Raw genomic sequence first — 288,358 nt, forward strand, 5'->3', positions numbered from 1 at the left:
GTCACCCTATCCTGGATTTCCCTGGGTGTCTAGTTTTCAAAAATGTATAGGTTTGCTAGGTTTCCCTAGGTGCCGGCAGAGCTATGGTTAAAAAACTACAGCTAGGTACTTTGCCTAAAAAGGGTCATTTTTCGCTACAAAATTGAGGTGTGTCCACGTTACGTTTTGCGCCGTTTAATGTCGCGGGCACTAGGCCAACCCACATAAGTGAGGTACCATTTTTCTCGGAAGACTTTGGGGAACGCGGGGTGGGTGGAAATTTGTGGATCCACGCAGATTCCAGAACTTTCCACCAGAGAAATGTGGGGAAAATGCGTTTGTTTGGCAATTTTTTAGGTTTGCAAGGTATTCTGGGTAACAGAACCTGGTGGGAGGCAGTCAAGTCACCCCATCCTGGATTCCCCTGGGTGTCTAGTTTTCAAAAATGTATAGGTTTGCTAGGTTTCCCTAGGTGCCGGCAGAGCTAGGGTTAAAAAACTACAGCTAGGCACTTTGCTAAAAAAGGGTAATTTTGCATTGTGAAAATGTGGTGTGTTCACGTTGGGTTTTGAGCCATTTCCTGTTGTGGGCACTATGCTTACCGCTACAAGTGAGGTACCATTTTTATCGGGAGACTTAGGGTAATTCAGATTTGTAAAGGAACTGTTATTACCTATTGACTTTCGATGCATTTCTGCCTTCCAAATGAAAGACATTGTGTAAAAAAGAAGTCATTCTAAAAAATGACTGATAATTCTCATGCTAGTATGAGTATTCCCAAATTCGGAAATGTGCAAATATCTACTGTTTCTAAACTCTATATTTTGTTCCCATTTCAGAAATACATAGGTGTCTTTCATACCAATTTTTCCATGTACACATCTTTACAGAATAATTACTATATACCCGGTACATAATAAAAAACCATTGCAAGTTGCTGCTCAGTTTTTGTCTCTGGGTTCGTCGGGTCCTTGGTGAACCTACAAGTCCTATATATCCCCACAACCAGTAATGTCCAGCGGATGTAACGGTACATTGCTTTCAAAGAGCTGTCATAGTTACAAGAAGTTACAGGTGAAAACGTTGACACAAAAGGAGCTATTTTTCAACAAATTTTCAATTTATCCTATATTTAACTGTTAGTTTCTATAAAGAAACCTTGATGGATCTACACAAATGACCCCTTGCTGAATTCAGAATTTTGTCTTCTTCTCTAAAATGTATAGCTTCCAGGATCCATTATTGCTTTTGTACCCATTTCTACCATTAACTGGAAGGAGGTCGAAAGCACAAAAAATAGCAAAAACAGGCTATGTCCCAGAAAAATGCCAAAACTGTGTAAAAAATGTTGGGTTTCTGACAAAAGTCTGGTATCCCCTAAAAGCTGGGAAAATTGTGATTTCAGCCCCACAAACCCTTTTTTGATAACACTTGCAGGGAAAAACCCAGAAGCTTTAATTTGCAGCCCGTTTTTCCCATTTTCCCAAAAAAAACCTAAATTTTGCTGTATTTTGGCTTATTTCTGTGACCCCTCCAGGGTAATCCACAAACCCTGAGTACCTTCAGAATCCCCATGATGTTGGAAGAAAAGGACGTAAATTTGGCGTGGATACCTTATGTGGTCAAAAAGTTACAGGGGCCTCAGCGCGCACTACCCCAAATAGCCAAAAAAGGGCGTGGCACAGGAGGGGAAAAGGCCTGGCAGCGAAGGGGTTAAACAAAGTTTGCTTTCTTGGTGAACCATACATGAGGCATTATCGACCATTTATCAGAACGCTCCCCATCTTGTTGCATTCGCAGTGCTTAATTTGCAAAAAACAAAAGTAAGTGTCAGGGCCCTTCTCAGGAGGTCACTGCAGCTTGCACCACACATTGGCCCCTACCCAATGACAGTACTAACCCAACTACTAACCTTCAGAAGCCTACAAACGGGTCAATTCAGACTGTTCCTGGCCCCCAAACCTTTAACAATGGCTTGGACGGCAGATATTAGTCTTTTTTATATATATTAAATTAACACACAACGGTTGTTATGCTTATTCGTAAATTAGACAAAGAGTGCCACCTCGTGGCAGAATGCCATTAAGTGCCAGTGTTGGCAATTTACTGCCGGTGATGACCACCGAAAACCACAGGCTCAAATTAAGTACTGCATTCCTGCTACAAGGTTTAAGACCAAGGAGCGAGTGATTTATAAATTTGAGCTATGAAATTTCAGACATTCCAAACCGAAGTGCGATTTAATCTTGGATCCCATATTCATGGTGTAGTTTGAAAATTAGCCGAACCACAAAAAAAACATTTATCAAATAGTGTTGAATAGGGCAGATCACATATGGTTGTAAGAAAAAACATTAAACACAAATATGCTATTGCAGAAGGAAAAAAAAATATGCAATTGCAGAACCGATAAATACCGCTGAACATGAACTACAGATTTTACAACCCATACTACTATTTTGAGGACTGACTATTTTGCTTAAAGATAGAAGACAAGAAACAGCTTATTATGAAAGCGTGTACCATCAATAGCATGTCTGAGGGTGCTAGAATTCCCCACAAATTACTGTCTCACTGACCACAGCCTGAAACAGATCATTTTCTTCTTAAAGGGATCATGCATTGTTTAGAAAAAATAATAATTGCTCTTTACTTTTAATTATGCAACAATTGTTTGTCTCGCACTCAACCCATTTTAATCTATTCTCATTGTAAGTTTCTTTCAAATTTTGTGTCATACAGCTGTGATCCTCCAATACTTTCAACCCCTGAAACAGGAAGCTGAATAAGAGGGCAGAAAGTGCAGTCTGTAAAACGATTAGTACAACAAAGTAAACTTAATGGTGTTAAATGCTGCTACCCTGCGAGCATTCAAGCACGCACAGTAACAAACATGGGTCCCTACTTGCTACTTTGGTGCATATTACACACTAGCTTCAAATGGATGTTGCTTACAGCTTTTGGGAACTTGCACAATGCTGCCTTTTACCCCTACCTGCAGCTAAAAACTGCTCGAGACATGTCAAGAAGAGTTGCAGGCTTACCCTAAATCCAACACCCTGGAGACACGAATCGTAATGGAGGAGTTGTGTGGGAAAGGGATCCCCAAAAACATATTGCACTTTAGTGAATGGTAACCTAAACTTTATGCAAATATTGAGGGAGCAATGGGAGACTGACGTGGGCCCCTAGCAAAGGAGTGGGAGAGGCAAAGATGGACCCAACGCTTTTGCTATGCCTCGGAGACTCTGATTGAGTCAGTTTAGATATTTACACAGGGTATATTATAAATAAGGCTCCCTGTTTTCCGTTTTTACTGATTTTTACAGATAAATACAGAGAGAAGACCATTTATTTCCTTTTATGTATTTATTTTTAAATGTGAATAAAAACGGAAATTGGGTGCTTTTTGAGTGATTCTAAATACACTTTGCCATGACTGCTATGCCAATAACTGTGTGGATTGATAGGTAAGGGGTAAAAAAAAGAAAACAAAGGACTTTTAATAAAGATGATTACACAGCAGTAGATATGCACAAGGCTGATACTGAAATCTGCATATTTTCATATAAGTGCATTGATTTATCTTCTGCAGGTGTCCATATCACTGAAACCTGGCAGGCATTCAATCGAGACTGCATATTATTGGTTAAATAAATGTGGAAATATACCAGTCTCAGCTCTATTTTTTCACAAAACCCACAATAAATATGGATAAATACAGATATAGTTGACAAAAAATAAATATGGATAAATACAGACGGAAATGTCAAAAAAATGAATTACCATAAAACTAGGAGCCCTAATATTAACCCCACAATATTAAGTAAAATGGAAGGGGGCTTAGACTCCCACTGCTTACGATGCAAGGTGGAACTAGGAACATTCTGCCATATGGGAGTGTTCCATATTACAGATATTGGGGTTGCTTATGCAACATCCTTACTCGGGTCATGGGAAAACAGGCACACCAGAGCACAACATGGGGGTGCTGAGTCTGAAGGACGAATGTGGGAGGGTGCTGGGAACAGGGGGAGGTGAACCCCTAGATTACTGCTGGCCATGAGACTCTTCATTGCTAGGACAGACGCTGCGCGCCACTGGAGGTGGAAAGCGGCTACCTCTGTGGCAGAGTAGGCCTGCGGGAAAAGGTAAAAGGCTACACGTTCTTGCGGTGACGCTTAAAAGTACATGCAATCTTTACCTTGGCTCTCTGTTGCAGAAATATACCTGAAGGCCGCCCTTCAGGTCCTCCGCTGCTGTCATTTCCTGAATCCAAATAAAAGAAATAAAATACAACAGTGTGTCAAAAATAAGATAAAACAAGAGTTTTCTATTCGGCACAAATATGAAAAAGAGTAGGTTTTATTTAAAAGGGACACAAATTGTGCGTTGGACATTCACATTTGGTTTGTTTTTGAGGTTATCACAGTGCGAGATGCCGAGGCAAAGCTCTTTCTGAGAGATCAAGTTATTTCCTGCTGAGCAGCTCACTGTACAATATCAATATTCAAACGGTAAAACAACAGTTGTGACCTACAAACCTGGAAGAACACGTTGGTGACGACATTCATGAACACACGCCACCGTCACTGCCCGGAAGGCTAACTGACGTCTGTCAGCATCAGGGGGTCAAAGGTACTCACAGAAACCAAACACCCTCCCACATTCACATTCCATAGCGAGTGAGTGACAAACCAAACGTTATTTTATTTTGACATGTCAGCTGTTGCCATTCACAATTAGTGTAAATAAAATGTAATATGTTCATTAGCGTGCACAGTGGACCAAGCAATGTCAGTCTTCGCTGGTATATTCGACACCCAGCAGTGCTGTGCATTGCAGGGACATTATGCTGCCCCATGACAGATGTGAGTGGTTCATTTACATTTTTGTACTATTAGCTTTATTTCCCCATAATAAGGCCGAGTAACGGAATGTGGAAAGAAAATAGGGCTGTACAACAGGCTCACAAAAAATGTGGCAACTTGGCTTCTATGGCCCAGCAGTGTATAACTCTACCTGGCTGAAAAGTAGCCTTGAGGGCCAAGCTCATCTCTCCGCTTTACGTCCTACTGCATACAGTAGCTAAATACCCCCCTGCTGGAAATGGCCCTTTTTGCAGGGTTATCCCCAAACTTTTAGCTTCTTCCTCCTATTTTTTCCTGACCTGTTGTTGTTGGCTTTAGGACTCTGGGCTCTTTACCACTGCTGATCAGTGCTAACGTGCATATGCTCTCTGTGTAAATTGTTATTGTGATTGGTTCTCCCTGATTGCCTTTTTGTTTTACCAGTAGGTCCCTAGTAAAGTGCACGGAGTGTGCCAGGGCTGGTAAATCAAATTCTACTAGTGGGCCTGCAACACTGATAGTGCCACCCATGAGTAGCTCTGAAAAGATGTCTCAGGCCTGCCACTGTGGTGCCTGTGAGCAGTTTGTTAATTGCCATGTCGACTTAGCACATGCACCAACTTGCCAGGCCCTACCCTTCCCTTACACATTGGACATCCCTATGGTAGGCCCAAGGTACCCCCTGGGCAGGGTGCAGTATATGTGAAAGGTAGGACATGTACTGGTGTGTGTGTAACATGTCCTGATAGTGAAATACTGCCAATTTCGTTTTTCACTATTGAAAGGCTATCTTGCCCATTAGGACAGAATGGGGAATTCTTTGAAACATTTTACAAGCATAGCTTTCCATAAGGATAAGACAGAAAATTGGAGTTTGGTATCCCTTAACTCAGGATTTAATAACACATCTTTTAGTAAAGATGGTTTGTAAATTGTGTGTTTGAAAATACCACTTTTAGAAAGTGGCTATTTTCTTGTTCATCCATCCTGTGCGCCTCTGCCTGTTTGTGGAGTGACTGTCTGGCTTTGGAGTGACAGGGGCTGGGAAGGTGCAGTGGCTCCAGGTGTCTGGATGAGTCAGCACTAGGCTGAATAGGCCTGATCTGCATTTGGAGTGGTGGGAGGAGTAGCACCTGTACCTGAATAGGGCTGTGACTACCTTCCACAATGCTGGCTCCTCCCCCCTGTGGTGGGTCTGGAGCCAAGGCTCACACTGACAATGGATGTTGTTGTGCACTTGCAGAGTGCCCCCAGAACTGGTTTGAACTGACTGGGCTCAGAGCCCCTTGCACAAAGAGAACAAAGACATTTTGGGGTATTAGTATCAGACTCAAAACCCCAGGTTTTAGATCATTCCTGGAATTCAAGAGGAACCTTTGCCAAGGAGAAGAGCTGGAGAGACTGAGGAGAAGTACTGCCCTTGCTGAGTGTCTGGAGTAGGACTGTCCTGAAGTCTCAGGGACAATAAGACGTCACCCCCAGCTCCACTGAACTCTGCTGCTGTGAGTTCTAGCCTGCCAAGAGGTGTCTGTGCCAGTTTTGGGCCTCTGGAGGTTGCGGCTGCTGTTTGGGAGCTGGAAGAAAGAAGAAATTCAAAGAACTACAGAAATCAAAGCATCGTTCATCTTGCAGCTGTTTTCCCAACGCATCTCCATGGTGTGAGAAGCGTTTCCATGAATCGCCAGGTCGCTGCGGAAACCGCCGCAGTGCCTATCGCCACTGCAAGAATCGACGCATCGAGGGATCGCGTCTGAAGACGACCGACGCAGCGCCGCTCGACGCATCCCAGATTTCCACACATCGTACCTGTGCGGCAAGTTCTTCTGACGCATCACGCATGGATCGGAACCGTCACGAAGAATCGACGCATCATTCCCCGTACAGACCGGATTCGATGCAACCCTTCCTCTGCGTGCAGCGAGACTGTCGCATCACCTCCCCAAGGTCTCAAGAGTGTTGCACCTCTTTGTTTTCCGATGCTGCGGCTGTTTGGCTTGTGAACTTTTACGCATCTACAGGTACTATGGTGAAAAGTCACCCATCCATAGTTTTCTTTAGTACAAGTTCTTGAAACCTTTTGAAAGTCATATTTTTAAGTGTGTATGTTGGATTTTTGTCGTTTTGGTCTAGTTTAGTTTAAATAAAGATATTTTATTTTTCTAAACTGATGTGGTGTCCATTTGTGGTGTTTTCACTGTGTTACTGTGAATGTTGGTACAAATACTTTACACATTGCCTTTGGGATAAGCCTGTCTGCTCGTGCCAAGCTACGAAGGGGGTGAGCAGGGGATATCTAGAGTGTGTATTCCCCTTACCCTAACTAGAAGCAAGGGTCCCTATTTTGACAAAGGAACTTACCTCAGCCAACTAGAGACCCCCATCTCTAACATTGGTGGTTTGCGGTGAGGCTTTAAACCTGTATTTGTACTTGACCCACAGTGACTGGTGTACATCACTAGTTTAGTGCAGACCACTACGTAGCCACATACTGTGTTTTGTTTTTAGTTCTACTTTTGAGAGACCCTTAAAGTACCCACGCATCATGTCTCAGAAGAATAAACCAGCAAGTGAGATGGCAGGATTGGAGTTTGATTTTGAAATGTTGCATACCTACAGAGAAGATCAGCTCAAGAAATTTTGCAAACATTTTGGATGTCCCATGAAGAGCAGCTCCGGGGAGGAGGAGCTACAGAAAGCCTTGAGGGCCTGGAGGGATGCCAAAGAGGCTGGGGAGATAGGTGATGCAGAGGTGGATGAGGATGCACAAGGGTATGGTTTCAGGTCACAGGATCTGCCACTGTCAAGAGTACCCTCCAGGGCTGGCAGCAACCAATGCATGCATTGATTTCTATAGGTGAGTGATAATTGTACGTGACTTCGTGACACTCTATTTGTGTACACGTGTGAGAATTCGAGAGGTGGTAGTAGCAGATGTTTGGAGACCTTGCTCCACCACTTTGATGGAAACTATGGTTTTTTATGCTTCTTTTCGCAGAGCGGACAAACAGGATTTCTCTCCTCCCCCTCCCCCCATGGGGCAAGTAGTCCATAGAATTAGGGTAAGACTGGCGGTAGCCTCAGCTACTACCACCTCTCGAATTCTCACACATGTGTACACAAATAGTGTCACGAAGTCACGTACAATTATCACTCACCTATAGAAATCAATGCATGCATTGTTCTCTTTTCCTTTACAGGTATGTTGACCCAATTTGTTCAAAGTAACTCTGATTTCTTCCATATTCTCTTTAGGCTTCACCGTTGGAAGCCATCTAGAAAGTGGAGATTTGCCTTTGCCACACCCGCGCAGTGGTAGTATCTTGCCACCAGTTGGTAAGAACGGAGCCCCCTGTTATTTTAGGTCCTGATGAATGCCTTGGACCCAACCGGGCCGACACGGCAGAAACATGTTGACCACTCACGAGACGGTTAGGGGACACTAACTACCCCATTCACCGTTGCATATATTTTTAATATCATATAGTTATCAGTCACATTAAAAAGCACTTCTGATAACCATAATGATTTTTAAATCCACTCACAATATCACGGGCCCCCACTTAGTAATTTAGAAGTGCATCCTTGTCGTCAAGTGTATGCCCGCCCTCTATCAAACGAAGGTTTTAGAGGGCGAGGACTGGTCAATGATGAAGCATGACACCAGGTGGTGTGTGAGACCAGTCCGTAACTTTTTGTGAGATGCCCACACTCACGACGTTCTCGTAACTTATTTGGGTTATCACACTAGGAGCAGCTTTTTGTGGTAAACATTTAGTATTGGAGGCTGCTAGCTCCTAGAACCCCATGCCTCTTGTTCCCTCCTCCACACATGTAGTGGAGCCCTTTTGTGATTAGATTAGCAAAATGGTGTTATCTAGTGCTGAGGGAGAAGTACACACACCCCGAGATGTGGCGCCTGACTTGAGTGAGGGGGTTAACATACACCAGAGAGGTCAGGTTTATGAGGTAGCGCCAGTGTTGTGCAGTGTCCCTAAAGTGGATTGGGGAACTGACACAGGGAATCATATTCCTAGTGGTGGGAGGGACACTCTACTGACTCTAGATGAGAGGTGCAGGGAGAGGGGTTCCCCCATGGTAGAAGTCCTGGTGTGTGAGTGTGGAGACCGACCAGGCGAGTGTGGGTTGAGGGACAGAGACAGTCAGATACTGTCTTGCTAATCTCAGGGGAGTGGTGTAGGGTACTTGTGTGAGGCACTGGATGGTGAGGCAAAGGGTAGCGTGGTTAACAACTGGGGGGCCTGTGTGATTCAATTGTTGGAGAGCATATTTTAAGTCCCTGTTTTCCAGAGCTATGCCAACACCCGGTGGAGTGTGAGTTCTCTGATTCCAGGGAGCTTGCGCTCAAGGCAGACCTTTTGGTGAATTCCAGAGGGTCTGAAGAAGCTTTTGGGAGTGCTCCTGAAGGAAGTGGCTCAGGTTTGTCCCAAGCAAGTGAGGTAGGTGAGGTTTGTAGTAGCCCAGATCGTCCTAGTGTTGTGGGAGGGTTGTAGGGTCCCACGTCCAGTCTCAGAGGAGAAGGAGTGGACTGTGTCCCAAAGTGTCCGAAACCCAGTCCCAGGACCTGGTTGGTTCCATAAGAAAACACCAGGAGGGGGCCCTAGTCTGGCCCGGGAGTCCATTTCCTGAGGGAGATCCCAAAGTGTCAGATGGACTGGGGGTCTGCTGTAACAAGCATCCCACCAGTTCTGGTGTCTGGCAGCCCTGCTCCAGTGGGGAGGGTGCATGAGTCCAGAGAAAAGAGTGAGGGGGGGGCACAGTCCCCAGTGGAAGGACCAGTGGGCCAGGGGTTGCCAGCTCTGAGGTCAGAGCACCCCTGGACTGACCCTGGTGAGGCCACTTCTGGCCTGGGGGGTCTTCATGCTCTGTCAAGTGGACAGGAGGTTGGAGACCTGAGCCAGGCAGATTCTCGTACCACTCATGAGGAGTGTGTTTCTCTTTTGGGGGGGTGGGGGGGGGGGGGGGGGTTGGTGTACACCCCCAGAAGTCCTGGGTTGCCAGGCACAGGTCCAGCCTAAGGGTACAGACCCTGTGTTGGAGGACCAGGTTCAGAGTGCCCCCCTGACCTAGAGGAAGGGGCGACTGCTAACAGTGCCCCAACCAAATTGTCTTCTGGGGATACCGCTCCAGGTGGGAGGGTACAGAGCCCCAGGGAGGATGACAGGGTGTGAGAGAACCCACCCCAGAAACTTGTCCAGCCGCAGGGTACAGACCCTGGGCTGGTGGGCCACTGTCAGGATGCCATACCTGACTTGACAGGAGGGAAAGTGGAGAAAAGGTGCCAGGGACCTTTGGCTACTGCACCCCACTTTCTGACTCCACAGAGGTTAGACAGGCCTGAAAGCCATGAGGCCTGGCTCTCATCACTGACAGCTGTCAGTGGCCACTGTGGCTGCTTGTCCTGGTGGACAGAGTTGTCCCTGGGAGGGGGGCTGGGCCACACCTCTGTGTTGGCCATGTAGGTACTGTCTACCTGGTGGGACACATCTGTGAGCAAAGTAAGTTTAGGCGCTGCACAGATGGGGTCCCCAGGTGAGGAGAAGGGTCCCCCATGGGTTAGCCTAGTGGGCCCTGAGAGTATGGATAGAGGGATCCAACTGGGTTCAGGAAGGTGTAGAACAGGAATAGACCCCTGCTGTTTGTGCCAGGTTCCATGTTCAGTCGCTCCAAGCCGGGAAGCCCATCGAGGCATTGATTGGTCTACCCTAGCTTTAGGCTGGAAGGAGATTGTGTTGGAAATTGCCCTTTTTGCAGGGTTATACCCAAACTTTTTGCTTCTTCCTCCTATTTTATCCTGGCCTGTTGTTGTTGGCTATAGGATTCTGGGCACTTTACCACTGCTGAACAGTGCTAACGTGCATATGCTCTCATATGTAAATTGTTACTGTGATTGGTTCTCCCTGATTGGCATATTTGTTTTACCAGTAGGTCCCTAGTAAAGTGCACTGAGTGTGCCAAGGCTGGTAAATGAAATGCTACTGGTGGGCCTGCAGTACTGATTGTGCCACCCATATGAGTAGCCCTGAAAAGATGTCTCAGGCCTGCCACTGCGGTGCCTGTGCACAGTTTGTTAACTGCCATGTCGACTTGACAAGTGCACCCACTTGCCAGGCCCTACCCTTTCCATTCTCTTACACATTGGACACCCCTATGGTAGGCCCAAGGTACCCCCCTGGGCAGGGTGCAGTGTATGTGAAAGGTAGGACATGTACTGGTGTGTGTAACATGTCCTGATAGTGAAATACTGCCAATTTTGTTTTTCACTATTGAAAGGCTATCTTGCCCCACAGGACATAATGGGGAATGCTTTGTAACATTTTACAAGCATATATTCCCATACAGATAAGATGGAAAAATTGAGTTTGGTATCCCTGAAATCAGGATTTAATAACATATCTTTTAGTAAAGATGGTTTTTAAATTGTGTGTTTGAAAATACCACTTTTAGAAAGTGGCTATTTTCTTGCACAACCATCCTGTGCGCCTCTGCCTGTTTGTGGATTGACTGTCTGGCTTTGGAGTGACAGGGGCTGGAGAGGTGCAGTGGCTCCAGGAGTCTGGGTGAGTCAGCACTAGGCTGAATAGGCCTGATCTGCATTTGGAGTGGTGGGAGGAGTATCACCTGTACCTGAATAGGGCTGGACCTGCCTTACACAATGTTGGCTCCACCACCCTGTGGTGTGTCTGGAGCCAAGGCTCACACTCACAATGGATGTTGTTGTGCACTTACAGAGTGCCCCCAGAACTGGGCTCAGAGCCTCTTGCACAAAGAAAACAAAGACATTTTGGGGTATAAGTATCAGACCCAAAACCCCAGGCTTTAGATCATTCCTGTAATTCAAGAGGACCCTTTGCCAAGGAGAAGAGCTGGAGAGACTGAGGAGGAGTACTGCCCTTGCTGTGTGTCGGGGGATGGCCTGCAGTTGCTGTTTCTGCCAAGGAAAGGAGAAGGACTTTGCTGTGTGCTGTGTCCCCTGCTTGAAGGAGATTTTCCTGTGTCCCCTGCTTGAAGGAGATTTCCAAGGGCCTGAAATGTGCTGGCCTCCTGTTCTGAAGTTTCAGGGACACAAATACTTCACCCCCAGCTCCCCTGAACTCTCTAGCCTGCCAAGAGGTGTCTGTGCCAGCTTTGGGCCTATGGAGTTTGCTGCTGCTGTTTTGGGGCTGGAAGAAAGAAGAATCTCAAAGGACTACAAAAGCATCGCTCATCTTGCTTGTTTTCCCGACTTATCTCCACGGCGCGATAAGAATTTCCACACATCACCGCGCTGCTGCGGAAACCGCCGAAGCGCCTATCGCCGCTGCAAGAATCGACACATCGAGGGATCGCGGCTGAAGAAGCGCCGCTCGACACCGTTGCATCCCGGAATTCCACGCATCTTACCTGTGCGGCAAGTTCTTCTGACACATCACCCGCAGAGCGGAACCGTCACGAAGAATCGACGCATCACTCCCCAGACTGGATTCGATGCAACCCTTCCTCTGCGTGCAGAGGAGCGGGACTGTCGCATCGCCTCTCCAAGGTCTCAGGAGTGTCACATCTCTTTCTTTTCCGACGCTGCAGCTGTGTGGCTTGTGAACTTCGACGCATCTACAGGTACTTTGGTGAAAAGTCACGCAGCCATAGTTTTCTATGGTACAAGTTCTTGAAACCTTTTGAAAGTCATATTTTTAAGTGTGTATGTTAGATTTTTGTCGTTTTGGTCTTGTTTAGTTTAGATAAAGATATTTTATTTTTCTAAACTGGTGTGGTGTCCATTTGTGGTGTTTTCACTGTGTTACTGTCAATGCTGGTACAAATACTTTACACATTGCCTTTTGGATAAGCCTGTCTGCTCGTGCCAAGCTACCAAGGGGGTGAGCAGGGGATATCTAGAGTGTGTATCCCCCTTACCCTGACTAGAAGCAAGGGTCCCTATCTGGACAAAGGTACTTACCTCTGCCAACTAGAGACCCCCATTTCTAAAACTCCCCCCCCAAAAACAAAATGCACTCCATAGTACTGCCTGAATTAAACATTCGATCTGCTCTATAATTGCTGACAAGGTTCTGACAGTCTGAGTAACATAAAGGTCTGGTTATTTAAGAACTTAATTGTTGCATTTATTAAAAAAACAAAAAAAAGAGTGCAAATAGTTAAAACATAGGATCTGACCACCCTTTATTGAGTTTTTAACCAGAAAACGAAAACAGCCAAATCCCAATGGTTACAAATTGAACTTCACACACCGGGAAAGCTCTCTTGGGGTACAGGCACCGGATCTTCCAGTACTTCGCACCGGATCTTCCAGTACTTCGCTCCATGGGTTCTCAACTTTGGAGTGCTCCTACATGGTCTCATTAAATATAATGCACCAAGTGGGTAGGACTTGGCATGGCAGTGAATCTCAGTTCAGCAGATATTAGTCTTTGAATTTGATGAAACGGAACAGGATCATATAAAAAGTGATCAAAAGCTTGCCTGGATAGAAACAAGTGATTATTTGTGGCATTTGAGAGTGATAAAGACCCCTTTCCCATTTCTGTTACCCCAGGGAGGGTGGGGTTGTGAGGTCTTTTCATATTTGAAAAAATAAATGTATATTTCACATTAAATTGTACTTCACAAAGCAGATTTATCTTGTGCTTAGCAGAGTGTGGCTAAAATGATAAGCCCAGAAATCTTTGCGCACAGATCTCTTCCTACTGACTGCTTTGAAGTAATTTGTTTATTGACAAGAGCACCGAAATGTAACCACTTTAGTGTACACACACATACACACCACTAGCACTGATGCATCACTGCAGTCAAGAAACACGGTTTTAGAGTTAGATCACCAAGTTGAAATACCTTGATTAGCTCTCAGCTCCTTTAAATAAACGTTCTCTCTGAGAAGCGATCTGTCCACTCACAGCAGAAAGTGAGCAGCTCAGCAGACTTCGCTTTGCTTGAAATACTGTACAACAGATTTATGAAGGTCCTGTTGGATTCCTGAGGTTTCAAATAAGTGAACATGCTTCAAAAACAAAAAAATCCTTGCAAACACCGAATAGCTCCATCCTCTATCCACACCCCATCATGTCCCTTCAGCGGCACGTACTGAGGCACTCATTCATCCAGCACATACTTGCTCTACTCTGAGTCTTTATTAAGTGACTTCTTATCCCATCAGGGAGAAGCTGAAGGCATGGAGCATTTATGAGAAATGAATGGAACAAATTGACCACAACCCATCAGACAGTCAGAACAGGAACAAATCCATGCCTCTGATAGCACAAACCACTATGAAATGATGCTGGATGTTTTCCCATCAAAAGATGTTTGATCAGGCATCTCCACTCCAGTCCTTCATTTCCAGTTCAATCTACACAAGTCAAGAAGGAAGAAACTCCATGTCCAAGTAAAAAGACTGACAATGAACACTCTTATTTCTTTGGTTTTTGTACTGTTTCCGCAGGGGGCTGCTTCAGCGGCACAAGATTATCCTCCTTCACTTTCTTCAGCCTCTGCTTTGCTTTGGGTGGTGAAAAGGTGAGTGAGGGTTTTTGGAACTCCAAGGGGAAAACTCCTACATCTCCATCAAACCTGTTCTTTGCCACCTGCAGATATCGTTTCCCTGGGCCAGTGACCAGCTTCCTGTCCTGCAGGATCAACACATTGTCGGCCTCTTGGCTGGCCTGTGGAAGAGAGAGAAAGGTTGGAAATATTAGTGTCAGGGATGCATCAGCTTGTATCTTTAACTGCAGGGTAAAGTATGTCCTCTTATCTTACGCTAAACTGCAGCACACTATGACACCCTTCTCAATTACAACTTAAACAGAATGAGTAACAGAAGCACACTTAAACACAGTAAACTGAGACTTTGAGGCTGAACACAGTCACTCTGCTTATCACATAGATATAAATACCGGTGAGGGAGAAAATTCGATTTAACTCACTCATAACACACCTTAGGGCGTGTGCGTCCACATTTTTAGAGACATCACCAGCCCAAACACGACTGGTCCTGAAGAAAGCAACTCAGCATAAATTGATTGGCTGAAACGTGTAGAACACTTTTGGATGTGAGAGACCATTTTCCTCTCCTTCACATCCACCATTGTTTTTAATCCTACCCCAGGAACCCGCCATTAAACTCATCCTGATTACGAAGGGTATCGTGGAGGGAGTTTTAAAATCACACTCACGAAATTCACATTTTTACAAAGAAAGAACCCAGTTCCGCAGTAATCAGCATTGCAGCACACCGATGATGCAATCGGCACCCTAGGTGGGAACCCGACGATAAAGCATGTCACCAACTAGGTGGGTGAGGGTTATTTTAAAACCCTAATGGGTTTTGTTCCTATGCTCAATGCAGGCTGAATGAAATAGTAAACAGCCCGTTCCTGTTGTACGGTATGAAAATTTGATTTACCCACGTTCTTAAATAATATACATATTGGCCAAGTATGAACGCAAGGTCTCCTGGTTCTAGATCTCCAGACTCAGCTACTTGACCACATTCCCTCCCAAACTTGTTGATTAAATCATGGATATTAATATAGTGTTGACCCTGCTCCTTAAGGGAACAGGTCCTCCCTGGACCGGAAATAAGCATCCTGAGACCGGTTTTGGGGCATCCCCCCTCCCCCCCCTCCCCCCATCAGCCAGGCTAGCTTGAATCCAGTGGCGTAGTGAGCACGGGGCCCACGTTTGGACATGCCCTTCCCACTTAGGGCAACATACCCATCTGCAGATGCAAGAAAACACTGACAATGTGGCAGCCACATCAACACGACTTGGCCTCAACATCCACAGGGGCAAAACCAAGATCCTGAAGTTCAACACGGCCAGTACAGCTGAATTCACTCTTGCAGGTGATGCACAGGAAGAGGTTGATACGTCACCTATCTGGGCAGTGTCACAGACAAGCAGGGCGGCACATATGCCTATGTCAAGGCAAGAATCGGCAAAGCAAGGGTTGCCTTCATTCAGCTAAAGAAGATCTGGAGCTCCAAGGACCTAATACTGCAAACCAAGATCAGGCTTTTTAAAACCAACGTAAAATTGGTCCTTCTGTATGGGGCAGAACCTTGGAGGTCAACAGTGATCACTACCATCAAGTCCAGACCTTCATCAACACCTGTCCGAGGAAAACCCTCCAAATCCGCTGGTCAAACCCCCTCTGCAACAATGACCTATGGCAGCAGACTTTGCAACTCTCTGCTCAAGAAGAAATCATGAAAAGACGCTTGGGTGGATAGGTTACACCCTCTGCAAGCCCACATCAAACACCGCCAAGCAAGCCCTGACCCGAAACCTTAAGTAAAAAGGAAAAGAGGAAGGCCAAGAAGCATCTGGAGCCGAGGCCTCGAGGCTATTTGCAAAGAAATGGGTTACACCTGGAGTCAGATTGAAAGAAAAGCCCAGGACAGAGATGGCTGGAGAGTCCTGGTTGATGGCCTATACCTCAAGAGGGGCAGTAGGCATAAGTAAGTCAGATACCTTATAACTATTATAGCTACCTGTCACTTTTAAATATTAGGGGACAAAGGGAAACATTTAGTCTATTTATCTTCACCTTCCCCAACGCCAAGGGTGCAAGGCACATAACTCAACATTCCAACGAACAGAAATATTTTAAAATAGGTTCTCTTGAGACAGCAACTGCCACACCTGGGGAGGGGGGGGATGATGAGCGTGTGAGTGCAGACATGGAATAATTTTCACCTTTAGGAAATTCCTCAAAGCATCCTACATAACATGCTTAAGTTGTTTTGTTTGTTTCTCTCATGCAACACCCCCCCCCCACCCCCGTGGACAAATTATAGTACTCCTGCTCTTGGACATCAAGACATGCAAAGCTTGTGATATATTCGTTGGCAAGAGTGGCCTCTAGTTCTATTAAGTCTGGATAAACTCAAAACAGAAAGTTAGTAGGTGCATGGTAAAACAAATGGGTCTGTGTCAGTGTCAGGGTTGCCCTAATGCTTCTGCATGTACATTAATCAACCCGACTTCCAGCTGTATGGCCTAGACCAAAAAGATTTGCCTCCAGAGAAGAAAGATTTAAAAAAAATCTTGCTAGTTATTTTATTTCAACAACTACGTTTTCTGTGCAGAATAGTTTCTACCCCATAGAGTAAGGTTGGAGAAATTTCTGCTTTGTACACTAAGTAGACAAGGGGGTATTTCTTGTTCCCAATGCATTGTATAATCTTAGAAGACCAGCTCCCTGCCAAATAGCTTTTCTCTGCAAGTGATACATAAGGGCCTAATAAGAGAGACTCTGAAAGCCTGTCACCCCATGACAGACAGAACTCGTATCTTTCCAATTCGATGGACCCAACTGATCAGCTACATTGGTAATGATTTTTTCGTAAGTATAAGCACTTTGCTTTTATTTACATTTTTCGTCAAATTATTTTGGAATATTCAGGTAATGTTTGAAGTTCTTGTTACCAAACTGATATCTAGTCAAATACCATATCATCAACGTAAAGTAGGTTGCCTATTTTACAATCACCCAATTTTGGAGGGAACTTGATCTTTGCCTTACTAGCAATGATGCAAAATCATAAGTATAAAGAGTGTAGCAGGGGAAAACCAACCTACAACCCTGCTTAAGGCATTTCTTTATTACGATTTATTGATTCCAGTCGGCACCCAACAGAGGTTGCACCATGTATCTGTATGGAAGCAGACCAGGCATTCAGGTATTCTGTAGTTAAAACCACAATCCTGAGCAATCAACCTCATTAATGGAGGTAGAAATGTGGGCACGTGCAACATCAATTGTTTGACCACGTAGAAATGAATATTTTTCAATGATCATGTTGAGGATTGTGATGTTGATACCCATCTCTTATGAGGCAAACCAGTTTGAAATAAGCATTGCACAGAAATGATAAATGTTACTGCTGTTACAACTAAGGTTACAATCTAGGGGTGTGGACTTTTATAAAATAGATTTTTGTCTAAGGGATGAGATCCTTCAGATCTCTTCTTGCCTGGAAAAAAAAAATCAATTTGTCCAATTTGCGCCATGCAGTGCGGTGACAAATTATGTCAGTTCCCCAATACTGGAATTCTGATAACAGCCTCTCTTATTACACCAGGGCTCATATTAAGTCAATTTCTGGTGCAAGTCTGATACCTTTCTGATTATACTAAACTCTGAGCATGACACGGCTCAATATATGTCAGACTGTGACAGGGCGCGCTTGGGGGTGGACTACAGGTGCCCCAGGGTTACGGCGAAGGTGTGTTCAATGTTGGTAGAGGGAAGGAACCCGTGGCCTTGGTCGACCCCGGAAATACATGAGAGTTCACCAGGTGAAGAGAATGGGGCAACCAGAGGTGGAGAGGGAGAAGTGCAACCAGCAGTGGAGCACGGAGACCCAGCAGAGACAAGTGCGGAGTGCAAGAAGCGGACCGGAGACGAGGAGGCACGAAGCGGACCAGCGGTGTTGGTTATCCCAGGGGAAGGCACTCCAGACGAGGCAGCCGTGGTTCTGTCATCGAGCCACGGCCTCAGGCAAGTGGCCCGAACAACCGGCCGCTTAGTGGGCGGGTGTTTTTTTCACCCACGCATATCTTATTGGGCTGTAAAGGGGCCCATACAGGGCTTTGAAGGGAGGATATAGATTCCCTTTGTTTTGGGGAGGGCTGTCCCTGGTAGTGTTACTTTGTGTATTTCACTAGCCTAGGTGGTGAGAAGAACCCAGGGCTGGGAAAAGAGGGTGGAACAGAGGTGATGTGAAAGAGAACGTCACCCGGTCTTGTGCCCTACGCTTTCTTGAAGTATCCTACTTTATCCCCCCCTCCATTATCTTAAGAGGCAGTCCAGTGAATATGAGAACACCTCTGTCTGTCCCGCGACCCAACTACCTGGGGAGTGTTAGTGAAGAAACTAATACAAAAAGGGGCGGCCCGAGAACTGTTTGCTTCTCCTTTTCTCTATTTCCACGAGGGAGAACCGACCCAAGAGGCGAGGAGTGAGCTGAAGAGAGGAAAAGACACAAATTGAAATTCAGGGACATATCTACCAGGGTACCCGTGGCTCTTGGCGGACTGTTAATAAAACCTACCATCATTAAATATCCACTGTATCTCCTCATGGTTTTTCCTTAACACAGACCTTTGAAACCACACATGCTTTGCCTGTACAGAGACTCTGTACACGTATGAGCTCTATATAGTCCAGCTTATTGGTCTCAATATGTCAGAACTTTCATTATGGCGGACTTTTGATTACGGCAGAGTTCTAGATATACAATTTTTCTCACTGAACCATTTTTCTATTTCTTAATTTAATTCCTGATGAAGGGCCATGTGAATTGCTCTGGCAAGTTTACTTTTAAGCGTTTGCTCAATTTCACTCTGATAAATTTACTTTTAAGCATTCACTCAATTTCACCAAATGTTAACTATGTGAATCCAGATTATAATTGTGGTTCAGTGATTAGGCTGCCAACTGAGGATCAAAGAGACCGCCCACAGTTAGACTTTCTCCACGGGAGCAAATTGTGCAATTCTTGGGCATATCATTTAATTTCTACTGGGCCTTGTTTGCCATTACAGTGAACAAATACTAAGCAGTATATTTATGAGAGAACATTGACCAGACTTTTCATAGTTAATCCACATGTAAAATGTCAAGAATCAAAATGTTATGGGGCTGATTCTAAGTGAAACCTTTTCCGGGGTGGCAGTGAAATCCTCTCCCAATAAAATGTGATGGTATCAAAAAAAGCTTTTCTCCACAGGGGAAATTTCTTCCTCCTGGGGAAAAAAGATTAAACAAGTAAATTTGCAGCTTGTTAAGCAGATTTTTGCATGAGCAAATATATGAATGCACATTTGCTCGTGTGAAAATGGAAATCACAAAGGTCTGCTGTAAACTTGTCTGAACACAGACCTAGAGGTGGATGTCTGATTTTCTTTAGAAATGGGCCCCTAATTTATTTTTACATGTTTCTTACAAGAGTTTTACACTGTTTCACCATATAACATGTTTTATTTAATGATGCCTTGAATACATGGAATTTAAACTTGCCTTTAAAAATTGCATAATAATTTAGTAAAAATGCAACCTTTTCCAAGCATGTGTACACACTTTTACATCAGAACCACTGTCAGTAAGAAAAACTAACCCTACAGTTCACTGCATTTCCTTAAATTGCTTGCCAGAACAATAAAGGTTTGCGAATTATGAATCACATGTACAACTTTGAACATCTTATTTGTGTGGCTATGCACCTTTCCTTGCAGCACACTATCCTCTTTGGCAGCCAAAGGGTGTGTGTCGCAGGGGGTTGGGACTATTTGTGCAGTGGACAAAATGAAAATGAAACCTTGCTGTTCTTGAGCCAGCGAAAGTATGTTTTCAGCTATGGGCTTTAGAGTTCCCCACCGTTGCAATGTTAGCTATACTGTTGCTGTGCATAAACTGCAGCAGCAGAAACAAACTGTGCTAAAAAAAGAGTGCCAATCGCTAAGCAAATGTTTCAATTTTAAAGCTTCTTACTTTTGCAGACCCAAAAATTGATGCAGTTTGGAGATCTTTGTCATCTTCCTCTTTTCGGGGATGTATTACCAGGGTCACATGACAATTATTATCCGTAGCAAATTTCCTGAAGGCACCAACAATGTAATCTTGAACAGCAATCCTGTAAACCGATAAACAATTGCCATCAGTCAAGTCAACTTCTTTTGAGGAGAGCATGAGAACAGTGAACATGACACACTGAGATTGATTAAAATGCTAATTGATCATCAATATTAAACAGTGATCCACAAAAATATTTACTCACATAGGGCCACATGAACAAAAGTTTGAAATAGCGAGTTCCTAATTGAAATTTTCTGCGATTCGCAATTCGGAAATCGCTATTTCAAATATATGAAATTCTGTTGAGTTTCATTTGCGTTTCCCAGTGGGTCGAGAATAGACCTACCTCATGAATTTTAATGAGGTAGGTCTCTGTTTGTGACCCACTGCGAATCGCTAAAATCACAGGGATGGTGGCCTGCTGGGGACAGCAGTCCACCATGTCTGTGATTGCTTTTAAATAAAGCAATCTTTTTTTAAATGCAGCTCGTTTTCCTTAAAGGGTCCACTGCCTGCTCTTAAAAAATGCTTTTACAAACATTCACAAAGGGAAAGGGGTCCCTTGGGGACCCCTTCCCATCTGAGAAAGGGTTACCACAAATTGAATTTGGTGCAAAATGTGAAAAACATTCACACTCACCACTGTGATTCGGTATTAGGAAGGGATGCCCTCAACACGCCCCTTCCTAATACTGAATCGCAAACCCAAATTGCGATTCGGCAAAAGATTATCGAATGTATGTTTGGGCTTTGTACATGTCAAAAAGCCTTTTTGCGTTCGCAAACAGGCCGATACTGCAAATCAGCCCATTTGCGATCTCAAAAATGCTTCATACATGTGGGCCATAATTCTGCATGAAAGAAACTCATGTCACTTTCACCTTTTTCATTAAAAACATGAAAAAAGTAGACATTCAATAGGAAACACAGACTGTCCAAACACTAAGGGCCTTATTTGGATGTAGTTAGGAAATCGTTCTGACCGGATAGGTTTGGGAATGGTTTCTGACCGACTCGGATCAGGAGAGTCCAACCGACCGAGTACGATGCATCTGGATGCATCCAGATACGATTTGGTTGGACTACGATTGACTTCAATGGGAGCCTATGTTCTAACTGAAGGCATAGGCTCCCACTGAAGAAAGGGGTGGCTGGGGAAAATCGGGCACCATGTGGCAGGAACCTCCTGGTGCCTGCCACACTGTGCAAGGCTGTTAAGGGGGGGATCCATGGGTACCCCCACAGGCCTGATTGGAAAGGCTCTAGTTGCAGGGGAGGGGATGGGGGGGGGGGGAGGGGGGGAACTGCTACGGGCTTCCAAAGCCTGATTCCGACAGCCGATTCGAGTCGGGCGGCACGATTCGGAAAGGCTGTCTGAATCCAGCATCATAATCGGTCGTTTGGAAAAGCGGCCCGTAGAGACGTACGATTCTGCTCCGTATGGCTCGGTCATTCGGAATGCCGTCAGGTTCGGATCGGGATATTCCTAACGCCTAACCCGCATCGTACTCGGTCGGAAACCTTTCCGATTCGGTCGGAAAGACACGTTCCCAATCCGATTCGGACGGAGCAAATGCCGTTAGGAGGCCTTCCAAACCGCATCAGAATCGTGCCCCAAATCTCCTGTTCCAGAGTAATGTTATGTTAGGTAGTAGTTGTAAAGTGCCATGTCTGCCAATACCTAAGCCTCGGCGGGGTGGGCAAAGGGCTTTATGGGTTATTTCAGATTGCTGGACAGAGTGTATACATGTTTATACCTGTTGTGTTCCCTGGCTGTAAATGCCTCTCTTTTGAACTGTGTGCCTATGTATCTGTATAAAGCGACATACAAAATCACAGAGGTGTTGCTTGATAATGCTTTGATGGAAGTCTCAACATTTTTTTCACGCGACTCTTCAACTTACTCACCTTGTTTCATCCTGACTCATCTATTAAGTTGATTCGAAATTTGTCAGGTACATGAGTGATGACAAGCTTAAGACTATGCTCTCATTTTTCAAGCTGTGTAAAATCCAAAATGGAAATTAAATAATGTGTGAAAACACTGCAGTTACGCCTACCTTATATTCACAGATGTAAAAAAAGATCAGTAATAACTGCAGAATGTTGGTTGTGTTTTACTCCAGAAAATGACCCAGTATCTCAGAAGTCTGGTAATCAAAACTTCTCCGCAATCACCGAAAGAGGCCACTATTTAGCAAATGTCACTGCACATGGTTATGCACCAGTAACATTATATTATTAATGGGCAAAGCACATGTTCCTGATTCATACCCACTGACAGTCCCTGCTCCTAGCACCACCACCACTCCTACCAACTCTACATCCATAGGTGATTCCGCTCTCATAGTGTGGGGCACATCCCTCCCCTTCCTTCCAGCCACTAATGAATTGCCTGTGGTCAGGTAAGATACAGGGGGCTGTCAGAGTCTGCACATTCCCCATTCCCCTGTTAGCCTATCCCCAACTTTAGTGGTGCAGGATCTATCGAGGGGGCTGCAATGTTTCTAATGTGGCCGTCTGACTCTTTACTGAAGGTACCCATTGAAGGAGTTCATTTCCTAGCACAACGATTGTGTGGTATACTTCCATCTGTCATTGGTCAGTACTCAGTCGTACAACAGGAGAAACAAGATGACCTCATCTTCATTTGGAACAGCTCCATGCTAATGAAGGTAGACATCTGTATGAATATAGTGGTGTTACAATTGCAATTTTAAAAGTCTTAATACATGTATTTATTCGGTTTGGAGTCTGCCACTATCGCACGATGGGTGCTTCGAACTGGTCATGGACGGAAGTTGGGAAACGGGAAGAGAAAGAGGAAAACTTAATATTGAAAGTTACTTACAAATAAACACACACAAGCAAAAAGAAATGCAGAACCAAAGGCAAAGTAGTTTGTAAAGTTGAACTTTATTGTTTATTTGGCTGCAAAAAGAAAAGAAAATGTATATTTACATTGTTCGATTAGTTGAGTTTTTAATGACAACATGTTTTGCTATGTAAGTAGTACAAAGCGCCTGTTGAGGGGGCGGGGGAGGCTTTTGAATCTGCTATCTGCAAACGTCTGCTAACCAGGGAATTCGATACCAAGTAGAATGTTTAAGTTTTCCTAACCTCTCATTAATAGGAAGCCAATTAAAGATTGGAAAACGGTAAGGCGCGACAGAGTGATTTGGGGCACTTGTCATCAAAAAGCAACGCTTAGAGGCCAATTAGATTGAGTGAAAGAATCCAGGCTAGGTTCGGGTCTACCCTTGAATGAAATCAAGATTTCACAGAATAATAAATATCTAGGACTATGGAAATTATATTCACTCGTATGACAACATCCATGAGAAATACTGGTGTTGAAACCACTTGTGCAGTAAAATTATGCACATCAGCTGGTACAGTTAGATAAGTTAGGTCATAGCATAAACAGGTTTTGATTGTTGATAACAATGGTACCCACATTTCTGTTGAATGTCATGACTTAATACTCAGGATCGACTCACAAAGCCATTTGCACTTTAGTTTGCACACATATAAGGCTTCCTTTACAAGTGCAAGGTTATCACAAAAGGTGAATTTTCATCGCAAGTCTCATCTCAAAGTGTAAGGTCGTATTACATTGTTGTGGATACTTACTTGTCAGTGTTGGGCTGCTCATATCCCATCATGAACTGCAGATTGTCAATAACCACATGACTAATGTCGTACATGTAGACCGCATGGTGCATAGTGTCCATGACTGCCCTGCAATGGAAAATGCACAATTCTTTTTAGAGTCAATCTCTGAAAACTTTCCAACAGACCATATCTAAAAACTACAGAAAATGAGGATCAGGAGGGAGAGAAGGTGTTATCAGAATTTCAGTTCAGTTTATATTGACATCTTCTTATGGAGCAGACTAAATCTTGCAAAACAGAGGAAAAAAGACAGAGATGTTCCCACTCTAGAGGGATAATGTTCTCAGAAACAGTAAACAGTGATCTACCCGCAATACTAAACGGACTACTCAAATAATTGTTTTCTGTACGAGTCTTACACAAATGAATCAGTCTTATAACATACAAGTGACAACATACAGTACCATAAGCAAGCAAAATTCCAGGCAACACATTTTCATCAAATAGATTGGAAAATACACTTATATCCACCTGAAAAAAGTTAACTTCTCACTTGTGTTGCACTCTTATTGAAGAAGGCTTAAGCTAAGTGTAGCTAGTCTAGGCATAATACATTATGCAAAACGAAGAAACAATTTTGGGAATTTTCACATAATTTTAAGCATACATAATAAAAGTACACACGTACACACACACGTACACACACACGTACACACGTGTACACACACACACACACACTTTTTGGTTTTTTTAAATGTTAGTACTTGTGATAATTAGACCATCACTTTGACCTCTGTTTTTCCTAGCAAATTTGCCCAATCATTATTTTTTTTTTGTAAGGTAAGGATTTTTTCCATACCGAACTATTATGTCACTTTAAACCTTCTTGTTTTCAGTGAAAAAATAAATAACTATATATAAACACACACAACTTACTTTCCCACACAGCTCACTTACCTAATTGAAAACGGCAATGGTTAAACTTTGTTGACCTTATAGCTAAAATGAAATCTTAAAATCATAAATATTCTCTAAAATGCACAAATGTGCTTCCTGAAGTCTTACAAATGCAGAAGTGGTTGAAGACCTATAAAATTCTGCTTCCACGGAGACTATGGCATAACAAATATACAGACGTCTGTTGGGGTGGGAAGTCTTCTACATGTCTCTGGAGAGTGTGCTTTCCCTGCCTTATGCTGATCTCGAGGCAAATTACTTAAGAGTACGTTTTCTAGATGCCTACCTCAATGTGCATGACAATCATGCATGGCCACTAAAGGTTTCCCTCTTTACATGGATTGAGACCCTATAGCTTGGCTCTGAGGTCGAGGGGGTCATGCATAGTGCACCCCTATTGCACAGAGAGTAGGTAATGCCCTCGCTACCCAGGCTGTGCTAGATTGACAGTGGTGTCAACATGAAATCTATAGTCAGGGACATCTGTATCCCTGTATTCTAGGAAGGGTGGGCTACAAGTCACCCTCCTGATCAAGTCTGTGCCGTCTCCCTTGCCTGTTGTCTTTGTCTACCAGGGACGTGTGTTTGAAATCCAATAGGTGTAGTAGGTAAGGATGGTGAGGTGAGCCATTGTGCGTAATGTGAACCGAGCTGTTCTGCTGAACATTCCAACTCCTGCGTAACCCTTCCTATTCCTTGTAGAAGCATGGTGGACTGGGATAGACACTCGCTCTTTTCTGTTTTTAGCTGCACTACTTCTGCTAGGTTGGACACCCCTCCCCCTTCCCCCATCCCCATTCTGTTGGGTAATGATCAGGACCTACGGGTCGGGAATGAATGACAATTTCACTCTTGGGAATAGCCCAGGCTGGTACAATGTGATACAGAAAGTCATCCTTTGCATGCCTTGGATACTCAGTGAACATGCCACAAATGTGCCTTACAACTGGAGGGGCACCCAGGATTTTAAAGTAGCAGACCTTCTGATTGATTCAGCCTATCAATCAGAGATTATAAAAGTCTGTCCTTGGCGGTCAGTTATTGTTCAAGACTGATCTAGGACTCTATCAAGGCGGCCAAAACCGGGTCCGTCCAAGGAAGCCAGCCATGGCCCATGGAATGAAGGCAAGACAAGAAATTTGCTCACTGTGTCTGAAAACCCGACAGGGTTGAACATGAGGGACTTTTCTCTGTGACTCATGGATTATGCTACAAAGGAATTTGCCAGTTTGATGAGGAGCAAGGGCATCGGTCAGCAGCATCGGTCAGAGAACCAGCTGTCGTATGAGGCATATGGTGCTGCTGCTAGGAACAAAAGGAAACTGCAGACAGCTGCTCATGATAAGGAAGCTTGCAGCACATCAATGGAGAAAGAGGTGAGATAACTTTGCCCAGACCCCTCCCCTGTGCTGTGGGATCTGTGTGGTCCTTCCAGTTACAATCTGTAGCTGGTGAAGAGTGCACTGTGGTACAGGCCCCCCACATTTCTTTTGTGACATCTGGGGGTATCGGGGTGTACTGGCACTCTGGCCAGCCACTACTCTCCTACGGCTAGCCAGTGGCTACTGGACTAGTGGGACTCCAGTTAACTGTGCCAAGAGAGGCACCTGTGATCGGATCCCCAACGCCACTAGAGAGGTATCCTCGCTTTCCCCTAGGTTTTCCCCTAGATCAACCCCTAGACTTTCACCTCCCCCTATCTCTAGTGCTTACTAGTCCCCTGCTCTAGGATTCGGCTGATTAGGAAGGACTAACATAGCAGAGACCATGAAATTCCAGCTGAAACTCCAGGAAGCTAAGGATTTAGTATAGGAGAAAGTGAGGGATTTTTAGAGGGAGAAGCTAAGGATAGCCTGCAACGCAGGAGAGGAGCAGCGAGGAGTCAGCCAGGAAGAGTGGGCAGGGAAGGAGAGGGTGAAAGAGGCGGAGAGGCAGGAGAAAGAGCAAGATAGGGAACTAGAGAAAGAGCAGATAGCCCTGGAGAAAGAGAAGCTCAAGTCAGCAGCGTAGAGAGGGCTGAGTTCGGAGGATGGTAAATCCTCTTCAAGTCCCAGGGCAAGCAAATCAACACCAAGGTACCAAAGAATACATGTATGTCAAAGGCACTGATATTCTCAGCTGGATGCGTACCTTTGGTCTCGCATGTAAGGCTCAAAGTCTAAATGGTCAGTCCAGAGCAGCGACTCTACTGAGTTGCCTCCCATGGGAAGAGACTGAATTCATTGAAAGGATGCTTGAGAAAGACAGTCTGACATATGAGTGCATGAAAGATTGTTTCATTAGACGGTTTGGGTTGAAACAAGCCCAGTACTTGAAAAGGTTCCATGAGAACAAGAAGGTGGATAGAGTTCCTTTTGAAAATTGGGTCCATGACATAGTGAGAGACTGGAATGAGTGGGTGAGAAGAATGGAAGCAAATGAATACCAGTCCCTAAATCAAGTGAAGATAGCAGAGAGTCACTGGTGGGAGTGATCTAACCCACTCAGACAGTATTTGTCTGACCTTGCTGAGAGGGATTCTGAGAAACTTGCAGTGGTGGCTGATAAGTAGCTTGCCAACAGAGTAAACAAGGAGCAGGAGCACCAGAGTTCCAAGCCCAAGGGGGATAAGAACTCACAGCAGCCTGACCCTAAACCAGAGGGGAAGAGCCAGAACAGTTCCCAAGGCTCTTGCCAGGACAGAAGTCTTAGGGGAATGGGGTCTCTAGTCAGCACCAGAAGTGGGAAGGGTCCTTTCACTCCCAAGGTGATTAAATGCTATAATTGTCACAGAGAGGGATACTTAAAGCCTGCCCAGGGAAGGACGCGCGGCAAGTGGTACCTGTGATAGCAAGTTTGCTTTCAGTGGGGGCAGACATGAAGGGAGGCTCAACTGAGTTTAACTTAGTCACCAGGGACATCTGGGAACTCGGCCCTTAAGCATACTCACCCTAACTCGAGGGGGTATATGAGTGTGGTAAGGATCAATGGAAAGAAGGTTTCTGCCATGAGGGATACTGGTTCCTACAGGACTGTGGTTAAACAGAAATATCTCTAACTGGAGGAGAATATCCCTGGTTCCAAGGGTTATGGACTCGTAGCTAGCGGTGGCGGCAGGGAGTATCCTCTTGCAAGCGTGGACGTAGAGGTGAATGACAAGTAGGCCATGGTCAACTTGGGGGCACTGTATGCTTTCTGGGAAATTATCTGGTTGAACCAGAGTTAGTACCAGGCCCTGAGGCCTATATGGCCTGGATTTCATCTGCTGGGCTCACTAGGGCACACACTGTAAACTGATTCCTAGTGATGTGGGCACCACTCTAGCAAAAGAGAGACTAGAGGGGAATAGACCAGAACCCGAACCAAGGGCAGATTCTGAGAAGACACCTGTCCAGATCTCTGCACCTCCTGCTCCAGCGGCAGAGGAGGGTGTGCATCCAGAGGCAGATAAGGTGTTGGAGTCTGGGTCCGTGCCAGAGCTGTAGGAGCTGCTGATGGCAGGAGGACCATTGTGTGAGGAGTTTTGTAAAGCATAGGCTGAGTGTCCTACACTTCTTGGCCTGCGGAAGACTGCTCAGGAACAGGTCTCTACTGGAGTAGTCGGAAAGTACATGGTGGCTTGTGAAGATGGACCTCTTTACAGTGAGTCCAGTGACCCAGAGCCAGGAGCCAGCAACAGGTTGGTGGTTCCTCAGGTGCACAGTAATTTCCTGTTGCAGCTATCATCAAAAAGACAAAGGACAGGTTAGCACCGCTGTATTATTGGCCAGGAGTTAGTCAGTACTTGGAGAAGTTTTGCAGTACCTGTCTGGTCTGTCAGGCCAGGGGCAAGTCTGGTGGCCAGGCGAAGGCACCCTTGGTGCCCCTACATGTTGTGGAGAGTACCCTTTGAGAGGATGGGGATTGATATAGTTGATCAGTTTGACCCTACGTCATCAAATACATTCTTGTTGTGGTGGATCATGACACCAGGTACCCTGAGGTGGTGGCTTTGATGAGCACTACTGCTAAGGTGGTAGCTAGGGCTCTTTTCCAGGGTTGGATTTCTGCAGACAGTGGTTACAGATAGAGGACCGAACTTCATCTCGTCTTACATGAAGGCCATGTGGTAAGAGGCAGGTGTGCCTTACTACTTCTCCACTGTTTACCACTCCTAGACCAATGGTTTGGTGGAGCGCTTCAATAAGACCCTAAAGAGCATGAAGAGGACTCTGCCTGATCTCCTTGAAGTGGGATCTCCTTTTGCCATGCCTTTTGTTAGCTTATAGGGATATACCGCAAAAAAGGAGTACGATTCAGTCCCTTTCAACTTCTTTTTGGGTATCCTGTCCGAGGTACCCCGACTTTGGTCAAGGAGGGCTGAGAGAGCAACCCTAAATCCCCAACCGATGATATGGTGGACTATGCCCAGGGCCTCCGTACACTGATGGCCGAGCTCATGAGCAAAGCAAAGAACAATCTTCATGCCAGCCACGAGCTGACGGAGTGTTAAGACCAGAAGGCTATGCTGACTGTTTACCAGGAGGATCAGGAAGTGTGGGTCCTAAAGCCGATTCATCCCTGTCTTTAGAGGACAAGTGGTGGGACCCCTACAAAGTTGTTAGGAAGATTTCTGATGTCAACTATTTAGTTGACAAAGTTGCCGCACTAAAGCCCCAAAGGGTGTTCCATACTAATTGGCTGAAGCCGTCTTAGAAAGGATTGCAGTTTCTTTACTAGCAATGGCTGAAGAGGTGGAAGAGGAGAGTGAGCCGCTCCCTGACTAACAGCCAGGTGATGAGAAGGATGGTTCAGTTGACGGAGTTAAGCTTGCCTCTGACCTGACACCCGAACAGCAGGTGGAGTGTAAATAGCTGCTGTGGAGATATTCCCATCGTTTTTCACTTAACCCAGGGCTGACTCATGTCTGTGTCCATGACATAGACACAGGGGACACCCTGCCTGTTAAGAGCAAAACATACTGGAAGCCAGACTGGTCCAAGAGTGCATCAAGACTGAAGTGGCCAAGATGAAGGACCTGGGTGTTGTTCAGCCCTCCGGTAGCCCCTGGGCCAGCCCAGTGAGATTAGTGCATAAGCAAGTGTCAGCTGACTTGCGCTTGTGTGTGAACTTTCACGGTCTAAATACTGTGACAAAAACTGATTCCCATCTTATTCCAGAGTTGATGAGCTGGTAGATATTTTGGGTGCTGCAAAGTGCCTCAGTATTTTTGATCTAAGCAGTGGTTACTGGCAGATTGCATTAACCCCTGGTGCCAAAGAGAATACAGCATTTTCAAACCCAGGGGGCCTCTACCATTTTAAGTTATGCCTTTCAGATTGAAAACTGCTCCCGCCACTTTTCAGCGCCAGTCAACCATGTGTTGTCAGCCAATGAAGGGAAAGAACCCAAAGTTGCGCAGGTTGTTCATATCTCTGCAGGACTAGATTTCACTGTGGAACATAAAGCAGGCTTATAGTACAGTAATGCAGATGGCCTTTCCCGCCGGTTTAGTCAATCAGAAGTTCGGAATTCTACCACTGGGGAGTGAGTACCGGCCATTCTGATCTGGGGGACATATGTTGGGACGGGAAGTCTTCTGCATGTCTCTGGACAGCGTACTTCCCTTGCCTTATGCTTAAACTGTGTTTTCTGGATCCATACCTCAGTGAGCATGACAAATTGTGCATGTCCACTGAGCGTCTCACTGTTTACATGGATTGAAACCCTAGAGCTTAGCTCCGAGGTCGAGAGGGGGCCTGCATAGTGCACCCTATTTCACAGAGAGTAGTTACTGCCCTCTCTACCTAGGCTGTAGTACACGGAAAGTTCTGGCAGAAATAAATCTATAGTCAGGGATACCGGGATCCTAGGAAGGTTGGGATACCAGCCACTCTCCTGATCAAGTCTGTGCAGTCTCCATTGCCTGTGGCCCTATTGCCTTTGTCTACCTGGGACGCGTGCCCCAGGACACCAGCGGGGAACACTCCAGTTTATGCGACTGGAGCATAGTGATCCCCGAGAGCCATGGGGCCCAGAAAGCTGGGTCTAACAAAGTCTAAAACAAAATAATCCACATCAAAACGCCTTTGTAGAAACTCAATAGTAGTGGATACACAAAATCTAACTCTAGCACAAGTACTGCAGGTTATTTTTGAAAATAGTTTAGTTTTTATATAGTGCTGCACTCATCCAAGGGGTATCTTGGTTACGAGAAAAAGACAAACCAGTTCTCGAAAGTATGCAAGAGGTCTACAGATACAGGCTGAGCTAAGTCTGTAACTACCAAATAACTTGGATCAGTGAGCCAGTCCATTAATTACATTATTTCATCAACCCATACTGTGTACAGAAATTATAATTCTTCGAGCTTGCTTCCTAAGCTTGTGCTATTAAGCTAGAGCTCTTTAGTTTTAAACATCCATACATAATGAAAAAATGTAAAGGAGGTTTATAGTGACACTAACATTCTTATAGGAAATAAACTGAAGAAGTGTTACGGATTTTTCAACAGAGCAATTATAAAAGTATAGTTCTCGATAACAGCAAACTGTAGTATGTAAGAAGCAACATTAGACAATTATTGTTGTATGGAAATGGTAGTGGAAACTTACGAACACCTCTATCAGAGGTGATGAAAATAAGAGGAGACAGGGGTCTTTAGACCAATGACAAGGGATCAGACTTTAAAGCAACGAGGACATAGCCTCAGAGGCCCATTGAATGAAGAGTGTACTACGAAATAAGAAAACAGGATGACTTGCTGGGCTTAGTTTTCCATCAAATTACGTTCCTCCATCAATTTATAAACCTTGGTAAGTTACAAAGTCCACTATGGTGCATTTTGGTAGTAAACCTCACAAGCAATCGGATCGGAGTCCTAAATGTTTTAGAGGCCGTAATTGGTGTCAAATGTCACTAATGGTTTTTGTTTAGGGAGAAAGGAGCATCAGGGTGTTTGGAGCATTCTTGTAGAATTCAATAATTAGAAATGAGAGTCCGAGTCATTGGGATGGATGAGATTTTTATGTATGGGACGGCAGTATTATTTGACTAAAATGTTAGATTATTAATTTCAACAAAAGAAAATTGGGGCGTTGGGGGAATATATCCCACATTTTCCAGCACGCACACTATAATCTTGTTTGACAAAAGCTTCAAGACATTTTTAAATTCATGTATTCATTTACCACCTCACTTGTAAATGGCGTATTAGATACATACCATAAATGCACGTTTGATTACTTCGTACTATCAAACCAAAGCATCAATGAGATTTTCATTATAAATGTGATCCACAACAGACTTCAAAGCAAAGCACCGCTTTGGAAAAGTGCTACTAATAACTACACAAGCACTTTACTAAATCTGCTTTGCTATCTACCAAACGATTTTAGCTACTCTGTCTTTGCAATTCGGACGTCTGGGGCTATATTATAGTAAATTCCATGGAATACATTTCCCTCCTGCCTCATGGTTACATCTGCCACGAGAACAACACCGCTAGTGAAGGCAGGGAGACAAAGCCCACAAGAGGTGATCCAAGAAAGGTAGAACAATGAGGTGGTGCAAGCACTGGTGCTAATAGAGAATACAGAGACGGCCTGGCAGGAGTGGAATCTCTAAGTTGGAATTGTCAGCTGAGGCAATGCGGATCCACTTTGGTATGTATTGCATAGTCTCCATAAAATAGAAAGAACTAAAAAACAGGAGGGTGTTTTATCATTGGAATATCACCTTCAAGGAAGATGGAAATGCAACATTCCTGCTGTGAATTTCACCTTAAACTATTATGGGGGCTCATCTAACGAGTCCAAAATCGTAATTTTGAAGGTTGAGTTTTATGAGAGCACAGAAAGAAGTAAAAATGAATGCGTCCTCATATAACGCAACTGGTGCTCGTGTAAAGCGCTCTGATACCCGATACATTCGGGTCAAGTTTGCGCTATATAAAACTCTGTTAAAAAAAGTTTTTAAAAAAACATGAAAATTAAAAAGTAAAATTACACCCTACAGTCATAATAAGGCCCAGCAAGTTATAAATGACATACAGAGCAAAAAGGTATCTGTTGTGAATCAAGAATGGCATGGAAATACATTTTTCGTGATGGTATGCAATCGTCCTCTAACAACAATCAAAAGTGGCTTATTAAGGGAAACAGAATTGACGAGGTCAAACTCTACGTATACCCAGGAGTGAAAATAGACACAAGTGGCTCCTTTGGCTCCCAGAAGAAGGCGATAAAGGCGAAAGCGCAAGCCATTTATTATGGTGTCACGTCACTGGCCAGATCCATTCGAGGCCATGATCTAAAACCAATGGGATCAGTTATGAAAGCCAAATTGTTGCAAATCCTACATACAGATCGGAGATAATGCTAGGTGACGAGGCTCTTCTGTTAGATAAATTGATAAGAGCCTATAAACAAATCTTTAGGCTCCCTAGGTCGGCCTCTCCTGCACAGATCCGGCTAGAATTGCTGATTGGCTCCTGAGGCGGAAAGCCGGGAGCAGGGACGATTTTAAAAAATTGTATTTTGTGTAATATTCACTGTGCTTTTAAACTGCCATCCACTCTCACCTGCATCTTGGCATCTTAGAACAGCGCTTCTCGCTGCAACGACCTCTTCCCTTCAGTCGCCATTCCCGAGGGCGAGGCGAGACACGCCCCCTCGGCTGGCCACGCCCCCCCGCCACGACTACAAATAGCGCGCGCCAACGCTAGGCGCTGCATTGCTGATTGGCTCCTGAGGCGGAAAGCCGGGAGCAGGGACGATTTTAAAAAATTGTATTTTGTGTAATATTCACTGTGCTTTTAAACTGCCATCCACTCTCACCTGCATCTTGGCATCTCAAAACAGCGCTTCTCGCTGCAACGACCTCTTCCCTTCAGTCGCCATTCCCGAGGGCGAGGCGAGACACGCCCCCTCGGCTGGCCACGCCCCCCCCGCCACGACTACAAATAGCGCGCGCCAACGCTAGGCGCTGCATTGCTGATTGGCTCCTGAGGCGGAAAGCCGGGAGCAGGGACGATTTTAAAAAATTGTATTTTGTGTAATATTCACTGTGCTTTTAAACTGCCATCCACTCTCACCTGCATCTTGGCATCTTAGAACAGCGCTTCTCGCTGCAACGACCTCTTCCCTTCAGTCGCCATTCCCGAGGGCGAGGCGAGACACGCCCCCTCGGCTGGCCACGCCCCCTCCAACCTCCTCACCCACCGGCATAAAGTATGTGTCTTGGTAGGAAGCGCAGCGGACGAGCGCAGCGGGCGCGCCGTTTGCACGCCGAAGGCACGCCTAAGGCAAGCCCGTCTGCGCCCGTCCGCGGCCGGACGGGGCTAGGGGCACGACTCCATGCCAAATCTATATCCTACTCTTCTAAGGATCTTATTGCCCTTCAAGGTAAATGGCTACTTCCAGATTCCACCCGCAGATGGATTTCCTCTTTAGGCCTTGCCCCCACTTCCCCCATAGCCTCTCATCCCCCGTTACACGCTCCCCCGTTACCCTGTCCCCTTCCCCCTGACCTCCCCCCCTGTTCGCCGGCACTGTCTGTCTTTTTACTCAATACCAGATCAGCGGTCAAGCACCACCATGAGTTGTTCGTCTTACTCGATTCTGAGAAACCGGACCTACTGCTCCTGACCGAAACTTGGTACTGTGACACCTCCCTCCCCGTTCTCCTGGCCACCCTACCCTCCTCCTATGTGGCCCTTCGAGCCGACCGGCCGGCGGGCAAGGCAGGCGGTGGGGTTGCCCTGATCGCTCGGTCGGAGTTGAACTACCAACCACTTCCCTCACCTCCCATTCCCCCTGCTGACTTCCTGGTAGCCCGCTCTCTTTCATTTTCCCCCCCTATTACCTGTCTATTAATGTACCGGCCTCCCCAACCCTCGCCTGCATTTTTGCCGGCCTTTCAAGACCTATTGGCCAACTTGGCGGTCAACTACGCCTCGGTCTTGGTGCTAGGGGACTTTAATTACTGGCCCTCTGACCCACACGAGGGCTCAGCCTCAAAAGAGTTTACAGATTGCCTATCAACCCTTAATTTCGTGTCGCACAAATCCGTCCCCACTCACTCCCATGGACACACATTGGACCAGGTCTGGTCCCTCAACCTCCCCGTGGCCTCGGCCACTGTCTCGCCGTGCCCTTGGTCCGACCATGCCCTCATTTCCTTCTCTATTCCCCGCAACGTGATGCCTAAAATTCCGTATGCCAAAAACACCTGGGCACGGAATTGGAATAGATTGGATTACCCCTCCTTGACCTCCATGCTCCGCGACTCTACTCCTACTCTTACTGGCTTAACATCTACCTCTCAAGCCAAGGCCATTAACACCTGGCTGGCGGATGGCTGCGACTCTGCGGCGCCCCTACGCCGCATCTCCGTCCGCCGACCAAAGGACTCTAATAGATGGTTCAACGACCACCTAAAAGCTCTCAAACTGAGCGCCCGACAGGCTGAAAGGCAATGGAGGAAAAATTACGATCCCCTATTAAAAACCCACTTCTCATCAGCTCTGGACAAATATAAAACAGCAATCCTGGCTGCTAAGTCCGCCTACTTTTCGTCCAAAATTACTTCTGCCGAAAACAAACCCAGGGTAATCTTCGGGATAGTGAATGACCTGGCATTCTCAGACCGAACCTCGCCCATTATTCCTCCCTCCCAACTTCTCTGCGACCAGCTTAATACCTATTTCTTAGATAAAATAGCAACCATCAAGCTTAATATCCCTCCACCCTCCTCTGCCTTCGTCGATCCCGCCCCCCCTCCCCTCCCCCACCTTCTTACCTCTATCCCCCCCCTCACGCAGGACTCTTTTCTGGAGATACTCCCTAAAGTGAAGTCGGGATCTCCCGCGGACGTCTGCCCAGCACGAGTCCTGCAGCAAATATACTCCAGCTGCCCTGACCCCCCCATTGCCTTCCTCAACAGCTCCCTGGCACAGGGCGTAGTGCCCTATTCGCTTAAAGCAGCTACCATAGTGCCCATCCTGAAGAAAGCTGGCGCTGACTCTTCTATCTCGGCTAACTGTCGCCCCATCTCCCTGCTACCCTTCCTGGGCAAGGTGATGGAACGCCATGTTACCGCGGTGCTCAGCGCCCATGTGGAGGCAAACGGGGGACTGGCTTCCCGCCAAGCCGGGTTCCGTCCCAGGCATTCGACCGAGTCAGTCGTGGTCTCAGTCTTGGACAAACTCAGAAAGGGTATGGACGAAAATAAACACCAGGCACTGGTCCTCCTTGATCTTTCCGCCGCCTTTGACACGGTGGACCACACCATCCTACTCACCCGTGTCAAGGCGGCCGGTATCGGGGGATCAGCTCTGATCTGGCTCTCCTCCTTTCTGAGGGAACGCACTCAGGCGGTCCGGTTAGGCGACTTCACGGCCACTCCCCTTCCTGTCACTTGCGGTGTTCCCCAGGGATCCTCGCTCTCCCCCTTACTTTTCAACCTTTACATCTTTCCTCTCATCTTTGCACTACAGCAGCTGGAGGTCACCGTCTATAACTACGCGGATGACCTCCAGCTCATCTTTGATCTGTCCCCTTCTCCTCTCTCGGTCTCCAATTTCCAGTCAACCATGACATTCATCAGTGACTGGATGAACCACAACCACCTTAAGCTGAACCCGGATAAAACCGAGCTGGTTCTCACCGGTGGTTCATCCAGTCCCTGGAACTCTCTCTTCTGGCCCCCTTCTCTTGGCTCTGCACCGACCCCCTCCACCACGGTCAAAACACTTGGTGTCAAAATCAACAGCCAACTCACTCTCCACTCACAAATCAGTTCTGTGGTGTCCTCCTGTTTCTTTTCTCTTCGCACTATCCGCACTGTCTCCCGCTTCTTTTCCCCCCAGGCACTTAAGATTATTATGGCCGCACTCGTGATATCAAAATTGGACTACGCAAACGCTCTTTATCACGGTATCCCCGCTTTCAGCTTGCGTAGACTCCAGACCGTCCAGAATCAAGCAGCTCGGCTTGTGTACGGCCTCCCTCGTCATCACCACTCCACCCCCCTTCTTAGAGAGCTTCACTGGCTCCCCATAAAGGAACGGGCCCTATTCAAGATCGGGTGCATGGTCTTCCAGGCCCGCCAGGGCTCCGCCCCTGCCTTCATCTCCTCACTAATCACGTCCTATTTACCCACAAGAGAACTTCGATCTTCCTCCAGGTCCCTCCTCCAGATCCCTCGCTTCACTCGCAAAAAGTGGGGCGGGGCTAATTTCTCCACCCTAGCTCCAACCTTCTGGAACTCACTTCCTGACCACCTCCGGTCTGCCACCCAGTATCTCCCCTTTCGCAGAGATCTGAAAACGCTCCTTTTTAGCCAAGCCTTCCCCATTTAAACCCCTTCAAATATCCCTTTCTTCTCTCCCTGTTCTTCTTGTTTTCACCTCAGTTGCCGATCTCCCCAGCGCCAAGAAACCGTAAGGTGTATGCTGCGCTTTACAAGTATTTTAAATTAGAAATTAGAATTAGAATTCCTGCTCACAAAAGAGACACTTGCTAGGCCGGCAGCGTTCAAAAAGCTTTGTCATAACCTGCAAGCAGCAGCTGAAAGCACCCTGGCTAATTTAGTCTGGACCGAAATCAACTTGCAACTGGGCAATGGCGCTCACAAGAAATACTTCGAAAACAGCATTATGACCCTTGAACTGGGTGACTTTTGGACCTCTAATACCTCTGGGCAAACCTTTAAGCAACTAGTAAATAAATCAACTAAACTGCAAAGCTGGGTGGCAGACAAAGAAACCTTGTCTAGACGTCGGCATGGGTGGCTGGTGTTGAAATCATATTCCATTCCAAGAGAATCATCCCTGTTGGTTGCACCCTTCAACCGGAAGATCAAACAGTCATTTCTGGCCTTAAGATTCGGAAAAATACCCACACTAGACCTCATGCCAAAATGGAGGATGACCGGTCTAAGTGAAGATCGGTCCTGCCGTCTATGCCACCAGGGAAATGAAACATTTCTCAACATTGTATGTATCTGTCCTGAGTTGATGGTTCAACGAAGATCCCTATTGAGACCGGAGTTCCTTGAACAGGGAATTAGGTCGTGTAGGCCTGCACTTGTGGAGTCCATGGACCCATGCAAGACAATGCTGAACATTAGACTAACCCAGTAAACAAATATTTTCAAAAGAACGACCAGCTAACAGGTTATGTGGTGAGTAATCTGGAGGGGGCTCCCGAGTCTAATTTTAAAACGTGATAAATCTGAAGCCTCTCAGGGAAACTCGACATGAGAAGATAATTATCAAGGGCGGGCTACTAGGGATTCCCATAATCAGCTGCTCCCTATCCAGTTATGCTCGGATAACTATTTTGTCTATTCTGGTATTTTAATGATGCAAAGTTTTGCACACTTGCACCTTTACAGCGGGACTCATAGCCCATCCGGCACCGTATACATACCCGCCTCAGTCCTCCACATATGTACCATAATTACCTATATTAATCTACTTAAGGGACCTTTAGCCGCCTGTATGGCAATCTTGCACTTTATACACTAGAAAAAAGACCACCCCCGGATTAGCCACTTTTATCCACTGTATCTGTGTATTTGGCGCCTCTACTAAAAGACCTAGGAATGAGCGTTGAAGAAACTGAAGGGCTTGTGGCGCGATGCTCAGTGGCCGTAATTGCTGTATGATAAATCTCGTTTTTAATCCTTGCTGTATGGATTTTTAAATGCCTAAGTACTGTATAATCTTGTTTATGGTTTTAATTGACTAATAAACTATTCTCACTGTTGAGAATAAAAAAAAAAAAAAGAATATTTACTTGATGTTCTGCTGGCCATGAAAAGTCATGAAGTACAGAGACAAGTCTTCAAACTGGTCTGCCCACTCATCATATTTCTCCAGCTGGTCCTCCAGGCGCTGTGATGCAAACTGGGTGAGCATGATCTTGGCCAGGCGCACATTATTGATCTCAAAGCTGCCCCACAGCGTGTTCACCCCTTGGATACAGAGGTCAAGAGCATACTCGCTGATGAAAGTGGTCTTTCCACTGCCGGTTGGACCTGTTTGAGGAATAAAGAATTACAAGGAATAAATTAGTTACTGGTACATTATTTCTTCGGTAAAAATGAATCTTGCCAGTAATTACCCAACTCATAATTTTTGCACGAATTCATGAAATCATGGAACAAATATGCATTTAAATAATAAATCTTAAGGTATTTTCTAGGGGTGTGTTAAACCTGCGTAACTTTTTGTAGCACAATTCGGTGAAATTACTGCAAAATTACAAGCAATTACACCAAATGCATCTTGGACTCAAAAAATTACTGGAACGGACCGTTTGGGTAAAAACAACTCGAAAATGTAATTTTGAGTTTTTTTCCGATTGCTTGCGTTCAAAACACTGCCACCAGCGTTGTAATTTGAAGGCTTGTGAAAAAATTAATTCCCGACAGTATATCTTGCGGTAAAAGTTCCCCCTACAACTATGCAATGCAGTGTAACGGTGTGATCATGGTAATGTCATGTAAATTTCGTTACAGAAAATTATGCCAGCGTTATTACAATTTTGCCCAGGCTTAGTACTTTCCCTGCAAGTATGTAGGCTACACACCAGGGTGAGACGACACTGCGCGTGGCTGGCAAGACACTGGATCACCTCTATTTTACACGGCAGCTGGCATGGGACATAAAGGTATTATCTAAATGTCTCTCTTAAATATGGTTTGCAAATATAAAACGACATACCTATTTCAGAAGTGTATGGCAGATAAATAAACCACAAAATTAAATATGAACAGCAATGTGAACGTTTGTAGGACATTACACACCCTTGTTGAAACACAAACACCTTATGGGTCTAACTGCTGCCATACAGGTCCCAATAATCAAGGGAGTAATGCTGAAAGGAGGGGGGGGGGGTGGGGGAATGATATGGAAATTGCCGGTGGAAGAAGCACAGTAGATTTTTATAGAAACAGCCTGCATCATTGCAAGTTAACAGTTTATCAAAGTAGCATCTGGGATCTCCAGGATTGCGTGCTTTTGTAGGGGGCAGGTATGGAACAATTTTTATTAAAAAATCCATTCCTTTCCTGAATGGAAATATATTCCTGTATGTCATATTTCCTTATATCCTGGTGTAGAATGTTGGATTGCAGAAAGAGTGGCCATCTTTTCCACATAAAGATGGAATACTCTGTTCGGGCAAGAGCAAGTCTACTGACAATTGGACATTAACAAGTAGAACAAGACACAATCAACGCACGTTTCGTGGCTCTCAGACAGTAAGGTCACTCACTCTTGTTTGTACCTCAACCCTTGCTCCTCCCCAAAACACACACAACTCTCCAATTTAAGAATGTCTATATTTGTTTGACTATTTGTTTTGCAGTGAGGGTGAGATACACACAACTCTCTAATCTAAGAATTTCTATATTTGTTTGACTATTTGTTTTGCTAAGAAGGTGTGATGATCAATCTGTATGTGTGAGACACACACTCATGCACTGAGCGAATGCGGGTGGAAAAGCAATCGGTGCGCTTTTCTTGGCTTCCGCATCCTTACAAGCACAATTAAATACACAACAAAGCTTTACAGTTTACACATTTCAGCTACTTCTTCTGGGCTGCATGGACATTTGCGGAGATGTGTGTTTATGTGCAAGATTAATTTGAGAAAATTCATTTTTATTGTTAGAAATCCTCTTACAAACACACATGCACACACTTTGTCAAAATACGCTGGCAACACTCAAACATGGAGAGCCACAAACTCACAGGTCATCTTCTCTCAGAGATGCACAGACATACATTTTTCAGGGGACTCTGTGCCAAATGTTGTGAATACGAGCACATATATTTAGTTGTTTGTGGGTAAAGTGCAGGGTTTACTTTTATTTAGAAAACAGATAAAACACATGCTCAGCCATTCGTCTGAATGAACAAATATTGTATTCAAGGGAAACTACAAACCCTTTGCAAAGTTATACATGTCTGATGTTCTGGTTCTACCCTCAGGAAATACATTCTATCTCACTACTATTATCCAATGTAATTGAAGCAAAATATACTTGTCAAATTGTCCAAATGTTCAAACAATCACTTTAAGAAATGCCTACTAAACAGCCAATATGGGACGTTGCCAACCGATGATTGTGTGTAAAACCATACAAATTTAGCTAGAACAATACATTTACATTTATCTTAGTTTATAACATTTCTTATTCTGTTGCGACAGTCTCAGCTAGAATAGACTATCGAATTTACAATTATGATATGAAATTAGTAACAAAGATATGCATCATGGTAAGTTCAATTTAAAGAAAGTAGCTTTTTTCCACTATTGTATAAGAGAAATTCTGGTTGTGAGAGTGGTTGAACCCAGCTCTCCGTTTCCAAGTACAGCAGTTGATTAACTAGTCAGTTTCAACAAGATCCGGATATCATCTATATACATTCAATTGAGCTTTACCTTATATATAGAGCTTGAAAGGGATGGATGGGGGATAATGAACCTTAAGCGACTACCCACTCCTGAATTTTAGTGTGAAAATTAGGCAGTGTTATTGTTGGATCATCCACTCACACGGAAGGAGGGCCCTGAGGCTATAACAGACAGGAAAAACAAGCATTTACAATGCAATGGTCTCGGCATTGGTAAAGTTAGAGCTATTGGCATTGCTCATGACATTATTTTTGTTTATGTTTTTTGTTTTTAAAACATTTAAAGAAACGGCATTGTCATGAGCAATGCCAATAGCTCTAACTTTAACAATGCCGAGACCGTTGCATTGTAAATGCTTGTTAGCTGATGGTCACTGCTCAATACCTGGGCATGCACCCTTTTTTAGTGGGAAAAACTTAAAACATATCATTCCTGCACTGTAATATAAGGTTTAAACGTACTACTGTAACCAACTGGTTTCACCTGCCCCTACTATGTAGGCAAAAAGAGTACTTTGCAAAGGTGTCAACTAATTCATGGGACCTTAACTCCACGAACACCTACTTCACAGCAGGGCTTCGAGCTAACAAAAACAACCCTCGTGTTCGCAGTGGAGGGTGTCACATTACAAACCCTCACAACCAACTCGTTGCCTTCTACAACCAGGTAAAAGTAATCTACACATAACTCACAAGGCTGGGGTAAAAATAGTACAATTGCTAAAATATTTAAAAAATGAAAATATAGCAGCGAGTTCCTTGTACGGACTTCAAACACCGCTGTCCAGATGACCCCCAGGGATTAGCTTTCTGGCTGCAAATAAACAGAGCAGGTAAGGCGTAGGGCAAACATCCGGGCCTGTGGCGGGAGCAGGGCGCAGCCGCCCATTCCCAGCCAATTAACCACTTAGGTAGCAGCTGTGAAGGCACCCCCGGGGAGCCGCCAGCACCAGACCCCGGCCGGCCGCAGGTAGCGCTGCAGGGCGCCGAGGCGGAGACTGGCACCGACGGTGCACGCTCCAGCATGCCTCGCCCTGGGGGCGATAATGTGCCCCCCCCCCAGGGAAGCCCTCTCCCAGCCCCTTAAAGTGTACTTAGCCCTCAGAGGGGGAGCCCTGAAAACTAAACCAGGGCCCAAAAACCTTTTAAGAGCCATGCGCCTCGAAGGAACCACGCCCTCGCTGCATGTAGCGCTTTAGGGCCATTAATTTAAGCCGAAACTAGGGAACCGAGAAAACTACCATACAAAACAGTTAGCACGTTTTAAACTACATGATCTAGACGTCAGACAACCATTTATTTATTTCAAATCCCATCTGTGCAGCCAGCCACACATTAAATTATGACGTCAGCACCGTACGATAGGCTATTGGTATTGCTCATTATTTATGATTTTTGTATCCCTAAATAAATGGCATTGTCATTTCTATTGGCATTAGCTTTTTTTTTGCATATGTGATACCTATTGCATTAGTACAATTAGCCGATTTTTTTTTAGAAATGTTTTTTTAGAAAGCTGTTCAAAACTGAGCAGTGATGCTAAATGTGACAGGACAGACTTCAGAAATACTGCCTAGAATCAAATATTTTATATTGGTGACCTGTGAAGAGCTTTGCCCAAACTTAAGGACGACTCAAAGTGCTTAGCAAGTTCGGATGATGTGAGGAGGGCAGGAGCCCTCTCCCAACTCTTCGAAATATCGTTTAGACTTGCTATCCGGAGCTATCTGGTTAGCTGAGTCTTCAGGTGGCTGCCTAGAGCCAAGTCCAAGCGAGTTTTCGCATCGGGAGTCTGCTAGACGGAGGGAGTCAGGAAGTGAGAGGAGGGGAGATGAGGTGAATGCCAAGCTCTGCGTGTACTGAAACAAGGGGGAACGCATAAGATGCGCCCCAGCGAACAGAACAAAACTGCTCAGAATATACATGCAAAGAATATGAATTCTAACCCGATTCAGGCTGGAGGCTTGCTGGTACCTAGTGGCCGGCAGCTGCGAACACCTCGTCCGATGCACGAACGGAAATTCAAAGGCATCATTTGGTGAGACACCGAAATATTCCGCTCAAGGTTTCACAAGCACGATTAGAGAACATGGCAGTGGTTTCCAAGAGGAGGTTTTCATGCACTATTCAGGAATCTTGAAATCCTTTTAGTGTAATCTAAAACGGATAAATACTAGACGTGAGCTCTCCAGAGTCTGCGACGGATTGTACGCAAGGCAATCAGCTGAGCGTTCCTCGCGCTGACAGGAGAGCCCCGCGCGCCAGCAAGCACCAACCCCCGACTTAGACTCTGGGTCTTAAAACCACAAGCTTCGACGCGGTTCGCTTTGCAGAGGAGGAACAAGCACTTCTGTTTCAGACACGTCACTTGCAAATAGACGTGTAGGCGAATCACGAAGCAAAGCAGGCAGCAACTGGGCAAAGCAGGCCGCACGCCAGGCAGCCAGCCTGTTCTTACGTGCATAAACACGGAGCCACAATCGTGCACACGTCACCAAGCCCACCAAAAACTTTCACACAGCTGCTGAGGAGGCATGCACACAGCAAATGTAACATCCTGCTAAAAACGCGGACGCAGGCAGCAACTGGGCAAACCAGGCAGCACGCAAGGCAGCAAGTGGGAGGCAGCATGGTCTACGTGCACAAACACGGAGCCACAATCGTGCACACACCAAGCCCCCCAAAACAAGTGGGAGGCAGCATGGTCTACATGCACAAACACGGAGCCACAATCGTGCACACACCAAGCCCCCCCAAAAAAAATCACATAGGAAAGGAGACATCCTGCTAACAAACACACCACTGCCTTTCTCCGAGGCAGAGCAGAAATGCCTCGGAGAAAATCGCAGTGGCGGTTTCGAATTCGGGGGCGTGTTTTCCTTTACTCTCCTCTTGCCATTGGCTGGAGGAGATAATTAGACTTCTTGAAAAAAACACGCCCCCGAATCCGAAAAGGACGGGGCCTAATCGGAATGACGGACCTCTTCTCCAATGGCTGGCCAGCATTCAAGAGGCCAGCCAATGGAGAACAGGGGAGAAGAGGGGCGGGTTCAAGCCCCTCTTCTCCAAGTCATTAAATCTCGGATCGAGACTGCGCAAGCGCAGCCTTCGAGCCGAGACCTAACAAGGGAAAATAAGGAATACCATCAAAGCAAAATATCCCTGCCTGTGTACATCATCTGAAGTGGTAATCGTCACTGATAATAATAGAACATGCAACACTGTCCTTCCAACATATAATTCACAGAAACACAAATAATCAAAAAATGTATCAAATGTATTCAATAAATATACTGTTGCAATGATATGAACACATAATAGGTATTATACCATAAACAGTCCAAGCGCATCCTACACCACACACACACATTCGTTCACACCAAAGCCATACCCATACATACTGAAACATCCTGTGACAGCTGACAATAAAGTATCTACCGTCAGACAATATATTCAGCCTCCGCGTCGGTATATCCGCCCGGCACTCCCACAAGTGGTGTCAGAAGTGGGATCACACGGAGACATGGAGGCTGCCTTGGAAAAGATGGCTGAGAACCAGGAGCACCTGGGTAAGGTGATGGAACGATTTCTCACCGTGGTGGAGGAAGATCGCGACAAGATACAGAAGGTGTTAACAGGACAAGGCCAGGCACATGGGGCAGCCATGGACAAACTCACTGAGGCCCTGGGACATCAGAGGGGACCCACCTCCCTTCCCTCCATGGTGTTGCAGCGATACGTTAGCAGAGAAGATCCGGACTTCTTCTTTAATTATTTCGAGCGAAAAGCCACGGCGGCGGCCTGGCCCGCAGATAAATGGGGGCAGTATCTGGGACCCCTCCTGGCGGGTGATCTACAAGCGGCCTATCAAGCGGCAACAGTGCAAAGAACGGTCCCCTACGCCGACATTAAACAGTGCATTATGGAGAGACTGGGAGTGGATGATGAATCCTACAGGATAAAATTACGACAGATAAAAGAAGGTCCCCAGGAAACCCCTCGAGCACTATACTTCCGGGTGAAGGACATGACAGATCGATGGCTGAAGCCTGCTACCACCGATAAAGACGGCATTATGTCCAAGATCTATTTGGAACAGTATTTGACCTCCCTCCATCCGTCCATACAGAGATGGGTCCGATAACAGGCCCATCTCACTCTGGAAACCGCGGTGGAAATAGCCAGCGCATACAGCCGTGCTCAGGAAATCCCAAAAGGGAAGGATGACCCTTCATGGAAGACAGGTGGCTCGGGAACCCACAGACCACCCCGTCCCCCGATTCCGAAGAAACCAGAACGTGTAACCCTCATTCCTGGATTTGCCGGCACCCCAGTATTCATACCCCTTTCCCCAGGACCACAATGTTTTCACTGCGGCGGGATGGGTCACATCGCTCGGTTCTGTCCCCAAAAAGAATAACCTATGGTACTAGGAATGGCCCGCAATTATTACTGTTCCTCCTCCAAGAAGAGACTCCCACCGTATCACTGTAACGTGACAGTGAACGGACAACCCGCCATGGCTTTGGCCGACACAGGTTGTCGTCAAAGTGTTATCAGACCTCAGGATCTGGAACCATGGATTGGACCCAATGACGGAACCATTGCTATACGTTGTGTACATGGTGATACCAAACAATATCCTACTACCCTAGTCCAGATTCAACATCAGAATGATCCAGGCACATCCTTGAAGGTGGAACTCATTCCTAATTTACCAGAACAAGTTATTCTTGGGAACGACTATCCGAATCTTCCCCAGATGATAAAGAGTACCCCGAGTAAAAAAGAGGACTGGTGGGCCACAGCCCCATTTTCTGGGGAAGAAAAACCTGAATGGCCAGAATCCAAACCCCAGAAGAGCAGAAAACAGAGAAGGGCAGAGAAAGGGAAGGCCCCTGCAGTATTGCCTGTCTTGCCGGAGGAAAACCCTTGGGAAACGGACAGAAACTTTCGTGCCGCCCAACGAGAAGACCTCATTTTGCAAGCAGCTTGGAACACCGCTTTAGATCAAGAGGATCCCCTACATGTAGGTCCTTATTTCTGCATTAGAAATGGGTTATTGTATCGGAAGGGAAACCCCACACAGGCCTCCCAGTTATTGATCCCAGTACCCTTTAGGGAAAAGTGTTGTTTCTGGCCCATAGCCATTTGTTGGGGGGACACTTTGGAGCTGAGAAAACCGAGAAACAGATTACGGAACGATTCTATTGGCCGGGCATTGACCAACAAGTAAAAAGATACTGGAGAGAATGCCCCATATGTCAGAAGAATAGCCGGTATAGGCCTCCCCGAGCCCCCCTACATCCCCTCCCGATCATAGAAGTACCCTTCCATAGAGTAGGGATGGACATTATAGGCCCTCTGCTGCTCTCTCGAAGTGGGTGTCGATATGTTTTGGTCATTGTCGACTATGCAACCCGGTTTCCAGAAGCGATAGCCTTACGCCGCCCAGATGCCACCAATATTGCAAAGGCTATGATAGCCGTATTTTCGAGAGTAGGAGTCCCAAAATAAATTTTAACAGACCAGGGAACCCCTTTCGTATCAAAGGTTATGAGACAGGTGTGTACCCAATTGGGGATTCATCAGATATGAACCGCTGCATACCAACCCCAAACAGATGGGTTAGTCGAACGATATAATGCCACACTTAAGACCACACTCAAAAAACTCCTAGCCCTGGAAACCCAGAAATGGGAGGACATGCTACCCCTGGCAATGTTCGCTGTACGTTGCAAAGTACAGAAAAGTACTGGTTACTCGCCCTTTGAGTTATTATATGGCCATCAACCCAGAACATTGCTGGAAATGGCTCAGGAAAAATGGGAGACCGAACCAGATAACACCAAACCTTTAGTGGATTATGTATCCAATCTTAGGACACATTTAGGTCAGATCAGGTCCATTGTCCGTACTAACATGGAGGAAGCGCAATCAGCACAAAAGGCTCAATATGACAAAAAAGCCAAGGAGAGGTCATTTGACATAGGGATTCCGTTTTTCTCATGATAGCCTCTTCCGACCATAAACTATTAGGACAGTGGCAGGGCCCATACACTGTGACGGAAAAGGTAACGCCTGTTACGTATCGCATCGAAACGAATCCGGTCCAAGGCACCTCTCAAATCTATCACATTAATTTTCTGAAAAGATGGGAGGGACCCGTACCGACACTCGTTACGAAAGCGGAGGTAGCGGTTCCTTTGTTCGAGTAGTGCATGGATCCGGCGCTTTCTCCCCCTTTAAAAACCAAACTGACAGATGTTCTTCTGCCTCTGTGCGACATCTTTTCTTTGACTCCTGTGAGAATGTCCCTGGTGGAACATGCCATCAAGACCTCCCCTGGTAAACGGGTACGTCTTAGGCCTTATCGGGTACCCGAAGCACGCCGACTTATCATCCGAGAGAAAGTGCAAAAGATGTTACAGATGGACATCATAAAACTGTCCATCAGCGAATGGAATTCGCCAATAGTCCTCGTGCCGAAGCCAGACGGCTCGGTACGCTTCTGTATCGATTTTCGTGAAGTAAATAAAATCTCAGAGTTTGATACATATCCCCTCCCAAGAGTGGATGAAATGGTGGAGAGGATAGGTAGAGCCAAATACATCAGTACCCTGGACTTTTGTAAAGGGTACCGGCAAATACCCCTGCGCGCTCAAGACAAAGAAAAAACTGCGTTATCTACTCCAGACGGGTTATACCAATTCAAAGTATTACCCTTTGGGTTGCATGGAGCTCCGGCTACTTTTCAGAGAGCCATGAATCACATTCTACGGCCCCATGAAAAATATGCCGGCACGTACATAGATGACATAGTCATCTATAGCGGTAATTGGGACCAACATATGTATCATTTGTCGCAAGTAATAAAAGCTTTAGGACATCATGGTCTCAAGATCAATCCTGCCAAAAGCTGTCTAGCAGCCCAAACCGTCAAGTATCTGGGCTATTTATAGGCTGTCCGGAATTCGGTTAAAACCGACTCTGCCCGACAGTACCCTACCGGATGAAAATCAGCTGACCCGGTTGAAACCGAGTGTCACTGATTTTCATTGCGGTTGCACTACTTGTCCACTTGATGGAGCCAAAGCACTGCGGATCAAACTGCAATTTAGGCCCAAGAAGGAAGCAGCTCCGAACGTGCGTCACGGACACCCATTAAGTTCAGGGGAGACACATTGGTTGGCACGGTTGGTGGGTGTGGCCAGGTGCCATTGAAAATGTTTTAATTAGCAGGAAATTATTGGGCGACTGGGGGGGTGAGCACCGGGGAAAGTGGCGGCACGCGCAAGTGTTTTGCGTACTTTTTAAAATGTCCTTGAAACTCTTAATGCGGCCTGTGAGCAAGGGCCCCCTACCTGGCTAACATGGGGGAGAGAAGCTCAGTCCACCAGCAGGGTGGTGTATTTCAGGGCTCCGGCCAAATGGCTGCCCTGTGCCGCACTAACAGAGTAATTGCAAATGCAGAATCTGTAATGAAGCTGATCAGCATGCAGGATGGAAAGATAATGGGAAGTGGGATGCAGAAGAGCAATAAGCAGCATAACCATCAAGACCAAAACAGTAGCATTGTTTGGCTAATTGGCAAGATTTCAACTTCACAAACTCTAACACTTAAAGCATAGACTCTCCCATAAACTTTGAAAATAACAGCAGGAGAGGATGTAGTCTAATGGTTAGGGCAGTTGACCTCACATCTAGCGGGGTTCGAGTATCGGCAATGACGCTCAACATCCTGTGATTCTGGGCAAATCACCTAATCAAAAATGAATGTGCCCTTGTGTAATGCAACAGGTGCTCATGTGAAGCGCTTCAATACCTTCAAGTCGAGTTAGCCCCATATAAATCTCTGATGGGAAAAAACAGCTGTGAAAACCAGCCTAGCTTTACTCAGAGCCGTGCCATCATGCTCACTTTCATGCTCACTTTCTTCAAATGGCAACACATTGAACACAAGTGCGCTCTTACCTGTTGGCACAGCAGTCACCTGACCATGAAAATGTTGTCGTTCTCATTATTTCCTCAACAGTACGGAACCGGTTTCTAAGTGTTTTTTTTTTTATTGATCTAGTTTGCGCAGAACAAAATGCCCCGCAGAATAAAGACGACAGAAGATTATGTGCTAGAAAACAAAGATTTCATGGTCGAAGAAGTGCGTGGGCAAAAGATGTTAATCTTCAGGTTTTGCAGAGTGACTGTCCCAATAGTAACTGGGAAGACTGCAAGCCGAATTGCTGAACATCTTGTCACCAAGACCCACTTGAAATTGAAAGAGCCACCTAATTGCGACAGCCTATGCCAGATGTCTCTTGCTGAGACAATGACACGCTTCAAAAGAAAATGTGAGGAAGAAAAGGATGTGGCACAAGAATTTGTATGTGCACTAGTGCAATCTGGAACCAGCTTACACCAAGCCGATGGACCGATTGTGAATCTGTTCCGCAAACGTGCACCAGCATGCAAAACATTACCAAAAGCAACACAGATGTATGAGAAATACCTACCAGAGGTGTTCCTTGCAGACATTGAACATATTTCAGAGTTACTCCAAGGTGATGTAAAGATCTCTGTTACTATTGATGAAACTCCAGAGATGCGTGGCGACCCAGCAGTGGCAGTGCTAATCACATTTGTGATGCAAAAAATGGATGGTACAGACATACCATCATGGCAGATCTAGATGTACTGGAAACATGCAATGCAGTGTCACTTGGAATGCTGCTGCAGAGAGTTCTTACCAAGTTCAACAAAGATTGGAGTGATATTGTTTGTATTTGCAGCGATTCAGCTACGTATATGAAAAAGTTATGTGATGACCTGTCAAAAGCAATACCTGAGCTGAACTGTTTCACTGTGAGTGATCCTTGCCACTTGCTAGATGGTATGCTGAAGGCATCATTACAATCTTCTGAGCTAATGAAGAAAGCTATTGATTTTGTAGTCCATTCAAGCGCACTGTTTCGTTATGCGGGGGACCTCAAATGTAAATATTTCTCATTTTGTGTTTTGTGTGGCAGCAACGAAAGAGTCATCCCAACTGTGTCATTTAGTCAGTGGTTCTCAGTCCTAGAGGCTGTGAATGCAATATTATCTATGTGGCGACCATTTACTGAATTTTTGCTTAGTGATGATGCAAAAGGCAAGAAATGTGAGGATCATTGGCTGCATATTGATAGTGATGTCAAAAAAAGGACACTGTATTGCATCCTTAGATTTTTACAGGAAAACATGACTGCTGTAGTGGAAATAATCAAAAAACTAGAGTCAGAAAACACCCTTGTCCACCAAGTGTTCAGCATAATTGGTGTTGATGTCAAACATCTTCTCGAGAGTAGACTAGGCGACACTTTTAGTGACTTTGGCACTGCAACATGTTCCCTGTTAGAATGCTTGCCACTTGGTAAGCAAAGAAGTGTTGATGACCAATTCAGGAAATTTTATTTGACCATGCATGAGAAATGGCTAGCTATGATGCATAGAAATGTCCCTTCACCAACCATGGCATTTGAAGCCAATGAAGCCTCACTGTGGTACTCTGCATAAGTGTTAGATCCCTTCTGTAAAGGGGAATTTACTCCGGACTTTGAAAAATACAGCTTCATTTTTGACCGCTTTAATACCTCTGAGGCCATATGCACCCAGTTCAATACATATGTCGCAGAACCTGGTCCAGAGAATGTCAACCTTGAGGTGCACCAGTATTGGCATGGAAAGCTACGTCAGTGGCCAGAGTTGGCAAATTGTGTACTGGCTGTTTTGGCGTTGCCAGTCTCAAGTGCCAATGTCGAGAGGGCCTTTTCCCAAATAAAAGTGTACATGGGAAGGAAAGAGAGAGCGCGAATGACCAAAGAATCACTGAAGAAATATTGTATGGTGTACTACAATAAATTTGACTTGTAAACATTTATTTGGACGTCATATGCACTGTATGTACACTGCCTATATACCATGCATCATTGAAGAAAGCCAGCAATAATAAAAGCAAAGCGTTCCATAAACACTGGTAAAACACCGTTTCAGTTGTTTTTTCTGGCGCGAAAATTAGTAACCACTGAAAAGCACTGTTTTGACAGGTATTGAAATCACTGGAAAACACTGACAAAACACCACCAGAATTTACCAAAAATAGAAAACTGAAAACAGGGAAGCCTAGCTATTTATTAGGCAAAGGAGTAATAAGACCACAGGATTCCAAATTGACTGCCATCTCCCAAATCCCGTTACCCAAAACAAAAAAAGATCTCCGAGCCTTTCTAGGGCTACTCGGTTATTACCGACGGTTTATTCCTAACTGTTCTCAAACTGCGGCCCCTCTCACTAATTTGTTACAGAAAGCAACAAATACTGAGGCAAGGTTAGAACAACCCACACAGGAGATCCTACAGACCTTTGAATCCCTTAAAAGATCCCTTACATCTGATACGGTGCTAGCCAGTCCCGATTACTCACTCCCATCTGTCCTACAGACTGACGCACCGGAACAGGGACTAGGGGCCGTGTTATACCAAGTAACGAGGCAAGGAGAAGAGAGGCCCATTTTGTATATCAGCAGGAAGCTGTTTCCGAGGGAACGAAACTACGCTGTCATAGAGAAAGAGGTACAAAAGGGGGTGGTGATGGACGGAGCATCAGAACCAATCAAACACTCACACCCAGTCAACAGATCTGGGTTTAATCCTTCACCGTTTTTTAGCCCACTCTGCCACCCCAGTTCAGACATGGCTATATGCAAATCACTCTGACCCTGTGCCTCATGGGAACAGTGCAGCCCGAACTGCCAAACATATGGCCATGTCTGAACTGGGGTGGCAGAGTGGGCTAAAGAACGGTGATGGATCAAACCCAGATCTGATGACTGGGTGTGAGTGTTTGATTGGTTCTGATACTCCGTCCATCACCACCCCCTTTTGTACCGCTTTGTTCGCCATGGGTTGGCAGGGTATGCTCAGACGTGGGTCCCTTGCTCACTTTGCCACTGGATTCAAGCGGGCCTGGCTGGGGACGGCTGAAGTGCCAGAGGCCGGTCCTAGGAAGCTTGTTTCCGGTCCAGTGAAGGCATGGCTTGGCAGTTCGGGCTGGTCTGTTCCCATGAGGCACAGGGTCAGACTGATTTGCATATGGCCATGTCTGAACTGGGGTGGCAGAGTGGGCTAAAGAGCGGTGATGGATCAAACCCAGATCTGATGACTGGGTGTGAGTGAGTGTTTGGTTCTGATACTCCGTCCATCACCACCCCCTTTTGTACCGCTTTGTTCGCCATGGGTTGGCAGGGTATGCTCAGACGTGGGTCCCTTGCTCACTTTGCCACTGGATTCAGGCGGGCCTGGCTGGGGATGGCTGAAGTGCCAGAGGCCGGTCCTAGGAAGCTTGTTTCTGGTCCAGGGAAGGCATGGCTTGGCAGTTCGGGCTGGACTGTTCCCATGAGGCACAGGGTCAGACTGATTTGCATATGGCCATGTCTGAACTGGGGTGGCAGAGTGGGCTAAAGAACGGTGATGGATCAAACCCAGATCTGATGACTGGGTGTGAGTGTTTGATTGGTTCTGATACTCCGTCCATCACCACCCCCTTTTGTACCGCTTTGTTCGCCATGGGTTGGCAGGGTATGCTCAGACGTGGGTCCCTTGCTCATTTTGCCACTGGATTCAAGCGGGCCTGGCTGGGGACGGCTGAAGTGCCAGAGGCCGGTCCTAGGAAGCTTGTTTCCGGTCCAGGGAAGGCATGGCTTGGCAGTTCGGGCTGGACTGTTCCCATGAGGCACAGGGTCAGACTGATTTGCATATGGCCATGTCTGAACTGGGGTGGCAGAGTGGGCTAAAGAACGGTGATGGATCAAACCCAGATCTGATGACTGGGTGTGAGTGTTTGATTGGTTCTGATACTCCGTCCATCACCACCCCCTTTTGTACCGCTTTGTTCGCCATGGGTTGGCAGGGTATGCTCAGACGTGGGTCCCTTGCTCACTTTGCCACTGGATTCAAGCGGGCCTGGCTGGGGACGGCTGAAGTGCCAGAGGCCGGTCCTAGGAAGCTTGTTTCCGGTCCAGGGAAGGCATGGCTTGGCAGTTTGGGGTGGACTGTTCCCATGAGGCACAGGGTCAGACTGATTTGCATATGGCCATGTCTGAACTGGGGTGGCAGAGTGGGCTAAAGAACGGTGATGGATCAAACCCAGATCTGATGACTGGGTGGGAGTGTTTGATTAGTTCTGATACTCCGTCCATCACCACCCCCTTTTGTACCGCTTTGTTCGCCATGGGTTGGCAGGGTATGCTCAGACGTGGGTCCCTTGCTCACTTTGCCACTGGATTCAAGCGGGCCTGGCTGGGGACGGCTGAAGTGCCAGAGGCCGGTCCGAGGAAGCTTGTTTCCGGTCCAGGGAAGGCATGGCTTGGCAGTTCGGGCTGGACTGTTCCCATGAGGCACAGGGTCAGACTGATTTGCATATGGCCATGTCTGAACTGGGGTGGCAGAGTGGGCTAAAGAACAGTGATGGATCAAACCCAGATCTGATGACTGGGTGTGAGTGTTTGATTGGTTCTGATACTCCGTCCATCACCACCCCCTTTTGTACCGTCATAGAGAAAGAGGCTTTAGCTATCAAGTGGGCCATAGAAACCCTACGGTATTACCTAAAAGGGAGGGAATTCACCTTATATACCGATCAAGACCCTTTAGAATGGCTGGCACAAAATAAGGGGAACAACGACAGAGTATTGAGGTGGTTCCTGGCATTACAACCCTACAGATTCCAAACCCAACACGAAAGGGATCAGACCAAGGAAATGTGGACTTCCTGTCAAGGTATCCCCAAGGGAAAACCCCCAGTAGTAAGACAGGAAGGGGATGTGAGAGGGTGAAATCCGGGGTTCTAATGTACGCGGAACTACAACGACCAGAATCCCTCACGCATAGGAAACTGAACAGTAAGGGCAGATTCAGGCAAGACTCTACCTGGGGAAAAGACACACCCACCTTTCCTGTTTCCCCACAGCAAGGCAAGAAGGTGGAGAGGGGAGGAGTTGACCCCGGAAACGCTACGTCTCCAACAGTGAAAGAGAGGCAAACCCAGGAGGAGTGGTCGGCGACCAGCGGAAGGGAAAAGCAGTGCGAGGAGACGAGTCCAGAAATGAAGTAGAGCGCGGAGCGGAACGCCGGGCGAGAGGACGGAGACCAGAGCGGAGAAGAGGAGGAGGAGACAGATGACCACCGGACGGAAGAGTGGTGGCGACCACCGGAGGAGGCTGAAGAGCAGCCGCAACTGAGGAGAGTTGCGGCGGAGCCGGTGAGTGACGCTGGTTCTGGGGAAAGCGGGTTGGTATCGATGAGGGAGGCGGGCGAAGGCGGGGAAAAGGGCTGATTGAGCACGGGTATCACAGAGCTTTTGCAGGGAGACGCCGAGCGACCCCTGCCCGCCATTACGTGCACTGTATTTTTTTTACTCCCCACACAAAGCCCTGAGAGTCAATACCTTTCCACTGTTCTTGACTTCTCCCTCCCCCTTGTTTATCGTACCTATGGTCCCAAGTTCACAAACTACTAAAGAGCCCTAGACACTACCGGGTGTAGGTGACGGGTTATTTCCTTTGCCACAGTATCACTGACGGCCTCCATTTTTCTCCCTCTTGGCGAGCCTCCAGGTGAAGCTAGCACAACGGACGAGCCAGAACAACAACCCCTGTACCTTGGCCCTGAAGAGGAAGGAGCTGATCAGGCATCTGCATGTTTCCAAACCGGGAGAGAGAAGACCAACCCAGAGGAAGAGCAACCCAACCCTGTCGTAAAGTCTAAAACTGTGACAACTGACAATAAAGTATCTACCGTCAGACAATATATTCAGCCTCCGCGTCTGTATATGCGCCCGGCACTCCCACACACAGGCAGGGATATTTTGCTTTGATGGTATTCCTTATTGTTGGGTCATGCCAGAGAGAAATGTTTGGAATCAATCTCTCTTACTAAATGCAATGCAACAATGTTGTAGCCTACACGCATATGGAGGAAGAAGGTCTTTCTAGACTCAATTTCAAATATGATACCCGAAGCAGAATGTAAATTAGGTGGCACTGGCTTGAGCATAAGAATTTCCGTAGATGAGGAGCATGCACTGAAAGGCCCTATTGCAAGCCAAATCCTAAGCCTGCATACAAGGTTAGTTCTGAGCCAATGAGAGTTTGTTTCAGCTTATTCCTCAATAGGGATATTACCAAAGCCCAACTGTTGGACAGGCCACACAGGGGGCTTGCTCCCTCCCCGCACGACAGGGCCCGAGCTCCGGCCCACCAGGCATACCCCCGCGACAAGCACCTGTACCCCGTCTCCCGACGGATTGTCAAGCGGCCTTCGAGAAGCTGAAGGCCGCCCTGTGCACCGCCCCTGTGCTCCAGGCCCCCGATTACAGTCGGGAATTTGTGGTGCAGACCGACGCCTCCGACCACGGCATCGGGGCCGTCCTCTCTCAATTGAACCCCGAAGGTCATGACCAGCCGGTGGCCTTCATCAGTCGACGTCTCCTGGCCCGAGAACAGCGTTGGAGCACCATCGAGAGGGAGGCATTTGCAGTAGTGTGGGCCCTCAAAAAGCTCCGACCCTATCTCTTCGGTACCCACTTCCGGGTACAAACCGACCATCGACCCCTGCAATGGCTGATGCAGATGCGGGGGGAGAACCCAAAACTCTTGCGCTGGTCCATTTCCCTGCAGGGAATGGACTTCACCGTGGAGCACCGACCAGGCCAAGACCACGCCAACGCGGATGGCCTGTCCCGCTTTTTCCGCCTCGACGAAGAGAGTCCCCAAGGAGATGGGTGACTCTCCCCGCCTTCAGCTGGGGGGGACGCATGTTGGACAGGCCACACAGGGGGCTTGCTCCCTCCCCGCACGACAGGGCCCGAGCTCCGGCCCACCAGGCATACCCCCGCGACAAGCACCTGTACCCCGTCTCCCGACGGATCTTCTGCCCTCGGACCACTACTCATCACGGGGTCCAGCCCCACCGGCTTCCCCGGCCGGGTCAAGCCTCCATCTTGGGCCCTGCACCACGCGGCCGCGTGGCCTCACCCCGACCCCAACCCCGGGCCTGGCCGGCCCCGACATCCCGGCACCACCATCCACCCAGGAGGTGAGCGGACCACTTGGCAGGTCAATGGGAGAACGAGGTGTCAAAGGCTCTCCCCCGCCAGGTGCCGATCGCCCCCAGCTCCCCCAGGCACTGGCTCCACCCCCTGCTGGGTGTCTGGACACCTTCATCCCGGACCCTCCGACCTCCAAGTGCGAGGGTCCGGACATCAAAGGGCACCAGCCCTATAACTGGGGCAGCTCCGGAGCAGGAAGGCAGTTGTATCCTGGAGTCGAGAGACACCGAGTGAACTCAGCCTTGACGGTCTACTGGCGCTGCCGTAGCCCGCTCTTGTGACCCATCGTTCTGCCTGCTGGCGCTGCCGCGGCCTTCTGCAACCTCCATCCTCACCGGGACCTGCTGGCGCTGCCGCGGACCGTACATCGACCATCTTCCTGGGACCTGCTGGCGCTGCCGCGGCCCGTTGTAACAACCATCTTCACCGGGACCTGCTGGCGCTGCCGCGGACCGTACATCGACCATCTTCCTGGGACCTGCTGGCGCTGCCGCGGCCCGTTGTAACAACCATCTTCACCGGGACCTGCTGGCGCTGCCGCGGACCGTACATCGACCGTCTTCCTGGGACCTGCTGGCGCTGCCGCGGCCCGTTGTAACGACCATCATCACCGGGACCTGCTGGCGCTGCCGCGGCCTGTACCACCTAACCACCAAGCTCGAGGATTGTGAGCTCATCATCTCATCCGAACTACCTGACTGGTAAACAGACTGTCCCGCTACCCCCTTTCCTACCTTGCGAGACTCGAATCGAGGGGACCCCTGAGTCCAGACCTCCTTGTACCATTCAAACCGTACCTTAAGAAGTGCTTATAAAGAACACTGAACCTTATCCGTGTGTGGTATCTGTCTGTGGGGGGGAAGTTACTTGTCTGTACGATCGCTGGAGACGGCTCTCCCCGGAGACCTCTCCTCCTGACCCCGGCCGACCCTCCCGGTCCGTCTACCTTTTCTAACACCAACCCTCAGGGATACAGGCTGCACCCACAGCTCCCTGAGTTAACCTGAGTGTTGTAATAGCTAATAACAGAGCAGTGGAGTATAGGGGAATCCCACGGGTGGAAGAAGAACAACTAGTTTGCCCCCATGATACAGTTTTGGGACTTGCAAGAGTGGGGAAATTGGGAAAATGCGCCTTACAAGGTGGAGTCTTTTCACAGCCTGAGAATCCTGAGCTGGAATTTACATGGATTTGAGCAATTTAAGAAGGCCGGTAATTAAAGAGTTAGTTGATACCATGTAGCGTTCCTGCAGGAGTCCTTGTTGACAGAATACAAAGTCATTGAGGGCCTTGTTTCGGTCAACAGCAAAAGGCAGTCAGCAGGGAAGGGTAGAGCCTCTGTGGGAGTGCAGACTCGAATCTTCACCAAGGTAATTAAAATGTGGTCGGTCTATCTAGTTGAATACACATCTCAGTTGTAGAGTTAAGGGCGAGGAACAAGGAATGTACACAATCCATAAAGAAGAGTATTGTAGGAGAAACACATGGATTGAGGATTTTGACCAAAGTTTTCAGAAGCTGGCGGGAACATTTCCAGACTCTCTGGAAATTATGGCCAGTGACTTCAATGCATGTTTGTGTCCCAGGTAAATTGAGGACGCATTAGAGTGTTTTAATATACCTGCTGCTACTTTCTCAGTGGGCATCATTAAGAAGGAGGCTAAAGAATTAGGTCAATTGTTGGCAAAAAATGGGTTCTTATATTTAAATGGATGCTTTAAGAATGACACTCCAGCAGACTCAATGTTCTGCTATGGTTGCCAAGAGTGTCCGATTGGTTAATCCTAACTTGGCAGTAGACTTTACTGGGATTTCAGAGTAATGTATTATCAGAGTAGCAGCAACTGGGCAAATTCAGATGCTCTATGCTTTGAAGCACCTGAGGTGGGCACTAAGGTTTGGCCCCTGGGCATAAGCTCCCCTCGGAGACTTACAACACACCTTGGTCCACTGTTTCCAGTATCTGGAAGAGTTTCAGGTTGTAGAACGAATAGATGTTTTTGCAGAGGTGAATGAAAATAGAATTGTGTGGCTTAATAGGATTTTGGAAAATGTGCTGGTTTGTATTTGTGGGAACCTTAATAAACTTGTAGAGCGGCCAACAAATTTGGGTAATGAAAAAGGTTGCCTGTCAGAAAGTGAACAGTCATCTAAGAGGGTTTCAAAACAGTTCAGACTAGGATTAAGTATGGTCTCTAAAGAGGTAGTGAACTGTTTGAAAACCCGTATAGGTATCTCCTCAGAAATTACACGATAGCGGTAATACGGTTATGATTCGCAATGTACCCCAATATAGGCCTGGGTAGTCACCTAACCTTTCACCTACATTTACCCTGCCATTGTACTACATAACGTGTTTTATCCTGACCTTTTACCTAGTTAGGTGCTGCATAAAAGTCTTGTGATTTTCTCGGAAAACTAGCCTTATTTATTATGCATGAAGATTCTCAGAATCACAGCAGGATTACCATCTTCTGCATCTTTTGCATAATAACTATGTATAATGGTTATCCCTATCGTCATTCTTGGCCAACATGACAGCAAGGTAGAATGCCTGAGGGTACCTTTTGGGTATATAAGCACCATATCTTTTCTGGGGTAAGCAATGGAAAAAGACTTCCATGCAGACAGCTCTGACACGAGACACTGAGGTTCCTGCACGCAGACACTCAAGCACGCAGTGGTCTGACATCCCTCACAGGGTGTTCATCTCGAGACCAAGACTGGGGTTTCTCTTTCTCTCACATCAGGAAATGGGGTTGGTTTTATCCTAGGGGGATTCTTGGCTATACACCGACATACATTCTAGGTACATCTAGTTAGGGTTAGCATCGTAGGAGTACGCATTACTACTGTCATGTACTTCTATGCCTGCATATATCCATTGTTTTAATACTATGGTAGAATTCTACCATCTATTTACTCTGCTGGTGCTTATAACCGTATACATCTGTTTCTGTCTTATGGTTGTTGCAGCACACATATTTTACACTAGAATGACACTGGTTCCCTAAATGCTTATTGAAAACGTCCCCATCGTTTATTCTCTGTATCCCTCTGAGACAAAGTGAGCACGAGTAACTAAGCGAAAAGTACAGTACTGTTTCCACAATCCCTGAGGGCTCAAGGTTGTCATGTTCGATAGTTGCCAGAAACTATTTTCTCTGTGGTAAGAGGAGTTCATAGTGGCACTGTGAGCTAGTTGGTGTACATGCAAACATATCCGGTGGGAGTGTCTGGAATCAGTCTGGACACCAATCCCACAGTTTATGTTGTCTAAACGCGCAGATCCTATATAGATTTATAGGAACTACACGACTTGGCGCAACCAACGTTGGTTTGGTTCTTATTTAATGGTCAACTCAGAGTAGTTCAGTTGTGCGGTTCTCAGAGACCCCTACTCATATCTACCCAGAGACGTCTGGAGTGGGTAGGGAAAATCCGCCGCAGCTGAGTAGGCAGATCCTATGTATTGGCTGTAAATTTATTCAAGCTTGAAGGGTTATAATTCCCTATTGGGCATAAAACCTTATATCAGTTTCCTTGAACCTCTTTCAACAATGTCTGTCGAAGAGAACGCTGCGGCAACATTAAATGCGAATGCAGTGGGGGATGGGGAACTGGAAGGTGCTAAAAAAAATCTGAAAATGTCAGAAACGCACTAACTTTAAAAGTAGCAGAGTTTGGAGTCCCAGCATTAGGTGAGACTGAAACATTTGTGATTGAGGCACACGAGTCATTCAGGCTAGAGGTATTCTATTCATGGGTCAAATTCCCACCTGCAGACGCATGCACAAATACATTTCATTCTTACACCCCGGATGAAACATCGGAAGAATACTGTCTGTACGAGGACATTGAAGTTCCGCTCAGTTACCAGGAGCATATAAACTGGTTTAAAGGCGCCCTCCCACTCACCACAGAAAAAGTAAGACTCGGTCCGCTCAGCAGAGACGGAGCGACTTGGCCGGTCCTAGCGGCTTACACACCGCATCTAGACGTTGACACATTGCCAATCTCAGACTTACGTCCACTTCACAAAGAAATAATAAAACTTCACAGAAATCTGACACAGTTCCTTATGAGAACACTCACACTTTAACCTACAAGGGTTACCCCAGCAGGTCAACTACAAGGGACTGCAACTAAAATCACCCCACAAATGCTGAATGTGGTTATGGGAAGAATGCCCACTAAACCTGAGCAAATGCCATTCTGGATAGCACAGAAAATAGCACAGTTAGAGGCAGTGTTTCCACACACAGACCCACAAGAAAAACATAGAATACTGACAATATGATTGCCGGTGGGGATAGCTCCTCCAATAGAGGATTGTACCTTTTGGGATTCAGTCTTCGTTGCCATCTACACCAGAACTAATGGTATCCCCTCAATAACTGTGATACCAGACCTATTAAGACAAATACAGAAAAAGTAGGGAGTTAAACCTGCTCTGAACCTGGGAATTAAATTATTAGGCAATTTTTCCCAGATATCTACAATTATGTTAGCAAACATAAAAGGGGAGGCAGCAGTATTGGTTATACGCCAACGCCGAAGGGAATGCACTCCCGCACACCAAGAGCAAGAATTACTTAAAATTATCGAAGATACATACACCGAATAAGGCAGAGATCATTTGGGAGTTAGAGCTACAAAACCACAAGTAATGGGTAGTCCTGAAAAGGATAACTCCAAGCAAGCACCTGATTTTTCTAAATAGAAATGGGATAATACAAAAAAGAAAAATAGAAAGAATGAAATACCCAGGCTACTAAGGACTCAACTTCTGAACGGGGAATGGGCTCTGACGATACTAGACAGTGCAGCAGAAGTAAGAATAGCTCGCCAGGACCTGATGGATTTCTGGCGACAGCGGCGTTGAATGAACATTATCACGGTGGAGAAACCTGATACTAGGGTAAGTGTCCCACACCAGTTATACGAATTAACACTCCAAATGGAGGGCGTAAACACAGGAAAGTTAAAGGTCTCTTTTGGGAGAGCCTGAATTTTGCTTATGACATCCTTTTGGCTGAAAAAGATTGGCTACCTGAGTTCTTTATGCATTGTCCAAAAGGAGAAACTGTACTTTTACCAGCTTTCTCTGACCTTGTTCCAGAATCACTAAAACACTCATACAAGCAGGAGTGGGCACTAGCGTTAGCTCCTGCATTATACCGCAATCATGTAGGGTGGGATGCTGAGTCACCTCACCATGAAGTCCCAGTAAAAACTACTACAACTCCACAGAGACAGTACACATAAAACATCACGCGAAAAAACAATTCAGGGAGATCTTAGATCAACTTGAATACCAAGGTGTAATAGAGAAATGCACCTCTTCCATGAATAATCCTTTGTTTCCCGTAATGAAACCCGATAATTCATATCGTCTAGTTTTAGACTACAGACATTTAAACACATGCACCAAGACATTTGCAGTACAGAATGCACACAGGGCCACATTGATGAATAACCTTGTGCGGAAAATATACAAAACAACACTACCCCAATATAGGCCTGGGTAGTCACCTAACCTTTCACCTACATTTGCCCTGCCATTGTACTACATAACAGGTTTTGTGCTGACCTTATACCTAGTTAGGTGCTGCATAAACGTTGTGTGGTTTTCTTCAAAAACTAGCCTAATTTTTTCATGCATGAGGATTCTCAGAATCACAGCATGATTACCATCTTCTGCATAATAACTATGTATAAGGGTCTCACCTATCGTCATCCTCGCCTGAGGGTAACGTTTGGGTATATAAGCACCATATCGTTGCTGGGGAGGCAGAGGTGAAAAACTTCCATGCAGACACACTGACACGAGACGCTGAAGTTCTTGCACGCACACTCTCCAGCACGCAGTGGTCTGACATCCCTCGCAGCGTGTCCCTCTCGAGACCAAGACTGGGTCCTTTGTTATTGTACATCAGGTAATGGGGTAGGTTTTATCCTAGGAGGAATCTTGGCTATACACCTACATACATGCTAAGTACATTTAGGTACATCTAGTTAGGGTTAGCATTGTAGGAGTATGCATTTTACTGTCATGTACTTATATGCCTGCATATATCCATTGTTTTAGCACCATGGTAGAATTCTACTATCTATTTGCTCTATTGGTGCTTATAACCGTATACATCTGTTTCTGTCTTATGGTTGTTGCAGCACACATATTTTATGCTAGAATGACACTGGTTCAATAAATGATTATTGAAAACGTCCCCATCAGTTATTCTGTGTATCCCTCTGAGACAAAGTGAGCACGAGTGACTGAGCGAAAAGTACTGTACTGTTTCCACGATCCCTGAGGGGTTCAAAGTAAGAGGGGTTCAAAGTGGCACTGTGAGCTACCTGGTATACAGGCAAACATATCAGGTGTCTGGAATCAGTCTGGACACCAATCCCAGTTTATACTGTCTAAATGCGCAGATCCTATATGGATTTATAGGAACTACACAACAATACAGTCAGGAGAACAGAGAGCATTTTGACAGAAAGTGAATAAAGCCTGTAACCCTAATTTGGGAACGCTCACCTGTATGAGTGAGTAGGACACTTGCGTTTTGCATCTGGAAGATTTATCTTTAGGGTGACCAGATCGTCAGAATGAAAAACCAAGACACAACTAAAGAAATAGGACAATGATTTGGACAGGGCCGGATTATTGTCACAGAAGGACTCCACTATATAAGTATATATATTTTTGTTTATGTACACACACCTATACACTTTCCATTTTGAATTCTTGGATGAGACCTAGAAGAAGGCTGCTACTGATCCTGGCTTGGGGTGATCGAACACCTATTTACCCCTCATTAAATCTTCCTGTGCAGCATGACTGAAGCGAAGCAGTAAAGCAGGTGGCTTTTTAAGCAAATGAACTTTTTTTAGTGGTGTGAAGAGAGAGCTCTTTAACAGATCAACTTCTATTCTTGGTGTTAAGAGAGGGTCAGAGCAAATGTTAGCTTTCACCACACTGCGATTAATGTGTGTGCTCACCCGACCCCTTCTCAAAAACCAGGACATATCTTTGTTTCAGCAAAAAGTGTTTGGAGGCTGGAACAGTCTTTGAAAAACCGGGAGTCTCCAGGCAAATCCAGGACGTCTGGTCACCCTACTTATATGGCTCCTCGCCAAAGCTGTCCAATCTACATGTGAACACCTCTAGGAGTGTTGAACTCAGCGAGTTCCTTGTAAAAGAGATAAGATCAGTAATTGAATGTATTAAGCTAACTAGGGCTGCAGGTCCAGATAATATTCCAGCTTTCTTAATTAAGTCATTGTTAGTCTTGATTAAGACAAACAGTGACTGATGGACAAGTGTATATAGTGTCTGTTTTGCTGGATAAACACAACAGAGCCTTCGTGGAAAGGTTTCTGTTGTGAAGCCCATATTAAAACAAGCATTTGCAATGCAACCGTTCTCACATTTGCGAACGTTAGAGCTATTGGTGTTGTAAATAACAATGTTTTAACTTATTTTTTTTTGCTTTGGAGTGATCATGTAGGATAAAAGTGCACACCATACCAAATTATAGTTAAAAAAAAAAAAAAAGACACAAGCTTCACAAAAACAGGGTCAATAATTGTATGCTTTTGCATGTATTAGATAAAGTTATCTGACAAAAAGATAAACTGTGTTTTGAACCCGTTATTTTGAAATAACTGGGCTAAAAACAAGCATTATTAACCCCTTCAGTGCCATGCCCTTTTCCCCTCCTGTGCCGGGCGTTGCATTAGTGGGTGGGGTTCATGACGAGATAGTCTCGTCATGGGCACAGCGCGACCGTGCTCCATGACGAGACTATCTCGTCATGGGCACAGAAGAGGTTAAACATGTATTTTTTGCAAAGTTTTGCAAAAGAAAATAAAAGTATTTTTTTAAAAAGTTACAAAATTAAAGAAGAGATTTGCCCTAAAGCCTTGGTACTGAAGTGCACTACTTCTCACCTGTAATCTGGCAAAATGCTGTGTCTCATGGTGCAGGAAAGCCAATGGCTGAAGCAGGTTGACCCATTGCTCAATGCTTTATGCAGAGGTTTGTTGAGACAAAATATGTCACAGAGCAGTTAATGAAGGGGATGATCTAAAGCCAGTCTATATATTTATCTATGTATATATTTCTATATATGATTTTTATTGAATGCATGTGGATGGCCAGAGAGGTATAACTTTTTCTCTTTAGGCTAGATCAAAACCAGGATCTATCCTATGGAGAGGTCTAAAATCCTGACATTGTTCGATCACATGATGCTTATGAGAAGAACCACGCCTAAGAGAAGGATATGTACAAGTTAGGATGGCAGCACCATTTCTTACACCATTCCACATGTGCTTTAACAGGGCTACATGTTTGATGCATGTCTGTAACCCTCTTAAGCTACACCCAGCAATTCCTACAGAGGCCACACCCTTCCAACAAGGCACTTCAAAAGGTCTTTACAGTTACCCATTCATCACCAAAGTCCTACGCAACCTCAACAGGAGTGTGAAGAGCTATATTAATGCTGCAACACAAAAATGTACCATCAAATAAATCGAGCCTACTGTAACATACTTGCCATGAATAAAATAGTGTGGTCTTGTTGACAGACATTTGCACACTGAAATTGATTTGCAGTTATATGCCATATGAGCAAATCATTAGTTCGGACCGATGTTTATATATTGGTGAGAGACTTCGTTGTGCACACTTGGTGCTCCGAGAAGCCATCGGGAGGCAGTAAAGCGACACAGAGAGCCACATTCGCCTGCAAGGTCAGAGCTGCTGGAATGCAGGCTGAAGTACTGCAGCCACACAAAAAAATTGGGCAGCTGCTTGAAGTATGTATTTTGCAAGGACAGCCCAATTCCACGGGTTCTTCTGACAGTAGATGGCGGGAAGCTGAATCACTGCTGAAACTGTTTGGGTACCCTGGCATGGTAACAAAGTAGCTTACAGCTCCTCAGTTGTATCGCAGTGGATTACAGTCTTGTGAAGCCATTTGCACCGCACTCTCCCCGCACTCAATTTACTTAAGTGTAAGATTGAATACGCTCCCCTTTGCAGCATTTGTATGTATGGGGATGTATTTTTTTAATTTGATTTTTAGAGCTTCTACAAGGTTTGAAGAGTCAACAGAGTGCTTTATAACCCCTGCCTAGAAGTAACAATCCACAGCTTGGAAAACAAGACTAAGAGAGTGAGGGCCGTTTCAAGGGACCCATTACAGTGGCAATGCAGTTATGTCCTTGTGGGGCCCAGAGCTGCTGTCGCAGTGTTTTTGTGTGCGTTTATGTGCCCGTTTCGCGTTATTTACAGGGAATATTTGTTTAAATAAACTGTGAGTTGCATTTTAGGCATTGTTTTTAATTGCAGGTTAGTGGGATCATGCGGAAACAAACATCGCAGAGCAGCAGGAAAGAAATAATACACAAGCAGGAGGGAAGAGGAAGCTGCAGCCCGAGGAGAGGGAGCAAGCATTGTCTTTAAATGCAGGCTCGCGGGGTCATACTGATACAAGCATCGCAGAGCGAGCAGGAAATAAATCAATAAAAAAAAAAAAAGGGAGGAGGAGGCAGCTGCAGCCTGAGGAGAGGGAGCAAGCGTGGGCAAGTTCCTAAGCCTCAGCAAGCACAAAGAAAGAAAAAAAAAAGAGTGCTCACAAAACAATAGATAACATTACGAGTAAGAGCACATGTAACTGGGGCAGTCCTCATGGGAGGTTACAAAAGTAGAAAAGGAGGGACTACTGAGCATATTAACCAAAGAAAAGCAGCCATTTACGAAGGACAGCAAAAGAAGCCAATTACAAAGATGGGCAGTGTTTAAAGTCCATATTCTAAATAAAGCAAGTCTCGAAGAGTTAGAGTATGCGCTGCCTAGGTGAGACTTAAAAGGAGAATGGCACATTATAGACGTATTAGCCTCCTGGATGTTTCAGAAAAGATGTTTTCAAAGATTTTATTGCTAGATCTGGTGAGACGACTGCCTTAAACGCAACTCCGACAAGACAAAACTACTGATCTTCAGGAAGAACTCCACCGTATGGGACCGCAGCTGGTGGCCAGCAGAACTCAGACAAACACCCACACCTACAGACGCTGCATGCAACCTAGGCATCATCCTCGACAGCGAAGTGATCATGAAACGACAAGTTAACGCAGTCACCTCCTCCTGCTTCCACACCCTTTGCACGCTCTGCAGATGGATCCCAGTCAACACCAGAAACACCGTCACTCAGGCCCTCATCACCAGCCGACAAGACTATGGCAACACTCTCTATGCCATAATCTCCATCCAGCTCCTCAACAAAAGACTCTAGACCATACAGAATGCTGTAGCCAGACTGATCCTGGATCTCCCCAAACGGACCCACATTACCCCTGGCCACATAAAACTCCACTGGCTCCCCATACCGAAAGAGATACCAGTTCAAGATCCTCAAGCATGCCTATAAAGCGCTGCACAATCAAGGACCGGCCTACATCAACGATTGACTGAATTTCAACCTACATACAAGACACCTGCCCTCTTCCTCACAAGCCTGTGTGCACACCCACTGCATCTGCAGCAGCTGCAGCGGGGGCTGCTTCTTCTCCTACATCGCTGCCAAGACCTGGAACGACCTACCACTCCATCTTAGAACAGTATCCTTTCTGGCAGACTTCAAGAAGAAGCTCAAGACCTGGCTCTTCAACGGAGATGTCCCACTCACAGAGCCCAGATACCCCTGGGGTGACAGTGCTGCACTACACAAATGCTGACTGATTGGACGAATGGCAGCTTTCGACACAGCAGACAGGGACCTGCTGAGGGAAAAAACTCTACCCCTGTAAGATACCGTCCGATTTACTTAGTATGATTCAGACATTACATACTAACAATTGGGCATAGGTGGAACTTAATCTATATAAAGGAGCTAAGGGGCAGAAAGCAGGTCATCCCCCACTCAGTACATTATAAACAACAAGGACCTGCTCACAATGTGAACCAATAGTTTATACATCCGTATTGATGGCTATGAATATTAGACCCTCATTTGTAGCTTGCGATGCTATCGTCTAAGCTAATTTACGGTGTAGTTCACAAAAAGAGGACGAAAAACAAATTGTCTACGTGGTGTGTCAGAATGGCTATCTGTGTATACTAGTCCTATGTCTCCCCCACCCAAATATGGTGAAGTGAAAAATGGAAGAAAAAAGGAGTGAGAGGAGTGTTGGTGCCTCACGGTAGCGCCACCAAAGAGGGTTAAGCAGGATGGTACTCGCCTGCTACCTCAATTTCTCATCATCAGCTACCAACACTCCAAAAGCAAGAAATAGTGTCTGATACTAGTGATAAACTAAATAGGTGCTAGGGTGTATGTTTAAGAAAGAAAAAGAAACTGTGCTAGAATATGTGCACGTCTCAACCCCTTAGTGATATGTAATAATATCTAAAAGAGCTGAATCACACTGGCTTGTATACTTTATTCTCAGCTGCGTGATAGCTCATGTGTTAAAATGCCGACATGTTTCGTTACCATTGGACAACACTCACGGTAACTTCTTCAGGGCGTGGGGTCTGTTCCATTCACCCTGCACCTCAATGTTCTCGTTTAAAAACCATTCTGTGGGAGACAAAAAGAGAATATACACACACACAACAGCACAACTGGGTTGGTAACCTGTTAGAAATAGGGCGAATGTCCTATTGGTCTTATAGAACCCCCCATATGGCATATATTTACCAGGGTTTTGCCCGCGTTGGGCATACCTTTACCCTTAGGACCTTGCGGCTCTCTGTGCGCGTTCAAGGCACCGTTTGCTTCGCTCCAAACGTGAGTCTGTAATGTATAATACATGATAAAAGATACATGCTTACTCTCGTTTTTGTACTTGTATATTTTGTAATATGGATGTGTCCCCCTCCCGTTTAAAATGATGCTTCCATGTCTCCGGTAATCATTGCCTACACATTATACATCCCCTATAGAGATGCCAGTGCCCCTCCATCTCCACAACTACCTCTTTTTACATTTCAGATTCAGATCACCCCTCGTAGGCCTGTTTCGAGTCCAAATCCCCAAGATTTCCGCTTTCTAACAACACTCACCGTGCATCTGTTCGTAACTGGCGTTTACTCAGCCCAGGAACAACACGATCGTTCCACGGCGCCGTTTAAAAGCGTAATAGCGCATACCATGTGACTGTCCTACGCTGGAGAAGGAACTCGGTAGTGAAAGCGCGGCGCCATTTCGTAATGGGCAATGTAAGCTAGGCTCGCCATAGAAGTAAACTTCATAATTGATTTGCTCTAAGCCTGCCTGAACGCTTTGCGAGTTAAAACTCTTATAGTTAATCTACTTCTCATAACACCAAGGGACAGTGCTCAGTTTGATATAGATATAACTGAAGTCCGCTGGTAAGAGAGCTCGGTAGTGAAAGCGGGGCGCCATTTTGTAGTGGGCATAACCTGCTAGACTCGCCATGAGAATAGACATAATTATTGATCTACTCTAAGCCTGCCTGACCGCTTCACGAGTTAAGTCTCTTTTAGTTGATCTACTGTTCGTTCTACCAATAAACAGTGCTCTGTTTAATGTAAACAAAACTTGGTGTAGTGCAGCGGATGATGGCCATGTTACAATGGGGAGTGTCTTATTATCATAATCTGCACTCATTGGCATACTTATTTTGCTGAATTTCCCAAGTGATGTATTTCCTGGGTTGTTCCTATAAGTATATATCCGAGTCTGCTTGTCTCACCGATAAGGATGATGTATACAGAACTTCAATGTTAAGTAGTTGGCAACTGCGGTCAGTGGTCCTAGGTTGAAAATACCAAAGTAGCGTTCCCTAATGCTACATATTTACTCATTAAACTGATGGTGTAACCTCAATGGCCATAGGTTCAGATGATAAATTATGCAGTCACCTTGCCCCATTCTATAAGGTCATTAAGTCCCGTTTGATCCACTCCCTCTTGGTAAATCCATCGTGCTTCCCTATTGCTTAGTCTGGATTCAATACTGTATTGATCCCCTGTAACTCTCTCAAGAACTACCCAGCGCACTTCTTGCGCCGTATGTTTTAACGCTTGAAAATGTTGCACCAGTTTGGTGCTCAATTTTCCTGCACGGAGTGTGCTTAGGTGTTCCTGTATTCTTGTTTTTACCTTTCTGGTGGTAAGGCCGATGTAGTGGAGCTCACAGGGGCATGTCAATCTGTATATTACATGTGAGGTGTTACAATTGCTAAATTTATTTAGAAACCAGATCTTGTTGTTTTTAAGAGTGACACTTTTGGTTTGTGATGTAAGTGCGCAAACCGAGCAATTGCCACAAGGGTAATGCCCAGAGGGGATGTTGGTTTCACGTGGACTTGTTTTGGGTCTGGTGTGGACCAGTCGGTCCCGGATATTCGCAGACCTTTTGAATGCGAAACGAGGAGGAGGCATCTGCATGTTGGTGGTACTAAGCAGATGCCAGTGCCTCCGGATAATTTGCCTGATTTTTGTGGACAGTGGTCCAAAGGTAGTGACCACTGGGATGCAATCTCCTTTCTCTTTTTTGGTTTTCTCCAACAAGGCTGCGCGTGGAGTGTTAAGTGCTCGTTTTTTAGCCTGTCTTATGACCTTCCTGGGGTACGCCCGGTCCTGTAGTTTACTGGCCAAGATGTCAGATTGTGCAGAGTACTCCTGTGCGGTGGAGCAGTTTCTACGGTATCTAAGAAACTGTCCCACAGGCAAGTTGTCCCGAAGGGCCCTCGGGTGGTAGGAGCTGTAATGCAAAAGAGAATTTTTGTCCGTTGGTTTATGGTGAACCGTGGTCACCAACCTGTCGCCCTCAGATAGGATGTCTAAATCCAAATAGACTGCTCTGGTTTTACTCACTTCCCAGGTGAATTTTAAGCACTCATCCAAACCATTGAGCCAGGCCAAAAAATCATTTAGTTCTGTTTCGGTCCCTTCCCAAATACAGAGTATATCATCTATATATCCCTTCCAGAGGACAATGTTCCTCTGGAAGAGATTAGTGTCGGTATCGAGCCTAGCTTACATTGCCCATTACGAAATGGCGCCGCGCTTTCACTACCGAGTTCCTTCTCCAGCGTAGGACAGTCACATGGTATGCGCTATTACGCTTTTAAACGGCGCCGTGGAACGATCGTGTTGTTCCTGGGCTGAGTAAACGCCAGTTACGAACAGATGCACGGTGAGTGTTGTTAGAAAGCGGAAATCTTGGGGATTTGGACTCGAAACAGGCCTACGAGGGGTGATCTGAATCTGAAATGTAAAAAGAGGTAGTTGTGGAGATGGAGGGGCACTGGCATCTCTATAGGGGATGTATAATGTGTAGGCAATGATTACCGGAGACATGGAAGCATCATTTTAAACGGGAGGGGGACACATCCATATTACAAAATATACAAGTACAAAAACGAGAGTAAGCATGTATCTTTTATCATGTATTATACATTACAGACTCACGTTTGGAGCGAAGCAAACGGTGCCTTGAACGCGCACAGAGAGCCGCAAGGTCCTAAGGGTAAAGGTATGCCCAACGCGGGCAAAACCCTGGTAAATATATGCCATATGGGGGGTTCTATAAGACCAATAGGACATTCGCCCTATTTCTAACAGGTTACCAACCCAGTTGTGCTGTTGTGTGTGTGTATATTCTCTTTTTGTCTCCCACAGAATGGTTTTTAAACGAGAACATTGAGGTGCAGGGTGAATGGAACAGACCCCACGCCCTGAAGAAGTTACCGTGAGTGTTGTCCAATGGTAACGAAACATGTCGGCATTTTAACACATGAGCTATCACGCAGCTGAGAATAAAGTATACAAGCCAGTGTGATTCAGCTCTTTTAGATATTATTACATATCACTAAGGGGTTGAGACGTGCACATATTCTAGCACAGTTTCTTTTTCTTTCTTAAACATACACCCTAGCACCTATTTAGTTTATCACTAGTATCAGACACTATTTCTTGCTTTTGGAGTGTTGGTAGCTGATGATGAGAAATTGAGGTAGCAGGCGAGTACCATCCTGCTTAACCCTCTTTGGTGGCGCTACCGTGAGGCACCAACACTCCTCTCACTCCTTTTTTCTTCCATTTTTCACTTCACCATATTTGGGTGGGGGAGACATAGGACTAGTATACACAGATAGCCATTCTGACACACCACGTAGACAATTTGTTTTTCGTCCTCTTTTTGTGAACTACACCGTAAATTAGCTTAGACGATAGCATCGCAAGCTACAAATGAGGGTCTAATATTCATAGCCATCAATACGGATGTATAAACTATTGGTTCACATTGTGAGCAGGTCCTTGTTGTTTATAACATAGGTGGAACTTGACAAATCAGGGAAATTATCAAAAAGGATTCAGATTCAGAATGTGGTTTGGCCCCTTCCCTCTTTAGTTTCTTTTTGGCACATTTACCAGCAATTTTCAAACTATCAAAATATTTTTCATCTAAAGTAAGGGAAGTGCATATCCCATACCTGTGGTAAGCAGACAATTTGATCCTGCTATATTTCACCACTCTTGGCTTGCAAAGGAAACTGGATTCTCTTGACATCTATAGTAAAAAGAAAACCTTAAATAATCAACTTGGAAAAAAATAAGATGATGGTTTTTGGGAAAAGAGTAACAAGGTTGAGATTTGTTTTGAATTCCTCACTGGTTGAAGTGGTGGACTCCTACAAATATCTGGGGGCGGACTTTTTACAAGAATTTAAAATGGGATGTCCATATGGGGACTGTGATGTCTAGAGCCATCTTACAAGCAGGATGTCTAGCCAAGTTCAATCAGTCGTATGGAGGTCTGTCACTTCCCCCCATTATGAAACTTATGAAGAGAAAATACCTCCCCTCTGCCTGTATGGGGCCGAGACTACTGCATTCAACTGTTCTTGTAGTTGGGAACCTGAAGGTATGGTCCTCATGGGCTTACGGCACCTTTCATCAAGGAACTATGATATAGGGCTTAAGAAGGGAATTGAACTTGGTACCCTGGCAGTTATTGACCAATTCGTGCACATTGATGTTTTTCAACAAGCTATCGCCGGATGAAGAAGCACCTAAGGTCTCCAAGTTATGCTGGGAAGAGATTCATGTTAGTGACAGGAAGTGGGTCAGGGATGTTCAACTTAGAATAAGAGATCTGAAAACTATGCATTGGGTATGGGGAACAATAGAAGTATGGACCCCCTTTCCAAATAGGCAAGCATTGAAGAAATCATCCGAGAAGGGAAGTTCTACACTAGATACAGCCTATTTCAGGAAGAAACTTTCAACACATTTTACACTGAAGTCTCGAGGCCAGGAACATGTTTTTACCTACTGAACATGACTACCAGACCCCAGGCTATGCAAGATTTCTCAGGTCCCGAATGGCATATGGAGGTATGAGACGAAAGGGTTTATGCGAGTGCTCTCTCAATGTAAAAAGCTCATTGTGTCATGTATTGTCTTTTTTTATACTGCCATCCGTATTAGGTAATTGGGACACCTATTTTTAAAATATCAAATATACTCTAGGGTGGAAGTCATAAAAGCAGTATGTTGCAGTATGAATTGGACATTTTATGCTTTCTGTCAGGCAATGTTTTTTTAAATGGATTGTGTTATACTGGTTTTAATTGTATCTTTTTATGTTTTAGAATGTATGCATTGTTTTAGAAGGTTTTATGGACAACTGTCTGAATAAACTTGTTGTTATCTCTCTTTCCTAGACTTCTGATGGTTCTGATCACTACCATTATCCAATGAAAAATCAAAAGATCTAGTGGCAGCCACAGAGGGGTCCTTGCAAAATGACTGAAACAAACAAACTGGCCAAAGGATCCAGGTGCTGAGAAGTAGCTCTTGTGCTGCCTTAGCATGGTGCCAGAAAATTAGGTTCTTAAATAACATACCTATCTACAATTGTTGGTTGTCTTCCTATGTACCTGCGCCCAGGAACAAGCGGTCTAGGATGGATGACGCTCTCGACCATCTTGGACAAATCTCTTATCGCCTACATTTAAGGAAATGTTTGAAAACTCGTCTTTTTTGGTAATCGTCATTTTTTTCTTGCATGTGGCCACCAAGCTCTTTCTCAGTGCAAAGATACCCTCTGGGAGGATGGGGTAAATGCGCCCTGTAGTATTCAATTAAATAAAGGTCAAAATGATCGGTGCTGAGTAACACGGTGTCAAAAGTGTTTAGCTCTGAAAAACAGTATTAGCTAATCCTGCTTCACCAGCGTAGGCCACCGTAGAAAAACTGATATTCACTGAACTTGTGGTTCAATCTTTTCAAATAACAATCCTTTTAAGGATGTAGAATAGAAAAGTCAACATTTGCCATTCGTGGTCAAAGAAACGGGATTTCAGGATATGAAAAATAGTAGTGGAGAGGGTTTCTGCAAGTTAGTCGGTGGGTTGAGGCATGGACACCAAACTTATAGGAGTGAGCGAATCAGGATCACATTTGCAAGTTCGGTGACGAAATACTCTAATTTCTAATTTAAAATGCTTATAAAGCGCAGCATACACCTTGCGGTTTCTTGGCGCTGAAGGTTCAGTGGCTGAGGGGAAGGAAGACCGGGGAGAAAAATTTAGGCGGGGAAAGCCTGGCTAAATAGGAAGGTTTTCAAGTCTCCACGGAAGGAAAGGTACTGAGTTGCGGAGCGGAGGTTATCAGGGAGAGAGTTCCAGAAGGAAGGGGCCAGAGTAGAGAAATTGGATCCACCCCACTTTTTGCGCGAGAAACGGGGGATCAGAAGAAGGGACTTGGAGGAGGACCGGAGATTTCTTGCGGGGACGTAGGGTTTGATGAGTGAAGTGATGAAAGCAGGGGCAGTGCCCTGACGGACCTGGAAGACCATGCACCCGATTTTAAAGAGGGAACGTTGTTTCACGGGGAGCCAGTGGAGTTTCTTTAGGAGGGGGGTGGAGTGGTGATAACGTGGGAGGCCAAATATCAGTCTGGCCGCCTGGTTCTGGATGGCTTGGAGTCTACGCAAACTATAGGCAGGGATGCCATGAAAAAGAGCGTTGGCGTAGTCCAAACGCGAGATTACCAGGGCGGCCATGATGGTCTTGAGGGCCTGAGGGGTGAAGAAGCGGGAGACAGAGCGGATGGTTCGAAGAGTGAGGAAACAGGAGGAGACCACGGAGCTAATGTGTGAGTGAAGAGTGAGCTGATTGTTCATTTTGACACCCAGTGTTTTGACAGTGGTGGAGGGGGAGGGTGCAGGGCCGAAAGAGGGGGGCCAGAAAAGAGAGTTCCAGGGACTGGACGAACCACCAGTGAGAACCAGCTCAGTTTTATCAGGGTTCAGTTTAAGATGGTTGTGATTCATCCAGTCCCTGATAAATGTCATAGTAGACTGGAAATTGGAGACCGAGAGAGAAGAGGGGGATAGATCAAAGATGAGCTGGAGGTCATCCGCGTAGTTAAAGACGGTGACCTCCAGCTGCTGGAGAGCAAAGATGAGAGGAAAGATATAGAGGTTGAAGAGAAGAGGGGAGAGAGAGGAACCCTGGGGAACACCGCAGGTGACAAGGAGAGGAATGGAGGTGAAGTCGCCTAGACGGACCGCCTGAGTGCGGTCCCTCAGAAAGGAGGAGAGCCAGACAAGAGCTGATCCCCTGATGCCAGCCGCCTTGACACGGGTGAGTAGGATGGTATGGTCCACCGTGTCAAAGGCGGCGGAAAGATCGAGGAGGACCAGTGCCTGGTGGTTGTTGTCATCCATGCCCTTTCTGAGGTTGTCTAGGACGGCGACTACGACCGATTCTGTTGAGTGCCTGGGGCGGAATCCTGCCTGACGAGAAGCCAGCCCCCCATTAGCCTCAATGTGGGTGCTCAGAACCGCGGTAACATGGCGTTCCATCACCTTGCCCAGAAAGGGCAGCAGGGAGATGGGGCGAAAGTTGGACGAGATAGAAGGGTCCGAGCCGGGTTTCTTCAGCAGTGGTACTATGGTGGCTGCTTTTAGTACCGGGGGCACCACACCCTGTGCCAAGGCGCTGTTGAGGAAGGCAATCGGGGGATCAGGGCAGCTAGAATAGATTTGCTGTAGGATGCGAGCGGGGCAGACATCCCCCGGGGACCCTGATTTAACTTTGGGGAGAATCGACAGAAAGGATTCCTGAGTAAGGGGAGGGATGACAGTGAGATGATTTTGTACTGGGGGGGGGAGGGATCGACGAAGGTAGGCGAGGGTAAAGGGATATTGGCCTTGATATTGGTGATCTTATCCACGAAGTAATTGTTTAATTGGTCGCAGAGAAGCTGGGAGGGAGGGATTAGGGGCGAGGCTCGATCTGAGAACGCCAGGTCGTTTACGATGTCAAAGATAGCCCTGGGTTTGTTGGCGGCCGACATTATTCTCGTAGAGAAGTAGTCGGTCTTTACAGCTAGAATTGCTGATTTGTAATCAGCCAACAGTGTCAGAAAGTAGGTTTTTAATAACGGGCAGTAGTCCTTCCTCCACTGCCTCTCCGCCCTCCGGACGCCCAGTTTGAGTTCTTTTAGATGGTCGTTAAACCATCGGTTAGAGTCCTTAAGCCGGCGGATGGAGATGCGTCGTAAGGGGGCCTCTGAATCACAGGCTCCAGCCAGCCAGGTGTTAATGGCCTTGGCCTGTGAGGCCGATGATAAGCCAGAGAGGGGGGGGATGGAATTGTGAAGCAGGGAGGTCAGGGAGGGGAGATCCAACCTGTTCCAGTTCCGCGCCCAGGTGTTTTTGGCAAGCGGGGTTTTGGGGGACAAGTTGTGGGGAATGGAGAAAGAGATGAGGGCATGATCGGACCAAGGACAAGGGGAGACCGCCACCGAAGCCAGTGGGAGGTTAAGAGCCCAGACCTGATCAAGTGTGTGCCCGTGAAGATGAGTGGGGACAGAAATGTGTGGGACAAAGTTGAGGGAAGACAGAGATTCAGTAAATTCTTTTGAGGCGGAGCACTCGTGTGGGTCTGAGGGCCAGTAATTAAAATCCCCCAGCACCAAGACCGAGGCAAAGTTGACCGCCAGGTTTGCCAGCAGGTCTTGGAAGGCAGGTAGAAATGAAGGCGAGGGCTGAGGGGGGCGGTACATGAGGAGACAAGTGATGGGAGGGGCGGTCTGGAGGGAACGGGCCACCAGGAAGTCGACAGGGGCCATAGGGGAAGAGGGAAGTAACTGGAAGTGCAGATCTGACCTAGTAATTAGCGCGACCCCACCGCCCGCCCTGCCGGCCGGTCGATCGGCACGTAGGGCCACATAAGACGGTGGAAGGGTGGCCAGGAGAGCGGGAAGGGAGGTATCGCAGTACCAGGTCTCGGTCAAGAGCAGTAGGTCAGGTTTCTCGGTATCGAGTAAGACGAACAGCTCGTGGTGATGCTTGACCGCCGACCTGGTATTGAGTAGAATAACGGACAGAGCTGGGGTGGAGGGGGGTGGGTCAGGGCAGGGGAGGCAGGGTGGCAGGGGAGATTGCGGTGGGGAGTGCGGCAGTGCAGGGAGGGTGGGGGCAAGGTCCAATGAATCGACGAGTCTACGGACAGGGTTCGGAAGTGGCCAGGTGCCTTGGAGGGCGATAAGGTCTTTAGAGGAGTATGATATTATTTGAGCATAGCGTCGTGCCCCTTGCCCCGTTCGGCCGCGGACGGGCGCAGACGGGCTTGACTTATGCGCGACTTCGGCGCGAAGTCGGCGCTCCCGCTGCGCTCGTCCGCTGCGCGTTCTGTATTGACACATTAATAAGGGCGGCCGTAAAGGCGGGAAGGGGGCGTGGCCTGGATGTGGGCGTGGCCAGCCGGCAGGAGGGCGTCACGTGAGCGCTGGAACCGCTACACGGAGCCCTCGGTGTGGAAAGAGCAAATAGCAGCAAGGTACAGTTTTAAAACACAATTTTCCAGAGAAAAACACAAAGCGTCTCCCGGCTTCCGCCTCAGGAGCAAAGAACCAAGTGAGCGCTCGGTAGCTGGCGCTTAAGAAGGGCGGGAAGGGGGCGTGGCCTGGATGTGGGCGTGGCCAGCCGGCAGGAGGGCGTCACGTGAGCGCTGGAACCGCTACACGGAGCCCTCGGTGTGGAAAGAGCAAATAGCAGCAAGGTACAGTTTTAAAACACAATTTTCCAGAGTAAAACACAAAGCGTCTCCCGGCTTCCGCCTCAGGAGCAAAGAACCAAGTGAGCGCTCGGTAGCTGGCGCTTAAGAAGGGCGGGAAGGGGGCGTGGCCTGGATGTGGGCGTGGCCAGCCAGCAGGAGGGCGTCACGTGAGCGCTGGAACCGCTACACGGAGCCCTCGGTGTGGAAAGAGCAAATAGCAGCAAGGTACAGTTTTAAAACACAATTTTCCAGAGTAAAACACAAAGCGTCTCCCGGCTTCCGCCTCAGGAGCAATTGTACAACTGTCTGACAGTAAGGACATGTCTACTAAATAATATGGTTAGTGAAATAGAATACTTTTGTAATAGTTTTGTATTAATTCTTGCCAAGAAGAGGAAAGCAATACTGGGATTTTGACTCAGACCCCACAGTCAGTTTATGGAGTGGTCATGTTCATCACTTGGTATAGTGTACAGATAGGGTTTAATGAAGGGAAGGTTGTCATAATTGATACAGGATTAAGGAAACATATGGGGGAGAAGACAGTAGGGTTCAGCTTACACAAGGCCTTTCTGATATACACACTTTATAGTCTCCTTCTAATTTCAGAGGAAAAGTACTACCTCTGCATTCTGCATTGAGTACTGCTGCACCACAAGTCACTGGCTGGAAAAGTTAATTGCAACAAAATAAGTGGTGCTGAATGGATATTCACTCATCCATAACCCCTGCAGTTGTCGGAATACAGTGAATTCCAGATAAACGTCTTGCCTTAATGGTCCCTTAGTGCTTAAGAGATAGTCTTCCTCTTAGCATGTGTTATTTGTTATGGCTTTACATGTTCTAAGCAAACCAGAGATGTGAAATCTTACATACATAACAGTGAGAATGTTAGCACTAGTGTTTATTCATCCACAAACAAGCACTAGCAAAGTCAATAGACATGGCATTGGCTGCCAACATTTTGGGTTTAGTCGATGCTAATTTTGGTTTATTTATGTAAAACTTTAATAATGGGGTACCTGCAGGAACTCCCCAATATTGAAAAAAACACAACAGTGTTGAAAAGCAAAAGTATTTTTTTAAGTCTCAAAATTAACACATTGCCATAACAGTCCTTGGCACTAAAGAGCACTACTTTGTGTGTAGATGTGATACTTGTGAAAGCACATAATGCTGCCACTCACAATCAAGTTAGTCAATGGCTCAAGTCGAATGACCCACTGTCCATGCATTATGCTGTAGTTAGCGGAATAAAAAGACCAATGAATTAAAATAGCTAGGTCAAAATCCCTTAAAAATATGTCTTGATATGTTTTTACTTCAACCAAATACGGCCCGAATCAGGTTTCTTGCCCTTCTGGAAAAAGCACAGGCCCTAAAAACCAGCTTAGGAAAAGAACAAAACCACAAACACGCAGACAGACCTGCTTTGATTGGTAATTGCCCTCCATCGAGAATAATCCAAGGGATTTTCTCCTTCCTCTTGTGAGTGGCCCACCCACCATTTTGGCTCTCTCTTCTTATAAACCGGTGACTATCAGTGCTTGGTCCAATTGGGGCCAGTTTGTTGCCGTTTTTAGCGCTCTAAGACAGAATAATGTTTTCTGTGCATTCAGCGCTGGCCTGGAGAGCCTATTTTTGGAGTACCTCACTACCCTTCCAAGATTTTAATTGCTACTCCAATTTTATGTTGCCCTGAGGACGGTTTCACCACTATGAACGTGTTTCACCGAAACGCGCTTCGGAAAATTAGTTGCCGACTAAAAATGAATTGTGCGCATTAACTGCTCACTAAAATCGAATCTTAAGCTTTTTTGGATGAGATGCAACATTTCTAGAATTCGTTATACTTTGAATCATTCCAAGCAAAATTGAATTATCATGGATCTATTTAAATGTGGAGACATTTTGCCTATGCATTGTTGTTTTTAACCAAGTGGGTTGTATGAAAAAGTATGTGGTATGAGAAGTGTGTGGTGTTGGGTAGGTGATTAATTATTTTTTCTTCTAATTTAGTGAATTGTTTGCTATTTATGTAATAAGGGTTTGATATCTCAAAAAAAGAAAAAAGTGATTATGACCATAAATGAAGAAATAAAAATGAATGAGAAATTACATTTATGTAGTATGGGTTGTATTATGGCTCTATAATATTAATATCCAAGAATAGTTAGAGTTATACCCAGTATCAATATTAGGGAGTATTTAGAGGTGTTTTGTTCTTTTCTTAGTACTGTTTCCCCTGGTTCCTCGCTCCCTATCAGCCTCCAGGGGCCCTCTGTTTTGTTTAAAAGCCAGCTTACCAACATGATAAAGGATAGCTGGCGGTCTGTATCCCTCAAATCACCTATGGATTACAAGAGCGTTTTGGGGCAGCGATCAGTTCTGTGAGAATCACTGGAGTATATGTGGTTAGTTGATTCCAAACCTATTTTCATGCTGAACAGACACCCTGCAAGAACTCACACTAGACGCATTTTTATTTACCTACTCTAGTGTATATGATGTATATACTGGCAAATACAAAAATGAAATATATAGAGGCAAGGAAAGCAATTACGAAACTGAAAATTAAAATCAACTGTAACATTGTAATTGTATTGATGTTTCACAATAAAGTCTGTTCTCCAACCCTTCTCTAGTTGCCCCCAGCCGAGTTGTCGCAACACACAAAGGAATAAATAGTTTATTGTTTCCGTTAGGTATAATTGATACAATTTAATAATCACAGAAATGTATCAATATAACTTCTTAAAGTAGCCATTCCGATTCTAAGTATTTTAACTTCACTGACCACACTAAAGATCGTTGAGCCCTTTATGTGCTTCTAGAATCTGTTCCGCGCTATATTAGTTTTGTGCTGGTTATTCTTCCGACTGCTACCCTTAGAGCAGAATTTTGTATGTCAGATATGTTCCAAGGAGTTTTGGCCTTTGCCTGCTTTTTAATTATTGCTCGGTTGTTGTCCCCTTTCTCTAACACCAATGTAGTGTATCAATTAATGTGTCCCACTTTAATTGGAGCGCTTTGCCTGTTAGGAGCTCTCTGTGGCGGGGCTGTTGACTAAGGGATTGCTTTCATTTGCTAAAATCAAGCTGAAGAAACATTGACCCATTTTAATCTCCTTATTAGCGTTTTGGTTTCTTCCCCCGTTGAGGTTCTCGGTGACTTAAGCTGACAAGTACTAAGGCGTTCGAGTTTTAGTTATTATTATTATTATTTTTGGGGATTTATTGGGCGCATGGCTGCCCTAAGGCTTCCTAGCGCTAAGAGACACGTAGTTGGTTGATGTAGGATCAGCATTAAAGATATTGCTTGAACAGCCATGTTTTAATTGCCTTGCGGAACTGCAATTCTTTGTCCAGTATCCGATATTCCCGTGGTAAAGAGTTCCAGAGTTTGGGAGCAAGGTGAAGAAGGATCTTCCTCCCCACCTCTCCCTCCTGGCCTTTGTTGATTTTAGAAGTTCCTTAGAGCTTGAACGCAAATGCCTGTTTGGAATGTAAGGGGATACTAGACTCTTGATTTTCCTGGGACCCCTATTATGTAAAGCTCTGTGGGTCATGACCAGAGTCTTGAATTTGATTCTGGGCTCTACTGGGAGCCAATGTAGCCCCTTTAGGGGATTTTTTACCAACTCCTGTGTCGGAACATTGCACAGCAGCCTTGCTGCAGCGTTCTGGACCACCTACAGTCTGTGGGTCACATATTTTTGTGCCCCCAGGAATAATGAGTTTCCATAATCCAGTCGCGAGGTAACCAAGGAATGGACGGTCTTCCTGAGCTGTATAGGGATCCTATCCAGGATTTTTAGGAGACTTCTAAGTAGTCCAAAACAGGTAGCTGCGACTTTCTTAGCCTGCGACACCATAGAAAGATCCTTTTCTAGCCAGAAACCTAGATTCATAATTATTTCTTTAGGTATGGGTGGGCTGCCCAGGCATGCAGGCCAGTTTATGGAGGGCCTGGGAATGTCCTTGTTCCCGAGGATCATTAACTCTGTTTTGTCCCCATTTAATTTTAAACAGCTTTTTGTCATCCACTCCTTGACTTTTTTCAGATAATCTCTCAGCGTCCTCGCTGTTTTTTGGGTCCAAGGAGATCACCAGCTAAGTGTCGTCCGCATAGGACGTCATGGAAATGTTGCACTCTTGGACAATCTTACCAAGTGGTTCCATTTATACGTTGAATAGTGTAACAGGGGTTTAATAATAGCATGTTTCAATGAGGCTGGGACTATGCCCATCTCCACAGACTGGAGCATTCTCGATGGAAGGTGATCACTTTCAGGGTGCATTATGACCGTAAAGGCCTCTAGAGACTGCAGAAAGAGCTTGCTAACAAAAGTATAGTCGAATGTTGAACACCCCTAAATGTATCTGAAGGGTCAGGCGGCAAACCGTCTGGTGGCCGAAAAAACTGAAATGAAGTCAGATTGTAGGTATTCAAGAGTCATTCATTTTCCTAGTAAGAGAATCTGTGACAATGAGTTGTGTATCCGCTGACTGTACAGCTAACTTAGCCATGTTAAATTCTCATGTTAATATTACTTTGTGGGTTGAAAATCTGCAGAAGGGGTCATCGAGTGCCTCACAAAATCCTTCTACTGTAGATGTCTTGTCAAACCTATACCGATTTAAATAAACATTGATTAGTAGGGAGCTCAGAAGTTGCTTCAATGGTAAATGGTAAAAACTCAGCTCCCCAGAGTGTGTGGTAGAAGGTTAGTGGGAGGGGGATGAAGGACGCCTTGTCCATACTCTTGCTCTAAGCTTTTTTTCTCGCCATCATGCCTTTCGTGCCTGCTCACTGGCCCCTCCCCTCCCTGGCTCTGTGTTCCTAATAATCTAATGGCTCCTGTCTTTTATGCCTTAAAGGTTTGTTTTCGGGGCCTTCTCATCCTTGCCCCTTATGCCTCTTTTCTCAGCCAAGCAGGCCCTGAATATTCTTCACGCCCACTTGTTATGAAAATCCATTTTCTTTAAGGACAAGACCTGTTTGGGGTCCTCTCTTTGTGCGTATCGAGGACCACTATTTTTTCTGCATACTACCCAAGGTCAGCAGTCGCTCACGATAACCGACAACTGTCTGAGCGCTCCCGAAGTGCAACGTTACGCTCCATTACATAGCACAAATCATCCTTTGCTGATTATTGTTGGGTCTTACTCTGCTTCATAAAGAGAGCAGGTTACAATCAAACTACACTCTTAATAAAGATGCATAAGCGCGCTGATTCAGGCTGCGTGCCCATTTGCAACATGATATTACTTAGGGGCAGAGTCAGATGGCCATCATAATTGTGGCAGCCTGTGTGCACCCACAATATACCTCAATAATACAGAAATCCACTGTATGCCTTCAGCGTCCCTCACCTACATCAGCTCCTTTCCTTGAGAAGTAGACCATTATGGAGCAGTCCCCATGAGCACCAAGCACTGTCAAGAGTAATAAGCTCTATACAAATGTAAATAAACTGGAGCACACTTCCTTCTGTGTCGTGCCTGGCCAAAATCGGAGGAGAGGCTTCAGTATGCCCACCCTCTCCCCCGTCCCGTCTCAGCTGCTTTCATCAGCTTGCACTGCAACAAGAACTCCGAAACGGGCATAGAAAAATGTACAGGAATATTAAAATGCTTTTGGTTCAGCATGCACTGAAATGTGTTTGTACAATTTCTTTTTCAATAACTTAAAATGGGGCTAAATGATTGCTTTAGTCATCGTGTCTTCATGTCACAGCTGTAAAAAGGCTTTCAAAGTAGCAACCCTTGATAATTCACTATCATCTTTTGACATCCAATTGTATTTGAAAATGTCATCCCCGAAGACATCCGATCCTTCAATCCTATTCTTCAAAACACCCAAAATTGGCTCTCACACAACCACCTCAAACTTAACCCTCAAAAAACAAAAATTCTCATTATCGCCCCCACCCAACCAGATAAACTCTACAAGCGATTAGATCAAGCAATAAACAGCATTCAATTGCACACCACAAATCATTGAGTCAGCAAGATTGCTAGGAATAATCCTCAACAAAAACCTTAATATGTAGGAGCATATCAGTGCCACCACTAAAGGAATAAATCTACAATTGAACATACTATGAAAACTAAAACCTTTCCTCCCTCAAAACGACTTCAAGTCGGCTGTGCAAGCACTCGTGATCCCAAGATTGGAATATGGAAGCGCTACTCTCTCAGGCCTGTCTAGAGCCTCAGCAGTCCTGTTAAGGGCCTCACTCAACTCAGTGGCAAGGCTCATCACGGGGTCAAAAAGGTTCAATCACATCTCACCTGACCTGAAATCCAACAACTGGCTCTCTTATGAAGCAAAAATTCAACTAAGAATTGCATGCATGACACAAAAAGTCTGAATTTCAACACCCTAAGTTATCTCACCAACAAGCTTGAGCTGTCTGGAGGCTCTAGGTCCGCTAAAAGCGCCAGCACCTTTCTGCTAAAGCCACAATGTTCCAACAGGAAGAAAACCTACACCCGAGATTTCGCGGCATCACCCCCATAATCTGGAACTCCCTCCCCACTGAAATAAGACTGACTCCCTCCATTACCTCCTTCAAGAAATAAGTCAAACTCCTGTTAATGAACAAATTCTGGGTATAGATCATCAGAATTCCGCCTCCTGAGCTTTTTGTTCTCCGACCCGTATGTACTTTTACTATGCTTAAAGATCTGTAAGTAATTGCCTCATTTTCTTGTAAAGTGCACTGATACCCGCAAGGGTCACGTTCGCGCTATATAAAACATTTCAAATAAAATAAATGGTTTACAGAGTAGACCACAGTTCAGCTGAACACATTTAGCATGCCATGGCTTTAAGGTGCATTGGCGTTATATACAGTAGACCAATTTAGATCAAAGCATGCCTCTAACAAATCGGAAGATACTCAGAAGTACACCAGAAGAAGAACGTTTGCAATACCTCTCTCAACCTATGAGACTCAGAGTATGGAGTGGAACGCAGATAGAAATTATTGCAGGGTAAATATGTGTCATTGCAGGAGGTTGTCTCTGCAGGATTGTTGTGCACAGTGGGTATGTTTCACTTGGAAGGGCGTTTGAATTTGCAGTAGTTGTCTATGGAGGGTTGGGGTTGGTGGTGGTGGATGCATCTTTGAACATTTGTGCATCTACCCTCTTTAGAATATGAACCTCAAACAGCTGATCCAGGAAGATTCTGCTCTTCACTTCGCCAGCACCCATAAACTGATGCAGGAGCGAAAGAGGAAAGGAGAGAAAAGATAGCAAGAGGACAGACTATTAGAAATTAAAGTAGGAATTGCATAAAAGCGAGAGGAAAAGTAATGCAAGTTAAAAGTATATTATCAAAATTATATGAAATGAGAAACCACAGGCCAGGGGACAAGAGAGATGAGGGACTAGAAAAGAATAAGCATTAAAAAGTAGTAAAGAAGATAGATGACCATTTAGTATGCAAGTGATGGGCCTTAATCACAGAATTATACACAGATCGTTATGTGTTCCTTAAAATCACAGAATATGATACCATAGTAACAGCTAAGTAGGTTAAAGCACATGCTTGCAATTTTTTAATCACTGGTTGCAATCAGTGTATTGATAAGTGGGTTAATGCTCCTACTGCATGGACATTTATTAAACCTTCGTACCACGGGTTCCAATTTTAGGGCAGTACCTCCATATCAGTAGTGCACTGACAATATGATCTGTATACCAGCAACGTTCTGGGGTTAAAGCTTAAGAACAAAATACACATTGAAACGTTTATTTTCAAAATGTACAAATATCACACCCAAATGCACCTCCCCATACTGCCAACACATATTTCCAGTTGCAAATTATTCATTTTGTTAAGCAATTCAATAAAACATTTCAATAAAAAAAATAGTAATGTGTTACGACCATCTTTCTAACTGATATAGGTAGTATGTTGGACAAGTGGATTGCTTTACAGGACAAGCAGGTTTCAGTAACATTTTGCCCCATGGACAAGTACATTTATTTAAAAATTCCACACCCCTGTCCCACAATCTGGACTGGTCTCACTGCCCAGGGTTCCTGCAGGCAGGCCATGTCCCTGGTTTTTATCAATGTGAGAGAATGTGCTTTAGGCCTGCGACTTCCAGGATATTAAAGTGAGCTCACTCTTACGTAGCCAGGCACTACCTTTATTCTTGTGGCCACGTGAGAAATAGTTAGCCTTCTTTACAGTTAGTGTTGGCGCAATCCAGCCTCAATCTTCGTCTGTTTTTGGCGACTGTTGGATAGAGACAATGAATTTACCTTTTTGATTCCTTTTAAAGTTAATACACAACTGGACATTCTTGTAAGGGATCTGTTCTGATGCACCACTTACTCCCTTCAAGATGCTGGTGGTTGAAAGTTAAGTGGTGTTCATTTTATGTTATATTATTATTATGTTGATTTGTGTAGTGCATCAATCCCCCAAGAGGGTATTCAGAAGCTTGGGCAAGGTGTTTAGGTGTGTGGCCCCAAGGTGCTTATAGGAAGAGCCAGGTCTTCAGCTTCTTGTGGAACTCAATAAGTGAGGAGGAAGCTCTGATGTGTTGAGAGAGGTCGTGACAATGTCTTGGGTGCTAGGTAGGAGAATGAGCGACCTCCAGATTTGCTTTTGTGGATGCGGTGTGTGTGTGAGAGTGAGGCAGAGTGTAGGTGTCTGGTGGGTTGGTGAAAGTGTATGCTACTGTTCAGGTCTTCTTTTATTGTGTTGTGTAGGGCTTTGTATTTGTGCGTGAGAAGTTTGAATTGGCTGCGCTTGTGACTGGGGAGCCAGCGAAGCTCTGAGATGCGGTGTGATGTGTCTGAGGTGTGGGAGGTAGAGTATGATTATTGCAGCTGTGTACTGGATAGTTTGGAGTCTTTGTAGTTGTTGTTTGGAGATTACAGCGTAGAGAGTGTTGCCGTAGTCTAACCTGCTGGTGATCAGTGCTTGTATGACGGTCCGTTTGGTGTTCTGAGGCAACTATTTGAAGATCTTTTGCAGCATGTGTAGGATGTGGAAGCAGGAGGTGCACACTAGGTTGACTTGAGTTGTCATGTTGAACTTTTCATCTAGGATGATCCCTAGATTTCTTGCGTGGTCTATGGGTGTGGGAGTTGGTCCTAGCTGCGATGGCCACCAGGTGGAATCCCATGGGGAGATCTTGTTGCCGAAGACCAGTACTTCCGTCTTGTCAGAGATGAACTTCAGACAGTTGATTTGAATCCAGTCTGCTACCATGGTCTTGCAGTTGGTGAAGTTGGTTCTGGTAGTGTTTGTCTTCACCGTCAGAGAGAGGATGAGTTTTGTGTCATCGGCGCAGGAGATGAAGGTGATGTCTTGTGATCAGATGATATTGGCGAGTGGTGTCATATATATGTTGAAAAGCATGGGGCTGAGGGACGATCCTTGTGGGTCACCACATATCAGTTTGTTGGTCTCTGATGTGAAGGGTGGCAGCCTATCCTTTTGGGTTCTTTTTCATGAGAAAGGAACTGGCCGGTTTGAGAGTGGATCCTTTCGATGCCTATCTTATGGAGTCTTCTGATGAGGGTGGTGTTGGAGAAAGTATTGAAGGCTGAGGAGAGGTCAAGCAGGATGAGGGCGCTCTTTCTCCTCGGTCTAGGATGTTTTGAATGTCATCGGTGGCTACGAGGAGAGTTCTTTTGGTGCTGTGATTCTTTCTGAATCCTGATTGTGTGTTGTCTGGAAGATGGTGAAGTCCAAGGTGGGTTGTGACTTTCTTGTGAATGGCATTCTCAATCCCTTTGGCTGGATAGTGGAGCAGGGAGATGGGACGGACGTTGTTCAGTTGATTCGGGGGCAGCTGTTGGCTTCTTGAGGAGGGCGTTGATTTTTACAAGTTTCCATTCACCCATAAAGTGGCAGGCATGATGGAGGTGTTGATGATGTGGATCATGGTGGTAGTGATTGACGATGTTCCCAGGTTGTAGATGTGGTGGGGGCATGGGTCCATTGGGGTCCCTAAATGAATGGTCTGCAGGATTGCTGCGGTGTTGTTTCTGAGGAAGGTTATCCATTCGGTCAGGTGGCAGTCTTGGTTGGTCGTGGGTAGGTTAGCGAGGAGTTCATTATAGGGCTCAACAAAATTCACATGCATTGTTGAGCAAGATTTATTCAGGACACACTATTTTTAGGGACTACCAAGTTGAAAATCCTCTAACTTCAGTCACAGAATAAAAAGTACATTTTAGGAAGACAAGTTGACTTTTGACCTCTGTATCTAAAAGCAGAGCAAATGTGACAAGATAATAAAGATGCCTTTAAATCTTGTTGCTCACAAAGTGAAAGAGCAAAAAAATGCCTTTAAATCTTGTTATCTTGTCACATTTGCTGGCTTTCAGAGACAGAGGTCAAAAGTCAGCTTGTAGTTCTACATTTATTTTTCTTTCTGTGAATTATAAAATTTCACCTTTCATTGTTTCCTACTGGCGTACGTCGCAAGTACGTTTGTATCCTGTATTTCTTCACCCATTTCAAATGGGGCTTTGGATTGGAGAACAGCAGCCAATCAGCTCATAGGAACGTCACCACTGACGTTCCACCAATGAAGTGGACAGCACCATAGATGGCAGGAAGTGCCGCGAAATTTGTGTGCACAAAGCTCCTGCAAACTACTACCTTTAGGTAGTGTGGCGCTTCTTCACTCCTGCTGTTTGCCCATTCGTGCTGCCTTTTCTTCTTAGAAAGCTGTCCTTTGCGTGATGCCTCGCTGTGAAGGATTTCGCCTCGGAGCATTTTAAAATCACCAACAGGTAAGTCAGATCTGAGGTAAGAGAAAGCGAACAGACAGTCCTTCTTCCCAGGGCATCTGCTTGCCTGAAAGAAGTCTGTTCACTTTCGGTTTCACAGCATAGTGAACTTCGCATACTCCCTGTATCCTATTTTTGACGGTCTCACTTAATGTATCCCCTTTCTTTAGTACTATCATTTATTTATTTGGGAGTTTTATACCCGCCTGCTAGTAAACGTTTGTTTACTTCACTGGGCAAATATGATTTAAGCCTGGCACCCTCAGGCATAAAACACCCTAATTAAAGCCCCCTACAACATCCATTGCACAACTGGCACAGGCTTTGCATCTTCAGGTTTAGCTCCCTACTCTAACCTCAGCATCCCAGTCCCTCACCTAGATATGGTGCAAGGCTGTCCTTTTTAGAGAGGCACCTCCAAATACAGCCCCTTTCTCCAAACTTCATACTCCTGGGAGCTCCGATAGACATGGGACAGACTTGGCATCTTGCGCCAGAGCACCCCTAAATACAGCAACATACTATAATGTACCACCCAGGGCACCCTTCTACATGTTTTTTTTTTTGTTGCTTTTTTTTTTTTTGCAGAGTTTTATATAGCGTGAACTTGACCCAAATCCAATCGGGTATCAGAGCGCTTTACATAGCATCAGTTACGTTACATGTATGTATGTATATGTACTTATATAGCGCCGAATCACCCCTGGGGGTATCTCAGCGCTGTACTCATACCGCTGAAGGAACCCTTCCTGGCTTTCCGTGTGAAGTGTCCACTCCTGGGCACCCCCATGGTGAAGCCAGACATCCCAGCGCTGTTGGGGCCGTTGTGGAGATTAAGCAAGCTATTGCCCAGAGTTGCAGCGTGGGACCCATGATTAGAATAGGCACTGAGGCGAGAATATCCGGTCCGAGGAATTTATAGCCCGAGACCCTGCCGCGGCGGGAATCGAACCCTGGTCCCGGACCAGTGCTCTGCATCGAGATCTGCCCATCTAACCATTGAGCCACACTTCTCCACATGAGGACACACATTCATTTTTTGTAAGGCACGAGGAGATTAAGTGATTTGCCCAGAATCACAGGATGTTCGGCGTCATTCCCGAACCTTGAACCCAGTTCCCCAGGTCCGAGGTCGAGCGCCCTAAACGTTAGGCCAACTCCTCTCCCCTAATGTGGTACATGTGGTATACAAATGACATTTTTAGGCACGGCAGCTGGGACATTAACCTCCTAGGTCATATATCCGAGACACTGGGTATCCTTTGGCCTATTGTTATATTTTCAAACTTGTACCCTTCAGAAGCAAATCACTAGCATTATGATAAAAATGCAGGGTCTAGAGCACCACAGAAGTAGGAAGTTCCTTTTCATCGGCTGTGAAGGAGAAAGCCTTCAGCCTCAAAGTCTATCCCAGAGATGAACTCGTCACAATCACTACCCCAGAGGAGCGACCTGCTTCACCCGATCCCAGAAACCCTGGCCACTACCATTGTTCCAAAGAGGACACCTGCCTCACTCCCAGGTCCAGAGACATCTTAAGGATTTTGGGGGCCCTGGGACAAACAAATTTTGGGGGGGGGGGGGGCTGTTCAGAACAGCTTTGAATTTATGATCCAGTTTCAGCTCTTTCATGCCCTCTTCGGCCTGGCCACTGACCGTGCACCGGCACACTGGTCCATATTCTAAATGTGTTGACATTTAATATTCAGGGATAGTGACGTGTGTATTCAATATTGTAACACAGCAGCATCTCACTAATATTACTGCAAATAATCTCTGTGACACCCTCCCATTTGTCGTATGTGCAGTGCTGTTTTGTTCTAAAATAAACTTTTTTATGGGTGTTGCATGAAACTTAAACACAATTGTCTGCAAAATGTCTTTAGTAGATCTTCACACATCACCACAGTAAAAATAAATTAAAGTTAAATGCTATCTGTTTAAGAAGGATTCTAGATAGTCAGGGTAAGACTTTCTCCAGAACAGAGCTGGCTCTATCAGGGGTCCCCCTTAATGGCTGGGGCCCTGGGCCAGAGCCCACGTTGCCCATGTCTTAAAACGTCTCTACCAGGGAAGACACCTGCTAGAACCTGTGTATCAAATAAACTGCTTACCTCAATGCCTGGCAGAGGGAGTCAACCGCTTTTTTTTACACGGAGAGAGAAGCTGTGATAGGATGGACAGTGCAGGAATGGGGAGTTTTATCTGGGATGTGAGAATGGGGCAGTGCTGCTTAGGATGGCCAGAGTTGAAATTGTTTTTTTTATGCCATTGGACAGTGCTTCTCAGCGGAGAGCATGGTCTTTGAATGGTACTCATTTTATTGACCACAGAAGTTTCCTTGAGGAGGCTTTGCAAGAATTAGGTGTAGAACCAGTAACAATGTGCACACATTTTAGCTTGAAAAATTTAGTTTTGAACTGTGTAGTAAGCCTCTGTCATTTAACCGCACCAACTCGCAAACCTGCAGTTTTCTAAACACTCTTACTGTGTTTAACATTATTAGCCGGATATGGACTGGGAAATGCGGATGACGGTCGATTATGTAGAATACCAGGTTCCAGAAATTTTTGTCAGGTGGTGGTGGGCCCGACATCTAAATAAATTCAGCTAGGGGGGCTCAACCTAAAAAAGTTTGAAGACCTCTGCTATATATGGACTTGATTCTGGTTATACATGGAGCAAACATTAGGCTACTAAATAAAGAGTTTTTTGTACAGCAAAAATAGTAAACTTGCAGGTTTGAAGGTGCTCTCTTATGTAAGAATAATAAAAAAGGAGGCTTCATAAGACAACATTTTTGCCTAGGATCACACAATTTGAGACCAGTTCACGGGTCAAGTACATTACAGTTAGGTCGAATAGATTATTAGTTACTAGACCTGCAGGTCTAGTAAAAGTTTTATGATTTTTCAAGCCCTGCTTTTGGTTGGGTTGGTGTGTGAAGTTGCTGTAGATGTTTGCGATTTTGCTATTGTTTAAAATGTGGAGATTTTTCTCAGGCTCTACTGTTCTTCATTCGATATCCCACTGTGCAAATGCATACTTTTCACAGAGAACTTTTACATAGTAGACCATCTGGACAGACTGCTCCTGTTGATTATTTGCATCATGTAAGTTGTTAGACGTCTTATCTGGGACAGGTTGTTGGGGTGTGCTCAGTTGTCTATTATCAGCTCCTCCTTGGCCTGTGTTCACCTTTGGTGGACTATGAGATGATTTTCCCTGAGTCTCTGAATCCTTAGTTGTGGTGGCTTTTACTGGCTAGTCACTCTGCTGTTGTGAATTTTGTAACTCGTAAAATGTCGGTAAAGGTTTGGGATGGTTTCATTAATTTGAAACACCCTGAATTTCAGTTTACTTAATGGCTGTGTTCTTTATAAATATGTCACTCCGTGGTTGCTTCTCAAGAAATATTGAGGAAAGTTTGAGATGTGATTTGTTAGAGGTGGCCTGATTGCCTGCCTTTGAGGCTGTCTGCCAGGCAGTCAGACTGATTTGAATTTTATTAAGTCTATTTTTTCCTCTACTTTAGGGTTTACCTGTAGATGGTGTGATTTGAGGAACAGGACTGGTTGTCAGCACACTCTGTTGTGTTTGTATACATTCCTGGTGTTAGTTTGGATTGTTCCTGTGTTTTTGGAACCTGGACCCTGCGATCTTCCATTTCGGAGGGTCTTTTGATGTCTTTACCAGATTTTATTAAACCAGTGTGGTCCCTGCCATTTAATTTATCCAGCCCTGTGAACTGCTGTGTCACTAGACATTTTTGTTGAAAAATTCGATTTATTTGAATTGTCCACCAGCAGTGTCAATAGTTCAGGTACAGTGCAAAGTTTTTCCACTATGTGTGTACCTGCACCGTTATTTGTCCCACTAAGATAATGGAATGCGCTCAGTTAGATTCTACTTACCAATTTTTTATGTCAATGTTGGTAATAAAGGTTGTCAGTGATTGCATCAAATCTATCAGAAATTCCAGTATATGGGATTTTAGCGCATTTGTTGCTGCAAGAAGGGTTGAGTTAATTGATATGAGCATTGTTTCGGTTGATGCATTCCGGGTAGATTTAAGATCACTCACCAAGTTTGTGGCCCCTATTGCTGTTTTTTTTTATTGCGTATTCAAACAATTTAAACAGTTTGACATAGAAATAAAATAGGAGTGAACATACATCGTTCTAGGGTATATATACATAATCATTACAAACATGTGATGTGTCTCCAATAAGTCCTGGCACATTAATCCTACGCATAACAGTGCTCCACTGTAATCTATAAATGGGGTAATAACAGGGAAAGGGGAGGATAAGGGGGGGAAGCCCATAAACAACAAAAACAGAAAACAAGGGAGGGGTATGTGTATGTGCATACCCGCATAGGCCCGTTTGTTTGCCTCCTCTCCTACCAAGTTGGATAGGAAATGGTGTCTTCTCCAGGTCTGTGCCCTACATCCCTTCACTCCCCAGGTTGTTTGTAGAACAATGTGTCTTGCTTTGTTGGCGCCCGGTTTCTTCTAGAGGGACAACTCCAAAGACCAGTATGGGGATGACGTGTGGGTGGAGGGAGGGTCGCCGATAGGTCCCGCCGTAATGACTGACATCATATGGGTCGGTTGATGGTGGTGTGAACAACAACTATTAAGCCCTGTGGATCTAGGAGGCACGGCTTTAGCTGTGCGGGCATTAGCATGCATGTGGGTGCGGGCGTGCCAGAGGGGGAAAGGTATGGGAGAGGTGGAGGGGGTATTGCTGTTTATTTAATGTCTTCTAGTCGTTTGCATCGGAGTCATTTAACAGGAAACTTACTGAATTTGTAAACTGGTTTACTTGGTGAGAAACTGTGTGATGTGGAGGAGGGTGTTCTGTTAGGCAAAGACTTGTCTGCTATAATCTCCTCTTCTTCCCTCTTACTGTTTTTTCAGGTTTGTAAGGGTGGTTGTCAGAGTTGAGTCAGTCATTGAGTCCAGGGTTGAGGAGAGCTCAATGACTAGCCTCATGGCTACCCTCCTAGTGGTTCTTCTGGGACAAGGTTGGAGTGCCTGCTGGGGGGGGTGTGGGGGGGGGGGGTGGAGTGTTGGCTACTTCTATTAGGCTGGATGTCCTTTGGGTATTAGCGCCCGGGGTTATTAGGGATGGATCATCGGGATTCTGCTTGTTGGTTTTTAAGAAGAACTGTTTAATAGACGTCGTGTCCAACTTTAGTTTATCTTGCCCTTGCAGAACCCCGCCTTCTGCGGTTAGCAGAGTCTGTTTTACCTTAGTGAGGGCCTTTGTACTTGGGCTACACAATAGTGTAAGATTAATTTCCCCATGTTTAGCACTTTTTTTGCATTGCGTTTTTATGCCGCATAATGAAAACACTGTGAAACAGCTTCCAATTTTGTGCAAAGTTAGAGCCGGTTTTTGTCTCTCTGTGTCCTCTGGTTTATTGATGAGTGTAGTGACCTCCTAGTGTTAGTCATTAAGGCACTAAGAGCAACATGGCAAACACAAGGAGATGATAAACGGAGCGCTGAAACTTTTCAGACACTCACCCTAGTCACAGATCTGGGTTGAATCCATCATCGTTCTTTAGCTCACTTTGCCACCCCAGTTCAGATCCAGCCATATGCAAATCGTCTTGACCCTGTGCCTCATGGGAACAGTCCAGACTGAACTGCCAAGCCAGGTCTTCTTTGGACCAGAAAAAGCATCCTGGGACCGGTTACGGGGTGACACTCTGTGCACAGTAAGACCAAAATGACCATTAATATAAGCTGTAACGTGTGAGGAAGTAAAAAGGCACAAGCACAGAACGACACAAGCACAGCGCAACATTGCACAGCTCAAGCACAGCACTAATCAGCACAGCATTACACACGTGGTTGAAGGAGTGTTTCTGGTACCTGCAAGCTGCCTGATGGATCCTCTCCTTTTGGCGAGCTGCCCGTAATTTTGCCAGCAACTACTTACTGTGAGTGCTTTACTCCTACTGGGCCCCCTTCATGGTGGTGGGCAGAGCAGTAAAGGTGGATGGCTTGTTAAAACAGTAGCACTCGAGGCACTATGAAGGATCCCCTATGTTAGATGCAGTAGTAGGCTGCAGGTGGGCATTGTACGGTGGCAGTGAGGGAGGAAGGGACTGGAATTCTGAGAAACTACCCCAACTAAAGAAGAGGTGGGTTAAGGTAGAGTAAAGGTGGAATGAGGAAGAATTGGGAGCGAGGAAAAAGACAGGCAGGTCTCGACACAAGCCAAACCAGCTTCTAAGCTGGCTATTTCTGCACTCCGACAGGTGCTGCACTTTCAGTACCTATTGCACTCCTTGTGCTCCACACAGCTTTCACCTCCTTCTCTTTTGTCAACCTCCTCGACCTCTGCTGATCCAAGACCCCAAAAGTTAATGGGAGCCACTGCCAATGGGTATGCGTGCTCCGGGCGAGATGAAAGCGAAATCAGTATAGGGGAAAACCAAAGGGCTGATGCGGAACGGTTTGTATGCCCGTACCCATGCCTGCGCCATAGTCCTCAGTCTCACCTCTGCTACCTCTAACCACCCAAAGCTCCTTCCTTCCTGATCCCAAAGGAGCCTGTATGAGTTTCTAAGATGACCTCTCGATCTAATATCTTAGCTTGAACAACAGTGTGTTGTTCCTAATTGAAGAAGTTGACCTCTGCATGTCTCCATGCTCAGTAAGTTGTTGAGTCCCCAGCCAGCAGATAAGACTGGACTGATTCAATGGAACCTGTCTGTGTGCCTTCGTAAAATGCTCTGCTTTGTATGCGTCAAATCTCCAAGAAACTGATGCTCCTCTTCTCTAATACTTATCTGTACCCAACCTAAATACGTTTTTCTAATTATTTTGAAAAAGGCAGACCTCACACAGAATGATGGCATTAACAGAACATGTTCATCTTGTTGCACCTTTACAAGATTTTATAATGCAATACATGTTAAACATATATGTGAATAATAAATGCACTTAAAACTACAATAAACCAAAAGGTTACATGGTATACCAAAAAAGCTCTCAGATAAACTTTGTCTAGCTTAACCAAGAGAGTGAGATTTGCTATCATTTACACTATATTGTGATAATTTAGCATGCATGCAACTGAAAATGGCGAAGCAAAAACTTCTGTACCAGCCAGTGAGCTGGATCGGGGTAAGGAGGATGGGTTGTACTGCTACTCTTAAGCAAAAAAAAAAAAAAAAAGCTGACCTGGGTGAATACCTCACAAATATTTGCTGATTACTTCTCAAATACCACAAACATTTACTGCCTAGCCATATTCACTATCCAATTTTGAGCAAAGTCAAGTAAACAAAAAACAGCGCGCCAAATAAATGTAACCAGGAAACCACTCAGACACAAGTCACTGAACCGTGATTCAACGAGATCATGCACGAAAACATTATAATAATTTGTACTATTTGAAAGTGTCTAAACTAACTTTAGAAGGAAACTTTCAATAAATACCACATCAAACAAGACCCAACCATTACCTGTACACGGTCTAAATGACGCAAGACTGATAAAGCTATCTTAACATCGAACTCTACTGTACGATTTGAAACAATGACCTTGCATTGTGGCTGAGGAAGGACACTACACAGCAAACGCATACATTCTATTTGGAAGGAAAAACTGAAAAGTTTATATGAAAAATTTGCTAATCATCTATTCAAAAGCAAGAAAAAAAAAAACACGTGTCGAGCAGGCATCTTAAAGACGGGGACCAGATTCCCGAATACAGCCCATTAGAAGACAGGTTGTTACTGGACCCTATTCCAGGGAAGGCACTGTCCTATACATATACAAAAAAAAAAAAAACATAACTCGCCAGACTTACTAATAAAATTGCGAGAGGCGCGGGAATCCGAGGTGGGATTACTAGAGGATGATGACTGGGCAGAGACAGTGCAGAGTCCTAGAGAGGTGTCAATACGGACACGATTTAGGTCAGTCCAGCTGAGGATGCTGCACCGGTCCTATTACACCAGCACACTAATGTTTAAGATAGGGCGCATTTCCACGGAGGAATGTCAGAGGGGCTACACTCAGAGGGGAAATTTTTCCATATCCTATGGGACTGTCCGATTATCCAAGTTTACTGGAAGAAGGGGATACGGGTAATGTCGGTAGTGCTAAAACAAGAAGTCCCCCTGGATGCTAGGTGGCATATATTGTGTGCATCTGGGGAACAAAACTGGCCCAAATATTAAAAAATATGGTTACAAGCGGCGGCAATGGTCGCCATACGGAATGTGGCGAGACATGGGGGGGCACTCAATCCCCTAAAGTATCTCAATGGAAACAGACATGGACTGGTGTTGTGCGGCTGAAAGGACAATTTATGAAAGCAGGGGATGCCCCAAGAAATGGGAGAAAATTTGACAGCTATGGGTAGACTATAGGGAGTACGGGGGTACTGAATAGTTAAGTGGGGGGGCGCTGGGATGGAACCGAAGCTACAGGTGGACTCCGGCGGTATGATGACTACTATAACATGTTTACGAGTCGCAGATTGTGGAAATCATCGTGAAAACATGTACCTCAAAATATGCATATGTAACAGTTTTGAAATGCTGACACTGGTTTAATGAAAAGAAGTTTTTTTTTTTTTAAAAAGCAAGTAAAATACTGTTTGTACCTGTAAAAATAGTGAGTTCTCCTTTCCGATGACCCTTCAGTAGTTTGTTGAGGTCAACAAATCTGGTCCATTTTATTCCAGCAACTTGCTCTACATTTGCCAGCTCCCCAAAGACTTCTTCCCGCAGCTGTCGAAAAGAAATAATTGACTTGTGAGAAGCAGGAATAGCAGTCTTGAGGATTTTATTCAGATTTAAACCCTGGGATAAAGCATCCAGAGGGCAAGGCTGCGTGTCTCCAGGTCTGACAAGATTGCAACGTTTCATGTTCAGCTTTCTAGCAAATATTTTGGAGGCTTCCCATGAGCGGAGGTCACTCCCCAGCCAAAGTGTGATCCTTTTGAACTGTTCTAAGTAAGGAAGAAGAATTGGTGGCAAACAGTTCTCCCCACGGGGTAAAGCTAAGGTCGGCAATCCAGTAGCCTGGCTAAGAGCTAGACTGTCTACCTCTTTGCTAGTGATGACTACTTCATTGTCTCGTCTAGACATCAGATGCAGGCCAAATAGGTTGTGGTAGCTGCCTGGCCTTGGTAAAGTTGTATCAAAGTAATTTACTTGTTCCCCTCTGCATTCAGCAGAAAGCAGCTTTATACCCTTTAAAGTGGAGTCCCTTGCACTGTACCATGGGAAAACCAGAGTGTTTGTGGGTTTAAAATACTTGACTCCAAACTTCTTTAGTGTAGCATTTGAGATCTTGGAGATACCGAACATGATCTTGAAGAGTTGGGCCTCCTCCTCTTCCAAATCTGAGAACCAGACAGCCTTGTTGTAAATCCTGTTCACCTCCATGATGTCTAGCTCTAGATCAGAGTCATTCTCCAAATAGCCAGCCGTGGTTTGTGGGCTCAGGCATGGTAAACCTTCCTTCTGAAGCAGCTCCACGCTGTCCTGAAAGTCCTCCCAACTTCCTTCCACCAGGGTGGCCTTGCACAAGAAGCGCCCAGTGGTTTTGTCAATGAAGAGGCTGAAGAGATCTTTCTCAGCACCCTCCACAAACAGACTTGGGGTGTGCAAGCAGCTATAGCCATCATGGAATGAAATGTTCTTAGACCTCAGGTACTGGCGGATTTCAGTGATGGAGATGGGTGGTAAGGTGGAGTCCAGTACTGAGAGCCGATCCTTCTTTAAGTTCCTGCGGATGGGCTCCTGCAGATAGGAGAAACCTTTAAGAGGGCTTGAACAAGTCCGGCAAATCTGCATCATCCGACAAGGACGAAGGGAGAATGTGATCAACACACTACAAGAGGAGCCCAAAGATGGAACAATAGGATGCATCAGTCTTCTTCTCGAAAGCCGCAGCAGACTCCAAGTATTCATGGAAGGGCCCAACCATTTATACATGATTCCTATTATTCCCTGAACACCACACAAAGCGTCGTCAGTCAATACACGAATTTGCCTTGTAATTGAAATGGCTGTGTAGTAATGATAAAATAATGCAGACTGATCCCATAATGAGTGAAGCAAATATAACGTCAAAGCAACGGATTCCACAATGCTACTGATGGATGTTAAACGTACTTACATAACATATATCCTTTGATCTGCCATAATATTTAAATCAATGCGGAAAGCATAATTCAGTAAGACAAACTGGCAAGATTTTACCGCATTCCAAAATAAACGGCTCCATTCATAAAAAAATATTTTCTACTTCTTAAATTAGATTAAATTCACTCCTATAAATTATCTATTTCTTTTTCCATCTGCTGTTTTAATTTATATACATGAGCCATTTTCCTAAACGTAATGAAAATGTGGCCCCTGCCACATTCGGTCGCCTGATGTCGCCTTGGACTTCCAGCTTTCTGTCCGGTATAGTGGCAGCAGACATGAGTAGCCCCCAGGATTACAGGAGTCCTTAAACCAATGGACAGCAATTATTTTGATGGTCCTCATTTCAGATCACCTTCAAACGTCAACCGGTCGTCCCGAGAGTGTATTTGCATTTTATCCAGAATTAGCGGCACGTAACAACATTGACTTTTGGCGGGATGTACAAATACACTAACACAATCTGAAGGACGGCTTCCACTGTTGCTCACATGTGTCCAAAGCAAAAGGCATACCAGGGAAGAAAGACTACTAGTGCAGATCACCTAATGTTGACCCACACACAGCTACAGTAAAAGAAATATGCAAAGAAATTTCGTATTAGAGACACATTTTACAGCAGAACAGATGCCAACTAAAAGCCCTAGTTTTGTCCGTCAACCCACATAAAATGTATAAATCCGAAAATGGCACGTTAACAGAGTTTAATAAAAGTTTTGTCATATAGACATAAGATAAATGTGAATATGTACCAAGTCATTAAAACCTCTCCCCATGAACATTTTTGAAAGGTACTTTCAAATAAAAGAGCTAATATTGCTCTTATATTACTAAATGTTCTACTTAATACATGTTTCGATCGAAGTAACTATATAGCATTCTCTTCGAAGATGGCCGCCGCATTTGTAGCTATTTTTAAAGGTCACGTTGCAAGATTAAGCCCCTTAGTTCAATAACAATAAGTCTTGTAAACATGCAGAAAGACGCATCATCAAAAAAGGACATACATATATATATATATATATAAAGACCAGGAAAATATTTCAGTTCGCCATTATGGAGGAAAAATATGTGTTTTACTTCAAAATAAGCGACGTTAACCGTATATTACGTCTGCGACGCCAATACACTAGAATACACTATTTCAATAAAGACTCAAAAGTTTACTTTAACTTTGATTATACTTATTGAAATGAGGTTTAATATTCCTATATTGTCGTTTGTGTCGTGGAGTTGCTACTGTTTAAGATGTATAGTTTTAGAACAGAGGGAGACGATTTTCGGTAGCATTGCTTCCTCTCTGCGGGTTGCTGGTTGGTGAGTCTTTCTTCTGTGTCAATTGTGTCGCTTCCCTGCTCACTGCCGTGTGTGTGTTTTCTCCGCCACTGTCGGTGTTGTGCGGATCCCACTCTGCAGCATGACCTCACGTGGAACCCCAAGCCGGTTCCTGCAGAGCGTGCTGCGGAACGGAGTAGGACGGTACATATGCCAACTCAAGAGGCTCACCTTGGTTTTCAGCAAGGACGCACGGAATTCTCTGGGTGCCAGGTGAGGACTATTGAGGGATGGGGCGAGGAAGCAGCACCAAACTAGAAATAGGTAGACTGTTCCACAAAACTCCCTGTTTCGTGTGACTTCATTGTGTTTTGCCTTTGGAGTGAACAGTACATAGTATTACTGGAATCGGTGTTTAAAAGTTGCTAAGCGCTGTTGGCTAAAAAGTGAAGGTCACTTGCATAGTTTTTACTTGTGCAGATGAATGCTACAACGCGTTAAACATATACCATCCTCCCTGCAGCGGCTGGCTGATCGCCAAGCAAAGACAGTTCGCTTGGTCAATATCCTATTCAGCATACAAGTCGAATTTTCAATAATTTACAGTTGATGGGATTATGGGCAACTGATGAAGAAAGAACCTTTGGGTTCCACTGAAGGAGCCTGTGGGCTGCAAAGGGAACCCCCTGAGATCCATTAGAAGGAGCCCATAATGTACCGCTGATTAGTCCTGTGAATAGTAGGAAAAGAAGCCTGTGAGGTGACGAGGAAGGATCCTAGGATGTGCAAAGAAAGAACCTGTAGCTTGGTGGCAGAGCCTGTGCGGTTGAAGTTGTAGCGTCTTGTGATATTTTATGACTGATCCCTTAACGGACTCCGTAGAGCTATGACATTGGTGGCAGAGCGCAGTGCCATGAAAGCTTGTTTTAGAATGTTGAGTTTGCAGTTACACGCAGCAGAATAAAGACGTTTAATACTAAGCTCTGTGTGTGACGTGGTCATTGGTAGGTACCTTAGCTGGGAAGATGGTACAAATGGCAACAAGATAGGGGATAAGTAACCCAAAGAGTGACCCTCCTCTCCCAGAGAATTTCCCCTGGTCCAAGCAACTGCTGATGCATGCCACATGACGCTATCAAAGAATGGACTCGGCGCTTCATGCATGTGGAATCAAAGTGCAACTCCAGCCGCTGTATAGCAAGTGAAGACCACCGAAGCTTTGCAAAGAACTTACCCGTTGTTTCATTTATAAAGCACATGCACTCATTGCCGAAGGGATATCGTGGCACTAATAAGTTCCCTATCTTCTAACTGTGAGAACTGAAAATTAGGTTTTGGATCATTTGCTGAAATATCTTAATCTTTAAAAAGACAAGTTTTTATTTTTCTAAACCACAGGTGGTTATCAGTCAAGCAAAGGTCTAACGGCAAGATGTTCCAGTTGGCTGCTGCCAGATGTGAAAACGAGCGGCCACCAGTTCTAGCTTTTTTAAATTTGTTTGTCTTTGGCCAGCGCAAGGTTTCGTGACCTCAGTTCACATGTTGGCTTGTCAAATTCTACTTTAGTTTGAAATATTTTGGGCCCGGATTTATATATAGTCTGGTGTGCATGATTAAGAATTGTAAAGCTGGCCCTTTTCCTCATTGGTAGCCAGTGTAGGGTTGCCAAGCAGGCTGATGCTGAACTGTATTTATCCACATGGCAGATCAGCTTAGCAGCTGTATTTTGGATCATCTGGAGTTTGGTAAAAAGATAATCTGCTATACCCACATACAGGGCATTGCCATTGTCCAATATGCTGGTTATCAGAGTCTAGACTATTGTTTTACGCCAGTCAACCGGTATATATCGGAACAGTCGTCTCAGTAGTTTGAGGATACCATAACATTTTCCGCAAGTGGCCTTAAATTGCTCCTGCATTAAAAGTGAGCCGTCATTAATAATCCCAAGATTTTTTCTGATTTCTTGGGTATCAGTGCCTCGCCTAGAGATGTGGGATACCAAAATGAGTTATGGCATAAATATAGCAGGAAAACCTACTAGTACCATGCACTGTTAAGTTAGTTTTATCCAAAACCACTGTAGATAAGCATAAACAAAACTAGCCCAATGAATAAACAGTCATTGTATTGAGTGTCTACTCCACAATAATCATAATGGATCACATAATGACATTCATAATATAGGAACAGTGTCTCTGTTCTTGATTCAGCATAACATTAATTGCTCTTAATGATGCAGAAAACATTGGATATGACAGAATCACAGTTGTTCAGTTCTTCATCCATATTTCACATGCAGCCCAATGCATTTCGGGACCAAAATGTCCCTTCCTCAGGGGAAAACCTATAACAAAAATTCTGAAATTACTCTTGGTATCAATTTGCAAGCAGTGTACTCAGTTAGCTCAACAATACAAGGCAAAAGAGAACAGGTCATGCAAGAGATGTGCACATTACTTAAAAGTTACTTTAATGAAGAAGTAGGTTAAAAAATCACCGAAAAAGTGCTCAGTGTAAGAAATGTATAAAAAATCACATAGATGAACAAGATAGGATGAAGTAGGATTCAGTGTGCTAAACGCTAGACGCTACCCCCTTATTTTTGTGAAAATAAGAGTGAAAGCTAAGTAGAAAACAACTCCCCATGACACGAAATACAGGGGTTTATGGTGAAAAAATGCAAGGATGGCGTATATAACTGTAAAAGACAATGGATATAACCCTAAATGGCAGGGAGTTGCGGGAAATAGGTGCAAAATGCGATAGAATGATATGCGTGCACAAGAGGCTCACCTCTGATTCAATAAGTATGGTGCGTAATACATAAGGAACTTGACAACGATAGTTTTTGGAAAAATGGTAGTTGGAACCTGAGGAAAAAATGGACCTGGTATGAGGAAAGAAATACTCCGAAATATAACCGTTAGCACCAGAAGCAAAGAGTGGTAAAGGTCTTACCATTGGAAATATTCAAATGGGCTCCCAAATAATCAACTTAGGGCACGAGTTATTCAGGCAACCATTATGTGTCCGCATAATGGAGACGCGATGTATTTAAACCATAAACTGGCGGAACACAGAAGTGATCATGGTCATGTATCGATAATAGAAACAAACAATGCACTGACAGTAGTTCCAAGAGGTAAAGGAAAACTACCCGTATGGTATAAAGTATGAAAAAAAGTGTTTATAAAGGCGAAAGGGTAACAAATATAAAAGATCATGGTCTGATGATGAAGCGCTCGATAAACCTGCGTGCGATACTGATGAAATGGAACTAAAGGCCCACTAGACATGTGCGAGGATCTGTAAGACTATAATTAATAAAAACAAAAAATGGCTCCAGGCGCTTCGTTATCTGGTAGTGGGTGTAAAAACCAATGAGGGACTAGCGGTAGTTCAAAGATGAAACAGTCCTGCCTGAATATACATAATCAGGTATGGGAAATAAGTAGATAGTACCCACGAGCTGGAAATACTAAAAAACAAAAAATGTACAAATAAACAAGTCCCGTGGATGCTTAACCCCTTCCATGCTGCGCAGATTCTGCCGCTGTGCTGACGGAATCTTGCGCGGGCGTGGTCATGACGGAACGGTTCCGTCATGAGCACAGCTCAACCGTGGCTCATGACGGAACCGTTCCGTCATGAGCACCGAAGGGGTTAACAACTGCAGTTGTCGCTTAGGTGAAAGGGAGAAAAATTACATCTATGAATGCATGTAAATAGGGAAGAAGTGTATACGTAAGAATAAATGATGAAGTGATAAAGAACAAAAGAATACAAAGAATGTACATAGAGAAAGGCAAATAAGTCGGAGAGGTAGAAATAAGAGGTGGACACAGGTAAAGTGCTTCTATAAATAAAAATAGTGAAGGTAACCAAGGATAAGAGGTGTGTGATACAAAATCGAAAGGCAGAAAACCGTCATACATAATAATAAATATTGTGATATTACCAATATTGGAAGACATAATGTATGATCACAATGTGAATGTTTGACATGAGGACAACTAGATAACACATATCGTACTCCATAAGAACATTCGGAGTGAACCTAATTAGGATGACCTTAGAAAACATACTGGTGTGTGGTCACAAGAACTGTAGATCATCGAAAACAACTCCTATCTAATCTATCATTGAGCCCGGAGGGCATCATAGTATTTAGATTTTTAATCCAATATATTTCTCTTTGGAGGAGTTTTTTAGTGATGTCTACCCCGGGGTATATTGTCAAGGATTCTACAATTTGGAATATTAGTTGGGAGATAGTGTGCTTTGATTCATCCCAATGTGTTGCTAAAGATGAGGTAGAGCTATGATTCCTGATTTTGCTTTTGTGCTCAGTTATCCTTATTTTCAATTTTCTCTCCGTTTTCCCCGCATAGTCTTTTCCGCAAGGGCATTTGATGCAATATATTACGTTTTTAGAATTACAGTCGCTCGTATGTTTAAGGACAATCTTTTTGCCAGTGGATGGATGAGTAAGGACATTGCCTATGATGACATTGTTGCAATGAATACAGTTGTTGCACTTAGTTGTGCCTTTATATTCAACAGTAGTTTCTGGTTTAGAAGGGGATGACAATAAGGTTCGTAGATTATGAGCTCTTGTATATGCATATAGCGGTTTCTTTGAAAAAATGCCGTTGAAATCAGGTTCATTTTCTAGCATCTCCCATCTCGAGATAATGATTTTTTGCACTGATTTAGAAACTGTTGAATACTTGGATACAGAGACCATTCTCTCCTCCTTTTGTCTGTGTTGTGGTAATAATAAACCACAACGATTTTTCGTTTGTGCTTGTTTCAGACAGTCTTCTAAAATTTCCGCTGGATAGCCTCGTGCTTTGAAGCGTTGTATATATTCCTGTTCCTTTTCTGCTGTGGTATTAGGATTAGTACAAATTCTCCGTACTCGAATGAATTGTGAAAATGGAAGGTTCTTGAGTAAGCTTTTGGGATGAAAACTGGTATAAGCAAGTGTACTGTTGCGATCTGTCGGTTTTTGGTACACCGCTGTTTCAAATTTCTGTTGATCAATAGATTTAGTAATGAGTACATCAATAAAATGTATGCTATGGTCCTGAATGTTATGAGTAAATTAAATTCTTGGGTCAATGGTATTTAATGTATCGATCATGGACCTCAGTTTGGTGCTATTACCTGTCCATAGAAGAATAGGGGGGGGTAGCGTCTAGCGTTTAGCACACTGAATCCTACCTCATCCTATCTTCATCTACGTGATTTTTTTACATACACATTTCTTACTCTGAGCACTTTTTCGGTGATTTTTTAACCTACTTCTTCATTAAAGTACCTTTTAAGTAACGTGCACATTTCTTGCATGACCTGTTCCCTTTTGCCTTGTACTGTTGAGCTAACTGAGTTCACCGCTTGAAAATTGATACCAAGAGTAATTTCAGAATATTTGTTATAGGTTTTCCCCTGAGGAAGGGACATTTTGGTCCCGAAATGCATCGGGCTGCATGTGAAATATGGATAAAGAACTGAACTGTGATTCTGTCATGGCCAATGTTTTCTGCATTATTAAGAGCAATCAATGTTATGCTGAATCAAGAACAGAGACACTGTTCCTATATTATGAATGTCGTTATGTGATTCATTATGATTATTTTGTGTAGACACTCAATACAATGACTGTTTATTCATTCGGCCAGTTTCGTTTATGCTTATTTATCTACAGTGGTTTTGGATAAAACTAACTGAACAGTGCATGGTACGAATAGGTTTTCCTGCTATAGTTATGTCATAACTATACATTCATCCTGTTTGACAGCGGATGTAGTCCCGTGGCACCTATTATTCTACATATTAAGTTGAATATCATTAGAATTATCTTGGTGTGCACCTTCAAACCTTCTTTTTTTTTTTTTTTTTGCTTATACCAAAATGAGTCCCGTATTCGGTGGGCTTTCCGAATAGTAGAATCTCAGTTTTGTCTGCATTGAGTTTCAAACAATATTCTGTGCTCCAATCTGCTACTTCTGAGAGACAACTGGTTACAATATTTCGAGTTTCCTCATATTTCTCCCCCATGGAGATGACCAGTTAAGTATCGTCCACGTATGAGCAAATCTTAAAGCCCCATTTTCTTAACCACCTTAGCTAGCGAGGAAACATAAATATTAAAGTCAGACTCGGAGAGGAGCCCTGAGGGAGTACGCATTTGGATACATGAGGGCGGGATCGAATGGTGCTCAACTAGACTATGCTTGATTGTATTTATTTATTTGCAGAGTTTTGTAAAGCGCAAATATGACCCTTCAGGGTGTCCGAGCATTGTACATAGAGCAGTCAGGTGATCCATACAAGGAAAATAAATGCATGAAGCTTATAGGGAGCAATGGAAACACAGCAAACAAATATAGAAAACCACAGTGGCTTGGTAGATCCATGAACCAAAGGAGGCCACATGTAAGTGATCAGGCACCGTGGAAAAGAATCACTAGTAATTAATTATTCCTAGTGGAGGAGACCATTTGGCAGAAACTTTTCTACTTTATTTTTGAAGAATGAAGAGGAGGTGTTTGTCCTTGTTTGTGGTGGAAGTGCATTCCATATTCTTGGGGAAAGACTAGAGAAGGAGTGGTTGTAAGTATTCTTTTTATAGAACTTCTGTGGTTTCAGCAGTAGAGAATTGGAGCTTCTTGAGGAGCAACTACCCACAGATAGATAGTCAAGTTTTTTGGCCATGTAGACAGGTGTGTTGTAGTGCAGGACCTTATGAATCATGCAAGCTATCTTCAACTGTATTCTTATCTTCAAAGGGGAGATATTTTAAATGGATGACATCTGGGGTGATGTGGTTGAATCTTCCTGTGATGGCAGAGAACCTACTGGTCAAGCCATTCATAAAGGTACCACACTGCCACGCAAGACAAAATTGTACAATATGCTTAGTGTTATGTCAACGTTGAAAGTAGAGTCAACCTGGTTTGTGATGTGCAGCAGCTGATAAACATAACTTACCAAGTAACGCTACGAACAAAAGCGCTGCAAGTTGGAGATCAACCAGGTGTTAAAAAATGCAAATTTACATTTTTACGAAAAGAAATAAGTGACTTACTCAATGCCCTGAAGAGAGTCACCAAACTAACGCATTCGGTAAAGCTGGCTCAAGGAGAAGTGTTCGAGGTTGTGCTTACAGAGCTTGTCTGGAGCAATCCAATAAAAAAAGTTGCAGAATGGGGCTCAGAACAACCTTCCAGGTCTTCGGAAAATAAGGAACGACTCTCTGAATAGTGAAATTTTCCAGATTGCTGAAAAGATATTCACATTTCCACCTCTCATTAAATATGATTCAGAGGCCAGCACATTGCAAGGTCTCACAGATAAGTCGCAAACACTAAGTCAGAAGGAACCACCTACAGTGCCATCAAGTTCCACACTGGTCTACAACGCTGCTACTTTCCTGAAACCACCACCACCACCACCTTTCAGTACCACCAAAAAGCAAAAAGTATTGATTATAGATGGTCAGCTTGGATAGAGACATTTGACGACTTCATTGATGCACTTGAAGAGACTGATAACAAACAGATGTTCAAGTAGCTCTAAAATCTTGCTGGTAATGGTGTGAAAGAAGTCATAAAGAACTGATGAAAAACAACATATTGCTAGATCAAAGAAACGCTGAATCTAAAGTTCAATGCAGTTCCAAACGTTGATTACGAAAGATACATTTTCAGTCAAGAATGTCAAAAAGTTGGTGAAACCATTAATGAATTTGACAGACTTGATACGCTCATCAAACACTGTAAATTCAGTGAATTTAATGATGCAGAAGCTATGTGACTTAGAGTTCTTGATGGATGCTTGTCCTCTTCATTTAGATGACAAATACTGAGAGAAAGGTTTCATCTGGAGCGAGTGTTGATGGCTGCCAGAGCTGAGGAGCATGCTGAAAAACAAGCAGCTGACATGGATGCCGGAGGTGCCCACAGTGAATCAGTCATGAGCATAAAAAGTAAGCAAAAGATTAAAGGACACAAAGTGCTGTCTACTAGTAAAAAGAAGTTATGTTTTAGATGCGGATTTTCGTTTTCACTCAAAAGTAAATGTTCTGCCATTGGACATATATGTAAAGGCTGCTAGAAAAAGAACCATTTTGTGGCTGTTATTCAAGCGAAGGAAAAAGCAAGCGCATCATGGCACGAAGACAGATTGGCCGCCAGAGCATTACAGATGCACATTTCAACGCACACCCACTAGGCCAAGCAGTGACATAAGTTGATTGTCATCTAAATCATAGTTAAACAGTTAGTTTTCTTCAATATGAAGTGAAAGTGAGGAAGGCGGTTGCGCCATGTCAATGTTTACCTCAGAAAAACATGCGCATATCGGACTGGATGCCTGTGAGAAAAAATGTCAGTCAAGGTAAAGTCAACCTGCCAAAGCACCAAAGTCATACAAACATTGTCTGAAAATTATATTGAAAATAAATGATTGCTCGATACCTTTCATTATCGCCAGTGGTGTATCGATGAACATAATGCCTGATGAGAAATGCAGTGAATTGTCTCCATTGCCTCAACTTACGCCATTGAAAACCAAAGTTTATACTTGGACTGCATCAACACCCATAAAAAGTCAAGCTTAATTTCTAGCAACTCTGAAACGCAGGTGCATGCACCCATCCATGTGCTTCAAGGTACAGAGGCAATGACCTGTCTGCTCTGTTTCACTACCGCTGCTATGGGACTGATTTCTGTGAATTACAATATGAATGCTCACCCCAAAATAGTAAGTCAATTTCCTTCATTGTTTTATGGTTTGGGAAAGCCAAAGATTATGAAAGTAAAGTTACATATTAATGATAATGTCCGTCCTGTTGCTTAGAGACCTAGACAAGTTGCTTTTCATCTACACAAAGCCGTTGAAAAATAACTTGAATTGAGAGTTCAACTTGTACGACGCCTTGGGTTTCTCCCAAAAAGGACACTTAAGGAGCTGTACGCTTATGCATTGATATTTGATAAGCAATGAAGGCAATTGAATGAGAACGACATCCAGGTCCATACACTGCTGACATGATAACGCAATTAAATGGTGTAAAGGTTTTCTCTTGTCTTGATTTAAATAAAGGTTATCACTAGCTAGAACTCGAAAAAGATTGCAGGTATATTGCAACCTTTTCTACACATGTTGTTCTGTTTCTATAAAAAGGACTCGGTTTTGGTGTGTAATCGGCCGCAGAACCGTTTTCCAAGAAGTCATTCGGCGTGTCATACAGCCGGTTGTAAACGCATTCACCTATAGCGATGACATTTTGGTTTTCGGAGCTCCACAGAAGGCGCATGATAAAGCTCTCACCCAAGTATGTCGCTTACTGACTGATGCGGGGCAGATTTTGAATGCAGACAAGTGTGAGTTCCACAACAACAACAAAAAATTCTTTGGCTATTTCTTTTCTGATGGGAGTATGATACATGATCCTGCTAAAGTACAAGGGCTGTCAAATGCTGATTTAACTCCCCCACCCCCATTCCCCACAAGATGTTTCTATGATACGTTTGTTTCTTGGCATGGCCAGTTCCTGTTCAAGATACATACGAGACTGTGCTACTGTAAGAGCACCCTTATGAGAGTTAACAAAGAAAAATGTTTCATTCAAGTGGTCAAAAGAATGTGAGAAAAGTTTTCAAGAAAATCAAGCAACTTTTTGAAACTGCTACTGAAATGGCCTATTTCAATCCAAAGCTTCATACAGAGGTTGTTGTTATCCCTAGCCCCGTTGGGTTAGACGCTACCCTGGGATAGCACAGCGAACACCGCCATGCTCGAAGGCACATTGTGGCATATGCCAGTAGAAGTTTTTCTCAAACAGAATTGTGCTTATTACTCTCAACCGGAGAAAGAAAGTTTGCCCATTGTATGGGCTTGTGAACATTTCCATGTATGCCTGTATGGAAAGCCTTTTACGCTGGTAACTGATCATCAAGCTTTATTGACTATCTTTGGCAATCCAAAAGCCAAAATGCCTCCTCACATTGAACGATGGGGACTCGGATTACAAGAGTATGATTACACCATTGTACATCATCCAGGGAAGTATCAAAACCCTGCTGACTACTTTTCCAGTGTGCCTATACAAGGTCTAGGTATTCCATCCAAGATGGCTGAAGCCTGCATTAATTTCATTGTAAAGTGAAATACGCCAGCTGCCATATCTTTAGCCCCGATCATCACTGCCACGAGCCATAATAATGACATGCTGAAGTTGAAAGATATATAATTGCACATCATTCATTGAATAATTGAACCAACATGTTAGCCCTCTCACCAGTGATTCTGAATACCAAAAACATTAAAGATGAACGGTCTATCACTCAGGAAGGAGTTTTACTGCAAGCGTCGAAAATCCTAAATCCAGAGAGTTGGAGACAGAAAATAATTGAAGTGGCTCACAGAGGACATCGTGGTATTTTTATTATCGAGGGAACTTTCCAAGATCAAGTTCGGTTTCCATATTTTGATGAAAGGGTTGAAAAGGAACTTGAGGCCTGTCCTCTATGTAACTGCCTCTCTAAAAAGATTACCCAACATACTCTTACCCGTCAGAACTCCCTAAGCATGCATGGGAGAGAATAGCCATGGATTTATTTATTTATTTATTTATTTTTGGTCAGCTCAACAATGGACATCATCCAATGGTAATTGTGGATGAGTAGTCTCGATTTTCATTAATAGATAATCTCTCATCCACAATTCGTTATTGAGTCATTTAGAGACGTCATGTTTGCAAGATGGGGCCTTCCAGCCATTTTGAAGTTTGATAATGGCCCGCCGTTCAAAAGTAGAGAATTCAAGGATTTTTCTGGAGCATCTGAACGTAAAGCATCAGAAGAGTACACCACTGTGTCCGCAGACCAATGTACTTGAGCGTTTTATGAGTACTCTAAAGAAAGCAATAAAGCGTGCAACTCTTGAGAGGCTCAGTTTTTAAACTGTTTTGAATTCCACCCTACGAGCCTATCGTTCAACTCCTGCAACTTTAATGTTGGGGAGAGCATTGACAGCTAAGTTACCTAAATGGACCAACAAAAGAGAAGGAGGTGAGAATACAACTTGAGTGAAAGACTTGGATAATAATGAAAAGATGAAAGCCTATGCAGACAAGAGGTGACAAGCAAAGAACATGGAGTTTAAGACAGGAGATCTAGTGATCGCTCGCCAACTACGAAGGACAAAATCTGATGCTCCTTATGATGCTGCACCTTTCCACATGGTGTCCACCAAGGGACGTATGGTGTTTGCCCAGCGTCCTGGTAAGTCTACTACCGGAGGCTCTTCTCACTTTCGGCATTTAATTAATCGGTCTTCTGAACAAGATGATGTAAGAAAGACTGAACCTGAAATCCCAGTGACCAGTGCTACTCCTTCACAGTCTTTGAAGATCTCTGAAAGTGAAGATAACTCCCAGCTTCCAGTAACCAGATCAGGTCGAATAAATAAAGCGCCAATAAGGTTGATTGAAGTTTATTTAACAAGGGGAGATGTAGTGTCTTGCAGTATTTTATGACTGAACCCTTTCAGCTCCTAACGGATGCCTAGCGCTATGACGTAGGTGTCAGAGCGCAATGCCATGAAAGCTTGTTTTAGAATATGGAGTTCGCAGTTACATGCAGCTGAATAAAGATGTGTAATACTAAGCTCCGTGCGTGGCATGATCATTGGCGGATACCCCGACTGGTAGGATGCTACAGAAGTGAAGGAGCCCGTAAGTTGCCAGAATCAGAGGTTGTGGCTTGTGGGTAAGGAGTAATGAAGGCATCAGCTAGGGAGCCTATTGGGACCCATGAAGAAACATTTGCTTTGACAGGGAAAGATCCTGTAGGGGGAAATTGAAGGGTCTCCTGAGGCATCTAAGAAAGAAGGAAGAACCCTGTGAATTGTCGACTATGAACCCAGTGAACTGCCAAAGAGCCTCTTCTGCTCGGACTCCCTTCTGGGAGAGCATGATGTGTCTGTACGTCATTGATCATCTCTGGCAACCTTACCAGAAAGCAGTGTCTCTCTCTCTCTTACCTGGCAAAGTATATTGATAGTGCTATCACAGCACGGCGCTTGAAATGCCAGAAACTTGTAAGCGACCTTCCCGGAACATAACTGAAGCAAAACTTGACTGCTGATTGGGTCTCCAGAGAAGTCCATGGGGTTATGAAATGTTCACTCCTGTTGCACGTGGAGACTTGTACTTATTCACGTTAACTTTGCAAGGAAGGCGCCGGAAGGTTTTCTTTTAATCAGGGCTGTTTATACTGGATATCGTGCGTGGGGCTGAGGGTGTCCAATACTGCAGCCCTTGTCTTTGAGGTGCAAGGGACAACCATAGTGATCTGTGGATGTGATGTGCGGAGGTTGGGCAAACAAGCAGCTGTACTTCCTATAAACATGACTCAGGAAGGGACGGAGAACTGTACGTTTGATGTTTAGGAAACAGCCTCTGGCATATACATGGAAAGAGGCACAGAGTAGGGCAAACTTGGAATTGTTGTATTGAGGTGCAGGGACAGGAACAGTGTGCAGGTGAGGTGCAGTGGGGCAGACTGCTGTAATATGAAGTGCAAGGAGCAGAAAGACCTGCCTTTCTTCATGTTAGGTGCTGGAAACAGGCAGACACGAGAGTTGCATACTTAAAGAGCAGAGAGGGAGAAGCTCTGTATGTGATGTGCAGGGAAAGGCAGATATGACACTATGTAATGTGCAGGGCACAAACGGCGTATGTGGGATGCAGGCAAGGGGCATATATGACGCTGCACGTGAGGGGAAGGCACAAGACGCTGGGCACATGAGATGCAAGGAGCAAGCAAACATAATGAAGTTCCGTGAGGTGCAGGGTACACACTTACATAGCAATGTGAGGTGCAGACATTGGCTGTGAATATGCATTATAGAGAGATGGCCCACATGATGCTGCATGGGTGGTGTAGGTAGTAGGCAATCATGAGGCTATACATGTGAGGGACAAGCTGACATGATGCTGTGCGTGTGTGCTGAAGGGAACATAAAGACTAAATACTGCAGGTAAGGTACTAGGAACAGACATTGTACCCAGGTCCTGTGGCGTCAATCGGGTTACCCCATTAATTTGTAACCGCAACAGAATCATGGCACTGCATTTGAGGTGCAGGAAGCAGGCATGCATGAAGCTATGCGTGTGAGGTGCATGGAAATGTTTTTTTTTCCCAAACTTGTTACTCAGTAAATGCTACACTCCAAGTTATTATGTTTAATAGCATATTCAACTCAATATTTATGACAAAGCACACTTTCAGCTTCAAGGTGTTCAGAAAGAAACTTGTCGGAATGCGAGCAGTTACTATTGTAATCAGAATTAGCAATAATTGCCCCGGGACCTAGTTATCATACCAGAAATGTAGCTTTTTTTTTTTTTTGACTAGCACATGGATATAAACAAACAAATCTGCCTCAAATTGTTATGCTGCTGTTGCCTTTTCAAAGTGGTTTTACATATCGTCAATGAAGTGGTGATCTTATCTTTGTTCGCAGTGTCCTACCTCCTCTCCCCATCGCGGAGGGAGCCGTCATCTGTGACAGTCTTGTAATTGTATACATTTCATTTTCACCAACTGTGCCTTGCTGTGCATTCACTTGTTACCACAACAGCATGTTTTGTATCCTTAATGCTGCCATACTTCAGCCTCCATTGCTGCTTTTGAAGTAACCTTTTCAAATGTTGGGGTTTACTTCTGCTGGTTTAACACAGTCTGGGTGTGCCTTAAAACCAGTATGATAAATGTTTTTATGTCTACATGCTGCAGAACTAGTTTGAGTGGTTCTCCTTTCAAATGTCCTTTCCAGGGTGCTCTCCAGACACAGCCTTTGCTTAGTGATTCCCTGCGCAGCAGGGTAGTCTTCATCCTGCACCACCAATAGCAAGGGCACACAGGTGTGATATTTTGCGCTAGCTGACATTGGCACAACGGTAAGTGTGATTAGGGACGGGCCTCCCCTAAGGGTTCGTTTCACATTGCACAACAGAATCTGCGCTTCCACGCCTCACCCCTTCCATCTACCAAAAGGCAGTGCTTTAAAACGTATTCTTGGCAGACCCTTGCTAACAAATCCTTCATTGAATTTCATTGGGTGTTCACCCTCCAGCCACAGGAATGCACGCAATACACTTCCACTGTCTGTGGAAACTGTACTCGCCTCCATCTTGTGCCGCGTCAAACCAGAGGCATCAAAAATTGACTCCACCTCACTTTGGAATTAATACTGTGATCCAAACTTGGGAAGATGTCCACTCCAACATTTGCAGAATATCATTTCAAGGTTTGTACCCAGCCATTACTTTAAGTTTCAAACCCCTGAGTTGATCAGTGGTCCTTGCTGAAGCAGTGGTCCATGGGTAGCATAGCATTGCACAGATTATTCACCTAATTGTGCTGCCTATCATAAGTAACAAATATAGCACTAGCTTCATATGCAAACTGATTCGGGCAAGAGTATTGCATCCTGAAATGACATGCTCTTTAAAAAGCATCTTCTTTATTCATAAATTTGGGCATGAAAAACAAACTTGTACTTGTTCTTAAAATTTTGAATTGTTGCCTCCTTTTTTTTTTTTTTTCTTCAAATGACCCTCTTCTTCCTCTTTCCCATCCTCTGCATGTTCCTCTCCGGCCACAATCTTCTTTAAGTTATTTAATGTTTGCTTTAATCGCTAATAATGTATTTCTGCAATATCTCATTTCAAAGATCACAATCTCCTATTTTAAAAGTCTGCAACTTAACCATACCTAACCTACTGTAGGTCCTCTATTAACCTTCCAAAACACTTGAACTTCCCTGTGCCTCAATAATGCATAGCTGATATTAAATAAATCTTCCACCAAGAAACTGGAGTGAATGCATGGAATGGTTTGTTTGAGCGCACAAGACTAATCTCAAAACTGGACAAACTATGGGATCCAGAACAGCGCCCTGCCCTCCATGAAACTCTTCAATGCCTCGTTAGGGGGTAGTAAGCGTTGTATACATGTAATTACAGTTACTTAATGTAGCTCTTTCTCCCTGCCAGAATCTACTTCAGTCTGTGATGTGATTCATGAGGCACTCTTCTTTAGTAAACTGAATTAGTTTTCTTTAAAACTGAACATGCGGAATCTGTAACACTAGGGGTGCATCCATCTGGCTTTCCCTGCATGAGGACAGGGGCTTTTCTCCAAAGTCATGCTTCCTAAGTGCTTGTCTGAAAATGCCTCAAAACGCACCTTGACAATTATTCTACCATCTTAAATTCTATCAGTTCCTAATCTCATAACACCCCACAGTGATGCTGTGTTTTTGATCTCTGTATCTGAGCATAGTTATTAGCCTTGGTTTTTATTGTAAACATACCGGCGTCTGGACCAAGGATTAAAACTTCTGATAGCGCAGAAAGAGTCCAAAATCAATCTTCAACCTTTTTACTTACAAGAATGGACTCCAACTCCACGCTATAATTTCTTCTTCTCTAGGTGATAGATCTTTGCCACCGTGCTTTGAATAGAACCAGCTTACATCAAACAATACATTGACATAATATTGCATTTAAGATCAATCAATGATGAGAGATTTAGGTATGTTTAAAATCTCTATTTCTCATTAAGAGATTAGTAAGTTCTTCTTTTTATTTGTTCTTTATTCAATTAGTAAATCAACCTTCTGGTTGCAGAATGATCAAGAATATATGCTTAGTCATCAATATAATAAAATAATAGCGTGTTTCATAAAATAATTAATCCCTATACTATTCTAGAAAGCCTAACCTTCCAGAACCCATAAAGCGTTATTTGGAAAAGAGTACGATCAATGAACATCTAAATTAGGTCAAACTCCCCTTAAAGAGGAGCTGAGTCTTAACTCTCCATCAAGCATCAGTAGCCAGTTGCAAGGGAAAGAAATAGTCACCTACAAAGTGTCAGGCAACAGCACTCACCGCCAGCAGTAGCTCACAGCAAAAGGAAAGTGGCATGAATGGCATAGAATAGAATGGCGCTAGCTAACTAGAAACACGCACTATTATAAAAGACATAAAAACAAGTTATTGGATTGTTTCGTTTCCCATCTTGTCTTGTCCAATGAAAAGGCTTTTTTCACCTGTAAGCATCCTCAATCTTTCTTTCCCACTACAAACGCGTAGCTCACGTTTCCATTATCAGAAAAGTATAATCGTATACTAACATTTGTACAACTGGGGCAAGCTAGCCTTGGTTCCCAAGGAAGGATCTTGTAGGTTTCAGCCTATCTATTAATGTTTCACTGAGGAACAATGAACTATGCTAGGATTGAAACATTTACGTTGCAGATCTCCTATTAGGTAATGGTAGTCAATCTCTTATGTGCATACATCTATTCTTCAGGCACAATCCTCTCTTCATATTAAAGGAACCCATGACAAAGAATGAAGTCCATTTCTAGTTTATCAAGAATACTTTGCTGAAGAATATAATACATTTTGTAAGCGTTAAGATCAACTCTTCAATGTTTTTGTGCAGCGTTCGGCATTTTTATAAAATCATCTTTATTATGGAAACGAGACCTAGTTGAAGCTTGTCAATAGGAATGTCAGCTTAGTGCGTTCTCCACCATTTTCTGTGTGTCACTTTTTAAATGCATTTCATGTTAGAATCTGAGGCAAATTAACATTATTAGTGATCAATTTTATAGCATTCAGTTCATCACTTTTTTGGGAAATCTTTCACATTCTTGCAGTTTTCCACAAAATGAATGAATCCAAATATCACATATTATGGAGGGGCCTCTGGGGTTACAGGGGGACCTCAAACAGTTCAGAAAAGAACTAGAAAGGTGCCTTGCCATGCATGAATTTAAGGGCCATCAGTAAGACGACAGGTCTCTTCTCAACCAAGGGCTGGGCCCCTCTTTCACCATTGCCCTTCTCACCCTGATGAACGTGCTGAAAGGTATCATCAACTTGGGTTGACCAGATTCTGAGGAGTAAAAACTGGGACAGGCAGACATAGAATTAGGACTAATGACTGTAAATACTGATAGTGATCAAGGTATATATCTGACCTGTCCTGGTTTTTGCCATGCCTTAGTAAAAAAAAAAAAATATATAGCATACCTTTCAGTTCTGCTTTCAAGTGTAAGTTGACCTTTGTACCAAAAACCGGGACATGTATTTAAAATTAGTCAAAGTACCATGACGCCGGGACAGTCTTCTAAAAACCGGGGTTGTCTATGAAATCCGGGACGTCTGGTCTCCCTATGTCAACTGTATGTAGAATCCAACATCCCAAGACACCTCACAAGTTTGTCTGATCGATCTACAGCACCTGAGCTCCGAGATTCAATTCAATGATCATAATGAAGCAACCATGAGCGACCTGGTTGCCTTGTCACTGTGGGGTCCCTGGAGCAGGAGAAAAACAGTCTCTGCGAAACCATCCCATGAGAGAAGCTTTTGTTTCCTTCTGAGCTTCATGTGAGCAGCCATTGCCAGATAACCCTCACAATTCCAGATCATCCCAAGACGCCATCCATCATCCACTGTGATCTGTTGGGGCAGGTAGAATACTCTGGTATGGCTTATTTTGAGGCAGTCGCGTTTTCCTTTTCCTTTGTAATGAATATGTGCACAATGAGACGGTGAGATAATCTATTCTCTGTGATATTGCCTTTGAGTTTGGAGCAAATTGCATTTTCATCATAACGCTCTGCTTCCCTCTGTTGCTCAGTCAACCGGTGCCTGTCCCTAAGTCACAAAAACTAAGTCAGCCTTAAAATAATGCTGTTTTCTTTTATGTTCATTCTTGTAAAGCTGTAGGGAAAAAACAACGTTTTGTTTTTTTGATTGGTATTTAGAAAGTTGTCTGTTTAGACACAAGTACTTTGAAAGTGAAGCTTCACCAACACTAGTATCTCTACTTATTCCATAAGTTTGTTTGTATTATATTGGTAATTTCATTTTGATACGTGTACACCGGCGTTTGCGATGAACTTCAAATACCAGAATGCAAAGAGACTAAAGTTGTGGATGAACCAGCAATGCTTGACAGTGGGTAACCCTGCCATGCAAATGATAGCTGTTCCATGCCCGACATGAGGATTCTCTATCGTTGTGTTGTTGTGCTTTCAGCTGCTATTAGTGCTAGTTACAAAGGCATGAACGACGAAGTACATTGTGAAAAAATTAATGGAAAGGATAAATTGCTCACACACAGGTCGTGGGTTAAGATTAATCCTGCTTCAGCCTGCCCTCTAGCTGCTATGTTTAATTGAAGCATTGCTGCTTCTCGTACTGTGATTCAGAAAAGCCTGTGCTATAGTGCTGTTTCCAGATGAAGCTTGCTCAGCTGCCTAAACGGTTTGAGTGTGAGAAAAGCTCGACACTTATGCTGCCTTGCATACATCAATGTTTCATGACTCAGGTGCTCAAACTCCATGAACAAAGAAAGATGGGGCTTTTTGCTGAGAGTCTCAATAGCTATCAGTGCTATTCCATTAACAGTATCGCAATGCATCTGAGATGTTTTTATACTGTCCCTCTTACTAGTCCTGTGAAGAAATGCCTGGACTGTCCCAAATAAAGTTTGATAATCCTGCTAAGAAGTGCAGATAGCGGCTCATGAAACCTCATTTGGCTCTGCTTGTACTGTCTGATTTATAGTTTGTTAGCCCTGCAGAAAACTGCCCATACTGCACAAGGACAGTTGTCCTGTTAGGAAGTATTGATGCAAATTGACTTGAGGGACAGTAGTAAAGCTGAGATGTTATGTTTCTGTCCTATTTAAAGTACGAAAGTAACACTGAGTAGTGTTTCAATGGTCCTATTTAAAGTATGCCAGCCCTTCTTCAAATAGGAGTTAGCATCTCCTACTGCCTATCGGTGTTAATGGTGCCTGTTTTCATGGGTGTCATGCTGCTGCAACCCTTGAGTTCAGTCACCTGCATTACTATTGAGACTGCCAACAGGTTAAAGTATCATTTTCAGAGAGATAACCATACAAAACCTGACAAATAAAACATTTGCATAGGCATCCTACCAGTGCTTTTCATTGTAAAACTCTGTTGGCATGGCATGGTTCGGCATAGACAAAGCATTTCATCTGTGTTTTGGTTCACATCAAACCAATGCATTTTTAGTTTTGGCATTAGCGAATAACTTTTGATTATACTAAAATTATTTCTACATCCTTGTCGGGGCATTCGGCCTACAGTTTTCAACCCTTGATCTGTTGTGCCGTTCACGTTTTACTTCTGCCCACTGCAGCATGGGGCAGTGGGTCAATCTTCAGCAACTGGCTGACGTCACTGTGAGTTACCGTATTCTTCCCTTTCGCATGAAGCGCACACAGTAGTTTCATTCAGTGTCAGGGAGTACTATGACATTGTATGCTTTTGGAGAAAATGCGTTTAGCCTTTGTGTGTTGTGGGTTTTATTTGTATTGACAAGGGCCTTGCAGCTTTCCCAACAAAGTTTTGTCGGCTTAAAATCACCTAAGTCAAGAGTTTTTAAAATTAAGGATTGCCTCATTAGGAAGGTTCAGTTCTTTTCTTCTTATACTTTTTGATTCATCTAATAAATGATCTTCCTTACAAAATACTTTTAAAAAAAATAACAATTATTCTGCAGATCTATTTGGCTGTGTTTGATTTCCCTTCGAGGTTGTGTAACAAGCCCATCCAAGCCATGATTAAAATGTATCCAGCTAAATGTGTTGCCACTGTATTATGCAGTTGTGACGTTTGGGGTTATATCAACCTGCAAATTAGGGGGAAATAGGTTCTTTAGATGTCTTTTATGAATTGAGTAAATCATCTTTTAGATCTTGTGTACTTTGGAAACAGTACACTTGTTCGGACCTTATAATGATATTTGTGGCTAACAGCAGACATTGTTTTCTCCTGATCCGTTTTGGATATAATTTGGTGTATTGTCTTCTTGGTGTTCCCAAAGAGCGGTTGCATGTCACAACGCCACACTTTTCCTGTGCTTGAATTTATTCTCAAGATGCTGTGCATTTTAACATGCTTTATGGTTTTTAGAAAAAAAAATATGTACGTGTTACATTATTCCATTACTAAATAAATTTAACTTGAGACAATTTAACTTACGCTTATTTGCATATGTTACAGGCTTATGGTTTATGGTTGCAAGCTATTTAACAGGTACTGCCCACGTGAGATCTGTATTGCGTTGTTAGTTTTCGTGTTTTACTTCTTTGATTTACTGTGATTATTTTGGTTTCTAGAGTAGTTAGTATTGTCATTGTTTCTTTTGTATTTCATAAGGAGATGGATTTTAGAATTATGGATGCTTATTTTTATACTTTTAATTTGTCACTTTAGCATTTTTGCTTTTAAAAACAAAAGCCGAATAAAGATTTGATTGAGGAATCTTTCTACACAGCCAAAGAATGTATTGTACCTGTTTTTTTATATATAGGGTTTCAACCAACACTCTTCAAACTGAGATCTGTTGTTCCATTCATATGTTTCTTCTGCCCTCTACGCAGTGGGTCCGTCTTCTTCAGCAACCGGAAAACTTTACTGTCAGTGACCGCTTTCTACCCCTTTACACGAAGCACATTCACACACTCCATAGTTCCTTTTATTTCCAATGACTACTATGGCAATCCGTGAATATGTGCTTTTGGAGGCAAAACAATTATTTTACCCTGTTTGTGTTTTATGTTTTGACATGGTCCAGGCAGCTTGCCTAAGAAGTTTTGCAAAAAAACATAACACAACAAGCATATGCAAAGCCAAAAGGCTAGCCACCAGACCAATTGACTTTACCAGTGCTTCTTTTGAAAAATGAAGTAGAGCCCTCTGTTAAAAGCATGACGACTAGAGAAACGTTTAAGTGATTGTATAGCTTATAACCATCTGCTAAATCTCAAGCTGCGCTTGTATGGTGTAAGTTGCTATCTGCCCCTATCAAGTGGAGGCTTGATAGGGGGAGATTAGGAGGTTTGGAATGCTCTGGGTGTCCATTTTCATTGAAGTGGTCACCAAAGGTAAGTCCAAGGGCACCCAGCGGTTTGAATGTCATCATTTTTCACTAAGGCCACATGCAATAGTCGAGGAATGGCAAATATTAGTTCTGAGGTATTATTGCGGCATCTTATTTTCATTTTACCAATTCTATCCAGTGCAAGGCGACACCGCCTCCACGGTTACTTATTTAGAGTTCGCTGCTCAATTGGAGAAAACCATTATAAGGGAGTAATTGGCCAAGAAAGGGGTTTACCATATTGTTGCCATTGTTAATTGGCTCTCCATCTCCCCAACTTTTTTTCTTCTCTTTCTAGTGGGCATTCCATTTTTTTTTAAACCTTCAAATCCAATATACTTAGTTGTGTATGGAACCAGTGTGTTTTTCTAGTGCACTTCTTTGTGCAGACACTTGCCAGTATGTATTCCTCTTACAGAGTCAATACCAGACCAGTTTATTTGTCTCTTTAGTATTAAAGGGCATGGCCTATAAGGCATGCAGGGTGTTGGGCTGATGTGCTGATTTTTAATATTTTTGTTTTAATTTTAATGAGAGAGGTTTCTTGTAAATGTGGGCTCTATGGCATTGTTGATTTTCATTCCCTGGTCCTTTCTACCTACTAAATAGGTGATCCAGATCACTTTGTCACTTTCTCCTCTGCTTTTCTAAATCTTCTTTTATTAGCACAGGCTGATGCGAACAGAAAACAGATAGGATGACAAGTTAATCCAGACAAAAGATGAGGGTTGCATGAGAAAATCTGATTTAGAAGTGTGGTCTTTGTTGTCCTTGGCAGTTGTGATGACCAGTTGTTCATTTAAAAAAAAAAATAATAATCTATGTTAATAAAAACAATTGCTTTATTCAGTTTTAATTAATTAAATCACTTTGGTCTGAAAACTGTGTTTTATTGTACCTGTACTCAGCTGAAACTTTGATTGTTGAAGATAATCTTTCTCTTAATACGAAAATAGTCAAGAAGGTTGCAATGGCTAATATTCTGTGCCCCATGTACCAAGTATTTTACCTTAAGGATGCCCACTTCCTTATTCAATTTCTGGCTTTAGGCTTTCATTACCCATTTGTCCCTTACCATTTGTTTACAGGTTTTTCCGAGAAACATTCATAAGAGTTGAGGGCAGTTGCTGCCCATTTCAGGGTTCTAGGGAACAGAGTGCACAGGTTGTACTCATGCCGATAATATATAATTCAGGAATGTCTGATGAAATGGTGGTCCTAAAATCTTATCTTTGAGGTAAGCATTGAAGTGGATTCAAATTTCCTCCTTTAATAAAGAAATGTGGTGTAATCTCTAGCAGTGGTTTCCACTTAAAGGACATTTTAGACCAATGGCATTGTTGAATAATCTTCCCTCTATATAATCATTAATTTCAAGGAAGATAACAGATTGCTGCAGCAGTGGTTACACTTACATATTGCCTCCTACATATCAAGTGTGGTATAAATTCACTGTGGGGTAAAGGTGTCCTTTGACCAGTGACACCACAGTCCAAACTCTGGGAAGTCTAGCTTGTTTATGCTTCATGTCTCCTTTAGAACAGCAGAAAACAGTAATCGGTGCAAGACGTCCTGCTTATCATTCCTCCTTAAGTGATGCTCATGACTGGTGCCTTAGAATGGCTGAGGAATCACTTATGCCTCAATCTATGAGTGATGTTTAAATTGGGCTTGCACACCGTTTTGCTTTATCTGTGGCCGATATTTTAGTCTACAAGTGTCCTTCCTTTTCTGAAGGGCAAGAACTTTCTGAGTTGAACAGAAAATACCACAACAGTGACAACCCTAAAGAAGCAGGGAAATGGACAAATAAGTTGAGCAGATAAAATGAGAACCTACTGGAAAAGTTTTAAAAGCCTTTTGCAACCATCTTTTGTATTGGTCCAGTCAAGAGCTTTACTCTTTTTTCCAAAGGTCTAAAAATGTATTGTGATCTCAGGGTCTGATATGAACCTGGTGACCCCATTTTGATCAAGCTAATTCTGTCTTTCAAACCTTCACGAGCAATTGTTTTCTGTTTCAGGAAATTGTGCATTTGATACAGGCGATGGATCTTGTGCGCTAATCACCCTTTTCATCACTCATCTTGACACCTTTGTCTTTTTTGGAAAGCTTGAGCAATAATGCCCAACTTTTTAGGAGCGATCATGGATGTGGTAAGATACACCAGAAAGGGTCCAGAGAAGATTTTTTTTTTATTGGTACAGAGCTAACGGGCTTTGCATCTACAGTTTTTAAACACATTTAAATCTCTGGACTGTGGAAGTAATTTTGTTGTCTGGTCCACTCTGCATACAATCGATCACTAGGATAAATCGTTCACATTAAAAGTGATGAGAAGTTACTATGTTGGCGGTAAACGTCCAAATAAGAAATCCATTTTCACGTTGTTCATTGACACCTTAACATAGCTCTTCTCGTGCTGACTAGAGAACATATGAGCTTCTGACTCTGAACACAATGTTTATTACAGTGAAGAACTGTTTTTAACCTTTTCGGTGCTCATGACGGAACGGTTCCGTCATGAGCGTCGGTTGAGCTGTGCTCATGACGGAACCGTTCCGTCATGACCTCGCCCGCGCAAGAAACGGTCAGCGCTGAGCGGGAATCGGCGCCGCATCGAAGAGGTTAAAAAAAATCGTTTTATTACAACAGCACAACCAGCAGTACATCAGTGATACAAGTAATGTTTTGACCAGTCTGTTTACATTTAACATTTAGTCGTTTGGGAGACTATCACCAGGAGGATGGGCGAGCATTCCCACTCTTTTGAAACCCCATCACAGTCCACGGAATACCTGCCACTGTCCCCAGATTTTCTCCCATTTTTGGGACAGCCTCTATTTTAGTATATTCTTGTTCTGCTAGCCAACACCAATCTAATTCCGCTTGCTAGTCTTTCATGCTTGGGAGTGCCCTAGCCCCCCCCCAGTACCTGGCCAGGTTGCTCTTTGCCACCACCCCCACCAGTGAACCGTTTAAAAAAATTCATCCTTTTACCCAAAACGGTGTAGATAGCAAATTATCTCTAAATAAAATCTATTTTTTTTCTTTATCAGCTTAGGCTTAGTATGTCCTTCATATTTCTTCATTTGACCTTTCTAAGGTACTTTATACTTCCCTTTCATATGATCTTCAAAAGTTCAATGGGCTTTGAAATAAAATTTGCCTTCAGCGCTACTTTTAGGGCATTTGTTTGTCTTATAATGGTCAGAACCTACGGTGTAACACTATTGTTAATACTGAGCCCATTGTTTAGTTGTTTGTATTGTTGAAACCAATTACAAAGAAGTGACAATGGTGTTTAGTAGCCACACCCGCAAGTCTATCCAAGTTAGACATTATACAGTAAAACAAGAGGTTAATCCTGGATGTAAGGGTGCTGAAACCTTGAGAGGATCCTTGTCACCATAAGGTTGGTAAAATCTGTGGTCAAGGCATGTACCACGAGTAACGTACACACCACAGCAAACAAATAATAAAACGTATATAGGACACATAAAACAAACCCAAAAGTAACATTCATGGAACAATGAACAACTTTTGTTGGTGCAACAGAAAATAAGTCAATGAAATTAGGTGTTTAGTTTACTTTTTGAAATTTTATATATGAAAATTCTCCAATCAATACACATTAAAACATTTGTTTTAAATGTAGAGTTAAATCAACTGTAGTTTGATCGATTGTAGATGATGAAGGATACTTCATGTATGATTCAAGTCACTGACGAACAAGTTAAAACATCCATATAATTTTCTTAGGAAAAGTGAAGGTTCATCAACCACATTGACTAACTGCATTCATTTATTAGTCATCTATTTAATAGTAAACAGACTGTTGTCAATATATTCGACTAGCTGACAAGTTTTGATCCAGAAGGTTATTTTTCAAAGCTGAATGCTACCAGTATAATGATCTCTCTAAGTAACTTTAAAATATTACATGTATTTGGATTCCTTGTTCAGAAAACAGAGAATTTGATAAATACCTTTACCATCTTAAAAACAGATTTTTTAAAAGGAACAAATCTTGGTGGGTGATAGGAGGTGCACTAGACCTCCCCTATGAGGTCTAGTACACCATGATCTAAATAACATTTTTCATAATCTGTTTTCTCTGCTCGGAATATGGAGATTAAACCACATTTCCATCAAGCCGGTTGCCAACATTTGCTCTCTGCTTAGTTTTCCTGTGTATTTCATATACTTTGACTGCTCCTTGGCATTCTTTTCAAGGTTGACGCTGCAGGGACAATATATGAGCAAATGTTAATCTAAAAAGATGACTGTTTCCCCATACTGTATGGTTATTCATTCAGCGCACAATCATTTTCCCAGCTCCTCAAAACATACCAGTCACTTTTGGGCTTTAGGATGATCTGGTATATATTGTTCTCTGCAGAAACTTTGGAAACTGAGTTTTTTTTGTGTACTGCAGCATGAGTATTAGTGTTGTTTATGGAGACCATGGGTGTGCAATATCGGGTTTGAATTTTTTGATAAGGTCTTGCAAAGAGCCTGGGAACTTAATCGAATTGGTTATTAGATTGAATCGTGCAAAAATGTTTGTTACTGTATAAATAATCAGTTCTTGAGGTTCTAATCAGTTTTTCAGTTTTGTGATCCTGAATGACATTCACGTGTTAATCCAAGTAACTATAGCAAATTTATATTTGTACACTATGTACACACATTGTATTTTTACAGTGTGTGTTTTAGAGTTCACACACCGGACTGTTGTAATTGTTTTTTTGTTTTTTTTCCAGAGAGTTTATAGAAGAAAACGTTGTAGATTTTGCCAAACGGAACCCTGGCATTGTGATGTATGTTACACCCCAGAAATGCAGCCATCCTAAGCTCATAGCAGAATATTGTAAGTATTTGAAAACGTAAGCACTTCAGATCGTATGCTAATTATGTCAGTATTATAACTCCATGAACTAGACCAGAAGCAGACCATCTGTGGAACTGAAGAGTCTCTATGTTTCGTGGAACCCTGATACAGAAATTATACCAAATGGAGTAGATAGGAAGTGGCATGTATAGCACTCCTCCTAACTCTGTCCTTTCCTAGTACCATCCCACCCTGAGTAACGGCGTACGCAGATGCTGTGCCTCAAGAATCGACAGATTTAGCGCTAAAAATCCACCCTAATCTACTAACGAGCCAAGGAGTTGCGCATATGCTAGACACACCAGTATTGCCCTTTCTCTGTCAAACCCCACTCTACTTATTCCTGGCCTGAAAATAATGCCCCAAAGCATAACCGGTTAAATGTCTAAGTGAAATCGCTCTGTACAATAAATTCTGCAACATGTATGTTGAAGTTGGTCAATGATGGTGCCCACACTGTCATGCAACAGGTACATTTATTGGGGAGGGCATGTTAGAGGATTTGAGAAAATATTTTACTAACCCAACTACAAAAAAAAAAAAAAGTTACTGGGCCAGTATAATCTCGAGGTGTCATCCTTGTGCAGGACAGCCACGGCTGTCCAAGTAATGCAAAAGGTGGCAAGGCAGACATATTTAGAACCAATCGACCTTTTAGGCCGCCATCAAAAGAAAAGTGTGGAGTTCCATAACCTGTTGATGGGTAGTAATGGCAACACCTGCAATCCATCGATCCTCTCGGGGGCAAAGACCTGCCTGGCCTTAAACATCTCTAACTGGCAAAACACATGGGTAGCACATGGGGGTGCATAATGGAGTCGCCATGCTCGTATTGGCCCTGTTGTGAAATCTGTATTTTATGTACTAGAACTGAAGTCTCTCAGTACACCTGGCCTAATGACAATACAATTATATTAAAAGCTGTGATAAATTCCGAAATGGGCCTTAGAATAAACCTTTTAGGAGGTCTCCCTCTTGAGAATTTCTCACATTCAGGGGGTGCAGCTGGTCTGGTTCTATAAACCAAGATAAGGTGGATATTCTCTGGTTGAGACAGATCCTCACACAGGCTGTCAGCTCAGCAGTGTATTTAATTTAAAATCTTAACCCTGGTGTATAAAAGCCCCAACAAACAGTTGCGCCATATTATTAGTACGAAATTGGAAATTATTGTCTTGTGATATTCAAGATCCCCTGAGTTTTAGCTGCTTGCAGAGACAGACACCAGTCTGAGATGGAAAAGTGATCAGCACATCTGGGTTTTGGGTCCAAAAGGAGGTAAAGCCCTTCCACCAGATATAAGAGATAACTCTGCCATTCTAAACTTAAAGAAAAGTATTAAAATGTGTAAATTTTCATGCTAGTTGTTTTTTACTGTCATGCATCAGTGGTTCTACACCCTCCTTTATTTTTTAATTAATTCGACAGGCATCTAGAGAACATTTATTCTGTAGCTTCTTGCATATAAATAAATAACAAGAATGATACATGATTTATTAAGAGGACAATTAACAGTGGCAGCACACTGATGGGTCCCCGGCAACTACTACACTCTTCAAACCTAAATATTCAACACTTATCCAGCATTTCACTTCCATTCCTCACAATCACGATTCCACGTCCCACATACACCACAACACCATACCGAAGCTACCTTTCCCCTCCACACTCATTCAACAAGATTACCACACCAAATCACAAAATTAAGACAGAGTCCTACTTCAACTAAATCACTACAAAGTCTCCAACTGTAAAAGGAACATAACCCTCTCTGTTTCCTCCACACAGCATAACTTCCTGTTCTGCTGTCACTTTACCCTATCTCAAAATGTCTATTGTTGGGACGAGAATGTCCTTTGCATGGCGTACAGTTGTATTCCCCTGTCCTGAGATAAGAAGATAATGTACTGTCAGTCTGCTGAGCCTGCCTGGCCCTGCAGGAGAAGAGACTATCAAGAAAGGAGCGAGGTTCAGCGCATCCCTGGTGGCTGTGAGGCACTCAGAAGAAGCATACTATGCAAGAGAGATTCCGGAGGACCCAAGTGTCAAATGGCTCCCCCAGATTCTCCTGTTGGTTCCTGCCACGAACCGCGATTCTGTGACTAAATGATTGTCAAAGGCCCCATTGGGTCTGTGATTGCCTGTCTGCACATGGTTCATGCATGGCTGTATTTACCAAATTGCTGACTGCCCGTGCAAAGATGCAGCTACCAAGATGCTGAAGGCCTGTGTAGAGCTACATCTGGTGTCCAGCTGTCCCAGACATGGGCCACAACTTCCTTTTGCAAGGGACACTCTTGGGACTGCACTTACTGACTATCTAATAAGGAGTGAATTATCGCAGGGCTGTGGTTAGTAGTCAGGTGATCAACTGCACCAGTCACGACCGAGCTGCTTCATCCAGGCTGCCATGACCACAAAGGAAAGCATGCGCAGGCACACTGCTGAAGGCTGGCCTAAAGGAAACTTCACCAAAGACTACCAGTGTGTTCCTGCTCTCGCGAGTGTGCAGACATGCTGCCGGAGTGCCAGACCACTCTGAAATAACCCTGAGAGAACATGTTCATCCCATGAAGGAGTAAGACTTAGTACTCGAGACTGAGCACACATAGAAACAGTGGATGAATGTACTGCACCTGAGCTTTACTCATACTACACCTGAATATCTTCTATAGAGATGGGGAACCCACAACCAGAAGAGAGTCCCTAAGAGAAAGGGGTACAACGGGAGTGAGGCGGTGTGGTGCCGACAAAAGATAGCACCCGGGGTATTGACTTGCTTTTGAGTATTGTACGGTGTGGTATTGACCAGAGCTGTGTAATTACAGTAATGTCCTTCTTGCAAAGATTAGCACTAGGCTGGACATTCATGTTATTTGGGCTGTTGGTTGACTTTTGAGCTTGGAACTCGATCACCCCTACAATACCTCCCTAAAAGGTATGTGGCTACTCACCCTTGCTACCCTAAAAGTCAAGTGCAGACAGGGTTGTTCCATTTTGCAAAGCCATTGTAGGACAGGCCTTGCGATTGTGGTTGTTTGCCTATCAGTTGAGGCCCAGAAGACACTGCCTGCGGCCCCAAAACAGGGTCAAACACGTACTTAAAACATTATAAATATATTTTTTTAAGTTGATGGCATTCTACATAGCTCTCTATTGCGATGTGTTGGTGTTAAACAGGTGCCTGTGAAGCAGACTATCACAGAGTTTCTATTTTGGATGTCATCATATAATCTGTTGTGCACTTTAAGTACAAATAAGCCCGTTTGTCACAAATGTGTATGTCTTAGCAGTTGAAAAGCAGTTTATCAGGACATTAAGAAACGTATAGGGGAGTGAGGCGTTGTGGCTGCTTGGTTCCAGAGCCCTTGCTTGAGCCCGGCAAAATCCTTTGATTCTTCCATCATGAGTCTTCAGTACACTGCAGCAGAGACAGTCATGAGGCCGGAGAGGTGGTTGGGCCCTGCATGATGTTTAGAGAGCGCTGGCCTCCTCGGTGATGCCGACCTGTGCAGTTGGTTGTGCAGGGGCTGGCCCGGACACTCTGTGTCCTTGTCTTGGAGTGGTGGCCCTGGGAGAAGCTGTTTTTGGGCTGTGCCTTCCTGCACGCCCCTTGATGAGTGATTCCCCACATTCACCGGAGGGACCAGCCTGATTGCTGCTGCTGTTGGAGGCGGTGGGTCAGCCCGGGCCCTGGTCACGCACCTGTTTGCCTGACTTAAGGGAGGCGCCCCACATGCTTGGACACCCCATGTGCTTGGACACTCAGTCTTGTTCTCCTGTTGGTGGCCTGTGAGCCTACAACTGAGCAGGCGGGCCCTGGCAGCCAGCAGCTGTGGAGGCATGGCCAGTAGCAGTAGATGCACAGCCAGGTGACTTGCTGTCCTGTGCTCACTGACATCGATCCTCCTGAAGAGGGTTGACTTTTGCAGCCACATGGATAGACTTGTGAAATACAGCGAGTCTTCTAAGACCCTCAATGCTGCCTGGTGCAGGGTTCCACCTCTAATTCATTTTGGGTTCGCTATCAAAATAATGAGGCAAGCGCTGGAAACTGGAAGACAAGAAAAAGGTTTATGTTCGAGGTATATGAGCTGCAGATTACACACTTTTGCATAGATCGCCATCTGGCGTTGGACTCGGATGTTTGCAGTTTGTTTTTCCTCTTGGAAAGTCTTTGGAAGTCACGAGGTCGGTGACTCCTCCCTTGGTTCGTATTGCGCATGGGCTTCGGCTCCATCCTCAGATTGTTTTTTTCCGCCATCGGGCTCGGATGTAATACTTTGCGCTCCGGTTCCGAACATTCCAGTTCGACGATCGAAGCGGAATCCTCGCTCTCCACGGTATTGTTCAGATCCTGATCTCCTCAATCACCTTCTTCTTCGACACACCTTCGATTCCAGTCATCGACGGCGGCCTTCGGGCCTATCCAGGCTCCGGTCCCGGCTGATGGAAAGAACTCCATTTAAGAAGTGCCCTCGATGTGGGTCCAAATTCCCCCACACCGATCTTCATGAGGTGTGCAACCTCTGCCTCTCCCCTGAACACAAGGCTCGAGACTGTCCCGCCTGCAAGTCTTTTAGATCCAAAAAGACTATTCGAGATCGAAGGGCCAGACGAAAAATGGCGCACTCCTCGACTTCCGTTCCAGTCGACATCTTCGGGGACGACGTCGAAGCTCCGGGACAGCAGCACACCGAAGAGGACCTAGTCAGTGCTTCCGAAGCCGACTACTCGGATGTGGAGGACTTTACCCCGGCGCAGAGGGTCGTGAGTAAAATACCCCCTTCCACACCCGCGCAGACACCCAAAAAGGCTTCGGTCACGCCTTCGCCTCCGGGCCTAGACAAGACCAAAGACACTGCTTCGAACACCCCACCTTCGGGCCCGGTGAAGAAGCCAAGTAAGCCTTCCGGCGGCTCGGGCTCCAGCCAGCCTGCCAGCAGTGCCGAAAAACACCCTTCGGCACCGAAGACGAGATCGGCCTCTACCTCGACACCGAGCTCCGCACCAAAGCCCTCGGTGTCCAAACCCAGCCTCTCGGTGCCGACCAAACATCATAAGGCCCTCGGCACCGACACACCCGCGCCGAAGCCTGGCTCGGCACCGAACAAAAAATCGGAGGTTCCAAAAAAGCACAGCACAGACAAGCCTAAAAAGCCATCGGCCCCGACAACGTCGGCGCTGACCGAACAACCAGTGTCGCAAGAACTTTTTACACTGGATCCTTTGCAAAAGACACTTACCAAGGATCCAAAAACTGGACATTTGGCACTGTCTTCTAAAAAGAGACATTTGGACAAACCAGCTCCACCTCCACCTCCAAAGAGAAAGGACTGTGCTACCTCCCCTTTCAGAGTGCCTTCCCCACCTCCTCCACCCTCTCCACCTCCGCCCCCTCCACCTTCTCCACCCCTGCCTCATCGCTCTCCGACCCCGTCTCCAGACCATGATGATCAGGGGGACCCATACTACGACCCAGCAGATGTGCCACAAGACCCCACCCCTACAGGATCCCCAGACCCCTGGGATGATTATAATAATCCAGACATTCCAGATGTCCCACAAGATGACCTTTATCCATCCAGGCCATCTCCACCAGAAGGCTCACTAGGTTTTCACCACCTACTTCAGAGGGCGGCACATTATCACGGGGTAGAGCTACACACTGACCCAGTAGAGGAACATTTCCTCCTAGACACCTTTGATACTGCACATAGGTCTACTGCTATACTACCTATGCTCAAAGGGGTAATAAAACATGCGCCAGAGGTTTTTATAGACCCAGTCAGGGCTATGGTCCTAAACCCACGCATAGAGACCAAGTATAAAGCTGCCCCCACAGATCCTGCATACATCAAAGGGCCAGCGCCACTGGATTCCCTAGTGGTATCCACTGCAAGGAAGAGATCAAATTCCCAGGCGTCAGGCGAAGCACCACCGCCTGATAAAGAGTCAAAGCTCCTGGACGCGTCAGGAAAACGCACTGCGTCACAGGCAGCCAATATATGGCGTATCGCCAACACTCAAGCGCTATTGGCCAGATACGACAGAGCGCATTATGATGAACTAGAAACCATCATGCACCATCTCCCAGAAAAATACAAAAATAGGGCCAATGAATTAATTCAAGAGGGTAAGACCATAACTAATACCTCTATAAGCTGTGCCTTAGACGCAGCAGACACAGCCTCCAGGGCCATTAACACTAGTGTCCTCCTCCGTCGCCACGCTTGGCTGAGATTTTCAGGCTTTAAACCTGAGGTACAAGCCTCCATATTAAACCATCCATTTGACCAAGAACATTTATTCGGTCCAAAGGTAGATGATGCCCTCGAAGATGAAGAAAGATACAGATACGGCGAAATCTATGGGAGCCCTACAGTCACACCCTCCTAGGCGCTCCTTTCGCCGCTCTTCCTTTCGGGGCACGGGCATAGGCTACTCCTCCGATAGCGCGTCCACGTCCTACAAATCCCCTCCTCAGTCCACCTTCACAAGGGGTTATCAAAGAGGCGGCTATAGAGGCAATAACAATAAAGGCAGAGGCAAAACAAATACCGCCCGCTCTGCCACACCGCCTACCCAATGACTTTCCCCTGCTCCCTCCAGACCATCCCACTCCGGTCGGGGGCAGACAAATTTCCTTCACGTCTGCGAGTCCATCACATCAGACAAATGGGTGACCCAAATTATTCGTTCAGGGTACTGCCTAGAACTCACATCTACCCCCCCCCCCAACATTCCATCCAGGCAACGCCCAATGTCACAAGAACATTCCACGTTACTAAAACAGGAGGTAATCTCCCTCCTACAAAAACACGCAATAGAACAGCCCCCCCCCCCCACCCCCCCCATCAGCAAAATGTAGGGCTCTACTCCCTATATTTTCTGATACCAAAAAGAGACGAGACTCTACGACCTATCTTAGATCTCCGGCCTCTAAACACATACATACATTCGGACCATTTTCACATGGTAACACTTCAGCAGGTACTTCCGCTACTCTCCCAGAACAACTTTCTCACCACACTGGACTTGAAAGACGCATACTTTCACATTCCGGTACACCATGCCCACAGAAAGTACCTCAGATTTGTAGTGGACGGGCAACACTACCAGTTCAAGGTGCTCCCATTCGGGGTCACAACAGCACCAAGGGTATTCACCAAGGGCCTAGCAGTAGTGGCGGCACATCTCAGAAGACAGCACATTCACGTCTTCCCATATTTGGACAACTGGCTGATAAAAGCCGCGTCCTACAACCAATGTGTACACCATACCGCCACTACAATCCAACTACTTCACCAACTAGGCTTCACGGTGAACCACCAAAAGTCCCAGCTAACACCATCCCACATAAAGCAATACCTCGGTGCCACCATAGACACCTCAAAAGCCATAGCCTACCCCAATCCGGCCAGGATTGCAAGCATTCAGGCTTTGCGTCAAAAATTCATACTTCAACACTCCCTCCCAGCAAGAGTGTTTATGCAACTGATAGGGATGATGGCCTCTTGCATTTTCATAGTGCCTCATGCAAGACTCCAGATGCGTCCACTCCAAGAGTGCTTAGCGCGCCAATGGAACCAGGCCTAGGGGCAACTGACAGATCTGGTGTTAGTAGACGGTCGCACCCATCGCTATCTGCAGTGGTGGAACACCACAAATCTTTCCAGAGGTCGACCGTTCCTGGACCCGGTTCCACAAATAATCCTAACAACGGACGCATCGCTCTCCGGCTGGGGAGCTCATCTACTACATCTCACAGTGCAGGGCACATGGACGCCGCAACAAAAGTTACTCCACATCTACCATCTGGAGTTACTGGCAATCTTTCTAGCCCTAAAATCCTTTCAGACACAGATTTTAGGCAAGGCAGTCCTTATTCGCACAGACAACATGACGGCCATATACTACATTCATAAACAAGGCGGCACACACTCTCCACAGCTCTCTCAACTAGCACAGAGCATATGGAGATGGGCAATTCCACACAAAATCTTTCTCCTAGCCCAACATGTCCCAGGAGTCCAAAACACCATGGCAGATCTGCTCAGCAGACAGACGCAGCAGATCCACGAGTGGGAACTTCACCCATTCTTTCAGATGTGGGGGCATCCACAGATAGACCTTCGCCACCCACGAAAACAAAAAATGCCCAAGCTTCGCCGCCAGATACCCACACCCATTGTCCAAAGGCAATGCGATATGGATGAACTGGTCAGGCAAATTTGCGTACGCCTTTCCACTTCCATTAGTGGTGCGAAAGCTACAACAGCACTCCCTCACACTAATTCTAGTAGCTCCAACATGGGCCAGACAACCGTGGTACACCACGCTGCTGGAACTCTCGGTAATGCCACACCAAAAGTTACACCTCTCACCATGCCTCCTAACCCAGAACCATGGAGAGATCAGACACCCGGACCCAGCTCAGCTCAACCTTGCGATCTGGCTCCTGAGATCCTAGAATTCGGATACCTTAACCTTCCCCCTGACTGTATGAACGTCATCAGAGAAGTTAGACGCCCTACCACTAGAGCCTGCTACGCTGCAAAGTGGAAAAGATTTGTTGTTTATTGCCATAACAACACAATCAACCCTCTAGACGTATCTATACAGCACATCATATGCTACTTGCTCCATCTACAAAGGTGTAACCTAGCATATACATCCATTCGGCAACCCCTCGCAGCAATTGCCGCTTACCTACAAAACAGACAGCACCTATCACTTTTCAGAGTACCTGCCATTAAAGCCTTCATGGAAGGCCTAAAACGAATAATTCCCCCCAGAGTGCCACCCTCACCTGTGTGGAACTTAAATATAGTTCTCACAAGGCTAATGGGACCGCCTTTCGAACCTTTGCATAAATGCAAACTGCAATTCCTCACATGGAAAACAGCTTTCCTTGTAGCCATCGCCTCCCTTAGAAGGGTCAGTGAGATACAAACACTTACTATACAAGAACCTTTTCTCCAAATGCACCCGAACAAGGTTGTCCTCCGTACCAACCCAAAATTCCTACCCAAAGTCATCTCACCCTTTCATCTAAACCGGTGTTTTTTCTCGCAACCTCAAACTGTTGCAGAAAGGGCTCTACACACACTGGATGTTAAAAGGGCCTTGCTTTATTATATCCAGAGAACACAACCTTTCAGAAAGACAAAGCAACTGTTTGTCTCTTTCTCTCCACCTCATAAAGGCAACCCCATCTCTAAATCGGGGATAGCTAGGTGGATTGTAAAATGCATACAGATTTGCTACCACAAAGCAAAACGCACGCTATCTGTTCCCCCTAAAGCCCACTCTACAAGAAAGATAGGGGCTTCTATGGCTTTTCTAGGGAACATCCCATTAGATGATATCTGCAAGGCAGCTACATGGTCAACACTGCACACTTTCACTAAACATTACTGTGTAGATGTGCAAACCAAGCAACAAGCTAGTGTGGGCCAGGCTGTACTAAAAACACTATTTCAAACCACTGCAACAGATACCGGTGGTCGCCGCTAAGGTTGGGAACTGCTATATAGTCTATGCAAAAGTGTGTAATCTGCAGCTCATATGCCACGAACGGAATATGCTACTTACCAGTATGCATCTGTTCTTGGCATGTAGAGCTGCAGATCTACACACGCCCACCCGCCTCCCCGGCTACCTGTATCTGTTCCAGTCTATCTTATTTAGATACAACACACATGGGTTTCTTCACTGTTATTACTACGCTCCATCTTTCCCTGTTGGCGAAAAACAATCTGAGGATGGAGCCGAAGCCCATGCGCAATACGAACCAAGGGAGGAGTCACCCACCTCGTGACTTCCAAAGACTTTCCAAGAGGAAAAACAAACTGCAAACATCCGGGCCCAACACCAGATGGCGATCTATGCAAAAGTGTGTAGATCTGCAGCTCTACATGCCAAGAACAGATGCATACTGGTAAGTAGCATATTCCTTCTCATGAGGAGATCACGTCAACTGCAGACACCGGGATGTCTGAGGGAGGTGTTCTCCTGATAACTCCTTTGGCTCTTCCTTTTATACAGGTTTGACACAATGCATTTGTTTCATCAACATGGTTACACAAGCTTGGAGTCCCCGCCCCGGGCAGGTTGTCACACAAGCCCAACAGTATTTCTCTTCCCACCCAGGTCAAACAGACAATCTTATCTTGCAGCTGGACCTTGCTTCAGGGTCTAAAACATGTGAGACCGGCCAGATCTAAGAGTCCGTTCTGTTGATAAAAACAGGTCCCATTGTTGGTAAAAACAAGTCTTGCTGTTTGCAGTGCAATAAATCATGTTGCAAGAGTCTTTTTGGTGTTTGGAACCTGTTTTTGTAACTAGGTGTAGTGAGGGGTAGAGTGTCCAAAGGTTTGCCTGTAAACAGAGATGAGAGGAAAAATGAGTTTGTGGCGGCAAGTGGCGTTGAGGTTTATTGCGGTAATAGTTTCTAGCCCCCAGCACACATACCAGGTCGGTCAGAGGGATGCTAGTAAGGGCAGGGTGAAACAAAGGTGGCCAACAGAGTACAAAATGGCTGTGATAGATTAAAATGACTGTAGTTTATGTGCACATAGAAATTTCCACCAGACAAGATGGCGCAGGCAATGTTCACGATTGTCATTTTGCTTTTAAAAGTGGCCCCTTTGAGCATAACTAGCCAGCTTGTCAGTCTATTTCGATCTCCATAATGTCCTGTATCTCTTGATCATACATTACTCTCATTTTTGTTAGCTGAGTTTCCATAGTCTTAGGGTGCAAGGTAGTTATACAAAGAGAACACAAAGGTGGTATACAGTGTATACCCAAAAAACAACCACATATTGTCAATACTGGGACCAAGAGAATCATTGATATTTTCCAACCCCACTCCTTCAAGATGCCCCAAAGCCAACTTCCAATTGTCCAGGTTTCTGATCCCTGATGAATTTCTGAAGACAGTCTATGGAGATGTTTGATTGCTTCATAGACAGAAGGTGAATTATCAGGAATGTATATACAGCAGCTGGCACCGATGATGCGACATGCTCCTCCACGGTCCGCTCGTACCACGTCCAGGACCATGCAATTTTGCAGGGTAACCAGACTTGGTTGGAGCTCAGCGGTGTTGTTGGTGAGGATGCCAGCAGTGACGTTCAGGGCGGTCTCTACCGCTTGGGATAGATGTCTGATGGCTCGGCTGTTTGCCATCGGACCCCATAGCGGGATGAGCCCTTTTGCTGCGTCGAGGAACTGTGATGAGGCAGTGTCTGCTTGATCAGTGTCTTTAGATCGTTTTTCTCAATGATGCTCTGCATGGGCTGTGTAGGTTGGTGGCAAAACAAAGGCGATGTAGCACGTGCCCCTCCAGTTTCTTGGGATCCAGGTGTAGGCTTTGGTTTCGCAAATAAAGTACATATTGGGTGATGCGACAAGCGCAGGAGGGTTGGTAGTGTTCAAAGTCCTTACAATGCTACAGGTGCTGTGACCCACATTCTTAGTCCCACGGCCTTCAATGCATACAAGGCCAGAGACGTTCACCACAGATAGGGCCACAGTCAGTGTTGCAGCAATTCTTTTCTTCAGGTAGGAAAATGTGGCTCTGTTAGGATTATTGAACACTTGCATTTCCACTCGTTCTTTGGAGGGGACATTCATCGGGAATGTCGCATTGAAGGTGTGAGGGCAGAAGGGGGCGGCTGTTCTTCCTGTTTTATTTCGCCAGAACTCGTTGTAGATCTGGGCAATTGTTCCGTTGGAAGTGGCATTGTCTTTGTAACTTTCTTGTAGGAGTATCATCCAGGCAAGGCAAGATCCGTGAATAGAAAAGGGCGAAGGGATGGAATGTTCAGTGGCATGTGGTAACAGCCCACAGACCCAACAGTTGGTAGTATTGGTGGCAAGATTGTGCTGGTGCAACATCTGCACAAAAGAATTATTCCAGAATTCTTTGCGTCGTTCTCGGAGATGTGGCGGTAGTGATACCAGGTAGTGTTCTTTCTTGGTGATTGGATCGCATGGTGGGTGACAATGTTCTGTATGCAGGTGCATTCTCTTCAATGATCCAGAGTGCGACCATTAGCAGGAGACAGGTGAGAAATACGGCTGCAAGTGCAATTGTCTTTGTGCTGTGCAGGTTAGCAGTCTTGGTGTCTTTGCGGTCGCTTTGCAGGTGTTCAGTTTCTTCCATCAACTTCGAGGAGCTCAACAACTGTTAGGACCACAGACTTTTGTCTGGCGCTTTCCTGGTAGCGTTGTTTGACTGTGCTACCGATCTGAGACCTTGACTCAGTTAGTGGCCTGGTCGTTGGAGCTCCCTCCTTTTTGTCGATCTTAGGTTGTACCCTTTCTTGGATGGCACCGTGGGGTCGGGAAATTCTGATAGTTCGAGGGTGTCTTCTTGTGGGTAGCAACTCGGAGCTGGTCGGTTCTTCGCGAGTACTTCCTCTTGCATCTCCACCCCTTCACAGATTGCCAGGGTTGGAGGGACTCGCTTGTAATGATGAGCGTGCAGCCAGTTTCATTTTCCTTCCACTAGGAGGGCAGTTCGGGTGGTGATCAGGACTTGCCAGGGGCCCGTCCACCTAGGCTCCAGATTTTTCGTTCTTTGGAAGTTGCGAATCAATACCTGGTCGTCTGGCTTTATTTCATGTCCCGGGCCCCTGGATATGTCAGGCAAGGCTTGCTGCACCTGTTGGTGGATAATTGTTAGCTCGTTTGTCAATTTATGCAAATAATCCGACATTAATATGTTCGGGACATCGTTAATGGAGGTGGGTCTTGGTGCCGCCCAAATGCTCATAGGCCTGCCGAAGACCACCTCATACGGGGTCAGTCTGTTTTTGGTTGGGGGGGAGCGCATTGATAGCAATGCCAATGGAAGGGCGTCGGGCCATTTCAACCCGGTCGTGGCAACTATTTTGGCTAGTTTTAATTTCAATGTTGCATTGTGTCTCTCTACCAGGCCCGCTGATTGGGGGTGGAAAACGGCATGGAACTTTTGTTTTACCCCCAACCCTCTCAGTATGTTCTGTATCACCTCGGCTACGAAGTGGGGGGCGTTGTCGCTCCATAAAATTCTGCAAAGGCCGTATCGGGGGAAGAATTCTTTCAGCAATACTTTTGCAGTGGCTAAGGCGGTATTGTCGCGGGTGGGATATGCCTCCACCCATTTGCTAAAAGCGCTTACAACCACCAGGACATATTTTAGACCATGGCATCTCTCTAGTTGGATGTAATCCATTTGAAGGATTTCAAAGGGGTGGTCAGGGACTCCAAACCCTCCCCGTGGTACTACTGTCCCCTTCCCTGGATTGTGTTGTAGGCCGACTATACATTGTTGTACTAGGCGTTTTGCAGATTCTACTATCTTGACATTATGCCATACTCTGGTGATTAGTTCAATCATGGGGGTGGAGCCTATGTGTGCTGGTAAATGTGCCATGGTCAATATGGGGATGAGGTAGGCATTGGGTAACAGCCATTTATTTACGTCTTTAGTTCTCCAGCAATCTTCCTCGTCTTTTAGTCCCACCTTTTCCCATTCTGTCAATTCGTCTTGTGGGCATGTAGTCTGTATGTCCCTTACAGTGGTCCTAGCGTCAGTCCATTGTTCAGCTTGTGACCTGGTCACATACATTCGTGTCATAGTTCTGTCTCCTGCCATGGCTCGGGCAGTAACGTCTGCTAGTGCATTTCCCTGTCCAATGCGATCAGTCACTTTCCTATGTGCTTGGCATTTTATCACTGCTAACTTCTTGGGGAGGAGGACTGCTTGCGTCAAGGCGGAGACTACACTCCATGCAGGATGGGTGTACCGTGTGAAGTCAGAAACCCTCTTTCTTTCCATAAGATCCCAAAATGGTGAACCACCCCGAAGGCATATTGGCTGTCGGTGTATATGTTAACTGTCTTGTCAGTCGCTAGGATACATGCTCGTGTGAGGGCAATGAGTTCTGCAGCCTGTGCTAAACGTTGGGGCATACGGGCTGTTTCCAGAACGGTTCGGGCTGTGGTGACAGCGTATGCATCTGAGGTGGTGCCGTCGGGGAGTTTGATGCACGAACCATCCACCCAAAGTTCTCCTTCTGGTTCTAGAAAGGCGGTGTCTCTGAGATCTATTCTACTCTTTGTTTGTTCATTGGTTAGTGTCACACAGTTGTGTAGTGGAGTCATGCTAGGATCATTTTTGGGTAGGGGTAACAGTGTGGCTGGATTGAGGGTGGTGCGTCGCTTTAGGGTACTGTGCGGTGCTAGCAGGGTCAACTCATATCCGGTCAGTCGGGCGCTAGTCAAGTGTTGGGTTTTGGTCTGGTTTAGTAGTGTCTCGACTGCATGGGGTACTAAAACAGTGACTGGATTGGAGAGCACTATTCCTTCGCTCTGGCATATTGATACTACTGCAGCTGCCACAGCAGGCAGGCACGCTGGCAGCGCTCTGGCTACTGGATCGAGGGTGGCAGAGAAATATGCACAAGGGCGTTGTTTGTGACCAATTGATTGTGTTAGGACAGACCATGCACATCCCTCCCTCTCGTGCGTGTAGCGGAAGAATGGTTTGAAGTAATCTGGAGTTCCTAGGACAGGCGCTGAACAAAGGGCATTGCGTAGTTCTTTAAAGGCTGACTGGCATTCGGGGGTCCAGGGGAGAGGCGAGGGGATGTCTTTAGCTAGGAGGGAGAGAAGGGGTTTGACAATGAGGCTAAAGTTCGGTAACCACTGTCGTCAAAATGAGGTGAGACCTATCAAAGAGCGGACTTGCTTCTGATCTTTGGGGACAGGGGTGTCTAGAATTGTCTGGATCCTGTCAGGCGTGAGTTTCCTCCCTTCTTTTGATAAAAGGTGACCCAAATAGGTCACTTGTGATTTACAGAACTGCAACTTCTTTCGGGAGACCTTGTGACCATTCTCAGCAAGAAAATGGAGTAGTTTGATGGTGGCTGTGACGGCTTTTGGTATGGTGTCTGCTGCTAGAAGGATGTTGTCTACATATTGTATTGGTGCCACTCCATCTGGCAATAGTATGGCGTCCAACTGTCTTTTAAGCGCCTGGCTATAGATGCTTGGGCTCTCAGTGTACCCCTGAGGTGCTCTGCAAAATCTGTACGAACAGGAGTTTAGGGTGAATCCAAATAGATAGCGGCTGTCCTCGTGTATAGGTATGGAAAAGAATGCGTTTATGAGGTCAACTACAGTGAAGGTGGTGGCCGTGGAGGGGATTAAAGTCAAAATCGTTGTGTGTCGGAAACTACTGGGTATTGTGGCACTACGATTTTGTTTATCTCCCGCAAGTCAATGATGAAGGGGTAGGTTTTTCCGTCTCCGTCTCCCTGTCTCTTTACAATCAGTAGTATGGGACTGTTACAAACGTTGCTCACTACTTCCTCTACCACCCCTGCCTCTACCAAAGAGTGTATGATCTCTGTCCGTGCCTTCTCACCCACTGGCGAAATTTTGTACTGCGGTACTTTCGGTAGGCTTGCGTCCTGTCGTATTGTTACGTGTACTGGGTCAATCATCATTCGTCCTACGTCTGAATCAGCCCTAGCCCATAAGTGTGATAGCAAAGTGTCCAGTAGGGATGCGTCAGTCTCGGAGATGGGATACATGTGCTGAGAAGGGTTCTCTCTATGGCGCTGGGGGTTGTCATACAGGATGACACGCACTCCGTCTGGTGAGCATCTGATAGTCGCATGGAAGTGTTTCAGAAGGTCGAGACCCATAATGGCATCTGGGGTGTTAGAAGAGAGGAGGAATGCCGTCTCGACACTATTGTTGTCAAGGTTAAAAGGGATCGGTCGGGACAAAGGGTTGGTGCAGGGCGTACCTTCAAATCCTATTGAGGTCACATGTGAGCCTGACAAGGGTGCCCTTGGAATCAGTCGTTTGGATAGTGCACTACGTGTTGCTCCAGTGTCTACCAAAAATGGCGATTTTGTGCCCAGGACCTTAGCGGTAACATAAGGGCCTTGCTGGTCAACATGGAGCTCGACTGGATCCCTCCCTTGCCCCTGGCTGTCCTATACAAAATCGTACGTATTGTCATAATCTGTCTGTTGGTACTGATTCTGTTTGTGATAGTCAAATGCGTTCACTCTTCCTGGCCTTCGTTTGCTTCAGTCGCATACCCTCTCCCACGTCCTCTTCCTCTCTGTCCACTTGCTATTTCTCTCGCCCCCCTGCCCCTACCAGCTCCTAACAAAGCCGGGCATTGGGTTTTCCAGTGTCCATATTCTTTGCAAAATGCACATTGATCCTGGCCTAGGTCTTGGCGTCCTACATATGAAGTCGATGAATTGTTTCTAGGTGGCTGTACTCTAGGGGTATTCTGCTGGTATCCTCCCCTATATTGCTCCCTTCCTGTATTCGCCCCCTGGAGTTGTGCTATCATCACCCTTTCCTTCAAGTCCTTCTTTTTCCATTCTGTAGCCCTGTCATTTTAGTTTCTTTGATGCTCATAGTACTGGGCCATTTGGAGAATGGCCGCCGGTTTAGATGCTGCCCAACTACTTTCACTGGCTTGTAATTTCTGGGATACATCTGGCAGAAGTCCTTTGACATAGTTCTGCACAAATAAGTGGTGTCCGGTTGCTGTGGACATGTCTTGTCCACTGTAATCGGAGAACACCGTTTCAAATCTGGAGAAATACTCTGAGACATCCTCTTGTGGTTTCTGGCGGCACGCGGCTACTATGGACCAGTCTATCTTTTTCTCTGGGATCAGCGTTTTCACTTTCTGCACTATTTTGTCAGGGAGGTCCAATATTGCTTTAACCGGTTTTTGACCAGGGTTCCGCTGTTTAGATTGTGTTGAGTTGTTCCCATGTATGACCAAGCAGTTCGGTATGGTCTATTTTCCTAATCTGTTTCCACACATCTGCTGGCAAACATAACCCGAAGAACAAGTCTATGTCGGCAAGTGTCATTATTGTTGATCCCAGAGCGGTACCTAGCTCGGTGTAAAAGGCGGTGGAGTTTTTTCGTAAATCCGGTAAAGATTTACGGAACGTCAAAATGTCCTGTCTGTCCCATGGCTGATACACCCAATTGTAGACCACCCTTCTTCTAACGTCTTGATGGTTCATATCGTCATGAGTCCCTTGTCCTCTAGGAGGTACCCAATAAGGGGCAGCTTCTTTTATCGGCATCATGCTATCTGGTTTTTCCACCGGGGGTCCTACTATCTTAGATGTCCTGTCCTTATCTATCCGTCTTTGTTCCACGAGGTTACGGCATACTTCCACTGTGGATGAAAAGAGTTCTGTAACATCGTTGTCACCTTCATCTCCGGTGTCTACTTTCCTATAGAGAGCCACTAGTCGCTCAGGCCCTACATCTTGGTACTTCTCTTCATATGCAGTAAGAGTGTGGTAACAGAGACGTACAATAAAGTATCGTTTGTGATTTTCAACATAGGAGTTGCATATGTCCGGTACATGCTCTTCTGTCTCCTTCCTATCTCTGAGGGATTTAACTATTTTATCAATGCCTGCTCGCTCATTTGTACTTATTCGCGGGACCCTGGGCGCTCCTTTTTCTTTTGATCCTACCTCCACTACTGTGTCCTTTGATGAGTCATTTGGTGTGTGTGACTCGGTGGGAGCAGAGGCGGTGGAGACTGAGGCGATCGTGTCACCTCCGGCTATACTTTGGGGGTCCTGGCGTTGTACTACGTGATGAATTGGGGCGTAAGGGGGTGGCATGTATATGATTGGGGGACCTAACCATAAATCATCATCTACCCTTTGTTTTGCCGGTAACTCGGGGTAAAGAGTCGAGGGCGTTCTAACAGGGCATTGACCTGATATTTTTGATTCCTGTTCCTTTTTATCGATTTCCTTTTCTTTTAGTTTTTCTTCTAACCTTTTACAGGCTTGGTAAGCTGATTTTCGCGTTTCTTTATCTTGTCTAGCTTCGTCTCTTTTCTTTCTTTGGGCTGCCTCTTTTCGCCATAAACCAAAACTGTTAAACATGGCTGGTCTATTTTTTTTATTGTGGAGAGCTAATTCTAACGTTTCTATTTTAACGAGATCAAAAGATCCCGTCAGTGGCCACTGATTTACCCGGTCCTTTCTAGTGTATTTATGCCATAGTTTGCTATAAACTACGGTGGCTAATCCATACTTTACGTACATGTCCTTGTTAGGGGTGCCTTCCGGCGGTGCCGGCTGACTGACCTCTAACAAACGGTCCGGTCCAAAACAATTGCAATCAAACAATCTAGAGAAAACAGGCATGACGTATTTATCAGTCAAAATGAATATCTCAATCAATCAATTTAGACAAAAAGTCTGCACTACCTGTCCTTCGCTGTCTGCAAAGAGAGAGAATATTCCTATACTTCGTTGTTTGCAAGCAGGGAATGTCTCCAATAACTCAATAAAAAAGGAATACTAGTATTTCAATCAAACTATTCAATCAGTCAATTTAAGTCGTTTTTTCATGACCTTACCCGGACCGTGTGGACAGTTCTTCTTCTTCCCCTTCCAGCGCCTGGTTGTCCTCTCACTCCAACAATCAATGCGGCGTTCCTCTAAGGTCCCAGTCAGGACCGCAGGTCACTCGAGAGAGGTCTGTTCGGAACCGGTGAAGTTCAGTCGATCGGCAGCCAGACGAGGGTCTTCTCAGGCAGGTATACCCCAATCGTTTAGTCGTTCACTCCGTCGTTAGGACCTCTCTACCGGACCCACGTGTCGCTGATGGGGCCCTCACGTTGAGCGCCAATTGTGAAAGACAGCGAGTCTTCTAAGACCCTCAATGCTGCCTGGTGCAGGGTTCCAACTCGAATTCACTTTGGGTTCGCTATCAAAATAATGAGGCAAGCGCTGGAAACTGGAAGACAAGAAAAAGGTTTATTTCTCATGAGGAGATCACGTCAACTGCAGACACCGGGATGTCTGAGGGAGGTGTTCTCCTGATAACTCCTTTGGCTCTTCCTTTTATGCAGGTTTGACACAATGCATTTGTTTCATCAACATGGTTACACAAGCTTGGAGTCCCCGCCCCGGGCAGGTTGTCACACAAGCCCAACAGTATTTCTCTTCCCACCCAGGTCAAACAGACAATCTTATCTTGCAGCTGGACCTTGCTTCAGGGTCTAAAACATGTGAGACCGGCCAGATCTAAGAGTCCGTTCTGTTGATAAAAACAGGTCCCATTGTTGGTAAAAACAAGTCTTGCTGTTTGCAATGCAATAAATCATGTTGCAAGAGTTGTTTTGGTGTTTGGAACCTGTTTGTGTAACTAGGTGTAGTGAGGGGTAGAGTGTCCAAAGGTTTGCCTGTAAACAGAGATGAGAGGAAAACCGAGTTTCTAGCAGCAAGTGGCGTTGAAGTTTGTTGCGGCAATAGAGTTTCTAGCCCCCAGCACACATACCAGGTCAGTCAGAGGGCCAGAGGGATGCTAGGCAGGGTGAAACAAAGGTGGCCAACAGAGTACAAAATGGCTGTGATAGATTAAAATGACTGTAGCTTTTGTGCACATAGAAATTTCCACCAGACAAGATGGCGCAGGCAATGTTCACGATTGTTGTTTTGCTTTTAACAGACTGTCATCACTGCTGAGGCTGTCTGGGGATGGTGGCCCATGCCACATATTGGCACGCTAGGGTCTGAGCTCTCCACCACTTACAATCTGCAGTGTTCCTGGTGGGGTCAACTGTACACTTGAGTGGCTAGGATTAACTTGTCCTTTAAAAAAACAAATTACATATTTTTATTGGGTACATGAACAAATCAAATAGATCAATATGTCACAGCAGCTACAGTTCAACATTAGTAATTGTGTCTAATATATGTATCACATCCAGCTCCAGATGGAAAACATCTTGGCATCACAGTATCTATTTATCCTTACATGCATTAATTGTAGCATTTCTGATGGTGTCGGACTCTGAGGACATTACTATGGTAGCAACCCATTGGCTACCTCTGTAAACTTTCCATTGGCCCCAAATCTTCTCTCATTTGTGTGAGCAGCCTCTGCATTCATATACTACTTTCTCAGCCACCATACACCAGTCCATATTTCGTTTCCAGTCTCTGAGCAATGTTGCGGGGGCTGCCCCCACGAATGGGGTATATTTAGTTTTACAGTCATCATGCCCAGGGTGACCAAATCTGCACCATGCGGCCCAAATCGGTTTCCTCCAACACATTTAGAAGACACCATTTAGCTAAAGGGGTCAAGTCACCACCACATACTGCTGTGTCCTGTCTTGAGCCCTGCCCGGGTTTGAACACCGCCCTCCGCTAGTGAAATTACAAGAGAACTCCTCCTGGTGGGGGCCAAAGCTTCTCTCTATGGTAAACGACAAGCGTGTGCCTGCTGTCACCAACTTGAAATATATATCTCACAAGATAGTGGGACCAAATGGGTCCTGGAAGGGTAGAGAGGTCCTCAACCACGAGGTTGGAAGGGACACGTCCTCCCTAATTCATGTACTCTGAATCTAATGTGTGTCCAGTGGAAAAATGCTGCTCATTCCTCCAGAGATAGATGAGGCAGGTGGGGTGGGGGGTCGGGGGTTCCTAAGTGTTGGATGGTAAACCTCTCAAGTGGGGATTGCTGAGAGAATCTGATATGTAACCAACCCGTTGTTACGGGTGGGAAGAGAGCGAGACCCTTTTCTTTATATAGCCCTCACTCACATGCTTCTTCATCGGGCTCACCCCTACTCCTAAAGTTCGGGGTGGGCTCAACCATCTTCCAGGGATCACTTATGATAAGGTGTATGGGGGTGTACCATTAAAGATAAAATTCCTCACCCACTCCTAAAGTATCCTTTATTAATGGAGTGGGAGGGAAGATTAAAAACACTATAATCGCGTATCAAAATGTGATGGTCCTATGACCCTAGAATAGGCACCAACATGTTTCAGCCCTCCTTAATGGCCTAAATAAGTCCTGGGCTTTCGTCAGGGTGAGATGTAAAGAGGTTACTTCCCCCAGAGACGTGAGTACGTTTACGCAATTTGCATAGGGCACATCTAGGTGAAAAAGTAGGACCAAGCCTAATACTTGCCGCCGGTTTCAGATGAGGAATTACCTATATAGAAAACAAGGACAAGGAAACATAATTCAAAATTGTCGTTATGTACACTTAGAAAGAAGCTACTGACGCTGAAATACCATCATCACGTAGTTCCTTCTGGAGCCATTGCTGTGACAGTGTCGGGGTTTGTCGTTTGTCACCCCACAAAACTTAAAAGCATGCATCTACGGTGAGGTCACACGTGGGTCATGCTTTCCACATCATACGCACTTCTGTGTCTCATGGGTTGTGCATACATGCATTATTTTTTCCACAATAAACAAACATACTGTGTATCATTTCACCACATCATACATACTCCTTTCCAAAACACAGTTTTTAAGAATCTATGGCACTCACCCCATGTAATCAGGGCTTCAATTCTCGAGGGAGCACAGGAGGGAGGCCTTGTAGTCACACACTACAGATGAGAGAATAGTGGCCATATCGCTATTAGGATTGCGTAAAAGTGCGGGGAAATGCACTGAAACAAGCTCCATGGCCTACCGCAGGCCTATCGAGTGGCGCCTCATGTATGCGGAACAGAGATCACTTACTTCATCAAAGGTCCAACCCTGCCGTAACCTACTAGCTTCTCTGCTCCGCAGCTTGTCCAAAGGCTGTGTGGAGTAGTCTCTATTAAATACCAGTTTTCGCGCGCTCTTTCGGAGGTCCTGGGGAGTGGCTGGTCACGCCCTACTGTCAAAGCTCGTCTTGTGATAGGGTTTTGACGGGGATTCGGCTCATGTTGTAGCCGTTTTGTGATGACAGATTAGCTGTCAGGCGGTATGCGTCTCTCTCCCCGTTTGACAGCATGCGACTGGCCGCACGTAAGCATTCTGTTACGCGTGCCGCGTCAGGAGGCGAGGCGCGTGTAGACAGTCCTTCCTTTCTACTGCGTATTCTCGTTGACTTTCGCTCGCATTCAGCTTATGGGAAACAATTACTGATTTTCTCCCTCTGATAGTGTAATGACAGATCCAGTCTCATTTGGTCACCACAAGTTTAGAAACGGTGGGGGTTATGGTAAGGAAAGCCACCAAAGTGCTTCGGCCTAAATTATATCGTCTACCAAGAATGTAAAACCTGGTTCATATTCGCCACGTTGCACCCCTTTTCTGGTGGTTACTACTCATAGTGCTTTTGTGGACCAAGTCAGTATTGACAGTAGACAGTATTGGAATTTGAAACGACATAGTCACGAACTTATCAACAGTTTGCAATATTGCATTGCCTACCCAGTACGTTGAACCTGGTCCATAATTGCCACATCATGCTCCATGTCTGGTGGTTACTTCTCATAGTGCTTCATTTGACCAGTTCAGTATTGATAAACATTCAAATTTGAAGCGACAAAATCAAGAAATTATCAGCAATTTGCACCAGCTCTCCTTACATCATCTACTTAGGTTATTGGGCTGGTTCCAGGGTATGTCGTCATTAAAGCCTAGTATGTGGGTCTTAAGACGGTGTACCCATCTCTGCTCTTTTAGTAGTAGTATTTTTTGTGTCCCGTTTGTTGGTGTGATTTTTTTTTTCAATGATGTCCCGTTGCATGTCTGTGTGATTCTTTTCAAGAAAATTTGTTGTCAGTTTGGTTGTTGCACGCTTACACTTTATAGTGCTCCTGTGCTCGTTATTGCGGATTTTGATTTTGCGGGTGGTCATTCCGATATACTTTAGACCACAGGGGCAGATTATGATATACACAACATTTGTACTATTACAGTTCGTGTGCCATCTCTGCTCCCGTGGAGTCCTCATACCCAGGTCAATCATGTTTGTGTGGGATGTGAAGGGGCATACAGAACAATTCCCACAGGGAAAATGGCCCTGAACTGGGGGTAGGTTCCACAGTGTGTTCTGTCCCTTTGGGTGTTTTGCTGCACACATCGATGTAGATAAATCCATCTTGGATGCTTTTTTTATTTTTTTTAACGAGATCATGGGTTTCTCAAAATTCAGTTTATTCGATGCGAGTATGCGCCAGTGTTTAGCGACCGTTTGTTTCACAAAATTGGATCCTGTATTGTAGGTTGTGACCCAGATAAGGTTGGTGTTCTCAGGTCTAGTGGTGTACTCCAGGAGGGAGTCTCCTGTGATGTTATGTACTCTCTTTTTAGCCTTGTTCACAATACGGATAGGGTACTGACGGGATTGTAATTTACTAGCCAGTGAATCTGCCTCTCTTTTGTAGTCCTCTAGTTTAGAGCAATTGCGTTGTATGCGCATAAACTGTCCCACTGGTAGATTTTCCCGGAGTGCTCTTGGATGGGCACTCTCGAAGTGCAATAAGCTGTTTCTGTCTGTGGGTTTTGTGAACAGAGATGTGCTGAGTTTCCCTTCTACTATAATATTCACATCTAGAAACAATACTTTGCTGTTGTCATGGGTCATCGTGAACTTGAGTAAAGTATTTCTTCAGTTTATCCAGTTGCTAAAGGATTCAGTTGAGGTATTGTGGTCATTCCATATGACCAGGATGTCGTCAATATATCTAATTCACAACCGTATCTGGGCGGTAAGTGGGTTATTGTTCCGGATGTTGTGATCATCAAACCATCCCATTTACAGACATGCCACGCTTGGGTCAAAAGTGCTTCCTATAGAAGTGCTGTGGCGGTGCAGGTAGATCTTGTCCTCAAAACTGAAAAAGTTTTCAGTTGGAGCTAGTTTAGCTAGTTGCATGATCTAGTCTACTGGTCCGTTCCACTTCCACTCTTCGGAAAGTAGGAGGTCATGAAAAACTTTTAGGCTTTCTTCTTGGGGGATACTCGTGTAGAGAGACTCCACGTCCAGGAACATCAATGTTTCTTTTTCAGGATCGAAGGTTATGTCTCTGAGTATGGTCAGAAGATGAGTGGTGTCTTTCACATAGGATTTCGCTTTGGTGACTAGAGGTCTCGGGTACAAGTCCACAAATTGTGATAGGGGTTCCAAAATGGATCCAATTCCTGAGACTATTGGTCTTCCTCGGGGTGGGGTACGTCCCTTGTGTATCCGGTTTTATCACAATGTTGTCTCTCGCGCTCTCTATACGAGATCCTGTAACTAGCCAAACTAGCTCTAACTGAAAACTTTTTCAGATGTCGTCAATATATCTAATTCACAACCGTATATAGTCCGTTGTCCTTGGGGGCCAACTACCCCTCCTGTTACCTTCAGTAAGTCCCACACAGTGGGATTGCTAAGAGGTCTTTGTAGGCCACGCCCCCCCTTTCTCCACCATTCTGCAAACTTGCCTTCTGGCACACTATTGGTTGGGGGATGAAGTCCACTTTACTCCTGAGGAACTTTGGGGCCCAAGAAGCCCTCCTGGTACCTCCTGTAAGTCCTAAGCAGCGGAATTCCTGAGTGCTAATCCGAGGCCCAGACCCCTTTCTGCACCACTCGGCAAACGTGACTACTACGTTATAGTTAGAAATTAGCATTTTAAAAAACCTTAGAAATTCACTGAAAAAAACATAGGTTTCAGGGATATTATAGTTCTGAATTGGCATTTAAAAAACCTTTGAAATTTACTGGAAAAACCATAGGTTTCAGGGACATTATAGTTAGAAATTAGCTTTTAGAAACTCACTGAAAAACCACAGGTTTCAGGGATGTTATAGTCAGTTTGACATTTCACTCGTACAAAACCTGAGAAATTCTGCCGTTATAGTTAGTTGAGCTAACTATAACTTGCGCCCCCGCAATGCACTGCTGATGACGTCTCATATTACATCATTCGTGACATGGTCCGTGACATCACTGATGACATCTCAAATGACATCACTGATGACATCATCCAGTGACTGTGTGTTTCTGTAAAGTTTAAATATGTTTTATAAATATAAATGCGAATGTGTATTGAAGTAGGAGTGGGTGTTTGAGTGTCTAAATAGATAATTTAGTAGGTGCGTGACTGACTGTATAAGTGAGTGATTAAACGTGTCTGTCTAAATGCATGGGTTAGTGACTTAACTGTGTAAATGTCTGTATCAGTCTGTCAGTTGGTGTGTAAGTGGCTGTATGGATTGGTGAGTAGCTACATGAGTGTCTGTATGGGTTATTGATTGGTTGTCGGAGTATCTGTATGGGTGCCTGAGTGAGTGTGTGGGTGGGTGGGGTGTTTCAGGAACGTATAGATACCCCTTCGGGGGTGATTCTAGCGCTCTATAAAATATATATATTTATTTCAATTACCAAAAAGATTTGCTGCACTCCAGAGGTCCAATTTCAGAGATGTTTATTACACCACCAACGCTTTTCACCACAAGGGCTTGTTCACGGTTGGGTAAGTCTTGTTTTCATTTTATAATGCACCAACCCAATGCTGCATCCATCCCTGCGCAACCCATGTTAGATGAATAATTTTATAGTCAGACAATATTAATAACGTGCATCTAAAGCAGCATTAGTCTTTTTACTTACATTAGCCATAAAACAAGTTTTGCGGCCTACTTGTCAATTTAGTTTCCCACTTGCGCATAAGCATTTCACTCATATTAGTCTCTTTTATTAGTTTCCCTACTGCACACGTTTAGTAAATGTTAATGAGGGTTCAATCCGAGCAGGTCTTATTTTTACACGGAAACCCTGCTCCATCAATCCCCCCCCTTTGATGGCGTTTTAAGCCATCACCAAACTACCCACCAATACAGATTATCATCCTTTAGAAGGCAGATGTTCTTTCATTTTTAATCATTATACCATCTAAATCCTTAACTTCATAATAATTCCCTTTCATATCTTCTAATTCTATTTCTTCTCTCTCTTTCTTTTCCTTGTTCTTTGTTTATTATCTAAAGTATGTCTTTTGCATCTACAACATTTATAGATCAGAAAAATGATTAGTATTGCCGTAGCCATTGCAACAATAGGTGTTCGTATTCTTCCTAGAACACTATTTCCAAAAGTAGAAAACCAATAACCCATTGAGGAAACACATTTGCCAAGTTTCTCCCAAGCACCGTCAACCTTCAATTCAGACTAATCTTGAAGAAGATCTGTAATATTCTTAATATACCCCTCAAGACTTTTACTCTTATCAGGGATATAAGTGCAACATAGTTTTATTTTCAACATATTGCAAACTCCACACTCTTTAGCCAAAATTACATCAAGGGCAAGTCGATTTTGCAAAACCATTGACCTAATTGCAACCATTTCAGTATCTACTATTAAGAATCCTCCAGCAGTATCTGTTGATAAACGATCAACCACTGTGGACAATTTTGTAATTCAATGTGAATTTAGAATAACTCCAACTGAAGGTATCAATGCTCCAAAAATATCTCCAACTATTTCTGAAAAACTCGCTTTCTTATTGAATATTAATCCATACTTAACTTAATTGATTCTATGATTCTTATCCATGTGGTGTATCTTCGGAAAGATTATACCAAGATAACATCCATACCAATGTGCAGGCAACCTATAATAGGCATTCTTATCACACACATAATACATTTTTGGAAAAACAGGATCAGTTCCTCCTTTTATTCCCCATCCACAAGTAATTAGGACAGTATGATCACATTCACTAGAACCAATAAAATAATTATTATAGTTAGTCTTTTGTCTAAGCAAACAAAGCTTCCCTCTATGATACCAATCTAGAGACATTGCAGCGTAAGTCTCGCCTTTCTTGTAATTTCCTTCTCTGAAAGCCCATTGAGGTACATGAGACTTTTGCTCAGCAGCTCTTCTTTGATATTCCTGTTTTCTATCTTCTACCATATTAAAGAATTCTATTTCTTCAAAGCGTAAACTACATGTGAGATTATGTCTATGTGCATATACTGTGTCTAATGTCTTTGTAGAATGAAAAAATTCTCCCATATTTTCTGCATTTCTAACACTATTCACTTTATTCATATTCTTTCTAATTGGAATTTCTGGAAACACTAAATCCATATTTGAATAATAATATTGCAATCTCCCTGTTTTACAAAATAAACAAGTTAACACACTACAGGACACACCATATGTTAAAGGTAGGTGATGGTAGGTCACCCCCTCTTAGACAGACAAAGGTAATTGCATGCACACATAGCAATCTCTTGCATCCATTGTATCCACGTATTCATACAGTAATTTCGTGAATACATTTAACGAAAAATCATTAATTGATTTCTCATGATGATCGATACTGTAATCTTCCATCACTATATTAGTATTTGGAATTTCTTTAGAAACTTTAGTATCTACTTTTTCACTCATCACACGATTAGTATTTGTGTTATTCTTATGATTAGTTACCATTATGATAGGCATGACAACAATTTGTGCTAAACATAAAATCATTAGTAATAAGACTAAATAAGCAAGCTTTAACACATCTACGTTTAAAACTACGATTTTGATATCCAGTCTCTGCTTTTTCTGCCATTTCTAATGATTTTTTTTTTATATCAAATCTAAAAACTAAGAAAATGTATTCGGAAAAAAAAAATTTACTATCCAAAAGAGGTTTACCCTCACACTTTGACTTTCTTCTCTACCCCCTCTTTTTCTTTTTTTTTTTTTTTTAAATCTTCATCTTCAGATTCCTACTTCAATCAATGTTTTTGCAATTCTTTCAATGAATTTCAATTTTCTTGCACCTTAATTTACACAGTTCTTTTAAGGTGGCTCAAAACGGTCTCCTTCACTTTGCTCTGTACCAACTTCTTCTTGGAGAAGTGTGGCTCACTGGTTAGAGGAGGCAGACCTGGAAGCAGAGGTCAGCCTGGGACCAGGGTTCAATTCCCGGCTCGGCTGGGTCTTGAGTCCATAAATGTCCATGGACTCGATAATTCTTGCTCCAGTGCATGCTCGATTCAGGGGTTCACACTCTGCGACTCTGGGCAATAGCTTGCTTAATCTCCACATGGGCCCCTCGCGGCGGGATGCCTGGCTTTCACCTTGCGGATGCCCTGCCGGGTTATTTCACAGGGGAATACCAGGACGGGTTCCCTAAGCAAGCGCTTAGAGACCGCTTGGTGATTTGCGCTATATAAATTCCTGCACATTTACATTTACATTTGATCTGATCTTGTTCTTCAACTTCTTCTAGCACTATACATGTCCATTCTGGAGCTGTGTACTTTTTATTTGGAACCCTTATTCTTTTTGTCTTTCTAACTGTTTCTTCTTCTGACTCACTTTATTCAACTTGATCTGATACCTCTGCTATTGACTTTGGTGTTTTCTGTTTTAGAGTGTATCTCAGTCTTTTCACTCCTTTTGGCCACACATCACCTTTTCTCGATCTTTTTGCATGTAATATCTCTTTATGTCTGGTAGACAGATACCCACGTCGTATCAACCCAGGACTAACTTCTGTAGCGCAATCCGGGGCCTACCCTCCCACAGCAAGTTTCTTTCCAGGGCTTCTATCTCCCTAAAGTAGCTGGCAGGAACTAAGTTGAGGGAATTCTGTAGGGCGTATAGAAAGCGCTGCAGTGACATCATTTTGAATAATGCCGCCCTCCCCAGGAGCGAGAGCGGGAGTTGTTTCCAAGCGGAGACATCACGTTTGAGCCTCACTAGTGGGGGGAGTAGGTTACGCTCATATCCGAGCCTGGGGTCAGCCGCGATAAAGATGCCCAAATAGCGGAAACCCTCTCTTGCTATTTGCAAGGGACAGTCGCGGGGCGGGGGGGTGGTTCCCGTGAAGAACGTATATCAGAGACTTACTAAAGTTAATTCTATACCCCGAGTACCTCCCAAAGACAGTAAAAATGTTTGAGTACAACTCGTAGAGAGGACTTGGGGGAGGCTAATAAGAGGATGTCATCTGCATAAAGTGAGATACGATCCTCCCCTCCCGCTGCCCACTTGAGCCACCGAATGGAATGACTCCCAACGGATCCACGCCGGTCAGGGGCTCCAAGGACGGAGCAAAAAGGAGAGGTGAAAGAGGACACCCCTGACGGGTCCACTGGCTCAGCCCAAAGAGGATTGACTCTTTCTTGTTGACTACTACCTGCGCCAGGGGCTCAGAATACAAGAGCTGCACCCAGCCAATGAAACCGGGCCCGAAGCCTAACTTAGTCAGGACCACGAAGAGGTACGACCACTCCAGCATATCAAACGCCATTGATGTGTCCAGCGAAACCACCACCACCACCGCCTCTCGGATGGTGTCAATCTTGCCCATGACGCCATGGAGGCGCCATAAATTTAGCGCCGTATTGCGGTGAGGCATGACTCCCTATTGGTCAGGGTGTATGAGGGTACAGATTACTTGTACCAGGCAATTTGCCAGCACCTTAGCTAGGATTTTGGGTTCTGTATTTAACAGGGAGATGGGCCTATAAGAGGAGCAGTGATTCTTGGGCTTACTGTTCTTGTATATCGTCACCAGAGTTGCTACACGCTGGTCGTAGGGCAGAAGTCCCTCCTCTCAGCTCTCGTTGAACATATTGCGCAGGTGTGGAGCAATATCGTCCGGTTTCAGTTTGTACAGCTCGATCGACAATCCATTAGGACCTGATACCTTGCCAGTATGAAAGCCACGGATCACTTGCACTAGTTCGTCGTCCGTGAGTGCACTGTCAAGCGCATCTCTTTCGTCCGCCGCGAGGGCCGGCAAACGGATGTTCCGGAGGAGCTGTTCTGATTCTGTAAAGGAGAAGCTGGAAGTCGACCTATACACGGAGCTGTAGTGGTCTGCAAACATGTTTGCGATTGCTTGTGGGTCAGTTACTGTGTACCCCTCGTCCGTCAATTCCGAGACCAACCTATTAGCCAGTTCCTTCCTATCCAACCGGGCCAACAGTTTCCCGGCCTTGTCCCCCAGGTCGTAAAGTCTGCCAGCCTTTTCCCTCCCCAGTGTCTTGGCCATTTCCGTGGCAATGTTTCCATACTCATCCCGTTTGAGCTGTAGGGTGTGTAGTGTCTGTGGTGTGGAACCTTCCGCCTCCGTGTCTTCAAGATTACGGATCTCGCCCTCCACCCGGACCAGTTCTTTTACCTTATCCTTTCGAAGCCCAGCAATTGCGAACAGAGCCTGTCCCCTAAGCACCGCCTTGAATGCCTCCCACAAGACCTGTGCGGGCCGTACCCTCATTGTCGCAAAAGTAGTTGACGATTGTCTGGAGAAGTGTTTTCTTGATGGCGGGGCTACGGAGGTACCAGGGGTTAATGGGCGCAATCCTCCCAACCTGTCCACTCCCCAGGACCAGATGAGCCCAGAGCGGAGAGTTGTCTGAGATGCCCCTTGCCATGTGTCTAATCTTCTGTGTCTCTGCCAGCAGGGCCGCAGGGGCCAACAGGTAGTCGATGCGAGAGAAACTGCCGTGGGCGCCAGAATAAAACGTGTACTGAGCCGTGTTGGGGTGTAGTGTGTGCCACAAGTCCACCAGTCCCATGGCTTCAAGAAAGTCAGGGAGCCATCTCTGGGACTGTCCGTTGTCCCAAGGGGGGTGATGGGTGAGGTGCCCCGAGACCACTGAGTTAAAGTCCCCCACCCGGTACCAATCTACCCTCAGGGCGAGAGAGTATGAGAATACCTAGGTCCTTAAACGTCAGGCTCTGCAGTCCCAGTGGGACGTAGACCGTCACTAGGTTAAAGGTTGAGCCCTCCCATTGGCCAGACAACGCCACATACCTTCCCCTGTCGTAGACCCACATGCGCTGTACAGAGAATGGGAAGGATTTCTTAATCAGGATACCAACACACTGGGACCTGGTAGTAAATCCAGAGTGGACCACGAGTCTGTAACCCCACCTATCCAGCGCCCCACAGGAGTTGGCGACCAGATGTGTCTCCTGGAGGAGGACCTTCTCTGGGGAGTGGCGTTTGACATGTTGTAAGACTTTGCTACGCATGAGTTTGTCCCCCAGGCCATTGACGTTCCAACTTAACAATCTAATCTGCCTGTCTCGACGGTTCCCCATAGTAAGAGATACATTTCGCACCCTGTTGCGCCAGCTCGAAGAATAGTACAGTCGACCTGGATAAGCAAAACATGTAAAAGGAGAACATAACTACGTTCCCAAAACCCACCCAACATCCCCCCTCCCTGTTCCCCTGCAATCTGGGCCTAGAACTGCCCATCGATTAACTCTGCAGAGTGCCGGTCGCCCAAACTGAACTAACTGTAGCTGAACTTGGAGGGTGGACGGCCACTCCCTCGTGTCCTCGACCCCCCCCCCCCCTTACCCTTAAACAGAATCATTAAGGGTCCTAAAATCGAGACTGCAGGCAACAAATCTACTGTTCACCAACACATTACCCGGCATTAATTAACTGGCTCCAAATGACAAATCTACAAGATTAGAACGGTCCCACGCAGAACAAAGTCTCAATTTTGCATCAGACAGTTCAAGTCAAATTTGGGGGGTAGGCGGCCACACCCTCACGAACCCCCACTCAATCAAAGGAATTATTGAGGCTCATACACTCAAACCTGCAGGACGTTAAGCAAACACACGCTGGTGGCGCAGAGGGCCAGCCAGGCACTCAGGTGGTACCTGGACCAAGCGCATGTTAATCCGTCTGCACACCTCCTCCCCCCCCCCCCGCTACTCCAGCCCACTAACCGGGCCACCATCCCGGACACAAGATATTGTACAGGATAGGGAAAAGGGCCCCCAGGTGAAAGAATGACACGGAGCTCCACTACACTTGCCCAGGTCTTATGCGACCCCAAGCCCACCCCCCAGATGCCTCACTCCCTGAGTTACGGACCCCCCAGTTCATTTTGGAACCTGGATTGCCATTTGCTGAAACCTCTTGTAGGAGACTATGAACTAAAGACGGTCATATGGGTCGGAGAAACACGATAATCTTACCAACGATCGCTTTCGCATTCCCTCCCGGCAGCGAGGATCGGGAGGTCTCCCTCCATAGGGGGACTGATCAATTACATGCTCAATGGTCCCGCTGCTCATTGTCATGACACTGTTAATGTTGATTATAATATTACAGCAGTCAAGTATGAAGTGTGCTTACTGTATGACGTGTATGTTAATGAAATCCAATAAAAAGAATTTAAAAAAAAATAATAATAATTTAAAACCTGCAGGCAACAAATCTGCTGATTATTAACTCAGACTCCAACGTTAGAGTGACTAGCACACAAACTGAAAATAGTCCAATGCGGCCCGACCACCCCCTCTCAAGTCGCAAGCTATACATCTTACAGTTCAGCAGTGGTCAATGTTCCATGTAGCTCACGGGCGTTCATCCCCGACCGTCCTGCTCCTCTGTGCGTCTCCAGCCCTCAAGCCAGTCAGTGGCGTCTTCAGAGCCATCGAAGAAGCAAGCTTTGCCATCTGCCTTCACCCGGAGGCGCGCCGGGAACAGCATCGCATATTTCACCCCCCTTTCCCGGAGCTTCTTTTTAACTGCCAAGAACGATCGTCTCTGTTTCTGAACAGCCAGGGTAAAATCTGGAAAGGAGATCCCAGCGTTTTCGTAACGAAGTGGAGGGGCATATCTGGTCAATTGGAGGATGACATCCCGATCTCGGTAGTTTAGTAATCTGGCCAGGATTGGCCGGGGCAGCGCTCCAGGTTTCGGTCTCCCACCGGGAACCCTGTGAGCCCTTTCAACCACAAAGAATTTGGACAGTCCCTTAGGCTGGAGATGAGTAAGGATAAGGTCCTCCACAAAGAGGTCTGTCGACTACCCTTACGCTTTCCCGGGGACCCCAATAATGCGCACGTTATTGCAACGGGCGTGCCCTTCATAGTCATCGAGCTTCTCCTCTGCAGGTTTCCGAAAGGTTTGGAGGTCCTCAACCTCAGGCCATAGCTGGGACGTGTCGTCGACTAGACTAGAGGTAGTAAGCTCCAGTTGTTTCACCTTTTCCCCAGTCTTCGTGAGGTCTGCCCTAATAAGTGTCACCTCCGTTGCGATAGCGTCCATTATCTGCTCAAGGGACACCCGTACACCAGAGATGGCATCCAAAACGTCCTGGAGCGTCAGTTCAGTGGCAGCCCCCTCTGAGCTCTTTGGTGTGGTGCCCGCGTGTTGTGGATCCGGAGGTGTCGCCTTCGAGAAGGCATATTTGTCGAGTTTATTGGCCTGCACCACTTTCTGGCCCCTGGTCCCCGACATTGTCACTGCGACATGCCAGTCCCCGGTGTATCCAACACCAGTACAGGCCCCAACGCACCCCTGCCGCAGATATCACCCGAGCACCTGGGGACACAAACAACTGTGGTAACAAAGGAAGGGGCCACACAGCTGCAGTCCAGACCAAGGGAGCCCCACCCCAGACAGAGCTGGTCACCGGACACCATAGGTGATCCAGGCAGGTTGCAGGCAGCTCCGGGGCTCCAACACGAGGTGCACCCCAAGGCGCGGGCGCTTGGAGTTAAACTCCACAACTCCGGTATCACCCCCGGCGCTTTAACCAATCCAGGGCTAGGTGGACAGGTGGTCGGGGTTCAGACCGACTCTCCGCCGATGACCGACTTCAAGGGAGCAGGCTCCGCAGACGAGCGCGAGGCACAGCCCTCGGCCCCAGACACTCCCCGGGCTCGACAAGGCCGAAACTATGCCAAAGGGCCGCTCCCCTCCCTCACAAGGAGAGGCACACTCCAGGGGAGGAGGCGCACAGGTTGCGTCCCCGGTGGGTGAGTGTGAAAAAGAAGGATCTGCGCTGCTCCTGTGGGCCCGCCCAGCAGTCGATTGGATGCAGCCACACCAGGAATGGGTCCCAAGATCCGAGTCACAATACAGACTGGAGCGCTCACCTGATGTCCCAGTAGCAGGCTGGGGGCCGCGGGACCCTCCGCCTCCCAGGTCGTCCATCCGGCTGCTCGTTGTGCCCTCCGCCGGTCACGGGCCTCGCCAGGTGGGCCACAGGCCACGACCACAGCCTCACGTTGACGGCAGCCCACCAGCGTATCTCTCCACGCCCAGCGGAGCCACAATCTCCGAATGGGTGGGAGGCCTCAGACCTCCGCTGGGTGCTTCTCGATCCCCGCTGCACCCAAGCCGTCGTCACTGGACCGGGCCACGGCAGTAAGCTTGCTGGCTCGTTCCAAGCATCTTTGGAGCCGGATTTCTGCAGCGTATTGATGGGTAGAGTTCACGATTGCCGGAGCTCTACAGACTTGCTGCCATTAAGCTTCGTGGCTAGGCCACGCCCCCTTTCTTTACCGTTTTAACTCTTACCCCGACATTCAGAACGAAACCCTATGCTTTGTATTCTATAGAGAATGGTACACATACATTTATTATTTCATGAAAATGTTTTCTCTACGCACCAACCCAATGCTGCATCCATCCCTGCGCAACCCACGTTACATTAATTATTTTATATTCAGCCAATATTAATAATGTGCATCTAAAGCAGCATTAGTCTTTTTACTTACATTAGCCATAAAACAAGCTTTGCAGCCTACTTGTCAATTTAGTTTCGTGCTTGCGCATAAGCATTTCACTCATATTAGTCTCTTTCATTAGTTTTCCCACTGCACACGTTTAGTAAATGTTAATGAGGGTTCAAGCTGAGCAGGTTTTATTTTTTTACATGGAAACCCTGCTCCATCAGAGCCATACCACTCTCTAGTGAATGTTTGAGAAGATTGGTCATTTCATCTAAAATTATGTTCCCTCCTTTCCCAAGGATATCTGGAGAAGCTGTGTCTAAAGGTGACCCCGACTTAAAAGTATTGAGAATTTTGTTTGTTATCTCTGCTTGTAGTCTGGGGAATGCTGCAAGAGTATGACTGGCTAAGAAACCCAGTATATTATTAGCATGTTGATCGGTGATCGTATTTGTGGGAAGAGCAAGCAGGATATTAATCACCTTTCCTATGAAGAATACTGCTCATGAATTTCACCATTCGACTGAGGATGTTGGCTCCTGTTGAGTATGTGCTGGTTTCATAGGACTGTTTACTAGTTCAAAAAGTTCCTTTGAACTATTGGGGGTATTTTTTATATTTTATTAATAGTGTATTATCCTTCCATCTCGGATGGCGTACTGATATTTTTTGTTGCTTTTTTGTATGATGTCTTGCTTGGCTTATCATACCTTTTTCCTCCACTGTCGTTCCACCTTTTTTGCTTCTCTCTTTTTAATTCATTAAGGTTGGTGGAATACCAAGGAGCGTGGGCGACCTGCTCCTGTCATTTTACTAGGAATCGGGGTATCCAGAGAGCCTCTAAGCCAGCTCTCAGAATTTTCATCGCTCATCTAATCCACCATCCCGTATAAGTATAGAATCTATTAATGTTTTTTTTCCCCAGGTTTTGACTTCTAATCTAGACCAACATCACTTTAATTTTACCAAACACGATTGTTTTCTTGTTTCTTTTTATTTCTCTAGTAATGTTATGGGAAAAGGGTACTAAATAATGATCGGTCCAACACATGGGGATCGGAGAATCTGTAATGAGCTCTTTGATATTAGCAAAAAAATAGGATCCAACGTATGGCCCAGTTTATGGGTAGAATGTTTAACCACTTGAGTCATCTGGATTGCTGCACTGTCCTCCAAAAAGTGTTTTATACTTTCCATTTTCTCCTCATCAAAGTGAATGTTTAAGTCGCCCAATACTGAGGAATTGGATTTTTCTAGACTAAGTTCAGCAATTAATTGGAGCAGGGCTGAGCTAAAGGAGGTGGTGAGGCCTGGAGAGCGATATTTTAAGATTCCTGAAAAGGTAAAAATAGCTGAGAGTTCCAGGGAAAACCTTAGCCATTTGCTTTCCGGGAGTTTAATGGGAGAGAACTGGCCTTTTACGTTTTCTTTCAATATGATTGCATAACACCCCTTTCCCACCCCCCACCCCCCCCCCGCCACCCCACACACACACACACACCTGTTTTATACAGAAATTAAACCTCAGTAATGTGGCTGGAGTTTTTCACTTAATGCGGGAGCCATTGATTACTTGTGGACACTACATTAACTCACCCAAAAAAAGATACATGCTGCTGAATACACACAAGACCATTGGGATATAGCCTGCCCTTGCCACATCACAATAAGTATGATTTGACATTTCGTGTCTGTGAACCTCAAAGTATCTGATCACTCATTACACAAGCTGCTCTTCTCAAACGAGAAACGAAGAGGATTGCTTTAATGTTTGAAATGTTGCTGCACAGTTTCTCACTAACAAATCAACAGCAAGGTATCTGTGCACACTATCCAACCCCTTTAAGCCCAGAAAACACCTTCACAATATGCTAAAGATAAAACTGTCTGTTTTGTCAAAGCTTTTTATTTATCTCTTATTCAGACATCTATGTTATGTTAAGGCTTTTCTATTCGATTTTTCTCATTTTTGGGTCTCAACTAGACAGGGCATGCACTGTCTTGAAGAAGCATGTTGTCTATACTTTGTACGCTTCAGACCGCGCATTGGCTTTCAATTTGCTGGCTCCATTGTTGTTCTTCTATACTTTCTCCCTATTTGTCCATGGCATTCATTTGTCATGTCTCTTCCTGTGTTTATCCCTCCCCCAGAGCATGGACCAATTACACTATCCCTCCACTGCTCTCATTTTAGGATCTGTTTCAAGAACTACTTTTTTCTTTGTTAAAAGCAATTTCCACAATTGGTCCTGTTTTCGCTCGCTCCGAGCTGCTCCGTTTCTGTAAACATGCCTGTAAATGTTGTTCTTCTCGTCACATTTGCTAAGCATTCAAAGACCGAGATCAAATGCCAGATGCTGTTTTCAGAGGGTGCCTGTTCCATACCCCCTCCCCTCCCTAATGCCATGTCGCTTGCTTTTTTTTTTTTGCTCTACTCGTGTACGGCTCTCTGATTAAGCAAAACCCTTGGTTCGAGTCTGGCTCAGCACTCTCTGTTTATTTGCTGGCTTCCACCCCAAGCAATTCATTCTACGTTCTCTTGCATAGACTGATTCATCATAATATGATCGTCACGCAGTCTCAGCAGCAATTCTTTATACCATCTAGCATTAATGGATGTGATTGCTATACTGGATTAGCGGACAAGTCTGAACTTGTTCGATCAAGGAGTAGGCTTTCAGGAGATTGCTTTTTCATGTAGCCTTTAGCTTTCGTTGCAGAGTTGCAGTCTTCTTGAAAAGGTAACCTTGAGTCATACTTGTAGTTTAGTGGCTCAAAACCAAACTTAAACCTTAAGAATATGGATTTAATTATTAACCCCTTCAGTGCCCATGACGAGCTGGACTCGTCATGGGCTGCGGTGGCGCTGTGCCCATGACGAGTCCAGCTCGTCATGAACTCCGCCCGCTAATGTTAAGCGCGGCACTGGGCGGGGAAAGGGGCGGGCATGCAAGGGGTTAAATCATAATAATTTAACAACCCATTCAATATGCTTTAAAAGATTCCCATATTTATTTTGTGATTGTTTGCTTCTTTGAATAAAACCTTGAGTTTACTTATATTTGGATCATAAGACTTTGTGTTTATGACGAGGTGTAATGCAAGTGGCTCAAAAAGAGTGGCTCAAAGGCGACTTGCAGATTCCCCGGACTCGGGAGGTGCTATCTTGGCTATGACGATCGTCTTTTAATCAAGGGTTTGCTGTTTGTGCTCATACTGTGGTGTCCAGTCTGAGAGAGCCCAAAGAGTTGGGCGAATCGCTTGTGCTAGACTCTGTTTAGTCAGTAGTTGTATCTTTGTGATGTGGTTTCAATAAAGGAGATTAACAAAAAATCTCTTTGCACCCTGTTTTCCTGATGTAGATTCCAATGTCTTTGGGGAAATGAAGGTTCCACAGCTGTTTGTATCTTCTGGAACGTGTAGTCTTAGCAACTTCAGAAGGGCACGGTCTGAAAGGGAGTTTTTCCTTCATATAGGTGAGGTCATGGTTGCCAGTTTCAACACCTTGAGGAAAAGATTCTTACATTTTTTACTTCATTATCGCGCATAAAAGTGCTTGAAAATATGTAAGTTCAGAATACAGCACAGTGTACTCCTGCCCAACTATTTTATTTCAGCAAACCCTTTATACATTATCACGCATAAAAGCACTTACAAATATTTGAGTTCAGAATACAGCAGTGTGCTCTTTGCCAAATATTTTATTTCACCAAAACGTTTTTCTTCATTATCTCGCATCACGTTTTTTCTTCTTCATTATAGTGCATGAAAGCGCTTTCAAATATGTGAGTTCAGAATAAAACGCAGGCTGGGACAAAGTCATTTTTTATGACGACCCCGCTAAAAGATATTGGCATTGTCAAAAGCTCTTGGATTGCCGGATGCCACATAATTCGACTCCACACCATGCCACATAATTCCACACAATTCCACACCTCGCAACATAATTGCACTCCACATAATACTACTTAACACCACACAATTTAAATCCACATATTTCTCTACTCAATACCACATAAATACACCTCGCATAAATACGCTCCACACCAGGCGCGCAACACCCATTGGACTCACAGGGCTTCAGCCCCCGTCGTGTGTGGCAGCCCGGGATGAGACACCTTCCCGGGCAAAAAAGCAGCCGCACCCGAGCACTTCACAGGTCTTTAAAAGACCATTTGCATGTTAATGAGGCCTTGCTGTTGTTTCACCCCTTCTAAGAGCCCCTGCAGCTCCACTCTGCCTATTGCTTAAAGTTCAGCCCCCCCGAGATTTTTGCTCAGCCCCCCCCCCAAATTTGGCTCTAGTTGCGCCTCTGCTCCACACCACCCCACATAATTCCACTCAACCTAATTTCATTCAACCCCACACAGTTCCTCACTTCACAATTCAACTAAACACATTTGCATTCCACACCAAACGGCATAATTCAACCCACAACACAATTCCACTACACACAAAAAACATCCAATCCACATCACAGAATTCAACACCCCACCACATAATTCCACTTTACTACATGCCACTCCACAGCACACAATACCACTCCACAAAATTACACTCCATAAAATTACACTCCATGACACACAACCCCACTCCACATAATTCAAGTACACATAAGTATCCACATAATTCCATTGAACACCATGCCACATAATTCCACAACACTCTACACCACACAATTCCACGCCACACAATTCCAACCCAACTCACATAATTACACACCACAGCACATACGTCAACTCCATGGCAATCTACATGGCTAAAAGCAGTGATTGAAATGGAAAAATAGGAGTGAAGGCACTCTGTACCAGAGTACCTGCTTGTTTCTGAGAAGTGCAGGAACTCTCCAATTAAAAGTATTCAATTTCTCTTGAGAAGTGATTGTACTCCATACCGGACAGTACCGACCCATTTGAAGCACTGGCTAAAAGACATTGTCCAGTCCTGCCAAGTATCACGCATCATGCGTTATACTAACGCATTTCAGTGTGGTGGTCCGCATCACTGCACTGAAATGCATTGTCACGAATTTATAGCGTCTCCTCAGCGAAGCCAGAGCGCTACTTAAGACTAAGACTGTGTCTCTGCCTACGGGTGCCATTTAGCAGCATGCAAAATGCACAGGAGTGACTATTGAGTTTCAATAGCCTGCCACTTTACTTTATTCTATTATATTTAAATAGCTCTTACCCTTGTGGCCATAGATATAGAAAAAAAACGGACGCGAATATTAAAAACCCTAACAGCACATCACTTCTATGTCCGTCATTAAGAGGCATAGAATGATCCACATCGTTGTTTCTAAAGGGGGAACATTTAGGTCTTTTTCTGAAGTCAACTCGCTGGATTGAAAATACTCAAGCGCACACTGGAAAATAATTACAAATTTGCGAACAGTCGTGACAAGAATTTTCAATTCTATTAAGGACAACGGAGGCGAGGATTATGCTTCTCATTCTTTGCTTTTATTATAGCAGCCAATAAAAAACGTTCTTTTTTTTAATTACACAATGCAATGAACTACAAGTCCCATGAACACCTCATAGTCCCTAACCATAGAGACTGAGTCCATATAACACGTAACCGAGGCGCACACATCCTCTTTCTTTGCGAAACTGAAACAGGTAAGTCCCAAACTGATCACTAACAGTCTCTTGCATAAAGGCCTTGATGAAACCTTTCAATTAACGAACGAGTCCGAAGACCAACAGGAAAAACTTGGGGTGCGACGGAGCAACTCCTGCATGACAACTCCGGTGAGACAACACCACCCTCGCAGGAGAGGATCCCTCTCCATGATAGATCGAACCCAGGATGAGCGAGCTTTACTTGCCATTGGAATCTGAAACAAAAGAAGAGAAAAAAGACCCCGTAATAACGGTTATCCATGACCTATGTGCCACGTCAAACTCATGCAAAAAAAGGGGGGGGGGGGGGAGAAAACCACGTAATATCACCAAGTATAAAACATACATTATTCGTACTTTCATGGTTATGAACCACATGAGTCAAAACATAACTGCCGGGTGGGATAATCCTCGCCTCCGTTGTCCTTAATAGAATTGAAAATTCTTGTCACGACTGTTCGCAAATTTTTTATTCTATGTCAGGACCGGAGGCTCCGATTATGCTTGTTTAAAGCCGAGCCACCACTTCAGATGCAACATCCACAATAGGTTTGTAATAATAGGACTTAAAGGTAGATTCCGCTGACCAATCGGCCGCATTCATGATGTCAGAAAGGCTCACTCCCAATGCAAACGATTTGGAGGCCATTGCTCCCCTGACTGAATGGGCACCAAATCGATAAATATCAATGCCCGCTTCATTCATGAGCCAATGCACCCATCTAGATATGGTAGCAGGAGTCACAGGCCTGAAAGGCTTTTGCAATGCAATAAACAATTGACCTTGCATGTCAGAACGGAACTCAGAGGTACTCACCTCGTACGCCTTCAGGCATTGTACCACACACAGTTTGGGATTCTCCGGAAACGCTGGGTAGGATACCGAGGTGGAATTACACTTGGTACGTCTAGTATTGGTAAAAGTGACCCCTTCCGGGGAGAAACGACGTCCAACCAGGTCCAGAGCTCTGATGTCCGAAACTCTCTTGCAAGAGACGAGACATAAAAGCATAGCCAGCTTGGCCGAAAGCTGCTTACGCGACAGATACTTGTTCGCCGGCCAAGCTTCTAGGAACCGAAGAACGACTGACACGTCCCACAGGAATGAATATTTTGAACATGGTGGTTTAGCCATCCTACTACCCCTAAGCAACTTACAGACTAAGGGGTGCTCGCCCACAGGATTGCCTTCCAGCTGAGCATGCCCTGCTGAAATCGCTGATCGAAACAAATTGACTGTCCTGTAAGCAGAGCCCGTGGCGGCCAAAGAAGCTAGGAAATTTAAGACCATAGATCTGCTGAAGTGGGATCGATATCCTGTCGAACACACCAGCTACACCATCTGCCCCATGCAGATGAATACCGCTCATGGGTATTGGACGACTATCCGTGGCTGATGAATTTTGCAGCGTCTGCTGAAAGGCCAGGCCACGCCTGGCCTTTCGCCACGCCACTAGTGGTAGCTGGCCCTCTTCCATTAAAGGGTGAGGGATCTTGTGAGGGTCCAGCAACAGATTCCATCTGTGAGGGAGGAGTACCGGCACAGCACAAGACCTTCCCAAGACCATTGGGAACCATGCCTGTGCGTGCCACAAGGGCGTTATTAACACAAGTTCCGCCCGTTGTCGCCTGGCCTGTGCCAGGACCCTGGTAAGCATGAAAAAGGGCGGGAATGCATAACAAAGTAGTTCGGGCCAAGTCTGGAGGAACGCGTCCGAGGCTAGAGCCTCCGGATCTGGGCGCCAGCTGTAAAACCTCGGTAGCTGTTTGTTCAGTCGCGATGCAAAAAGGTCCAACTGACAAGGACCCCATAGGAGGTTCAGCATCCGGAACACTCTGGGTGGAGCCTCCAGTCGCTGTAGTCCCGTAGGTAAAGGGAGTGCCAATCGGCCACCTCATTCTTGCGCCCCGGGAGATACTCCACCACCACTGACAATCTGTGGTGCAGGCAATAACGCCAAAAGTCCTTGGCAATTTCCGCTAGAATACGGGACCTTGTACCCCCAGTTTGTTCACGTAGCGAACCGCCGATACGTTGTCCATTCGTAAGAGGATGCAACAATCCGTCTTCTGAGGGGAAAGACTGCGGATGGCGAAGGACCCTGCCAGCAACTCCAGGCAATTGATATGGAGGGAGAGCTCCTCCGCGGACCAACGTCCCCCCGTCGAGATCGGACCGCAGGGAGCTCCCCAGCCCCACCGGCTGGCGTCCGACTCGATCACTACCTCTGGTTTCGAGCCGAAGATGGCTCTCCCATTCCACGACTCCATGTGATCTAACCACCACAACATCTTCCACCTCGCGTCCTCCGAAAGAGGTATCTGTTGGGGGTAACCGAGGCCTTTGCGGAGATGCTGAATCTTCAAGCGCTGAAGCGCACGGTAGTGAAGGGGGCCTGGGAAGATTGCCTGAATCGAAGAGGCCAGTAACCCCACTACTCAGGCAATGGACCTCAAGGACACAGTCTGCTTGCTCACAATTGATTTCAACTCTCTCTTGATCGCTCTGATCTTGTATGAGGGTAGGAGAAGCTGGCAGCTGCAAGAGTCCACCTGGAACCCCCAGGAACTCTATGGATTGCACCGGGATCAGGACCGATTTCTGTGAATTCACCACAAAACCCAAGCTCTGGAGAAGGGTGATGGCCCATACTAGATGCGTGACCGCCAGCTGAGGGGACTGCGCCATGAGAATGTCGTCCAGGTAGACAATCCGACTCACCCCTCGCGCGCGCAGAGATTCCACTACAGGTCGCAGGAGTTTCGTGAAGCACCAGGGTGCTGACGAAAGACCAAAGGGAAGGACCGTGTATTCGTAACACAAGCCTTGCCAGAGAAACTGGAGGAAACGTCGATGCGGGGCGTAGATGGGAACGGACAAATACGCGTCCTTGAGATCCAACCGGACCATCCAGTCCCCTTCCTGCAAAAGATCGCATAACAGATGGACGCCCTCCATTTTGAAGTGGCGGCTGACGATCCACCCGTTGAACTCTTTGAGGTTGAGGACTAACCTGGACCCGCCCCCTTTCTTTTCGACCAGGAACACGTTGCTGAGGATGACAGTGAGTGATCGCAATCGCCCCTTTTTGAAGAAGAGTACCTATCTCTTCTGAGATAAAATTCTGATCTAGTTGGGAAAAACATAGAGGAGGGGGGCGAAGGGCTTGAGATGGTGTCTCGTACATCTCTAGCTTGTACCCCTGCACCGTCTCCAAGATCCAAGGATCTTGTGAGAGGGCGCGCCATTGTTGCAGAAATAATTGGACACGACTGCCCAAAACCACTTCCGAACATGGAATAATTCTCACCTGTAGATCCTGTCTTATGGTGGTGTCCGTGGTTGCCTCCAAAACGTCCCCTGCGGAACCGATTTCTGGCTCTCCGAGATGGGTAGAAGTTTGGATTGTTTGAACTGTCGTTGTATCCACCTCTGTGGTGTTGCTGGCCACGGGGGGCGCCTTGGTTGTGTCCCCGGCCGAACGAGCGCCCTCGACCTCATCCGGCCCTGGTGGTAACCGGTTTAAAGGCTTTGCGTAGCGACTCATGGGCCTTGTCCAAACCACTAAAAGTGGCTACAAACTTGGTGAGCTCTTTTAAGAACGGCTGGCCAAAGAGGAGACCCTGAGCCACCGGACCTGCCTCTGATGAGGAAAGTTCTGGCAACTTCGGGTCCAGCTTGAGGAGAATAGAGCGTCTCCTCTCGCTGGACATAGCGCAATTAGCGTTGCCTAGCAGGCACACGGCTCTTTGCGCCCAACCAATGAGGGCATCCGGACTTATTGGGGACCCCATTTCCTTGGCCTGATACCCCATCTCTAAGATTTTCGTTAGGGGCCCTAAGAGGTCCAGTAACTTATCTTGGCAGGACCGCCAGGCACGGTCTATGCCTTTCTTAGGGTCCCGTGCGTACTTTTTAAGGTACGTAAGCATCGTCGGGTCTACTTCCGGAGTATTCGCGACCCGCGCTGCCAGATCCGGTTGGGGACACTCCGAACGCAGACGGGCCCTGACCTCCTTATCAAATGGCTGGCGGAGATGGGATTGGACATAGTCCGCCACTTCCCGTGGCGGGAGCCACGCCGTGGAGTTGGGGTGGACGATGTCCGACGGTTCAAAGGTCAACACTTTGGGTGGCGAAGGTTCTACATGGTGCTCTTTTCTGAGCTGCTTCTTCTTCGCGGGCTTAGGGCACTTCTCACCCGAGTCGGTGTCGGGGGAGGGTGAGGTCTCACCTTGCTCGCCAAGTATAGGCTCCGAATGATCCGCTGTGGAGACATAGGTGTGATCATTGGCCAAAGCTTTAGAAAGCCTTGCAAAGTCCTCTGCGTGAGGATTGGCCATCTTGGCCTCTCTAGCCTTCTTTCGTCCGGACGTAGCCGGTAGCCACCCCTGCTGAATTGCATACTTATTGAGGTGCCTCTTCAGGGGAGCGATAGCCCGCACCAGGGCAGAATTCAGGGACTGCTGTACACCCGCGTCCAGGGCCTCTACAAGGTCTTGCTCAAAGGAGCCGGACGCCTCTTCATAATACTCGTCCTCCTCAAAGCAGTATTCCGCCATAGTAAACTTGACAAAAGAGGGTTGCGAAACTGCTTGAATAATCACTGAGGGGTAAGGGGGGAGAGGCACAACCCCAGGCAAGCCAGGCGAAACAGCCAAGAATAAATCAGGAGTGGAGGGAGGGCTTGCCTGTATAACAGAAGCCTCTCTAGGCAATGCCTATGCGTGATATTAATACAGCCCGTAGGATCTGCAACCTAGGGCGTCACTAGGGCACAACTGTATGGGCTGAATAATTCAAAATCTGCTCCTTTCCCACTCTGATCGTTACTACAACGTTCGCGGGGAGTTTTTGGTCCTCAAAATGGCCGCCGCGCATGCGCGGAGTCGGCCGCCCGCCAGCAATGAAAAGGGGACTGGCGCGATACTAACGCGCCGTCCTCGAGCCCCGTTACTTCCGCTCCACTGAAACAGACGCGGGCGACGCGCGCCCGGTCGGGGGAGGCTTGGAATCGCGCCTCGAGCGGAGGCGGCGCAGCGGGGGAAAAGCGAGCGAGTGGGCTCGGGCTGCGGTACCATCCAGCTCAGGTAAGAGCCCGCCCGAGCGCCGTACAATCAAGCGCAGGCAATGACAGAGTTACTGATACATAAACCCGTAATCACACAGTATTTACCCACATAGTAATGCAAAACATATCGCAGTGCCCTTCACCTGTACGCCACAAGCACACCAGTAGTAAGGGAGAAGGCACTTAACTGGCTGCGGAGCAGCAAAGAAAGAGGACGTGTGTGCCTCGGTTACGTGTTATATGGACTCAGTATCTATGGTTAGGGACTGTGAGGTGTTCATGGGACTTGTAGTTCATTGCATTGTGTTTAATAAAAAAAAGAACGTTTTTTATTGGCTGCTATAATAAAAGCAAAGAATGAGAAGCATAATCGGAGCCTCCGGTCCTGACATAGAGTTAAACAATAATGACAATTGACATGCCGGTTAAAAAACACTAAGGCCCTTCACATTGCATCCATCTTCCTGGACAGTGAGACGATTTAGGCAGAGATGCCGGGGGCTGGGATGGCGCCGCATTCAAGCAAGTAAGTGCACCCTGCATTTTACAGTACTCTTTATTTCCTTGTGATTTTCAATCCGTTGCGCAGCATATTTGCCTATCCTAATCTGTTACTGCAAACATGTGTCCCAATTGGGTGTTCGCACCTGAGGCATGTTTTACAAAATGTGTTTTAAAAGTATGCGTGTTATTCTCATACACGAGCGCAGCAGATTTACCACTAATCTTTGATTTATATCATGTTTTTTTGACGAGGAGTGCTTATTTTTGCACCTCTCAGCAGAGTCCCACCAATTGGATGAATATATTTGTAAAAAATATACCTCTAAAAACAGTTATTTCCGGTCGCCTTACACTTCCCAGTCAGACTCTGGTCTGTGTTTTGTTGTGTCCGTTGTTTAGTGCTTAGAAGCAGGCACTCTAGGTCGAGCATTATCCATGCTGCTCAGTCTTGCCATCAGGGAGGTTGAATCCTTCTTTCCCACTCAGCATGCCCCTTGCCACCTCTTTGATTCCTAAGTGCCCCTCTATGTATGGTGCTTTGCAGCAGTTTTAAAATCTTCTTAAAGTTTATCATTGCTCAAATTGGTTTAATTAATATGTTTCACTTGTCCTAATTGCTTGGCTTTTCACATGGGAAAGTGTCAATCATAGTTGCTGAAATGTCACTCATAATTACGCTGAAATTATGAAAATCTCATACATAGCAATCTGAAACCTTGGCAGCTATGATTGTCATTGACAACTCCAATATCTCTCGGATGTCGAGATCAATTGGCTTTGCCAATGCTTGTTGTATTTATCACTCTTCATCATTGCTAGGAAGTCGTTATTTATGTATTGTCTTTGTCCATCCTGTAAATCGATTGAACTTCACCCACTATTCCGTAAAAGAAACGCGCAGTGGGACTCAAAATACCATTACACGTGAGAAAAAGCAATTGCCGGTAATTCGAACAACTTTTAACATGATGCGGTCAAATTATTCAGCAGTTTGAGCGAATGATAAAGGTAGTTCCGTCTATCTGTGGTTTCATAAGAATCGAACACATACATAACACCTCTCCAAGTGCGATACTGTGAATATCACGTAATACACCGTACAAGCTACATAAGGCCTTTGGAAAGCCGTTTCTCTATTTTGCTTTTGATTACAGCTTGTAATACAATATGTCCACTGGAGGGAGCTAATGCCGTGCAAACGAACCTTTTGCTCGCTGGTTTACTGAACTGGACTGTGCGTTTAATTTGAAGCACACTGGGCTGAAAATGGCGTGTTTAATATTAGTCAGTTTTGTCTTTACATCACTGCATCATTTTCGACCCAAATTAAAACAAAAATCTTTGGCAAACTTGTTTTGTGTCGGAAACAGAACGTTATTGAAGCCGGGACCACTGTGCGGCAATGGAGAACCAAATTATGTGGCAGGGTTGAGTAAATTATACAGCAATGAAAGGCAATTTTGCCATTATGCGGTAAAGGCAAATTATACCACACGCACTGGATTACATTCTTATCCTGTGTATTTTGACAAACAACCCATATTGATACAAAATGAAACCGTTTCTATTTTTTTTTTTTTAGGTCTCGCCTGACCCAGCGCATGCACTGGTCTGGCGAGACTTTTTGAGAGGGCTCCAAAAAGTGCTACCAGGCCAGCCTAGAGCTACAGTGCATGTGCGCGGGCGCTCGCGCCGCGCTTTTCCACAATTACTTTCACTTTCGCGGGCGCTTTGATGTTTGATCGCGATCACTTTTTGATCGCGATCACTTTCACGGCCGCACAGCCGCTTGTTCATGTATGCAATGATAAACATTCTGGCTTTAGTTGCTTCTTGATCCTTCCAAGCTTTCTTGTAGGTATAATTTTGGAATGTAGTCTCTGGCTGTTGTTCTTGAATGTATTTATTTATGAATTTAGGACCCTTGCACAGTCACTTCATTTTAGCAACTTCAAAATACTGTGATAGTGTGCCCTGCTTGCAGCTTTCGTGACTGTTATCATAACGGTATGATAACTGTGTTTCATAAAATGGAGTTCCATCATGCATGTATGTGCGCAGTGTGAGTATTCCAGTCTTTTTAGGTTTGGCTTGACCTGTCATTTGCCATATGTGATGAATCGAAAAAGAGCGTTAGGAAGCTCTGCAAAGGGGCTTTGGCTCAGTCCACATATTGATTCTCTTTCCTACAACAATGTATTGGCAAGAAGTTGTTTGCTGCCACCAAAAAGTACTTGTTGCACCCCTATTTGGCTTTTGAGAGGTTTCCCCTCACCGAAGAAGACTTTAACATTCAAATAATAATAATGACACATCTGCTTCAAGAAAGCCGCAACACATCATAAGGGCAGCAGCTCATCCTTTCTTTATGTCAATGCTGTGCCTGTTGTCATTTTCCTATTCTTTGTTTTATGTTTGTGCTCCCACACCATCTAGTAGGGGCTGGTGGAAGGGTTTTCTGTGAGCTAAAGGGGGTGAGACTCTTCCCTCATCACTTTTCCGCTGGTGCTGCAGGAGCAAATCAAGAATCAGATGCAAGAGTTGCTGGAGAGTGACAATCAGTCATTATGTCAGACAGTGGCTTCTGTTGTCCCTTCCTCTTCCGCTGTGCCCTTCTCCTTTTCAGGGCCACCCTTCTCCACCTCTGTGACTTATTTTGTGCTGCCCTGGTTTTTCCTATCCATTCCTGCTGTTACCTTCTCTTCACAAAGCTGCCTTCCTCCACCTCTGGGGATCTATCAGACTCCCATCATGCTGCCACTATTTTTCTGTGTTCTCTCTGCTGCCCCTGTGTGTCTTTGTGAATATCTGAGTGGGTGAGTGTTTGAGTGAGTGCAGTATTAGCCAGGGTGAGCAGTATGACTGTGTGCTTGCATAGACCAGGGACATCTTAAGGATTTTGGGGTTTCCTGGCCAAACGTAATTGTGGACCCCCTGCTTGCAACAACCTTCAATCTATTATACATTTCAGCTCCATCCTGACCTTGGCAACTACAGTGGAATCATTGACAAACCTCTTCCTTGGCCAGCCTATCTCTGGGCACAACCATGCAACAAACTGTTTCTCTCTGGCTGGCCAGCACCAGTGAAGCAGAAGGACTAGCAGCATGAACAAGCCAGCTGCATATGGTGAAGTGGAATGGTGTCAACTTTTGGGCCTGTACGTATGGAGGGTGCATTTTAGTTTGATGAACTCCAGTCTCTGTTGCATGAGGAGTAGGGATCCTGAGTCAGCACTATGCTGGGATTGCACTTCCCTGCAGAGGTTCCACATGGACAGTGACATGTGGCCTAAAATCTTGGCCTACCCTGGGGCTCTGCCTTGTTGAAAGCAGTCTTCAGCTGCATCAGAAGAACAGAAAGACTAGTGTCATGTCCAAGCCATATACCTGCAAAGTGTGGTATAGTTTGTCTGTCGCCTCCATTCAGACATACAGTGCTAATGGGTGCTTTTGTTTACTACACTGCGTCTGCTGCGTGGGACTGGTATTTAGAGTCTGGTGGTAATAGGCTGTGATCGTACCTGTCCTGCAACAGCTAAAAAAAAAGTGATGCATTCGCAAAGTTAGCACACAATACCAGTCTCTACTGTGCTTAATCTAATAGGTATTATCGTTTAACCATTGCTCTCGATCAGGTAGGGGCCAAAATCGGTGGACAGCCTGAGCTGGCTAAAAAAACAAGCATTGACATTGCCAATAGGTCTCGCCTTTGGGACCTTATAAGTGTTTAGCCATGCAACAGTTGATGTTGTTGCACCAAGGATATTGTGCTGCATAACTAAATACTTATAAGGTCCCAAAGCGAGACCTATTGGCTATGCCAATGCTTGTTTTTTTAATTCAGATGAGTTTTAAGAATGAAAGCTATATACTTTCAGCAAAGTCTAGCCAATAAATTGTTCATAAATGATAATGTAGCGCTCTCTCGTCCCCCTACCCCGGCTCAATCCGCATACATTAATGGGCCGGCCCAGCGAGAGAAAGGGAGTGATACCTCCGCCCATCTGCCTCTAGAAAGGCCACTCAAGCACCCACCGGGCCGCTGGAGGCATCCTAACAGCACAGACAGCCCCCAGGCTGCTCAAAAAAGGAGCCCATAGCTGGAACTCACCTACCGGCCCTTCGGCCATTTCCCCGAGTGCCCGAAAGATACTGAAGGTAATTGGCTTAGAGCAGCAACGTAACAGAGACGTTTTATGTGTGTTCATTAACGATGTTCACCCGTTATATAGTAGAGGTGGGCGAGCCGCAGAAAGCTCGAGCCAGAGTCGAGCCTGGCTCTGGAACCGAGCCCACAATGAGCCGAGCTTTAATGAGGCTTCTCCCTGCCACTCCGCTCTACCCTCATGCACAAAGATGCAAAACGAGCATTACCATTTTAGATTAAAAAAAGAAAAGACAAATCGCCATTTAGTGGCTGATTTGTGGAAAGGGGAAACAGAAAACCTGGATTAATTGTGGCTTCCCCACGTAACCATAATGTGCGATTGTAGAAAAGTATTTTATTTAACCGAACCTCGTTTTTCTCCATTAACGGATATGTAAGCATCTTCATCCATGGAGTTCAGAATACCAGCTGTGCAAAAACGCCTATTGAGTTTGAATTAATGGACTATAACTGTCTTTCCTCTTAGCTCACTAGTGCCACTGTCGTCAGGGTGGGGGCGGGAGCAGGAATGGTTCCAAGTTCACGCTTAAAAGCTATCCCTTTTAATAAGTACTTCTCAGCACAGTGCTGTAACGTGACATATTCATGTCAAAGCTTCCACATGTTAAAGTTCCGCACTTTTTTGAAAATGGAAGTGGCTTTATCATATTTTACGTGCTGTTAGCGGTGTGATTTACATTGCAAACGTTTTCAGGGCTCGGCTCGTGTATGTCTCTTAGAGCCAAGCCATACCCTTAGTACGGCCTGTTCATTTGTTGGCTCTCCCACCTCTAATGCATAGTACATTTGTAAGTATGTATTAGCTAAGGTTACCATTCCGAAGTTGTTAGGAGTAGTTTTTTCTGCCCCACCAGCTGCTCCCTTGCCCTTTCTGTACAGAACTGTTTCATTATAGTATTTCCCCGCTTATGTTTGATCCTGGCAAGTTTGGCGCAGATTCATCTGGGTGCGGGGTCCAAGTTTTAGCAAGGTTTCCAAAATTGTATTTCTTCCCCATGAAATTTGCATCCATGACTTTTTGAAAAGCTGAGCACCAGAATAGATGAGTAAAATAACAATCTACATAATGTAGTGTTAAAATTGTGTTCTAGCTGCTTGGACCAGTAGACAGTTCATCCTTAAGATATACCACATACCTAAAAGTCTATCGCGTGTGCCCAGTAGTGATATCGAGTGTTGGGTTTTGCAAACTCTCCTTACACTGGATATTGTGACCATTTTGTTAGCCCCGCCCAAAAAAATAACATATGCTTTGACAGTGAATGTCATGAATATATATTAGTGTCACGCTCCCATATTTTATTTTGGGAAAATAGATAACTTATGACAATATAATTGTTTTTAAGTGCCAATGGTCCGATAGATCCAGAAATATATAGCCACGTGCAACTATCAGCCAAGTTGCAGTTAACGTAACACTTGATCATGTCTGACAGCCGGTGGGTCACATTAATTTCCAACTTTAAGGGACATTTTTGCTTGTCTTATTTAATGTGTAAAACTGTTTTAATTTCCTCTATTTGTACATGTGGAAACGTTGAGAAAATTACTCTAACATTTTACAAAACGGGGGGGGGGGGGGAGAACCCACTCCACTTGCTGGAGTATTTTTTTCCATTTGTTTATATGTTTGCATAGCTGCGAGGCATGAAGCATGTTCATTTAGGCTGCACTCTTCCTTGTGTGAAAATGGTTTAATTTAATTGATGAAGCGAAGGGGTGGCAATATTGCCTAGTGCCCAGACCAGTAGGCAGTGGATCTGCATGGCTAGGAATTGGCTGTAATTCCTCTTTCTGGACTGCTACAAGACCTGTGTTGACATAATGGATGTTGTTAATATCGAAAGTGTACAAAGCAGTCTAGAGGTAACACCACGATACCTGGTCAAAGGCTTTTCTGCCTAAGTGCCTATGTTAGAAAGAGGCGGATTCTATGAAGCCATCACAGTGAATATAATGTGTCTATTCTTGTGTCCTTTCTCTTGATGGTCAACTTGCATAAAATATGGAGTCACTCCAAAAAACAGGTGTGTGAATATTTTGGCATAAACTTTCCTTTCTTGGAAAAAATTGCGCTCCCTGAATCATGTTGTGACAGTTAACCAGGGTAGTAAACCGTTTTTGGCAACAGTTGCTGTGGGGTTGTTTTGTGTAGCTCTACAGGATGCCAACCATTCCTGGCAACTCAATCATTTGGTGGTCGGCAATAACTCGACCTGCTGCTTCTATGATGGTCACCACCTCGCACGGTTAGCTTTACATCTCAGAGGCCTGTAAGAGCGAACCAATTGCAAGCCCTGCACGACTGATTTCGCCCACTGCCCTGCTAGATTGTTAGCCATACAAATATCGAAATGATGGTTCTTAACTAGACCAGTATCCGCATCTAACATTTCTGACATGAACTCCAGAATTCTAGGAATATAATTGTTGCTGGCAAGTTCTCTAGCACTGTAAAGAGAATGACACATGCTGATTTATCTTTCATTTCATTGTGCTACCTATGGTATTTCTGTGCCACCTTTGCTGACAAATAGACTTAACTTTTCCTCTAGCCTTCTTTAAGGCTTCCATACGATGCATTGTACATATCACAGTATAGGATAGTCTCTGCTGTAACTGATGGAAGCAGGGACAGATGCCTTACTAGTTTCAGAACATGCAGAACCCACATAGTGCAAACCATTAAGAAAGTGGTCCCTGCCATGTACCTAAGGAAATTCAGAGGAAGCTGAAAGCAATCTCACGAGACCTGAGAGGATTTGGTAGGTGGTCTTGTTGTCTCATAAGCAGACCTATATAATTTGATAACTAGGGGGCACATCTTAACTCGCAGCATTATACAACTGCAACTCCAAGCTCATTGGCCCCAGGGAATTATGTAAAGCAAGCGGATCGCTGGGTCAGCACGTGGGCGCTCCAGAAAAGCCCATAGAGGATTACAAGAAAAGTGGAGCGTGCTCCCAAAAGATTAACAAGGCTGGGAGCAGCGGGCAGTGAAAACAGTGGGTTTTCAAAAATATCCCCTGGTCTTGAGTGATGAAGAAAAATCCCATGTCACTTCATCCCTTCAATGTCTTATGGCATAAGGGTTTTTCTTTTGACGGGCTTCAGGCAGCAAACAAGAGGTAAAGACAGGTATGCCTGGATGTGAGTCCCGTGCTCAATGCGTGATCGAACTCGCTCTGCATCTCCCTTTTGATGCCCACAAGGCTGAAATCGGTCTGGGGTTGATTAGGATAGGATAGGATTTAGATTTATAGAGCGCTCGAATGCCGAGGCGTCTTGGCGCTGACGTAAGAAAGAAGAGATCTAACAGTCCCGTTACTGATCAATTATGCTTGAGGGAACAGCCATGTTTACGTCTCGCCTGACCAAGCGCATGCGCTGGTCTGGCGAGACTTATTGAGAGGGCTCCAAAAAGTGCTACCAGGCCAGCCTAGAGCTACAGTGCATGTGCGCGGGCTCACGCGCCGCGCTTGACCGTGATTACTTTCACTTTCGTAGCCGCACGGCTGCTTTGATGTTTGATCGCGATCACTTTCGGGGCAGCAGGGCCGCTTGGCATAGCCAATGGGTCTCGCTTTTGGGACCTTATAAGTATTTAGTTATGCAACTGTTGCATGGCTAAACACTTATAATGTCCCAAAGGCGAGACCTATTGGCTATGCCAATGCTTGTTTTATTTGCTTTCTGAACACTGTCCTGTTCGGTTGGAGTCTAAGTGTAATAGGCAGTTGGTTCCACAACCTAACTGCACAGTGCGATATGCTCTTTTCCCCCCATCTAGGTCTGCGGACTTTAGTGGAACTGATGAGGCCAGAGTTAGCCGATCTAAGACATCTAGTAGGAATATACCAATGGAAGATTTTTCGTAGATCAGCAGCACCTCCGCCATATAATGTCTTATGTACCAGACATAAGGCCTTGAATTCCAAACGTTGCTGTATTGGAAGCCAATGTAACGACTTAATGGCAACAGAAGTGGGGTGACCTTTAGGGATATTCAATAATATTCGTGCGGCCGCATTTTGTATTGACTGCAATTTGGTCTTTTGTGCCTTGTCAATATCTATGAATAGGGCATTGCAATAGTCTAGTCGGGACAAGACTAAGGCCACTACCACTGTTTTCCTTTGCTCCTGAGGAATAAAAGGAAACACCTTCCTCAGAAGCTTCAGTATGTAGAAGCAAGTGGAGGTTACGTGGTTGATCTGGGCAGAAAACCCCAGTTGGTCATCAAAGATGATCCCCAAGTTCTTAACTTTCGTGGATGGTGTTGGGCATACAACCGCCTCTACCAGGTGTGGTTCCACCGGGACGGACCACTAACCAAACTCCATCACCTCTGTCTTATCTGTGTTTATTTTGAGGTAGTTATTACTCATCCAGCTCATGATGTGATTCAGACACTCATGGAATCTCGCGGCAACCGACTCCGACTGTTGTGAAACAGAGATGATGAACGTGTGTCGTCGGCATAAGACACAAACGAGAAATCATGCTGTCTAATGAGACTAGCGAGTGGGGTAAACAGAGTCGGTGACAGTGCCGAGCCCTGTGGGACTCCGAATGGCAGATGGAAGGTTTCGGACTGTAGACTTTCCCAGCGTAGAGTTTGTTCCCTATCCTCTAGGAATGAGGAGAGGAGGGACAGAGCCACCTCCCCAATCCCCATTGATTGAGTTTGTCTTGAGGAAAACTGGCCCTAGGGTTCAGACTGGAATGCCTTATTGGAGTAGGAACAATTCTGATTTGCAAATGGTAGTTTCTGTCTTCAGTGGCATAATGAGCAGTAAGAGTGTTCCAGGGTGTGGCCCTGAGTGGCTGAGATTATTTCAAGCGTTCCACACTTGACTTTTTTCGTTTACCTTTGTGAGGAACCATAAGTGTGAAGGGGAGGTACAGATTGGGCCATCATATTCAAGTTGCACCTCGGACACAACGGGTCTCGGGTTGCTTGTGTTCTCTGGAGGGAGCTTGACCTGGTCTTTTATACTAGACTGCTTTTTAAAGCTGGATTAGTCTAATTTGCATATGATTAAGCTCTATCAGGAGTGCAATAGAGGGAAAAAGAGATGTTGTTGCCTTAAAACATCCAAAAAACCCATCAACAAATAACACTTCCCCATTATTAGTTTTAAAAATAAATATTTCGAAAGAGGAACTCTTCCCTAAGTGTTTGTTCCCAAAATATATTATTTTAAGAACAAGTGTGAAATGGTTAAGGGTTTATGAGTTAAAAATGTAGGGTTTAAAGGTTGAGGTTGTGGGAGTAGGAGTTGGGCGTTTGGTTTGCAGGTACTGGGCATGTGGGTATAGAGGTTAGGGTAAGTGGTATGGGGTATAGGTGTTAGGGGTAAGTGGTTAAAGATTACAGGTACAAGGACATACAGTATAAATGTTAAGGATTAGGGCTAATCTGTATCATATTTACTTATCTTCGTCATTGGAAATGGTTTATTTGTTCCCCTATGGAAACGTTTAACCCCTTGGGCAGCGGCGCTGTGCTCGTGACGAGCCCAGCTCGTCATGAGGCACAGTGGAGCTGTGCTCATGACGAGCTGGGCTCGTCACGACTCCGCCCACTGATTGATTCTCCCACACGGGTGGGAAATCAATTGCGCGTGGGAGTGGCACGACCGTTATGACGAGCCCAGCTCGTCCTGAGCACAGCTCCACTGTGCCTCATGACGAGCTGGGCTCGTCATGAGCATGTAAGCAACTACAAAAAACGAAAGGCCGGAATTTTTCCAGAGTAATTATCAGCGACTGAGGTTATCTCAGTAGTCCTGGAGCATATGTATTCACTGAGCCTCTCCATGTATATTCGACTATTAAACCACTCACAACACATGCACCACATGCCAGTAAAGGCAGTACATTGACTCTTAGACAAAATCATAGTTGTGGTATAGTGTGAACTCATCCTTTTTGTTGTAAGTGGCTCAAGGTGCCAACTTCTTAGCTGTTGTAGGTGGAACATGGTACTCACTTTACTATTATTTGAACACTACAAAATGGCAATCATGTTATGAGACGCAGACTGCCCAAAATGGCAGTGACCATCAAGCCTATTGGAAGATTGGCAACATGATAGCCGTGTGGCAGGTTTGGAGTCCTCCGAAGACCAAAATTCATTGGGCAAGGCAGCCTTGGATAGGGTTGTGTTCAGAGGAAAACAGAACATCTGCTGGAAGGTGTTTGACCGGAAGAGTTACTAGTCAAAATGTTGCAACATCTATTATTTGGAGAACATGTGTTAGCACAGTACAACTTAACTCTTATTAAATATGGTTTAGCAAATATGGTGGTAATATAATAATACAACTCTGTAAACAACTAATCACACTGAAATACGTGGCCACTGCATGGTGCACGAGATTCTATGTGGATAAACAAGATGGAAGAGGGATGACGTTGGATCAATTAAACAGGTGTAATATTTTAGAGGTAATTGTTGTATGGTACTGATCATTAAGTCACTGTTAATTTCAGATAGGTTATAAGTTTGATCTGCAAAACAACTCAGTTAATGCTTTAGGAAATGGAGTTTGAGCAGTGCTAAGGCCTGACGTTAGAGAAGAAGGAAGAAGTTGTCAGAAAAATAAACTTACAGGAAAAGGATAGAGAAACGATCAGCGCACATTTTGAGAGCTAGCTAAAATTGGAGAGAAGAAAGAAAACCAAGGAGTGCAGGGAGATGATGATCGAGAAAACCTGGCACAGGCTAAAGAACCCAGAGGGGGTGTCGAGGCGGCTGCTGATGAACTCGAAGTAACACGCGTTTCACCTGAAATCTACTTTATTGGATGGAAAAATACGGAAAACATGAAACTACACTTTTCGGTGTTAAGACGTGTGGCAGCCACGCTGGAAAGATCAGGTGTCTGAAATGTTTTGGAATATTAAACTCTGCCAGTGTGTTGAAGAGACAAGCCCCGTCTTTCCGGCCTGCGTTCCAAAAAGCACAAATGGGTTAGATGCGTCTCTCATTTCCAAAGCGCAGAACAAAGCTGCCTCTAATTGGAAGCAAAGCTGGCGGACGCTGTACCGCACTGATACTGAATGAAGGAAAGGGCCGGCGGCCATGTTGGCGTCTCACTTCACTACACGCTGCAGGTGCCAGGGCACAAGGTTTCGAGGCCCAGCCACGGAAGAAGGCTTTTTTGGCAGGTCGCCACTTTTCTCACTGTAGAGTTCGTACATGCATTGCTAATATTTTGGGCTGATGTCACCTCCTGTCACAAGTAGAGTTTAATAACCTAACCTTAAAAGTCCCAATAAAATGTTTGAACCAAATGCATACTGACCAGAGGTCACCCGGGCATTATAAAGCATATTTTTATTTTTGCAGCGTGAATCTTTCTGGATTCACTATGCTGTGCATTATTCCGCGATCTTGTGGTTGGGTCCGGATTCGTAGTCTTTTCTTTGTTTTTTTTTTTTTTTTTTTTGTAGCCCAGGTGGGCGTCGACGTCCACCATTTGGTGCACCTCCCGTGACGTCGTCGTGCTTCCTGCGGAAGTCCCACCTTTGGGGCGCCATCTTCAGATTCTTTTTTCCGCCGTTGGGTCTGGATCGTCATCGGGAAGCTCCAGAAGTTCACTCGGAGGAAGAAGGAAGAAAAGCGAGTTTCATCGATAGAATCAAGAGAAGACATCAGGAAAGAACAGATTTCGACAGGAACGCGAAGAAAGAAGACCAGCGAGCCTTTTTCTTCGACAACCTTGGAGAATGCACGCTCAGAGACCCTGAGCGAAATGGACAAGACGCCATTCAAGTTCTGCCCAAACTGCCACCACAAGTTCGCGCAGAAAGACCTGCATCCGGTCTGCAACCTCTGCCTACCGGTGGATCATCAGAGTATCGACTGCAACGCCTGCTCAGTCTTCGCGCCGAAGACACTCAGGGTGAGAGAGAGGCAGAGGAGAGCCAACGCCAACATGGAGGGCCAAGGAAAACCCCCGACACTCTACGCGCTGGGCCTCGACACGGACGACGAGGACAACGTCGCCGAGGCAGCCGAAAACTTCACGGTCGTAGAGACCGACAAGAAGAAAGAAGACGAGGTAAGAGAATCGTCGAGCGCAAATCAAAAAACACCTCGAAAACACGAGGGTGACTCGAGAAAAACTGAGTCAAGGTCCACGAAGGGAGCCCCGGCGCCGAAAACTTCGACGTCCAAAGGGGGAACTTCGGACAAAAGGCCCAGCGGATCCTTACAAAAGGACTCCCTGGCGCAGAAAGACGCCGAAAGGCAAGGGTCGTCGAAATCATCCCATGAAACGGGCCGATCGACGCAGAAAGAACGTTCGACGTCGACGCAAGTTTCATCGAAAAGGCCCGCGGTCGACCCCGAAAGCATCTCCGAAATGGAGAAAAAGAAGAGGCGGCTCGAGGCCGAAATGGAGAACATCCTTCAAAGGAAGAAGGAGTTCGACGCCAGGATGAAGGAATTCAAGATTCCAACGGTTTCATCGGCGGACGTCGTCGAAGTCGAGGAGGAGTTCGACGCCGAAGGGCTGACAAGGGACCTCGAAGAGGAAGAGGAGCCCTATTATGAGGAAGAAGCCGAGGAAGAAGACCAACAATCGTTCTTCGAATCGGCGACATCTACCGGCAAGGACGTCGAATGGCAAGATCTCGACACCGAAAACCCGGAGGAGGCCGTGGACACGTACCCCTCGAGGCCTTCGCCACCAGACGACATCGGGGTGTACAATATGGTGGTGAAGAGCGCAGCAACGGCCTTCGGCGTCAAGCTCGACGAGGAGAGGCCGAAAGCAGATTTTCTCGTCGAAACACTGCTCCCCATCCAGACTAGGAGCCAGTTCCTCCCCATGCTACAAAGCGTGATGAACCAGGGGAGAGAAGCCTTCAAGGAGCCTGCCACCTGTCGGTCGATCACGCCCAGGACAGAGAAAAAGTATAAACACTCCTCCCTGGACCCACCTTACATCCAGGGTAGCGTCACCGCAGACTCCATCATTGCCTCCACGGCCAGGAGAAGGGCCAACGTGCCAGCAACCTCGGGCCCACCTCCAGATAAAGAGAGCAGGAGAATCGACCTCACAGGCAGAAAGGTCGAGAGGAACGCCGCAATGCACTGGCGCATGGCGAATTCAAATGCACTCCTAAATAGACACCAGTACCAACACTGGGATGAAATGGGGGAGCTAGTAAAGCACCTCCCTGAAGAATACCGCCAGAGAGCCTCTCACCTGGTAGATGAAGGCAAGAACATCGCCAACTCCTGTATAAAGACGGCGTTGGATGGGGCAGAGACTTCAGCAAGACTCATGGCCATAGGGGTCACAGAAAGGAGGCATGCATGGCTAAGAATCTCGGGATTCAAACCGGAAGTGCAGAACAACATCCTGGGCACTCCCTTCAACGGAGAGACACTGTTCGGAGCAACGGTGGACGAGAAGCTCACCCAGCTCAAGAAGGAGAACGAGACAGCGAGGTCCATGGGGGCCCTGCAGCTGAGGGGAATGAGACGAGGAAATCCCTCGAGGAGACCCTACGGTAGGGGTGGAAGCCAACAGGGGACGTCGCACCAGGCGTTCCAACAAGGTCAGCAGGGCGAAGGTCACGGACAAAGTCAGCAGAAGCAAAGCTGGCAATATCAACCTCGGGGCCAGTCCTTTCGAGGGAGAGGGAACGGACGTGGCCAAAGGAGGAGAGGGGGCGATCAGCCCTCCTCGAAGTGACTCAGCACGCAAGAAGACACCCACCCTCGTCAGGCCCCCAAGGGTGAGGCGCAAAAAGGTGTCATCAGGGGGAAGAGAAGATCCAAGAGCCTACGAGCATACGTCACCGGTAGGCGGAAGACTGAGGTTCTACCTTCAGGAGTGGCGGCGCATAACCACAGACAAGTGGATACGGAACATCGTGCAGTACGGATACTGCGTAGACTTGGAGAAAAGACCTCCAAACAGAAAGCCGAAGGGAAGACAGAGATCGGCCCAAGAACTGACAATACTCAGAGAAGAAACACGGAAACTCCTGCAAAAAGGAGCCATAGAGACAGTGCCGTTCAGGGAACGCAACAAAGGGGTCTACTCAAACTACTTCGTGGTTCCGAAGGTAGACGGAGGCCTCAGACCCATACTGGACCTCCGGTACCTAAACAAGTTCGTCAAAACACAAAGGTTCAAAATGACTTCACTGCAGGAGGTACTGCCACAGATAAGAGAAGGGGACTTCATGGTCACCGTGGACCTCAAGGATGCCTACCTTCACATCCCAATAAACAGAAGGCACAAGGGCCTTCTAAGATTCAACATCGAACAGGAACACTACCAGTTCACAACCCTGGCCTTCGGATTAAAATCAGCGCCAAGGGTCTTTACAAAATGCCTGTCGGCGGTAGCGGCACACCTACGAAAGCAGGGCATACACGTATACCCCTACTTGGACGACTGGCTGGTCAAGGCAAACTCACGCGAGAAGTGCGAGAGGCACGCAAAACGCGTAACGGACACCCTCACAAATCTGGGATTTTCCATCCACTGGGGAAAATCATCGCTGGAACCGGAGCAGGTAAAGATTTTCCTGGGGGCACAGATCAACTCCCTCAACAGTACAGTAGTGCCCAGCGACAGGAGGACAGATGCCTTACTGAAGGAGACGCAGCTCTACCAGAAGGGGCGAGCTCTGACAGTGAGGGCGGTGAGCAAGATGATGGGGATGATGGCGTCCTGTATCCAGCTGGTGCCGAATGTACGCCTGCACATGAGACCATTCCAGGAATGGCTGCAACAGCAATGGTCACAAGCAAACGGAAGTTGGGAGGATCTAGTGGTTGTTACGCACGCAGTGCAGGAGGAGATAACTTGGTGGAACAGAGACAACATAACAACAGGGAGAAGCCTGACACCACCAAGCCCAACAGTGACCATTACCACGGACGCATCGCAGATGGGATGGGGAGCGCACATGGACAACCTCAGAGTGAGGGGTCTATGGGCTCCGGCAGACGCGGTCCGCCACATCAACTACCTCGAGTTGAAAACAATACTGCTAGCCCTGAAGGCATTCCAGAGACACCTGTGCGGGCAGAGGGTGTTGGTGCAGACAGACAACACCACGGCGATGTTCTACATCAACAAACAAGGGGGGACACAGTCGTTTCCCCTCTCATCCCTAGCTCAGGAGATTTGGAGATGGGCCATACCTCTCAGGATAGATCTACTGGCAATTCACCTACCGGGGAAGGACAATGTGGAGGCAGACTGGCTGAGCAGGCAGACCTCAGCATCGCACGAGTGGGAGCTCAATGGCCAGGAAACGGAGAAACTCTTTCGGAGATGGGGGACTCTCACAATAGACCTTTTTGCAACACGCCACAATGCAAAATGCCAAAGCTTCGCGTCCAGGCAACCAGATCAGCAATCCAAGGGAAATGCCCTATGGATAAGCTGGTCGAGGACATTTGCCTACGCCTTTCCACCGATACCCCTGTTGCACAGAGTGCTCGACAAGTGCAGAACCAGCAACATGACTCTGATCCTGGTGGCCCCACAGTGGGCGAGGCAGACATGGTTCTCACAGATTCAAGAAATGGCGCAAGGCAATCCGTACAGGTTCGAGCGAAGAAAAGACCTGCTCTCAATGCAAAACGGGGAGGTCCTGCACCCAGAGCCAGAGACCCTCAACCTAGCAGCATGGCTCCTGAAGACCTAGAGTTCGCACACCTAAGGTTACCTCAGAGCACTATGCGAGTGCTACGGGAGGCAAGGAAACCTACTACAAGAAAGTGCTACAGCGCAAAGTGGAAGAGATTCACGGTGTGGTGCAGGAAGAAGGGCCTGCACAACAGAATGACAAGAGACTCAACGGTGCTGAGGTACCTCACACACCTTCTAAAGAGTAACCTCTGCTCGAGCTCCCTAAGGGTGCACCTAGCAGCGATCGTTGCCTACACCAGAGGTGAGAAGGGTGGAAGTTTCTTCAGCTCGCAGGTGGTGAAGAGATTCATGGAGGGAGCCAAAAGAATGGCACCCCCGAAAAGGTTGCCGCCGCCGGCATGGAATTTAAACGTGGTTCTGACGGAGCTCATGAAGGCGCCGTTTGAACCCATTCACAAGGCCAATCTACAAATGTTGACGATGAAGACTGCCTTTCTAGTGGCCATAACCTCACTACGCAGAGTGAGCGAGCTTCAAGCACTAACGCTACAGGAGCCCTACATTCAAATTCACAAGGACAGGGTAGTCCTGAGGACGGACCCACACTTCATGCCCAAGGTAGTGTCGGCGTTTCACATGAATCAGAGTATACAGATACCGAGTTTCTTCCAAAACCCGACTACAAATGCAGAAAAGGCCCTGCACACCCTCGATGCCAGAAGAGCGGTGATGCACTACATTGAAAGAACCAAAGAACTCAGGAAGTCGAAGCAGCTGTTTGTGTCCTTTGCTACTAGCTTCATGGGTAGACCAGTGACCAAGGGCACCATCGCTAGGTGGATTGCCCTCACTATCCAATTCTGTCACAAACAGGCTGGACAGGAGCTAACGGAGGGGCCACAAGCTCACTCCACAAGGAAGAAGGGGGCCACAGTTGCCTTCCTGGCAAACACGCCCATCCAAGACATTTGCCTCGCAGCAACTTGGGCATCTGTGCACACGTTCACAAAGCACTACTGCGTGGACATTCAAATGAATAAGGAAGCACAGGTCGGACAGAAGGTGCTACAACACATTTTCAACGACCAGCGATCATCTTCCACCCAGCCACCACAAAAATAGGAAAACCGCTACAAAATCTATGCACAGCATAGTGAATCCAGAAAGATTCACGCTGCAAAACGAAAAGTTTCTTACCTGTCGGTGTAGTTTTGCAGCTTGAAGATCTTTCTGGATTCACTAGCGAACCCACCCACCTCCGCCAGGAAGATGAGGCTGGAGGAAGAGGGGGTGAAATGGATAGGATCAAAAAAGTGGATACGTACAGAAATATGGACAAAAGGATTAATCAATCGCCTAGGGTTAAAAAAAAAAAAAAAAAAAAAAAGGAAAAAAAGAACCCGAAGATGGCGCCCCAAAGGTGGGACTTCCGCAGGAAGCACGACGACGTCACGGGAGGTGCACCAAATGGTGGACGTCGACGCCCACCTGGGCTACAAAAAAAAAAAAAAAAAAAACAAAGAAAAGACTACGAATCCGGACCCAACCACAAGATCGCGGAATAATGCACAGCATAGTGAATCCAGAAAGATCTTCAAGCTGCAAAACTACACCGACAGGTAAGAAACTTTTCGTTCATATGTGTGCATTGGATTCCTGTATATTTTTTATAAATGTAAACGTGTCTACTATAAGGGCATAGTATTGGGACGGACAGCAGTTAATCTGTTTATAAGCTTTAATTTTTCTGCGATTATTTGATCAAATTATTTTGTCCCCAGCTTGTTGTCAAATTCCCAAAAAGTAAACACAAGAAGCACGAGTCACTTACTTGATACTAATAGTTAATGAAGCCAACCTACTCTGCCCCATGACCAAACTCCGCGCCACCAAGCTGGCGCAAAGAACAAAGTTTATGCATACGCCCTGTTTTTACAGCCCCTGACTAAGTGCTGAATGAAATGCAGCAGTCATGGTTTCCAGAGCAGCACGCACAGGAGCACATCAATTACCACTTTTTTCTCCACCTCCGAATGATGAGGAGCTGGGTGGACTTGCTGGGATTCCAATTGCAGGCCGCGCATTCATCCACCCTGCTAATCCTGTTGGCTTCTTCTGATCTTTGTATCTGTTTAGATGTCAGGGGGTCAAAAATTAATTTTAAGAATATGTGTTCTCGCCCCCATGGTTCTTATCAAGATCTTTTCAAAGGAGTTAAGGCCGTTAAATGCGGTGGTGGAATTAGTCTTTCAGGGCAATAGATTTCTACATAGTTTGAACAAATTAAATGGTCTGTCCTTCGGATTATGACTTTGGTGAAACATTTAACCCAGAAATAATTTGTTTGGTTCCATTCTAATTTAGACCTGGATGGCTGGATTGTTTCCCTGTCTCAAGGTATTCAGCCGGAAATAGTTACCACAGCAGTGTATATATAAGGCAGAAAGTTCTTCATATTCATCAAAGCACGAGCAGGTGCATCAGGTAAAGAAGTCTATGTGTATTTTAACAAATTCTTTATTTTTCCATCATCTTTTCTTGTTTCACATACATGGTCCAGCCAACACGTTTCGTTCCATAAACAATTGGAACTTCATCAGGGCTGAAAGCAAATTATATAATAACATATCATCAAAAAGGCACAAGACACCATAAAACAAACACAAAACTATAACAATTATCAACAAGATTATTTTGTCTGCTACCATAAAACTAAACCCAACAGGTCTATATTCCTGAAAAATGCATGCCTAAAACTAACACATAAAGAATCCTATTTCACATAAAACCTAGATTTTAAGACAATATCACAATACTGAAATGAGGAAAAGAAATAAAAAAATGTGTATGTGTATGTGTATATATATATATATATATATATATATATATATATTCACTGAAAAAACCATAGGTTTCACACACGTTATAGTTACGAATTAGCATTTAAAAAACCTTGCAAATTCACTTAAAAATCATAGGTTTCACACATGTTCTAGTTAGCTGGACATTTCACTCGTAAAAAACCAATGAAATTCCCCCGTTATAGTTGGTGCAGGCAACTATAACTCACGCGACCGCAATCCTCTGCTGATGACGTCAGATATTACATCACTGTATTTAGACACTTATTTACCCATGTCTTCTTCCATTAATCTTTAGCTATACATATATTACAAATATTTATTTTTCATTAAGACACATGTCATCAGTGATGTAATATCTGACGTCATCAGCAGAGGATTGCGGTCGCGTGAGTTATAGTTGCCTGCACTAACTATAACGGGGGAATTTCATTGGTTTTTTAAGAGTGAAATGTCCAGCTAACTATAACCTGTGTGAAACCTATGTTTTTTTAAGTGAATTTGCAAGGTTTTTTAAATGCTAATTCGTAACTATACCGTGTGTGAAACCTATGGTTTTTTCAGTGAATTTGTACGTTTTTTAAATGCTAAGTTATTTATTTATGAAATTTTTTTTTTTCAGGGTTTTCACCATGCGCGCACCGCGAATTATTATTATTATTTTTGAAATCGCGAGGTGCGCGCGCTCTGTGGGCGCACCGTGCGCTTTGCGCACCGAGCGCCCACGGGTGATAGTCCATGCCGTGCGCGCTGAGTGCGCGCACCTCGCGATTTAAAAAAAAATAATAATAATTCGCGGTGCGCGCACGGTGAAAACCCTGAAAAAAAAAAAATTTCATAAATAAATAACTTAGCATTTAAAAAACGTACAAATTCACTGAAAAAACCATAGGTTTCACACACGGTATAGTTACGAATTAGCATTTAAAAAACCCCCTCAGACTGCGAGAGACAAAATGGTGGCCGACACTTCCTGGTTTCGACCGATTCGAATGTTTACCGACATCTAACAACCAATCAGAATTGCGCTCGCGCACGGCAGGGTGCGCGCACGGTGCGCGCGTATAGATATTGATATGCTTTTAAATGCTATTTTCTCAGGAAATACTGAACAGATTTACACCAGACCTGCAAAAGGAACTTCCTTGGCCTTATGGCTACCTCTCTGCCAAATTTCAAGTAACTCTGTTCAGCCGTTCGGGCTGTAGCTGTGTCTAAAGGTCCTATGGAAAAATGCATGGGGAAAACGCGTTTTGGGACCCCCCTTTTTTCTCGGCCCCCGCTTGACGAATCACCCCGAGACTTTCGGGGTAGAAGCTGAACGGAGCGCCCCATTAGTTTTGAAAATTTCGCGAGGATTCGTCAACCGGCGCCAAAGTTATTCAAAATAGAATTTTGAGATTTCCTATGGAAACTAGGTTGTAACTATATCTACTGGCGACCGCCAGTAGATTGATTTTTTATATATATATATATATATATATCACACACACACACACACACACACACACACACACACACACACACACACACACACACACACACACACACACACACACACACACACACACACACACACACACACACACACACACACACACACACACACACACACACACACACACACACACACACACACACACACACACACACACACACACACACACACACACACACACACACACACACACACACACACACACACACACACACACGAAAAACCACAATAATCAAATAAAGAAAATGAAACACAACTGTGAGAGGTTGGCCTGGCATATGCTGGTCACTAGTTCTAGTGGCCACCTTGTACCAGTCCAATTCGACTGACAACCTTTAAAGAAAGCTATCCTAGTGGTAGCTGTGGAGAGCAGCCTTCAGGCTAAGTCTTGAAGGAGTGTTAAGCTTATTGTTTTACCATAGATAACCTCTTGAATAACCAAATGAAAGAGTAGTCCACACAGGTATATATATAAAATATATGTATTTATTCTAGGAATAACCCCACTAGTCTCTTTATGAGGCTAGAGTTGAAGATACAATTCAAACAAGCATTGATAGTTACTATAAATAGCACTGGAATCACAAGGCCCCAGGGGGGGACCAAACCATATATGAAAAAAGTAGTATAAGAACCACAACAATTCTACAGACAATGCCTAGGGCATTTAGGGTCGCTTGCCCCTTGTGAAACCACCCAAAGTAGTGAGGAAGGGGACCCACGGGAGACGCGTGCAGTGACTGAAGTTACTGTCGGGATCTCTATTATAGCCTATGGAGAATGTCTCGGTTTGATTTTACAAGTTTAAAAACACTTCTAGCAGGAGTTCAGGTTCAACACTTTAGAGTTAAGCTTTTGAAGGGCCCACACCCACGAGAGTACCGAGGTACCACTGTTACCTGCCCCAGGGAAGCCGGGTGCATAGGTCGTTTTCGATGTCGGGTAGCGGGCTGATTTTCAATGGCAAACGTGATGAACTGCTGCTAGCCACAAGCGTCGTCGTTGTCGTGAAGAATGAAAATGTAGATCTTGTAGAGAAGAACCTGAAAGCAACGGGGACAGAGTCTGGGTCACGGAACAGTGACCAGGGGGCTCAAGAGAAGGAGCCCTTCAATGTCGGGTGCTTCCAGGTCGAAGAGGTGTAGCTTGGATCGTCAGCCACGGGGTCCAGGAGGCTTCAAGGAAGGCCAGCTTCTGGAGGGCGACTGTCCCACGAAGGATGAGTGTCGCTGCGGTGTTAGTGTCCGGATTGGATCCACTAAGCCTTGGCAACCGCAACCCACGCAAGAAACACAAAGCAGCTACTGGTGCAGACCCACAAGGTCTGAGCGAGGTCTCCAGCGATGAGACTGAAGAGCAGGCCTGGAGCAACCAGGGGAACTCTTGGAATCGAAGATTGTCCTCCGCTAGGACCCACAAGTCGAGAGACAAGGGACCGCGGAAGGCAGCAATTTGGCATGCGTAAAGGTGCGCCCATGGGTCGCCGGAGCGGGCTAGGGCGTCTATCTTTGGCACAGTTGCTGCAGAGAGGTTGGCTCAATAATGGGCCAAAGCACGACTTCCCCACTCGTCTGGGTCGGGTGCTATGCAAGAGGTGGCCGGTGTCCTGGGGTATTGGGGATCTCGGCACCCACGGGGTCCACGGTGCAGAGCTGTGCTGTGCACTCACTGGCCTCTGGGATGCTTGGAAACCCACCTCAAGGTAGGAAAGAGTCGTCGATGTCCGCAGGAGCAGCGAGGTTCCAACTGGGTCACTTGCAGTGTTTCAGGTGCCTGCCAAGCAGGGGGGTAACTCCTTTACCCCAAGGGAGATTTCTTCAGTTAGATGTGCGGCAGCAAGTCGAAGCTCAAGACTGTGAAGTTCAAGAATAATCTAAGGCTCTGGGGACCCAGTATTCACCTTTATCCAAAGATTAGGGGAGTGTCCAGATCAGGGTCCACCAATGAGAGGTCAGGCAGGAAAGGGTGGCTACACCCTCTCCCCTTAGTGTGTTTCCCTCCTGGGCAGGGGACAGGATGCCCCTAAACCGGTTCCAGGCGGTGTATGCAGAATGTAGGCACTGGAGAAGCCTACGTGCAACTCTGAAAGGCATCCTATGGTGCACCCACCCAGTTCCAATCCATATAGTCTGTCTGGGGAGGTGGGAACCCCTCCCTGCAACAGGATCCCTATTGTCCAGCTGCCGTGGCTGGAGTTCTGCCCAGCAACAGGCAGCCAGAGTCGTGTGGGTGGCGGTTAGCATCCATTTTGTACTTCGCGTGCACTTTTAAATTGGTGTCTAAATTCTGCCGCTTTTCCCATATCGCCCCTCTAGCAGGGGGGAATCATGCCCTCAGTCCCATGGCTGGATTGGGGGTATGATTCCTACATGTTTGACACCAAACACAATATGGTTCTGTGTAGCCATTCTCAAGTTATCACGCTATCGCAATAGACTTATAATGCGGTTAAGAGTATATGGTATGGCTACACTACAAACAACCCAGTAATGATTTTACGAAGGTTGCAGAGGGGCCCTACTCAGGTAGGGGTCCCCCCTCACACACATCTCAGCACCCTGCTTTGTAGGATTAGCAAGGCCTGCTCTAGGGGTGACCTATGAGGATATATGTGTTGTATTAAGTGGGATACAGGCTACCTATATCCCTGTAAGGGGTGCAAGCACCACCTTACCCAGACTACAGTAGTGGTCTGGTGGTGTCATTTGGTATGGCTGTCCCAGGGGTGGCACAATAAGTGCTGCAGCCCCTGGTAGGCCTCTGAGGGACCCATGCCCTGGGTACCTAGGGTACCATCTACAAGGGGCTGGTAGGGTGTCCTCAGTATCCAATTGGAAGCTACCTAGGGTACTCACATCAGTTTAGAGAAGGAGCAGATAGGCTGGGGTCCTGGATAGCAGGGCCACAGCCTGGCTAGTGTCATAAAACAGTCAAAACATCAGCAAAAAGTTGGGGGCAACTATGCAGTCGATGCCACTCTCCTACAACAACATTACACATGTTGATACAGATTTACAGTATTAAAACCGCAGTAGAAAACAATAACACCAATGGGCCAATACCTGTGGGAAAGGCTAAAAAGAAATAACGACCTTTAATACTTCTACGTTTTGCTAAAAAGCTGGGGCCCCTACATGTATTAAGAGAAGTCGAGTGCAAGATAGACCAATAACCACGAACAGAGTCACCTAAAGATAGAAATAGAATAGGGAATCGATTGCATAGAGCTACATGAGTGAATCCCCATATGGCAAAGAGTGTTATAAAAATCATAACACCTAGAGAGCTCAAACAACACCAATTATCATCTACCCACCCTAGGGTCTCATCACCATATAGTCTCATCACCATATAGTCTCACCCTAATCTCTTGTGAAAGTATGTAGTCTCCCAGTTATGTTCCACATCATAATTCCAGCTGTGTGCGCTGGCAAATATGGTTTCTAACGGAGCAATGAGGTGCCCCCTGATTGTTACCTAATATAAACAATAACATTTATGACTAGCATGTTGGTAATTATCAAGAGAAACATAATATGCGAGATGATGCACCAGACAATTTAATTATTTATTTATTTTGAGAGTTTTATGTAGCGCTGGCTAGACCCGGAGGTATCGGAGCGCTTTACATAAGGTTCCACAGAAATTACAAAATTACATCAGTTACACGTTACATCAGTTACTAGAAGTTACTAGAAGCGCTGGCTAGACCCGTGGGTATCAGAGCGCTTTACATTAGGAATCACATTATTACACAGTTAAAAACAGTTACAGGTTACATCGGTTATACGAAACACATTTAAATAGTATGGAGGAAGGATAAATAGGACGGATAGGGGGAAGGGAGATAACGGCAGGAGAGACGAAGGAAGGTCTGCCCAATGTCCGGTTGGGTAGGTGACGGCCGAGAAGGGAATTCGCAGCCCATCTCCCCTATAGCTATCAGGGTAGCTCCACCTGGCAACGGTCAGGTAGCAAGGTCTCAGCAGTCAAGGGAAAGTTCACAGGGTAAATGTCCTGAAGGGTGTGCAGGATCCAGGTCGGATAGGGGTAAGAGGGAGGGGTGTAGGGGGAAGGGGGAAGATGACGGCAGGAGAGACGAAGGAAGGTCTGCCCAATGTCCAACTGGGTAGGTGACGGCCGAGGAGGGAATCCACAGTCAATCTCCCCTATAGCTATCGGGGTAGCTCCACCGGGCATCGGTCAGGTATCAAGGTCTCATAAGCTAGTAGCCACCCCAGTCACGCTTATCTTAGTAATATCTTATAAATAAACGCGCACCCTATGCCAATTCCATATTTGGTCTCTTCTTTACCACATTATGTTGCTCCAAACAAATATGACCCCATCCCATATTCACAGAGAATAATGCCGTCCCTTTGTTAATCACTGTTTAGATGCTAACCACACGTCTTCCATCGCAATCGCGTTGCTAAACACTCAACCATTAATTCCCTTTCAATCCATTCGTTCTGACATGTACGAATCCCCATCACCATTAATAACCAATACCCAAAGACGGAACCTCAAAGAATAGTGCACTAGCGTTTTGAAGCCCCAGCCTAGCCCTCTCTGAGTTTATAGCTAAGGCATTAGTACATTCAACCCGCATTGCCCGGCTGACAGGTAAAGTAAGTAGCGCACTCCTCAGTCCCGATAACGTAAACAGTAAACATAATGGTCTTCAAGAGCCCCAGTATAACCCTCTCTCCGAGCCTCCTATTCTGACAGTTAAAATCATCCCGCACTCACCCTGATAAGTAACAAACTTCTCGATCTCATGTTGTTCTGTAAGATTATGCGCTGAAATGCCTCATGTTTAAATCCTCCACCCTACATACATTTCAGGTGTCTCCTCTCACAATTTAAAATTCGCAGAATTACAAACAACTTAACTGCAGTAAGTCAGGTAATATTGCTGCAACTCATGCCAATAAATGCAGGGTGTGTGAGCGGGTTGGTGGAAGTTCCGTCTGGTTGAGGTAGGCAGGTCCTAGATCATTAAGGGCTTTGTAGGTGTGTGTGAGGATCTTGAACTAGCATCGTTTCTGCATGGGGGAGCCAGTGGAGGGCCCTCAGGTGGGGGGGGGGGGTAATATGGGTTCTGAGTCCTTGGGTGGCCTTCTTGCCTAGCGTGTGATTCCTTCCTACCTTGGGCAATCCATCACTATCCCGGCATTCTATGCCTGTCCTAACCCCTTGATTGGACCTCAAAAGAACTTTAAGCTTTTACATCCATCGTACCAAGAACCATTGGGTGGACACCAGCTTTTTTGGTGTGGGTCTGCAGGTCGAAGAAATGGCAGGCTGTGCAGAAGAGGACTCTTGTCAAGGTGAATAGTCCTCTGCATAAAGATCTGCGCACTAGCCTAAAAGCAGCCCCTGGAAAGACTAAGAGCCCATTTTACCAGAGCTAAGGCCTCTACCACTACATTGGCACACAGAGTGCCTGCTCTTGGCATGTACCAGGGTGCAACGTAGGCTTCAGTGTACACATTCTTGAAGCCTTACTGCCTTGACAGCCAGGTCTGATAGGAAGGGCATTTGGCGTCTGAGGACATGGAAAGAGTCGAACAAAAAACTGACGTCAGCACACAAGAGTGGTACTTAAATGCTGCTCTGCTCTGTCCTTTTCTGAGGTGGCACAAAGCCAGCATGGAGCTGCACAGCACCTCTTAGTTACACACTAGAGTATTGCTGAAAAGTTCCTGGAATCAGTCTGGCTCCTGGGGAATATTCGAAGGGTGAGGAATCTGCGATTAAATCGAGGATTCACCAGAAAGAGCGTTGCAAAAGATTAGTAACTTGTTTGTTACGATTTCTCTGCAGACGCACACGCCCATCAAGATTTATCTGTGCAAGAATCTTTATAAGGACAAATGTGTGCATCTGCTGTACAGAAATAAATGTGGGAAGTCTCAAGAACCAAACAGTGTAACTCGGCCGTTAGCAGCTTGGCGTGCATAAGTCATGGCATCCTTTCCGGAATGCTTATCTGTTGCAAAAATCCAAGATCAGTTTGTTCACCCATGTATCTGTGTGGGTTCTTTAAGATAAGAAGCACATGGAATGTAGTTTTGAGGTATTTTGTTATCTTTACTGCCCACATATGCCTTTTAGTGTTCCCTGTTTTGTAATTTTAAATCTACAGATAAATACTGAACCTTCTCTTTTCTAGATACATAAGGGTAACAGTAACAGACTAAAGAATGGGGCAATGTCATCTAAGTTATAGCGTGGACGAACAATAACTACGGTGTCAAGAGGTATATATCACATTTTAGCAGATTACACGGCTGAACAGTATCGAGTTGCATATTCCGAGACACCCTTTTCAATAGCTGTGTTTTTTTGTTATCAAGCAAGAGTGTTCTTTTGGTGCATAATTTAACAAAATGATAGCAGTTTTTTTGAGCAATTAAAGAGAAAAGCGAGCACTTTGTGTTAAATAAAAATGGTCCCACTGAAATGAGAAGTTTATTTGATTCAATCCAACCAGGAGAAGGGATCTAGAACTCCTTGTGGCACACTATAAACAAACATTTAATCTGTGCAATATGTCTTCTGAATGTCCAGAACAGACCAGAATGAACATTAAAAATTGAATTTCATGTATGGTGCTTATTTTAAACATTTACACCAAGAAAATAGCAAAAGCTGTCTGATGATTTTAGTAACTGGCAATCTGCCTCAACTCAGGTAATGAATACAGACGTGCTAATGAAAACTAGTGAATTTTCCAAATGTGTTGCTGTAGCAACTATTAACCCCTTCGCTGCTAGGCCTTATCATCCTCCCCCCACCCCCCTGTGTTAACCCATTTTTTTGGCTATTTGGGATAGTTCGCGATTAGGCCCCTGTAACTGGGTAACATGGTATTTTAAAGGTACCCAGGGTTGGTTGATTCCCTTGGAGGGGACACAGAAATTAGCCAAAATACAGCTAAATGTTGGTTTTTGGGGAAAAATTGGAAAAAAGTGCTGCAGATGAAAGTGTCTGGTTTTTCCCCAGCAAATGGTATCAACAAAGGGTTTGTGGTGCTGAAATCACAATTTTCCCAGCTTTCAGGGACAGACTGACTTTGGTCAGAAAACCAACATTTTTTTACACAGTTTTGGCATTTCACTAGGACATAGCCTATTTTTGCTATTTTTTTCTGTTTTTAACCTCCTTCCAGTTAATAGTAGAACTGGGTATAAAAGCAATATTGGATCCTGGAAAGCTATACATTTTCAAAACAATTCTGAATTCAGCAAGGGGACGTTTGTGTAGATCCTTCAAGGTTTCTCTTATAGGAACTAACAGTTAAAAATATGAAAAACTGAAAATGAGTTGAAAAAACTAGCCATTTGTACCAATGTTTTCACCTGTAACTTCTTCTAAGTATGATAGATTTTTTTAAAGCAATATATTGTTACATCTGCTGGACCCTTCTGGTTGTGGGGATATATAATAGGTTCACCAAGAACCCAACGAACCGAGAGCCAATAATTGAGCAGCGCCTTGCAATGTTTTTTTTATTGTATACCGGGTATATAGCAATTCATTTGGGAAAATATAAACAGTGAAAAATCGATATGAAAGACACCTATGTATTTTTGAAATGGGAACAAAATATAGAGTTTAGAAACAGTAGCTATTTGCACATCTCCGAATTGCGGGTACCCATACTAGCATGTGAATTACAGGACATTTTTCAAATTGATTTCTTTTTTACACATTGTCTTACATTTGGAAGGCAGCAATGCATCGAAAGTCAATAGGTAATAACAGTTGCTCTACAATTCTGTGTTCCCCTAAGTCTCCCGATAAAAATGGTACCTCACTTGTGTGGGTAGGCCTAGTACCGGTGACAGGAAACGGCCCAAAACTCATTGTGGACACTCCACATTTTTACAGTAAAAACTGACCCTTTTTTTGCAAAGTGCCTAGCTCTAGATTTTGAACCCTAGCTCTGCCGGCACCTAGGGAAACCTAGCAAACCTATACATTTTTTGAAAACTTGACACCCAGGGAAATCCAGGATGGGTTGACGTGTGTGGCTTTCACCAGGTTCTCTTACCCAGAATCCCTTGCAAACCTCAAACTTTGTCCAAAAAATAAATTTTCCTCACATTTCTGAGATAGAAAGTCCTGGAATCTGCGTGGATCCACAGAATTCCACCCACCCTGCATTCTTCAAAGTCTTCCGATAGAAATGATAGTTCACTTATGTGGTTAGGCCTGGTGCCCACGACAGGAAACTGTGCAAAATGCAACATGGACACACCTCATTTTTACAGTCAAAACTGGCCCTTTTTTTTGCAAAGTCCCTAGCTGTGGATTTTGTACCCTAGCTATACCGGCACCTAGGGAAACCTAGCAAACCTATACATTTTTTAAAACTAGACACACAGGAGAGTCCAGGATGTGGTAACTTGTCTGGCTCTCACCAGGTTCTGTTATCCAGAATTCTTTGCAAACCTCAAACTTTGTAAAAAACAAAAAACATTTCCCTCACATTTCTGTGATGGAAAGTTCTGGAATCTGCGTGGATCCACACATTTCCTACCCACCAGCATTCCCCCAGGTCTCCCGATAAAAATGGTACCTCGCTCGCGTGGGTGGGCCAAGTACCCGTGACAGGCAAGGGCCCAAAACGTATTGAGGAGATATCAAAATTACCTATCACAAAACAACCTGGTTTTGCAAGGGGGTCACCTGGGTTTTCGGCCCTGGGCTCGGCGGCCATCTTCGGAAACTACCAAACCCACACCTTTCTGAAAACTAGACACCCGTGGGAGTCCAGCGAGATATGGCGTCTGTGGACCCCCCAATGTTTTCCTACCCGTAATCCCCTGCAAACCTCTAATTGATTGATTGATTGAATACTTTATTCGATAGCAATGTATCATAAAAGTAAATACAATACAACATACATAGAACCATAAAATTAATAAAAAGACATATAGAAATATGCATAGTTTTCTTAAAAAAGCTAAAAATACATAAAAAATAGAACATAAAGGGCTCAGATAAAAAACAGACATCCTAAGGCACAGCAAGGGAGAGCACATCAAATGTAGAGAGGGTATTTCATTAAGTGGAAAATTGCATAGAATTACAACCCAGAGCTACTTAGTTCAATAAGCTTAGTTCGTATTTGCCATGCTTTCCCAAGATATTTAGCCACCCCACAGATTACCAATAAGGATGTGGTATCCGTTGTTAGGATACGGAGGGCAACAGACGACTGCCTAGTTCCCAGACCTCTACAAACTGGGCTCAGCCAACGTTTTCTGGGCGTCTTATATGCTTTGCAGGCGAACAGGAAGTGGCCCAATGATTCGGTAGGGTTAGAACATCCCGGGCAAGTTGTGTGGTGGGTTTTATGGTTTTTCCAGCCTATTGTGAAAGCGTTCAGTGGTAAAGTACCTAGCCTCATTTTAAAAAACAAAACTCTATCCCTTGGTGAGGAGATAAAGTCAAAAAATGGTTCCCACTTTGGTGTTGGCTTACAAATCAAAAATGTATCAGTTAGGGGGCCCAGCTTGGGGTTTTTCAAGACCGCTGCATCTATATTTGCCCAGTATAATTTCTTGATGATGTCTTTTTGCGGAGGCTTCTGCAAGAGCCATTCTTCTTCTAGCCCCAAGCTGAGTACCAGGTCCTTTAGGTTTTTTAACCATGATATTACACCAACACCGTTTAACGCAATGAGTTCGTCAAGGACCGCGGCGTAATTACTAAGTTCCGGGGTCCTTCTAAGACGAACCCAAAATAATAGGGGGCGAAGCCCAAGGATATCTTTAATAGAATGGCGTCCCAAATCGTAAAATAAAGGTTTAAGAGGGGTAGAAAGTGGAAGGCCCACAAGCTCTCTCAAAAATTTATGTTCTGCTGTGACTAAACTAATGACTCTTTCAAACCCCCATAATTCAGAGCCGTAAGAAGCAGCAGACAATGCCTTACCCTCGTATACTACTAGCGCCGGGCTAATAGGTTTAGTAGAGGATAGACGGTGGTCTTTAGAGATTGCTCCTGTTACTCTTTTAAAATTTAAAGACATCTTAGTGATGTGAGAGTCCCATTTCATTTTGGAATTAATCCTGACCCCTAAGTAGTCAAATGCATCAACCTCCTCGAGCGGGGTGCCGTTTAGTGCGATATTGATTTTCTTGTGTTTTTTATTTCCAGTCAGTACCATCAATTTGGTCTTAGTGGTGTTAACAGTAAGACCACGATTATCGCAAAAGGCACCAAACCTATCAAGCAGTTTCTGGAGGCCCATAGGAGTTTTGGACATGAGGAGCGTGTCATCTGCAAAGAGGAGGGTAGGAGTTTTTTCCCCCGCCTGGGATGGTGCATCCGCTGAGACCTCCCTCAAATGGTCTGCCACCCCATTAATAAAGAGGGAGAACAGGGTCGGAGCCATCACACATCCCTGGCGGACCCCCCCTCTGGACAGGAATTCGATCAGTCAATTGACCTTCGGATCCCCATCTAATTCTTGCGTATGTACCATCATGCAACCTTTTAATAAACTCAAAGAGATATCGTGGTAGCCCCATTTCATGTAAGACCTGCCACAATTTAACCCGAGGAACAAGGTCGAATGCTGTTTTGAGGTCAATAAAGGCCAAGTATAAAGATCCCCCACCAATCAGAACGGTCTTCCAATAAGTGGCTACGAATCTGAACACTTGGTCCATGGTACCTACTTTCTTCCTAAAGCCAGCTTGTAGGTGAGTTAAGATGTTTCCCTCTTCCAGCCAAGTCCCCAAGCGTGAGTTAAGGACCCTGCCAACCACCTTTTGGATGACATCAATTAGACTTATCGGTCTATAGTTGGCAGGGTCCTCTCTCGCCCCCTTCTTATAGATAGTGACCACCTCAGCACCCTTCCAGGAGTCTGGGACTGTGTGGCCACACAACAAGAGGTTCATCATGTTAAAGATAAGATTTGCCCATACTAGGGGGTTATGAAGGATCAGATCTCCTGGGAGGCCATCCGGGCCTGCTGCCTTCCCAGGTGCTATGCTTTTAATAGCGGTCTGAACCTCCGTGAGGGTAAAAAAATCTGCTGGTTCAGGCTGCGATGCAGTATAGTTGTAGACAGAGTTGGCACTGACAGGGTGGTCAAGCTCTACCTCATTACAATATAGTTTGGAGAAGTGCGCAGACCACTGCTGCTCGGTTATATGGTTGGGAAGTGGGTCAGAGTCTCTTCTGGTTAGTTGAGTTATTAAAGTCCAGAAGGTACTAGAATCTTTTAAAAAGGCTGCGTTCTTTAGTGCTAGCCAATGATCCTCCTCCCAGGTCCGTTTAGCCTCTACTATAGATTTTTTGTAGGCTTGTCTAGCCAACCTGGCTGCTACAGAATCTCTTTTGCAGAGGGCGAGAGAGATCGCCTTTCTTCGGGTTCTGCATTCGGTAGTATACCATGGATTGCCTCTCTTGGTTGGGAACTTTATGCCAGCCATTGGTTTTATTTTGAAATGGGAACCTATATCCTCAATAAAGGTTTTATAAATATTGTTGAAGTCTGTACAGTGTGTCTCTACCTTCCTGCTAATAAGGAGAGCAAATTCGGCAGCCTTAGTTGCCACTTGGCTGTTTATGGAATCTAAAATACCAATGTGACATGATACTTTGTGCCATTTCAACTTTCTATTGCAGTTTGTGGGAATTACTGCTTTTGAGGATAGGTTCGAATTTAAAGCTTCTGGCCTTATATGTCATTTTAAAATTACACAAAGGGGATTGTGGTCACTATCTAGCGTCTGAACTACCTTCATATCAACCACATTGGCCCAGAATTTCACGTCAACAATGAAATAATCAATGCGCGACGGCCCATTTAGTCTGTTAAATGTCATGGACCCATGGGGATCAGAGGGGGTTCTTCCGTTTAATGCTCGGAGGTTGTGTTCCAGAGTAAGGCCAGTGATCTGTAGAGCTCTTGTTGACCATCTTTTGATGGGACTCAAATTTAAGGGCGGAATACAGTTTTTGGTGTCATCCTCATTAGAGCCCAGAAGGTCTGCGTCTCTTAGTGGTTCGTATGTACAGTTCAGATCGCCACCCAGAATTATATTAGAGAGAGGTGGAATACCTGACAGGACGTCCTCCAAAGTAGAGATAGTAGCAGAATTTTTGTTACAGGGGCCTCCCCTCGCATATACATTAAAAAGATCAATTCTAGAGCCATTCCAGGGCCGTTTAAAAGATAAGTGGAGGATGTCTGCTGACTTGGCATTATGGACTTTGATGTCCAGGTTAAGTGTAATCTTGATCCAGATATGTAGGCCACCAGAAGGGCGGCCCACACCCTGGTGCACTGCCGGTGTGTAGAAGGTAGAATAACCGGACATGTAAAGAGGGTCCAAGCTCCAGGTCTCCTGGAACATACAAATTTCATATTGGTTGACGAAGTCAATCCAAACCGTATTAGCCAAATGTTTCTTAAGGCCTGCAATGTTCCATGAGAGTATTTGGATAGTACCAGAGTTGCCCCCTCCACTAACTGGTCCAGCATTGGGCAGAGTTAAAGCACAGTAATCCCTGGCTGGTTGTACATCTGATAAGCCACAGGGGGGGTGCTGGTGATGTGCTTCTGGAATAAGTCAATCCACATCCTCTAATCCTCTAAGTGAGGAGAAACGATTAAAAGTTGGTATGTTAAACACAGGAGGGCCTGTCTTTAGCCAGGAAAGAGTGTTGGAGTGTGTTGAGTTCCTAATTAAACTTTGAGGATAAAAATAAGTTAAATCGAAGGTGCTAATGGCGCTCTGGTATTGGGGTTGAAAGTAATTGACTATATGTTTGGTTGCTCTGTGGTCTCTAAAGTTGACAACAATTACGTCGCCTTCGATGTCCTTAGGCCGTGGGCCCACCCAACCAAGCCTGCGAACATTCAGTAGTTCGCCATTTATACTGTAGGGTAAAGGTCTGTTCTTACCCAACCAATGTAAGACCTTGTTTTTAAGGTCAGAGTAACCCTCTTTCCTTCCTGCCTCTAGTACGGGGACACCTGTCATCAGAACTACATAGGGAGCTGCTTCAGGTGGTAAATGTATATGATCAAGACTCGCACCATGTATTTTGTTCAGAGGGGTGTCAGAAGATAGATTGTTTGCGGGCGGGTGGGAGCTATTGGAAGGAGAAGGAACATCAATTAACTTTCGGTTAGGTATAGGGTTAGTTACCTTTGGTAGAGTGTGTAAGGTTTTGACTTTGGGATACTCTGCACAACTGTGCCTGTCATCCAGCGCTGGGAGTAAATTAGAAGGAGAAGTACCATTTAATGGTACCAAGACCTGAGGCAGTGTATCTTTTGGTTGGACAACATTTTTCAAAACCAACTGCTCAATTACCCCAAGTTGATTCGACACCCCCTTCATCCTTTCTATTAGAGGAAGAAGAAGTGATTTTACTAATGTCTCAAGTCGGCACATAATGTCGTCGTGTGAAAAGACAAAGTTAGGAGGGTCCGAGGCTAATGTTTGTTCGACGGCTGGCTGAGAACAGTTTGCAGTGTTCTCCGCTGAATTATAATTAGCAATGCCCGGACAGTTCGTTTTGGAGGGTTTTTTCCCTCCTTTCTTCCTTTTCTTTGAAGGAGGCGGACCTGTAGTGTGACTTCTCCTTCCCATCCTTTGCGAGCTAGCATCAGTAGTAGTGGGGGGGGATCCAGCAGCTTGTAGGATCAATGACGTGGAGTCCATAGAGTGGTTTTCAACAGGATTAGAAGCAGGCGGTGTTAATTGTGAGAAAGAGTGTGGCACTGTCTTATTCACATGAGCTAGCGGAGACAGAGGACAGGCAGTCTGGCTGGAAGTAGGTATAGCCAGCGCCGGTGAAACAGCTAGTTGAATGGGGCCGAGTGAAGATCTTTTAGAATGTAAATGCTCGGCCGATAGGCGTCGTTCAACTATAGCGATCTCCTTTTCCAAAACAGAAGCAGCTCTTGTGATGAAACTGTCCAGGGTGCCTCTGACTGATCCTCCCAGCGTAGCTGGTTTGCGAAAGGGGGTTGATTTTGGCATAATTGACAGTATGAATGGCAATACCCAACAGTAAGAGTCCACAGAATCACACACCTCTGATGTGGGATACTAATACCCAATACAAAGAGCAACTATTAGGCAGGGTATAACACTGCAACAAACTTGAAGAGACACAATACCTTAGAATTAGGTCGAAGACGTTGGAGACTGGGCCCAGCCCTGCCTCGGTCTGCCACAGACGTCCCGCCCTCTGCCCGGGCTCAGCCCGGCGCTGACCGCGTGCGTCCCGTGACGCGGAGGGAGCCGCGATGTTTTTATCGCCTCCGGTCGCGTTGGCGGCGTCACCGGCCGCAAAGGAGCCTGGGGGCTGTAGTCTCCCCCCGCTCTCGGCCGCGAGGTGCTATGGCGGCGGCGGGGGAGACACACAGCAGGAGACGGCCCAAGAACAGCGGCAACAGCGGTACAGTGGCGGGTCCACAAGAGGTTCACCCAGCAGGTAGGCAGGCTCTGAATTTGACGAGTCACATGCCATCCATGATTGTCATTGTAGGCAATATAGTTTAAGTGTTGTAAGTTGGCACTGTGGGACGGCCTTTTTCATTTTAATTAATCTGCGACGGATGAGGCCTGCTGCAAGAAACCTCTAATTTAGCTGGAAAAAAAATTCCACACATTTTTATGGGGAAGCACTATGCTGGCACAAATGTCCTACCCCACAGCGTTCCCCTCAGTCTCCCGAGTAAAATGATACCTCACTTGTGTGGGTGGGGCAAGGGCCTGTGACTGGGAAGAGACAAAAACTTAGGGGTTAAGGGTATAGCACCGCAAATTTGAAGCCCTGCATCTTTAAAAAAATAAGTTTTTAGCCAATTCTGCATTGGACACCCACACTCGCCATCCGCATACCTCTTAGCAAACTCTACATCTCTTACAGGGATTGTTTTTTTGGGGCATGGGAGGAATTGAATCAGGAAAGTGGCGATCTTTCAATCTAGACACATCCTCCACCACTCCAACTCTAGGAACACTTGCCTGTCCCACTACAACAAGGCTGCCTATCACAGACTCCTGAAACAAAACAAAAGTCATCTTTGACGTAGGAGAACACTCCTTGAACACAACAAAAGCATTAAAAGTTGCTAAATTGAAGAAATGGATGGCCAACTTCTTATACCAAATGTAAGCCTCACGAACAGCAGTGCAAGGTTCCAACCTCCGATCTACTCTATTAACACCACCCATGTGCTTATTGTAGTCTAAAATGCACACAGGTTTGCGCACTTCCACAACCTGACCCAAAACAGTCACAGATGAAGTACTGTCATCATGGATGGTAGTCAGCATGTACACATTCCTCCTGCCCACAAATTTCACAGCTAGCAGTTCCTGGCAAGGCTCTGCACTGTCCCCTCTGAAGATTTTTGCAAACAAGCCCTTTTGGGTAACCTTTAAGGTTAGAGCGTATTGTGCCACAAGCAAAAGTGTTGAATTTTAACAATTCCTTAAACAATTGCACAGCAGTGTAGAAGTTATCAAGGTACACATGGAGACCTTTGGTAAACAGTCCTCTAGCAAGTTCCCACACAATTTTCTCTGAAACTCCAAAAGTGGACGGACAACCAGGGGGGTCAATAGTGGAATCCCTACCCAGTGTACACCCGGAAATTATAGACATAGCCTATCCTACTCTCATACAACATATACATATTAATTCCATAACATGCCCTCTTGCTAGGAATGTACTGCCTAAAAACCAAACTTCCCTTGAACAGGACCAAAGACTCATCAACAGCTATTTCTTTCCCTGGAGTATACATCTTTGAAAATCGATCTACAAAGTGATCAAGAACAGACTGAATCTTAAAAAGATGGTCACAGTCAGGGTGATCTCGTGGCAAATCCAAAGCATTATCAACAAAATGCAGCATCCGAAGCAAAAGTAAATACCGATCACGATAATTGCAGGAAATATGGCCGTTGCCATCAAGGGACTGGTAGACCAATTTGAAAGCAGGGACGGCTTCCTTATCAAGCCCATCAAAAAATGTCAAACCCAAAAGCTTCTTCATCTCATCCAGATTTGTGGGAGTCAACCGGGTAGCTCTAGAGCAGGACCTAAGTCTGGCACTGCTGTCCCTCAAAAAATGTTCAGCATACATATTCGTCTGCTCAACAATCTCAGCCAAAAATACATCATCCATGCACAACAGGAAAAAACTGTATAGGCAAAAAATGTTCACAATCCACTCTACACCCTGCATCACCACTAAAGGCAGGCAACACCGGCTGCACCATGTTTGGATCAACCCAGAGTCCAGCACTTCCAGTAGGAAGCCTTGCAGCCCCAGGCTGCAATCCTGATGTCTCTTGCTCCACCATCGACACATTAGTGTCCTCCTCTAAAACAGGCATTTCATCCAAACTGAGAGTAGCTTCATCATCGGATGATTCCTCGTGGACAGAAAACTCACTACCAAAATCTTGCGCTCCCTCCTCTCCCTCAGTCGCACTGTCAGTCTCATAATCCTGCTCAGAGGAAGATTCCAATCACCTGCTGAGCAGTAATTCTAAGGCTAGCCATAATCCTTATTAATAAAGGTAACTTGTCAAACAAGTCAACAACAACAAACACTTTGTAAAATAAGTAATAAACAAAATGTGGCTTTATCACAAAGACCTATATACTCCAAAACTATACCACTCATTTGCCAGAAGCAGCTAGACTCACCACCGCCTACTCTGTACAGACACAGTAAGGACCAACAATATCCCACTAAAAAAGAAAATTACACATAAGACAACGCAAAACACATTGCAAAGAATTTCATGCTCAGAACACTAACTAAATATGCTGCTATTATAACACCACTTACAAAAAATTCATTCTTGCATGACAATAATACTCATTTGGAGTAAACCGAACAAAAATGTTTTTCTTACCAAATTAATGCAACTACGCAAAGCTGCAGATCAACCACTGCCGAAACCGCAAACCAGAATCAAAAGCTTTGCACTAGAATAAAAAGGAGAAATAAAACATTACAATCACCTATGCAAATAATGCACTAGTCCACACACAATCCACCAGCCAAGCAGGAGGGGTAGGTAGGCCTAAAAGCATAAGGCCGATCTGCCCCAAGAGGGGCATAAACAGCCAATAAATTTACCCTCCTAAAGGGAGAGCAACCCTTGCCCAAGCGGTCCCTCCCCAACACCATTTTATAAACCCTGGTGTGTAATGGCTTCTGCCCCCCCTTTGGGGCAGATGGGCCTAGAATTGTGGAAATGTGGATTTTCCTGGTCAGTTATGTCCCCTATCTTGGACCCCAACGGTTCTATGTGCATGTCACAAGTACATGTATGTTCCCTCCAGTTCCAGTTATGAAGACGCAAATACATGTGCGTCCACCGTCAACATGTCCTCTGTCAGATCCGCCATGAATAGGCTGGATATTCGCTTCCTAAGTATGAAAGGCCACCGACTTTATATGGCTAAGTTACTCCATTTTTACAGTTCAGGCGAGTAGGCCCGATTCTGTCCTCAAGCCTTTCCCTGCTCTCTGCCTCTGACAGCTTCAGCTTGAGCTCGCATCTGTATCCATGAACTTTGTCCTACTCCCTGTGCGGCTAACGGTGCCTGCCTCGGCCAGTTTTGCCTGCCTGCCAAGAAACTGTATTTCACCTTCGAATTATCTGCTTCTCCCTCAGCCGATGCATTCCTGCCTAGTAGTTTAAGTAAACATTCTTCCAGTTACCAAGCAAAAAGGCCCATCTTCTCTGTCCTCATGCAAGTAATTCATAGCCCTGTCACCATGGAATATTCCCATCCCCTCGCATTCAGTGTAGACACTTAGACGCTTGTACACGCACGCACAGTCAGTATAGAATAGATTCTGTCCGAGAGTCCTTCTTTTGTGGATAACATAGTTCTTTAAACATAGGATGTTAGATATGATTTGGGATTAGGTTGACTTGACCCCCAGACTTTTCGTCTCCACATATAGAGCTAAATGTCAAGTCCTCGTCACCCCCTAGTTACACGTCAATTACACGTCATGCTGCTGCGCGCGCATCTATGTCAAGTATTATCTTATAGATCCACCTATGCATGATATCATAACCAATCATGTGTCTTTTTACTCCTTGTAAACACCCATTTTCGGTTACGCAGGTACCACGTCAAGTTCCTTATCAATTATTACGCCTACTGTATTTGCTTCATTATAACGTATGTACTATAAAAGTTACTTCTTGTCAATAAAGTATGTACTTCACTTCCTGAACCCCGTGGTGATGGAACTTGAAGCATCCGATTATAATCGATTATTGGAATAAAGCCCATTCAGAAACTCTAATATCACGGATTCTGCCTCTCATTTTTTATTGAGCTATTTTATTATGATTATGTATCAAATTCAGTCCCGGTAAAGGAATTTTTATTTACCACATGATGGCGCCCGAACAGGGACACTTTCTCATCTCACGCGCCGGCGGTGAGTAGCAGGCCCGGTCTCCTGCCACAGCTGGACGGACAATTACGCGTACCAACAGGATTTCCTGTATCTCCCTCCGGTCAAGCGGGGGCGAGTGAGACTGCGATCGACACCCAAACGAGGCGGTGAGAAGTGCGAAGTATCCCGACCAGAGCCTAGCTGAGAGAGCAAGATCCGAGGTATACAGAGACCCACCAGTTCGAAGTCAAGCCCAGTTTCCGACGAGGCGAGTCGAGTCCAGTCCGGTTCAAGTTCAAGTTACCGAGGCCTTCCGTTTCCGAAGCTACCCGGTGAGTACCATTACTGGGGAGGCATTTTCTGACGTGCACATAGGTTGTGCCGGTCAAGACGGGTTTGGGTACACAAATCCGGTCTGCACTGTTTTAGCAGTGTATCTGTACTGTTTAGCAGTATATCAAGTATTCCGAAGTGTCTAGTAAGTGTCAAGAATTAAGCATGGTGATTTAGTTATGCAGACGATCATCATTGTTGTTTCAGTTAAAGGTTTAATGTTTTAATGTTAAATGTGTTAAACGTCTTGCATATTGTGGTATGAATGGTTGTTCATTAGTGTGCTTTTTGTATTAAGTGTGTTCAAAATTAAGTATCGGATCAGTTGTCAATATGCCGCTTTTTTCGAAATTAAGACAGATCACTACTAGGAAAGGGGTACTTGAAGAAGCCGTCCCTATTCCTCCTAGGGATACTCCAGGGCACTTTATGTATCAGAAGCATGGCTTAGACGCTATATTGTTTCTTGATTTATGGGTAGATTACACCAAGGGATTACCAGAAAGTCAGAGATGGCCCGCAGCGGGGACCTGGGATGCAGAGTGCATCATGAAAGTCGAGGAAGAGTTATGGAAAAGGAAAGTCAGACAGTCACAGAAAAACGCCGTTGAGTTATGGCGTAAAGAATCTCATAGACGCACAGAAAAAGCACGTAGACAGGAAGAGAAGAGTAAAGAAAGTTCAAGCAAGGTTCAAGAAAATCTATTAATTGAGGAAGGTATCCGAGTGAAATCAGAACAAGTAGACAGACAAAGAAATGCCCTTATGAATGGTATGTATCCCCTTCTGGCCGAAGGATTACCTAAGGCTACTCCAGAGATACCGAAAGACTTGCCACCCCCATTATTTCCAATCAAGGTACATCCTAAGGGGCATCCTAGAACCGCAGAAGATGTTTTTCTTTCCTCATATTTAGATGACGCAGCTCCCGAGTATGCTAATTCCGCCCCACGTAGACCGCGTACCAGGGAGGTCCAACGCCAAGATCCAGCACCCGTATCGCTACAGCAACAAATCGAGTCACAAGTTCAGGCAAGCACACCTGTTTCTGCATCTGTTCCTACAGGTGCTTCCATAGCTGAGTCCACACCTATAGTTGCTGTGTCACGTTCGACGAATCCTTTCACACCCGACGCCCCAGATGGGGCCACGGGAGGTGCTAGCAATACTTTTACGCCACCTAGAATAAATAAACTTGTTTTTCAAGAGTCAGCGCATTCACGTACACCCAAATTCGTAAGTGAACGTGCGCTTAAGGAACTTCTTATAGATTGTAGATATGACCCGGTGGTCGGTAAAGAGGACGAAATGGTCCTGGCATCATTACGTATCAGACGAGCCGCAGGGTATTTAGCGAGGTTACCAGGAATGACTGCGCATCTAGATAAAATATATCATTTTGTTCAAACAGGGCGAGATCCAGAATGTATTAACAGAGCTATGGAATTCCAGAAAGTAGAGATACAAGGGGAACTGTTACGTTTCCTCATAAACTGTGTGATCAGAAATCAAGACCGACCGGGGGTAGATCCGGATGCAATGCATATTCTTACAAAATGGAGCCAGAATATATCAGAAGGAAGACACGATAAGCAGAATTGTATAATAGCCATGTGCCGAACGATCCGTAAAGAAATAGAACGGATACACGAAGAGAGATTACAGACCGACGAGTTCGAACAAAGCGAGGAAGAAGGGTCAGGACTGCCCGCAGGACAGCCGGACACCATAGCCTATGTAGGTAGAGGAAGATCTTGTAATAGGAATCAGACTAGATGTCATACTGACTCAATACGTCCAATATGTCTAGATAATGACAGAAATTTCCAAATACCTATAATTAACATAAGGTCTAACGAGCATTCGTTCCAAACCGCCGACAAGCTACTCCGAGAACGAAGGGGTTATCATTTTCTCGATTCTATGGATGAACAAGATTTAGCAAGGGCAGCTGTCCATTGGGTGGACAGTCCCGGAAAATATAGTGATGAGACAGTAGTACGCACATTTTTGAATCTCACCCCAGATGAGCAGAGGTTAGCTGGGATTTATATGATTCAACAACTCATTATACTATATCAGAGTCAGCATTCGGACCCTGGTCCTTTACCTGACATATTAACTGAATTGCTCATGAATAAATGGAGAGGTCCAGGTACTAAGTTAATTAAAGAAATTCTAGTATCAAGAAAGCAGTATATTCTTTTTGTATGCTCAGAGCATACCTCATTGCCTGTCAAGGAAAGAACAACGTATCACATGGATAGACAGAATCCCTTACGAGAAGTGCACCCCATAAAAGGCGAGGACGATCAATTTAAACGTGTATTTGTATATACGCCCATATCGAAAATAGAATTGTTAGACATGAAGAAAGTGGTACCCAGTCATGACAAAGACCCAGCGGGTTTTCACCGAGAAATTAAAGACATGTTACTCATGGGAGAGTATACCTACCCCGACATTATGACAATATTAAAGGTGTTGATGCCTGCTGGCATTTATGAGAAACTCAAGGAAAAAGAGTGGGAGGTAGGAGATCAAAAGATAGAATGGTCAGCATTAGAAGCAGAAGAAAGGGCCCGAGGTCCAGGTTCGGGGCTTGGGGATAAAACTAAAGCACTACCAGGTTTACTAGTACAGGTACTGCCACGTTTATTAACTACGAAAAAGGAAGATTGGGGTACAATTTCAGCCTGTAAACAGAAGCAAGATGAAGACACTAGTGATTACTATGCCCGATTTGAAAAATGTTTTGGTATAAATAGTGGCATAAAAGCAAGTAGCGAATCATACCCGCATCTGTTTGTAACAAAATTAGTGGAAAATGCCCTGCCCCCAGTAAAGAATAGAGTATTAAAATTCGAGAGTACCTGGCAAGGTAACACTCCAACACAAATGTTACAAATGTTACAGTACCATCACAATAGAATTAAAGAGGAACAGGAACATGAACACAGACGCATGAAAGACACGAAAATGAAAATGCTAGTTTCCCAGACAGTTCCAGCTGAAGGACATAAAAAGGGTATGACACATTCTGATTCAGCAGGACCTGTAAAAGGGACATGCAATTATTGTAAAAAGCCAGGTCATTACGTACACGATTGTCCAGTTTTAAAACATAATATCGCCATAGGTAAAACACAAGAAAGATCACGGCCACTCAGACAGGATCAGAATGAACAAGGAGCTATGCAGCATGCCCAGGCCATGCCAGCCGCACAACAGCCAATACAGTTTGTGCCAGCTGCACCACCGTTGCCTGCTGCTGCCACACAGACCACAACACGACAAATGTATCAGACTGCACAGTATGAATATCCTGAGTATCAGCGTTACGCATGAACTAGCCTAGAGAGGGAAGTTGACTTACCCCTTATCGAGATTCCTGTAGATCAAGAAGGACCTTATGTACATAGTGAATTATTAGGTCAAGATAGAAAATTTTTACTCGATACAGGGGCAAGTCGAACAACTATAAAACGTAGTGAAGTTCCAGGGGCACCCCTCTCAGGCTCTCAGAATATCTCCCTTGGTTTTTCAGGAAAACCTATTGTTAATGAAGTATCACAGCCTCTTCCACTTACGATAGGACCTCTGACCCGAACTACAGATTTATTGCTTACTAAATCGTGCCCAGAAAACTTGTTAGGAATAAAAACGTTGAAAGCTCTAGGAGCAATAATATGTTGTTCTCCGGAAGGAGTAAGGTTGTTTTTACGTGATTTTAAAGGTCACTATGTATCTAGAGACATGGATCCCCGACTGCAGACTTTACCTACACATCTATGGGCACAAGGCCCTACTGATGTTGGTTGCATGAATATTACACCATATCGAGTCACACTAAAGGCAGGAGTGGTGCTACCACGAATGCGACAATACAAGTTACCACCAGATGCTGTAGTGGCTTTACTACAAATCATTGACGAGCTTATTGCCCAAGGAGTAGTTGTAGAAACAGACTCCAATGTATGTAATTCACCGATAATTCCGATTCTTAAACGAACAGATCCTACAGCCCCGCCGGTATATCGATTGGTTATTGATCTGCGCGAGTTAAACAAATGCATTGTGCCACAATTTCCTGTGGTCCCAGATATCTCGTCATTATTGACAGCTATTGATTCCGAAGCAACATTCTTTACTGTAATTGATCTCAAGAATGCCTTTTTCAGTGTCCCAATAGATCCGGAAAGCCAATATTTGTTCGGATTTAGTTTAAATGGGCGTAGCTTTAAATTCTCCCGCGCACCTCAAGGATTTACAGAAAGCCCCAGCATCTATAGCCAAGCACTGAAACGAGAACTTGACAGTATCCACATGCCAGTTAACACTGCTCTGCTTCAATACGTCGATGATCTGCTGATCACCGCGAGAAGCGAACCCGAATGTGAGAAAGCATCATTGGCAGTCTTACAATTTCTAGCCGAAAAGGGGCACAAGGTGTCCCCTTCTAAGCTGCAATTCTGTGTCCAGCGAGTTATTTATCTTGGACACTCGCTGTCCAAGGAGGGAAGGCAGCTTACACCCGACCGCATTCAGTTAATAGCTAACATGCCAATACCCAAGACACAAAAGGAAGTACGAGCTTTCATAGGCCTCACTTCATATTGTAGGCAGTGGATCCCTCAATATGCATTTCTAGCAAAACCACTCATTCAGTTAACCACACAGGAGGCAGCCACATCGACTGTTCTCCCTTGGACTCAGGAACACACACAAGCTTTTGAAAACTTAAAGAAAGCTTTATGTCAAGCACCCGTTTTAGCAACGCCATGTTACAGAAAACAGTTTACACTCTTTGTTACAGAACGCGAAGGTACTGCCTTGTCAGTACTCACACAGGAACAAGCAGGATCACACAAACCATGTGCTTATTTTTCTAGTACATTAGATCCCGTAGCTCAGGCTCTGCCTGCGTGCCTGAAATCAGTAGCAGCGACAGCTTTAGCAATCAGACAAAGCGATGCCATAGTGTTAGGACATCCATTGACAGTTCAAGTACCACACGCAGTAGAGGTTCTTGTGAATAGAACGCAAACACAACACTTGACCATAGCAAGACTTACAGGATATGAACTTACATTGTTTCAGCCACATATAGAAATCAGACGCTGTAACACATTGAATCCTGCCACACTTCTACCTGTAATAGGAACAGACCCACTAGCCCATGACTGTATTGAAGTTATTACAATAACAACAAAACCCAGACAAGACTTAACCGATGTCCCATTATCAGACCCAGACCTGACATTGTATGTAGACGGTTCATGCATGAGAACAAGTACAGGAGAGTTAGTGGCCGCTTACGCAGTCACAACAGATACTGAAGTCATTGAAACTAATCGTATAAATACTTTGTCAGCTCAAGCCGCAGAGCTCATCGCTCTGACACAAGCCTGTATTCAAGCCACGAATAAAAAAGTCAACATATACACTGACTCACGTTATGCATTCGGAGTTGTACACGACTTCGGCGTGCTGTGGCGAGAGAGAGGTTATTTAACTTCCCACGGTGCCCACATTCAGCACGGACCCCTCATTCATGCCTTATTAGATGCAATACATCTACCCACTGCAATATCAATCATGAAATGTAAAGCTCATACGAAGGTTACTGATATCATTTCTCAAGGCAATGATCTAGCCGACAGAACAGCTAAACTGACCGCTCAAACTCAAATCCCCGACGTGACAAAGACAATAGTCCCGACACATTGCATGACAGTTAAAGATCCTACTCTTGACGTAATTGACATACAGACACATGCTACACCAGACGAAATAAAGAAATGGACTGAATTAGGAGGGATCCAAACGGACCAAGGATGGATGATGAAGGAAAAGTCTGTGTGGTTCCTTCCTGATTCAATGGTCCAAGTTATAATTAACACTATACATAGTCCAGCACATCTAGGAGAAAAAGCTATGCTAGACAGCATTCAACACATTTGGTTCAACAAACATTTACGAACAGCAGCAAAACAAAAGGTCCGTACCTGTATGATCTGTTGTCAGTTCAACCCAGGAAAAAGCGTCCCCGTAGAACAGGGTGGATTTCATACTCCTAATCATCCTTTTGAAGTACTCCAGATGGACTATATCTAGATGGAACGATGTCGAGGATTCAAATATGTTCTTGTAGTTGTTTGCGCTCTGTCCCGTTGGACGGAGGCATACCCGGTTTCAGATTACACTGCCCCGACTACTGCCAAACAGTTGGTTCGAGAATTTTTCCCACGATACGGTTTACCACGTGCTGTTTACTCAGATAACGGCCAGCCGTTCTCATCAGAATTAATGAAACATGTTTCACTTCTGTTAGGATATCAGTGGAAATTCCACTGTGTCCGACACCCCGAGGCAGCAGGTCTCGTAGAAAGACATAACCAGATACTGAAAATCAGAATGTCCAAAATATGCAGAGAGAAAGGTGTCGACTGGGTAGTAGCGTTACCAGTTGCACTCTTTTACATGAGAATGGTAGCACACTCTCGAACAGGGCTATCCCCGTATGAGGTGATCTTCGGTAGACCACCAAATATGTGGGGGACGCCTATACCACGCAAAATAACTGATATTGACTGTAATATGCTGACAGATTACTTGGCTTCCTTGATGTCTGCACTACAATCTTCTCGTTCACAGGTAGCTGCAGCCTTTCCCGACAACACTGAGGTGAAACCCCATGACGTTGTTCCGGGTAATCTTGTCTTTGTGAGGAATTTCGACCAAAAGACTCAGCTGGAGCCCAGGTGGAAAGCACCCAAGTTGGTCCTGTTGACCACAAGAACAGCCGTGAAGATCGAGGGCCGCAAGGGCTGGATTCATTCCAGCCATATTAAGAAATTTCACGGACTATCCTCGGATATAGACACTGTGCCCTGCACTATCTCACAGACTGATACAAAGCTTCCTTTTGTTGAACTGAACAATTCTGAAAAGTACAAACTAAAGCTTAGGCCCAACCAGTCGAGCAATTTGATTGTTTAAGTCCTCTCCAAGGTGAAGCGGTTGAATTGTCTCTGACATGTATCCCTTGGACCTGAGTAGAGGAAATACCCGTAAAATGTTGAAACGACAGGCGTATTGTAAATCACTGCGTAGCCACTGTATAGTGACATTATTAATTTTGTTTTTATTAAGTCTTTTAATAATTATTACAAGTATGTTGTTGCACATATATTACCCTATTTCTAGACATGTTTATAATGTTGTTGCTGAACATTCTTTTAGTGACTTACCTCCGCATGAATTGTCTTATAGACTTGCGCTGCGCAATAACACTTTCATTAGTATGTTACATCATTCCCATCAGACTAGTAATGCCACCAATTGTTGGGTGTGTGGCCGACTCCCTCCCTATCAGAATTATGAAGGAGTCCTGCCTTTCTTTCCACATCCATTCACACATAATGGCTCCTGTGGAGCATGGTTTAGTTTAATCAATTCCATAGACTCAGACACAGCAGTTTACCAAGATCATTGGATATGGGGAAACCTGAACCTAGTCTTACTCAAGGTCTGCTATCCTGACAAGGAGGGTCGCCCCAAAAGAACAGGAACTGATCTGGAAAATGAAGTATATGGATTAGGAAATTTTACACCTAATCTCATGATTCTAAATGTCGTATCCGAAGTTGAATTAGTCTTACCCACCATGTCAGTATTCCCAGCGAAGGGTGAATTGTGTGTAAGAAAGGTTGGTTCCATACCTATGGGCCATAGTAAATGCAATACTATAGTAGAATTCAGTGATCAAGGAAAATCTTCATTTAGAGCTTCTCGCCACTCCTACTTCATATGTGGTCAGACTGCATATATGCGTCTACCTCCAGATTGGGATGGTACCTGCTACATTGCATTCCTTTTGCCACCTGTTTTTCTAGCTCCTCCTGATTACTACAGAAATATTCATTTAGTACACAACAGAAAGCGGAGAGATCTCCCCATTGTCGATTACACTGAAACGGCATGGGACAAGTATGTAGATTTTAATAAAGGCATCTTTCCCTATATAGGTACTGTTACTAATAGTAAGCTGATACGTAGATTAACTAGAACCCTTGAAGCAGTAGTGAATGAGACTATTTCCGCCTTAGGCAATTTAACAGAAGAGCAGTCTGCTATGCGGATTGTTGTGCTTCAAAATCGTCTTGTCCTTGACGTCATCCTGGCTGATAGGGGCGGAGCTTGTAGGGTCATCGGATCAAGTTGCTGCGTATTCATACCAGAAAATTCGCCATCTGTATATAAAGCCATCCCTCGCCTTCATAAGATTGTAAGCCAGATACACCAGAACCCAGGCACTTGGACTTGGTCCAGTTGGTTTTGGAATGCGGTATCAGCCTGGGGATGGAGAGTTTTATCCTTCCTAGGTATTGGCCTTCTCATACTATTCAGTTGCTGTCTATGTCTACATTGTGGATCAGCGATTTGTGGTCTGTGTGCCACATCGTGTATTCCACCACCAAGATTTCATTCAAGATCCCGGAAGAAGAAAGAAGAACAAATGATGCTATATGAACAGATCGATGGATTGATGAAGATCGATATCTCTTGAAGGGCAAGTAGGGGGACAAGGAGGGAATGTGGAAATGTGGATTTTCCTGGTCAGTTATGTCCCCATATCTTGGACCCCAACGGTTCTATGTGCATGTCACAAGTACATGTATGTTCCCTCCAGTTCCAGTTATGAAGACGCAAATACATGTGCGTCCACCGTCAACATGTCCTCTGTCAGATCCGCCATGAATAGGCTGGATATTCGCTTCCTAAGTATGAAAGGCCACCGACTTTATATGGCTAAGTTACTCCATTTTTACAGTTCAGGCGAGTAGGCCCGATTCTGTCCTCAAGCCTTTCCCTGCTCTCTGCCTCTGACAGCTTCAGCTTGAGCTCGCATCTGTATCCATGAACTTTGTCCTACTCCCTGTGCGGCTAACGGTGCCTGCCTCGGCCAGTTTTGCCTGCCTGCCAAGAAACTGTATTTCACCTTCGAATTATCTGCTTCTCCCTCAGCCGATGCATTCCTGCCTAGTAGTTTAAGTAAACATTCTTCCAGTTACCAAGCAAAAAGGCCCATCTTCTCTGTCCTCATGCAAGTAATTCATAGCCCTGTCACCATGGAATATTCCCATCCCCTCGCATTCAGTGTAGACACTTAGACGCTTGTACACGCACGCACAGTCAGTATAGAATAGATTCTGTCCGAGAGTCCTTCTTTTGTGGATAACATAGTTCTTTAAACATAGGATGTTAGATATGATTTGGGATTAGGTTGACTTGACCCCCAGACTTTTCGTCTCCACATATAGAGCTAAATGTCAAGTCCTCGTCACCCCCTAGTTACACGTCAATTACACGTCATGCTGCTGCGCGCGCATCTATGTCAAGTATTATCTTATAGATCCACCTATGCATGATATCATAACCAATCATGTGTCTTTTTACTCCTTGTAAACACCCATTTTCGGTTACGCAGGTACCACGTCAAGTTCCTTATCAATTATTACGCCTACTGTATTTGCTTCATTATAACGTATGTACTATAAAAGTTACTTCTTGTCAATAAAGTATGTACTTCACTTCCTGAACCCCGTGGTGATGGAACTTGAAGCATCCGATTATAATCGATTATTGGAATAAAGCCCATTCAGAAACTCTAATATCACGGATTCTGCCTCTCATTTTTTATTGAGCTATTTTATTATGATTATGTATCAAATTCAGTCCCGGTAAAGGAATTTTTATTTACCACAGAATCACAAGGCCTATCTGCCCCAAAGGGGGGCAGAAACGGCAAAAATAAATGATTCCCAAAGGGGAGCGAGCCTTGCCTAAGAGGCCACTCCCCACAAACATATTTTTTTAAAAAAACAAAATCACTGGTGGCCTAGTGGGCACACAGCAATTTTTTTAAATATATTTTTTAACGATCTGCTCCCCCCCCCCCCCCCCCCCAGAACCAGCCAAACAAATTACACCCCCAAGGGGAGCGACCCTTGCCCAAGGGACAGCACCCCGACAGAAAGGGTTGTAGGAGATTAGGGTCTGCTTTCTATGTTCACCCCCACTTTTTGCTTTTGCTTTACTTGTTTTCGACTTAGATGTGGCTGTGGGTCTTCTAATCAGACCCACAGCCCTGCTGTTCTCTCTCTAAATTAATACTATGTACTTTAGGTGCATAACCCATTTGGATAGGATCACCTTATTGGCCCCTGTACAGTGTACCCTAGGTACCCAGGGCATAGGTGTACCCTAGGCCTACCAGGGGCTGCAGCATGTATTATGCCACCCCTGGCCTGGCCTTCCATTTCGACACAACTGGCTGATCACTCAGCTGGGGCAAGGTCGTGTAATCACCCCTTGCTTAGGTGTAGTATTCCTATACCTAACTTACATATAGACACATGTGTACCTATCAGTCACTCCTATGGCAGGCCTTAACAATCCTGGAGGCAGAGTGCTTGGTAACATGTGAGATGGGGCTCTAGCATGAGCTGAGCCTGTCTGCAGCTTTCGGAACCAAGTCCTTATAGCTGTTCTATGATATAGCCTACCATATACTCTTAAAGTGCCTTATAATCTTAGACGGTTATGGTAACTATGGTTTGGCTTTATCGAAACATGTTGTGTAAGGTGTCTAACACTGTGGAATAATACCCCCATGCCATTTCTGGACATGAGGATATTATTCCCCCCTTCTAGAGGGAAAGACATGTTAAAATCATACTTCACTGTTAGCCTCTGACCAAAGCCTCAGCATCACAAAATGGATGCTGCTGCCACGACACAAGTCTGACCTCCTGCAGCTGGGAGTGATCCCAGCCAGGGAGGCCTGGACAATAGGTTTCCTGCTTGGGGAGGTGCTAGCACCTCCCCAGACAGCCTTTAGTGTATTGGGGCAGGGTGGGCTGAAAGGAATGAGACATGCCTGGGGCACACAAGGTGTTCCTTGCATAGTCCAGTTCAAACCGGCGCTGGGGCACTCCAGCCCCAGCTCTGGCGCGAAACTGGACAAAGGGAAGTGGGTGTAACCACCCCCTCCCAGGTCCCACCCATAAGGCGTGACCTAGCAGGTATCCCAGCCCCCCAGATTAGTATAAGAGTGGGAGTTGGGCCTCAAGACTTTAGATTATCCTGAACCTGCAAACTTGAACAGAAACTCTGGACCTTCGACATTCGGCGAAAGAAGAAGACTGAAGAATCTCCCTTGTAGCCAAGGAGTGGCTACCCTGTGCAAACAGGCACCATCAAGAGACTACCCTTTGCTTTGCCCACGTTCTACGAGGAACCGACTGCAGAGCCCGACCAGAGCCTTGACTTCCAGACTTCTCCGACCCTGATCCACATCCACAGCAAAGCTGAGATCCGTGGAGGCGACGAGCGACGTGGGACCGGCTACCTGGGAAAAGTGGCTAGTAACTTCAAGCGCAGCTTCTGAGGCACCCTCGAAGTTGTGCACCGGGGATTGAGAAGCCCCAACCCCAAGCACCATCTGCACCGAAGATCAGCCCCCCACACTCCACGAGTCCTGCGTGGGGCCCTTCTGCATTTTCCTGCTTGCCGCGTCTGTCCGGTTGCTTGCCCGCTGGCTAGTGGCCTTTGTGACGACGCACCCTGAAATCTTCTGCGCTGGTTTGGCTCCTCCAGACTGGCTCCCGCTTCTCTGCAAAGAAGCACCCCAGACCTTCCTGGTCTGCACCAGAAGCAAGTCCTCCGTTCTTCGTGGGTTCCGCTTGCCAAGGCTTGGTGAGTCCTAGTCCAACTTCGACGCCGCGGACAGCAAGAGCCTTCGTGGGATAGCTCGCCTCCTGGTCCTGGTCGTCCTCGACGCTTCCTGGTCCTCCTGGCTGCAGCGACAAGCTTCACCTTCACCTGCAAACTTCACGACATCGCCTGGTTCCTTCCTGGTTCCACGTGGTCACTGGCTAGTGACCATGACTCTGTCCCTTCTGCTTGCAGGTCTCCTCTCTTCTTGATCCCAGCCTTGGGATCCACCGGACACTCTTCACTGACTGCCTGTCAGCATCTTTCTTCAGGCATCCATAGGAGTCGACGACGAAAACCGACGCATCTTCACCCCTATGCACCCGCAGCCTGTGGGCTAGGTAACTTGGGTACTCCGGTGCTCATCAGGATAGTGACTATCCTAGTGTCTAGTTTTCCAGTCTCGACTTCCTAGCTACTCCGGAAGTGTCCAAAATCTATCGTTTTCTAAACTGTACTATTGCTAGTGACTTTTACGCATTACGCGTGAGTGTTTCCACTCTGCACACGAATCCCGTGGGCCTCCCACTTCCTAACTAACGCTAGTGTAGTGTAGCCCCAGCGATTCCCTAGGCCTAGGCCTATTCTATTTCCGTGACAGTGGTCCTTATACCACTTACTTAGTATATGGTTTGCGTGGCCCCTAGGGCCTAACTGTATTACTTACCTGTGTGACTTAAGGTATGCATAAATAAGACTGTGTTGTACTTACCTCTAATCTCATAAAGAGTGCTGAGGGTTTGTCTAGAATAAATACACTTTATTTTATATATATATCTGTTGTGGTGTCCTTTCATTTGGTATTCAAGGGATTATATATGGTATCACAGCTGGCTTCACATGCCATTCAAAGTTTAGCCTAAGACTGCTCTTGTCCATGCTACCACTAGGATAGCTGGTCTATAAGGTTGACTTTACAACCAATCACCATAAGGGTATTCGGACTGATATAAGGTGTACACTAGAACTAGTGACATCATACATCAGGCCAACTTCTCACAAGGGTGTTTAAAAAAAAAAAATCCCTGGTATCTAGTGGGCATTCCTGCTGCACGATCGTGCCCAATGCTAGGACGACCAGGAGCCGTCTGATGCACACGCCCACTGTGACATCGGACGGCTCCCAGCCGCCTGACGCACGCAAAGGGTTAAATCGTTATTGTTAGTTAAATATGTCTGTGCCAACATAAACGTTTTGAAGAAGAAAAAACACTAATTCACCACTTGGAGTTAGCAGATCTACCTATAACTTGCAACACGCCATGCACTGCTAATGACCTCACATATTGCATCACTCTTGACCTGTTCAATGACATCATTTTAACATGACATCAATGTAATGCCATGCACAGTAGGTGTGGTCACAGGACTTTTTTTTTTTTTTTTTTTAATGGTGAGGAATCCGTGTGCCCCACTCCCCGGGCCTTATTAGGCCCCGGGAACCCAACCCCCCATGTTCTTTTTTAGAGGAAAGGGGGCCAAGTGGCTACCATCCCTGAGCTTTCTTAAGCCATGGGGACCCCACCCTCAGGGCATCTTTTTTTTATGAAAGGGGAGGATGGCCGCATTGGGGCCCCCACTCCACAGGGCCTTTTTTGTTAAAGGGGAGGGGGGTTGCGTGGGTCCCCCCTCCCCATGCATTACAAGACCCTGGGGGCGCAATCCCTCAGGGCCTTTTTTTAATTAGAGGCAGGGGGGCACATAGGCCCCCTCTCTGAGCCTTATTAGACCATTGGGACCTCATCCCCCAGGGCCACAACTTAAAATAAAGGGGGGCAGCCCCACGGCCTTGTAAAGCCAGGGGCAACCTAATCTCCCTAGGCCACTATTGCAATTAAAGGGGAGGGGAGCTGCATGGCCCACTCCCCAAGCCTTGTTAGGCCTTGGGGACCCCATCCTCCAGCGCCAATTTTTCTTTTAAGTAAAGGGTGGGGCCACGGGGCCTGTCTGATGTTTCTGCCAGCCAATCAAATAGCCTGCTCCCGCAGGAGTGACATGGCTCGCGGGTAAAAAAGCTCCCTGGGGCAAACCGAATGCTCTCTTTTTAAATTGGCACTCCCGCAACACTCTTGCAGGAGTCTATCTGACCCAACAGTCCATAGATGCAGATATATTTATACCTTCATTTCTCAATAACTACTGAACGTATTTACACCTAATCACAAAAAGCACAATCTGTGTACCAAGAGCTAGCTTCCTACCAAATTTGTTGTAATTCCGTTCAGCTGTTTTTGCTGTAACCCTTCTTAAAGAAGTCTGTGGTTTGGAACTCGCCTTTTTTCTCACATGCACAAACTAGCCAGAAAGTAGCACCTTTTTGGAAAGTTTTGTGGCAATTCCTCAAACTGCGCCAAAGTTATTAGCAACCCAAAATCGCTTTCCCTATGGGACCGCTGACCTAACTATAACAACCCAGTGGCGATGACCACTGGGTAAGATATATATATAACAGTGTCCCGAAACGCGTCGAGTTGCCGATCAGCTTGCTGTAATAAATTTACTGTTAAAGAAGCTTTTCGGAGTCCGTGGTTGCTGTTCTCTTGGGAAAGGAATATACAGCGATCCTTGTGGTGTTTTGAGGCCCGCCACCTCACCACGGACCACCGTCATAAGCGGCGAGGTCATGGCGATCAGTGGAAACACTGAACCTAGATATAGATATAGATATATATATATATATATATATATATATATATGTGTTACAGGGACGTTATAGTTGGGTTTAGACTTTATGCACAGAAAACCATGGACATTTGGCAGGCACCTAAGCTAACTATATCTTACACCCCTGCACGCACTGCTTATGACCTCACATATTACATCACTCATGACATCATCCAGTGAGTGTGTTTTGTAAAAGTTTCTTAGACTAAAAGAAATATACTAAGCTACTGCATAAGTTAAATTACTATTGTTTCTGTACTACTGAGTGATACTATTTCTAACATAGGTAATCTCAGTGTAGTAGACATTTACAACAGACTCCTCTCTCTCCTCATAGCTTTCTCCAGGATAAAGAATCCTTTTACTAGTGGTTTGTCACACAGTGGCCCATCCACTAATACCTCCCTACTGGTTGTATGTTGTAGTGGTTTGTGTAAATCTGACGTTTGCATTAAACCTCTTTCCAGGTTCATGAATGGTGGTGTTGTGGTTTGCAGAGGACTAGCCTATACGGATAGATGTTTTACTTTGGTCACTAGTGTTTACAGTAGTGGTTTAGAAAACACAGGACTACCCACTGAGAACTGTCTCTTAAGTGATATGTGAGCGTAGTAGTTGATAAGGTTTCAGTGAGCTCTGTGCCGTATGTCTCTCACCTGTTTCGTCTTTTATGAATTATATTAAAGTTTACTTTGCTGGATGATGTAATCAATGAAGTCATTTGAGATGTCATCAGTGATGTCACTGACCGTGTCATGAGTGATGTAATATGTGAGGGCATAAGCAGTGCATTGCGCAGGCATAAGTTATAGTTAGCTTAGGCAACTAGAACTGCTGAATTTCTATGGTTTTTTGTGAGTAAAACCTGAACCGAACTATAACGTCCCTGTAACCTTTGCTATTTTAGTGAATTTCTAAGTTTTATTTGTATTCCATTTCCTAACTATAAAGTCCCAGGAACCTTTGTTTTTTTCAGTGAATTTCTACTTTTTTTTATTGCTATTGCCTAGCTATAATGTTCCTGTAACCTGGGTGGGTGAGTGGTTGTGTGGGTATGTAAGTGGGTGTATGAGTGTGTGTTGGGTGTGTCTGTGCATGTGACTGGCTGTGTGGGTCTGAGAGTGGATGTGTGGTTGTGTGTGTGAATGCCTCTGTGGGTGTGTGAGTGGGTCTCTGAGTGGAATTATCAGTGACTGTATGGGTGTATGGATGTGAGAGTGGTTCAGTGTGTGTATGTGTTGGTGGGTCTGTGAGTGGGTGTATTTTTTATTGGGATCTGGATCAGTTGTGGGTTCACATGTGGTGGTGTGTGAGGGACTATGGGTTTGTGAGTGGTGGTGTGAGTGGGTGTGTTAGTGTGTAAATGGGTGTGAGTGGTTTTCTGGGTCTCTGACTGAGTGTGTGAGTGCCTGTGTGGATCTGTGATTGGGTGTGTGAGTGGTTCTCTGAGTCTGAGTGGATGTATCAGTGATTGCATGGGTGTGTCTGAGGGGGTATGAGTGGCTGTATGGATGTGCGACTAAGTGTGAGAGTATCTGTATGGGTGTTTGTATGGGTGTGCGAGTGGTTTTCTGGGTCACTGAGTGGGTGTGCGAGTGTCTGTATGGGTGTGTGAGTGGTTGTGTGAGTGTGTGATGGGTGGGTGTATGACTGGGTGGGTAAGTGGCTGTGTTGGTCTCTGTTGTTAGTGGCTGCATGGGTCTGTGGGTGGCTGTGCCAGTAGTTTTGCTGTATGAGTGCATGAATGGCTGTGTAAGTTGCTGTGTGGGTCTGTTAGTGGGTTTGTATGTGGCTGTATGGGTGTCTACATGGCTGTGTGAGTGGATGTGTGGGTCTGTGTGTAGTTCTCTGATCTGTGAGTGGGTATGCGAGTGACTGTATGAGTGGGTGTATGGATGTGTTAGTAGGTTTTTGTTTTTTTGTGTGTCTGGATCTGCGGATCTGTTGCAGAATCACACAGGGGTCACGTTGAGCGCTATCGTGGAAATGCTGATCCTCCCGCTCCCAAAAAAATGAATGTTTTTGGGCAATTTCTTGCCAATGAGGGGTCCCACACAGACCCCTCTATCCGTTTCCCATGGGTTCACGGTACCTCTATACCCTGATCCCTTCTATCAATTTTAACTTTTATTTCCCCGACCACCACCCCACTCTTCCCGGGGCCGAGTCCTAATACACAAAATAATGGCATTCAAGTTGTGGCCAACCAATCACGCCATTGCTGTTGGCTCGTTGATCCGCAGATCTACTGTAGCAGACCTGCAATGGATCCACGTCCCTAGATACACATCATTTTTTTTTTTTGTTTTTTTTTTTAATAAGTCCAAAACTACTGAATAGATTTACACCAAATTACAAAAAAGCACTCTTCCTAGACCAAGATCTAGCTTTCTGCCAGATTTGGTGTAATTCAGTCCTGTCTAAAATCACTATGGGAAGTAGCATGGGGAAAACGTAATTTGTGACCTCCCCCAACCCCTTTTTCTCAGCCCCTGCTTGAAGGATCAGCATGACACTTTCCAGAAAGCAGCTGGAGTGAGTGGAATACTAGTTTTGAACATTTTGGGAAGATTCATCTAGCAGGGCCAAAGTTATTAGCATAATAAAAAAAACACTTTCTGTGTAAATTAGGTCCTAACTAGAACTACCTACTGGTGACTGGCAGATGGCTGGATGGATGGATGGACCATAAATTGATATGTAATAAAAAAAACATATTGACATCATTTTGCTTATGCACAGGTGGGAGCACTTGGTGTTGGAACTGTGGCACTAAGTGCAGTTAATTATTAATTCTTGAAGACCACAGTGCACTTGTAGGTTGAATGTTCTTCTCCGTCAGCTATTTTCTGCTGTACTGCAAGCCAGCAGGTTGTGCTGTCTGCAGGTTTTTTACTTGTCTGGCAACCCTTGAACCTCGGTTCTAAACTTCTCACTCTTTTTTGTGTTTCAGTGAACGGAGCAGTGAAGGAAGAGCTGGTTACTAGCAAATCCGCTGAGGAAATTGTACAACTTGTTCAGAAAATGGCTAGCCAGTCTGGACTGGACATTATCCGCATACGCAAAATGTACCACACGGACAGCCCCAGCATCCAGGGGCAGTGGCACCCCTTCATTAACAAGCCAACCCTTCTGAATGTCAAAGCTTTTGACTCTGTTAACCAAACACAAAAGGAACAGCCTGAATAAAGTTAAGGAAAAGGAGTTATGTTTCGTGTTCTCCCTTGAAAGTTTTTTTTTTTCTGTGGGGTTTTTCGTACTTTCTTCGCAATATGTGTATTCATCCCATAAAAAAGGGGGCGTTTTTAGATTTACAGGCTAGAACGTCTTTACCCTAATTTTAATTACAAAGCGCACCGTAATGGCGATACAGGACACATTGTTGATGACTGGCTAATGCATTATTTTAGAGAACACAAAGCAACAACTATGCATGCACCTTGCTTTCTTTTACTTTTTATTCCTGGTTGAGATTCATGAGAGTCAGTTTAAAAAAGGTGTAAAAATGTGCACACGTAACCTTCCCCCTTCAGAATAGATTCTTCTTTCATAGTTTCACTCTGGTGGTCTTGTCTCGGTGAGGCTGTGACGAGTTGGGTCACATGTTTTCTTGCATCGAAAAACTCTTGGTGAAGCAACCCATACACTTCCTCTAGAGGGCGTCCATGGATGGTAGTGAGATCATTTGGTCCTCTGCTTCCTAGATTAACTTTTCTGCTTAATAATAATGCATTTGTGATGCCTCCTCTATATGAAGCAGTGATTGCATGACTGCAGTGATTGATTCCTCGATAAAGGGACGAAAAGCTTTCTGAGCATTAGGGTGAAAGAAGATGGGTTAGTCCTCAGCACTTCATACATGACGTCACTTCATCCATCCAACTTCTCTCTCTATCCATCCCTATTCTCCCATCCTTTACAGGGCCCTCATCACCACAGCTTATAGAAGTTGTGTGCTTGATGCTGGTCTTATCAGATGAGTTTGCAAGAAGTACACAGAGACTCTTATATGTCGGAGACAAACTACCATGTCATTTTGAGACGTGGAGTGGCATCGTCAACTCCTTCATGAGAAAAAGTGAGAGTTGGAAGAAAGTTGAGGTGACTCCTGGGTAAACAGAAATGGGTTTTCAGATGTTATATCTATTTGGAACACACACTATCACCTGCAAGGGTATCCTGTCACTAAGCAGATGTTTGTGCCTAGCCCAGCCAATGTTAGGTTGGTTAATTGAAAAGACAGGTCGTCAGCTTCTTGCAGAGTTTCAGAGGATGAGGCTCTGATGTGGAGTGGGAGATCGTTCCACAATTTAGGAGCTATGTAAGGGAATGCTTCCCCTTCTTATCTGATCCTGTGTATGTGGGATGTGTAGGAGTCCAGTGGAGTGGAGGTGTGTGTGGCACTGGAAGGAGATGCAACTGTTTAGGTAGGTGAGGCCTAAGTTGTGCAGTGCCTTGAATGTGTGTGTGAGACGTTTATGATGAGCGTGTTTCTATTCTGAGCCAAGGGATCTCACAGAGGTGTGGTGGGATGTGAGGTATTGTAGGAGGTTGAGGATGAGTTTGGCTGCCGAGTTCTGGAAGGTTTGTAGTCTTCTGGCGATTTGCATGGTGATCCTGGCGGAGCGTGTGTTCCTGTAGTCCAAATTACTGGTGACTGAAACGTGAGTGACTGATATTCTAGTGATGCTTAGAGCCATTTGAAGATCTTCCTCTGCCTCTTCAGAGTGTGGAATCATAATGTAGTGACAGCATTGACTTGTGATGTCATGTCCAGTTTCCTGTTGATGATGATCCAGGGGTTCCTGGTGTGGTTGCTGGGTGTGTGTACAGGTCTGAGTTCAGCTGGCCACCAGTTGGAGTGCCACTGTGAGGAGTCCTTGGTGAAAATGACTACTTCTGTCTTGTTGGTGTTGAGCTTGAGATAGTTTGTTTTCATTCAGTTAGCGACTTAGGTCATGCAGTCGGTGAACTTGTTTCTTGTGTTGAGGGTCTTCCTCGAGAATGAGATTATGAGTTGCATGTCTGCGTAGTAGAGGATTTTGATGTTGTGTGGGTGGATGACGTTGGCCAGAGGAATCATGTATGCATTGAAGAGGGTGAGGTTGAGCGATGAACCTTGAGGCACACTCCGCAAATGAGTTTGTGGGCTTCTAAGTAGTAATATCCCACTCTGTGCTCTATCCATTAAGAAGGAGCAGATCCAGCCGGGAGCGGGTCCTTAGATGCCAATCTTGTGCTTCTGCCTGGTGATGATGGGATGTGAGACTGTGTCAAATGCCGCAGAGTGGTCTAGGAGATCGAGGAATGAGGTTTTCCATGTCTTCTCTGTCAAGGATCATGTAGATTTAGTCTGTGGCTGAGAGGAGTGTTGTTTTTGTATTGTGGTTGGGCCTGAATCCAGGCTGCTTGGCGTCGAGGAGCTGGTGGCTGCTGAGGGGGTAATTGAAACATTGGTTGGTTTGTTTCTTTAAAATATTTGCCGGGTATGGTAGGAGAACGATAGGTCTGTAGTTGGAAGGCAGATGTTTTCTTGAGCAGGGGCGTGACAGTGGCACGTTTTAGGTGTCCAAGAATTTGGCTGAGTCGATGCAGGCATTGAAAACAGGTAGTTAGAATAGTCATTTGGAGAAGGCATAGTGAGGGCAAGGGTCAAATGGGTCCCCAGAGTGATGTTCATGGTAGCGGTGGTGACTGCGAGCCACAAGGTCAGGGTTTGTTCTTTGGCTGTGATGAGAAGTTGAGTTGCAGCGGTGACTTGGTCCAGTTGAGGGTTGAAGTTGCCATATATGGAGGTGATTTTGTTACAGAAGAATTCTGTGAGCTTGTTGCAAAGATCTTGCAAGGGGACGATGTTGCTCAAGGCAGCAAGGAGGTGCATTGAAATCTTTGATAGCAAAGATATCCTTGCTGCTGTGTGTGCAGATATTGATGCGATCTGCAAGAACTGTGTGTTTGGTTATCCGTATTTCTAGTGGTAGCATCTTAGGGTGGACTTGAAGTCTTTATATGTGGTGTCATGACTTGTTCTCCATTTACAATCCAGCTCTTGTAGTGGCATTTTGTCAGCCTTAGTTCCTCTGCACCAGTGGCTGGGCACTTGACGTTGGGTTGCGCTCGAGGGCAGCCAGGGTGTCCGCGCATGCGGACATCTAGCTTTTGAGGTTCTTGATTTTGTTCGGCAAGTTGTTGGTGTGATCAGGCTGGTGCGCGGAAGTCCACTCCTCTTCTGTGATGCTTTTCCAACTGTGGCGGGCGAGTCTGGTGGTGGTTGATATGTGGTGGTGTGGGATGGCCATGCTGAAATTGACAAGGGTGTGGTATGTCCAGATGCCCCCCCACCCAACCCACCGACAATGTGCTGTAAGTCTAATGTGAATCAATTCACATTCCTGTAATGTGGAGGCTCATTTTGTCACTGAATCAATGTAATTAATCCTTGTTGGTTTCATTGTTGTCTGTAAAACGTAATGTGTAGCTTTACATTTACTTTGGGACCCATTATATCTTTGTGCCTCATCCATTTATCCCTCTGTGATTCAGGTCTGGCTGACCTCACAGATTGGCCAATCACACCTTCCTCTGCCAGAAGGCACGTATCTGTAGACCTTTTCTGATCTAGAAAACTGGTTTCTTCAATGACACTAGCTCCAAAAACACCTCTGCTGGTGTCTTACAGCTGCTTCTGAATTCGGCGCTTGGATGGTGTTTGCCAATGGACGGAAAGAAAGGGCTACCTATGTATGTTTTTGCTCTTTGTACAGCACTCCGAAAAGGCAGATTTGTTCTAAATCGCCTTCCCACAACTTGCATTTTTCCCATGATTGCCTCAAAAGTAGTTTTTAAATGTGTTTTTCACCCTATCTTGTTGGTCCTTTATACAATACGTGATGATGGATTATATTTGGTCGCAGGGAATTGTTATTTCAAGAGATCTCGTTTGTTGTGATTACTTGTTCAATTTCCCTTGTCTCCACTAGTAATTTCTTCTCAGAGCAAGCCCCTCTAAAGAAGGGACATAGATCTTTTTATGTTGTTCCATTCAAGGAACTGGAGTGCAGTACATAACCTTTTATGCATAAAGGTGTTCATTTCAAAAGGTGTACGCTAGTGTGTTATTAGCAGTGGTCGAAGTGGGCGGGATCGGCAGGGCACGGTGTGCTCCTACTTCTTCAATTCCGAGGATTCCGTTCCCCTACTTTTTTATTTTGACAATGCGTCCCAGGACGCAAGAAATCACCATCGCCTATAAATAAAGCTCGGCGTTCCTGGCGTTCGTTGGAGGACGGGGTGGCAGAGAAGTAACAGGACTCTGTCTTTTCCTTCTTGCCCCGTGAAGAAAAATACAGTGTCCACTTATGCTCCGCCGCTTTAGCGCCCCCCCCCCCCTCCCCCCACACTTTCCTTCTTCCCTCTCTTTCTGTCTAGCAGTTCTTCTCTTACTGAAAACTATGACTTCAATAGGAGGTTCTCACTCTGTTTCCTCTCCTTTCTTTTATTTGCTCCCCTGTGAAATGCATCCAAAAAAAACCCAACATTTTTGCTGGAAATGTCGTAGTTCAATTCCAAAGTGCAGCATCTGGAATAAAAGGTTAAAAATATGAAAAATAACTAAATAAAGTGAAACAGGGTGGTAGCAAACTGGCCAGATTGATTTAATTCACACCCAAACACATTAGCGCCACTTTTACAGAATTTGCCAATGAAGCGCTATTTTTGTTTTCTTGTCTTTGTTTTCCCTGGGCTTGCAACTAGTGCACCAATCCTGGAGGTACTGCAAAGTGTGGATTGGAAAACAAAATTTGTACTGTGGCTCTGCGTCCAGGGATGTGGTCTTTTTACCATACTGCTTATGTTTTGTAAGGATATAAGCAATGGACATTGAAATGGGTCCATTCAGGGCCCTGTAGTCATGTCCTTAACTTTTCAGGCAAAAGCACTCACTGATTTCTGAATAGTGAGTGTAAAAGCGTTAAGGTAACCATGTTGTTCCTGCTTACATTTCACATGGTTTGCTAAATTTTGCATTACCATTGAAATGGGTCCGTTCAGGGCCCTGTAGTCATGTCCTTAACTTTTCAGGCAAAAGCACTCACTGATTTCTGAATAGTGAGTGTAAAAGTGTTAAGGTAACCATGTTGTTCCTGCTTACATTTCACATGGTTTGCTAAATTTTGCATTCCCTATGAGTGCTTGCTTTTTAGGTCTCGCCTACGCAGCGCGCATGAGCTACATAAGCAAAAAGACCTTTTGCAATCGCTTTGGCTTTTCAGCCAAAAACATGCACGCGTTCCATTGCCTTCAATGGCAACGCATGCACGTGTGGCGATTCACTTGCGGGAGCGCACGGCGCCATACGGTAGCAATTATCTCTCCTGGCGCTGCTCGCTCTCACCCCTCCCCCTGCTGCCTCTTTTTAGCATGAGGAACGCGCTTGTTTTTGTAGGTAGCCGGTAATATCAGCTTGCTCCTTACAGCTATAACAATTTCGGTTTTAATTTAATTCCCCTCATAAACCATAGCTTGATACGCGCGATTATGTATCGATTTATGTATAGGTATACTATTTTTATACGTTAATTATCCGGATAAGTCCTCCAGAAAATGCCTTTCAAAAATTGTGAAAAATTATTAATCACTGTCACACAAAGTACAAGTGAATATCAAATCCATGGTGGAAAGGCCCGTAACAGGTCCTTCTGGCTACAGTTCTCTTGATTTTTCTGGACATGCCAATGATTATAATCACCTATCCAGGTGAGAGTGACGTTGCAGTTTGTTGAAATAAACAATCTATAGTATAGTAGTAAACCTCAGCATATTGTAGTACATATGAATCAATAAACTATTTTCTATTACATAAGAATGAATGAGAAGTGACTTGTTGGGTTGTATGTAAATATCATGCAAAGGATTGTGGGGAATGTGGGTGTTGCGCTCACCGTCTGGTGATGCTGCTGAGTTGCCTCATCTCACAGCAGCGCAGCCCATGAAAGGCTCCTTGCATCGATCCTGGAAGGACGGAGAGCTGAGGTGCTTTTGCTATGATCCAAGCATAGGGGTACCGCCTTCACACAGGTGACACGGAGGTGGTGGGGTAACGGGGTGTGACCATGTGGGATGGCAGGGGTGTGAGAGGGAGATGGGGGAGGGGCAATGTGAGTTACTAGGTGCTTAACACGGTGCCCGGAGCATATGACAAAAAAAAATCTGAAAAGCAGTTTAGGAAGAATCACTGGAGCCGGTCAGCGGGAGGTGCTATGAACAACCTTCATGCAGACAGGTGATTGGCCCCTTTAAAGGTTGTCTCTTCCCCTCGCATGGACTTGAACCCACAACCCAAAGCAGGAGCCTCTCTCTGTACCAGTCGGCGGCACAGGGGCTGAACCCACCGTGCTGCCTGTCTGTACTGAAGGAGCCTGACCTCTAGCGACAGACCTGAGCACTGCACCCCCGGCCCTCCCCTGAGATGGGCCCTGTGTGTTTCCCTACTAGGCCGGAAGGAACAGTTTGCTCGTGGCTGCAACACCGGTCACATAGATATAAACATAATTTGTCTTCATCTCTGGAATTAGAGGATCATGTTTAAATATCCACTGACGTTTAACGGAAAATGCTTCAGGGTGTAGCTATGAAGGATGCTGATTAGAATATAATAGGTTTTCTTTCACAAAAATATCAGGCAGATAGTTCTGGAATTCCTTTCAATAATTCTGGGATTGTCTATCACACCAATGCGCAAGATTGAAACGAGCATTGGCATAGCCAATAGGTCTCGCCTTTGTGACCATATAAGTGTTTAGCCATGCAACAGTTGATGTTGTTGCACCAAGGATATTTTGCTGGATAACTAAACACATATAAGGTCCCAAAGGCGGACCTATTGGCTATGCCAATGCTTGTTCCAGGATGTTGTTACTGTTTTTGTAGGGCGCATAGGGCTCCTGTCTAGTGCATCATTTAAATTGAGCTACATACAGGTGTTTATAGCCGGCAGCAATTGAGTTGTAGTTGAAGGCAGTGTGAGTGTTTCTCAGTGGGGCAGTATGGTGCTCAGTGGGGGAGAGGCTGTGGCACTATGGCCAGAGCTGCTGAATTTGGAACTGGGGAACCAGGTTCACCCTTAATAACCAGTCCAACAGACCACTCTCATGAGAGAGCACAATCCCATGCTAGACCTTAGAAGGCTTTGCAAGAACTTAGAAGCCCTGGTGTCTTATCCCCAGCAGGTGACCCTAGCAGTGGCAAGTGTGGGTTAACCTTCAAGGTTTGTCCACCACAATCCATACTGAAGTTCACCTCCAGTCTTGCTAGCAGGCCTATGAAGCAGCACAGCCTAGAACAACAGTGACTCTGTCACTGTGGTCACAGGACTCATGAGAAGAGCCAGCTCTAGGGCAGTGCAACCAGTGTGACCGCACCGGATGCTGACTTTGGGTGGAGGCATTATGTTTGCAAGTATATTAAGGTTTTAAAAGCGCTTGCTGCCGCCTCCCTGGCCTCCAGCAATTTTCGGCAACAATAAAAATGTCTTGATTACTCTGGTGTTTAATGTTCTTCCTAGAGAGAGATCATTTTGTCTAGTGGATGTTTTGATTTATGGAAAGGTAGCTCAGAGGGTTAATGTGCCTGCTGCAAAGAACATGTACCATGCAGTTCACAAAGTGCACATAATGTAAATAGGTCAGTGGGCTACTGCTTTTGTCAGAGAGATCCTTTTGTTACTTGCAGTTTATAAGTTAAAATCCTAACCTAGAACAGTGCGCTATTAACTTTCATCTAAGAGCTGCAATCAAACTGCAAGGTATAAATTAGAGCGTTATGTTTTTCCCCCCAGTCTTTGATTATCCTAATGTTACAAAAAAGGGTTCTTTTGAACAGAAATCAATTCCGATTATTAAAGAGAACCCCCAACCATGGTATTACGTTTTAAATTCTGAGTTAGTTTCTCCAGACCAATCACTATTAAACTATGCAGCCTACTAGTATGGTTGACATGCAACTCCTACACCTTGTAGTCCTTAGTCTTATGTAACATTTTGTATACAGTGATTTACACACATATTGATTGTCTCTGTGTAATGTGTGTGATGTAAAGTGCTCCGACACCCTACACTGGTATGAGCGGCGCTGTAAATCAAATTAAATGCATCTGAGAGTGTGGTTATGGAGTCTTGAGGGGCACTGTTAAAGGGTGGTAGTGAGGGAATCCATGGCAGAGGTGGTCATTGGGGGGCAATAACAAACATTAATGCACAGGGCACCACCTTGAGGCCAGTCTGCCTCATCCATAGGTACCTCCATTTGCCTTGTTTCAGTAGTAGTAGCTGCAACTCACCAGGGATTGGCAATGCAGAATTTGCACGCCCACCAAACTAAGTTCACAAACTTCAGTCTCTCTGCTTCATTCACAAGCACTTTTAACATTTTCTGCTTGCTGTGGGGCCACTGGAATTAATTATGCAGCAAAGGAGGACAAAATTATGCCGCAGTGTTGACTAAATTATGCATTAAAAAATGGCTGCAGTACGTCTATCTGTTATGCCAATGTGATATGTTTGTGTCTTGGTCTTGCCTTTTAAGATGTATTCCTAAATGGTGCTGTGTTCTTTGTTGCAACCGAAAATCAATAAAAATTGGTCATCCAAAAAAAAACAATGGCTGCAGCGCAAAACAGTATATTTTCTGATATTTTATTATTTTGACATGTGTACACATTCTAAGAGTCTCTGGAAAGAGTTTGCCTTATTAGTACCAGTGTAACATACAAATGCAACAGTGAGAAAGGTGACCAGTCAACCTTTGCAATAAGCCATCCACTCCGCAGCAACACAAGTCACATTTTTTATTAACTTTTGATACGTTTGAGCTATAAACAATTTATTAGTTTAAATGGTCAGATCATGCAGCAGATCTTGCATTATGAGGCAAATATGGCAGAGCCGTAATTATATAAAAACATTTGCAAACTAGGATATTTTGCCATTCATGTTTGAACTGCTGTTGTGGAAAAAGGGAGAAGTGCTGATAACAAACTCCATGTCTCAGCGACAAATGGCTTGTGCTTCCACATTTCATCATATTTGGGGCATTGTGATTAGAAGCATATCCCATTTTGTGAATGTGTTTTAATGTCAATAACTCATTATAACCTTAAATAATCATTTGTATCCATTGATTGATTAAACTGGGCAGTGAAATGCCAAACAAATACTAAAAATTGGGATGTTTGCGCATTCTGGCCACACCTCCGGCTCCACCCACTGATCCAATCCTTGGGTTATTCCCGCGCTCTGATTCTCCGCCCACAGTTCCCCTACTTTTTTCCCCCCTCTTCGAGCACTGGTTATTAGTAGCCAAAATGTTTAAAATTGACTCTTGATACGTGAGTCTCTTTACAGAAAATGAACTTTGTCTCCATGGATCGGTGCTACCCAGATGTATCTGTTTCCAGGTTGAAAAATTAGGATAGAGATCAGGTTATCATGTCCTGTTTTGTATCCAATGCGTGACTAGCAAGCAAGATGTGATTTGGGGGATACGTCGGACTGTCCTCATAACAACTGCAACCCCTGTCATTAAATTGATGATCCAGCTTAATTCTTCTAGGATGGTATGGAAGCTAAAAAATGTACATGGTATTTACCTGTGTCAGAAGGAAGAATGCAAAGTTGAAAAACCATTCACCATGGTATACAAGATTTGTAATAATACTGAATTGATTAGGATTTAAATATTGGATGTTCTTCGTTTAGCGAGGTCGATGAGGCCCTATTAGGCAAACTAATATGCAGGAGTTATCCGGGTGAGCCATTAGAATCTAGGAGATCTCTAGGATGGATGTAAAAATGTCTGTCCTCCAATTCTTTCACCTTAACACAGAGTACGTTGGGTCTGGATCGCTCATGGGCTCTTTGTGTATGGCAGTGCCTGGATATTAATTGTTCTTGATGCGGCTAGAGGCCAGAAATTGTATTGGTGATATATACTATCGTAATAGCGGGGAGCCCTCCTTCATAAGCTATCCCAACCTGCTGTCAGCTACCTGCCTAGCAGTATTGGAAGACAAAGCCATGGAGGAGACCTGCAGGACAACAGCCTCCCACTGCTGTAATTTGTTATGCACTCTTGCAGGCTGGCAGTCTTCACAGTATGTGAACATTGCAGTTGTATTCTAAAACTTTGGCCTTAGATACCGTCAGATGTAGTGTCAGGTTCAACTCGGGTTATTCACGGCTAAAACTCTGTAAAGTGGTATGTTCGGAGCCATTTTATACGTCACCACTATTAATGGGTAGTATGGGATACCGCCAGAGAAGGCAAAAATTGCCTTTTTCCCCCCCCTCCTGCACTTATCCCACCCAAATGGCGAATCCTGACACTAATCGTAATTCTGTAGATCTTGCTATCCAATCGAATGTGCCCTTTGCAGCGGTGCTGCATGTGCCAAGCCCCTTCCCTACACATTCCTTTGCAGCTTCTTCTGCTTGTGTGTTGCATAGACCTCTCCAGGTCTGTGCTCCAACAGCCATGATTCTTGCAACATGCTACCCGACTACAACTGATGGGAAGGTTGTGCGCCCTCAGTTGAGAAACTAAAACTAGTGCCTATACATGCAACTGCACTCTTCGCATTTTCAGAAACACACATGCAGTAAGAATCAAGCTAGTGAACTCGCTGTGGTCAGAGTCAAAATGGCAGCTGAATTTAGCAGAGAAGAATGAGGTTAGCCGTATGAGAGAGTATTTTCTTACAGTTGGCCGCAGGGATCCCCTAACTCTTGTCAACTTTCTCTGATGCTGGAGTAAGGATTTTCACTATCATTACTTGCATGGCTTTTAAACGTAACAGCTGTTCTCGTTAACTTTCATTGGTGTCTTTTTTCCTTTTCCCATAATGTTTGTCCCACTATCAGTTTTCTTCTCTCCATTTATGGGATATTTTACTTCTATTTTCATTTTTTTGTTGCTTTTATTGAAATGGGTGTATAAGTTCTTTACTTGAAAATGGTAATCTTCTTTGCTTTGTTGTTACACCTTCATGCATAATTGTCTCAGTAACCTAGGCTAAGCTATCCAAGGTGAACCATTGATACTGGTTTGCCTCCAACAGTCTGCTTGTTTTTGCCGTTTGCAAGCTCGCTCATATCTCTAATCACACTCTCTCCCATAGCCTGACAAGCTTAGTCCGTTTGTGGTTGTTTTTGATGACCCCAGCAACTTTCAATGCATTCCAGTACTAGTTCGTAAAGAATGGCGACACCAGGATTTTGTTTTAAAATGCCCTATTTGGCCACATCTCTTCATATCAAGATTTGCAAATGGACAAGAAAGGATGACGTCTGTGGCAGTGAACCAGCACAGTCCACCTGCAGAGGAACATTGCAAGATTTGTTCTTTCCTCTTGCTTGTACTTCTCTTCCAAGCCAGGAGTAGGTTCTGAACTGCGGAAGGTGGTGTACAGATTTGTCCTCCAGGGACATTGAGTTCTGAGGCTTTTGGATGTACGATCTGTACTTCTCCCTCTTTATTTTGTCTGACATTTATTTCCAAGAAATACATTGAGTTTTGTGACAACACCTTTACTTTCCCTGCTGTTACTGAGTTGTGGCATCGCTTTGCCCACAGTAACTGAAAAATGAGTTTTAAGCAAAGTAGAATTTAATCTTAAGATTTAAAAGTAAAGCTATTGGAAAATAATTTTGATGTAAGCTTAGTTTTGCTTTAATTCATTAGTTTGAATATATTTCATTCACAATAAATATCATTTACAGCTAGGTTTAATATTGAAATAATTTACATTAAAATTAAATGTATGTCATATAATATTGGGATTAACATTATGCCTAGAATAAAGTTTATTATGTATTGTATTGATAATCTGCTCCAAATTTCCTGTTCCATCCATCCCATTAATGAGGAAGGTTTCTGACTAAAAGGTAGAGAAGATAAACGCAGCTCTAGAAACATGTCATGGCGGGAATTATCGAACCAGCCGGGAGAGAAGGCACGCTGGATTTGATGCGCTACTAGTCAGAAAACGTCCTCATTAATGGGATGGATGGAACAGGAAATTCGGAGCAGATTATCAATACATAATTTGGAGCCCTGGTGATGTCCAAGTGTGGACGAAACACGTTGGCTGATTGATTTGTTACTTTATTGTGAGGATCTAACAATTTGAAAGGTTTTTGAAATAAACCACAGAGTTTGAAATTCATCAGAGACTGCCAGTGAACCTTGTTTTTGCACTAAACCATTACTTAAATAATAGATTTGTGAACATTGTGAACCGATGCGCTCCTTTCAGGATAGTTTATGAATTCTTGTTAATTAACATGCAAATTAATTCAATTTAGAGTATGGGTAAAGTTTAGGATGCGTTTAATTGAAGGTATTAAATTACAAATAAGGTAACAATGTAATTGTAAAGTTTAGGGTTGAGGTACAGAAAAGTAAAAATAAGGAGTAAGTGTAACAAATTAAATAGTAATTTCAATTTTTTAAATAGGCTGAAAAATTAAATGGAGTCTGAATTAAGGTATGGGAAAGCAGAGGTCGTAGCACTGCTTTAAGTGGCCAAAACAATGGCCGCAGTCCCTAGTAGAGGGTGGTCCAAGAAACACAAATAAGAACCGTTTGCAAGAGGTGTGGCCTCCAACCAGATTTGTTTCATAATGCATGTGGTCTAGAATCTCTTCTGTTCCCTGTCTTCCTAGTCTACCTATATATCCATGTCCTGGTTCTCCCAATGGCCATGGTCCTCTTCCTCCTGGTGGCCCTCCTGTACCTTATGCTCCTCCCCTGTAGCATCCTCACCCCCCCCCCCCCCCCCCCGGTGGTATTGCCCTAGTCCCTTTGTGATCCCATGTCCCAGTAGTGATTTTGCTCCTTCTCCACTTCCTTCATATAGTCTTTCTCTTCATCCTGGTCCTCCTGGTGGTCATGGTCCTCCTTGCCTTCCTGGTGCTTCAGGTCGCCTCCTGCCCCTCCTGGTAATCCCCTCCATCCACATAGTCTTCCCCTTCCTGCTTGGGGCCCATGGTCCTCTTCTTCATCCTTTTGGTCCTCCTAATCCTGGTTCTTCTTGTGTTCCTGGTCATGGTGGCCTTTGGCCTCCTGTTCTTCCTGGATGTTTATCTGGTCTTTATCCTGGTCCTCTTCTATGTGGTCATCCTCCTGGTCTGCTAGGTTGTCTGCCTCCTCCCACTGACCTAGCCACCCTCACTACATCTTCCTCTCATCTGAGGTCATCTGGCTGTGGTCAGTGTAGATCAGTGGCTTAGGAAGGCTGACAAGGACACTAATACAAGCAAGGAAAATAGGCCCACTAAACCATGTTTAGGTTGTTAAAAACACTCATAATTGGGGTTCAGTGGGCCCTTCTCACCCCTGGGCCCTGGTGCCACCGCACTGGCTACACTGTTAGTAGGTATGCCACCGGTGCACACTGTGCAGAGGTTCCTGACAGGAGTAGCATCTATGAACAATGTGACAGGGTAACTAAACGGTAGAGAAGACATTCTGATAAAGGCAGCTCTAGAAACATGTTTAGCTTTAAAAATGCCAGTAAATGAAAGTGTGATTACCTGCAGTAAAAACACTCAAACATCAGGAGGGAAAGTATAACTACTCAAATTATGTTAGTGGCTAGTCTACCCTCCATCAAAGCCTGTCATTCAGATTTTGTTTTCTTTCGTTTTTTGGTTTGTAATCGATCGACCGCCGAATAATTTTTGTGAACAAGGTCCTCAAAAATGGGCCAGTTGAAACTACTCTGAACATTTTTATTTTTTTTACTGCCAGTAGCCAGACCCGACAGGACCCGGGCTACTTACAGCCATGGGGAACTTTGATCCAGGAAGCGGTTTCCTTGAAGAAGGTCCTGTGGACCAGTGGGGGATGCTGGTTTTGTATTTGATTTCCCACTTAACTGGAGCTGCTGGGAATATGTAGCAGATTGGTCTATAAGATTGTGACCTCTATAGCTTGGGACTGTTGCTTGTCTCGCTTTACTCCGATGGTACTGCACCACTGTGCCCGTCGACAGGCATGGCTTGGCAGGTGCTTTAGAAAAAAGCACAACGTGTTTTACCCTCTTAAGTCTGGGTTTGACAGCAGAGCTGTAAACAGAACTATTGCTATCAATACAGAGAGAGTAGGCTTTGGATCATCCCCTTTCAACTACTGCTATTCTTCAACCAGCCTCTTTTGCCATTGGCTTGAAATGTTGTCAATCACGTCGTGGCTCCTCTCACTCAAGTGCTCATCTCTTACATAATGCTGTTGGCTATTTGGGTGTATCCTTCCCCCTCCACTTGCACTGAATTGCATATCGTCCTCTCTGTCCACTCATGCGAGCTCGTTAGCATCTGTATCACTCCAGTATGCTGCTGCTAAATGCGGTCGCACATTAAACACAAACCTATTGGCTTTGCCAATGCTTGCTAACATTGAAGACTCCGAAGGAATTCTCTACGCCATTGCAGGTCCTAGCAAGCGTGTCCTAATGGTTTTAATAATTGTTTTAGAGAGCTTTATCGTTTCCCCTTGTTTAAGGGTCCGAAGGTTTGGGGGTCACGTGGCTGGAGTTGGCCAGAACTATCTCCTGGTAATTGCCCATATGGCGCTGTTCACCCGCGCTGTTCATTAGCATAACCTGTAAGAAAACACCAATGACCCGGTTTAAAAAAATCACTAATAAAACACTGTGTGGTGCTTCAATTTATAAAGCAGTCTGTTTTGCACATTGTTACCCCCTAAAAGCATATTTTTTTTTTAGCTTTACTCGACCTCCAAGTGGATGCTTCCTGAAGCAAAACCAGTGTCTATTTCATGTGGAAGCCCTTCAGAATCTTTGGGTAAACATGCAACGAGTGGGTTTTGCAAGACGAGATCTCAAAAAATGTGCTTCTCAAATTCTTCGTCTTTTATTTTTAACTCAAAGAAATGGATAGTAGTCAATGAGGGGATTGAACGTCACTTGGCAGATGTATATAAATTACGGATGTGTTTGTTGGAGGCTGCTTGTCCCAGCGCCAAAAGAAACAGTATCCCGGGGTGTTGGATGGTTGCTGACCTTACACCGATGAATGTATGAAGCGTAAATTGTGCCAACGTAGGCTGAAGATTCCATACGTTTTCGGGGGCTTAGAAGTGAAACGGTGTGTGTATGTTCCAAGCCATTTTAAGCGATAAATGCCACATCAAATCATGTTTTTATTTGCTCATAAAGTAAGTATTGCAAAACCCTTACAGGCAACTTAGTCCCATTACGCTGAAATGCCAGTGGCAGAAATTGCACGAGTAAAGTCAGTGTGCGTTCACTTCTCCTGGGTCAAAAGAATGAGAAGTCAAGTTAATGAAATGCCTTCAGAGGGTGCATCTAGGGGCCTGTGGGATTCATTGCCCTGAGCACTTTTTTTTTATTATTTGTAGGTTTCTGTTCTAAGTTTATATATCTTTGCATATGCATGGAGATGGAATGGGATCTGTTTGTTTTTATTTGGAAAAAATGGAAAGCCAGGGTTTTGATAGGCCCTGGGCCATGTGTAGTAAGTAGCAGCACGGATTTTGAAAAGAAAGCAAAAAATAACTTTTTATGAAGCCTGGCTCTGAAGCCATTGAAAACTGGTCCTTCATCATCCCGGCCACCATACCTTCTCCCAGCACCGCGGGGCCGGTTGGGTCCACTGACCCCTCTCCACTGCACATCCTCAGCCCAATTCACCAAATATCAGATCTGCACTCGTGGAAGCATCCTACATAGAGATGCAGATGTGCCACTTTTTTTGGACTTCACAATCATTTCCACTAGTATAGCTGGGTCAGTTGCAGGTTTCCAGGGGTACTACTGAGAATGTCCTGTCACAATTTGGGACATTCGTATTTCCACAACGCGGAATTGTACACACTGCACAAGTCCGTATTTGGTGGTATTTCACTTCCCACGCTGTAAAGGAATTTACACTAGTTCCTTGCACGGTGGTGGGAAAGGTTCGGCGAGTGCTCACAAACTTGTGAGTTTGTTGACATTCCAAATCGCATAGGACAGCATGCCTTGATCTGTCCGTTCCCCACCCCTTGCATGTGGTTTACTCCTGCATAATTGTACGCATAGTGTACAAGAATGCAGTAGTAAATGCAGTTCCCACTGTTCCTTATCGTTTTGTGGCTTCTTAGGAGTAAATACCAGCAATTTTCGTGTGTAAATGGATGGTTCCAGCCGAAAATGACATTGGTAATTGGGTCTCTGTCTGTTTCAGAAGGATGGATTCCGGTCAAGGATGAATGAGCACGGTTCCCTTGTCCAAAACTCAAAGGCGCTTCAGATACCTCTTTTTAAAGGCAGCGCTAGATTTGCTGCACAAAAACATGGCGAATTAATATTGATTAGCGTGAGAAGGTCTTGGAAATGTTAATAATAAGAGCATTTTGAATTTGAGAGTATGAAAACGCAATGAATAGTTTAACGAATAATTGTCAATAGTCACAACATTTCCACTTCGTACTGACTGCCAAGGTTTTTAAGGCAGGGAATTCGAAATGCTTTTTTTTCTCTGATGGTGTTTGTGCGTTCGGTGCAGGGGGGTGGCCTTGGGAGCAACAGTAGCTCTCTCCAAAGATGGCTGCCTTTTAGCAGAGCAGCTGTTGTGCGTTGAAAAGTTAAGCACGAGTCTATTTACCAAGGTAATTAGCAATGTTGGCTAATGAATTCTGTGTGCCATTTCCAGTGATTGCACAGCTTGATAGCGCCTGCCATTTAAAGGCAGCCAGCATGAGGGTGCATGTTTACAGATCTGTGCGGCCTCTAAAGGCACTTAATAGCCACTTAGGCCGATTTTGGTTACCAACGTGTGTGGCACTGCTGAGGTTGGGGGACCGCCCCTCTTCATGTGCACTGGGCGGGGTTTGGAACAGCCTATTTTAATGCCTTCGCTCCTGCCCTTGCAGCTCACGATAATGGGTATGGTCTGGGACTACCGAATTTCCCCCTCCCCCCTGCGCATAACCCCACATTTCTAATGATGGACATGAGAAGGGAATTACTTTTGGAGGCGGGGGTCGTTCAACCCCCGGCCGTATTTATTAAAATATGAAAACAAAATTAAAAAATTTGAAATAAACAATATTTACACAATTATACGCAGACACATAACACGACATTTGATTACAATTCATATGCACAGATATCAGATGGCTAACCTTAACATATCTCTAATACAGAGCTTTCCAAACTGTGTGTCGCGACACAGTACTGTGTCGCCTGGAAATGGTGGGTGTGTCGCGGGATGACGCCGGTACTGCAATCTTACGCCAGACATACGTGGAGAAAGGAGACCGTTAGGCGAGCGTGTGGGCGCGCCGCGCACAGCACATGAAAGTTCGGTCCGCCGAGTCATTCCAGGCAGGAGTGTGAAACGGCGGGCCCGGAGAACAATCCAGTGGCCGCGCCGCAAGGCCTTGCCTTGACATTCTTGACAAGTTCGGAGTTAGGGCATAGCGCGCGCCTTTCTACCTGATGTGCTGTTTTAATTACAAGTCTGCAGTACAGAGCCGGCTGCATTGAGAGTTCTACCCTGAACCCATAGTAAGGGGCAGCTCTCTGCTGTTTACAGCCTTTCGCTGTGATCCTTGTCTCTCTCTGTCTCAACGTAGAATGTGAGGTATTTACCGCACCCAGTAAGTACGGCACCCCGAGATTTCAGCATTGATGGGGTGAGGTAAATGCCTCCACCTGTTCTGCCCTTCTCGTAATCAGGCCTTTAGGGTTGTACCCCTTGGGGAGCAGGGTGGGCCGTTCGCTTTTCTAGCCAGACCCGGTCACCACACAGACGGCGCCACTCTTGACACCAGTCTTACACCTCTCATCCAGCCTGTGTGCACTGAACGACAGCTGGCAGAATATGTATAAGGAACAAAGCAACCTAACGAGAGAAGCAGAGCGAAGGAGACAGGCCCCTAGCGAGTTGCCCATATTTCACCTGGAAAGTGAGTAAAAACAGTACTGGATCCAAAGTAAAGCGTTCTCCAGTAATATTACTACGTTGAGACAGTGAGAAACAAGGATCGCAGCGAAAGACTGTAAACGGCAGAGAGCTGCCCCTCACCATGGGTCCAAGGTAGAACTAATGCATGTTCTTTGCATGTAGGCTCCGACGGGGTATGATTCCTTTGGCAGGGCCCTCATTCCTCTGCGCAAAACTCGTGTAGAATGAAAGGACATGTCAGTGTGAGTCTGTGAGATTCCCGGGTGCTCTCGGCATGTGAGACAAATGCATCCTTTTTCAATTTCGCCAGGTCTGCTGTACACAATACGCGAGTGCAGAGACAGGACCATTTTCTTATTCATGTTTATAATGATATACGTTTATGTGTATGGAGATGTGAATATTCACGATTGCTGGCTTCACCTGTGTCCCATGATTGTTAAAAACAGTTTTTCGCTATTGTTAAATGTGCCATACCTCTGCCTATAATTTCAAAGGTTGCCTCTCAGTTACTGTAGTTTGATTACTGAGGACATTTAACAAGTGCTTAAAACTATGGATGTTCCAAGTTAGTACCCTTGGTGGTTTGGTTGCCCAGCAGGATCTGAATAATCACTCATGCCAACTTCTCCCCTCTGAAAACTCAAAAAAACTTTTGCCTGCCTCCGAGGTTGGGGTGTGGTGATTTCAGTTGTTGTAAAAGTCGCTGGGGACGAAGATTGGTATTATTTGACCTTGGCTACCATGCACCCTGTGGTTAGTACATTTGTCCCTCCAAGAAATATTTCAGGCCAAATGGACAACATGTTTTGGGAATGTATGTGTGTTATAATATTACAAATCAATAGAAAAAAATAAAAAATCAATGAAAGGTTTTCGTGAGATATGTTGTGTCCTCATACATTTTGATATTTACAATTTCTATGACATATGTATTTGTACTTATCTCTTATATGCCGTTAATTTTACCTCAAAGTGCTGAATGGAAAAACATATGACTCGTCCTATTTTCTGTTGGTTTTTGGCGCACTGAGTTGAGGAAAGCGGTCCCACCTGAGTTCAATGCGCAGAGACCGGCTGATAAGTTGCATGATTGTTTTACCACTCACAATTCCCGCATCTTGAACAGATTTTTGTATAACTCATATTCAGCAAGGCAGTAGGCGGACTTTGTGCATGGTTGAAAGGGTTGGCAGTGCATGCACCCGCCCTTTTTGTGCCGCAAATCACTGGGGCATGTGTCAATGTATGCATGATTATATTCTTGTTTCAGGCACAAACCTAACCTTACACCCAGTTTTGCCAGTCACTGTCTTTGTTAGAACACATTCACAATTGCTTTATTAACCTTCCTGCTTTCTCAAAGTTGCTTGGAAATGCACCATTTGCCCACTATTTTTTCAAAATTTTCTCGTGGGGTGAACCCCCCGAACCCTCCTTAAGTGATTCGGCCTCGCTCGCTACTCTCGCTTGCGTTACCGTGTCGCAAAGTGAGGAATCTCTATAAAGTGTGTCACCAACATGAAAAGTTTGGAAAGCACTGCTCTAATACATAGTTTTCCTATCCGAATCTAACATAAGGATCATAATCATACATTAATTACTTTCTGCGTATCCTATTTGGGCCTACGGCAGGGTCGCTAACTGGTGTCAGATCCTTATCAATTTGCCACACCCTCCCGTAGGAGTTGCGCATGCGCAGAGGGCCCGCTTACTGAGAGGGTTCCTCCCCCCCCCCCGGTTACCCCCATACGTTCCCTGAACTCCATTCAAATTTGGGGGGTCTTGCACTCTGCGCCATTTAGTGACGTCCATGCCAGTGCGGGGTGGCCAACCAGCCTAAAGAAAGCGCGACTCCCCCCTTTCCCCGCAACCATCCAGCCAATCGGATGTACCGCCCCTGGAGTTATAGGAGAGACCCCTTGTCCCTCCCCCTGGGCGACCCCATCCGAGAATGGCGCCGCCCCCTAAGGACCTTAAATTTACTGCTCACCAGTCATGACCTTACCGCCACAGGCCAGCATAGTTGCCCGACTATCTGCCCCCCCCCCCCATCCTGTCCCTCAGAAAGGTCATGCCCCCTCTTTTAAACCACCTAGCCAAGCTATGAAATTCTCTAACATTATTTCATTACCTAACCTAGTCAAGTGGACCCCGTCTTTTAAGAAGCACGGTTCTCCCCTGACACACCCATGTGCAATGCTCTGTAATTTAGGAGATCTGAACAGTTTCCCTATTTTATTGTTGACCCTCTTTACCGAGTGATTCAACGCTCTCACAGAGTTTCCCCCCCCCCCCTCCATTTCAATCTGGGTATCATGTGCGACCAAACTATGCTGCAGCCCTGGCACGCCTTGGCTAACCAGCCGATCTCGGAGATTATGTCCTCAAACAAGACACTCCTGCCTAACATCACCAAGTCGTTGCCCTCAAATGCAAAATAACTATTGTGGGAGGAGGACTGTGTCTCTTCAGAAAATCAGTCATAAAACCCCTAAACTGACTAAGGCAAAGGCCCCCTTTTCCATGGAAAGATACTGTGAAACCACCCTGCTCTGCTCTTTGCCTGTAATTACCTGAAAGGAAAACAGATTTCATACGCCGTACATACGAATGACCCACGACCCACACATTACGTGTTCCTGTGCCCTGTAGTTTTGACCGTCGTTGAGGAGAGTCTTGATGTTGTGACGACGGCAGTTCCCCTCCTGCGTGACAGGTTTGAGAAACTGTGAAGGAAACCGACAAACAAGACGGGCATCAGTCCACAATTGTATTGTGTATTCACAACATGTGCAGCCGCACATAACGCTTATAACTATTGGAAGCCCATCGTCCAATCCTCTGTACACTACTGCAATGCAACCCCCTAGCCGTTGCCTCAGTGGCAGCCCCTATCCTGAATGAATGTGTCCCAAAAACCTTTGGATTCAGACCTGCTTTGCTGATTGCCATTGCCAATACCTTTTTAAACTGGAACATGGTAAGTGAGGTACCGTCCGCGTGTAGTAACAATGTCCCGCCTAACGCGCTGCTCCTCTGTCTGAGGTAAGTTTCTAGGTGCATTACCGGGCAAAATGGGTTATTTTGCGCCCTATGAAGTACCACCCCTTCTCCCCGAGCTTCCTGATCGGTTTTTGATTTTTTGATGGTTAAAAGCAAAATGTCACCCTGTATCTTCACGTGCTCCAGTAGAAGCCCACCCTGCCCATCCAACTTGTTGCGTGCCACCAATTCACCTACCATGAATGCCCCATAAAAAGCCAATGCAAAGGCAGCTCTGAATAATAATGTCTCCCCAATTGAACTGCAGATGACTCCCAATGCCGTCAGCAACGCACTCAGCCGCTCCAACCCTATCGGCTGCCTGGTGTCAGGAGCCGCTCCCTGGATGCGTCGCCACACCTTCAATGCCTTCCTTACAATGAAACTGTTCGTGGGATCTTTTGTTTCTCTGATCTGCGCAAAGAAAGAAACTGCCACTACATGTCGCCTGGCCGCCGCCACAGAGCGCCCCTCCCTATGTAAGTTGTCTAAAAACAAAAGGAATGCACTCGACGTATCCCATCTATCCTCCCAGTCCTGCCCCAAAAAAGTACAGTAAGACCAAAACGCCCCTTCATAAGCTTTCCTGGTCCTGGGTGCTAGGCTAGCAGCCACGAGGTTCTGTAGTTGGGGGCACCAATCTGCCAAAGTACTTCGGGGAAGTGTGCTGATGCTGTCTCTGCGGATGGTAGATGTTCCCTGAAAACCTGCATCTTGAAGCGAGAGAGTGCGTCAGCAGCATTATTCCGCACCCCCGGGACATGTTTAGCCTTAAACTGTATGTTCAGCTTCATACATAGCAGCACTATCTCTTTCAACAGGCGGAGAATCATCTTACACCTTGCCGCCTGTTGATTTATGGATTCGACCACTGTCATGTTATCTGACCAGAAAATTACAGACTGATTCTGCAGATAATGGGGCCACACCGTCCATGCCACCCAAATGGGGAATAGTTCCAAAAAACCTATGTTGGCTGTTAAACCACTCTCGACCCACCAAGCCGGCCACCGCTGGGCCACCCACTGGTTCCTGAGTATGGCACCAAATCCCACACTGCCCACTGTGTCAGTCCATAAACCCAACTCAGCAGAAGTAGTGGGGGGACCGGGCCACACTACTCTGCCATTGAAACCCTCCAGAAATGCGATCCAAATCCGCATGTCCTGGCGAACCTCAGATGACAGTCGTGTGTGATGGTGTTTTTCGTGCAGGCCTGTCATGGCCTGTGAGATGGAACGGGAGAATGGTCGAGCCATAGGTATCCCCCGTAGCGCAAAGTTCAACTGTCCTACAGCCTGCTGCAGCTGGTGTAAGGTTACTTTGTCTTTTGACAAACACTTTTGCAAAGCTGCACGAAATTTCATTATTTTTTGTTCAGGTAAACTAAAACACCCTTGTACTGAATCCACTTCAATGCCTAAAAATTAAATTGTGGTTGTTGGCACTACTGTCTTCCCCGGTGCCAGGGGGACCCCAAATGTACGCATGAGCACACAGAATTCCTCCAATGCCCCAGAACATTCCTGGGAGCCCGCCGATCCCAGAAAAAGAAAGTCATCAAGATAATGCATGACAAATTGGTGTCCCGTCACCTGCCTGAAAACCCATTCCAAAAATGAACTACATTTTTCAAAGTAAGCACAGGAAACCGAACAACCCATGGGCATGCACCTATCCATGTAGAATTTCCCTTGAAATGGAAAGCCTAGCAGGTGATGATCTAAAGGATGAACCGGCAGCAGCCGGAATGCAGATTCAACATCCGATTTAGCCAGCAAGGCCCCTGGTCCCAAAACCCTCAACATCTCTACCGCCTGATCAAAGGAAACATATTTCACATTGCAAAGTTCCTCATTGATGGCGTCATTCAATGACTTGCCTCTAGGGGCTGATAGATTATGAATCAACCTGAACTCCCCTTCTTCCTTTTTTGGGACCACCCCCAGGGGGGAGCAGACCAAGTTTGGCACAGGGGCGAAGTCAAATGGACCCGCTATTCTCCCTAAGCCCAATTCTTTATTAATTTTTTGCGCTGCCACCCCTGGGTTTGATCTTACAGACAACTGATTTTTGCACTCCGATGTCCCTGTGTAATTCCCAACTGGTATCCTGAAACCATACAAAAACCCTTCTTGCAACATCCTAGCTGTGGCATGATCTGGCTACCTATTTAACCAGGGAGTCATCGCCAATACGTCAATGGGTGAATGCGTTACCTTTTCTCCTTTTCCTTTATTCTTGCTTCTTCCCCCCCTCTATTCCCTGAAAAGGCATTCCCTTTTTTAAGGCATTTTGACTCTGGGTGAGAGGGATGGTTACATATGGAGCATGTGTGCCTGAATTTACAGGTGCCTTGGGCTCTGGTACATGACTTTCTATTAAAATCCCAGCATACTCCTTTTCGCCTCCCCTCCCTTCCCAGTACCCGGTGCCGTGCCCCCGGTTTGCGTTGGCCGAAAGGACTGATGTGGCTGAGAAGTGTGACCCTTGCCCCAATTTTGGCCTGCATTGCCCGGCTGCCCTGGGCCAAACTGGTCAAACCATGAGATAGAATCCACCCGGTCCCATGTGAGTGAAGGGTCAAACTCTTTCGCCTTCCTGAAATTCATGTCGTATTCCTTCCAACCCACGCCACCATATTTATCATGTGTCATCATTACCCTGCTCTGGTAACATGCCATTTCTGCTTGCAGATTAGGTGAACGTTCAGCTACTATGGCCATAAACACTGAAAACGCCCTTATCCAATTTGTCAATGTCTCCTCTACCCTGAATCTTGACATTTCTACCCGCCACTCACTGGGAAGCATCCAATCTTTCTGCCTCTTAGCATACTCCATTTCCTTGTTGTCAACCAGTAAAGAAAACATGTTTACATACGCACCAGACCAAATCAATTCCTGCACGTCGCGCGCTACATGCCGAGCTAAATATTCTTTCCTGGAGGGTAACACCCCCGCGCCCAACAATGGCAAAGCCAGCTCCTTACCCATTGCCCCTACTCCCGCTGGCTCCGCCGTCTTGCCTTTTTCGCTGTCGCCCTCCTGCAGCGCTGGATGGGGTTGCCTGGCCTTATCCGCGCCCAGGCTCGGCTCCCCACTCGGGTCCGCCATAATCCTTGCCACCATTCGTTGTGCCTCCGCCAGTGGGTCCTCCCCTACTTCTTTGGCGCCCACAGACAGTGGTAACATCCCCCCTTTCCTAACCAAGGAAGAACTTTCGCTATTTGAGAAGCTAATTCCAGCGGCACCTGCCCACCCCCTGCTGGTGCTAACGCCGGGGCAACAGGGTTCAAGACCGGGACACTTGGGCATGGTGGGGGCAACACTGGTATGACACTTGGTACTACCGGTTCGGCCACTGGAGGCACCGGAATTGGTGCAGATACTGGCACAAGTGTCCCTGGAACATTGGGCGCTAAATGAGGAGTTCCTTGTGGGGTCTCTGGCGCTACAGGAAGCCTAGAAGGACTGTCCCCCTCAGGTGTCTCTAAAGATTGCGCTGTTTTTGGGTCCTGATTCTTCCCCTTCTTGTTTCTAACCCGCTTGGGGAGAGCTTCCAATTCCCCCATGGGCTGTGTGGGCACTATTGTCCGCTTGGGCCTGCCTGACGGCCCGCCCTGGTCCTCCACTTTCTGCCTGAGCTCCGCTAAGCTGTGCCCCATTTGTTCTACCTTACCCCATCTCCTATCCATTGTCGCCATCCTGCGCATCATGGCCTCCAGCATATGCTCCATGCGGGAACGCTTGGCTCCCCGTTTACCCGACATGCCAAAATATCAGATAACCAACACACTGACCACTAAATATCCTGCAACTACACTGCTACTTGCTCCTTTACTGGGACCCAACGGGCCCTTACCTGACGTTGGGAGTACACAAGCTGGCCACAAGCACCACGCAACTGGGACCGCACCACACCAGCTAACCTGGGCGGTAAGGCGAGCGAACTCTCAGCCCCGCGGCCCACAGAAGCAGTGAAGTGCAGGCCTGCCTGTGCACCCTTGCTGCGACACCGTCAGTCACACTCCCTTCGTGTAGCGTGATGCGCCTCTTACAGTCTTCCTACGATGAAAAACAAGTTAGCATAGGCTTTGCTGGAATATGAAACCACAGTGTTATTCCCACACCTTACAACCTATCCTCTTAGACTGAATCAATGGTGACCACCTTTAAGCCTGTGAATAAAAGATCAACCTACACAGAATCACTGCAAAATTGAAAATTCTAATCGTAGCCTTTGCTTAAGAAGTGTAAAAAGGCGTGTAAAAAAGAAGTGTACTTTTATTTAGCACGTTATCTGAAACACCATATTACATTTCATGACAGGTGATATGAACACGCAACCTTCTGATCAGGAGTCAGGCGCGCTACCATTAGATCAGCTCTTATAAGTGCCTGCGCCCCAACTGATGTATAAACCGTCTCTCAAAGCCACACCAACTATATAAAATAATAATACCCACACCGACTGCCACAATACTCATTGAGCAATCCTTTAAATCTACTGGAACAGAGGCAGTGAGAATTGAACGTGTATCCTTAAGAATCGGAGTCTCAGGTCTTAACCATTAGGCCACCGTCACTCTGTAGAGCGCTCGCCTCGCTGCACCAGCCCCCCGGGCCCCCCCTTCTCCAATACCTTATCGCCACGTGCGCGCGCCTTACACGAGACCACCCGAGCCTCTCTGGCCGACAATCCACTCACGCCGCTGCCCGCTGATGCCTCGCAGCTGCAGGGATTCCTCCACCGACGATCCGATCTGGATTGCCTCACGCCGCTACCCGCCAGGGAGTCCTCGCCACACACGATCACCGTCGTTGGAGGGGGGACTAAAGAACGTCCCTTCGTCCACGAATCCGCCGCGCCGCGACCACGAATCCGCCGCTAAAACCTGCAATAAAACAAAACTAACAAACAGTTAGCAGCCTCCCAGAGGCTGCGTGCGGATGCCTGAGAGCGCGGGACAAAGAGTCCGAGTCCCGCGCTCCCCGGCCTTTTATTCTTTGTACTGGGGGCAGGCCAGTTCTAACTGGCCTGCCCCCTGCCCCCCCTTGACCCGGAAGCGCCTTAATCGCTTCCGGGCAAAGGGTTCGCCGTCACCAGCCAATCCCCGCCGCGGCGCGCCCACCGCGTCATGCTGACGCGGTGGAACGCGCCGGGCGAGGGGGGGGGAGGGGGTCGGTGAACCCCCCCATTTCTGCGGCGGGGCTGATCCCGGCCCCCGCCTTTCTCGAACGGAGAGGAAAGGCCCTGTTTTCCGTCTGTAACATCTTTGATCCCTTTCAGCCCAGGCTTGTCAGTAGATTTTGTGGGGCTCAGATCACAAACGTGATGCAGGGCCCAGTAGATCTTGTGGGGCTCCGATCACAAACTTGATGTGGGGCCCAGTAGATCTTGTGGGGCTCAGATCACAAACATGATGCGGGGCCCAGTAGATCTTGTGGGGCTCAGATCAAAAACGTGATGCGGGGCCCAGTAGATCTTGTGGGGCTCAGATCACAAACGTGATGCAGGGCCCAGTAGTTCTTGTGGGGCTCAGATCACAAACGTGATGCAGGGCCCAGTAGATCTTGTGGGGCTCAGATCACAAACGTGATGCGGGGCCCAGTAGATTTTGTGGGGCTCAGATCACAAACGTGCTGCGGGGCCCGTTTGAGGTCTGGTTCGACAGTGGAGCTGTTGCCATACCTTTATGTAATCAACAGAAAGCATGAGCTTTAAGAAGTGCTACTAAGAGAGGGGCTTTGGTTCCAGCCATGTTTTGGTCTTAAACCGAAGTACAGTATTTCATTGGCCAGGTGTTGTACGCTTCCATCGAAAGAGTGCTCGTATTGCACTGCTAGTGTCGCACGAGGGCTCTTCCCTCATTTAATAGGGCCACCACTTTTAAACTAAAGGACCTGGTGACATATAAGTGAAAGCTCTTCCTCAGATTTTAACTTTAAAACGATTAGGTCTCTCTCCTAGAGCAGCCTGCCTCCAGCTGTGTCACTGAGGTGCCACTGGGGCGGGAGGGCACAGCATGGTTGCAGGATCCCAGACCCACTGATCAGCAGCAGAGCCAGGCAGTGGTGAAATCTCGCTAAGGCGAACCCACAGCCATCTAGCCCCCTCCCAGCTACGGGGGATACAGAGCAGTTTCAGTGAAGTGCCAGCCATAATCCAAATAGGCCCTTGGGAGCGCTTTCTCGAAGGATTAATACATCTGCCCTTGAGCCCAGAACTTCAGTTCTGCCTGCAGCCAGCTCAAGAGTTACAGCTGCTGCCACCATTCGCTAAAATCCCGGCTCAGCACTGCAGTCAAATCGGACAGGAGCTGCTTTCATGCTAACGACAACAGCAAGCTCCGTGCACCCAGCTCCCAGTGCCGGACCGTGGAACCATAGCAGACCCGGCAAAAATGCTCAAACCAACCCAGTCCCCCTCACCTCCTCATGCAGTCTCTCTTTCCATCCATCCATTCGCTCTCCTATCTCTGCTCCCTATGTGATCATTTTCTCTCCATCTTCCCCTTCCTCCATCTCTCTCTTTTGAAGCCTCCAAGTGCCTGCTGTAACTAGCACCAGTAGTGGCCTCTGCTCTAAAAATAGGCTTTCAGGCGCTGCAGCCCACCGGGAAATGCCCAGTGAAATAAAAAGCGTGTCCGGCCCCGCCAGCTCTGTGCTGCTCCTACTTGAGTGGCCACTCAAAGAAAGTGTCCGGTCCAGGCCTTCATGCACACTTTAAGATGAAGTGCACATCCCTTTCTCTGAGATGGCATCACCTGCACTATAACACATTAGCAATCTTCCAGTGTGGGTGGTGTCTAGAACAGCTCTGAAAATATCCACCCCCAAGCCACCATTTAGCCTGGGAGAGTCACATAATGCTTCATTTTTTACCTTTTTTTCTAGATGGCTTTTTCTTTTTTTTCTCCTTTTTTTTGCATGTGTGTGAATTCCACTAGTGCAGATCCTAGAGTCACTATTTTGATTGCTGGGGACCTTCTCAGAGGGCTGCAGGGTTCAAGCTTGGGGCAGTCTGCAGCATAGTAAAGCGAGCTTGGGGCAGTCTGCAGCATAGTAAAGCGACGTCATGCACTCAAAACAGAGGTGTCTGTTGTTCACTTCATGAGTTAGGCTTTTTATGTTAGCTTGCCTGGCACAAGTATAACACCAGCTGTGAACCTAACAGCAGGGTTGGGAGCAAATTGTGCAGGGTTTAGTTCATCTGCTATTGGTCTCATAACGTCCACCCCATTCAGAGCTTTCTGAAGAACTACAGGCGCCATGCTGCCCTTATAGGTTTGCCTCCTGGCTCCGAACTGTAATTAGATTGGACAGGAGCAGTTCTTCTATGTGAGCACTTTTCTTTATGCAGATTTGAAAATCACAAAGCTCTCCCCTGGATTGACCCCTAAGAATTGTATTGCTCTACATCTGAGCCTGGTCAACAAATCAATACATTCAATATTATGTGAAACACAATAGGCTTTACAGAAATGACTGATAATATTTTAGTATCAAAGCCTGAAGGTTTATTAAAAGTTGATGATTTACAGAAGACAAAAATCAGTTTAACAGCAATTTATAATCAGACTGCTTATGCTTCAGTTAATAGGCAATCAAATTAGATAAAATCTTACGAAGCGGTGGAAGAACCAGCATGGGGTTGCCTCAAAGGAAGGACAAAGGGAAAGCCAATCCTCTCTGAGAGACCACTCTAAAATCTTCTGCTCTACTCCCCTAGACACAGAAAACTCTAACATTTTACATGACTGTAAGTAGTTCTAGAAAGACTGTCCAATCAGGTTAAAGCAAAGTGATACAATTACATACTCAAAAAGCTCTCTAGTTTTCTCACAATACAAGCTTCTCTCTGTCTTAGACCTTATTTTGTTACAGACAGTGTATGGACTAGTGCACACACTGCAGGTGTCTTTTGAATGTGCTGTTCATTAGAACATTGGAATGTTGGAAGCTCCATTGAAAACAATGGAGTGCTCCGGGCTTATAATGGCTGGTATAAGCCCGGAGCACCAACATTCCAATGCTTCTTTGTGGCTGTGAACAAAGGCTTCAAATCCCCTCGCCCTCCATGAAGCGTTTGTTTAATTTGTTAGAACATTCTGCCCTCTAGTGGCAGAATGTTCTAATAGCTTTATAGCCCTCGTAGCAGGGCTTTACCGGCTATTAAAGTCCTGCTGCCTTGTTAAAGTCCCTCGCCTTCGGCTCTGGCCTGTAACGCTGCAGCGGGCCTTTAATAGCCTTATAGCCCGCTACGGCGGGCTATAAGGCTATATTAAAACAGCATTCCACAGTAACTAAAAAGAAAATACTTATTAACATGGGAAAGGAAAGAAGAAAAAAAACATTGCACTTGACAATATTAGAACTCCAGCTTGCCTAGAAAAGAAAAGTTCATATGTCACAAAGGAAAGATGGCAACCGCAATTAACTCAATTTGATATTCAGGCCTACATAACTATAATAAAATTTAAACGTGACTAAACATAATTTCTCTCTACAAATAGCATTAGTGTGATGATTCGTTAATGTCATGTTAATGTAAAATATTTAATATTCATAAATCTCTCACATGTTAACGAGGACAGTAGTAGTAGGGGAGCCAACATCTTAACAGGAACAGCTTTGACAAGGACTGGCTTCCCTCTAAGAGCAGTTGGACAAGCCGAGCCATGAAAATATTTGGCATGTAAATTATGCTACAAACTACATGTAAAAATATGATAAAGTCTTGTAAAAATTCAACAAAAGTGTATTTCCTTGACCTGCAGAAGTGTTTTACCTAATTATATAATACATCAGTAAATCATCACATAGAGGGGAAGGAGAGGAAATCTTTAATGCGGTCCAGCACACATCCTACCCGGACACTAATTCATGAATAGTCCTGGTGTGCATTTCTGCCTTCTCACCATAGCCAAAATCAAAATGGTGGAGTCCGAGATGACGTCACTATGCCCAGCGATCACAGGTACTATCTTGTAATTATGTCTCCGGTCCCTATTAAATGTCTTGTGGTAATGGAGAACCAGGGTTTTTGTCAGTGTGAAAATAATTAATAAACCCATTTGGTGATCTTTAGTTCATACCATACTGACAATTTTGAGTCCTTGCTATTTTCTGTGCCATATTCAAACTTCACCAAAATACGGAGATGGTAAGTTTAGACAATTAACTAGCGCACACCGTAGAGTGGTTTGCTAAGAAACGTACGCCATCTTGGTGAGATGCAAAGAGGCTTGCCATTCTTGATGGCTGACAATATCAGAATGGTGCCACATTGAAGGGCAGTCACCTGTGCTTTGACAAATACCATGCCAGGTCAGAGATCAGACCTTCACCAAAGAGCCCCACTTGTGGGGACTCACTGGGTATTACAGTGCCCACCAAGCAAGGAGCTAGCTAGCCCAATGATGAAGTATGCCACATAGGTGTGTGAGGGTTTTTTCATCCATATAACTGGATTCTCCATCATCAATGGGGGACGCTGACTCCACCATTTAGGTTCCAGATATGGTGAGAAGGCGGAACAGCATACCAGGACTATTAATGAATTATCACTATTAGTTCCACGCCTTTTCAGGTTTTCCCTACCTTCAGACATAATGTGCAGTGAATGCAATGGTGGGCTTGTTATTTTCCCCGCTCTCTAGGAATATGTGAATGAAGTATGACGTAGCAGAACTCTTTGTAAGTACGTGGAGGAGGTGTGTACCTGTGTGACTGCAGGGTGATGAGAGAGCCTCTGTGACTGTATGTTAAGTGCGGTCAGTGTGCAGGATGGTAGCGATACATGTGTGAGAGCAGAGTGAGAGGCGTGTCGATATAAGTGCAGGGTGAGGAGTGTGCTTTTGTGATTGGGGGCAGGCGTGTCTATATGAGTGCAGGTTGAGTTGTGTGTTATAATCTAGGAAGTAAATGGTGCATCCTCTCTGTTGCTGTCCTTGCCTTGCTGCTCAGTCTGTGTGATGTCATTGGAATGTTGAGTGTGTTTGAGTGGAAGCAAAGATCAGTTGGCGTGGATGGGCTGAGCAGCAGGGAGGCTGCTCCTGGTGGGGCATTACTGGACACTGATCAAGGCCTAGCATGAACTTGTTGTGGATCCTAACCAAAGAATAAAGCTGTGATCTTGAACCACATCCCTGGACTACCTAGCTTTCATTTATTTGTAACACTGGCGACGAGTTATAAGAACCTGCGTGCTGATTGGACTTTTAAAAGTGAAGGAATCAATTTTTACGAACCTGCGTGCAACTTTAATGAAGATTGGACTTTTTAAATTGAAGAAACCTGGCACCCCTAATGCCCCACCAGTGACCCTGTCAACGGTCGCCCACGACGTGATGGTGCCAGTTTCTGTTTGCCTGTCTACTTCCTCCTACATTGGTCTGCTGTGATGTACCACAGAGGATGACGAATTCTCTGAAAGTGGTTTTATGGTTGTGCATTTTAGAGGAGCTCTGCTCGACTTTCAACTACCTGCTTACAGGGGCTGTCTCGAAGTACATTGGATGTAATGGTTGCAACTCCCGATGCTCTTGTCACATCAAGGTTTGGAATGCTGCTCGGTTTGCTGTCCTAAAGGCAACTGGTGTATATCTGTAGGAGGGAATTTTGAGTTGCTAGTGATCCGGCGTGTGACTGGAAAGAGAAGTGTCACATTTATACAACGAACGAACGAACCAGCGTGTGTCTAAACGGAGGAGGGTGGGATTTACTAGTGTATTTGGATCGTGACTGAGCAGAGGAGGTATTTTTTACAATATCTTAATCCTAGTTTAAAGCGTTACTTTAATCTTGTGTAGGTGTACAGTGAGTAGTATGCTTGCATGAGTGCAGAGTGAGTGGTGTGCCTCTTAGTGCCAGATGAGGGGCGTGCCAGTGTGAGTGTAGGGTGAAGGGTGTGCCTGTAGGGTTGCTGTGTGAGTGATGTTTCTGTATGGCTACAGGGTGAGTTCCAAGGTGAGCAGTGTGTCTGTGCAATTGCAAGATGGGCAGTGTGAGTGCAGGGTGATTGGTCTACATAGGTAGGGTTCTCCAAAGTTAGTCCTGGCGGCTGGATCCATGCCGGGATGTTAGCACATCCCCATTTAGAGACTTGTAGTTATCTTAAAAATCTGTCATGGGTCCGGCCCTCCAGTACTGATTTTGGAGAACCCTGAGTGATGGTTGAGAAGTGTGTCTGTGCGAGTGTACAGTGTGTCTGGATGAGAGAAGGGTAACAGGTAAAGTGTAAGGTAAGCAGTGGTCTTGTATGACTGCACAGTGAGTGGTGTACCTTTGAGTGTGGGGGAGGAGTGCCTCTGTGTGAGTGCAGGGTGACTACGTGAGGGTAGGATCAGAGCTGTGCTTGTGTGTCAGCGTTGCGCTTGTATGGGATGCAAGGTGAGAGGTGTGCCTGTGAGAGAGCAGGGAGAGGAGCCTGCCTTTGTGAGTGTACCTTGATTGGTGTGCTTGTATAAGTGCAGTGTGAGCTTTTGTGTATTGAGGTGTGTGCAAGGAAAGCACTCTCAGGGTGATGGGCGAGTGGTGTGCATAGAGTGCAGGTTTAGAGTTGTGCCTTCCCATGTGAGGGAGCATTTTGCTAGCCTTGGTGCAGAATGAGGAATGTTCCTCGGTTTTTTCAGGGAGAGGGGTATGTCTATGACTGTTAGAGAGGTATATCAAGGAGTTGTGCCTGTGTGGATGTGTAGAAAGAGCATTTTGAGTGGTGTATTCAGTGTGCAGGGCAAGTGCTTTGCCTGTGCATAAGCAGGGACAGTGATATGCCTGTAAAGGTCCAGGATGAGCGGCATGCCTGTGTAAATTCAGATCAAGATGTGGGCCTGTCTGAATACATGGTAAGAGCTGTTCCTGTGTTCGTGTAGGGGAGTGGTGTGCCAGTATAAATGCTGTGTGACCATTGTGCAGGGAGGGGTGTGTTTATGGGTGATGGGTGTATCTGTGTGAGTTCATGGGGTGGACTAAGCCTGTGTGAGTGTACCATGAGTGGTGTGACTGTTTACGTGCATGTCAGTATTGTGTATTGAGCGATGTGTTTGAATGAAGGATGAGCTGTGTGCCTGTGGAGTGCAGGGTGAGATGTGGGTGCATCACAAGCAGTGTGCCTGTGAGTGTAGGATGAGAGGTGTGTCCGTGTAGAGGGAGAGTTTTGTCTGTGTGAACAAGCTTTATGTTTGTATTGGGCTGTGTTTTTGTGAGATGGGAAGAGTTTGCATGTTTGAGTACACCATGAGTCGCACACATGTATAAGTGGAGTGTGAGTGTTGTGTACTGAGGGATGTGTTTGTGTGAATGTAGGCCGAGATGTATGCCTTTGTGAGAGCAGCTCGAGATGTGTGCCTGTGCGAGTATAAAATAAGAGATGTGCCTCTGTATGTCTTGTGTGATTGTAGTGGGAGAGGTGTCTATATGTGTGTAGAGTGAGTTGCTCTTGGGTTAGTGAACACTGTGCTTGTTTGGGTGCTAGGTGAACTGTGAGCATGTACCATTGAGTGGTATACTTGTAATATGTGCAGGGTGAGCATTGTATATTGAATGGTGTGTCTGGGGAAGGGATGTGCTTGTATGCACACAAATATATCACAAAAGCAGGCCACGCTTGCTTTTGTGATATATAATAGATTTAGTAATGACAGCTTGTGATCAGGAAATGACCGTCCCTGAAACAAATAGTCCTGGCTGCTCTCCCCTTGTGATGGTTCTTTTACAGCCTCACTGAGCACCCCTAACAGTTCAAACAAGAGGGGTTCCACCCTGGTGGAGGCTACAGTTACATGTTTTTGCATGCCTAGAAATCATTTTTGTACATATAAGGGCAACAGTGGGATGCCCAGATCAGTTTGTTAGGCTACGTAAAATGCGAATTCGCCAACGTGGACCAGACAGTTGTGATGCATTTGATCACGCTGGATTCTTATCTTATCTTACCATCTCTAAGAATCCTTGGTCGACTGGACCTTTTTACCTGCTGTGAAGTGTAAAGGGGAGAAACCAATTCATTCAATGTTAAACCAGTAAACTTATCAGTTCAACCTCGGAAGGACCACTGACTCTGAAATCAAATTTAAGGGGTTTATTACAAAGCCAAAAATAACTGAATATACAAGCACCTCATGACGGGGTTAAGGAAATACATAGGCACTAATACAAAGTTCATCCTACGCACCAGTCTGATCCGGTGAAGTATGAAGAGAATAAGCAACTCCAAAAATATTAAGCTAGTGATAACAGCACCAACATCTAAAGTAGTCTTCATTAGTTGCTGTAAAGAAATCTGTTAATCTGTCCCTACACTACCACTAAAGTGACATCCCTACTTAGCATTTCCCGGGACAAGATCAAGGAAAAGGTGTCCGCTTGTGATGACTTCCTAAGAAGTACACTCACGTTGAAGGGTCGGTAGCCAAAGCTACCAAACTTGTTCTAAGTCTCCTTCCTCAATACGATCTCTTCCTTCTACCCTCATCTGCTCCTCCTCTGCCGCTCATCTACTTCTTCTCTGACTCTCCTCCCTCGGGGCACTGTCCCTAATACAAAATGCACAACATGGAAGACACGCCTTCATTACACATCTCATCTGGCTGGACACCTCCTGGAGGTAATTTTCCATTGAAACCTGTATGGCGTCCAATAACGGTTGAAACGTCCTTGAGTCCCAGGCTCCTTCAGCGCCGAACGTATCGGCTTCTCATTATCTGCATTCCTGGAGACTCTTGTAGCAAACGCTCCTCCATACCTAACTCCTGAAACAAAAGGTTGGTCTTAGCTAACGAGGACGATGCCCTTGCACCTGCAGCAGAAGCTTGAGAACAAGAAAACCTTCCACTCACAGAAATCTGCTGACTACCTCCAAATGAGAGCCTTCCCAGGGAAAGTACATTTCAGGCCTACAATATTCAGCTAACATAAGAAACGAATAGGCCTTTCATTACAATACATGAACCTTCAATCAGGCCTTCACATATTATAAATCACACGTTAATAAACATTGCATCTACAAGCATTATTTTAATTACATTCAATATATGTGTAATCATTTCTGCACGTGCAATCTTTAATATTGTGCACGTTTGAATCAAAGGCATTACATTGCACACGAATTAAATCATTAGGCACTTTGCAATAGGCAATTACATTTAAAAGTCCTTTTACTCTTTCGACAAACATGAATTACATTCCTAACATTACACTCACATTATTTATTACTACATTTACTCTTCTAATGATCATCTATTAATACTACATAAGATACATATGTAGGTGCGGACTATACGTGATTATGATGCACCCCTACAATTTTCGAAACAACATGGCGCTCTATCACATTCTAAGTACATGAAGGTCATGTAAATGAACAAAAGTAAGTTTAAGTAATGTGGAAGTGAAAGTATAAGTACGGGAACGATCAGGGTTTTGTTCTTTTACCTCCCTCCCAGTATTTCATTTCTTGTGAAATTCAGCATTGTACAGTCATTATTTACAAACTGAACCACAGCATTTTGGTTCGTATGGATGGCTGCCCACTTATTGCAGTACCTGGTGTAGTCCTAGGTGTACATTTCTAGTACACCTCGGGCCAAATTATAGAAAGTGCTCCAGGGGCACCGAAGCCCCGGTTGTTTGTGCTACCGGGTCACTTTGGTAATACAGACGAGTCCGCAGACACTTGTGCAGTCCCTTCTGTAATACAGATCATGCCAGCGATAAATGGCGCCTGCATGATCCCAAGAGGGTGTGCCCTCGTTTACATTTTGTTTTGCCGTATGTAAATGAGGATCTATATTGTCTTTGTGTTACAGGTGCAGGCACCGAGGCAAAGAGACGATATGGAGGCTCACTGACTCTGAGTCACCTATAGGTGGCACAGTGAGTACAACCCCAAGGGTGCCTCTTGAAAGGGGGTAACATCCCATTGTGTACTGGTGAAGTCTCACTGCACCCACCTGCAGAGGGATCTCTGCCCCCCTTTTAAATGCAGACTGAGTTGACACCTTCATGGAGAGTTAGACCGGTGTCCAGTTCACCATTCACTAATTCGTTGTTGCAAGTGCAAGTGCGACTCCACCTTAGTCACCAAAACATGAGGTTGAAGTGTCAGTTTTGGTTGCTTCCTGCTGAAACTATACTGTGCCAGTCCCTTAGACATGGTTTACATTTTCATTTGTATTTTGAAAAGAGCCAAGCTTTTGCAGAGAACGGTCTGCCCTACCATCGCAGGACCTGCACTCCTTCACCGTGTCCATCAGGGCACTGCACAGCATTAGAATGATGGGGGCATGTTTGACCCTCCAACCCCCAGCCATCCTCACCCTTCCTCATAGAGGATACTCTCACTTGAACCTCAGCACATCTCCATCTCCCTTGCAGGCCGCCATCTTCCTTGTTTCCTCGCCCAGGCATGCCAGAAGGCTTTGCGGAGCCTGGATCAAAACTTTCAGGACGAGCACCTGATCCTAAGTTTATAAAAACGTTTTGTGGGGCAAAAGGAAACGAGCATCTAGCTGAATAAACTGAACAGACTTAATGTAATATCTGTAAATAAATGTTACGGCAAGAGGTCCTGCCAAACTGCTGAGCCTGGGAAATGATGCCACCCCCTTCTCACAGCCCTGCCCTTTCCCCTATAGATCGCCTTCTGCAGGTAATCGTCACAACCATCTCCTGCAGACCCCCACTTCTGATTAGAAGTGGGCGAGCCACCAAAGGCTCAAGCCAGAGGGTTGGCTCTGGCTCCGCTCAAGGTCCTTTAAGACTCTCGCGCCCAAAATGAGCCGAACTTCAGTGTTTGTTTTTGCGTGCCACTCACGCTCTACCATGATGTTCCAAGAGTAAAAACCAAAGGATAAAGTTTTGATGATAGAAAGGCGAGTACGAGTTAGCCATCTAGTGGTCGAATTGCATAACGTGAAACCAGGAAAACAAGGTCGAATCTTTGCTTCCACACTAGACCAAATTGTGTGATCTTAAGCAAATATTTCGTTTTATAGGGCCTCCTTTTTTTCGTTATCACATATGTGAGCACCTTCCAGTAGGTGAGGTCAGGGTGTGTGCGCACTGTACACACATAATCATCTGTAGTAGTACGACGAAACCCTTCTGTGTGTTAAAGAAGCTCGGCTCGGACTCGGCTCTCCCTGTTAATTTGTTGGCTCGTCCACCTCTTCTTCTGATCACCATCACCCATCCCCAGTGCTTCAAATGGAAAAATCGAGGTGCAGATACCCTATACCAGGGTACCTGCTTGCTTTTACGACTTGACAGTACTCTCCAATTGAAAGTATTACATCTCTGCTGAGAAATGCTGGTATCCCTCTTAAAATAATGGAGTGCAGGTACTCAGTACTGACAGTACCAGCCCATTTAAAGCACTGCGTTTCGCCCTCACCCCAGAGCTTCTTTCCTACTCACATTATTTTCCTTTGCTCAGATGTACTGGAGCAAGAGAATAATTCTGGGTACTACTGTGCCATAAAAGCTATTCTTCACAGGGCAGTGTGTTCCCCACCAAGTGAATTGACAGCATATGTAATCAACCCACTGCGTGCATGCAGCACAGTCTATGAAGGGTGGCAGCAGTGGAAATGAAAGGAGTATATGGTTAAGGGGGCTTTTACCCATTTCCATTTGTCTTTAAATGCCTTTCGTGCATTGATGGACTCGCGGGCAGCAGTGAGATGTCCGCGCCTTTGTGACATTTTCAATGCTCTGCACGCTCAGATGAGCTGCACCGTGCCCTTGGCGTTTTCATGCATTCACAAACATAACTAAAACTGGATATAAATCAACATTGCCCTGCCACAACCGTGTTGGATGCCCATTTTGCTTTGCCCTGTCCTGTTATGTTTGTGTTTTATATAGCAACCTCTCCAATCACCTGGACTCTCAGCGCTTTTCTTTGCAGATGCTTGTGTCTGTGGATGGGTCCCTGAAGGGTCGACAGCCCGTGCCCAATATAGTAGGAGGCGTGTTATTAAGAATATTGAATTTACTCTCGGTAGCATTCAGAAATTGGGTGCATTATTGCAGCCTGTGGAACCAACCAGTGTGTAGGAGGGTTGTTTCTAGGATTGTCTCTGCCTGGTGTATCACAGTTGGTGTGGGTCATTTGACCCTGCGCCTAACTCATGCCACTCCCTCTGCGTGGGCAAGCCCTGTGCAGCACAATATACGATTAGACCTGCCTTGGTTTTAGTGGCGTGATTGTGTGCGTGGGCGCCTCTGGTGGATCGGGCTGGTTGGATTCAGAGGGTTTAAATGGATTCTAAAGTCAGGCTCATGGGTCGGTGATCTGTGGAATCCTAGAGTAAGGTGTTCAATTGCCTGTGCTCTAAATGCATCACACACTCATGGAAAAATCCTGCCTGTGATTGTGGGTTTACCCAATGCAGGTTTTTCAATGCGGGGGAGGGGATGGGAGGTGGGGAGGGCGGGAGGCATTTCCAGACTGCCCCTGTGAACGAGTAACCAAGTGTTCGCTTGGCAGGCTCTGCAATTCAACATTAAGATAACCATGTAACATTATTTATTTACCTAATATGTTGATTACCCACAATTTTCCTGGGACTATGATTCCAGTTTGTAACTAGCAGTAAAGCCGATCGGTGCAAACCGAATTATCTGGGCTCTAAAATCTCTAATGCTACACAGAACTGGGCTAAAACGACGACAGGCAGGTTGGCTGAGCCCTTCTGCTAGATTCCAGGTGCAGCCGCCGCACCACAATCCAGCCAGGTGCCACAAGGTTTTCTCTTTCAAGTTGTGGACTCCAAAATACTTACACATTGTACTGTTTAATATCAAGTGCTTTTATTTTTTCCTTGGTATATATATATATATATATATATATATATATATTATCTACTGGCGGTCGCCAGTAGATAGTTATAGTTAGGATCGTGTTTCCATAGGAAATCCGCAACATTCTATTTGGAATAACTTTGGCGCCGATTGACGAATCCTCGCAAAATAGGTGGGGTGCTCCGCTCCGCTCCTTCCCTGAAAGTCTCGGGGGGATTCGTCAAGCGGGGGCTGAGAAAAAGGGGGGGTCCCAAAACGCATTTTCCCCATGCATTTTTCCATAGGACCTTTAGTCCAAGCTACAGCCCGAACGGCTGAACAGAATTACTTGAAATTTGGCAGAGAGGTAGTCCTCAGGTCAGGGATGTGCCTTTTGCAGGTCTGGTGTAAATCTGTTCAGTATTTCCTGAGAAAATAGCATTTAAAAGCATATATATATCTGTAAGCGCGCACCGTGCGCGTACGGTAAAACTTAACGTACGCGCACGATGCCGTGCGCGAGCGCGATTCTGATTGGTTGTTAGATCTTAGTAAACATTCGAATCGGTCGAAAACAGGAAGTGTTGGCCGCCATTTTGTCTCTCGCAGTCTGAGGGGGTGAAAAACAAAGGTGGAGAACGTGAAAAGGGGGCAGGGTGGACAGTTCCTGACCCCCTAGCCTTTGTCAGGGGGTCCCAGAAGGACCCCCAAGGGCCAAAATTTCCTTTAATTTTTTTGCGAAAAATCGCGGAGTACGCGTACCGTGCGCGTACGGTAGAAACGGGAAAATTCCGCGAACTGCGTAACGTGGGCGCGCGAAGCGCACCGTGCGCGTACGATACGCGCACGTTGAAAAAGCTTAAAAAAAAAAAAAATACATAACTTAGCATTTAAAAAACCTTGCAAATTCACTTAAAAAACCATAGGTTTCACACATGTTATAGTTAGCTGGACATTTCACTCGTGAAAAACCATTGAAATTCCCCCGTTATAGTTAGTGCAGGCAACTATAACTCACGCGACCGCAATCCTCTGCTGATGACGTCCGATATTACATCACTGATGACATATGTGTCTTTCTGAAAAAAAATTATTTGTAATATATGTATAGCTAAAAATTAATGGAAGAAGACATGGGTAAATAAGTGTCTAAATACAGTGATGTAATATCTGACGTCATCAGCAGAGGATTGCGGTCGCGTGAGTTATAGTTGCCTGCACTAACTATAACGGGGGAATTTCAATGGTTTTTCACGAGTGAAATGTCCAGCTAACTATAACATGTGTGAAACCTATGGTTATTTAAGTGAATTTATATATATATATATATATATATATATATATATATATATATATATATTCTCAATTGTAGCAAATATAACGACCACCACCGTGCTTTCTTTCACCAGATCTAATCTATTAGGTAACGCGTTTCGCCTGACACAGCAGGTGTGATCAAGCCTGCTGTGTCAGGCGAAACGCGTTACCTAATAAATTAGATCTGGTGAAAGAAAGCACGGTGGTGGTCGTTATATTTGCTACAATTGAGAATTTCGAAGTCGGCGCGCTCCGCCGACAACGAACGACCTGCCTGCCTGGGGCGTGGGGAGACAGAAGGAGCAATCGTAAAATGAATATATATATATATATATATACACATATATATATGGGTGAGATAGGAAACCCAAGTATAACCTAAAAGGAGATTAGTGGGGAGCCCCGGCAACCCACACTGGTTCACCCTCCAAAGCTTAATACAATATACAGGGGGACCCAGAAAGAGTGATGTGGCGCAGTGGCCAGGGTGCCTGACTCCGGACTACGGGGTTCATGGTTCGATCCCCGGCGCCGGAGGCAGGTTAGCCCAGCACCATGTGACTCTGGGCAATAGCTCCCTTAATCTTCCCGACCGCCCCCAGCGCCGGGACACCACTTCGGAGGTAGCTGTGCGCTTTACAAATTCTGCTGGCATGTGGAAAGGTCAATCTGGTTGTTTCAATTTAAGCTTGAAAGCCACAGAAAAGGTGGCACGCTTCCTCCCATTGATACAGACTCCTAAATATGTGGACTACAGCCCCTTGGTCAGGCGTAGCTCTTGGGGTGTCAGGAAGGGAGACCTATCATGCGTATAAAACGATAGGTGCTTTCCATTGTGAGCAGAGGGAAATGAAAAAAACCTACCTATTGGTGGACTATAGATGATTTATTGTCGTCCCCAACGTGCATGACTAAAACTATAGGGGATTGTTTGGTCAACATGTTTCTGCCCTAGAGATTGCCCTGAATTCAAGTACTATGTGGGATTTCTACAGGACCTGCCCTCCTCTGGATACATAAATACAATCTGTATAAGCTCAATGGATCTAGAAAGAAATAATGCACACCCACTAGCTACATCCTTGAGAGGGTGAATTTTTAGGAATATGACAGAGAAATAGCACATATATAAACACTATAAACAATGTTATAGTACCCGATATGCTTTATATGAAGGTTCACATTCACATGTGAATATAATGTGTTGTGAAGTTACATTCACAGAACATACCCCACATAAGTGAGTCATGGAAAAGGGGACCATTTTACCCTAATCACTGGTGCTCTTGCCTCTTTACAAGTTGCCTTGGTGGTGCTGCTGGCCTAATGTTAAGACTCACAAGTTCATAACAGCACTAATTGTTCGAAATTAGGGAAGTAGAATGAACTTGTGCTAACTTGAGTGTAGTTAGATAATAAATAACCTGAACGTTCAGGTTACAAGAACCTAACCTGGGGGTGTCAGGAAGACAATTGTTTCCCGAAGAACACCCAAGGAAAAGAGGAAGAAAGGGGCAGGACACTTCCTTTCTTGAGTCCTCTCACTCACCGGGGTTTCCGCACGGTGACATGCTTCATCATTGGGGTCCTCTCAGTCCTCTACGGGCTGAGGCGTGCTTCAACTTGCGGATTACGTAGGAGCACTAAAACAAATTATGTGTGGTGCAAGTGTAGTGGTGTGGAGTGGGACAAAGTGAATTAAAATAATCAACTAGTGGGCCAAATACATTTTATTCTTGCTCCTAGCTAATGGGTTAAAAAAGGTGGGTAATACGCTAGAATAACCTACTGTAATGGGTAAGTGTACCTAGCATATGGTCAACTAGTTTTGAGCTTCCCCAGCTCTTCCTCAGGACTACACTGGGACCAGCCCAGTGCAAGTACCACTCCTAGTAGACCTAAATCCGGTGCAAAAACAAGTGAAAAACGCTGCGACTAATAAGCATGCGTTATGGACAATACATACGTAAATGTACGCCTGGCAATGTCTGTAGGGTATAAAAATACAGAAGTTAAAGGGAAAAAAAGATAATATGCAAAGTAAATAAAAACAATGGCGGTTACACTATACACCAGTGTTGTAATACTCATTTACTATTGGTTCTTATTGTGCCACTGTGTTGCTATCCAGCAAATACATCCTTCATGCAGGCGTTTCGCTATAATGTGAATAAAAGGTGTCTATGAATGCACACAGTGCACATACAAACAAAACGTGCGTCTGACACGACAAAAAACACACAAGACTAACATATACACAACAATACATATATCTTAAGAAGCAATGCTATGCCTCATGGTCAACGGAGGGGGTGTGGAACACTCGTACACCTAAGGAGATAGTACAAGTAATTGTTAAAAGATTGTAGCACCATCTTGTTGACAGACCTTGTGCGGGAAAGAAATACGAAAAAATGCGATCTCCGTTAGTTAGGGGGAGAGGTTAAGTCTTCCCCCAGGGGTGTTTTCACTCACTTGTACTTTCAAGACCACACTCTGGAACACCTACTGGAGACCAACCTCGCGGACCGCATACTGTGTGGTTCCGAGCGAGGTGCTTCTTATCTACGAGAAAAATGGTGAAAAGTAAGAAAAGACTTCCCGGTGGAGGTCCTTTGCGGGGCGGCCATGTTGGCAAAGGAAGAAGTAATTCTTCAGTAAAGGCAAAAAATGATAAGGACCAAATCAAATAATTGCTTACTCTACATGGTGACAAAGTAACTGTCGTTACAAAGGATCACAGTGGCCCTGAGTGCTAAGTATCCAAACCTACTAGGTAAAAAGACGTAGGTAGAGATTGATTCCGCCATGTTGGATCAGGGAGAGTTCGAAAGCCAGATATTGCGAAGGAAATATCATAACACGCTCCTCTTGTGAGATGGTATCAATAGCCCTCATAATAGTTGTATAGGTTGGTCCTGAATACTGAGTGACCAACAGTGCTTGCAAAAAAACGTTGTTGAGACAAAATCATTGTCAGAGAGAAAAGGTCATGATGACACAGGGTAGGAGGGGAATACCAGTACCTGCTCGCATTGGTAGTGTAAAAAGAACCGGGTGGCGATCCAGTGATGCTCATCTTCATTTAAATAGTGTCATATACTCTTGAAAACAAAAATAAGCTGATATGATGGGTGTTAAACAGTTGTAATTAAGTTGTAATTAATGGAGAGGTAGCCACATTGGTCTTTTCAATAAAGTTACATGAATTCAGTAGTTAACTGCAAAACATTTTTTACAAGAAACCTTAGTTAGAAGTAAATTGGCCCCATGGTATATCATCGTTAAGGCCATTGTCATCCGATCGTAGTTTGAAGACCCAGCGTTGTTCTTTTTCATGTAATTTTCTTTCAATGTTGGGGTGGTTATTAATATGTTCAAGAATGACCCAGCTGAAGTCATTGGGTGTATGTTGTTGTTGTAGGAAATGCGTGGTCATTTTGGTGTTGCTATGTTTACATCTGAAATTGCTTCGGTGTTCAATCATTCTGGTGTTCACTTTTCTTGTGGTCATCCCCACATAATGGAGATTACACACGCAAGTGATGAGGTATATTACCCCTGTGGTGTTGCAATTCGTGAATGATCGAAGATTCCATGTAGCGCCATTATTGTAGGTGACAGTTTTTGTTGCACTGGTGAGGTGACACACGCTACAATTACCACAAGGGTAGTGTCCCTCCGGTAATGGGTGGAGCAGGCGTACAGGTCCTACAGACTTCGTTGGATTTGGCCTGGTGTGTTCCAGGTAGTTCCTCAAGTTTTTTGCTTTTTTGTGGCTGAACATAGGTTTTTGGAAATCCAAGCCTCCGCTATTCAAGATCCGCCAATGTTTCTTTATTATTTTGGTCACTTGATCTGATGCGATGTTAAAAGTCGTGATGCAGATTTGTCTTTTCTGATTGTTAGCTATTTTCTCAGGTTTGTGTTCTAGAAGTGCTTCTCGGTTATTGTTGGAAGCTCTTTTTTGTGCTTTGGACACCAGATGTTGTGGATATTGCCGTTGCACCAGTTTTTCTGATAGATCTTTAGCTTGAGTTTTGTAGTCATCTCGTGTGGTACAATTGCGTCTTAGGCGCAAAAATTGTCTGAAGGGGAGATTGTCTTTCAAGCTTCTTGGGTGGAAACTGTCGTACACTAGGAGGCAGTTTCTTGCCGTAGGTTTGAAGTGTGTGGTGGTAATCAGGCGACCTTCGTGTGCTGATATGTTAAGGTCAAGAAAAACCAAATTGGACCTACTCATGGTAAAGGTAAATTTTAAGAATGGATCTTGTTGGTTGAGCCAAAGTAGGAAAAACTCAAAACCAGTTTCATCACCTTCCCAAATCAAGAGCACATCGTCGATGTATCTCTTCCATAATTTGATCTTGTGGATGTGCGGATTGTTATTATGGAGGATCTTGTGTCGTTCCAGATGATGTACATAGAGCCCCGCCAGGCTCGGCGCGAAGGTACTTCCCATGCTGGCACCGTGTGTTTGTTTGTACAGGGAGTCATGGAATTGGAAAAAGTTTTCGGTTAGAGCTAGGCGACAGCATTCAAGAACCACATGTCTGGGCGTGTGGTAAGCCCAATTGTTTTCAAAGAGTACTTCCTCCAAAATATCAAATGTGTCCTTGTGTGGTAAACTGGTGTATAAGCTTTCCACATCCAGACTGATCAGAATGCTGGTTATGGGGTTGAAATCAAGATTCTGAATCAGACACAGGACAGCTTTAGTGTCTTGTAAATATGTGTCAGTTGCTTGGACTAAGGGTCTTAGAAATGCGTCTGCAAATTTCGACAAAGGTTCCAAGATTGAACCAATCCCTGATACTATAGGTCTGCCGGGAGGTGTAACCATAGACTTATGTATTTTAGGGATGGTGTAAAAATAAGGAATAACTGGTTTCTTGTTTTCCAGAAAATCCGCTTCTTTCTTACTTATCCAATCATTGATAAGAGATTCTTCTACCAAGCTTGTGATCTCTATCCGTAGCCGTTCAGTGGGGTCATTTGGTATAGCTAGATAGTTTCTTCTGTCATCCAACAGCCTAAGGCACTCGGTCTGGTGATCAGATGTGTTTTGTAGGACTATTGCTCCACCTTTATCGGCTGGTTTAATAGTGAGATTTTTTTCACTTGAGAGTTGATGGATTGCCTCTTGTTCACTTTTACTTGTATTGTGGAATACCCTTATGGATCTCGGGTCCATCTCTCTGATTTCCTTCATTACTGCTTTTTCAAACGCTAGTAATTCAATGGGAAGGGTATTTGGTGGTGGTATGAAGTTCGATTTTTTGTGTAATCCAGTGTCCGTCTTGGTTGTAGGGTTTTGTTCTTTGTTTTTGAAAAAAACTTACAACTTAATTCTGCGGATAAATTCTTTCAATTCGCAGATCAATTTGAATTTGTCCATCGTTGCTGTTGGAACAAAACCTAATCCTTTTTCCAATACATTTTTTTGGATCGGTGTCAAAGATAGGTTGGATAGGTTTACTACAAGGCTTGGTTGCTGCTCGTCGAGGGCATACTCGGTGGGCCCATGCTCCGTGTGTGACTCCTCACTGTTTCCAGTGGCTGGGCCCATTGTACTTGCTGACCTCGTCTGTTTTTTCCTCTTGGGGGGTTCTTTCCTCTTCCTAAAAAAGACTGATTTTGTTCTTGGTTCTGAGATTCCCAGTAAGGGTAGGGTTGTGGTGGGTATGGTTGATGGAACGGTGGTGGTCCATAGAAAAATTGTGGGGGGGGGGGGCCGTATGGTGGAACGTTTTGGAATGGGGACCAGCCGAACCTTGCTCCGCCCCTGTTCCTAGGATGCCCTCCTCTTGATCGTCTGTTTCTGGTGGTGGAGTTGTAATTTCCACCAGGATCTGAAAAATCCGAGCCTGTATCAGAGCCATCGCTATCCGTGTTGTAACCCGGATTGCGATTTGATGGAATATAATCTTCTCTGGTGTAGGGGTACATTTTTTCTTGTGAGAAATTCTTTTGGTCTTTTTTTAGTTTGATATATTTGGCGTCTTTCAAGCCAATCTCAAATTCAGCCATGCTTTTGTTAAGTTCTTCCAATCGTTTTTTTAACTCAGCTGTGGTTTGGTAGGTTTTTAGACGAATCTCTAGATCATGGATCCCAATTTCCATTTCCTCTGATAGGCGTGTAGCTGTTTTAATAATTAGCACTAACCAATCTCTGGTGCAGTGCCAGGCTATTAGTGACCAGTCTTTCTTAAAAAGTTTGTCATTTTGGAATGTGAAGGGTTCATTCCTGACTATCAGACAACGGGGCGCAATGTTGGCTCTCACATACTCGGTCATCATGATCCCATGTATTAGTGTTTTTATTTGTTCACGTTTCAATTCTGGTAGTTCATCCCAGCATTGACTTGCTTCGGTGGTATCCCTGGTGCTGGTCCCAGCTAGAGGAAGCATAGATGCTATAATTCTATCTACCTCATCTTGTGAGTAAGTGAGACCAGTTACTTCAGACATGGTTGTGATAGTGTAAGATAATGTGTGGTGTGGAATGTCAGACAAATATTCTATGAATAAGATTAAGATTCCCACAGCTGCGCACTGTAATTAATCGTTTATCAAAATAAGGGGGGAAGAAGAGGTTTTAGAGGTTAGGTTCACCCTCCAACTGTGTACATAGATAATAAATAGCCTGAACGTTCAACCATACCCACCACAACCCTACCCTTACTGGGAATCTCAGAACCAAGAACAAAATCAGTCTTTTTTAGGAAGAGGAAAGAACCCCCCAAGAGGAAAAAACAGACGAGGTCAGTAAGTACAATGGGCCCAGCCACTGGAAACAGTGAGGAGTCACACACGGAGCATGGGCCCACCGAGTATGCCCTCGACGAGCAGCAACCAAGCCTTGTAGTAAACCTATCCAACCTATCTTTGACCCCGATCCAAAAAAATGTATTGGAAAAAGGATTAGGTTTTGTTCCAACAGCAACGTTGGACAAATTCAAATTAATCTGCTAATTGAAAGAATTTATTCGCAGAATTAAGTTGTACGTTTTTTTCAAAAACAAAGAACAAAACCCTACAACCAAGACGGACACTGGATTACACAAAAAATTGAACTTCATACCACCACCAAATACCCTTCCCATTGAATTACTAGCGTTTGAAAAAGCAGTAATGAAGGAAATCAGAGAGATGGACCCGAGATCCATATGGGTATTCCACAATACAAGTAAAAGTGAACAAGAGGCAATCCATCAACTCTCAAGTGAAAAAAATCTCACTATTAAACCAGCCGATAAAGGTGGAGCAATAGTCCTACAAAACACATCTGATTACCAGACCGAGTGCCTTAGGCTGTTGGATGACAGAAGAAACTATCTAGCTATACCAAATGACCCCATTGAATGGCTACGGATAGAGATCGCAAGCTTGGTAGAAGAATCTCTTATCAATGATTGGATAAGTAAGAAAGAAGCGGATTTTCTGGAAAACAAGAAACCCGTTATTCCTTATTTTTACACCATCCCTAAAATACATAAGTCTATGGTTACACCTCCCGGCAGACCTATAGTATCAGGGATTGGTTCAATCTTGGAACCTTTGTCGAAATTTGCATACGCATTTCTAAGACCCTTAGTCCAAGCAACTGACACATATTTACAAGACACTAAAGCTGTCCTGTGTCTGATTCAGAATCTTGGTTTCAACCCCATAACCAGCATTCTGATCAGTCTGGATGTGGAAAGCTTATACACCAGTTTACCACACAAGGACACACTTGATATTTTGGAGGAAGTACTCTTTGAAAACAATTGGGCTTACCACACGCCCAGACATGTGGTTCTTGAATGCTGTCGCCTAGCTCTAACCGAAAACTTTTTCCAATTCAATGACTCCCTGTACAAACAAACGAACGGTGCCAGCATGGGAAGTACCTTCGCGCCGAGCCTGGCGGGGCTCTATGTACATCATCTGGAACGACACAAGATCCTCCATAATAACAATCCGCACATCCACAAGATCAAATTATGGAAGAGATACATCGACGATGTGCTCTTGATTTGGGAAGGTGATGAAACTGGTTTTGAGTTTTTCCTACTTTGGCTCAACCAACAAGATCCATTCTTAAAATTTACCTTTACCATGAGTAGGTCCAATTTGGTTTTTCTTGACCTTAAAATATCAGCACACGAAGGTCGCCTGATTACCACCACACACTTCAAACCTACGGCAAGAAACTGCCTCCTAGTGTACGACAGTTTCCACCCAAGAAGCTTGAAAGACAATCTCCCCTTCGGACAATTTTTGCGCCTAAGACGCAATTGTACCACACGAGATGACTACAAAATTCAAGCTAAAGATCTATCGGAAAAACTGGTGCGACGGCATTATCTACAACATCTGGTGTCCAAAGCACAAAAAAGAGCTTCCAACAATAACCGAGAAGCACTTCTAGAACACAAACCTGATAAAATAGCTAACAATCAGAAAAGACAAATCTGCATCACGACTTTTAACATCGCATCAGATCAAGTGACCAAAATAATAAAGAAACATTGGCGGATCTTGAATAGTGGAGGCTTGGATTTCCAAAAACCTATGTTCAGCCACAAAAAAGCAAAAAACTTGAGGAACTACCTGGTACACACCAGGCCAAATCCAACGAAGACTGTAGGACCTGTACGCCTGCACCGGGAAGTCTTTTCTTACTTTTCACCATTTTTCTCGTAGATAAGAAGCACCTCGCTCGGAACCACACAGTATGCGGTCCACGAGGTTGGTCTCCAGTAGGTGTTCCAGAGTGTGGTCTTGAAAGTACAAGTGAGTGAAAACACCCCTGGGGAAAGACTTAACCTCTCCCCCTAACTAACGGAGATCGCATTTTTTCGTATTTCTTTCCCGCACAAGGTCTGCCAACAAGACGGTGCTACAATCTTTTAACAATTACTTGTACTATCTCCTTAGGTGTACGAGTGTTCCACACCCCCTCCGTTGACCATGAGGCATAGCATTGCTTCTTAAGATACATGTATTGTTGTGTATGTTAGTCTTGTGTGTTTTTTGTCGTGTCAGACGCATGTTTTGTTTGTATGTGCACTGTGTGCATTCATAGACACCTTTTATTCACATTATAGCGAAACGCCTGCATGAAGGATGTATTTGCTGGATAGCAACACAGTGGCACAATAAGAACCAATAGTAAATGAGTATTACAACACTGGTGTATAGTGTAACCGCCATTTTTATTTACTTTGCATATTATCTTTTTTTCCCTTTAACTTCTGTATTTTTATACCCTACAGACATTGCCAGGCGTACATTTACGTATGTATTGTCCATAACGCATGCTTATTAGTCGCAGCGTTTTTCACTTGTTTTTGCACCGGATTTAGGTCTACTAGGAGTGGTACTTGCACTGGGCTGGTCCCAGTGTAGTCCTGAGGAAGAGCTGGGGAAGCTCGAAAATAGTTGACCATATGCTAGGTACACTTACCCATTACAGTAGGTTATTCTAGCGTATTACCCACCTTTTTTAACCAATTAGCTAGGAGCAAGATTAAAATGTATTTGGCCCACTAGTTGATTATTTTAATTCACTTTGTCCCACTCCACACCACTACACTTGCACCACACATAATTTGTTTTAGTGCTCCTACGTAATCCGCAAGTTGAAGCACGCCTCAGCCCGTAGAGGACTGAGAGGACCCCAATGATGAAGCATGTCACAGTGGGGAAACCCCGGTGAGTGAGGGGACTCAAGAAAGGAAGTGTCCTGCCCCTTTCTTCCTCTTTTCCTTGGGTGTTCTTCGGGAAACAATTGTCTTCCTGACACCCCCAGGTTAGGTTCTTGTAACCTGAACGTTCAGGCTATTTATTATCCATGTACACAGTTGGAGGGTGAACCTAACCTCTAAAACCTCTTCTTCCCCCCTTATTTTGATAAACTTGAGTGTAGTCCCAGAGTTAAAAAGGTTTGTTTTCTTAATCCAGATCAAGTAATGACAGAAATATCTATTGGTTTTGCTAGTAAATTGTTTGTAAAGGTAGAACCATAGGAAAGTTCTGAATGAAGCATTGCCGGTATACATGTGTTTTTTAAATGCCAAACCGTTTAAAAATAATGGAGACCTCAGATTTGATAAATCTTCTGTATTTTTGACTCTAATATTTTCAAGGGCCCACCCATCCAAAAGTGAGGTGTGAGAGACCTCAAATAGTACGTTTAGACCCCAGGAGCCCTCCTACCTGTATTGTGTCTCGCACATTAAATTCCTTTCATCTTCCTAGAATTAGTGGAGATGGAGGTATCATCAATGCAGCATCTTTAATTACGAGTGCTGCCATGGGAGTGAGGAGGCTGGGTGGGCAGAATCGATTGAGCCCTTGGGAAATGTAGTCCCAATTGGAGGTGTTCCAACGTAATGTGTTCGCTTTGAGGGGTTGCTGTATAGTTTTTTGCCTCTCAGTTTAAGTATGTGAAGGAGTCTGTCAAAATGGAAAGAAGAAATCCTTGGGAATGGTAGTTCCTAGTGAAGACCATACATTTGCTGTAAGTCGTAAATATATTTTTTTGTTGGCATTGTAATCGTTAGTATTGTGTGGATAAAGACACAGGACTACAGATATGGAGATCATGAGAGAATTCTCACTGCGTTTGTGAACCATTTGTTGTATTGTAAATGGTGTCAAGTAATGGATTGACACAAATTTTAATTTAAAACAAATTATTATCAAAAGTGTTTAATGCTGGGTGATTCCTGTCATAAAGTTCCACCTAATGCGGTACTAAAGGGGTTTGATCCTGTAAACATCAGGACTGTCATAAACTGGTAGGGTTTAAGGATATTGTTGTATTCTAGGTGTATATTACTTTAAGTATCAATACTGTGGTTTCAGTGGCATGCGCTGTATTATTCTTTATAGTGCGTTCCAGGTTCTAGTGTGGAACGGTATACATATCTTTCCAGTGAATGAGTCAGTTGTTAGTCACTCTGTAACTGGAAGGACGTACTGTCGTGATATTGATTAATAAAGGAAATCAACTTTACTAATGGTCTTTGATTGTAATATTGGCGACGAGCTGCAAATCTCTCCAGTCAGATGAAGCACGGGAACGGAGAGTAAGAGAATCCACGGAAAAGAAGAGGAAGCGGAGTGACCAGTTCGAGAAATTCATTTAAAAAAAAAAAAAGACTGGTTATCAGAAGTCGAGCAGAGAGATATTCGGGGAAAAGGATAATCAGCAAGTGTGAGTTTGGACACAAAAGAAGCAAGAGACCAAGAGTGTAAGAAGAACATTTTAAAATTAAACAAAGTTTACCGTCATTTCAGAAGAACGGCCACGAGGAACGAGCTAAGTATCCTAGCACCACTGTTGTGAACGAGGCAGATGAAGGTATGTCATCGAGTGGAGATCGTCACTACGCAGAACGCACGGTGACGTGCGGAGCGTTATGATGCATTCGCGTTGCTAAGCGACGAATGCTCACATCGGTGTTTGTTACGCGTCAGGACGTAACACGCAATTAGAGCGCAAAGTGTTGTGGGAGCAATTTTGGGTCGTTAAGACGACCAGTCCACGGAGAACAGAGAATTGAGAGAGCAAAGTGTCATAAATTAAAAAGAACTGTGGGGAGAAAAGAGTGAAGAGCAGTGACGGTATAACAGAAGGTGGGAAATTATTTTCTTCACGTTGTTCTAATTTTTGAAGCTCGTTTGGGAGGAATCAAGGAGTACTTCTGTGAATTCTTTGGGAAGCATATGTCATTTGCTTAAAGGAAGCTGGTAAAAATTGTTTTGTTGGGAAAATTAAAATAGCAAACAAGTGGAAAGAAGTTGATATCACATGAAGAGTCCTTGAAGAGAAGGAGTACATTTCATACGCATAAATAGAAAGATAAACGGTTTGCCTTAATCCTTTCATATGTATATTTAAATTCACAAGAGAAGCCCTATATAAAGAGAAGAGAGTCAAGGACAGAGTAAAGACCGTATATACAAAAATAAATAGATAAATAAATATGCAGTTTTAGCCCCCTGGAAAGTTTTTACAGAATAAGGGAGACCCACCTCTACCATGGGCAAGGTGGAAAGAAGAGTTATTAACATACATGAAGGCGATTGATGGAGAGCGCATGGGGGCGGAAAGGAAAGAGCATTTTACTGCATTGTTTAGGTCCGGAAGGACAAGACATTTTCAGAGCACTACCACAAGTGACACCTCAAGTAGGAGAAGAGAACTTGAATGTGTATAACGAGGCTCTACAGAGACTAGAAAAAAGGTTCAAACCAGCTACAAGCATTGCGTTAAACAGATTTAAGTTCTACACGAGTGCGCAAAAGGAGGATGAATCGTTCGATGACTTTTTGACGGCATTAAGAGCTTTATGTTTGAATTGTAAATTTGGTATGATGGCGGATGAGATGATAAGGGATCAGATAATTGTGCATGTGAGGAACAAGAAAGTTCAAGACAACTTATGGGTTATGGGTGATCCAAGCTTGTCAGAAGCAATTGCCAATGCAAAAGCAGTAGAACAGTCTGAAAGTTGGATGCAAACAGTTAGGCAGAATACAAAGAAGAGTGAAAGTGTGGAAGAGGTATGTGCCATGAAGAATAACACTAGAAGTAGTGCGCAGGGTCAAAACAACAAGCAGGATGTCGTACAAAAGAGATATATAAGTAACAGGTAAAACAGTGGAAATGCATTTAGGAGTAATGGGAACCAGGGAGGTCAAAACATGTGTTTTAGATGCGGAAGTAAAATGCATTTGGCATCGTTTACAGGATGTCCTGCTATAAACAGAGAGTGCAGGAAATGTGGAAGGTGGGGTCATTTTAGCATGGTTTGCAGAGAAAATAGAAGGAGTAATCCTTCCACATCTACTTCTGGGTCAATTTCAACTATTTGTGGCAATGAAGTGATTAACAGTGTGACAGGAAGGGAAGAAACTGGTGTCAATACAGAGTGTGAGAGAGGTTTTGTTGTTTCAATTGTTAATAAAGGTGTAAGTGAGGGAAAGGAAATTTTACTGGAGTCTCCCAAATGTAAGGTCGCGGTGTGGGGTGTGGTATTACTACTCATGGCTGATTCAGGATTGCCATAGACAATAATTTTTAAAGAATATTTTGAAGAAAAGTTGAAGAAGGTATGTATTGGGGAAAAGTTACATGCCAGTGATGTCATTGCTGAGAGTTTTGATGGTACAAGGATCGATATGGAAGGATATTTCAGCGTTATCTTGTGGTTTAAAGGTAGATGTGCAGAGATTAAATTGTACATCGCTATAAAAGGGGTAAATGTATTAGGATGGCATGATCAATGGAAACTTGGTATAATGTTAAACCCACGAGCTGCAGAACCGGTCATGTTAGGAGATCAATGTTCAAACGGTAAAGTTGCAGTCTTGGATACAAATGAGAAAGTGAAGATTTTAGTAGACAAGTATAAAAATGTCTTCAGTGAAAAGTTGGGAAGGCTTAAAGATTTTGAACACAAAATAGTTCTAAAACCTCAGGCACTTCCTGTAGTACAAAAATTGAGAGGTGTACCCATTAATGTAAGAGAAGAACTTAGAGAAATGTTGAAACAACTTGCAAAGGAAGGCATTATTGAGGAAATTGAGTCTTCGGAGTGGGTTTCTCCCATTGTTTTGGTACGCAAGGCTGATAAGAATTTGAGGGTATGTGTTGATTTGAGATCTTTAAATTCCAACATTGTGATTGATTGCCATCCTCTTCCAAATATAAATGAAGTGGTATCTATGTTAGAAGGCGCAAAGGTATTTTCAACATTAGACCTAAGGTCTGCGTATCATCAAATATGTCTGTCTGAAGAGTCAAAAAACCTAACGGCATTTATTACCCCACAAGGCCTGTATCGCTATACCAGGATGCCGTTTGGTTTGGCTTCATCCGCATCAGTGTTTCAAAGGGTTATGTTTAGAATTTTCAGAGATATTGATGTTTTTGTGAAATGTTTTCAAGACGACATTTTGGTATTTTCAAAAAATGAGGAAGAACACAAAGTTCATCTTAAAGAGGTCTGCAGTAGGTTGGAGAAAAATGGTCTCACGCTCAAGGAAAACAAGTGTAAGTTGTACAGGAAATCAGTAGAGTACCTAGGTCATACTCTCTCAGGTGATGGGGTGGTACCAAAGAAATCCAATGTGGATGCTATCATCAATGCTCCATCCCCAATAAACAAGGAACAGTTGTTGAGTTTTGCGGGGATGTGTGAGTATTATAGAAAATTTGTGAGTAATTTTGCAAGCAAAATGGAACCATTGAGAGAATTACTTAGAAAAAATGCAGATTACAATTGGGGTAGTAACCAACAAAAGGCGTTTGAAAATATCAAGCAAGAAATAGTGCGTGCACCCACTTTGAAGCCGTTTTTTGTTAAAAAAGAGTGCATTATCACGGTCGATGCCAGTTTGTATGGCATTGGAGGTGTACTTTCGCAGAGGTATGGTAGAGATGAATGGAATGTGGCATTTGCTTCAAGAACTCTCAACGAGTCGGAGAGAAAGTACGCAGTAATTGAAAGAGAACTACTGGCGTGCGTGTGGGCAATAGAACATTACAAGTTGTATGTTTGGGGCGGACATTTTTTGTTAAGAACAGACCACAAACCGCTAGTCAATATTCTTTCTTCTGGTGGTGGGTGGAATTCTACTGCTAGAATTGCTAGGCTTTTATCTAGGCTTCAAGAGTATAATTTTAAGACAGAATAAGTCCCAGGGAAGAAGAATGTCACAGCTGATTTCCTTTCAAGGTTACCGTGTACTCAAAGTGGTGTTAATGTGGTAAAAGAGACTGATTTTGTCCTTAACATTAGTGACATTATGCCTGCACAGTTTGAGGATATTAGTGAGAACCTTTGGGAAGAATGTGTTAATAAGGATAAGGATTGGTTAGACATTAAAAAATATGTTTTGGAAGGTTGGCCTAACAAACATCTAATCAGACCTGAGTTATTACCTTTGTTCAAGGTTGCAGGCGAACTGGAACTTGAAGGGAATTTTCTGTTTAAGAATTGTAAGTGCATTCCCCCAAAGGATATGCAGGATGTTATCCTTAAAATTGCTCACAGGGGAGGAGCCTAGCGCGCAACCAAGATGGCCGCATAGGCTTAAGGCTCTCGAGGGCCTCCGCAACCTCCCACGTCTATCCTGACTAAATCCTGCTAAATTTGACGGGCTTTTGCTGATGCATTCGCGCTGAGGTGCCACCCGTTTTCCGAATTCTGATCGGACGCCGGGAACCCGAATGGTTGCCCTCCGAAGTTTGCGGCCTGCTGGTGCCTAGGTCCCGGTCTCGAGTTGGTGAGGTGCCCGGGTACGAAGTGAACAACAGCGGCATGCAGGGCTTGACCTGCCCCGTGCCCCGCACTTTCACTTTCGTTTTCAAGTCTGCTGTTTGAGATCGGCTGAGGGACCCTGGTGTTTCAGAGGAGCGCGGACAACGGAGTGTCTGGCCCGATCTTTGGACTATCCACGGACGTCCTGTCTGCGATCGCAGTGTCTCCTTAAATTAGCCAACGGGTCCCTGTCCCTGGCGCTGGCGGGTGCCAACCTTGGTGGCCTCCGGACTATGGCGGCGAGACTCGAAGGGGACAAGTCGAAATCTAAGTCAACCCGGAGGGGATCCTATGCTCAGGCCAACAACATGGACCGCTACGCGCAGCTAAAGGGATCCCCCACTGGCCTGCATAAATCGCCTGAGCGGTCTAAAGAGCTAGCGGGCCCAGCGTCGGAATTTACCCTGCAGGAAGTTATGGGCGCCATTGAGGAGATGAAGGCTGCTGTGGGTCAGCGATTTGATACCCTGGCACATAAGTTGGACGCGGTACTGATCGATGTGAATTTGGTCAGGGCAGACCTGTCCAAAACCAACGAGCGGGTCGACTCCTTGTCACAAGCGGCGTCGAGCCTAACTGTGGACGTGGCCGCCCTGCAGACGGAGGTCCGTAGGTTGCGGCTTGCCAGTGACCAGACTGATCGTCGACTTGAGGATTCGGAAAGCAGGGCTAGACGGAACAATGTCCGTATCATCGGAGTGCCGGAAAGATCGGAGGAATCTGCTGCTGATCTTTTTGTGGAGGATCTGGTGATCAACCGTCTCGCGCCCAAGGGATTGAGCAAGTTCTTTGCGGTGGAGCGGGCCCACAGGATTCCGGGCGGTGCGCCCAAAGTGGGTGCTCCCCCGCGGCCTATAATCGCCCGACTTTTTAACTTTCGGGATAGAGATGCTATCCTTCAGGCGTCGCGGGTGGCTGGGCCGCTGAAGTTTGAGAACTCCAATGTTAGCTTTTATCCGGACTTCACGCAAGCGGTCCAGAAACAGCGGCTGGGATTTTTGGGTGTCAAGCGGCGCCTGAGGGACATGGAGCTGAAATACGCGATGTTATTCCCGGCGAGGTTGCGGGTTGAGTTCCAGGGCCGTTCCCACTTTTTTGACCGACCGGAGGCGGCTGGTGACTGGTTGGATGCCCTACCGCGGGGACAGGATCGAGACGATCGGGCGGAGGAGAGCGGACGGGATGTGGTGGAGCAGGACTAGAACTTGGTTCCTGGCGATGGACTAGATTGACTATTTATTGCACCTTGGCTCAATTACACTCTAATCCGGCACATGCCCTTCAAATGTCTGGGGGTTGTGGGGAGCTTTTTGGGGTCCTTTCCTCCTTCTGGGGTTCTTTTGTGGTATATGTTAGGGCGACAGGCACACTGCAAGTTGGGGGGGCTGTTCGGGCTCAAGCAGGGGTGCAGGGAGGGGGGAGTTGTGGTTTTGGGTCTGTGGGGGAGGGGGGTTGTTGGGGATGGTTGTTGTTTTTTCGTTTCGCAGGGCAATGTGAAGTTGTTTGCTGATTTCTCCGGGTTGTGCTCTCCGGGATGTGGGTATCATGTGCGGGAGTGGGATGGGGGATAGGGGATTGCGAATCCTTTCGTGGAATGTGAATGGTCTGGGGGACAGGATCAAGCGCGGGGTGGTGTTACAGTTCTTGAAGCGGCTCTCGCCCGACATCGTTTTCCTGCAGGAGACACATTTGGTTGGGAACTCCTTCCAGGCCCTAAATAGGAGGGGCTATCGCCTTGCCGCTCACTCTGGTTTCACTTCTGGCTCTAGGGGAGTGGGCATCTTGGTTAGGACCTCCCTCCCATTGGCAGTGGACGAGGTGCTTCACGATGATAGGGGGCGATATGTGGCGCTGGTGGGGAGATGGGAGGGCAGAACCATTTCACTGGTGGCTGTGTATGTGCCCCCGGGGTTGCAGACGACTACATTTGCTGACTTGGGGCGTTTGGTCCTGGGGCTCCCTGGGGGGGTTTTGGTGTTGGGTGGAGACTTTAATGCCGTGGTCTCTGGATTGGAGGACCGTCACCCCCCCCAGGGATCTCCCTAGGGCTCAGGCCTGGTTGGGGAGTTTTTTGGACACTTTGGGACTGGTAGATTGCTGGAGAATGATGCACCCGGGACAAGCGCAGTATACCTTTCACTCGGGGGCCCATGGGAGTCTCTCGAGACTCGACTATATGCTCATGCCGGCGACCCAAGCGGGGATGATTGGGGATGTGCGTCATGTAGCCAGAGGTATTTCTGACCATTCCCCTATATGGTTGCAATTGAGGGTTGACCCTGGCACAGAGGGAAGAGTGGCACCTATTGGCCCCTGGTATCTTCGTAACCCTAAGATCCGCGCGGAGTTGGTCAAGTCCACTGATCACTACTTCACTGATAATGTGGGGTCGGTGTCGTCGGCCGTCTCCCTATGGGAGGCTTATAAAGTGGTGGTCAGGGGGCAGGCCTTGTCCCTTATCTCCCATACTAAGAGGTGCGAGAGAGCTGAGGTGGTTCGCCTGGAGGTTGAAATAGCTGAAATGGAGGAGGACTTGGAGCGTGGAGTTACTGATGAGAAATTGCATGTTCTCAGCCTCAAACAGTCAGATTATAGAGCGCTAGTCACGGAAGCTGCTAAAGGGATGTATAGAGAGCAGCAAGGGCGTCTGTATGACGTGGGGGATAAAGCCGGAAAGTTGATTGCTTGGTTGGATAAGAAGGAGAGAGCGAGCAGGGTGGTGCCCGTTGTGGAGAGAATGGATGGAGTGCGTGTGACTGACCCTGTGGAGATTGTTGACTGCTTCGCGGATCACTTCCGCGGGGTATACTCTCCGGTTTCCGTGCGTTCGGAGGAGGATTCTCATCTGTTGCTTAGAGACATCGCACTGCCAAACTTATCGGAGGCGGATGCAACATTGATGGAGGCGAAGTTGTCGTCAGATGAGATTGCTTTGGCCATTCGCTCGATCGCGTCTGGTAAGGCGGTGGGTCCTAATGGTCTTCCCATTGAACTATATAAGTTACGTCCTGATAAGATAGCGCCGTATCTTCGTGACATGTTTTCGGCGGCACGTGCGGCGGGCTTCCTTCCCCCTGACCAACGCCTCGCCACCATAGTGGTGATACACAAAGATGGGAAGCCGCGAGACCGCTGCGGCTTCTATAGACCCATTTCGCTGTTGAACGCAGAACCCAAAATTCTGGCTAAGGTGTTGGCTAACCGACTGGTTCGGGTCGTGGGCGACTTGATTCATCAGGATCAGTCCGGTTTTGTACCCCATCGGAATACCGCCCTAAATTTGAGGCGGTTGCACGGTGTGCTGGCTAGAGCCGAGTTTATACGGGAGCCGGCCATCTTGGCATCTTTAGATGCTACTATGGCGTTCGACACTTTGGAGTGGCCATATATTTGGGCCGTTTTGGCGAAATTTGGATTCGGCCCTGAGTTTATTGGTTGGGTAAAATTGCTATACGCTGACCCACTGGCTCAGGTGGTGGTGAATGGTAGGGTGTCGGCCCCCTTCGCACTGGGGAGGGGTACGCGACAGGGATGTCCGCTATCACCCCTTCTCTTTGCGCTTTCTTTGGAGCCTCTCGCCGCCTGGTTGCGTTGGGAGCCGTCGTTGCGAGGCATTAGATGGACGCCGGAGTTCGAAGACCGTGTCTCCCTTTACGCGGACGACATCCTTCTATATCTCACTTCCCCCCGACAGTCACTAATGGTATTGGTGGACGTGTTGACTTCCTTTGGCCGCAACTCCGGCCTGGTTATCAACTGGGCCAAATCGTGCGTCTACGTCCTCTCCGGGGACGCCCCCCTCCTGCCGCAAGACTGCCCTGTTCAGGTTGCTACCCTGGGGTTCAAATATTTGGGAATCTTTATCTCACTGGATCCCGCGGTCCGCTATGAGCGAAACCTTCTCCCTCCCCTCCAGCGACTGACGGCCGACGTCGCAAGATGGCGACGACTTCCGCTTTCACCGCTTGGACGGGCGGCATTGTTTAAAATGATGTCGCTGCCTCGCTTTTTGTACGCTTTGCAAAATACTCTGGATGTCGTACCGGCCCGCTATTTCCGGGAGGTTGAGGGTCTTCAGCGTCAACTGTTTTGGGACGGACGGCCGCGGATTGCTCTCGCCAAGTTAACGCTTCCTTGGTACGATGGGGGGGTTGCACTCCCTGATATCAAACGATACTATTGGGCGTCTCAGTTGGCGGCTGTGAACCACGGGATATATAGTCCTGCCTTAAACCCGGCGTTCGAGATGGATAAATTCCTGCTCCCGGGTGGGGATTATAATAGGGCGCTGTACTCGGTGACCCCGGACACGCGGCTGACGGGACCCACGCGGGTGGCGGTGCGTGTGTGGCACGCGGCGAATGCTGCGATGGGGTGGAGTGATCGCTTGACTCTGGCGTTGCCGCTGTATGCCTCTGGGCGGTTGGGCTGTTTGTGGAGATCGAAAGGCTTTGAGAAATGGGACATGATTGGTATATGTAAGGTGGGTGATCTTTGGGTGAAGGGAGCTTTCAAAACGTTTGAAATGCTTAAAAAGGAATATAAATTGAACGATAGAGAGTACTTCCGATATGCTCAAGTCCACCATGCGCTGTGTTCAGTTTTTCCGGACGCTGCTGCCATCCCCAAGTATTCCCCACTGGAGGATAGAGTGTTGGATGGCTATGTGCCCGACAGCACTATTTCTCTGATTTACAAGAAACTCATCAACGATCGCGCGGACTTGCTGCTCCGTCTGAGGGAGGCATGGACAGGCGATGGCTTAGAGCTGGATGATGAGGACTGGGTGTCGGCGGTGGCCTCCCCGAAGGAGGTGGCGATCCCGGCCCGCCTCCGGTTTGTACAGCTGAAGATCCTCCATAGAGTGTATGTCACAGGGCCCGGTTTGCTGCGTATGGGTTATTCGATGGATGGATTGTGTAAGCGTGGATGTGGCCTGCCGGGCACGTTCCTTCATATATTGTGGGAATGTCCGGAGATTGTGCGATTCTGGAACGGTATCCATACCGTACTGGAAGGGGTCACGCACGTGGCCCTGTTGCCAGAGGCTAGGATGTGTTTGTTGAATGTCTGGGAACCGAATGATTGCAATGCGGCACAGACGCAGTGGGTGACCTTGGGGTATATGGTGGCTAAGCGTAACATTGCACAGCTATGGGGCTCCCCGAGGCCACCCACGGTTGATGTATGGAAGGAGAATATGGACTGGTGTATGTTTAGGGAAAAGACGGTGTATGTGGCGAGAGGTAAGCCAGGGAAATGGAGTAGGGTATGGGGTCCGTGGAATTTATATCGAGGCCGTAT

General features: G+C 45.3%; 2 protein-coding genes and 1 pseudogene across 2 annotated transcripts; 2 read left to right on the forward strand and 1 right to left on the reverse strand.

Annotated features, from left to right (window-relative positions):
• Positions 1–12,990: 12,990 nt before the first annotated feature.
• TWNK (twinkle mtDNA helicase) lies at positions 12,991–99,060 on the reverse strand. The gene is made up of 5 exons (XM_085606506.1): positions 96,993–99,060; positions 38,754–38,994; positions 24,055–24,162; positions 20,338–20,479; positions 12,991–14,503 (listed from the first exon to the last, which is right to left on the reverse strand). Exons 1-5 carry the CDS (start codon positions 98,329–98,331, stop codon positions 14,252–14,254), a joined length of 2,082 nt encoding a protein of 693 aa, XP_085462632.1. The 5' UTR covers positions 98,332–99,060; the 3' UTR covers positions 12,991–14,251.
• LOC146867649 (uncharacterized) lies at positions 49,473–51,286 on the forward strand (annotated as a pseudogene).
• Positions 99,061–99,864: 804 nt separating the features above from the next.
• Positions 99,865–227,794, forward strand: MRPL43 (mitochondrial ribosomal protein L43). Its single transcript, XM_085606508.1, has 3 exons — positions 99,865–100,092; positions 125,608–125,714; positions 227,544–227,794. Exons 1-3 carry the CDS (start codon positions 99,962–99,964, stop codon positions 227,777–227,779), a joined length of 474 nt encoding a protein of 157 aa, XP_085462634.1. The 5' UTR covers positions 99,865–99,961; the 3' UTR covers positions 227,780–227,794.
• The last annotated feature ends 60,564 nt before the right edge of the window (positions 227,795–288,358 follow it).

Source organism: Triturus cristatus, chromosome 1_2 (genome assembly GCF_964204655.1).
Source record: "Triturus cristatus chromosome 1_2, aTriCri1.1, whole genome shotgun sequence".
NCBI lineage: Eukaryota > Metazoa > Chordata > Amphibia > Caudata > Salamandridae > Triturus > Triturus cristatus.

Coding starts and splice junctions, on each gene's coding strand:
- TWNK (XM_085606506.1), bottom strand. CDS start 98,331: ATGTATAAATGGTTGGGCCCTTCCATGAATACTTGGAGTCTGCTGCGG. Junction 38,995..96,992: donor AGAACTCACTATTTTTACAG/GTACAAACAGTA, acceptor TTCCTCAAACAG/GTCCAACCGGCAGTGGAAAG. Junction 14,504..20,337: donor CAATTTTTGGGTCTGCAAAA/GTAAGAAGCTTT, acceptor TCTCTTCCACAG/GCCAGCCAAGAGGCCGACAA.
- MRPL43 (XM_085606508.1), top strand. CDS start 99,962: ATGACCTCACGTGGAACCCCAAGCCGGTTCCTGCAGAGCGTGCTGCGG. Junction 100,093..125,607: donor CGGAATTCTCTGGGTGCCAG/GTGAGGACTATT, acceptor TTTTTTTTCCAG/AGAGTTTATAGAAGAAAACG. Junction 125,715..227,543: donor TAAGCTCATAGCAGAATATT/GTAAGTATTTGA, acceptor TTTGTGTTTCAG/TGAACGGAGCAGTGAAGGAA.